The sequence below is a fragment of the Pelophylax lessonae genome (assembly GCF_965119305.1).
Source record: "Pelophylax lessonae genome assembly, chromosome: 9".
Lineage (NCBI taxonomy): Eukaryota > Metazoa > Chordata > Amphibia > Anura > Ranidae > Pelophylax > Pelophylax lessonae.
Window position 1 is genome coordinate 137,874,000 of NC_138776.1, and position 288,358 is coordinate 138,162,357.

Below are 288,358 nucleotides of genomic sequence, written 5' to 3' on the forward strand. Positions count from 1 at the left end.
ATCATTCCTCCAGCTAAGCAGATGCCTCCCGACGGCCACGGACCGCATACGGCCCGCTAGGGTCCGGTACCTCCGACCACCCTGACCACCATAAGGGTTGTGAGGCCGAGATCCTTCTGCAGACATGCCACTATTCTGTGCAGGCCGCCGCCATTGTCTGGTAGATCGCACGAGGCCGCCATTTTGGTGTAGCCTCGTGTCTCCAGCATGGGGGCGGCCATGTTTGAGGTGACTCAAACACCTCATGGAGCCAGGGGGAGGAGCCGGCAGGCGTGTTAAGGGGCGGAGCCGCCTCTTTTACCCAGGAAATAGGGCCAAAGACTTCCTGTCTGTAACAAGACAAGCACTGAGCAAGCTGATGAAAACTTCTGTGCATCAGGGATGAGCCTTGGGGTCTGTCTCTCTCTCTGTGGGGTCCAAAAAGGCAGGTAACACTGAGGGGCGCTGTTGCGACTGGGGGACACAAAAAAAAAGTTTTTTTTTTTTTTTTTTACTTTGTCATTTTTTGTCGCTGGCAAGTGTCTTGTATAATCATTGACCCTGCCGCATAGGTATCCCCACCTGATCCCCTCAAGGTGGCCGCAGGACCCTCCAGTACCCCACTTGTTTTTAATGCATTATCGGCAGTTTTGGAGTCTTTGGTATCCCGGGTGGAGGTGGCCTGTCAGGGACGGGGGTCAAGTAGCGACCCCCGCCTACCACTATTGTTTATCAGATACTTCCGATACGGATTCGGAGCTGGTCAATGCAGTTGCAGGTCCCTCTTAGGGGGCTGTTGTCTCAGGTAATATCTCCTCAGCAGTGAGGAGCACGTTTCTGCCTCCGCCATAGCACAAGAGTGGTGGATGCACTAGTTGTGTCCGTCCGGGAAACCTTTAGTCTTGAGGTTACACTGGCAGAGGTAGCTGAGACTGAGATTCCTTTTTGGTACTTGTTAGCCTACCAAAAGGGCGAAGGGTTTTCCTTTACCCAAATGAGGTCGTTTTGAAACGAACCCCTGTTATTTCCAAACGCATGGCTAGGTGCTATCCGTTTGAGGAATTCCTCTTTATAGGATAGATGGTACCACCTGCTGTCTTGCCACAGACTGTTAGGATAAAAAGACCTCGTAACTAACGAGGACCTTCCTTTTCTGCTCATATAGAGTTGTTCGTTCCGCGAGGGCGGGCGATAAGGCGATACCCTCCAAAGCCCCTTTAGAGGGGTTTCAAAGGGCGCTGGTCGGGTAAACAAAGAGTCCGGCTCAGCCAAGCCTGAAGAATATAGCCTGATGTGCCCCTACCCATCTCTGGGGTGGGGGGGGGGATGTCTTCACCGGTGATCACTTCCACCGGTGCGATTCTTCCCTTCTAACATTGAACGGTTTCAGGGGTTCTATTCGAACCTATTCACAATGCCCAGGAAAGAGGGCAAGGTGCGTCCAAATCTGGACTTGGGAAGAAATAGAGTCCATCCGTACAGTGGTGGCCTCCCTGCATCAAAGAGATTTCCTGGCGTCCATAGACATATAGGATGCCTATCTTTATATCCCCATCATCGCAGGACATCAGCGTTTTTTCGCTTTCCCAAAGATCATCCCTGGTTCCCACCAGGAGACTGAACTATCTGGGCCTAAGGTTGGATACATCCTGGGCAAGAGAGTTTCTCCTTGCTGGGAAACTCCAGAAGGTTCAGTCAACGATTCGGAAGTTGCTGTCCGTCAATTGGCTGGGACTGATGGTGGCCTTCTTAGAGGCAGTACCGTATACCCAGTCTCATACCCGAATTCTCCTGAAGGAGATTCTTTTTTAATGGAATCAGAATTCCGATTCCCTGGACAATCGGATCCGGTTGAGCGAGCGGACCAGGAAGTCTCCGATGCTCAACCAGGGGAAGTAATTTCTTCCGATAGTATCCAGATTACCAATAAGGGTATCGGAACTGAGAGCGATCAGATTTTGTCTGATTTACTGGATCGAGCAGCTCTAGAGCAGCCCGATTCGGATCCAATCGCATATGGCCTCTTCATCCAGAGGTTTTTCCCCAGCTGTCCCTTCATTGGGACATCCCGGATGTGGATCTGTTGGCACCTTGGCCTAACAGGAAGGTGCGGAGGTTTGTAGCTCGCGCCACGATCCTCTAGCGGACGCAGCAGAAACGCTGATCGCCCCGTGGGGGCAGTATCAGCTACGGCATGCCTTCCATCCTCTCAAGTTGCTGCGGGAACTTCTTCGCAGGATAGAGGTGGAGGGAATTCCAGTTATTCTGGAAATTCCGGATTGACCTCGTTGAGCCTGGTACGCCGACTTGGCAAGGCTAGTCGCGGACGCTCCTTGGAGACTTCCTCTCAGGGAGGATTTGCGGTCTCAGGGACCGATCTTCCATCTTGCTTTACAGTCGCTGGCTTAATGGCCTGGCCATTGAGACCCAGGTACTGAAGGACAAGGGAGTGTCAGCTTCAGTTATTCCTACCTCCAGTTAAAGCAAGGAAAGCGACTTCCAGCACATGGAAGTCTTATATTGCATGGTGTGAATCTATTGGATTTCCCCCACATACCTATTCGGTGACCCGAATTTTGGTCTGTCTGCAACAAGGGGTTGAGCAGAAACTATCCTTGAGCACGATCAAGGGTCAGGTTTTCGGCGTTAGCAATCTTCTTTCAAGAAACCTTTGGCTAATCATTCCTTGGTGCGGAATTTCATCCAGGGGGTGCGACATCTGGCTCCGCCAGTGCGCGCACCCTTACCGCCTGGTATCTTAATTTAGTGTGGTCGGTTCTTCAGAAACTTCTCTTTGAAGATATTAGGGAGATTCCCTTGCTTACATTCCCAGAAGGTGGCCTTCTTGGTGGCCATTACTTCTGTACGCAGGGTGTCAGAACTGGCCGCATTATCCTGTCGTTCCCCATATCTGGTGGTTCATAGGGATAAGGTGGTTCTTCTTCCGAATCCATCCTTCCTTCCTAAAGTGGTTTTCGTAAGACGGACTCACTTTTTGTGATCACGGATAGCCCTTGAAGGGGGTTGCCTGTGTCTGCCGCGACCATATCTACATGGATCAGTCAGACGGTGGTACAGGCTTATTCTATTAAGGGTCGGAATCCTCCGTTCCCTGTTAGGGCGCACTTCGCTCGAGCGCTCAGTACTTCCTGGGCCTTTCGCCATCAGGCGTCAGTGGTCCAGGTATGTAAAGCGGCCACCTGGTCGTCGGTACATACCTTTACAAAATTTTATAAAATTGATGTGATGGCATCGGCGGATGCCTCATTTGGCTGCAAGGTTTTGCAGGCCGCAATTTGAGGAGACCGGTGGTCTACCTCGAGGGTTTTTTTCTGTTTGAAAATTTTTTTTTGTTGAGTCTCATCATTAAGGATGAGCATTGTAAACTTCTAGTTGGCACCGGTTGGGCCTTCTAGATTTGGATTTGATTTCCATTTTCCCACCCCTCATTTGTGATACTGCTCTGGGACTTCCCGAAGGTGCTGTATCACCGAGGACTACGTCTGTCAATGAGCAATAGAGAAAAATGGATTTTTGTAAAATCCTTTTCTCTTAGCTCATTGACAGACTTAGTACCCGCCCCTCTGTTTTTGAGTTGGGTTGGGTTAAATTCTCTAAGCACTGCTTTTGTGACATAACTGATTTGCTGTGGCGGAGAGAGAGAGAGGATATACCCTCGGGGACTGCCCCTGGGGTGTGGCCAGAGCATTTTTCATTTCCTGCCTAGTCCTACTCCTGTGGAGGCAACATAACCCGAAGGTGCTGTATCACCGAGGACTACGTCTGTCAATGAGCTAAGAGAAAAGGATTTTACGGTAAGATTTTACAAAAATCCATTTTTTACAGAATGTCCTACGGTTCTCATGAAATACTGAAGGTGAGGACTGAAGGGACCGCCTTTTATTTAAATTTTGGAATGTGTTTCCTGTCCCTGGGGGAGGAGCCCTAAGGTCTCATGGGCTGTCCTGGAAGACTACTAGAAAAGGAGTTACCAGTAAGTATAACTCAGCTTTTTTTAAATTTATAGTCTCATTTAGCAAAAATTTAAAAACCCAATGGTGATTAACCACTTCCCACCCGTAGGACATCATATGACGTCCAGACCTTTTGAGTAGAGAGATCTGATGCCAGCTGCAGGCATCATTCAGATATCACTTTTCTGCCGGTGATTCTTTTTAAGCAAAATGTTGAGTATCTATTTACTCGGCGCAACACCGTTTTTCACATTATATTAAAAATTGGCCGACTTTTAGTGGGTCCCCCCCCCCCCCAAAAAAGAATTGCGTTTGAAAAATTGCTGCGCAAATACCATGTTTAGGTACAGTGTTGCATGACTGCGCAATTTGTCATTCAGAGTGCGACGGCTCTAAAAAATTGCTTTGGGCAAGAAGGGGGGTGAAAGTTCCCATTATTAAAGTGGTTAAAAGATTAGTTTGTCTGAGCCCAAGGCTTCATACCCATGCTTTATGTTCTGCCATTTATTTTGAATGGCTCCTCAACACACTAAAGCATTCCCTATATTGCACCAATACAAATAGTGCAGGTGTTGTGTTTTTTTGTCATGCATTGTGTCACCAGCAAGGAGCCGAACGCTTCAGATATCCTTTCACACTGGCATAGCTGTCTAACAAGGGAGGGTTAACTTCTGTCAAATTTTTTTTTTCCTCCACCCATGTCCCATTGCAGAGATTCCCTTTCTTTCCTGCCCCATAGCCAAACGGGAAGTGAGAGGAAATCCCTGCAAATTAGGGGAATTCCTTGGGGACCCCCATGTCACCAGAATTATTGTCACCATTAGAAGATTTCCCAGCTATTACTTTTCTGGGGACAACCTAAAATTTAGAATTTTCTTTTACTTTCAATAATCATGGTAAACAGGACAACTAGAGAGGGTGAATCTCTCTAATGGACGCACAAACGGCAATAAAAACTGACGTGTTCTAATCCCTCTCCACTCTATTCAAAACTAAAAAATAAGTTTTGCCTTTAGGTATATTTGAACTGTTAGTGAGAACGATGCCGGTCAGGTTGGTAAGCAGCTTTGGTGTGTTTCCATATTTTTTAGTCCCAAACCTATCATCAGAGATGATTGAAGGCTTTAGTAGATTTAGTCACATGTTTAGGTGTAAAGCTTAAGCCACCTCAAAGAACAGCAAGTCCTCTTTCTACAAATGTATAGCAGTTTTGTGCAAATCCAACATCTTACTCCTGTTTTGTGATGGGGTTAAAAAAAAAAAAAAACTTTAGTGGTAAAAGCAATTGCTGTTTAAAAAATCTTTTGTCACCCTTTTCCCATTCATTTGTGCTGTAAATCAGCAGGAAATCTTCAGATCTACTCAATACTCTGAGCCCTAGTGGGCATCAGAGGCTTAGAAGCTTTCAGGTTAATTTAGATGGATAAATTAGGTGCCTAAAATACTGATGGCTATCTTTTTTTTTTTTTTTTTCTTGATGCCCGAAAATGCCAAAACAGTACAAATACCCTCCAAATGAACCCTTTTTGGAAATTAAACTGTCCAAGGTATTTAGTAAGTGGCATGGTAGGTTTTTTAAAGTTGTAATTTGTCATAATTTTCTGTAAAATTAAGAATGAAAAAAAATAATATTCACAATCTACTTATTTTTACATACGGTCACTAATGCAGTACATTGTCATAACTGGTGTGGCGGTAATCCGGGACACTGACTGGTGACAGTATGTAACATTTCATTTTATTCTTTGAAAAAAAAAAAAAAAATTGTGAAAGTTTATAAATATACACTGTGACCAGAGCGATATGTTACCATATCATTGCACTACTCTAGGAAAGTGTTTTTTTTTTTTGGTTTTCTTTTTTTTTTTACACCTTTGCTTATAGCAGTGAATTACATAAGCAAGTTATTTACTAAATGAAACTTGTGATTAGCTGTAATAGGTCAAAGCTAATCACATGGTACATGTGGATGGCATGAAAGGAACCCGTCCATTGTAACTGTCACGTGGCCTGCTGTGATTGGTCACATGGTATCAGCAGCGAGCCAGTAGACTGAGAAAGTCATCAGCTGTGTCCTGTGGAGACTGCCACTGACAGATCGTGCCGCTATGCATCCCCGTGATCGGTGCTTTCTTAAGACGCAATAGGACCTCCACTCAGGAAAGTAAAGCCAATACTTGGCTATCATTCTGCTATAGAACAGGCAGGAAGGTGTCATTTGTTTGTAAAACACTAAGAATATATATATTTTTAATTCACTAACATTTTCACTATTTCAGATTGATCTTGTACAGATCAAACAAGCTTTTGCACAGATGTACCAAAAGAGTCTTTCCTCCATGATCCAGAGTGATACAAGTGGAGACTACAGACGTCTGCTGATAGCAATTACTGGCCAGTAGGATCCACACTATGAAAGCAGGATGATTAGAATCCTTTATATATGGAAGTTCAAGAAATATCTTGTCTACTACTGGATCTGAAAAGTGTCAATATATAGCAGTTGGGTCACTGTGGCCCTTTGTGGTGTTTTAAAAACAAAAGCAAAACACATATGCCTTATCCAAAAATCTATTGTAATTTTTTTTCACATTAGAATTTGTAGAATGACCAAATCGGTCTTGTCAATAAATAGTTCATTGTCTTTTAAAGCCATACTGGCCAATATGGCTAGAGTTGTCCCATGTATCTTATGTCCCTCTGGGAAAGCCATTGTACTTCTATATAATAGTGATGACCTATGTGTGTAGCTGTATCCTTATTCACTGCAATGTTAAATGCACATATAGCATGAATAAATATATATTTTCTAATGAGACTTCCTTGTGCTCTGTATTATCATTTGATTGTATGGATAAACTTGCTGAATTTCATCTTTTTTGCAACATTATTGGGAGAGTTAAAGCTTCCAAGAAAACTACACATTTTCATACTGACATTGGGGTATAACACACTGCTGTCTTGTAATTATCTGCCAATCTAGAAATATGGATGCTGAGTGCTTCCTTGTCTTTAAATTTGACAGCCTTGGGTTTTTCCACTTTTAGCCATCCTTCACTATTGGACAGTATCTGACTTGAAACAAGCATGGATGTGTGTAATATATGTGCAAAAAATGGGTGTGCTAGATGTGAACAATGTGTGTTGAACCAAAAGGGAAAACACAATGAACAAAATACCTAATATATAAAAATATACACAGATATTAAAATGGTGCACAATGTGAACATAAACGTGCTATAAAAATATGAGCAGCCCAAAATGAAAAAAAGGCTGAAATCTTCTTGATGGTGAATGAAGGTGAAGAAGAGGACGTGCAAACACCAAATCCCTCTTGGCACCCACGTGTAAAGAAAAGAGAGGTAATGCCCTTACCAACTCAACATATTAGAACACTTGAGAAGATGACACCAGCTAGTGTAATAGATATAAAGTCCTGACCTTTCACTCTTCCACCCCATAGGTGGTATATCAAAACTCTTACCAAAGGCAAGTATTTCACAGGTCAGATGGTGAGTGATAATGTTCTCCAAATCATCAGGCAAATTATCCAGACTAGCAGGCAGTGAATTTTCTTGTAAATCTTGTTCTGACTCCTGTTGCTGTGTGGGGTTTGGTTTCTCTCCTATACCCCTCAAACTTAGAGACAGATAGTGCCCAAAAAAGAATGGAACAGGCAATAGTGCATTACCTCTTAAACTACTTTATTAAAAAAGGTAGAACACTTTTTTCTCCATTCCCAGTCGATGCCTTATCAGGGGAAATGCGTCGGGGGGGAGAAGCCTGTGCCATCACCACCCGTGGTCCGCGCTGCAGAGCAGCCATGTTTGAATTTGCATTCGCCTATTTAATCAACTTAACTGTAAGTGTTCTACCTTTTTTTAATAAAGTTGTTTAAGAGGTAATGCACTATTGCCTGTTCCATTCGTTTTTGGGCACTATCTGTCTCTGAGTTTGAGGGGTATAGGAGAGAAACCAAACCCCACACAGCAACAGGAGTCAGAACAAGATTTACAAGAAAATTCACTGCCTGCTAGTCTGGATAATTTGCCTGATGATTTGGAGAACATTATCACTCACCATCTGACCTGTGAAATACTTGCCTTTGGTAAGAGTTTTGATATACCACCTATGGGGTGGAAGAGTGAAAGGTCAGGACTTTATATCTTTTAAACTGGCTGGTGTCATCTTCTCAAAGTGTTCTAATATGTTGAGTTGGTAAGGGTATCACCTCTCTTTTCTTTACACGTGGGTGCCAAGAGGGATTTGGTGTTTGCGTGTCTTCTTCACCTTCATTCACCATCAAGAAGATTTCAGCCTTTTTTTCCATTTTGGACTGCTCATATTTCTATAGCACGTTTATGTTCACATTGTGCACCATTTATAATATCTGTGTATATTTGTATATTAGGTATTTTGTTCATTGTGTTTTCCCTTTTGGTTCAACACACATTGTTCACATCTAGCGCACCCATTTTTTGCACATCACACGTTTACTTTATCAAGGTTAAAGTTTCGGTTGCTGCTGGAGATTCATTTTTGTTTTGCGCACCTTATTTTTCAACGTGTGTGTGTGTGTGTGTGTGTGTGTGTGTGTGTGTGTATATATGTATATATGTATATATATTTAAGAACCGTGCTGCCACAGAAATTAGTAAAGGATAGGTAATAGGTTACACCTTCTGAAAATAAGTTTGCAGTGTCCTTTTTCTATTTTCCTATCATGGCAGATTTCCTTAACCACTTCTGGACCAAGCCCATTTCTGACACGTTTACAAGTTAAAATCAGTATTTTTTGCTAGAAAATTACTTGGAACCCCCCAAACATTATATGTTATAACAGGGGTGTCAAACTGGTGGCCCTCCAGCTGTTGCGGAACTACAAGTCCCATAATGCCTCTGCCTATGGGAGTCATGGTTTTAACTGTCAATGCAATGCCTCCTGGGACTTGTAGATCTGCAACAGCTGGAGGGCCACCAGTTTGACACCTGTGTGTTATTTATATATATATATATATATATATATATATATATATATATATATATATATATATATATATATATATATATATATATATATATATATATATATAACTTTTTTTCTCTAGCGCTCATCGACAGACGTAGTCCTCGGTGATACACCACCTTCGGGTTATGTTACCTCCGCAGGAGCAGGACTAGACAGGAAATTAAAAAGCTCTGGCCACACCCTAGGGGCAGTCCCAGAGGGTATATCCTCTCTCTCTCTGCCTCAGCAAATCAGTTATTTTCTGTCTAGTTAGGAGTAAGGACCTAGATACCTTGCTGGGATCTTAGGTCCTGGCAAGAAATTTTTTTCTAAAAGGATTTTTGGACAGCTTTTTTCTCCAGTGTTCCTGTGAGATCTTCAAGCAAGAAAGCTGAACTGGGCGACGGGCTGGATGTTGAGATCCGGTGGTCACCCCAGTTCAGCCTACGAGCGCGTGCAGGCCATAGCTCCGCGCTGAGTCGGCCGCGACAAAGTCCCATTAAAGGACTGAACCCGCGAGTTAAACGTCTCGCTGAAACGCCAAAGACCATGAGTCACGGCGTCTGTATCGGTCGACAGCCCTCCCGCCCCGGTGGAGAGGGGTACTGTCAGGAGTTGGTGCCCGCCTGGTTCCGGTATGGTGAGTAGTATGTTCCCCCTGTTTTCCCTGACGGGTTTTGTGGTGAACGCGGGCCCCTCTCTGTATGGTAAGAAAGAGTTTCTTTCTATCCTATAACATGTCACAAATCCTCCTACTTTGAGTGTGATTTTATGTGTGCAAAAGCCAGGAGGCTTGGTTTGGGAGCTAACAATCTATTGTATACATGTTTTAAAGATGTAATCTGTGGCATTCTGGGAATCTTATGGGTTAAGTATAAGCTACCTACCAGTCAGAAGCCATGGACATGTAGACTGCCTTCCAAGTCAGATCTCCAGCTAATAGCAGGCCTCCCGAACGGCCATGCGGTCCGCCAGGGCCGGTACCGCCAAACACGCCATATCCCCATGCAGAGAGAGTGTTGTGTGCCTGCAGCACACCGCTAGTCAGCACAGGCCGCCGCCATTTTTTTTGCTGGATCGCACGAGCCGCCATTTTGGCGTAGCCTCGTGTCTCCAGCATGGGGGCGGCCATGTTTTAGGTGATTCTACACCTCGTGGAGCTTGGGGGAGGCGCCGGAAGGCGTACAGAGGGGCGGAGCCGCCTCCTTTCTTCCTGGGCAGCCAGCCAAAAGACTTCCTGTTTGTCTAAGACAGCGCTGTAAGCTGTTGCAGTTCAACTCTGAACATCAAGTGGTGAGCCTGGGGGTCTATCTCTCTCTCTCTCGATCGATAGGGATCCCTAGCAGGTAACACTAAGGGGTTTTTTTGTGGCGCTGAGGGTCAAAAAAAAAAAAAAAAAGTTTTTCTTTACTTTGAATTATATCATCCAGGTAGTAACTGGAGTTATTATGGACCCTGCCACACAGATTCCCCCACCTGTTTCCCTCGAGGGGGCCTCGGGACCCGCCGGTGTACAGAGTATAGAGTCATTTACAGCAATTTTGGAGTCTATGGTGGCTCGGGTGGAGGCGGCCTGTCAGGGACGGGGGTCAAGGAAGCGACCCCCGCCTACCCCTATACTATCTGACACCTCTGACTCAGATTCAGAGATGGTCACTGCAGTTGCAGGTTCCTCTGCAAGGGCTGCTATCCCAGGTAAAGCCCCCTCAGATAGTGAGGAGGACGCTTCTTCTCCTGCTATAATTCAGGAAGAAGCATTGGTGGACGCACTAGTTGTGGCAGTGCAAGAAACCTTAAAACTTGAGGCTTTACCGGCAGAGGCAACTGAAACAGAGAGGCCTTTTGGGACTAATAAGCCCATCAAGACGGCGAAGGCTTTTCCTGTACCTAAATGTTTTGGAAATCAGATTAAAGGAGAATGGGAACATTCTAAACGTACCTTTACTATTTCCAAGCGTATTGCTAGACGCTATCCGTTTGAGGAATCCATCATTAAGAAATGGACGGTACCACCAGTCGTGGATCCGCCTATTTCCAGGCTGAATAAAGCCACGGTTATTCCAGTGGAGGACACTTCGTCCTTTAAGGATCCGGTGGATCGAAAGATAGAAGCGGAGTCCCGCACTATCTTTTCTCTGATAGGGTCAGCATTTAGACCAGTAATTGTTATTGGTCTAGTTTCCCAGACACTTACAGAATGGGCGAAGATGGTACGCCAAGATCTTAGGGGAAAAGATATTCCCCAGGAGACATCTGATTTGATAGAACAGATCATACAAGGGCTACGGTTTATCTGTGACGCAGCCTTGGACACTACTCCCTTGTTAGGGCATGCATCTAAGTTAGCAGTGATCCTCAGACGTGTGCTGTGGTTAAAATGCTGGTCAGCTGACCTAGGTTCCAAAAAGACTTTGACCAATCTCCCTTTCCAGGGGAATCGTCTATTTGGAGCCAACCTAGATGAAATCATTAAGGATGCCACCGGGGGCAAGAGTACTTTTTTGCCACAGGCTGCAAAAGCTAAGGAACCTCGCAACAAGCGAGGACCTTTCTTTACCGCCCATAAAGGACGCCCGGCTGGTACTTCCGGGAAAGGCAAGACTCCTCCAGGAGGGTTCAAGAAGGGCTGGTCGGACAAGCAGAGGACCAACCCAGCCAAACCCGAAGTAAAGGAGTACACAGCCTGAAGGTGCGCCCCCACCCAATTTCAGGGTGGGGGGACGTTTTCACCGGTATTCAGGACATTAGATCGAGCATCAACCACTACTACCGGTGCGATTCTTCCCTTCCAACATTTAAGTACAGGAAGCGGTAGTTACCGTTCCCTGTATAGATCTTTTCCTTTACCTTTTCCTAAGATTAGTCCCGATACCTCACAGGAATCGGATCTGATTGACCAGATAGGCCAAGTAGCCTCTAGTCGGGTGACTTCGGTCCCTGAGGTTCAACCAGAAAAGATCACCTTGCCTGATAACTATCAGGTATCTGATAAATGTGTGGGAACAGAAAACGACCAGACTTTCTCGGATGGTCGGGGCCAGATACCTCTAGGGACGCCTGGTTCAGATCCAATCAGCGCCAGTGGTCCTAGAAATTCTAGGCTGGCCTCTTCAAGCCGGCCTGGCCGACTTGGACAGGTTAGTCGCAGACGTTCCGTGGGAACTTCGTCTCAGGGAGTGTCTGTAGTCTCAAGGACCTATTTACCTTCGTGCTTTACAGTCGCTGGTTTTAATGGCCTGGCCATTGAGACCCAAGTACTGAAGGACAGAGGTTTGTCTACTTCTGTCATTCCTACCCTTATCAAAGCAAGGAAAGCGACTTCCAGCAAAGTCTATTATCACACATGGAAGACTTATATTGCGTGGTGCGAATCTTTAGGATTTCCTCCACGTACCTATTCGGTGTCTCGAATATTGGCCTTTTTGCAACAAGGGGTTGAGCAGAAGCTAGCCTTGAGCACCATCAAGGGTCAAGTTTCAGCATTAGCAATCTTCTTTCAGAAACCTTTAGCTACCAAATCCTTGGTGCGGAATTTCATCCAGGGGGTGCGGCACCTGGCTCCTCCAGTCCGCGCGCCCTTACCGCCCTGGGATCTTAATTTGGTTTTGTCGGTTCTACAGAAACCTCCCTTTGAAAATATCAGGGAGATTCCCTTGCTTACTTTATCCCAGAAGGTGGTCTTCTTGGTGGCTATTACTTCTGCTCGCAGGGTGTCAGAACTGGCTGCATTATCATGCCAGTCCCCATACCTAGTGATTCATAGGGATAAGGTAGTACTTCATCCTAAGCCATCTTTTCTTCCTAAGGTGGTTTCAGATTTTCATCTGAATGAAGATATTGTACTACCTTCCTTGTGTCCTCAGCCCAAGCATCATCGGGAACATGCGTTGCATTCCTTGGATGTGGTTCGGGCAATCAGGGTATACCTGAAAGCTACGGAATCATTCCGTAAGACGGATTCACTTTTTGTGATCACGGATGGCCCCAGAAAGGGTTTGCCTGCATCTGCCGCGACCATTGCCAAATGGATTAGACAAACGGTGGTACAGGCTTATTCTATTAAGGGTCAGAGTCCTCCGTTCCCTGTTAGGGCGCACTCCACTCGAGCGCTCAGTACTTCCTGGGCCTTTCGCCATCAGGCGTCAGTGGTCCAGGTATGTAAGGCGGCCACTTGGTCGTCGGTACATACCTTTACTAAATTCTATAAAATTGATGTGACGGCATCGGCGGATGCCTCATTTGGCCGCAAGGTTTTGCAGGCCGCAATTTGAGGAGACCGGTGGTCTACCTCGAGGGTTTTTTTCTGTTTGAAAAATTTTTTTGTTGAGTCTCATCATTAAGGATGAGCATTGTAAACTTCTAGTTGGCACCGGTTGGGCCTTCTAGATTGGGATTTGATTTCCATTTTCCCACCCCTCAGTTGTGATACTGCTCTGGGACGTCCCGAAGGTGGTGTATCACCGAGGACTACGTCTGTCGATGAGCGCTAGAGAAAAATGGATTTTTGTAAAATCTTACCGTAAAATCCTTTTCTCTTAGCTCATCGACAGACGTAGTCCCCGCCCCTCTGTTTTGGAGTTGGGTTGGGTTAAATTCTCTAAGCACTGCTTTTTCACATAACTGATTTGCTGAGGCAGAGAGAGAGAGGATATACCCTCTGGGACTGCCCCTAGGGTGTGGCCAGAGCTTTTTAATTTCCTGTCTAGTCCTGCTCCTGCGGAGGTAACATAACCCGAAGGTGGTGTATCACCGAGGACTACGTCTGTCGATGAGCTAAGAGAAAAGGATTTTACGGTAAGATTTTACAAAAATCCATTTTTAAGCAAAGACAAAGGAGAATAAAATGGGGGTCATTGCAATATTTCTCTATCGTTCATTGACGGACGCAGTTCCTGATGCATGTCAGTAGTAGGGTTATACTGCCCCCTACAGGAGTAGGACACTAGACAGAAAAAAAGTTCTGTCTACACCTATGAGCAGTCCCAGAGGGGGTACTCTGGGCCTCTTCCTGCATAGGATTTCAGTTTTAATCTGTCTAGTCAGGAGTATGGATCTAGTTCCCTTCTGGGATCTCTGGTCCTGGCAAATTTTTTTTTTTAATTAGCTTTTCTCAGGATTTTTTTCCTGTGAGATCTACAAGCAACTATGCCGGATATGGGCAACGGGCTTGATGTGTAGATCCAGTGGTCACCCCAGCCGGCCAGCGAGCGTGCGCAGACCTTAGCTACGCGCCGGGCTGGCAATAACATAGTCCCACTGGACGGGGACTGGCCCCCTGAGTTAAACGTCTCGCCAGGTCGCACACGACCGGGTCTAGGCTTGAGTCGCAGCGTTCCTATTTGGCTGACAACCCCCCCCCCCCATCCACTTCGGCGGAGAGGGGTTCTGTCATGAGATTGCACCCACCTGTTCCGGTATGGTGAGTAAATGTTCCTCCCTCTTCCCCTGGTGGATTTTGGGGTGGACGCAGACCCTTTCCCCGGGACGGTTGGTCCCTCTCAATCCCGGGTTCCCCTCTGTCCTGTCACGCACCCCCCCCCCCTTACTGCAGAGGGCTATTGGGCCTACTCCCGGGGGCTGGAACCACACAGCAGGCCGCATGTGGGGAGGGGCAACGCTGGCGATGGACGAATGATCGTGCGGGGGTGGGGGACTCCACCTGTCACTTTAGGCCCACCTTCCAATCGATCCCGTTCTGGAGTCAGGGTGGGGGGTCCCCATGAGGGTCCACAGTTGCTCTGTAGGCTGCGCAAGGCCGCCAGGTTCCTGTGGTGCAACATGGACCCTACAGATCATGTGTCCCCGTCTGACCCCCCTCAAGGAGGCCGCAGAGCCTTCTGGACCCCAGCTGTCTACAGGTGCCATTTCGGCGGTCCTGGAATAGTTTGTGTCCCAGGTGGAGATGGCCTTTAAAGGGCGAGTTGCTAAGAAACTACCTCCACCTACCCCTGCCTCATCTAATGTCTCAGTTTCTGACTCAGCCACCGCAGATGCGGGTCTCCCTGCCGGGTCCGCTACCTCATGCCCTGTCTCCTCTGACAGTGAGGATGACATTACTTCCACTGACCCTAAAATTGGAGGATGCGACTGGGGCGCAGGTTACGTTTGGCACTCACAAGACATCCAGTGTGGCAAAGGTTTCTCCCTTTCCCGTTTATTTTGACAACATGCTCCAAAAAGAATGGGACCGTCCAAAGCGTTCCCCTGGGGTGCCTAAGCGGGTTGCTAGATGCTACCCCTTTGAGGAGTCCCTGATAAAGAAGTGGACCCTCTGGTCTCAAGACTGATTAAGGCCATCGTTATCCCAGTGGAGGATTCCCCCATCCTTTAAGGATCCAGAGGGTAGGAAGGGGGAGGCTGCGGCCTGCAATATGTACTCCCTGGTGGGGTCAGCACTGAGACCGGTGTTCAAGATTGCCCTTGTCACGCAAATGTTGACTGAATGGGCTAAGTTACTATGCCATGACCTGGAGGGGAACAAGTTCCCTCTTCCATTGAGGAGCTGTTGGACCAGCTAGTGCAGGGGCTACAATTTGCGATGCCGCGCTGGACACTGCTCCCATATTGGGCCGACTGTCAAGGCGATCGCCTGTTTGGAGCTACCCTGGATGACATTACGGGTCTCACAGGGGGGTAGAGTACCTTTCTTCCACAAGCTAACGAGGGTAAAGGACCCTCGTCACAGCCGGGGTCCCTACCTTTCAGCACACACAAAGTTTTTTTCGTCCCTCAGGGTCAGTCGGTAAGGTAAAGCCCTTCATGACTCCCTCGGCCGGTTTCAATCGACCCTGGTCTGGCAAACAAAGTCTGGTTTCTCCAGACCTGCGGACAAGACCTTGGCCTGAAGATGTGCCGTCACCTGTATCTGTGGTGAGGGGGAAGTCTTTGCCGGTTCCCGGACCTGTGGCTATCCCCGATACCAGACAAATGGGTTCAAGAGGTCATACGGTCCAGTTACAAGATCGAGTTTCAATCTGTCCCTGCGGTAAGGTTTTTTTCCTTCGAATGAGCGACTGTTCCCGGATCGCTTTCTGGCGCAGTTCAGGACCTGGTTCAACATGTGGTAATCTGGTCCATAAAGGAATCCAAGTTATCAATGTTCTGGAGCTGAGAGCGATCCAGCTTTGCCTAGTCCACTGGACTGGGTGCCTGCAGGGTTGCCTAGTGCACATTCAATCGGACAATGCCACGACCGTGGCTTATGGTAATTACCAAGGGGGCACCAAAAGTGTCCTTGCTGCCTTGGAAGTGGCAGGCATCCTTCGTTGGGCGGAATGCTTTTTTCCAGCTCTCTCCGCTGTTCACATTCCAGGAGTGGAAATTTGGCAGGCGGATTACCTGTCGACAGACCTTGGATGCAGGGGAATGGATGGATGGAGGTGTTCCAGCAGTTGTGCCTTCGTTGGGGCACTCCAGATGTAGATCTGTTGGCGTCTCGGGTCAACAGAAAAGTACAGAGGTTTTGGCCCACTCCCGGGACCCTCGGGCAGATGCAATGGTGGCCCCGTGGGGTCAGTATCAGCTGATGTATGCCTTTCCTCCTCTCAAGTTGCCAAGACTTCTTCGCAAGATTAAGGCGGAAGGAATTCCGGTCATTCTTGTGGTTTCGGACTGACTTCGCCGAGCCTGGTATTCCGACCTGGTCAAGCTAGTCACAGACGCTCCTTGGAGACTTCCTCTCAGGGAGGATTTACTGTCTCAAGGGCCAATCTTCCATCCTGTCTTACGTTCGCTGGCTTTGACAGCTTGGCTGTTAAAAGCCAGTTGCTGAAGGACAGGGCATTGTCTGCTTCAGTGATTCTCACTCTGCCTAAAGCGAGGAAAGCGACTTCTTCTAGGAAGATTTATCATAATACATGGAAGTTGTCTCTTGGGGCTCCCCCTCGCTCTTACTCGGTGGCTCGGATATTGGCTTTTCTTCAACGGGGAGGTGATCGAAAGTTTGCCTTGAGTACTATCAAGGGTGAGGTTTCGGCCTTGGCAATTTTCTTGGCATCCCCAATGGCTAGGCCTTGCTGCCCTCTATGACCAGGGTGGTCAACAAATTGCTGCAAGCAAACAACAATGAAAGGGCGCACCGGCCTAGCGCATATCCTCAGTAAGGCTTTATTAATTACAGATAAAAAAATGTCTACTCACAAACAAGTGATGTAAACCAGAATGTCAGATTCAAATGACGTAGTCCACAGTCTTTGTTGGAATAGTGGCTAATGTTTTTCGGGGCTTCACCTCTTCATCAGTGCCAAAAGACCCTACCTGGACCGCTGGTTTTTAGAACAAGTGATTCATGATTATCCTGTGGAGCTTGGAAAAGGCTCCTCCCTCCTGGGTGCGGTCTCAGAGAAATTGTTAACCCTAGCCCCATTTACACTTTTTTGTTGTTAACCTGAAGATACTGATGAATATAAATTGTACACAATTCCTTGTACCGCTGATCTAATCAATAGAACATATACAACATGAACATAGTGAACAGTACATCCGTTTCCGCACTGACTATCCATGGAATTAGGTTAAAACGCTTGTCAATTATAAGCAGAAAATATGAAGGACAGGGAAATACATACAATATACAAGCATAGCCTACCCGTATTTCTCCAGGGAGTTGCTGTCATGGAGTGATGCAAACTGTAGCACACAAAACCAATAGGGAAATGCCATTTGCGTAATGGGCTATATGACCAGTTCCCTCAAACTCTTGGGGGTGAACTTAATGTGTATACGATGTATTGGGGGGGGGGCACAATAGCTGCTGGAGGGGGCTGTAGGGTGACTCAGCTTTATCCCTGTCAATATACTGTGTGCCAAGTATCTGACAGTAGCGGTGTGGAACGCACGTCGCTGGATCCCGGAAGGGCCTTTGTGTCGTGCGTTCCAAGCCAGTGATGTAGTTTCCGTCTACATCACTTTTGCCTTTCGCCGCTACCGCCCCCACACAGATGCAATCCTAAGTGTGTAGCGGGATAGAGAAGAGAAGCATCCGCTCAATAGAGGATCCTCTACTCAAGGTCCACTACTCTATGCTACATGGAATCTCTCCCTACCATAAGAAATATGCACTAGAGAACAGGGATCATTCTCTGGCCCCTACCTAGAGTGCAAATCTAGCATCTCCATGGGACTTGGGTGGGCTCATTCAGATGAATTAAATAAATAAGCCTGTACATTATTAAATAAATAAAGGAACAATTCCAATATACCATATAAATAAGAATAAAATCAAACAGTATATGTATTAGAAAGTAAATACACATATATAAGTTAGTATGCATTACTTTAAGGCTCCCTTATTACTGCATATGTACTATTTTTAAACAATACATTTTTATTTGGTTTTGCATAAACAAACACAAAAAACATGACCATTTCAATATTGTGCATCATGCAAAAATACACAGGATTTGGTTATCAAATGCAACACAGTAACTCCAGACAGTCAGAAAAAATATCAAAATCTATTGGTAGAAGAGCCTCTTGGACACAAAAAGAAGATAATATCTTGTTGAAGCGGGAGACTGTGCACCGGTCGATTCTCCGTCATCCCCTCCCCTCCTGCACCCCCAACGGGGGTACTAACTGTACAAGAGGGGAGGCAACAGCGGCTTCCCGACCAGGCCCCATCTTAAAGCGCCAACCTCTAGTAGAAAGTGAAGTTATCAGTCAGTTTTGTTACCCTCTAAAGTCAGTCCACATCTTCCATCTATTATCGAAGGCTACACATGAGCCCTGATTAATTGCTAGTAGGCGTTGAAACGGGATTTGCGATTAACCGCTAATCTAACGTCTGATATCTTAAGTGAATTTTGAGTGCCCCAATTGACTAGTATATTGTGGCGTGCTGCTAATAATACATGACATACAACTTGTCTCATAGCTAATGGAAACTTATTGATCCCAAGATTGAGTAGGGCCAGACCCATGGAGGGTTTTTGTATAATCCCTGCCTGTTAAGGAGGAAATCATTTGAAAGATAAGCTTCCAGTATCTCGTTAGACATGGACATTCCCACATAATATGGGTTAAATTTCCCACCTGTCCACATTGTCTCCAACATTGGTCAGAATGATGGGGGTGAACATTTGGGGAGTTTGTTCGGTGTGTAAAATGCCATCTGAGAAGCAATTTAAGCATCGTTTCCCAATGTCCCACACATTTAGAAAAGCGATAGTTAGATTGAATCGCCCTCTGCCAGTCTGACAATGAACATGATGAGTCCAGATCTCTATTCCATTTCTGAATAGCCACTGAAAGTTGGAATTCTGATTTGTATTGGAGATAATTATAAATAAGAGCGATTCCACCTTTCCTGTGTGTTGGAGCCGTGAGGAAAGCCCAAACGGAAGGAAAGACATATAAAACAGGTAAGGGGTATTTTGACCAATATTGTGAAATGCGAAAGCAAACGAAATATAGCCTGGGAGGGAGGGAAACAGGCACTACATATCTGACCACTTACATGGATGGCCATCTGTGTAAAAATCTTGAACATATTTGATCCCATGGCTAAGTAGAGGTTTGGTATATAGAAAGGGTATTCTGCATTCCAAATTTTGTATTGGTATAGGTGGAATATCGATAGGGGGTTCTCTATTGGCACTGGTCATAACATGGCGCCATGCCATTACAGAAGCTTCCATGGGTGGAGAAAGGGAGGAAGTATTTCCAGGGACTAAATGATCCATATATAGAACTGATGCCAGATCCGGAGCGTTGCAGAATGACGTCTCCATGTCTACCCATCGAGGTCTATTGGATAACTTGAACCAGTAGCCCATTTGTTCTAAGATGGCCGCTAGCCTGTAGTCATGTAGATCCAGGAGCCCCCATACCTTGTTTTCTTATGAGCAATAAGATGTTTCCTTGCGCACCTTGGTTTTTTGTGTAGCCAAATGAACTGGGTTAACAATTTTGTGAGGGTCGTTATGTACTTTTTCGGAATGGGGATGGGAAGGACTCTAAAGAAGTACAGGATCTGTGGGAGGATAGATTTTATATGCCACTATTCTACCCACCTATGATATAATAGAGCGTTTCATGTTATTCAGTTGCGAGTGAATATTAGTGATCAAGGGTTCGTAGTTCACGTGGGCCATTAGGTGTATTTTGGGAGTTAATGTGATCCCCAAATAGGGGTTCCCGTCCTGTGCCCAAGTGAATGGGTAGGAAGACTAGCTTGAGTTTCACTTTGGGGGCTGTTCCCAAGTCAAGAATAAGAGATTTAGAATAATTAATGTTATACTAGGATATGGAACTGAAAACATTGAGTAAATCAGTCACTGCTCGTAGGGACTTTTCTGGTTCGGTCAAAAGGAGGATCACATCGTCGGCAAAAAGGCTGACCACATGATTCTCCTCTCCAATCTGGAAACCAGATATTGAGGGATGCTGGCGAATGGACTCAGCCAGTGGCTCAATTATGAGATCGAAAATAATGGGCGAGAGCGGACACCCTTGGCGAGTACCATTAGAAATTAGGAAGGATTTAGATAGGAGACCAGATGTGTATACTGTGGCTGACGGGCAAGAATACAGGGCAATTATAGCAGACTTAATTTCCCCACAAAACTCGAATCGGGATAACACCATGTCCATGTAATGCCATTCCACCCTATCGAACGCCTTCTCTGCGTCAAGGAATAACAACTCGACTAACCGACTGTAAAGCAGGATGGTAGATTAGCCCTTGGGACAACTGGTCTTGTCTGAAAGGAAGCCCCCAAGGGACGTTTAAAAGCAGGATAGGAGTTGGCGCATCACACATACCTATATAGCATCAAAGGGTATGCAGTTCCTGTATAGTCATTAGTCTGGTGTAGTTGATGGCTGAAATAAATGACACTCAGGGCCAGCTCAGCTGCAGAGAGAAGTCAGCTCTGAAATTGGAAATAAAAACAAGCAAAGAAAAATGAGTGCCATTTAGTCTCACCGGGAGTTGGGGGGGGGGGAGGGATATCCAGCCCAAAAGGCACAGCTGTCTGACTGGATGCTATCACACCTTAATGGGGTCAAGGCCACTTGTCTTCTCTGGCCTTTGAAGGTTGCCAGTCTCTGTGCCTTTTGAGCTGGATATCCCTCTCCCCCAAACTCCCAGTGAGACTAAATGGCACTCATTTTTCTTTGGGGAGAACGTGTATACCTTGACTGAATTTGGATACGTGAATACTTATGGAGAGTTTGTGCTACAAGTGGACCTCCAAGTGTCTTTTTTTGAACCTACTACATTTAAGATTTTTTGTGCTCTTTCTCCTGAGGAAGCGAAAATTGTTTTTGCAAAACACGTTGAGATTTCATCAAGCACACATTGATCAACATTATTGATGTTGAAATTTACCATTAAGTACAGTGCCTTGCGAAAGTATTTGGCCCCCTTGAACTTTGCGACCTTTTGCCACATTTCAGGCTTCAAAACATAAAGATATAAAACTGTAATTTTTTGTGAAGAATCAACAAGTGGGACACAATCATGAAGTGGAATGAAATTTTTGGATATTTCAAACTTTGTTAAATAAAAAAACTGAAAAATTGGGCGTGCACAATTATTCAGCCCCTTTACTTTCAGTGCAGCAAACTCTCTACAGAAGTTCAGTGAGGATCTCTGAATGATCCAATGTTGACCTAAATGACTAATGATGATAAATAGAATCCACCTGTGTGTAATCAAGTCTCTGTATAAATGCACCTGCACTGTGATAGTTTCAGAGGTCCGTTTAAAGCGTAGAGAGAGCATCATGAAGAACAAGGAACACACCAGGCAGGTCCGAGATACTGTTATGAAGAAGTTTAAAGCCGGATTTGGATACAAAAATATTTCCCAAGCTTTAAACATCCCAAGGAGCACTGTGCAAGCGATAATATTGAAATGGAAGGAGTATCAAACCACTGCAAATCTACGAAGACCTGGCCGTCCCTCTAAACTTTCAGCTCATACACGGAGAAGACTGATCAGAGATGCAGCCAAGAGGCCCATGATCACTCTGGATAAACAGCAGAGATCTACAGCTGAGGTGGGAGAGACTCTGTCCATAGGACAACAATCAGTCGTATACTGCACAAATCTGGCTATTATGGAAGAGTGGCAAGAAGAAAGCCATTTCTTAAAGATATCCATAAAAAGTGTCGTTTAAAGTTTGCCACAAGCCACCTGGGAGACCCACCAAACATGTGGAAGAAGGTGCTCTGGTCAGATGAAACCAAAATCAAACTTTTTGGCAACAATGCAAAACGTTATGTTTGGCGTAAAAGCAACACAGCTCATCACCCTGCACACACCATCCCCACTGTCAAACATGGTGGTGGCAGCATCATGGTTTGAGCCTGCTTTTCTTCAGCAGGGACAGGGAAGATGGATGGAGCCAAATACAGGACCATTCTGGAAGAAAACCTGATGGAGTCTGCAAAAGACCTGAGACTGGGACGGAGATTTGTCTTCCAACAAGACAATGATCCAAAACATAAAGCAATGGAATGGTTCACAAATAAACATATCCAGGTGTTAGAATGGCCAAGTCAAAGTCCAGACCTGAATCCAATTGAGAATCTGTGGAAAGAACTGAAAACTGCTGTTCACAAACGCTCTCCATACAACCTCACTGAGCTCGAGCTGTTTTGCAAGGAGGAATGGGGAAAAATTTCAGTCTCTCGATGTGCAAAACTGATAGAGACATACCCCAAGCAACTTACAGCTGTAATCGCAGCAAAAGGTGGCGCTACAAAGTATTAACTTAAGGGGGCTGAATAATTTTGCACGCACAACTTTTCAGTTTTTTGTTAAAGTTTGCAATATCCAATAAATTTCGTTCCACTTGATTGTGTCCCATTTGTTCTTGATTCTTCACAAAAAATTAGTTTTATATCTTTGTTTGAAGCCTGAAATTTGGCAAAAGTTCAAGGGGGCCGTATAGTTTCGCAAAGCACTGTATTTCCCATATATATTGGTTATGTGCAATATTCTTAATCAAGTACAATGTTTGTTCTATGTATTATTTTGCATTTTCTTTTTTATCTTTTTGTAGAATAAAATGTATGTAGTTTTATATATATATTCTTTGTGTGGTTGTCGCTTTAAAGTCCCTTGGGCCATATTCGTTTGTTTATACACAATACTTTCCGGGACTGAGACACACCTGTCTTCTGTACATGTCAGCCCAGCTCCTTTTCGTATACCCTTAATAATGTCATCTAGGGTAGCACAGGAGCTGTATCCAAAGTTGCATCACAAATAAACTGCAGCCCATGGACCAACTGGTCTGCTAATTTAACATAAGCAGCAGGGTTCCTGCTCACCCCCCAGGCCCTGGCGCAAAAGCTTGGCCCATTCAGTTAGGATCTGAGACACCAGGGCTGAGGCAAAAACTGGCCGCAATGCCGAACCAGGCATAGTAAACATGGTGTGTGCCACAGCCTCCGCTTTCTTGTCAGCCGGGTCCTTAAAGGACAGGGATTCCTCTACTGGGATCATGGCTGCTTTATTCAACCTGGAAACAGGAGGGTCCACTCCTTTAAAAGTGACTCCTCAAAAGGGTAACGTACAGAAAAACGTTTGGGTACCACAGACGGTAATTGTGGTTGTTCCCATTCCTTACAGGAAAACCTGTCAAAATAAGGAAACACCTTTGGAGTGCGAGGTGAGTTATGTGTACCAAACGACGTAGCCACGTCTGTGGCTACATCAGCCGCATCCTCCATTTTTAAAGTCTCACACACTACAGTGATAAGTGTGTCTACCAGCGCTTTTTCATTTGCTGCTGCGACCATGAAGGACACCTGGACCTCACCATCGGATGGATCTGGGGGTGCGATATTAAGCCCCCCTGGACGGGCTGCATCCACAGAGGCAACAGACTCAGAATAAGATGAGACAAACTGAGCTGGGGAAGGTGGGGGATGCTTCCTCCTGGGCCTTTGCCCACACGCCACTTCCAGTAAGGACTGCAGGATGGCCATCAGTGCAACCATGGGAACCTGGGATTCTTTTTAACCGATGTTTTGGGTGGGGGGGGGGGGGTGATCCCTAAAAAAAGAAAACAAAGTTATGCAAGATATTTCCCCGCTTTGAAAATCTCCAATTAGTATGTTGGTCTCTGGAGCTGGTAGAGATGACGAGGGACTATCATGATTAATATGTGTATGTAGCACCCTCCTAGGTAGGCTCCATCAATTGGCACAGACTACTGTCTCGGTGCATTGTGGGGTGTAGTATAAAAGCTGCCTCCTCTTCTGCAGTGGTTTCTGTACGGTCATAGGCAGTCAGCCTGGTGAGCCAGAAGTGAGAAGCTGAACCCAGGTCCAGAAGATCTGACTAGGAGGAGTTGAGACACTAGAGAACCTGAAAAAGCAGTATCGTGAGTACAGGGGATCGTGTCTAAGGGCCTGACCAGGAAGGGGGCAACTCCGGAGTAGAGTAGTCAGAGGACGGGTATCAGCTAGTGGATAGAAAGGGGAAGGGGGGGGGGGGCTAGGTAAGTACCCTGAAGATAAGTGTTTAAAGAACTTTACCTCAGATTCATCTAATGGCAGGATGAAGCTGCGGCCTAGCCGTATTCTCAGATAGAAGTCCTCAGCATTGTGAATAGTTCAAGTTTGGAGTATCCCACTTTTCTCTTCTTCCATCCCCATATAAAACAAAACAACAAAAACAACAACACCTAGACTGAGCCGGAAAGTTAAGTGTTAAGATTCTGCATGCAGTTGCCATCAGTAACCCAGGGGGACCTGAAAGGTGAAAAATTCAGCAGCCCTCAAGGGGGCAGTGCTAAATTTGGGGGCGTCATCCGGGATTCACTCTGGGTTACCGCAACGGTTGCTAACGGCAACAGCCGAGAAATCTTGCAAAAGAACGCCACGCTTTCTCAAGAAATGTGCTGGAGTGTCAGCGAGGAGAGTGATGCCTGCTCGACAGGGATTAGGGAGAGTGGGACGAAGAATCAAGTTCACAGTGATGGCTGCCAACAGCAACGGATGGACTTTTGTCAGAAATGTAATCTGTTCTTTCAAAAAATGTGCAGCAGAGTTAGTGAAGAGGAGATGCATCATACTGTACACAAAAGGACTGTTTCTGCTTTACAGTGATCGGTGCAAGTGTGGATGACCCAGGGCACAGGGATCGGTGTGCCAGGGGTCATGTCTGGACATGCACTATAAAGAAAAATGTTGGCCGTACAGTTTGTCAGTGGGATGATTTTTATAAATAGGAGGAGAGGGATATCGGAGGAGATGCTATAAAGACCATGCAATTTATGACAGCGGGTCAATTTTCCAGAGATGGAGGTGCAACTGAGGCCAAGGTACAGACAAGGATGGCGGATGCGTGTGGATTGAGGAGCACGATCTGCTGTACAGTGATCTTCATGGTGGCTGAGCTGAGTTGGAGCGGCAGTGAAGAGGTTACTGTACCACGTGGGAAAGCACTCGCTGAAGAGATCTGCCTAGCAGGAGAAGCCACCGCCGGACAATCAGCCAATCTGGAGTTGTGGGCGGAGTTGCTGCCCACGAACAGCCAATCCGGAAAGAGGAAGGGGGCCTACAAATTATTTCCGCTTTCGGGTGTAGCTGAGAGGGAGACACGTGTGTGGAGGAGCAAGATAGCGGGTGGCGGAGTGAGCCGGAGCACGGAGGCTATCCCATATGTTGGCAAAGATCTTGTGGAGTGGACTGGAATGCCGATGTCGACCCTGTGGGATACCAGGGTGCGACATGTGCCTGATGGACGACTGGCATTGTGTACCAGAGCTGGCACGGAACATCTGGGCCTGGTATGTAGTCAGTGTCTGAATGTTATCATGCAGCTGCAAGTGTGGGGCCAGTACGGGCACTGTGGCAATCTGCTGCTGCCAGCGGAGAAGAGTGATGGTCAGCCCAGATGAATGAATGTGTTGTGGGAGACTGTCGGTTTCTGAACCGGGAATCCCTGTGGGCAGAGGAAGGAGTGCTTAAGGTGTTGCTGGAGCCGGGGCCAGTAGCACCTGTTTGTACTACAGTGTGCCAAGTGAGGGAGACCCGCACTACAGAGGCAATGTGCATGTAGGTAGTGAGGGCCAAGGAGCGCCCACCTGATGAATGGAAGACTACAGTGGCAGATACCAGCACCATTTCAACAATGGCAGAGGAGAGTCGATGGCCTGAGGTGAGAAAGTGAGGTGAAATTAAGAAAGAAGAGGTGAGTGTGAGCAGTAAGGAAGAGGCCAGGGCCATTGATGTGGGGTCTCCTAGCTTCCAACATCGCTGTGGATCCTTGGAGGGGGGGGTTGATGTTTGGAAGTCGGATGACGAGACAGAGTGGGACTGGGGAACGGATGAACAGAGCAGTTCGGCTAGTCCTAGCATTCCTGATGAGGAGACAAGGGATTCAGTGGTACATGGACAGTGTGCCAAGAATCTGGGGTTCTGCAAGGCCTACGCTACACGAGTCCCAGACCTATTCATGCCTCGAGCCTGTGCACGGGCTCAGGAACAAAAAACTAGGCCTATGCATCCCTCATCACAAGAAAGGAGACCCTGTATTCCCTACCTGGGAGAGGCAACAGACAAACCCTCCCCAGGTTCTACAGACTGCAACGGCTGATACAGAGAAAGGTGGCCTTGGAATATGGGTATGACTATCCTTATGCTCCTAGAAGCTTCCAGCGACACGTCCGCCATCGGGCTTTTTAGCACCAAGACGAGCCTTCAAATCCTCTACTTATGCGAGCGTGCACTTGTCCTTGTGTTTTTGACCTATTAAACTGACTGCATTTAGAGGCGCTTTTCTTGTTTCTTTTGTATCCCAGTAACAGAGCTGACCTACTCTGAGGGCATGTTATTGATCAGTCCTCTCCCCGATTACAGGTATACTCACCATTTCTTATGGAAATTTCCTTATGGACACTTTTTAATGGACTTATGGTTTGTGTTTATGTATCTAGTTGATTTCTACCTTGTGCGTAAACATTTCCCCTTGTTTAACAAAATGGTGCAAATAATAAAACTTAAAACACCAAGCTGTGCAGGAAAAAAAAACAAAAACGCGTGTGTAATCAAATAATAAATATCCTCGACGTATCCAAAGAGAATAGGTGAATAGGTGAATAATTATAAAGACATCAATAACAAACGATGAAAGTTCATATAAAGTCCCACATAATTCTGAAAATTGATATTACTATAAAAGGTGCTTGATGAAATCCTTTTAATGCTCCTGTGGAATAAACAATTCAATAATGTGGCTCCTGTGAATTAAACAAATAACCTTGATATCCACTACCAATGTGACAACCACTCCCATCGGTTGGTCACTCACCAGAAAATGTTGCCCCCCATTCTCATGGTGCGCATTTAGGGGTTATATCATACCAATCTCCTCTGGGTTGAATGGCAATCTCTAGCCTCCTCCTCCAAATGACTCCCATGTAGTCATATAGGGAAAGAAAACCTCCACTAGTGTGATGTTTAACAATACTACTTATTAAAACACAAATCCCTCTTCTATTGCACTTACAAAGTTTGCTAAAAAGATGCACAGTACAGTATACAGTTAGGGTGTATGGAGCGTTCCACCGGTCCTCACCACCTCCACGCTGGTATAAGGAACCGTCCTTTGCATGATAGCCCAATTTGCCGTGTAGCCACGCCCCAACGCGTTTCGTCACTTCCAACTTCGTCAGAGGGGGGGTGGTTACAGGGCCCGGCAGACCGGCTTATCAAGCTTCTCACTAAGGCCACTCCACCCATTCAATGCTCATTGAACTGCTCACGAAAGGTATGGACCTCACTGCCTTCACTTTAGACAGCGTGTACTCATTGTCCGTCTGTCCATTTAACCCTTCTTTGGCCAGAGTCAATTCAAATTGTCTCGATGTCTAAAGGCCACTACATAATATCATATTTAGTATTCGATGAGCTTAATGAGGGAATTAACCCTATAACATACTCCATAAATATTAATACAGTGATAACAATAAAAGATTTATAATAAATATTACACATCACTATGTATACACTAAAAAAATACACACAGTGAATACACCTTTTTGATACATCATTCATCTGAACCATAAAAAATATTCAAAATGACTAGTGCAATCAAGTATAATGTAACATATTCGAATAAAAATAAAAAAAACATCCCTAAGTAAAAAAAAAAAACCTTTCTAAACAATTTAATTTTAAAATGATTACACAAGATAAAAGCGCTGATATACGGACTGAAATAATAAAATATATATGTAAATATACATCAATCTGAAGGAAATATGACACCTCAAAGAAAATAAATAAGTAGTAATCATTAAAATTAATAATCGTTAATGAAGCTGTTCAGGTCTTATTCTATATTTAAACCTAATGGCTCCAAAGTATTGAGAAAGTATATCCATTTGGTCTCACGTTTGGCAAGGTCACAGACCCAATTGGATCCCTTCCAAAAGGGCGGAATTCTTTCTATACCCCAAAATTGTAGTACTCCGTTTGGTACTCCTTTGAAACCATCGACTGAACCCACAGGTCTGGAATGTCTGGTAATCAAGCTGTAACAAACGTCCCCTCACTCTTACAAGTGAGTGTGCCACTTCATTGGGAAGAGGGCTTTGTGGAAGACTTACTGGGCTGTGTGACCCAAGTCTTGTGCCGAAAGAAAGGGTCCCACTTAGGTTTTGAAGTTGAAGCAAGGGTAGGTGCTCTGCGTTTGGAAGAGTTGGAGGCTCCCGAGAATGGGGGTTTTGAAATCTTTAGCTGTGGAAGTAAAACCTTCCCTCCTGTGACATCTTTTATGAATTGGTCGAGTGCTTCTTTAAAACGATGTCTGCCTGGAAAAAAGCATACATGTAAGGCATGTTTTACAGGCAGCTTCAACTGTCCTTGATTTGAACCACAAGATTCTGTGCATGTGAAGAAAGATTGGGGCCATTCTGGAATCTCATCACATGTTTTTTGGACATCCACACAAAAGAGCAGGCAATAAGGTAATTGCTCAACTAGGAAGCAAGTCTTGAAATACAGGATCCTGTTGGTTATTCATTGCCCTTGTCCAGTTAGCTGCAGTTTGACATACAGAAAAGTTCCCTGGATTGAAACTGAAGTTGAATTCATCTGTTTTAACACTTTACTACTTTTGATACTTTACTACTTATTACTTTACTACTCGTGTGTTGTTTAATCATTGTACTTCATCCACAAATCTGAAAGGGTAAATATATGAACCTGTCAATAAATTAATAAATATAACAGGAGATGTAAGCCTGGGTACATTAGGTACACCTGTTCACTTGCTTGGTAACAAATTGCTAATCAGCCAATCACATGGCAGCAACTCAATGCATTTAGGCATCTATATGAAGACGACTTTAGAAGTTCAAACCGAGCATCAGAATGGGGAAGAAAGGGGATTTAAGCGTGTTTGAACGTGGCATGGTGGTTGGTGCCAGATGGGCTGGGCTGAGTTTTTCAAAAACTGCTGATCTACTGGGATTTTCACTCACAACCATCTCTAGGGTTTATAGAGAAATGATCTGGAAAAAGAAAAAATATCCAGGGAACGGCAATTGTGTTGACAAAAATGTCTTGTTGATGTCAGAGGAGAATGGGCAGACTGGTTCGAGATGATAGAAAGGCAACAGTAACTCAAATAACCACTCATTACAACCAAGGTATGCAGAATACCACCTCTGAACACACAACACATCAAAACTTGAGGCAGATGGGCTACAGCAGCAGACCACACTGAATGCCATTCCTGTAAGCTAACAGGAAACGGAGGCTACAATTCACATGGGCTCACCAAAATTGGACAATAGAAGATTGGAAAATGTTGCCCGGTCTGAGGAGTCTTGATTTCAGCTGCGACATTCAGATGGTAGGGTCAGAATTTGGCATAAACTACATGAAAGCATTGATCCATCCTGCCTTGCACCAAAGGTACAGGCTGGTGGTGGTATAATGGATACAGTGCCTTAAAAAAGTATTTATACACCTTGAAATTTCATACATTTTGTCGTATTACAACCAAAAACGTAAATATATTTTATTGGGATTGTATGTGATAGGCCAACACAAAGTGACAATTGTGAAGTGGAAATTTTTTTTACAAATGAATATCTGGAAAGTGTGGCATGCATTTGTATTCAGCCCCCCGTGTCAATACTTTTAGAACCACCGTTCGCTGTAATTACAGCTGAAAGTCTTTTTGGGCATGTTTCTACCTGCTTTGCACATCTATAGGTAGCTCTGGCTGTATGTTTAGGGCCGTTGTCCTGCTGGAAGGTAAATCATTGGCCCAGTCTCAAGTCTTTTGCAAACTCTAACAGGTTGCCTTGTATTTGACTCTATCCATCGTCCCCATTAACTCTGACCAGCTTCCCTGTCCCTGCTGAAGAAAAGCATCCCCACAACATGATGATGCTGCCACCACCATGTTTCACGGTGTGGGGATGGTGTGTTCAGGTGCAGTGTTAGTTTTCTGCCACACATAGCATTTTGCTTTTAAGCCAAAAAGTTCAATTTTGGTCTCATCTGAGCAGAGCACCTTCTTCCAAGTTTGCGGTGTGCCCCAAATGGCTTCTCGCAATTTAAGGCTCCTTAAAGTAAAGCAAAACTCAAGAAGCAGAACAAAACAGAAATGGATAGGAGGAAAGAGAGATAGGATGTTTTTTTCTCATCCCTGCTTAATCTGTAGATATTGTTGTCTTTTATACCATATGTAAAGACGATGTCAGCAAAAAGTGTGTCTCAAGAAGGTAGTTATTCTAAATATAAAAGTAACACCCACTCTTGCATATATGGTTTCAGTCTATAGTTAAGACAAATAACTCCACCCAGCACACTAACATAGAAACTCAGAATAGAAATACATACATATCAAAATGGCTTCTCTGTCCTTGACAAAGACATATTGAAGTAACCTTCAAAACGAAACATTATACCATACATATGTATTTCAGACACGTATCATTTAGAATTATATATTAAACTCTAAATCTCTAACAGTTCCCCTTCAATGCACTTTAACCACTTAAGCCCCGGAGGATTTGGCTGCTAAACGACCAGGGGGTATTTTGCGATTCGGCACTGCGTGACTTTAACGGACAATTGCGCGGTCGTGCGACACTGTACCTAAACAAATTTGGCGTCCTTTTTTTCCCACAAACAGAGCTTTCTTTTGGCGGTATTTGATCACCTGTGTGATTTTTTGATCACGCGCTATAAACAAAAAAAGAGCGTAAATTTTGCAAAAATAGCAATATTTTTCCCTTTTTTTATATGAAATTCCCCCCAAAAAAATGTAAAAATCAAAATTTTTTAACATTTTCGGCCAATTTGTTTTATGCTACCTATGTTTGGTAAAAAAAAAATCGCAAAAAGCGTATTTTGATTGGTTTGCGCAAAAGTTATTGCGTTTACTAACAAAGGGAAAGACTTTTGTCATTTTTGTTGTTTTTTTTTTTTAACGCGTAATGGCGGCGATCTGCGATTTTTTTTGCGGTACTGCGACATTGCGGCGGACAGATTGGACCCTTGACTGACATTTTTGACACTTTTGGGGTTACCAGTGACATTTCTACAGTAATCAGTGCTATATATATGCACTGTTACTGTAAAAATACACTGGTAGTGAAGGGGTTAACTTTATTTGAGAGGGAGGGGCTGTGTGTGTCCCTAGGGGCGTGATTCTAACTGTGATTGGCTGTGGCTTCAACTGTATGCAGAGTGATCAACGGATCTACATAGTAGATCCATATGATCATCTCTCATACAGAGGGGAGAATGACAGGCAGCTTGTTTACACAAGCTGCCTGACTTTCTCCCTCTCCCCCGCCGATCGCAGAGTGGCCGGCGGACATCGGGTCCGCCGGTCACACGCGCGGGGGGGGGGGCGGGAGCGCGCCTCCAGCGGCGCGCGCTCGCTCCCTAGACCCTCACAAGCTAGTGACGTAGCCCTACGTCACTTTGCCTGTGAGGGGCTGACCGCCGACGTAGATAGTCGTGCGGCGGTCGGCAAGTGGATAATCAACCAATAAAAGTGCATTCATCTTAAATAAGAAATGTCTCTGATCATCTTTTTTTTTTTTACAATACAAATTATAACAAACAGTAAAATTAAACATAAGAAATTGGATATGTCCGATAATGTACATAAGCACTTCTCCAAAACCCAGGGATTTTCCTGTGACATATGTATCTATTTTATTCCATCAAGAGACTATAAATCATTATATTATTTATAAATTTTAGTTAGTTTTCCATCCAAATGATGTAATCTCATCAAAGATTTTCTTCCTTCAATTTCATAAATGTATTTAACTTTTTGTAAAACTCAAATCTTTGACCATATCATTTTTTTCCTATCTCAAATTGAGAAAGTAGTAAATAATATCTTTCATATGTAAAAATTATAAATAAATATAATATATTATAAATATAAATTATTATAAATAAATAAAAATGGATTTTTGTAAGAACTTACCGTAAAATCCTTTTCTCTTAGCTTATTGACAGACGCAGTCCTCTTTGATTAATATCAAATTGGGTTATACTGCCCTCTACAGGAGTAGGACACTAGGCAGAAGAAAACGTTCTGGCCACACCCTAGGGGCAGTCCCAGAGGGTATATCCTCTCACTTCCTGCTACAGGATGTCAGATATGTCACAAAGCAGTGTCAGAGAATTTAACCCAACCCAACTCAAAAATAGAGGGGCGGGTACTGCGTCTGTCAATGAGCTAAGAGAAAAGGATTTTACGGTAAGTTCTTACAAAAATCCATTTTTCTCTGTCGCTCATTGACAGACGCAGTCCTCTTTGATTAATATCAAATTGGGACGTCCCAAAGCAGTGCCACAAATGAGGGGTGGGATAACAGAAAACAAAATCCAGAAGGCCCAACCGGAGCCAACCAGAAGCATCAAGGGACTCATCGAGCAAAAAGATGAGACCTAAGTGAAAAACCCAACAACCCCTCGAGGTAGACCAACAGTCTCCTCAAACAGCGGCCTGCAGGAACCTTGCGGCCAAAAGAGGCATCCGCCGATGCCAGTACATCAACCTTATACAATTTTGTAAAGGTATGATCCGACGACCAAGTAGTCGCCTTGAAAACCTGAACCACTGACGCCTGATGGCGGAAGGCCCATGAAGCACTAAGCGCCCGAGTAGAGAGCGCCTTAACAGGGAACGGGGGATCCCGACCCTTAAAATAGAATTAGCCTATACCACCCTCTGTCTGATCCATCTAGAGATGGTCACGGCAGAAACAGGCAACCCCTTCTTAGGGCCATCCGTGATCACAAAAAGTGAATCCGTCTTACAAAATGAATCCGTAGTATTCAAGTATACCCTGATCGCCCGAACTACATCCAAGGAATGCAACGCAAATTCTCGAGGATGACTGGGCTTAGGACACAGGGAAGGCAATACATTGTCCTCATTCAAATGAAACTCTGAAACCACCTTAGGAAGGAAGGATGGATTCGGACGAAGAACAACCTTATCCCTATGAACCACCAGATATGGGGAACGACAGGTTAATGCGGCCAGTTCTGACACCCTGCGTGCAGAAGTGATAGCCACCAAGAAGGCCACCTTCTGGGATAAAGTAAGCAAGGGAATCTCCCTGATATTTTCAAAGGGAGGTTTCTGAAGAACCGACAGCACCAAATTAAGATCCCAGGGCGGTAAGGGTGCGCGCACCGGTGGAACCAGGTGTCGCACTCCCTGGATGAAACTCCACATCAAGGAATGAGTAGCCAGAGGCTTCTGAAAGAAGATTGCTAATGCTGAAACCTGACCCTTGATAGTGCTCAAGGCCAGTTTCTGCTCAACCCCCTTTTCCAAAAAAGCCAATATTCGGGCCACCGAGTACGAACGTGGAGGGAACCCAAGGGATTCACACCACGCGATATAAGACTTCCATGTGCGATGATAGGCTTTTCTGGAAGTCGCTTTCCTTGCTTTAATTAGAGTAGGAATCACTGAAGTTGACAACCCCTTGTCCTTCAGCACCTGGGTCTCAATAGCCAGGCCATTAAAGCCAGCGATCGTAAAGCAGGATGGAAGATCGGTCCCTGCGACAGCAGATCCTCCCTGAGAGGAAGTCGCCAAGGAGCGTCCAAGACCAGCCTGACCAAGTCGGCGTACCAGGCCTGACGAGGCCAGTCCGGAGCTACCAGGATAACTGGCATACAGTAGCTGATACTGCCCCCACGGGGCGATCAGCGCGTCTGCGGCGTCTGCTAGAGGATCGCGGGAGCGAGCCACAAACCTCCGCACTTTCCTGTTGAGCCGAGATGCCAACAGATCCACATTCGGGGTGCCCCAACGAAGGCACAGTTGGTGGAATACCTCTGGATGAAGAGACCATTCCCCTTGATCCAGAATCTGACGGCTGAGATAATCTGCCTGCCAATTCTCCACCCCCGGAATGAATACCGCGGAGAGAGCTGGAACAATCCGTTCCGCCCAACGAAGAATGCTGGCTACTTCTATGGCCGCCAGGACACTCTTGGTGCCCCCCTGGTGATTGACGTAAGCTACTGCTGTGGCATTGTCCGACTGGATCCGCACCGGGCTGCCCGGAGCTGCTCGGTCCAATGAATCAGACAAAGTCTGATCGCTCTTAGTTCCAATACATTTATCGGTAACCTGGACTCTTCCAGGGACCAAAGCCCCTGAGCAGATAATTTGCCGAGAATTCCTCCCCACCCGGATAGACTGGCATCCGTGGTGACAATCGACCAGTATATTGGAAGAAATTACTTCCCCTGGCTGAGCATCGGAGACCGAAGCCACCAGACCAGAGACTCCCTGGTCCGCTCGCTCAGTCGGATCCGATTGTCCAGGGAATCTGGATTCCGGTTCCATTTGAGAAGAATCTCTTTTTGAAGGATTCGGGTATGGGACTGGGCAAATGGTACTGCCTCGAAGGAAGCCACCATCAGACCTAGGACCCTCATGCAAGTCCGAAGGGAAGGCCAGTTGTCGGATAGTAACAACTGAATCGTTGATTGAATCTTCTGGAGTTTCTCTGCAGGGAGAAACACTTTTGCCCTGGATGTGTCTAAAATTAGACCCAGATATTCCAGCCTCCTGGTGGGAACCAGAGATGACTTCTGCAGGTTCACCAGCCACCCAAACTCTTGCAAAGAGATCATGGTGATCTCCAAGTTTAGCAACAGAGTCTGCGGAGACTCCGCACAGAGCAGATGATCGTCTAGGTAACCTAGAATCGATATGCCTCGCTGTCGCAACAGCGCCAAAACTGGGGCCAACACCTTTGTGAAGACCCGGGGAGCCGAGGCGAGACCAAAGGGTAACGCCGCAAACTGATAATGGTTCTCGTCTACGGAAAAACGCAGGAAACGCTGATGTCCTGCGTAAATGGGAATGTGAAGATAGGCATCCTTGATGTCTATGGACGCCAGAAAATCCCCCTGATGCAGGGAGGCCGCTACTGTGCGAATGGACTCCATTTTGAATTTTTGTACCCTGACAAAAAGATTGAGTGCTCTTAAGTCCAGAATTGGACGCACCTTTCCCTCTTTTCTGGGTATTGGGAATAGGTTTGAATAGAACCCCTGAAAACGCTCTGTCCAAGGAACGTGGACCACCACTCCTTGTTGCATTAAATCCGTTACTGCCCCCCACAAAGCTTCTAAGCGATCCGGGGATAGTCGGATATTGGAAGGGAAGAATCGCACCGGTGGAAGTGATCGAAACTCGATCTTGTATCCTGACCGTATGACTTCGCGAACCCACTTGTCCGGGATTCTGGAAAGCCATGGATCCGGAAACCGGTGAAGACGTCCCCCCACCCCAGCTATGGGTGGGGGTGCACCTTCAGGCTTTAGTAGTCCTATCTTCAGGTCTGGAAGAGCCGGACTTTTTGTTTACCCGACCAACGCCCCTTGAATCCTCCTGGAGGGGCTTTGGAGGGCTTTGCCTTATCGCCCGCCCCAGCGGAGCGAAAAACTTTTTATGAGCGGAAAAGGAAGGCCCCCGTCTGACGAGGTCCTTTACCCTTAGTATTCTGTGGCAAAAAATGGATCTACTATCTAGTTGATCCTTGCAAGATTGATATCACAGCAACAGCTAATAATTATACTAGTTTAGTTTACATTATAATTGTTACATCTAGGTTTCTTAATTATTTTACAGAAACCCATATGATAAACTTGTAAACGTAGAATTTCGTTAGAATACACACAACTTGGGAAAGTTGGATGGATGGGTTGCTATAACAGGGATGTACAAAAATTGCACATTTGAAGCATTATTACCAATTAGAGGATATATTTATCTTATTTTAAAAATAATAGATTTAGGAATTTTACATGACTTATATATTCTTCTATTGAAGAAGATGCAAATTTTATCTGGTTGAAAAATGATATAGGTGAAGTGCTCATTTATTTTTTTCAAATTTCTTATTGAGTAAAAAATAGCATACAAGGTACGCATCGAAACACAGTTCTATAACCAGGCACATGAGACATCCGAGTAAAGTGCATATTTCAATGTCAACACAGAGTCAGTTATGTTTCTCCTATCTTCTACCATTAAGATTAATACAGCAGATTTTACACATAATAATCCCATAACTGTATAATCCATTCTATAAAATATTTTCAAGGTCTAAACACTCATGTTCTCCTATATCAGACAATTGATAAAAAACAATTCATACATGAGAATCGCATCCCAACTCCCCCTTTCATAATGATCGAACAATCAGAATGTCTCTTATGAAACAAGTCCAAATGAGGAAAACGTTGAAGTCAATCCAAAAATGGATAGTCCTTGATAACACAAATAGAAAGGAAAGAAGTAATGATGAAAGCGAAAACAAAAAAATCCAGAAAAAAAAAAATAATTTTCTTTAAACTTAGAAATGAAAGACATATCTAGGAGAGGGATTGAAAAAAAGTATCAAATTTGTACAGTGCCTTGCGAAAGTATTCGGCCCCCTTGAACTTTGCGACCTTTTGCCACATTTCAGGCTTCAAACATAAAGATATAAAACTGTAATTTTTTGTGAAGAATCAACAAGTGGGACACAATCATGAAGTGGAATGAAATTTTTGGATATTTCAAACTTTGTTAAATAAAAAAACTGAAAAATTGGGCGTGCACAATTATTCAGCCCCTTTACTTTCAGTGCAGCAAACTCTCTACAGAAGTTCAGTGAGGATCTCTGAATGATCCAATGTTGACCTAAATGACTAATGATGATAAATAGAATCCACCTGTATGTAATCAAGTCTCCGTATAAATGCACCTGCACACTGATAGTCTCAGAGGTCCGTTTAAAAGGCAGAGAGCATCATGAAGAACAAGGAACACACCAGGCAGGCCCGAGATACTGTTGTGGAGAAGTTTAACCACTTAAGCCCCGGAAGATTTTACCCCCTTCCTGACCAGGGGGTATTTTGCAATTCGGCACTGCGTGACTTTAACGGACAATTGCGCGGTCGTGCTACGCCGTACCTAAACTAATTTGACGTCCTTTTTTTCCCACAAACAGAGCTTTCTTTTGGTGGTATTTGAACACCTGTGTGATTTTTTGATCATGGGCTATAAACAAAATAAGAGCGTCAATTTTGCAAAAATAACAATATTTTTCACATTTTTTTATATGAAATTCCCCCCCAAAAAATTTAAAAAAATCAAAATTTTTTAAAATTTTCGGCCAATTTGTTTTATGCTACATATGTTTGGTAAAGAAAAAAAAAAAAAATCGCAAAAAGCGTATTTTGATTGGTTTGCGCAAGTTATCGCGTTTACTAACAAAGGGAAAGATTTGTCTTTTTTTTTTAAACGCGTAATGGCGGCGTTCTGCGATTTTTTTTGCGGTACTGCGACATTGAGGCGGACAGATCGGACCCTTGACTGACATTTTTGACACTTTTGGGGTTACCAGTGACATTACTGCAGTAATTAGTGCTATACATATGCACTGTTACTGTAAAAATACACTGGTAGTGAAGGGGTTAACTTTATTTGAGAGGGAGGGGCTGTGTGTGTCCCTAGGGGCATGATTCTAACTGATTGGCTGTGGCTTGTGCTGTAGGAACAATGATCAACGGTCCTACATAGTAGAACCGTATGATCAGTGCTTCTACACAGGGGAGAATGACAGGCGGCTTGTTTACACTAGCCGCCTGACTTTCTCCCTCTGCAGCGATGATCGCAGAGTGACCGGCGGACATCGGGTCCGCTGGTCACACGCGCTCCCCAGAGCCTCACAGGCTAGTGACGTTTATTTACGTCACTTTGCCTGTGAGGGGCTGACCGCCGCAGTATATCTACTTGAGGCGGTCGGCAAGTGGTTAAAGCCGGATTTGGATACAAAAAGATTTCCCAAGCTTTAAACATCCCAAGGAGCACTGTGCAAGCGATAATATTGAAATGGGAGTATCAGACCACTGCAAATCTACGAAGACCTGGCCATCCCTCTAAACTTTCAGCTCATACAAGGAGAAGACTGATCAGAGATGCAGCCAAGAGGCCCATGATCACTCTGGATGAACTGCAGAGATCTACAGCTGAGGTGGGAGACTCTGTCCATAGGACAACAATTGTCGTTTGCTGCACAAATCTGGCCTTTATGGAAGAGTGGCAAGAAGAAAGCCATTTCTTAAAGATTTCGATAAAAAGTGTCGTTTAAAGTTTGCCACAAGCCACCTGGGAGACACAGCAAACATGTGGAAGAAGGTGCTCTGGTCAGATGAAACCAAAATCAAACTTTTTGGCAACAACGCAAAACGTTATGTTTGGCTTAAAAGCAACACAGCTCATCACCCTGAACACACCATCCCCACTGTCAAACATGGTGGTGGCTGCATCATGGTTTGGGCCTGCTTTTCTTCAGCAGGGACAGGGAAGATGGTTAAAATTGATGGGAAGATGGATGGAGCCAAATACAGGACCATTCTGGAAGAAAACCTGATGGAGTCTGCAAAAGACCTGAGACTGGGACGGAGATTTGTCTTCCAACAAGACAATGATCCAAAACATGAAGCAAAATCTACAATGGAATGGTACACAAATAAACATATCCAGGTGTTAGAATGGCCAAGTCAAAGTCCAGACCTGAATCCAATCGAGAATCTGTGGAAAGAACTGAAAACTGCTGTTCACAAACGCTCTCCATCCAACCTCACTGAGCTCGAGCTGTTTTGCAAGGAGGAATGGGGAAACATTTCAGTCTCTCGATGTGCAAAACTGATAGAGACATACCCCAAGCGACTTACAGCTGTAATCACAGCAAAAGGTGGCGCTACAAAGTATTAACTTAAGGGAGCTGAACTGCACGCCCAATTTTTCAGTTTTTTGTTAAAAAAGTTTGAAATATCCAATAAATTTCGTTCCACTTCATGATTGTGTCCCACGATTGTTGATTTTTCACAAAAAATTACAGTTTTATATCTTTATGTTTGAAGCCTGAAATGTGGCAAAAGGTCGAAAAGTTCAAGGGGGCCGAATACTTTCGCAAAGCACTGTATCTAAAAATGATATGTTTTTCTTAAGCAATATTCATATATGGACCATTCTAGGCTCATAGACCTTTCTGTGTTTACCTATTCTTCGAACAAGAATGAAATATAGTCCCAATTAATTTAAGAATAACATTCCTCCCAGTTGGCATCCCAAGTACCTTCAGATCCCAAATTCTTACCATAACTTGAGTTCCTGGAATACATTTCTTGACATACTCAGAAGTAGAAAACGTATTCAAAACATAGTTTCTATTTAAATTTAGCAAGGGTCTAGCCAAATTTTCTGCAGCAAACTTCTGAAGTTCTTGTACCTGTTATTGCAATGTTTGCAACCACACTTCTTTCTATACAACATAAGTATGCTAATTAGTAAAGATAGAAGAATAGACATTCTTTGTTCTGTCATCAACTCAAAAAGTGAAATCAAAAAGTGACAAACCTATACTAGAAAATACTAAAGCTCTTAAACAAATAAGACAAAAGTTAGAAGTTTGATAGGGCTCTAAAAAAAAATGGATTTTTGTAAGAACTTACCGTAAAATCCTTTTCTCTTAAGCTCATTGACAGACGTAGTCTTCTTGATTCTCAAGAGCTGGGTTATGTTGTCTCCGCAGGAGTAGGACTAGGCAGAATGACAAAACGTTCTGGCTCCACCTTAGGGGCAGTCCCTGAGGGTATATCCTCCCTCTCTCTGCTACAGGGAATCAGTTCTGTTTAAAGCAGTACAGAGAATTTAACCCAACCCAACTCAATGATAGAGGGGCGGGTACTACGTCTGTCAATGAGCTTAAGAGAAAAGGATTTTACGGTAAGTTCTTACAAAAATCCATTTTTCTCTATCGCTCATTGACAGACGTAGTCTTCTTGATTCTCAAGAGCTGGGACATCCAGAAGCAGTGCCACAAATGAGGGGTGGGATTGACAAAATCAAATCCAATCTAGAAGGCCCAACCGGTGCCAAACTAGAAGTTTTAAAGGCTCATTATAAACAAAGAATGAGACTAAAGAAAAATTTTCCAACGGAAAAAACCCTCGAGGTAGACCACTGGTCTCCTCAAATTGCGGCCTGCAAAACCTTGCGGCCAAACGAGGCATCAGATGATGCCATTACATCAACTTTATAATGTTTAGTAAAGGTATGCACCGACGACCAGGTAGCCGCCTTGCACACCTGGCCCACTGACGCCTGATGGCGAAAGGCCCATGACGCACTAAGTGCCCGAGTGGAGTGCGCCTTAACAGGGAACGGGGGCTCCCGACCCTTAATAGAATAAGCCTGTACTACCGTCTGTCTGATCCATCTGGAAATGGTCGCGGCAGATGCAGGCAACCCCTTTTTGGGTCCATCTGGGATCACAAAAAGTGAATCCGTCTTGCGAAACGAGTCTGTCGTTTTCAAGTATACCCTGATCGCCCGGACCACATCCAAGGAGTGTAACGCAAACTCCCGAGGATGACTGGGCTTAGGACACAGGGAAGGTAATACAATTTCTTCATTCAGATGAAATTCTGAAACCACTTTTGGTAGGAAGGATGGATTCGGACGAAGAACCACCTTATCTCTATGAACCACCAGATCTGGTGAACGACAAGATAATGCGGCCAGTTCTGACACCCTGCGTGCAGAAGTAATAGCCACCAAGAAGGCCACCTTCTGGGACAACGTGGGTAGAGGAATCTCCCTAATATCTTCAAAGGGAGGTTTCTGAAGAACCGACAACACTAAATTAAGATCCCAGGGGGGTAACGGCGCGTGCACTGGCGGAGCCAGATGTTGCACCCCCTGGATGAAATTTCGCACCAAGGAATGAGTAGCCAAAGGCTTCTGAAAGAAGATGGCTAATGCTGAGACCTGACCCTTGATAGTACTCAAGGCCAGTTTCTGCTCAACCCCTTGTTGCAGAAAAGCCAATATTCGACTAATCGAATAAGACCGAGGACGGAACCCCAAAGGTTCACACCATGCAATGTAGGACTTCCATGTGCGATGATAAATCTTTCTGGAAGTCGCTTTCCTTGCTACAACTAGAGTAGGAATAACTGAAGCTGACAAACCTTTGTCCTTCAGCACCTGGGTCTCAATAGCCAGGCCGTTAAAGCCAGCGATCGTAAAGCAGGATGGAAGATCGGTCCCTGAGACAGTAGATCCTCCCTGAGAGGAAGTCTCCACGGGACGTCCGCCACCAGTCTGACCATGTCGGCGTACCAAGCTCGACGAGGCCAGTCCGGAGCTACCAGGATTACTGGGATTCCTTCCTCCTCTATTCTGCGAAGAAGTCTTGGCAGTAACGCGAGAGGAGGGAAGGCATATATTAGCTGGTATTGCCCCCACGGGGCGATCAGTGCGTCTGCGGTTTCTGCTAGAGGATCGCGGGAGCAAGCCACGAATCTCTGAACTTTCCTGTTGAATCGTGATGCCAACAGATCCACATCCGGGGTGCCCCACCGCAGGCACAACTGGTGGAAAACGTCTGGATGGAGGGACCATTCCCCCTGATCCAGGGTCTGACGGCTGAGATAATCTGCCTGCCAATTCTCCACCCCCGGAATGAACACCGCAGAGATTGCTGGAACAAATCGTTCCGCCCAGCGAAGAATGCAAGCCACTTCTTTGGCCGCTCGGGCACTCTTGGTGCCCCCCTGGTGATTGACATAAGCCACGGCCGTGGCATTGTCCGACTGGATCCGAACCGAGCTGCCCTGGAGCTGCTCGGTCCAGTGAATCAGACAAAGTCTGATCGCTCTCAGTTCCAATACATTTATCGGTAACCTGGATTCTTCCGGGGACCAAAGTCCCTGGACAGATAACTGACCGAGAATTCCTCCCCATCCGGATAGACTGGCATCCGTGGTCACTGTCGTCCAATATATTGGCAGAAATGGCTTTCCCTGGCTGAGCATCGGAGACCGAAGCCACCATACCAGAGACTCTCTGGTCTGTTTGCTCAATCGGATCTGATTGTCCAGGGATTCCGGATTCCGATTCCATCTGAGAAGAATCTCTTGCTGAAGAATTCGGGTATGGGACTGGGCAAATGGGACTGCTTCGAACGAAGCCACCATCAACCCCAGAACCCTCATGCAAGTCCGAAGGGAAGACCAGCTGTTGGACAGTAACAACTGGACTGCAGATTGAATCTTTCGGAGTTTCCCTACCGGAAGAAAAACTCTTGTCCTGACTGTGTCTAGAATTAGACCCAGATATTCGAGCCTCTGGGTGGGAACCAGAAATGACTTTTGCTGGTTCACCAGCCACCCGAATTCCTGTAAAGAAATCATAGTAATTTCTATGTTTTGTAGCAAGGTCTGAGGAGACTCTGCATGAAGCAGAAGATCGTCTAGGTAACCTAGAATGGATATACCTCTTTGGCGCAGAAGTGCCAACATAGGGGCCAACACCTTTGTGAAGACCCGCGGAGCCGTGGCGAGACCGAAAGGTAACGCCACAAACTGATAGTGGTTCTCCTCTACGGAAAAGCGTAGAAAACGCTGATGTCCTGCGAAAATGGGAATGTGAAGATAGGCGTCCTTGATGTCTATGGACGCTAGGACATCCCCTGGATGCAGGAAGGCTGCTACCGTGCGAATGGACTCCATTCTGAATCTTCTTATGTTGACGAAAGAATTGAGTGCTCTTAAGTCCAGAATTGGACGCACTTTGCCCTCTTTCCTGGGTATTGTAAACAGGTTTGAATAAAACCCTTGAAACCGTTCTGTCCAAGGAACGTGGACTACCACTCCTTGTTGTAGTAAATCTGTGACTGCTCTCCGCAGATCTTCTAAACGATCTGCGGATAGCCGGATATTGGAAGGGAAGAATCGCGCCGGTGGGAGAGATCGAAACTCGATCTTGTACCCTGACCTTATGACTTCGCAAACCCATTTGTCCGGGATTCTGGAAAGCCATGGATCCGGGAACCGGCGAAGACGTCCCCCCACCCCAGTTATGGGTGGGGGCGCACCTTCAGGCTTTGGATGGTTTATCTTCAGGTCTGGAGGGGGCGGGCTTTTGCTTGCCCGACCAACGACCCCTGACGCCTCCTGCAGGAGCTTTGGAGGACTTCGTTTTTTCACCCGCTGGACGAAAAAACCTCTTGTGAGCAGAAAAAGAAGGCCCTCGTCTTAGACGAGTTCCTCTACCTTTAAAATTTTGCGGTAAAAAAGGTGCTTTTTCCACCGGTGAGATCCTTAATGATCTCATCTAAGTTGGCTCCAAATAGACGCTCTCCTGAAAAGGGGATATTAGCCAATGCTTTTTTGGAACCTTGGTCGGCTAACCAACCTTTTAGCCACAGTGTACGCCTGAGAACCACTGCTGAGACTGATGCTCGCGCCATTAATGGAGTGGCGTCTAACGCCGCATCACATACAAACTGTAACCCCTGTATCATTTGTTCCAACAAATCTGATACCGCCTGAGGGACTTCTTCTAAGTCCCGGCGTAACCACTTGGTCCATTCAGTTACAGCCTGCGAAACCAGACCAATAGCAATTATTGGTCTGAAAGCTGATCCAATCAAGGAAAACATGGTGCGAGACATAGCTTCTATCTTGCGATCCACTGGATCTTTAAAAGACGGAGCGTCTTCTAAAGGAATAACCGTGGCTTTATTCAATCTAGCAATAGGTGAATCCACCACAGGTGGTTCTGTCCATTTCTTAATAAGGGTTTCCTCAAACGGATAACGCCTGTCAATGCGTTTAGAAATATTAAAAGTGCGTTTTGGCAGACGCCATTCTTCTTCGATTGGATTGCCAAAACATTTGGGCAATGGAAAAACCTTCGCCACTTTGATGCGCTTTTTAGTCCCAAAAGGGATCTCAGTTTCAGCTATTTCTGATGGAATACCCTGTAACCTTAAAGTCTCTTGAACAGATACAATGAGTGCGTTTACCAACGCTTCCTCTCGGGCTATGGCGGATGCCGAAACATCCTCCTCACTGTCTGAAGAGACAGGACCCGAGACACCAATACCAGATGAAGTACCTGCAACTGCAGAAATAGGCTCAGAGTCTGAATCCGAGGTTTCAGATAATAAGGGGTTAGGCGGGGGTCGCTTTCTTGCGCCCTGTCCCTGACAAGCCACTTCCACCCGGGACACAAAAGTTTCCATAATAGCTGACAAAGATTCAATTGTCAATGGGGTGCTGGAGGATCCCGCAGACCCCTCGAGGGGATCCGGAGGAGATACATGAGTGGCAGGGTCCATGTTAATACAGGACACCTTTGCCAGCAGAACAAAAAAACTTTTTCTTTTTTTTTTTTGTGTGTCTCCCCCTAGCGCAATAGCGCCCCTCAGAGTACCTGCTTCTCGATCCCAGAGAGAGAGAGAGGGACCCCCAGGGCTCACCAACCGATGCAGTGCAGTTTCCAACAAACTGCAGTCAGCGTCTGTCTTACACAGACTGGAAGGAGCTGTTTGCTTTTTCCCCGGGCAGAAGGCGTGGCTCCGCCCCCTGTGTACGCCTTCCGGCGTTCCCAGCCCTCCACGAGGTAGCTGGGCTCACAAAACATGGCCGCCCCCATAGAAGAGACATAAGACTCCAAAAACATGGCGGCCGGCGTGACCTGAGGACATACATGCATTCGGTCTACGGCAAAATGGCGGCGGACCGCCGATATCGTCTTCCCAGCACATCCACCTGCACTCTGCTAAGAGGTGACATATGGATCTACAGAGATACACTGCACATAAGGTAGGATTATACCTCCTATGTCTGCTGTAATGTTACAGTCTGCTGGGTAGAGTGTTAGCTCTTGAACCAAGTCCACTTCCCACAAACACATGCTGTATTACAAGGGGGACTTGTAAGTATCAGATATATACTGACCATATATGGAGGGGCCCATAATATATACTGCCTCATAATGAGGAAAAAAGGGAACGTTTACTCACCATACCGAACCGACAGGCACCCTCTCTTCACAATACCCTCTCCACCGGGGTGGGGGTTTGTGGACGCCTCGACTCTCTGGTACCTGGCGTCTAAGCGAGACTTTTAACTCGCAAAGTCAGTCCCTTTACTGGGACTCCGTCGCGGCCGACCCAGCGCACTGGTCTGCACGCGCTCGTAGGCAGAAACCGGGGTGACCACTGGATCTCAACATCCAGCCCGTCGCCCGGCCCCGCATACTTACTTGAATATGTCGCGGCCGACCAAGCGCAATGCCATGGTCTGCGCGCGCTCGTAGGCCGGCTGGGGTGACCACAAGTGTCGCCCAGTCCGGCATTTTTTGCTTGAAGATCTCACAGGAAAAAAACACTGGAGAAAACTACCTAAAAAATGTCTTTTTCTTAAAGAAAAAAAGTCTTGCCAGGACCAAAAGATCCCAGCAAGGAACTTAGGTCCTTACTCCTGACTAGACAGAAAAAAACTGATTCCCTGTAGCAGAGAGAGGGAGGATATACCCTCAGGGACTGCCCCTAAGGTGGAGCCAGAACGTTTTGTCATTCTGCCTAGTCCTACTCCTGCGGAGACAACATAACCCAGCTCTTGAGAATCAAGAAGACTACGTCTGTCAATGAGCGATAGAGAAACTAAGATTTTTGTCTCACTGTAAAATTCTTTTCTCTGATAATTGACGGACACAGCTCCAGAATCTTCTTGACCATTGGGATGTCCCAAAGCAGTGTCAAAACATGAAGGGTGGGAAAAAAACAGCAGAAATAAAAGCCAACCAGGTAACACGGAGCTTACCTGAAACATACCCCCCCTAAAGGGGACTAGTCCTCTCAAACAGCAGCCAGCAAAATCTTGTGGCCAAAGCAGCATCTGAAGATGCCAGCACATCCACTTTGTAAAAATTTGTCAAAGTGTTCACAGACTACCAGTGGCCACCTTGCAAACTTGCATCACTGACGCCTGATGGCAAAAGGCCCAGGAGGCACTAAGTGCCCGCATAGAATGCACCTTAATAGGGAAAGGAGAACCTGACCCTTAATTAAATAGGCCTGCACCACCATCTGTCTGATCCATCTGGAAATGGTCGCGGCAAACCCTTGTGATGTCCATCCATAAAGGACAAATAGCGAGTCTGATTTCCTAATCGACTCAGTAGCAAACCAGGTACAAAATGAATGCCCAAACAGCAGCCAGAAAATGCAAGGCAATCTCCTTAAGATGTCTAGGCTTAGGACACAGGGAAGGCAACACCATGTCTTCATTCAGATGGAAACCAGAAACAACCTTAGGAAGGAACAAATGACAAGGACGAAGCACCACTTTATTGCCGTGAACCACTAAGGTGAACGACAAAGCTGCCAGCTCCGACACCCTATGTGCAGAAGAAAAAGCCACCAAAAGGCTATCTTCTGGGACAATGTAAGCAGAGGACTCTCACGAATATTTTTCAACGGCGGGTACTGAAGAACCGACAGCACCAAGTTGGGATCACACAAGAGCAATGGAGATCGCACTGGGGGAGCCAAGTGGCAAACCCCCTGAAGAAAGGTGAGAACCAAAGAATGCATAGCTAAAGGACATTGAAAGAAAACTGCCAAGGCCAAACCTGGCCCTTGATGGTACTCAAGGCCAGACGCTGCTCAACACCTCGTTGGAGGAAAGCCTAACTCCGAGGACACCGAAAAGGAGTGGGGTGGGGTGAACCCAAGAGATTCACACCCGCAAAGTGCACTCCTCAAACGCAATGGTAAATCTTGCTAGAAGTAGATTTATTAGCCTGCAGCAGTGTGGGAATCACCGATTCAGACAATCCTCTATCCTTTAGCACCAGGCTTCCGACAGCCAAGCCATTAAAGCCAGCGACTGTAAGGCAAGATGGACGATTGGCTCTTGGGCCAATAGATCTCCTCTAAGAGAAAGTCTCCAAGGAGCATCGATGACCAACTGTATCAGATCTGCGTGCCAAGACCGGCGAGGCCAGTCTGGAGCCACCAGGATGGCCGTAATCCCTTCTGCTTCAAACCTATGCAGGAATCTTGGCAGAAGTTCTAGAAGAGGAAAGACGTATAGCATGATGATACTGACCCCATAGGAGCCACCAGTGCATCTGTGGCATCGGCCAGAGGATACTGAGACCGTGCCATAAACCTAAGAATCCTATTGTTGAAACGAGAGACCAACATGTCCACCTCGGGAGTTCCCCACCAGAGACAACTGATGAAACACTTCCGGAGGAAATGTGCAGTATATCGATCGGTAGTCTGGATTCCACCATCTGCCTGAATTTCTTGGAAATGGTCACAGCAGATGGAACCAAGGGGGCCCGAGGGTCCAACTATTCCAGGGAGGGGGCCCACATCCACCCGAGACCACCAGAGGCTTTGGGGGGACCATACTAAAACATACCACGGTACCACTTGGGCGCCACTCCAAACAGATCACCTCCCACCCGGGATGCCAGCCAGGGGGGGGGGGACGCTGCGACTCAGGTTGGTCACTTCCCAGCGAGATCCACTCACAGCCTCATCTCCATCCATCAGGGCACTGTCATGGCGAGGCCTAGTTCTGGACTATAACCTGCTCACACTTGCAGGCCAGGCTGGAAGACCTTAAGGATCTAGATTATCCAGTCAGAAACCACAGCCAGCTGTTGCTTGTAGTTCTACAGGAACTAACTAATGAAAATAAAAAAATCATAAAATAACAAAAATTCCCTTTAACAGCTAAGACCAAAGTCCCAGCAGGGAGCTAGGTCCTATTCCTAAACTAGACAGAAACAAACTGACTGTTGTAGCAGAGGGTGTGGGGTTATGCCTGCAGGGACAGCCTCCATAGGCGTGGTAAAGCTTTTTCCTGCCTAGTGCCTATTCCTGATTGGAGGAGCATAACCCAATGGTCTAAGAAGATATGGAGCTGCGTCTGTCCGTGATCGATAGAGAAAAACGTGTACAATGTTTTTTAATATGACTTTCCTGATTATAGCAAAAACAAAGAAATTGTTTGGAGACTGATTTTGTTGTGAAACTCACAGAATGGGGCCTGGCCATGAACTGCGATTGGCCAATTCCCCAAGAAAGTCTCCTCCCACAACCAGAGTTCTTACTCTACCAGAAATGCTTATTACAAAGACTTTTAACAGTTGACTTTTAGAAACTTCAGGTTGCACAAAACATTTACATTTCAACATTTGCTGGGTAGCCTCAAGTAAATTAGGACAATCAACTACCTTTAATTTAATAACCAAATCCAAGTTTGGAATCTTTTGCAAATATTGCTCAATCATTAACTTATTGTTTCCTGCAACCTCAGCCGTAGTATTGTTGTTAAACACTAAAACTAAAAGTTCTTTTCTATTTATCCAATTTGCATACAGTCCTTTCCACGATCTTAATTAATGGAGTCTCCTGTAAGCTTTGTTCTGCCCCTTGTATGTGTTTGGAATAACCACATGTAAGGACACACATTTCACAGCTTAAATATTCATAAAAAGATAGCAATAATTTACATGCAGCATTAAACTTAGTTGTTTGCCATTAAAGAACTTGGCTACACTCTGATATTGTTCCAGAAACCACTGTATGCCTGTATTCCATATATGGAATATATTAATTCCCGATGGTACTGGGACAGGTTTATACTTCTGGGCTTGAGAGGTTAACAATTCGATTTTATCTGCTTATATGACCAAACACACTCACCCCTGTTAAGAATGACAGTCCTGTGCGCACTTAAACAAAAACAAGAGATGAGTAGTGTCTTTTTTCTTTTGTTCTCTCTTTTGTCCTTGGACTTCCGTCTTCAATATTCAAAATCAGACTTCCAAACTTGCCTCATCCAAACGGAACATCTGCTGTGTTGCCTACAATGGTGGGCTTTTAAAAAATAACGCAAAGTTTTCGTCCCTTTTCAGCACTATCCTCAGGCCTCCAACCCGATATCCTGTGAGAACGTCTCACGTGTCCTGGCAACCAGCTTCCTCTGGCAGGGACTATAACCTTGGCAGAAATCTTCACATACGTAACGTCACGCTTTCCTAACCTGGAAGTCCCCCCGGATCTAAAAATACTTGAGACCAATGTCCAGATGGTAATGTCAATCCATCCTCGTAGAAGCTGGGTCTTTTGCTGTTTGTTTTCTCACTTATTGACAGCTTGCGATTCAGCAAGGAAAAGAAAAAAAAAGACAAGAAACTCTCTCCACGGTAACAGGATCATCAACTGGAGTCAAGGATATATATATATATATACTTAATCCAGGTCCACATTCTTCACCAAAATGTTTGAAATAGACTTCTCAGCTGCCATGAAACTTCAGGAAAGTTGTTTATTAGTAAAGCAAAACATACGAAACAGAACTAAAACAGAAATGGACAGAAGGAGGGAGAGATAAATATGACAAATTTTACATGTCTTCAGAGTGTAGGATGTGCTTTTCTCCTCTCTGCTTGATCTGTAGATGGATTTGTTTTTTTTATACTATATGTAAAGACGATTTCAGCAAAAAGTGTGTCCCAAGAAGGTAGTTATTCTAAATATAAAGTAACCCCCACTCTTGCATATATGGTTTAAGTCTATAGTTAAGACACATAACTCCACCCAACATACTACTATAGAACTCAAAATAGCAATGCATACATAGCAAAATGGCTTCTCTGTCCTTGAAAAAAAAAAAAGACATATTGAAGTGACCTTCAAATCTAACAGATTACATTATAACATTCATATGTATTTCAGAGACTTTTATCATTTAAAATAATATTAATCTCTAACAGAGAGGTCCTGCAAAGAAGAATGGGAGAAACTGCCCAAAAATAGGTGTGCCACACTTGAAGCATCATACTCAAAAAGACTTGAGGCTGTAATTGGTGCCAAATGTGCTTCAACAAAGTATTGAGCAAAGGCTGTAAAGTACATGTGATTTATTTTTTATTTTTAATAAATGTGCAAAGATTTTCAACAAACTTCTTTCACATTGTCATTATGGGGTATTGTTTGTAGACGTTTGAGGAAAATAATGGAAATTTTGGAATAAGGTTGTAACATAACAAAATGTGGAAAAAGTAAAGCGCTGTGAATACTTTCCGGGTGCACTGTAGGTTTAGACTTTACAATTTGTTTTACCTTCTTCATTACGGGGTTAAATACAACCAATCAACCTGGCATTTGAGACAAATGGCTCTCTCCTTACACTGCACAAAAAAAAAATCATAGGTTGCTATTGGTTGAATTTCTTCACCCCTAGTAAATTTTTATTTTCTTTCAGATGATTCGAATTAAGCTTCAATATGGTTTTGCACAACACAAGGCTGGCTACACAGTAAGGTATTTGCCCGAGTTTCTGGCTTAAGCACAGCTTGCCAACAAAAATTACTGACGGTTGCAGTGACTGTTCATCCAATGTCAAGTTGTAGTAGCAGTCGACACTTCCTGCTGTCATTGCTAATAGAAAATTGGATGGACATAATGGGTAAAGAGGACTCTGCAGCTTGGAAAGAAGCAAGTAGTACAGCAACTAACACTACAATTGGATCAAATTACATGTATCCTTTTGTATTCTGACTTGAGACAGTGCTCTTCAGCAAAAGCAGATGAACGCTTTGCATAAAATAAAATAATTAAAAATAAAAAACGAATTTTACACACAGAGTTAAGACCATGCACAATTTTTACCTTGTGATTTGATCTGATGCTCACTCCGACGCAACCCCTTGAAAAGCTGTTTGATAAATAATTTCCTAATGTTCCCATAATTCTAATATTTTGGACCAAGAATCATGCGAGAATCATTCATTTTTAAATACATTTTTTAATTTTATTTGGGAGAACATCATACATTGTTGCCTGCAAATAGGTTGCATATTGTAGAGGAAGAAGTTTGGCAGTATAGAAGAAACATACATTTTATTATAGAGGGCTTACACATCTAGAGAAGGTTCTCCATGAGAAATTTATACTGAAGTTCAAAGTGTCGTTTCTGCTGCATGATGCTGCGGCAAATTTCTCTTTTTGCCAATAGGGAAAACAGTTCATTTTTTAAATTTATTTTAGATTATATTAAAAAGCAAAAGGGCGAACATACAAAATTGACACACTGTTCAGAGCAGCGGCCCATGCACAAAATGTATTGTGTGCTACGGTTTATAAAAGTTTTCAATAACTCAGAACATGCATAAAATGTCTGACCTGGATGAGGAGTATGTACAGTCTGTAGAGCATAAAGGAGGGGTTAAGGAGAGGGACAGGATGGGGGGGGGGGGATCTTAAAGGTTACCCTTAAGCTTCAAGTGATCTTGCAGAGATGGAAAGGTAAATGTCAAAATATATACCAAAAATACAATGGAAATCAGTACATTTCATTATCTTGTGGAACAAATAAGCAAGTTCTTGTAGTCTTCAAACTTAGCAGTCCAGAAAATATTAAAAAAAGAAATGAACATGCAGTCTTGGTTTACAGTCACTAATGTTTTAACGTTTGGACAGAGCAATCTTCTTAAGTCCTGCACGGTCTAATCAAACGTTTAAAGTGTTTGCAGTCTATGCAGACTCAAGAAATCCATTTTAAAAAAAAACAAAAAAAAAAAAAACCCTGCAGCTATTCAGTCGTGATCAGCCGTAGAAGCAACTTTAATACTCACAATAAACTAAAATGTATTCATAACATCTATGTAACCTATAGATGCAGTTCCTGTACATCATAGGTTTATATATTAAATATTTGAAAAAAAGAAAACATGCATACACAAAATACAATGCCAAGCTTTACAGACTTGATATGAATCAAAATTTACTTTAACATAATGTACATTGCTCAATTAAAAGTACCCTAGAATGAACAATCTTGATATCTTTTTTTTTGTCTTTTGAAAATTTTATTTTATTTTAAAGGGATGAAAAAATCTCCACAAATTTCGGGCAAGAAAGTATTGAAATTAAATATTTGTTTGATCTGTGTTCAAGTAATAAATGTTCCTATGTAGAAATCTTTCCATAATCCTTAAAACTAAAAAATACAGTGAGTATAATACATAATCCTCAACATCTAATTTATACACCTGAGGTCAGCATTAAATAAGAGCCAACTTTATTTTGGCATTGGATCGTATCCATTTTAAAATACATTTTGCAGCCTCGGTATATTTAAGACAACTCTAATCTATCTTTTAAAGACATTTAATAAACAAATGTCTTTTAAATAAATAGTTTTTGAGGGATGTACTTAAATTTGATTTGAAAAAAAAATCTAGCTACTGAACAAAAACAGAGATTTCCATTTGTAAACTTAAGTGTCAACAATGATAAGCGTGAGATGCTACACTAGATGTGCTTTCATGACAAACAGCCCAATACCTTCCCACGATTCAGAGACCAGATAGTGACATGTTAGAAATGTACCCAATGCAAGTGTCTGGGTTTCACTAGCATTTTCTTGTCTTGGGAGCATGAAAGTTTGCACACAGGAAACTGCTGAATTTCCCATAACTTTGAACAGTCTGCTATTCGGTCTTCTAGTGCCCATTGGCTATTGAAGCTGTTCTATCACAAAGCATGAATCTAGGACTTCTCAGGCAAGGTGTGAGTAAACCTGGACATGGAGTGCTGTCACTGGGCGTTGTTATTGCCAGTCCCGTTATTTTCCTTGGCATTTGTGTTAACTGAATTAATACCATCTTGCTGTCTGGCATCTTTCCTAGGAGGCATTCTTTCATTGATCCTGTCCAATCCCTTTGCTTCTTCAAAACTGCAGATTTTATGTTGCGGCGAAAATCCTCGTATTGCTTAAAATGCAAGCGTGATAGGTTAGTTCAAGGTAATTTGTATTTATTATCAATTACATTTTAGAAATAGAATAGATATTAGCTGAATAATAATGTGATAGCATGGATTTCTTAACAGTTTTGCACTAGCCACATGTATTCTTGCTATGCTTTCAAGACAATATTTATGCAAGCTGACAACTGTGTAATCAGTGTACACTATATACATTTTCAAGATATGTATGCATAACACAACTGTGAACTTTGCAGTGTTAATAAGAAAATCATGTAAATAATAGCTGTCTTATCAGCGTAAACAAGTTTTAAATATGTGATCCAATGTTTTCTAAACTTTTCCTCACATAGTACCCAACAGCAAGGTATTTCCAGATTGTAAAGGGGGATGCGCAAATATGCCTGGCTTCATTCGCACACAAGGGACGTGGGGGGTTGAATCCCAATACTAAATTCTAATTTACTGTAAGTTGCTGTAATATGAATTAAAAAAAAAAAAAACACATAGGAAACTGCCCACTGCCATGAGAGGCCTGTGTGAACATCAAAAATTAAAGAAAAAAAAAAAAAGAATGAAAATTGAAAAATTACATGCAGCTTAATGAGCAACATGAAAAATATAAAACTCTTTCTCAAAGCTGTACGCTGCATTTAGGAACCAGCATTGTTTTAGTTGACTTTTTTTTATAACTTCATAAAAAAAAATTTGAGTTTCCATGTAGTTGACATTTCAGTATAGTTTGACAGTATTTTATTTTCAGCATAACCAGTGGTCTTATATCTAAAGCTGGCCATGCACTGATCAAAATTCAGCCGGTTCAGCAGGGACTGGAAGAATTTTGGTCAGTATGTTGCAGTCCTTGCTTGCATTAGTCAGTCTTTTTGATTGACTTTTGTTGAGGGGACATGTTTAAAAACATTTCTTTATCAGTGTATTCTAATAGTTTTGGGTGCAGCTGTCAGATTCCTCCACCCACTTAATTTGTGTTAGTCAGAAGGCTTTTTATCTAAATGCATAGCAGCCTCCCCAGCACCTCCTAATACTTACCTGAGCCCCATTTTGCTCCAGCAATGTCCACAAGTTCCTCGGCCTTCCGGGACTCTCTCTCCTGACTGGCGGAGATACAGGAGTGGTGCCATTGGCTTCCGCAACTGTCAATCAAAGTCATTTAGCCAATCAGGAGAGAGGGAGTGGCAGCGCTACTTTGCCTTTAATCTCTCCATATGCAGCACTACTTATGCCTTACCTATTACTGATAAAACCATGTCAATATTGCTGCTGTGACCTCACCCTTATATAGTGAGGGGACTGGCTTATCCAAAATTTCCCTTTTTGGTCCTTCTAAGCCTGCTAACTTAAGTTTAACCACTTCAGCTCTAGGCCTTTTTTTGACTCTTTTGTTTGCATGTAAAAATCAGTATATTTTTGCTAGAAAATTTGTTTTAACCGGAAGCATTTTATTTTTTTAAAGCAGAGGCCATAGAGAATAAATTGGTGGGTGTTGAAATTTTGTCTCCTCCTGCTGCTTGTGATAGCAATTGAGTGAATTGGGTGAATTGAGTTAGTTGCTCCAATTGCTACTAAAAGACAGCAAACCGATCGCTCCAGCAAGTGGTACCGGATGATACCTGCAGCTGTAGGCATTATCCCAGTATAACCACGAAAGTCCAGCGACGTTAGGGTTTATCGCTAGCCCTTAAGTGGTTAAAGGAGAGGTATTGCATTATGGTTACAAAGAATATGGTCTAGCAAACTTCTACTTTAATTTGCCAGGACTGCCAAAGAGAGAGGCAAACCTGAACCTCATCCCAAATCAGAGCACAGTTGTTTAAAGTGGATATCTGGACAACACTGACAATGCAACAGTACGTCTCTGCAATGTACACACATTTCCCAATGTTTTGTCTCTTGTAGGCAGAACTCCAGCCTAAAACAGGACAAAGATTAATAGCCCAGTAAATATAAAAACACAAAACCAGCTTTTGTAACTATTGTTATTTTTATTAAAATTCAGATGCAATCCAGAGACTTCCCCCAAAATGCTTTTCTTCTGTTTCTAGATGTCTTCAGTCCAACAGCCATCGTTCAACCCACTTCCTCTGTGTCCAGGTAAATCTAGACCCACCCCAGTCTGTTACTGAAAAGTAAAAGGAGAAGCAGCACAGTGATGAGCTCATCTCTGTCACTCTGCCCTCTCTTCCCATCGACATGCTTCTTGTCAGCATATGACCTGTCTGGCTCTTTGTGCTGCTTCTTCACCTTACAATATACAGGGGCTGCACAAGGCTGATACTAGGTCAAAGTCAGGTACTTGCATTGCTTGCATTTAAAAATGGGATTTTTGACTTACCAGTAAAATTATTTTGAGTACAGTACAGAAAACAGACTTCTTTAAAACATTATGCCTGGGGTATATGCAGACCCCTTCAGAAGACTAGACACTGGTAAATAAAAAAGGCTGCAGGGGTATCCCCTATATAACCTCTCCCACTCACAGCTAGCCTCAATTATGTAGCAAGCATAAAGGAGAGAGAAGGGCCCTGTGTCCTGTATGAAACAGATTTTAGTGGCAGGTCAAAAAAAATGGATTTTTGAATTACCGTAAAATCCTTTTCTCCGAGGTTCCCTGACAGCTTCAAGTCTTCAGAAAATTGGGCTTATGCTCTTGCTCTCTAGAAGGACTAGGCGGAAACCTTTTTGGTTACGCCCCTGGGGCAGTCCCAGATGGTATACCATCACTTCCTGCTTTAGGACCCCGGTTTGTAACAAGCAGTGTCAGAAGAACAAATAACCCCAAAAGAGGGGCGGGTGCGGTGTCTGTCAGTGAACGAAAGAGAAAACTGGATTTTTGTCTGGAGGTTCACTGACAGACACAGCTTCAAGTCTTCAGACCATTGGGATGTCCCAAAGCAGAGCAACATGAGGGGTGGGAAAAAAAAAAAAAAAAACCACAGCAAACGCAGAATTCCCAACAAGGCTAAACATGGCCAACCAAGTAACAACAGGAGCTCAACTAGGAACAACTGGAGCTCACCACCAGAAACAATTTTCACCCTCAAGAAGCAGAAGCCTCCGCAACCGCAGCCTGCAAAACATGGCGGCCAAGCGCTGCATCCGAAGATGCAAGTACATCCACCATATAAAATGTTGTGAATGTGTGTAAAGGCAACCAAGTAGCACTGCACACCTGAACCACTGACGCCTGATGACGGAAGGCCCAGGGGGAACTAAGCGCCCTCGTAGAATGCGCTTTAAAAAGGAGGAACCCGACCCTTAATGGAATAGGCCTGCACCACCATCTGCCTGAATTGCTTGGAAATGGTCGCAGCAGATGCGGCCTGCCCCTTATGAGGTCCATCCGTAAGAACAAACAATCGGATTTCCTAATCCGTTCAGTCACTGCCAGGTAAACCTGAATCGCTCTTACCACATCTAGGGAATGTAAGGCAATTTCCTTAGGATGTTTAGGCTTAGGACATAAGGACGGTAGCACAATATGTTCATTCAAATGAAACCCCGAGACAACCTTAGGAAGGAACGCCTGACAGAGTCCTAACACCACTTTGTCCCCATGAATCACCAAGTAAGGTGACCGACAGGACAATGCAGCCAACTCCGACATGCAACGTGTGGAAGTAATAGCTACAAAGAAAGCCACCTTCTGCGACACAGTGAGCAGAGGAATTTCTCAAATATTTTCAAAGGAAGGCCTTTGAAGCACCGACAGAACCAAATTGAGATCCCACGGAAGTACCAGGGATCGCACAAGAGCCAGATGGCGAACTCCCTTCACAAAAGTGTGAACCAATGGCTTTTCCTGATCATACAGTAAAGGACCCAAGCTGCTTTAATCGTTACAACTGGGACGTCCAAATCCAGTCCAATGGAGGGGGAGGAATGGGCTACACAGGAAACAACACCCACAGGCCTACACAGCAAACAGGTCAAGAAGGGCAAAGCACACTCAGAGCAGTTTGTAGCAAACTGACATCAGAGCAGAACTTTGAATCTACCCCGGTAGAACATAAGAAGTGGGAGTGGATACCTGTTAAAACTAAGTACCCGCTTCTAGGAAAAAAAAAAAAAAGTGTTCACATTAGTGGCAGAGGAGGAAGGAGAAGGATCAGCAGAAATTGTGATTTTAGGTGAAGTTCCGCTTTAAGAAATTTGTAAACAAAAGTCTAGCAACCTTGCAGATCTGATAAAGAGATGCCTGATGCTGAAAAGCCCATCAGACACTGGCAGTTTTAGTAGAACATGCCTTAATAGAGAAGGGAGGAACCCTATTCTTCAGACTATAGGCCTTAATGATAACTTTTCTGATCCCCCTAGCATTCGTGAAATGAGAGACAGGGAGCTCCTTTTGGGCACCTTGAAGAAGCGCAAAGTCTTCATTCCTAAATAGGGCAGTAGCTGAGAGGTAAACTCTCACCACACATACCACAACTAGATATGGAGAGACATTTTCTTAGCATGTTTTTAAGCAGCACATAGAGAAGATATATCCTGTTTAAGGTGGAAGACGGAGACCACCTTCAGGAGAAAGAAAGCCTTAGCACACAAAATAACCTTGTCCTTGTGTAACACCATGAAGGGTTCCTGAGAGGATAAGGTCACTAAGGGCTCTTTCACACTGGCGCTCCGTATGTCCGTATTTCATCCCATTTTTTTGCGGATGAAAAACGGACATAATGCATGTCAATGGGATTGCGGATGTCAGCAGATGAGCATCCGCTGACATCCGATTTTCGTCCTTTCAGTTCTGATCCGTTTTTTGGAATGGAACAGAACCCTATTTTTCTTCCGTTTAAAAAACCGGACGGATGCAAAATCAGATGTCAGCGGTGTCATCCGCTGACATCCGCAATCCCCATAGACATACATTATGTCCGTATATCATCCGCAAACGGATGGGATGGTATGTGGACATACGGAGCGGATGACACAAATGTCATCCTTCTCCGTGAAAAAAAAAAAGTGCTGCAGCGGAATAAAAAATTGGAGCGGCCGTGTGAAAGAGCCCTAACTCACACTTCTCCTCGCAGAGGTCATAGGCCATTTTCTCGTAAGATTGGTATATTGTTCTGAAATTGAAGAGCCAATTTCAGAACCATATACTGTATACGTCCTTTACCACATAAGGTAATTGTGGTAGCCCCTCAGTGTGTAGAAGCCAGCTACCGAATATTCAGATGCTCCACAGCAATAGTGCCAGAACATTGACAAAAAAAAATTGGATTTTTGTCTTGCTGCAAAATCCTTTTCTATGATGTTCATTGACGGACACAGCTCCAGAATCTTTTCGACCACTGGGTTATGCTGCCCCCAACAGGCGAAAAGACACTAGGCGGAAAAAAATTTGACTACACCTACAGGGCAGTCCCAGGGCGTATACTCCCACTTCCTGCTATAGGTCCTCAGTTTTGTAACAAGCAGTGTCAGAACAACATATAACCCAACTCAATAGAGGGGTGGGTGCTGTGTCTGTCAATGAACATCAGAGAAAAGGATTTTACGATAAGACAAAAATCCAGTTTTCGCTTTCATTCATTGATGGACACAGCTCCAGAATCTTCATGACCATTGGGCCATTCCAAAGCAGTGTCAAAACATAAGGGGTGGGGGGAAAAAAAAAAAAAAAGCAGAAAAAAAATTCCCAAAAGGCTAAACCTAGCCAACCAGGTAATATGGAGCTCAACCACAACTGGAGCTCACCTGAAAAAAAAACATACACCCTCAAAGAGGAATCCTCTCAAACAGCGGCCTGCAAAATGTTGCAGCCAAAAGCAGCACCCGCAGATCTATTGTATAACATTTTGTGAAAGTGTGCACAGATAACCAGGTGGCCGCCTTGCCAACCTGCACCACTGACGCAGGAAAGGCCCAAAAGGCATTAAGTGCCTTAAAAGGGAACGTTGGAACCTGACCCTTGATGGAATAGGCCTGCACCACTGCCCATCTTGTCCATCTGGAAATGGTTGCGGCTGACGCGACCAACCCTTTTTTGCGAGGTCCATCCGTATGGAAAAATAGTAAGGCCGATTTCCTAAACGACTCGGTTGCCGCAAGGTACACCCTGATCGCTGACCCACATCAAGAGAGTGCAAGGCAATCTCCTTAAGATGTTCAGGCTTAGAACACAGGAAAGGCAACACAATGTCATTAATAAGATGGAAACCAGAAACAACCTTAGAAAGGAAAGATTGACAAGGGTGAAGCACCCCCTTATCTCTGTGAACCACCAGGTTAGGTGAACAAGACAAAAGCAGCCAGCTACGACACCCTGCGTGCAGAAGTAATAGCCACCAAGAAGGCTACCTTCTGGGACAATGTAAGCAGAGGAACCTCGTGAAAATTTCCAAAAGGTGCGTACTGTAGAACTGACAGCACCAAATTGAGATCCCACGGAGGCAACGGAGACAGTACTGGGTAGCCAAGTGGCGAACCCCCTGAATAAAGGTGGGAACCAAAGAATGTGTAGCCAAAGGACGGCAAAAGAAGACCACCAAGGCCGAAAACCTTGCCTTTGACGGTACCCAAGGCCAGGCGTTGTTCAACACCTCGTTGGAGGAATGCCAAAATCTAAGCCACCGAAATGGAACAGAGAGGAACCCCAACAGACTCACACCACGCAATGTACGCCTTCCAGCGCGGTGGTAAAACCTTCCTAGAGGTAGATTTTCTAGTCTTCTATAATATGGGAATCACAGATTCAGACAACCCCCTATCTTGCAACAGCTAGCCTTCAACAGCCAAGCCGTTAAAGGTAGCGGTGGACCAATCCGATATTAGGATCGGATATCGGCCTCGATACTGGCAAAATAGCTGGATCAGTATAATTAACAGATCCACGGCTGATCCGGTTTAGTCAGAGCAGAACCTACCGCGGTGTCTGCTGAGTCCCGGCTCAGCCGTCACTTCATGTATAGATCCAACTCACAGGCGGGGTGATATCAGATTCACTCCGTCTGTGAATGGAGGAGCCATACACAGGAAGCAGAGGCTTTGCTCTGTACTGCAGCTGCATGCTTCTCGGTCACAGCCACAGACAGACAGTGCCTACAAGTAAATCCCTGCAAGTACCCTTATTGCTATTACTGTGTATGTATGTGTATATATATATATATATATATATATATATATATATATATATATATAGTGTGTATGTATAGATTTCTCAGGTTCGGCTGCTATGTTGTATGTTGCATTTTAAATTCCTGTTTGCAGGATTTTGCACTTTATATTTTTTACATGTTTACTGTTTGATTGCTATTGTAAGTTCAAGCAATACATTTTTTTAAAATCTTCTCTGAGAGAAAGTCTCCAAGGGGCATTGGCAACCAGCCGTTGCATATCGGCGTACAAAAACTGGCGAGGCCAGTCTGTAGCCAATAGGATGACTGAATCCCTTATGCCTCGATCCTTCGCACAAGACTCGTCAGAAGTTTTAGCAGGGAAAATGCATATATCAGAAGATACTAGCCCCAAGGAGACACTAGTGCATCTGTGACATTGGCCAGAGGATCCTGAGACCTTTCCACAATTCATTGTACCTTCCTGTTGAGACAAAAGGCCAACAGGTCCACCTCGGGAGTTCCCCACCGTAGACACAGTTGAACCTTAGAATGCTGACTACCTCCTGAGCCGCCAGGAAACTTCTTGTGCCCCGTTGGTGATAGACATAAGCCACGGCCGTGGCATTGTCCGATAGATTCTTACCTAGCACTCCTGAACCCGATTTATGCCTATCGCAGGAAGTGGGAGTATACCCCCTGGGACTGCCCCATAGACATGGTAAAGCTTTCTCCTGCCTAATGTCCCACTTTTGTAGGGGGCAGCATAACCCAATGGCCAAGAAAAGTCTGGAGCTGTGTGTCAATGAAAAAAAAAGAAAAATCCAAATTTAAAAAAAAAAAATCATCATCTGAACTATATTCCAAGATTCAAGGGCCACTAATCCATCCAAAAAGTCCTTTACAGGTAAGGTCAGAACAGGGAATATCCCTGATAGGTTCAAAAGGTGGCTTCTGAAGAGCCAAGAGAAAATCAATATCCCAAAAGGAATACATGGGAACAAACAGGGAGAGATGTGAGCCACTCCCTAACAAAGGGTTTAGCTAAAGAGTGAGATGCTAAGGGTCTGTGAAGGAGAACAATCAAGGCTGAGATTTGTCTCTTAACCACTTCTGGAGCGGAAGGTTTTACCCCCTTAATGACCAGGCCTTTTTTTATGATCCGGCACTGTTACTTTAACTGACAACTGCGCAGTCGTGCAACACTGTACCCAAATACAATTGATGCCCTTTTTCCCCCACAAATAAGAGCTTTCTTTTGGTGGTATTTGATCACTGCGATTTTTTTTTTTTTTGCGCTATAAGCAAAAAAAAAGTGACAATTTTGAGAAAAAAATAAAAATATTTTTACTTTCTGCTATAAAACGTTTCCAATAAAAAAATAAATAAATAAAAAATCAAATGTATTCATCATTTTAGGCCAATATGTATTCTGCTACGTATTTTTGGTAAAAGAAAAATCCCAATAAGTGTATATTAATTGGTTTGCGCAAAAGTTATTGCGTCTACAAACTAGCGAAAAGATTTGTAATTTTTATTTGTTTTTTACTAGTAATGGCGGCGATCTGCGTTTTTTTAGTGGCACTGCGACATTGCAGCGGACAGATCCGACACTTGACATTTTTGACACTTTTGGGGGGACCAGTGACATTACTATAGTGATCAGTGCTAAAAATATGCATTGTTACTGTTAAAAATATGCATTGTTACTGTACTAATGACACTGGCAGGGAAGGGGTTAACACCAGGGGCAATCAAAGGGTTAAATGCATCCCTAGGTGGTACTAGAGACCCGTGTTCCTAAACAAGAGGAACACAGGATGCCTGTGTTTATTACTGATAGAAAAGCGGTCTGCCAGAAATTGTGCCTGCCGGACCCATTGATTGGCACCCTGTGGCCAATCAGCGCGTGACAGGTACATTGTTTCGCGGGACAGAGCCGACCTGCTGCAGTATAAGTACGGCTGTTGGTAGGCAAGAGGTTAATGCAGGGCTTGACAAATTTGCTTGGAATCTAGGAGCAAGCTAAAAAGGTAAGGAGCCAGTTTTATTTTTTTTTTTACGCATGCCGAATGGCTGGCTTCTGTCAGACCGCCTGCCATACACACGAACTGAATGGTGGCCAGTTTTTATTGAACCGGCTGATGTTGCCTGGCATTTGGCCCGTGTGTACTAGTGGGGAGTCGGGCAGCTGCTGCCAAGACCGTGGAGTGTTTTATGCTGCATTAATCTCTTATAATCTTTAGGTTAACCTTTAGTAAGCAGTATGCACAGGTGGAGGTGATGATTCACATGGAGGTGCATTGTAATGTCGAGAGATTTCACAGCACTAGTCTGCCCTGAACTTTATGAACTCTTGATGGATTATTCTATGCATGTCTACTTTTTATGTGTTTGTGTTATGCACAAGAAACCTTCTTTTGGATTATTGATACGCGAGTTTGTTTGTGAGATTTTATTTATTTGATATACACATGAGCACTTTTTCATAATTGGCACATTTAAAGAGACAGCACACATTCTGTTGGTTATAGTCCCAGACCATTGCTGTCTGGATTAAACATTTGGTCCAGAGTCCTAGCTCCATCCTTAAAGATCTCTCTGTCCATATTCACTCTAAGGACTCTTATCTAGTGGGTCTTTGAACATGGGATTATCTTCCACGGAGGTTGAGAGGGTCTCGTTAAGGTAAGAAATAACCAGATCAACCACAGGAATTGCCTGTTTCCAAAAAAAGCTTTCCTTCAAAGGATACTATTCCTTAAAACATTTTGGATGAAAAAAAAAAAAATAAAATAAAAATCTCTGGGTTAGGTCAATCTCAAGATAGTATAGGCTTAACCAGTGCATGAGCCGGAGAAGTCTTGGCTGGTGTATCATATTTGAGTAATCCCATACTAGAAACCTTAGGTCAAAAACAGATAAAGGCTGCTTAAGCACTAAACAATGATGTACAGCTTCAATCAGTGTAGCAATAGTCTGCTTGAGCTTTGTAGATGTGTAGTAATAGTCTGCTTGAGCTTTGTAGATTTCTGTAACAAGCATCTCACCCTGATCAGAATTTTTAGAAGAAAGGGATTCTTCCTGAGCAGATACTTCCTTCCATTGGTATTGTGTCCGGCGCAAAGCCAAAGACAGAGGTCGAAAAGGTACGCCCATGGTCTGCAAATGTAAGACTTTGTGGCAGAAAATTCCTCCAGACAGGAATAATAAGCCTAGCCCTACAACCCCAAGAGAGCTAAAGATTGAACCTAAGCTACTGAGCCCATCTGACCTCCCTTATCTTTCTGCTTATGGTTTGCCATGTGTGAACAAAATGTCCCAGGAAGTACTTATGTGCCTACTTGTACTTGTGTAGCCTTTGTGGTGCAGAATGAGGGATCCCTTGGTGCAAACACCTGTAAACTGCTGTAACCCAGGATCAGAAAGAGTAAAACGCTATTAATGCAATCTCAGTAGAGAACCTGTGTTCCTAGACTGGTGTGTTGAATCCAAAGAGGAAGGGGCAGGGTGCACACATGTAATGGCCACCCTCAAAATGGGGCACGAATACATGCAATGTGTTTCAGGGTACGTAGGTGCAGTACGGTGCCACCAAGAGGAAATGGCACAACAGCAGCACACCAGATGCCCTTCAGCAGGATGACTAAAATAAATGCCAACACCCTTAATACTGGCTATCCTGTAATGCCTGAAAACATGGTAGCAGTCCTAATGCACCCCAGAAGAGAAATTAAATGAGCATCTGGAATGTTCTCGCCACTTGGCAGGCATAGGAGAGAATAAACCTCACGCTGGTTTCACCCTCCACAGAGGGCAAAACCTCACAGGGACCTTCAGGGGCTGGGAATCTGCACCAGGCAGACCAGGCCTCTGGATCTGCACCACGTGCCAAGTAAAGCACCTACAGCAGGATACATTGCATTGCAAAGCAACATTACAGACCTTCCCAGTATTATCCATGATGTGAGGTCTAAGTACATCCAAAACTGTGCTGAGGAGTCTGCCAATCATAAAACATACAAACAATGGTTGGGGGTTTTAATCTTCAGCCCATAAAAAAAAATAGAATAAAAATAAAGCAAAAAAATGGCTTAGCAGTGAAAAAAAAAAAAAGTTAAAGTAACCTGTGTCCTGTACGATCAAGAAAAATATACTTAGTTTTAATTATTACAGATGTGCCTAGAGTTCAGCTTTAACACTAGTACAATTTATGTTAATCTGCTAAAAATTCAATATGCTCCTAACTTCCAGTTTGAGCTGACAACACTGTGCTTCTGCTGCACTGATATCTCAAGCTCTACAGAACTGCCATCCCTATTGTTATGAAGATAAATAGAGGTGGAGGGTATCTACTAGTTCAGCATGAGAGAATCGGGTAGGGCTGAAAATGTTGCTTGGCATTTCAGTGCAGACAGCATTGTCAACTCATTGGATGACTGACAGATTGACAGGCATTTTACTGTAACTACAGTGATTTTAAAGGTACAACACATAGGGAAATGTACATGTATTGCAGAGGTGTACTGTTTTTGACATTAAAAAAAAAAGGCATTTTACATTTTCCCCGTGATCAATTGAAGGGATCTGGAAAACTGCTTGTGGCACCACCGGAAAAGTTTGGAAAACATAATTACCATTGTCAAAATTTACCTCTGATCATGAGCGTAAAAAAGAACTCTACTAAAAACGAATTCACATACATGTCCAACAATAATTAGAGGCCAATATCAGCAATATCGAAAGTAAATTAGTCCAACATGGAATTATTTCACTTTTGCTATATCAATAATGTCTCTACATAAACTGTCCACACTGTAAGCCTGTATTCACATTATAGCGTTTTGGTGAAAGTACACAAAATTGTGCATTTATGAAACTCACAAAGAAGAGCTCACGCTTGCAGTGACGTTCATTGTTAAAGAATAGGTTACCTCAACATTTCATATTCCTGATGTGCCTACTGTACCATGTACTAGTGATAAAAAATATCCTGTTCACTTTGCATTCTTCCCTTTGTGTGAAATCCCTGGTGTTACTACCAATCCCCCTGACTTCCTATTTCAAACTGACCCGGCTAGGACTCCGAGCACATCCATCCCAGCATGCTCAGTTTTCTGGCTGTGCTGGGAGAACGGCCTGCCTGTCCTCCAATGTGCTGACCAACCCCCCCCCTCCCCCTCCCCCCCTACCGCAACATAGCCATTTACTGGGAATATCTCTGTATTCCTGGTTTCTCCACCTCCTTTATCCCCTTTAGAGCAGAGGTTGTGTAATCACTCAACAAAAGGTAGTTTATATATATATATATATATATATATATTTTTTTTTTCTACACAAAAGTTTTGCCTTTCATCTCTATTTTTGGACCCTTTTGCACTAGAGGTCCGATCTTGTCCGTTTGTCAGGCGGACCCAATCGGACCCTCCATACTCTTCCATAGAGTTGGGGGGTGAAATGTGTCAGTTTACACTCGCCTTAATCCAAACCACTAAAAATATACAGATGGGGATACGTTCCCCTTCCATCTAGCACAATAGATGGCAGTCCGGTGTAAACTGATAGACGGCCCGTTTACATTTGACCACCCATTGTATAAAGGTATAAGGTAAGGGTTCAAATATACTTTAATGGCCCCCCTAAACACAGCAAAATGGACACATTTTTTGTGAAAAGGTGTGATAAATTCACAAGGTTAAAAAGCACATGAAGTTCAGCACTCAAAAAAGGTGCATGAGCTGCTTTGCCACATTTGTTGTGCATAGGGCAGCCTATGGTGTGATAAGGCGCAAAAACTAAACGCTATAATGTGAATTAAGCCTAAGGGCATTGGAACAACATTATTACAATAAATGTATACTTAACTACATAGTACTATGTTAAATATGGTTAAGAAATATGTAAAGATGTGGTCAGACTTATGCTGAAAGGTTCACTTGATTTACAAAATTAGATATGAAAACACAATAGAACAAATCAGAACTCACTCTCCCCACACTGAAAGTCCAAATTTAGTCATCAAGGGCCAGATACAGAATGCACTAGTGAGTACTTATCCCACCAATGTAAAAAGCCCATAGACAATCCCCACACACTGGGGTTGCTTTGCTACAAACTAAAGTCCCCTCTAAGATGGTAAAAAAGAAAATGTTTTTCATAGCAACCAAATTATTTCATGTTCAAACTTGCTGCAGGAAACCAGTTACTAGAATCTGGTTTTAACAGACAGATTCTGGATGGTCCAATAAGAACTTTGGACATATTTAAAACATGCCCTTCAGGTTTACAGGATGCTTGCATTCAGCATAAAATCCTTTTCTCCGCTTTCATTGAAGGACACAGCCACACTTCATGACTGATGGGTCTGATGTTGCCACGTGCAGGATGCTAGGTGCTCGGAGAACAGCCTGCCTGTCCTCCAATGTGCTGACAACCCCCACCGCATAGCCAGTTACTGGGAAAATCTGTGTATTCCTGTTTCTCAACCTCCCTAATCCCCATATTCAGCGAACAGAGGATATGTGAGCACTTAACAAAAGGTATTCATATATGCATTTATTTTTATACACAAACGTTTTGCACTACTGGTCTGATCGTGTCTGCTTGTCAGCTTTTCAGGCGGACTCTCCAATCTCCTCTATGGAGTGTGGGGGGGGGGGGGGGGGGGCAGGTGTCCAATTACACCCACCTACAGCCAATCCGATCCGCAACAAATAGACAGATGGTGTTCCCCTCCCATCTAGCGGATCAGATTGGTGTAAACTGATTGACGGTCCATTTACATTTGACCACCCATAGAGGAAAGCGGGCAGTGTCTGTATCCACTCTGCATTAGCAGACAGATCCGCCTGCAAGGGTATAAGCCTGGGGAACAGTTTTACAAAGCCACCAGCATACGGTGGAAGGCAAAGCCATTAGACCTTTCCTAGGGCCATTCAGAACAATAAGGAAAGAGTCAGATTTGCAAATAGGGGCCATTGTGGAATGCAAACGCCAATGGCCTTAATGACATCCAAGCAATGAAGGTCCACCTCTCTGGGATGAGAAGAATGAGGGCAGAGAGATGGTAGAACAAAGTCTTCGTTCACGTGTGAAGCTGACACCACCTTAGGGAAGAACAGACAAAAGTAAAGGACCACTTTTTCCTTGTATAACAGTTAAAATCATAAGACAGGGCCGCTAGCCTGTACACCCTATATGCATAGGTACTGAGAGCAAAGGGGTTTGGAGGGGAAGACTACCCAGGTAACCCTTGAATGTAAGTACAAAAGGAGGAAGAGAGAAGCCAAGGGTTGTTGAAAGAACAGCCAAGGCAGATCTGTGGCCCTTCACAGTGCTGAGGGCCATGGCTCCTAAAGAAAGGAAAAAACAGCAGTAATGAGGAACTTGTGGGGATGAAATGCCAGAGACTCCCAGTAGGTGAAATAGACCTTCCAGAAGTGATAGTAGATGGGACCAGTAAGTGGACTTGTCGGCACGAAGCATGGCAGAAAATATAGAATGGGAATGGCCCTAGTCCTTTAGCACCCGTCTTAACAGAAAAGCTGTTAAAGCCATCGACTGTACAGCGGGGGGGGGTGTTAGGTTAAGCTTTGCAAAAGAAGGTCCAGGTGGAGAGGAAGGGCACCACGGAGCGCCTATGACTAACTGAACGAGATTTGCAAACCAAGTCCTGCATGGCCAGCCTGAAGCCACCAGGAAAATCACAATACCCTCTTGCTGGATTCCTGGTAACAGCAGTGGAAGGGGTTTTAGAGGGAAAGGAATAGATTAGGAAGTACATGTTCCACAGTCCCCCAGAGCATTGGTTGTGGGTTATTTTGACCTGGCCCCAAACTTCTGATCAAGTCTAAAGGCAAACACAGTTCAACGTCCGGACTTCCCCAGCACTGAAAGCTCTAGAGAGAAACGTTGGGATGCATGGACCATTCCCCCTGATCTGGCTATCAAGATTTTCTGCTTGCTAGTTGGCCCCCTGCAATGAGAACTGCCAATCCTCTGGTACATGGAGTTCTGCCTGAGGATGAGAGAGGCCTCCAGGGCCACAGCCAAGCTCCTAGTGCCCCTTTGGTGATGGATGTAGGCCACTGTTGTGGTATTGTCTGATTGTACCCTGATAGGGCAATCCTGGAGGGGAGTCGACCAATGGGAGAGAGAGAGAGAGAGAGACAGAATAACTTCAGTTCTGGGATGCAGATGGGGAGACCTGGTATGGATAAATGGCCCATCACACCTCTCCACCCAAAGAGATTGGTATCTGTGGTGATAAACTGCCAATTAGGAGGGAGAAAGGTATTCCCAGCTAACAGAAGAGGGGACCAAAAACCACCAGATTAATGACGCATATATGCTGGAAGAGATAGAGGTCTGAGTGGATCTAGCAAACCCAGAAGTCAGTTCCATTTTGTCTGACTCTCTCTGTAGAGGTCTGGAATGGTGTTGTGCATAAGTGACTGCTTCGAAGGAAGCCACCATGAGCCCCAAAATTCTCATGCAAAAACAGATGGATGCAGTTTGCAGATAAATTAGGCGATGGACATGAAAGAGAAGCTTTTAAAATTTGCTCGGCAGAAGGAAAATCCTGGCCATGGTGGTGTCCAGAATGGATCCCAGATACTCTTAAGTGAGAAGATAGAAGAAGAACTAAATTCCTCCAATATCTTGACTGATGGAGAGATCTCATTCGAAGTCCGATGCGGACTGTGCTCACAGGAGCAGGTCATTCAGGCAGCCTACCATTGCTATCTTGCATATACGTAAAAGAGCCAAGATGGGAGCTAGTGTCTTTGTGAAGACACGTGTTGCTGACACCAGACCAGAGGACAAGGAAGACATCCCCCCGATTAAGCTGGTGAGTTTGGTGCACACTTTCATGCAGAGGAAGGCTTTTCTGTAGGCTTGGGCTGTCGAGTTCGCTTGGATCCAGAGGAAGTGGATGGGTGTCCTTAGTTTTCAGCGTTTGAGTTAGGAAAGTGCTCTTGTTAACAGTGATGTTTTTAATAAGTGTGTCTAGCAACACACCAAGGAGGTGGCTACCTGCCAATGGCATGCCAGTAAGGACTTTTTGGAAGTTAGATCTCAGCCAAAACCTAAGCCAGAGAATCATAAAACAGCAGAGACAGACAGGTGACACCCCACATGGCCTGAGTCCAGTCGATCTGTTAATTCTGTATAAGCAGGAGAGACTTGTTCAGAAGCCAAGCCTTGGCGTAACAACTTAGCCAATTTGGTAAAGATCTGAGAGATCATAGCAGAGGCGAATGCTGATGAATTGAGGCGAATGCTGATGAATTAAGGATCTGCGTAACCATGTACACAGTGCTCTTCCATTGGTCATGCTACCCCCCTGACCATGAGATTGCTCCTATATGAAAGAGAAATGTTAGATGGTCTAGTAGGAGTTACACTCAACCAAGCAAAGCTCAGGAATGAGTCATCATTGTGAGCAGAAAGATGAGTTATGGGGCTGAAAGTAGAAAGAAAACTATTAACTCATTCAGCACCAGACAGGCCTGTGAGGAAAAGAGAAAGCAGCGAATTAACTCAATCAGCTCCAGATAAGTCAGAGAGAAATCATAAAGCACATTAACCCATTCAGCTCCAGATAGGGCTGTGAGAAAAGAAACAGCACATTAGCACATTCAACACCAGCCCTTAATAGTTTAGTGAGAAACCCAAATAAGAAATGTATGGGGAAGGGGGCTTGAAGAGATGTAAAAAGTTCACCAGGGGTAAGGGTATGTTGTAAACCAATGCACCCAACCCCAACATGGATGGTGCTCACAGCCTATTAGGAGTCAAACCCAGGACTTGTAGTTCTCCAGGGAAATACAGTATCTCACAAAAGTGAGTACACCCCTCACATTTTTGTAAATATTTTATTATATCTTTTCATGTGACAACGCTGGAAAAAATAACACTTTGCTACAATGTAAAGTAGTGAGTGTAGAGCTTGCATACATTTGCTGTCCTCTTCAAAATAACTCGACACACAGTCATTAATGTCTAAACCGCTGGTAACAAAAGTGAGTAAACCCGTAAGTGAAAATGTCCAAATTGGGCCCAATTAGACATTTTCCTTCCCCGTGTCATGTGACTCGTTAGTGTTACAAGGTCAGCTGTGAATGGGGAGCAGGTATGTTAAATTTGTCGTTCTCGCTCTCACTCTCTCATAATGGTCACTGGAAGTTCAACGTGACACCTCATGGCAAAGAACTCTCTGAAAATGTGAAAAAGAGAATCGTTGCTCTACATAAAGATGGCCTAAGCTAGAAGAAGATTGCCAAGACCCTGAAACTGAGCTGCAGCACCATGCCCAAGAACAGCGGTTTAACAGGACAGGCTCTACTCAGAACAGGCCTCACCATGGTCAACCAAAGAAGTTGAGTGCATGTGCTCAGTCATATCCAGAAGTTGTCTTTGGGAAATAGACCTATGAGTTCTGCCAGCATTTCTGCAGAGGTCGAAGGGGTGGGGGGGTCAGCCTGTCAGTGCTCAGACCATACGCCGCACACTGCATCAAATTGGTCTGCATGGCTGTCGTCCCAGAAGAAAGCCTCTTCTAAAGATGATGCACAAGAAAGCACGCAGACAGTTTGTTGAAGATAAGCAGACTAAAGCCCCGTACACATGTACCGATTGTCGGCCGTAAAGATTCGGCCGATTGTAGGCTTGTTAGTATGATGCTTCCGACAGCCGACTACGCATTTTCGGCCGAACAGAATCTGTCGTGCAAGCATTATAATTTTTGTTGGCCAACACCAGAACGGCCGATTGTTCGCCAGTCAGTACAGATTTCGGCCGACAGACAGCAGATTTGCAAGACTGAGCATGCTCAGAAAAGAAAAAAGACAAGGAAAGTTAACCATCACGACATCACTTCTGCAGTCGGCTGTTGTTGGCCGACAAAATTCGTGTGCAGTCTTTTGCACTTTTCAACAGACAAGACAGCCCTCGGACAAAAGACGGCCGATCGTTCGGCCGACGATCGGTACGTGTGTACGGGGCTTAAGGACATGAATTACTGAAACCATGTCCTGTGGTCTGATGAGGCCTATATAAACTTATTTAGTTCAGATGGTGTCAAGCATGTGTGGTGGCAACCAGGTGAGGAGTACAAAGACAAGTGTCTCTTGTCTATAGTCAAGCATGGTGGTGGGAGTGTCATGTTCTGGAGCTGCATGAGTGCTGCCAGCACTGGGGAGCTACAGTTCATTGAGGGAACCATGAATGTCAACATGTACTGTGACATACTGAAGCAGAGCATGATCCCCTCCCTTCGGAGACTGGGCCGCAGGGCAGTATTCCAACATGGTAATCACCCCAAACACACCTTCAAGACGACCACTGCCTTGCTAAAGAAGCTGAGGGTAAAGGTGATGGACTGACCAAGCACATCTCCAGACCTAAACCCTATTGAGCATCCTCAAACGGAAGGTGGAGTAGCGCAAAGTCTCTAACATCCACCAGCTCCGTGATGTCGTCATGGAGGAGTGGAAGAGGACTCCAGTGGCAACCCGTGAAGCTCTGGTGAACTCCATGCCCAAGAGGGTTAAGGCAGTGCTGAAAAATAATTGTGGCTACACAAAATATTGACACTTTGGGCCCAATTTGGACATTTTTACTTAGGGGTGTACTCACTTTTGTTGCCAGCGGTTTAGACAATAATGGCTGTGTGTTGAGTTATTTTGAGGGGACAGCAAATTTACACTGTTATACAAGGTGTACACTCTACTTTCATTTCTTCAGTGTTGTCACATGAAAAGATATGATAAAATATTTTCAAAAATGGGAGGGGTGTACTCACTTTTGTGAGATACTGTCTATCCAGGTGGGGAGACGAACCACGTCGGATCCTATATTGATCCAGGTGTCATCGGCCAATATATAGTACTGAGACAGTGTGCATCCACTGAGGGGTTGTGCCCCTTCACGCCACTTTGTGTGAGAGAGTTGACACAGCTGATCCCTGTATACTAGGGACGGCATGCACTAGTTGGTGATGCTGGAGGGACTACCCGGATCTGTTACCCGGCCAACAACTTAGTTGATTGAAGACAAAACAAAAAAACCAAACTATCGAATGGAACCAAAATCCATTGACAGGACAGAAATCCATCTATTGGAACTAAAAAAACTCTGAAGAAAAAAATGGAACAATCTGTGAGAAAAAAAATAAAAATAAAAAAACAAAAGAGCTAGAAAGCTCCACGCCCTAATTCCTGACGCTAGGAAATAACTTCTTGCTGCAGATGGGGGTTGACCACCTCCAGAAGGCCAACCCCTGGGCATGCTTTAGTTTAGTTGCACCTAGCATCCTGCTCCTGAAGATGGTGACATCAAACCCATCCGTCATGAAGTATGGCTGTGTCCTTCAATGAACGAAAGAGAAAAAAGTATTAAATCTGAACCCTTGACCGATTAAAGCAAACCAAATTATGCAGGTATGCATTAAAATGATTAAGTGTATTTCTAAAAGCAACTAGTCTAAGCACCTACAACTGACTTGGTATTAGTATTTTGCAATGCCCTATGCAGTAGAGTTCAGACTAGGAGATAGAGAAACTGCATGAGCAGTCAACTGTGTATGCTGCAATGCTCATATGTTGACAAGGGATAATTTGACAGGAAGTGAGAGCACAATGACAGGGAATTGTCTGCTGCTATAGCTACTTAACTGTACAATCACAGGCTAGGGCAGAGAGAAGATACAGTCATATTAAGAAGAACTTAAAGAAGAGCTCGTCTCCCAAAATAAAATAAAAGTCAGCAGCTACAAATACCGTAGTTTCTGACATTTACTATAAGGACACTTACCTGTCCAGGGACCCAGCGATGTCGGCACCCGAGCCGATTCTTTAATCAGCTTCTGGTGCAAGTATTGTAAGGGAAACCGGTATCACGGCCGATTAACTGTCGAGCAGCGCTTTGTGAATGGTCCCATAGTCTGTGGGGGGTGGGGGGAGAGGCAGAACATGCCTGTAGATCGCTGCGGCAATCTGAGCCAGGACCTGTCAAGACCAGTTTTTTTGCTCCCCAGCACCCCCCAAGCTGTGTTTTAAGTAGAGAAAGTCAGGTCTCCAGACTGATTGTGTGATGGGGCAGTGTTAATCTTCTGTACAGATAGACAGCAATACAAATCCTTTGATGAGTATAACAATTGTCATATGTGTTTTATATGTGTATGCAGCGGCTTGCCTGGAGTTCCACTTTAAGGCATTTAAAATACTAATAGAACTGTCTGTCATTTAACTCTCTTTTCCTAACTCCCTATACAGAAAGAGCTAGTTTACACTAGCCACTGCGCTGCAACACAGTGGCTGCTGTGCGGTGGAGGATTCCTATTTTTTAACTGACTTTATTGCGATGTCATACAGATGTTCATAAGGTTCAATTGCTAGCCGTGCGGGACGATGGATTGCCATGCGCTGCGCTGATAAAAAGTATTGCATGCAGTATTCCTTCTCAGCGCACTGTACATGCACACCACTCAAATGCAGTGGTGTGAACTGGGCACATAGGAGACAAGACATTTTGCCTTGTCCATGTGGTAGAACTGAGTTTGAATAGCCGCCAAATGCAGTCCCACCATATGTGGTGTGAACCAGCCCTAAGAGTGAAAATAAAAGTGAAAGGTTATGCAGTGTGAGCCAGTTGGACTCAAATGCATTTCACAATGCTACAAATCTAACTTGTTTTCAGGCACAGGAGGACAGAGTAGAAGGTGATAAGCACCTTACAGGCAATGGTGGAAAACCCCAGGAGAGTGGTTTTGTTCATTAGTCCAGTTAACAGGCAGGTGAAACAGCTGCAACAGTAGACAGCGGTATCTATGCTGTGTAAATTACAAAAATGTTGGCAGGACATTTTAACTGTTTAAGCTGGCTAAAGTTCCACTACAATTCTGCCAACTACCCACTGTGTTTTCACAACTAAATCTGTATATTGTTTATAACAGCAAACTTTACAGCTGGTAATCCATCCACATAGAAATGCAATGCACATTGAAGCTCTGCAACACTGACTAGTGTATGTATACGCTTCATTCTTCATTTTATGATCATTAAAAAATACAGTGAAAAATGTATCACGCTCTGACCAGGTAACACTCAGAAGGTCATACAGGACTGCTGTGTGAATTAAACATAAGCCATCCTGTTAACTAACTCAGGAATATCCTTCTCTGAGATTCTTTGTTTGATAGTGATGTACAATAAAACTTTCAATAAGATTTAAATGCAATGTGATTTGTTTTTAAATAAACATATAACAAAAAGGAAATAAAATGTCTTGCACCACCAGAACAGTTATACAACCACATGAAAGAAATGTGCCACACAGGAATTATGATTAGGGACATGCATAACTCAAATTTCAAGAGAAGAAATGGATCTAGAAATACCGGATCTTTCCTTCAACTGCACAAACACAGAACACAGAGCACACAGAAAACATTCTAGTAAGGTGTAAACAGATCCAATATACTCTATACACCATGCCACAGATAAGAAACAAAACGGGAAACTAATCTTGGAGTACAAAAAGGGGGACGGATCAATAAAGGGATCCATCTCTGGTTGTGCAAGTAAAAACTGGGTCAAAATCACACAAACGTTGAGCGCCCCCCCCCCCCCCCCCCCCAACAGACCACTGACACTAAGCATACCTTTATCAGCCTCAATTGCCTCAACTGTGGCTGTACAGAAGTGAGCAGATGCATGCAAAATGAATGAAAAAGATGAGAAGTGTAATATCGGATAACACAAAAGGCAATGACCAATTCTATATTATAGGCTTCCACCCCAATTATCTGTATCACACCCATCATTTTCCAGTACACAGCAGATGCATTTGAAGAACACGTTTGTTAGATATGTAATGTTGCCTGATAGTAATAATGGAAAACTAAAGGAGTAGGAAATGTACATTCTTATAATTATTATGAGACTAAATTTTTTTTTCATGTTTGCGCTAATGAAATTCTGTTTAAACAAAAAAAAAAAAAAAAAGTCATAGGCAGTTTTGCATTCATGTTTCTTTTCTTGTCAATGACCATATAAAACAGAAATGCTTCCCAGCAAACATGCAAACATTGCTGTACAAAAATATAGATATGCAAACATACACAGTAAAGGAAAACATTTTTGGACAGCTGCCGAAGGGAAACTGACACAAGAATCAAATAACATGATCAGGATTACCCAAAAATAGTGCGATTTTAGGTGGTATGGACCAGGGTTTCAAACGGTGATAAATTGAAAAGGTGTCTGGAACACTACAGGGGAGATTGTTACTCACCTTTGCAACAGAACTTAGTATGTTAAGCAAGTGTTAAGCTGAACACCACTGCCACGTGCTGAAGTTAGTCTCAATTTTCTTTTGCACAATCCAGCTGCATGTTCCTTAGTCCAAGCTGGACCATATTGATTCCTATGAAGACTACTACAGCAGTCCCTGTGCACAGAGGTGGATTCTATATATCAAAATATCAAGTATGCAGAGAGCCCTGAGTGAGTAAGCCTGCTGTTCGCCCTGAAGCTAAAAAAGGTTGGGTATGAGTGCAATATACGGTAAGATATTTTGGCGAAGGCCCCAGAGAGCTCTAAACTTCTAACTAGGGGAAACACATCTTGCCATGCTCTAACTTAAGCCAGCCATAGATGGTTCAAATCTTGGCAAGTTCAGCAGGGACCTGCCAGAGATTCAAACCATTTATGAGCAGGTTGATTGTACCCAAATTGATTGATCAATCAACTTGGGTACTACCAGCCTGTTGGATTCTTCATGCGATTATTGCCAGCGGCTATAGCCAGTAGCAATAATCACTATGCTCTCCAGGCAGGTATGCCTCCCCCCACTGGGAGAACACAATAGCTCTGTGGGAGGGGATTTTTCCATCAACACTGACTGTGCTTATGGGGAAATGAAGGATTTTTCTCTTTCTTGCAACCCGTGGATGCAGGAAAGAAAATCACTCCATCTCCAGTTTAATCCTAGATTTACTAAAATAAAGCAAGTTAACTGCCTGTCCTTGAGTAAAAAGCATTGGAAATGCTATCTAGTTAGATATGTATTTCGACATTTCTTGTTGCAGTATGTCTTGTATGATTTTTTAAAACTAGGGTAGGCAGCAACTGATCATATAATTATCCTGTGTACCAGTACTACTGAGAAAGGCTTCAAAAGATTAACTCCACTGTAAATGCACTAAACCTCCTGGAGATTTAGCGGCAACAATACGGTTTTATCTAGGTTACAAGTCCCTCTTTTCCTAAATCTGCAGAACAGAAGGTCTTTCCCTGGAAACGGCGATTCATAGCAGCTTAGGGGTACATTCACACGTCTGCATTATTTATTTGTTGTAGCAGGTTTCACATCTGTACTATATATACCTATAGACCAGGGGTCTTCAAACTATGGCCCTCCAGTTGTTCAGGAACTACAATTCCTATCATGCCTAGTCATGGCTGGGAATGTCAGAGTTTTACAATGCCTCATGGGATGTGTAGTTCCACAACAGCTGGAGGGCCGTAGTTTGAGGATCCTTGCTATAGACCATGGGATAAACAGGATTATTAGAAAACTGCATTAAACTACAATGCAGATATGTTAGAGAGTAACTCCACTTTCGTTAATAAAAAAACATTCCTCTTTAGGTGATTGATGTACATTGCAAAGATTCTAATAAACTGTTACAGATTCCTACCTTTTGTTAGCCTGAAGAAATAGCGGTTTATCTGTGTCCATGGGCAAAGTAAATCTAATGGGAGTGGTTTCATAATTATCAATCAGTTGAACTTGTAGGGCTCTAATGAGGAAAATTGCAGGGTTTCCATCCCTTTTAGATGTGATTTCCCTTTGGGAGTATCTCACATAAACTGACATTTTTGTTGTAAGGGATGCCCAAAATATGACTTGTGTCTTAGTACAGACTTGGTGAGCCAATCACACAAGCAGGAAATGACAATTCCAGGAGGGGGGGGGGGGGGGGTTCTGTACACCATCTTTGTACAGAATGCCTCCAGGTAGCCATATTGCATTTCACAAAAATGTACAGCACTTCACACTGAAAATGAAAGGCAATTTCAATAACAATAAATTACATTATGACCTGTGTCATAATTGTACATGCTATATATATTTTTTTTGTATTTGCTATTTTTTCCCCACAAAGGTGGCGTTACTCTTTAACTGTGCCTTAAGTTATTTAGTACCAAACAATGCTACCATTACCCTGATATCTAGGGCTCTTGCACATGACAGAACATTAGGTGTAGATCATACATAGTAAAATATGCTGCTTGTTATGGAGCCTAGAAGCCATAACTAGAGAGTATTTTTGAGGTGTATAAAAGAAAAATACCAAGAGCAGCTATAGACCACTCATAATTCTACAAAAAGACTTATTTTTCCAAATGTAAAATTTTGAAAAATATGCCTGTACGTGGGTGCATGTAAATGCATGTGCGGACAGTTACACAAAAAACTGAACGCGTTTTCTGTACTACATCTCAATGGGAAATAATACACTGCAACGGTGGTTTCTGAGTGCACAAGTAACAAGTGTATTTTAATCTGTGCGGCTGTACACCTAACTTAAAGCCATGTGCAAGAGCAATAAGTAACTACAAGTCCACTTCTTGGGTAAGTGTATTCATGTACCCTATTATAGGCAGTCTAGACCACTGTGCGGTTTACCTATAACATGAAAGCATAAACCTCCTGTCAGACAAAAATTTACCTTTCCAGAGAATCAGTGTTATGTGAACATTCTGATGTTAAATCACATTTAATGGCTTTTGTCCAGTTTGGAATTTCCTCAACTACTGGCTGCAAATTAAACTGTCGCCCATTCTTTATGACAACCAGCACTGTCCTGCTATAAAATTACTGGAACAAAAGCATAAATGGCAAATGTGTCCAATCCTGCTTCATGTGTTTTTACTACTGGATGGTAAAACTTAAATATTGTTACACCTACATGAAATTACATTATTAGAAAGTAACTGACTTCTTTCCATTGCTGGGTACTTGAAATCATGGTAGAATGACTCAAAAGAACACACCTTCACTTGCTAAAAATGGAAATAAAGCTTAAAACCACCAGACACTGAGGATGATAGGACTGAAAATACAATATTCTGCAGAAATACAGTACAGTTCAAAACGACTTCAGCCTTTTTCCAGCAACATTAGAGAATTCTTTAAGATGTTACCAGCAGCCAGTCAGGTATTTGACTATCACACCAGAAATGTTTTACAATTTTCCTTTTAGGCAATTCTGTAGCTTATTCCAAGATGAAGATATGGTGTGCTTGTTCTTTAATTGTATTCAATACAACAGATCGCGAATATTTAATTTCAGGTCTTTATTTTCATGCAAAATATTGGCACACTTCATACCCTTCCCACTGGTATTTATATAGTATATGTTTTTTTGCTGATCATCCATACTGATAATACAATAAACCTTGTGCAAATAAAAATGCATCTTATGTGCAACAGGAAAGCAACAGAAAAGCCCATTCCTCAAATACAAGATTGTCCACCCACAGGTTTAGACACACAAGACATTTCTACATATACTACAACTAAAAACTAATACAAAGAGAAGACAAGACAGATCAGACTAACAGGAAGAATCAGCTACACCTTGAGAGAGAAAAGCAAGCAGAGTGGGGAAATTTGTAAGAGGTTAGTTTTACATTAGAAAAAAAAAAAAAAAAAGCATAACACATTTTAGCACAGAATACCAGGGTACAAAACCAAACACTGCATAATAGCCTTTGTGAAATATAGTATTTTAAGCTGTATTTGACAGGAACCATGCCTGCTTTTTTAAACTTGGAAAAATAATTTAAATTTGCTAAAGCACTCCATCTACTTTATCTCCCTAATAACACACTTTCTTTTCCTGTCACTCTAATCACTCATCTGAAGGAAAGAAAGACTTGTGAAACTTTAGAGGCAAGAGGGGAGCACAGTAAAGGTAGGTTCTGCTTGGAAGGAGGATGGGGAAGATGTAAGTTGTTGTGGTTTGTACCCGTGGTAATGAATTGCTAGCTTCCATTGCACAGGGAAAGCTTGAGCAATGCACTACTGTTAGCCACTGAGACAGGAGCTAAAAAACATTTACAAATTCCCAGCATGCATTGATTGTAGAACTAGAAAGGGAATGAGGTGTGCCCTGTTCCACCTGAGGTACAGCAAGCTTTTTATCATTACCACTTTGTAAAGTCTGCCGTCCTCCAGCCAGTACTCCGCTCGGCAGCATTCCAGTGGGGGTTAAACCCTTCAGTGTCAACACACTTTCACTTTCCTCCCTAGGAAACACAAGGAAACAAAAATCAGTGTTTTGAAATTTTGTGCAAATGTCAGCAGAAACTGGCAAAACCTTGGAATATATAGACACAATCTGGAAAGCAAGCAGAGTGCAAACATAGAAAACACCCTGCCACTTTCATATGGCATTGTCACCCCATGCTGAAATAGTTTCTGAAAGAAAGAAATAAAGGGTCAACCAAAGTAGCAGGAGGTTAAAAAAATATATTTACACGGTTTCCCTGAAGTACCTTACAAAACACTTTATCAATGGCCGCCAGTTGGCAACTACAGGCGTTCCCCGGGTTACAAACAAGATAGGGACTGTAGGTATGTTCTTAAGTCGAATTTGTTTGTAAGTCGGAACAGGTACATTTTTTAAGTTTAGCTCCAGCCAAAAGAATAACTTAAGTCTTTTAGATAGCACAGGGAAGGGTTAACACCCCTGTACCATTTGTTTTGCTGTCTGTACCCCTTTTCAGAAGATTTCTGAAGATCACTTTCTGTCCCTTTGACAACTGTATTTTGAAAATTTTGTGTTGTTGTGGAAACACGGATTGGTGATAAAGCTTCAGTGGAGACACCTTTTTCCCATGAGAACTCTTACAGGAGTGAATTTCCTTTCCTAAGGGTAGATTTCTCTTCACTTCCTGTTGTCTCCCTCCGTTTGTAAGTCGGATGTTTGTTAAGGCCCGCACACACGCCGATTGTCGGCCGTAAATGTTCGGCCAACATCCGATCGGCCGATTGTCGGCTTGTTAGTATGATGCTTCCGACAACCGACTGCGACTTTTCGGCCGAACAAAATCTGGTGTGCAGGCTATAAAATTTTTGTTGGCCGTCACCAGAACGGCCGATTGTTCGTCAGTCAGTACAGATTTTGGCCTACAAAAGCCAGATGAGCAAGACTGGGCATGCTCAGAGAAGAAAAAACACACGGAAAGTTAACCATCACATGACATCACTTCTGCAGTTGGTTGTTGTTGGCCGACAAAATTCGTGTGCAGTCTAGAGCACATTTCAACCAACAAAACAACACTGGACAAAAGACGGCCGATTGTTCGGCCGACAATCAGTGTGTGTGTACGGGGCTTAAGTCGGATGTTTGTAAGTCGGATGTTTGTAATCCGGGGACCGCCTGTAGAGTGTTTCTAAAGGCCTGGCCCTGCAGCTTAGCAGTAAAGAATATTTTTTTATATTCTTTAGCCAACTTCTTAAAGGGTGTATATAATTAACAAATGTAACCTATATATTTAAAGACTATTTCTATATGCCCTCAGTGACTTAAATGCAATGACCTAAATTACATCTAGTGTGTGTATGGCTGAACATTAAAGTAGCAGCCTGCCAAAACAAAATTAAGGCCTAGTATGCATTTCTCTGTAGGATTGAGTGACTCACATGCAAGACTCCAAACGCCTAAACCATTCCTCACACCGGAGTTCTCAGTGGAAGAGAAACACAGGCCTACCCAGAGTATTGTCAGCAGCTTAGCTAATGGGACCCAGTATTATAGTTTATAGCAGCTCTAGAACTTCGCACTGAGGTTTAAGACAGTATGAATACACAAGTCCGATTTGGTTGAAAAAAAACTGTATACGTTTCATGCCAAGTGATCTGGATAGAGAGGCACATAACAGTAAATAAAAGAGCTCAGTTTTTACCTCAAATCTAAATGCAGAGGAATTAAAACAAAAAATGAGGAGAGGATTCAAAAGAAAGCAGGCATGCAGAGCAAGGTGTCAGGATATGCTTCAGTCAATAGGTAAAAGCATTCCTGTGCATTGTACCCACCCATCAGCTGCATGGTTGGCAAGTGATCCAGTCAGAACTTATAGTGTGGATATTACAGCAGCAGAATGCTGGCTAGTGTTTTCCCACGACGGATGTCTGCACAAGCTTCATTCCCAACACAATCCAAGGTAAGTAACCAAGGAGAAATATATCACGTTGGGGTTAGCTGCTCCCATAAAACATATTACTAACTAGTAAATTAAGCCATATTATACTTTCAGGATAAAAATAGGCCACACATTTTTGATACAATCAGATTATTCCATTTGCTCTTTAGAATCATGCAGCTGAATTTTTTCTGCAAGTGATCTGTATGACAATCTACAGCAAAGTCTTCTATGACGTGAGGTGGGGTGGGAATCATCTTTGTGTAATAGTAACAAAGATGTCAACTAAAAAAGCAAATTAAATACTGATATAATATCTCAAACTACTTTAAAATAAATATTTTACACATAAATTTGTGCAAACAGTTTTACTTGGTAAGCAATTTCTTCATTAGTATGCTTCAAAGACCTAATCAATATGTATTGTATTTGCTAAAAAGTTTTATTAAGTGTTGGTCTCATGGAAATTTCTCTAATATATTGTGTGTATCAAAGAACAGTGTTCAGGCACCCCACAAAGTGATTACTGTATAAATTGCCAGTAGACAGAGAAAAAAATAAAAATAAATCTGTGACAATCTAGTAGTTTTGTTAATTCGCTCGAGCATGAATAAAACAAATGCAAAAATGCAGTGAGTGCATGGAAAGCATCTAAGTTTACATAACTAAACCCTGTCAGATTGTACATGCGATTATTGCTAGAGGCTTTTATAACCGCAAGCAATAATCGCTGTGTTCTCTTGGAAGAAAACAATGGCTCTGCGGGAGGGATTCCCCCATCAACAAAGACTGTGTTGATGGGGCAATTGAGCGATTTTCTCCGTCGCTCGGTCTATGCCTGGTCCCACAAAAAACCAACTTATCATTATCCTATTCAAATCCTAATCCTTATTCGGAGTGTCGCTAAACTAATACCTAGCCTTAAAGGACAGCTTGGCTTTTTCGTATGTATCTGGGTATGTGGCTTACAGAGGTGATGTGAACACCTTGCCTTTTAAAAGAACAAGCACATAATCTCCATTCACCACAAGCAAACTAATTTAGAATCCTCTCAGCCTGGTGCACACTCCTCTCTCATTGACAGCAGCGACCTCACACTGTGTTTACATTCTAGGTGCAAAAATCTCCTTGCTGGTGGTCTCGTGCAGCAATTTCCCATAGCTATATATGGAACCATACTCCTACTGTAGAGACATTAGGCGTACTCCCCTAACAACATCTATGGGAATATTTTGTGCATGCAGAATAATCAGAGCTTCCTATACCGAGGATATAAAAACTGCAGGAGGCTGCCATGATCATGGACTGTTAAGTATGCAGTGGGGTGGTGTACTACTTTGGCTTAGGATGCTGTATTTGTCCCTTTCCTCACGGGACAGGCTCCGTTGGAGTCCGCCTTCTCAGCAGAGAATCTGTCCGCTGATTCCCATTGAGCAGGAAGATGGCTGGTCTGTGTCCACTCCGCTTATGCAGAGCGGACACCGACACAGCCCGCTCTTCTCTATGGAAGGTCAGGTGTAAATGAACTGCCAGTCAGTTTACACCCGACTGACATCAAATCGAGATTGCCATCCGTCTGTTTTTAGCAGATAGGATCGGATGTCGGTGGGTGGAAACAAACACATATCAGTTTACACCCACTGCCACTCCATTCCACCAAGGATTAGAGGATCCGATCAGGTCGCCTGAAAAGCCAACAGCCGGACCAGATCGGTCCTCTAGCATGAAAGAGACCTTAGTATTTACCAGAGTTACAAATAGAACTAGGGTTCAAATAGTTATATACGACTTACAGCAGGTCTACATCTTATCTATTTAAATGAGAGATCTGCTCATATCACAGAGACATTTGCAAACACAAGCGATTGTTTTTAACCCATATGCGCAGAGCGCACGCAAATATGCGGCCTCTCGGTGGCTGGGCCTTGGCACAGAGCAGCTGCAAATTTGCAAGCATTAGCGTCAACAGAGATGTGCCAAGAGCACGTGCCCAGTGGCTAACAAAAAGCTTGAGATCGCTCCTTGCGGACAGGTGTTTTTTGATTATGTGACCGCCACGAAAGCCAATCACGGGGGGTCACATGGTCACAGACAAACTCCTTCAAGGGGCGATGGAAGCCTGAGCCAAAGGTTTAATTAACAAGCTCTTTCAATGGGCAACAGGTTGAGTGGAAGAGCTTTGCAACAAACACAGAGAATGGCTGCTAATTCGGTACTTGTTTGTTTAAGCTCTAGACCACCCAATAATCTCTGAAAGCGAATGTAAACTTTCAAAAAAGCCCAAGATTGCCAAGTGCATAACAATCTTGATACAAAAACAAATTCACTGCATACAATGGTCCAATGGCAGAAATGACCAGAAGCTCATTTTGGGTAGTTTAGGTTGAGTGTGAGGCCAAGTCATGCTATACCTTTATAGCCTTTACTTTTTTTTAATGCAGAGTAATCATAGGAGCCCCCTACTCCTGTTAACATACCTATACAGCTTCCTGAAAATCATAAGATAACCGAAATATTTCCACTTCCATTTTCTTTTCCATATTATTGACAGTTTCTCTTTAAATATTCTCAAACACATCATCGCTTATTCAGGGCTATCAACATGCTGGCCTACCTGAGCACAGAAAAGACTCTTGCCATCTTGCCTATCGCCCGAATTTTGTTCCTGATGATTTCTTTACGAGCGGCAGCTGTACCTACTTTCAATGGAATAAGAAAAATCTCAAGCTCAGGAATTCATATTTCTTTAGAGAGAATATTACACAGAATAATATGCAAACCTAACAAGAATTGCCAACAAGCCACCACACGCTTTTAAAGTTTGTTTTTCCACAAACTTACAAGAGTATTGGTTAAGTGCACCAGTAGAAGCAAAATATAAAACAAACCAGACCAAATAGACTGCTGAACTATGGGTAAAAAACAAAACAAAAAACAAATTTTTGCTGTTAAAGTTTAGACACATTGTAGCTATACATATGAAAATGTGACATTTTGATAATGAAGTTGAGGTGTTAAAACATTAAATGACTTTTATTAGGCACAAGGATATGTGTGGAACAGAATTACATGAAACACAGGATATATGCTGTGGATATGTTAAAGCAAATGTGGCCTAACCTGCATTGTCTGACCTGCTTTGTCTTGTATGTGAGGCAAGGAGGGCAGAGAGTTTGGTTTGCATATTAACAGTGGTAAGTAGTAAAAACCCTGTATGCAAGATGTGTACAAAAGTGTGGTCTAAACCATGTAACCTATAAGTTGTATGCATGCTATGAACTATACGCATGAACAGCTTCATGCAATATCATTTTTAAGGAAATTACTCTTGACCATTTTTAGCTTTAAATCTGTTGCCTTTTTTTTTTTTTCAGAGCAAGCTTGGAAGTGAAAGAGAGGAATCTGTCAGGCCGCTAGGGGTAATAAGAGCAATAACTGTCAAAGAAGCGTTCTCTGTGCCTCCAATGTGGCCAATTCCATTCTAAAATATGAATACACCTGAAAGAAATGTATCTGCTTTTGAAACATTTTGTGTGTGCACCTAGGACCCCTCAATATTGGGGCATACAGAATACATACGTTCCACATGAGACTCCCCTCCACATCCTCAGACAAGACAGGTTAATCTTTGCTTGAACCAAAAGAGAAACTGTTTCTTGTGTATATACAGAATTCTTCATCAGGGCCACTCTACCAAACTGCTAAGGCAAATTACTTATAAAGGCCTAGAAACACCCTCTCTAACTCAAAGCACTATCCACTGTGCTTAGGACTATACATTTAAGCTCAAAGGTAATACATACAGTGCCACCAGGGGTCTCAGGAACATTATTTCAACAAGACAGTCTCTTTAAAAGCTTTGTACTCAATCAGAATTAGGCAATACGAAATACCCACCATTATGAAAATTAACACTCTCCCCCTTTTTTGTCAGGATAAATAAACACAGATGGCAGTGCTTTCTCTCTTTTGAGGTTTTTTTAAAGTATCTAGGATAATTGAATTTTTCTGGTCCTACATTCATGGTTTGCAAGGTTTTATCTCCAACAAACACGTGCAAGGGTACACGCTTTATATGTTACTAAGGGAGGATAAATAAGTAGGAAAAACTGCTTTGATATGATTAGCCCTATCCTACATTTTAGTCATATTCTCAAAACCTCTGAAGGATGTCATTGTGCACCTTTGAAACTGAAAATACTAGTTGCCAATCCTAAATAATCAGCGCACGTTTATGTCCCTCTCCTGTTGGCTAAAACCTATATTCAGTATATAAAAGGTGCTGATATACCACAAAAATCAGAGATCAATACATATTCATATAAGCATCATAATAAGATAATGGAAAAAATCATGGAAAACTGTGCAAAATACGCTGTGTAAAAAAGAACAAGTGCTAGTGCAAATTTGTTAGCACAAAAACTTAAATGCCACATAAATAATTCATACAACTCTTTCTAAAATAATTATTTCTGTGATCTAAATATAATAATATATAATTAAACTCATATTTGAGTAAAATCCCATATATTATGTATATATAAATCTTGTGAAAAAGATTTTTCTGGTCCTGGCCCCGCCCTACTAGTTTTATCACACAACATCCTTAGACCGCTCCATGTGGATGTCGTGTGACAAAACCAGTAGGGCAGGGCAAGGACGCCAACCAACACCGCAACACAGCTTTGCATCACACTCCAGGTTCGGAGCTAGAGCCAGAGTGAGAGTTACGTGCATTACCCCAGTGTCAGGTTGACACATAAGCATGCAAGTGTATTTTATCATATTTTATTAAATCATTTGAATTTTACAGAATTATGCTATGGAATCCTTGACATATCCCTGAGATTGTAACATCTATGGACAGAGTGGGAAGATCCACCTGTGGATTTTAGACCGACCTGCTGGAAAATATTTACCGTATTTTAAGCGTGATTGCTGGTTTATAATTTGACCAGCTTCCCATTTGGGGAGTCTGGGATCCAGTGAAAAGAGTACATTTGGGTGTCTCACACGAGTTGAAACAGAAGAACAAATATATATTTATTTTGGCACTTTCTGCACTTTTGGGACTGGAATCACTGATTGTTGTTTTTTAACTCTTTTATAGTAATTTTTCACAAGATTGATACATCTATATATATATATATAATATATGTGATTTTACTCACACAGAAAAAAAATATTTTAGAAAGTTATATGAATTATTATTTATGTGGCATTTAAGATTTTATGCTAACAAATTTGCACTAGCACTTTTTTGAACAGCGTATTTTGCACTTTTTTTCCATTATCTTAGGTTTATATGAATATATATTGATCTCTGATTTTTGTGGTATATCAGCACCTTTTATATATTGAATATAAGTTTTAGCCAACAGGAGAGGTACACAATCGTGCGCTGATTATTTAGGATTTTCAACTTTATGTGGTGCATCTGCAGTGAATCGGCAGCAGTTTATTCTGATTACGCTTTTCCTGTTTGACAATTTAACCATTGATTGCCTGGGAACCTGATCACCATTTGTTTTTTTGAAAATACTAGTTACCTGGTTATTAGACTGTTCCTCTGGCTTCAATACTAAGGAACTGATTTCCAAAAAATAAGGAGGCCTGGCTTCACTCTGGCTTAACATGATTCAGGTTTGCCCTGGGTCTGTGACTCAAAGTACTGAATTCAGAGATGCCAAGTGACTAGAAAGCAGTCAACACCAGCCCTAAGATCTCTCTCAGAACAGCATTGCTTTATAGTGAAGCCCAACTCCAATTTTTTTCATTTTGTTTAAGAAAAAGTAGGGAAAGCATTTTCCAGGTTTATATTGCCGTATGTGTAACTACTAAGCAGATTTCCAGTTCATGGGAGTCCTTTCAACAGGGACACAGATAAAATACAAGTAGCGGGGAAAGTTTAGAATCTCTGACAAAGTTTTAGTGGGGTCTGGGCCTTCCTGTCCTGGTGATAGTCACCCCATTTCTTGTATAGACCTCACAGTAACTGGAATGAAGGGAAAATCCTCACAATTTGGTGACAGACAGATATAAAAATGACAATTTTGACTATTCCCAATTCTATCCGAAACTTAAAAAAACAAATACTGGGGTAGGTTTGGATCATAACTAGGAAATACCCATGAGCACAAATCATTAGGGTACCACTAGATCTGGGCCTATAGAGCACAGTTTTGGAACAACACTAAATTCCATAAAAATGCATAATTTATTTAAACATCATTAAAAACATGTTTGAACTCCGATAAAAAAACATTTACACTTAAGTTTAATTTCATATGGTATACTTGGTTTACATGACTGTATTGTGATTAGGGCTGAAACAACTGATCGGCATAATTGATTATGGAAATAGTTATCAACTATTTTCATAATCGATTAGTTGGCCTATGTACAGAATGGATTGTTTGTTTACATATCAGTAAATACAGTGCAGCACACATACAGCTCTGTACACCATTCATATATTGCAGTAAGTGCCTGAGAAATTATGAATGTGAAGGAGTGCGAGGAGAAATACGTCATGGGACGTGTAGTCCTGGGCAGGAGTAGGAAGTGAGTAATTCTAAAGGCAGAAGTGGTTTTACCTTGTTATAGGGGCACTCTAAACCAGTGTTTCTCAACTCCGGTCCTCAGGGCACACTAACAGGCCAGATTTTAATTATTACCTTGGGGAGATGCAGACTAAAATAATGCAATCACTGAGCAGCAAATGATATCACCTGTGATGCATTTCAATTTTCTTGCAAACCTGGCCTGTTAGTGTGCCCTGAGGACCGGAGTTGAGAAACACTGCTCTAAACAATATGTTTGCGGCTTGCTATAGGGGCACTCTGAAGTCAGGAGGAGCCAGAAGCGCTTGCGAGGGATCCCAGAATAAGATAATCAGGGATGCTCTGTGCAAAATCATTGCACAGAGCACATACGTATGACAAATTTGTTGTTTAACCACTTGCCAACCCGCCGCAGATTTACTGTGGCAGGCTAGCTTGGCTGTGCGAAACGATGTAGCCCTACATTGGCTGCACGCGTGGTGCTGGAGTGCGAGCGTGTGCCGCTGGCAGCGCGCTTCCAACCCCACTAGGCAGCGGGGATGCCGATCCACTGGACCGGTGTCCGCGATCGCCGCGGGGCACCTGTGATCGCTCCCCACTGAGAGAGGACGGTCAGCTGTTGTAAATACAGCTGACCGTTCTTGTCTCTGAAATGATCACAGAGCTCCTATGATCCTTCTATACAGGATCACAGGTCTCTATGAGCATTTCACAAGCTCATACTGCATTAACCCATTCCCTGCCAATGTCATTATTACAGTAACCATCCATATTTTTAGCACTGATTACTGTAGCAATGTCACTGGTCCCCCCAAAAGTGTCAAAAATGTCAGTTAGGGGTCCGATCTGTCCGCCACAATGTCGCAGTCCCGCTAAAAATTGCAGATAGCCGCCATTACTAGTAAAAAAAAATAATAATAAAAATGACAAATCTTTCCCATAGTTTGTAGACCCGATAACTTTTGCACAAACAAAAATACGCTTATTGGGATTTTTTTTACCAAAAATATGTAGCAGAATACAAATTGGCCTAAAAGGATGAAAAATTAAAATTTTTCCTTTTTTTTGGGGAATGTTATATAGCAGAATGTGAAAAATATTGTTTTTTTCAAGAACTGCCGCTTTTTTTGTTTATAGCGCAAAAAATAAAAATCGCACAGGTGATCAAATACCAGCAAAAGAAAGCTCTATTTGTGGGAAAAAAGGAAATCTATGTGATTTCGGTACAGTGTCGTACGACCATGCAATTTTCCGTTAAAGTAACGCAGTGCTGAATCGCAATAAATGGCCCAGTCATTAAACACTTCTGGACCGGAAGATTTTCCCCATTAATGACCAGGCCATATTTTGCGATTCGGCGCTGCGTTACTTTAACGGACAAATGCGCGGTCGTGCAATGCTGTACCCAAATAAAATTGGATGTCCTTTTTTCCCACAAATAGAGCTTTCTTTTGGTGGTATTTGATCACCTGTGCGATTTTTATTTTTTGCGCTATAAACAAAAAAAGAGCGACAATTCTGGGGAAAAAAAAAACAATACTTTTAATTTTCTGCTATATAACATTCTCAAAAAAGAAAACATTTTTTAAAAAATCAAAATTTTTAAAGATTTTTGGCCAATTTGTTTTCTGCTACATATTTTTGGTAAAAAAAAAAAATCACAATAAGCGTATTTTGATTGGTTTGCGGAAAAGTTATCACGTCTACTAACTACGGGAAAGATTTATGTCATCTTCGTTTATTGGGTTTTTCTTACTAATAATGGCGGCGATCTGCGATTTTTAGCGGGACTGCGACATTGCGGTGGACAGATCGGACCCCTAACTCTTTTGGGGTCGGGTGGGGGACCAGTGACATTACTACAGTAATCAGTGCTACAAATAGGCACTGTTACTGTAATAATGACACTGGCAGGGAAGGGGTTAACACTGTGGGTGATCAAGGGGTAAATGTGAGTATAGAGGAGTGATTCTAACTGTGGGGGGTGGGGGCGTTGCTTGTGAAATGATCACAGAGACCTGTGTTCCTATATAGAAGGATCACAGGCACTGTGATCATTCCAGGGAGAACAACGGTCAGCTGTGTTTACAACGTCTGATTGTTCTTCTCTCTCAGCGGGGAGCGATCGCAGGTGTCAGGCAGCAATCGGAGCCGCCTGCCCCGTGCATCAGCATCTTCTTTGCCTAATGGGGGCGGAAACGCGCCGCCTGAAGCGCGCGCTTGCCCCCAAGCTGCAGGCACGCGAGCCACATAGGTCTACGTCGGTTTGGGCAGGAGGGCCGCACTGCCGCAGTAAATAGGCGGCGGGCGGTCAGGAAGAGGTTAAGGGTGCAAATCCTTCCGGTCCAGAACTGGTTAAAATAAAATAATCAAACATTTACAATCACTTTAAAGTGGAACTTTAGTCAAAAAATGAAGTTCTATTAGATAACGTTAGTCTTGCCCCTTCTGCAGGTATAGCTATGGAAAACATTAAAAATAAGTGCCTATACCCTTTAACCACTTGCCGACCAGCTCCTGTATATTTACTGCGGCAGGCTGGCTAGTACAGGTAAAAAACGACATAGATCTATGTTGCTTGCCTGGGAGGAGCTAGGGGGCGAGCGCACGCCAACGGCAGGGCGCTACCGCCCCCGATCGTCAGTGGGGAAGCTGATGCTTGTGTCAGGCGGCTCCGATTGCCTCTTGACACCCACGATCACTCCCCGCAGAGAGAGGACGGTCGGCTGTTGTAAACACAGCCGACCACCCTTCTTCCTGAAATTATCACAGAGCCATTGTGATCCTGTCCTATAGGATCGCATGTCTCTGTGATCATTTCACAAATCCAACCCCCATACAGTTAGAATAACTCACCTTGGGTCACATTTAACCCCTTGATCACCTATACTGTTAACCCCTTCCCTGCCAGTGTCATTATTACAGTAACAGTGCATATTTATAGCACTGATTACTGTAGTAATGTCACTGGTACCCCCAAAAGTGTCAAAAAGGTCAGTCAGGGGTCTTATCTGTCCGCCGCAATGTCGCAGTCCCGCTAAAAATCGCAGATCGCCGCCATTACTAGTAAAAAAAAAAACATTAAAAATGACAAATCTTTCCCGTAGTTAGTAGACGCAATAACTTTTCCGCAAACCAATCGAAATACGCTTATTGCGATTTTTACCAAAAATATGTAGCAGAAAACAAACTAGCTTAAAATGTTTAAAAATTTTGATTTTTAAATTTTTTTTTGGGAGAATGTCATATAGCAGAATGTGAAAAATATGGTTCCCCCCCCCCAGAATTCTTTTTTTGTTTATAGCTCAAAAAATAAAAATTGCACCGGTGATCAAATACCACCAAAAGAAAGCTCTATTTGTGGGAAAAAAAGGACGCCAATTTTTTTGGGTACAGCGTCGCACAACCGTGCAATTGTCCATTAAAGTAACGCAGAGCCGTATTGCAAAATAGAGCCTGGTCATTAAGGGGGCAAATCCTTCCGGTCTTAAAGTGGTTAAACTCCAGCAATACACTGTCTAACCAAACTTTGTGCATGCTCGGTTGTGCTCTATTTTTAGGAACTGTGTCAAATTTTTAGAGGCTGATCTGCTGAAAGCCTAAAGATTTACTGCTGTTCAGGTGCTCTGAGCTTCAGCAATATGGCAGTCTCCAGCTATAAGAAACAGTAACAATGCTGGAGGCAATGTACAGCCCACACTAATTTTGATAGCATCATTAATGATGTGGAATGTATGTTCCTTGCTAAAGAACATTTTTTTATCAGGTTGTTATAGGTAAGTTTCACAGGGAAGTTCAACATCTGAACCCAGTGGAGATGGAGGCTGATAGACTGGAGGTAAAATAAAGCATTACAATTACTTCTAAAGTAAAAGTTTACCAGTATTGTGCACTATATTTAAAATGATTATATCCATAAAGTCTCAGCCTTTAGGCCTCATGCACACTGGACGTTTTTACAGCTGCTGTTAGCAGCGTCAGACGTTTTTTTTTGCAGCTGCAGAACGCCCATCCATGTTATTCTATGGCCTCATGCACACATAAAACTTTTAGGAGCTCCAAGTGGCATAGGCGTTTTACAGCTCCAAAAAAAACCCAGGAACTGTGGGTTCAGGAGCTCCAGCGTCAAGCTGCAAAAAACGTCTGACGCTGCTAAAGGCTCCATAAGGCTCCATAACGTTGCTTAACGTGCGTTAAGCCACGTTATACGTTTTTTTTCTTCCATTCAAAATCAATGGCTCCCTACGGGAGCCTATTGATTTGAATGGAAGTCACACTGCAGGTCGGATCAGGGTGATCCGACTTGCGGTGCGACCTGCACTCTGAGAATCTTGAGGGGGAACTCCACGCCAAAATGGGAAAAAAAACGGCGTGGGGTTCCCCCCCAGGTTCCAAACCAGGCCCTTCGGGTCTGGTATGGAATTTGAGGGTAGCCCCGCGCCGAAAAAACGGCGTGGGGTCCCCCCCAAAATCCATACCAAACCCTTATCCGAGCATGCAGTCCGGCATGCCAGGAAAGGGGAGGGGACGAGCGAGCGGCCCCACCCCCCCCTGAATCATACCAGGCCACACGCCCTCAACATGGGGGGGGGGGTGTGGGTGCTTTGGGGCAGGGGGGGCTCTGCACCCCGCACCTCAAAGCACCTTGCCCCCATGTTGATGAGGACAAGGGCCTCATCCCCACAACCCTGGCCGGTGGTTGTGGGGGTCTGCGGGCAGGGGGCTCATCGGAATCTGGAAGCCCCCTTTAACAAGGGGGGGGCCCCCCAGATCCCGGACCCCCTCCCTATGTGAATGGGTATGGGGTACACTGTACCCCTACTCATTCACCCCATAAAATGCAGTGTATGGAAATAACGACAGGAGACGTTTTGGAAAATTTATTAAAAATCTTCATCCGGCTCTTGTCCTCTCCGGGGGTCTTCTGCTGTCTTCTCCTCTCCGAGGGTCTTCTGCTCTTTTGCTGTCCGCCCTTCTTGTCTTCTCCTCTCCGAGGGTCTTCTGCTATCCGCCCTTCTGCTGTCCAATCTTCTTGTCTTCTCCTCTCCGGTCTTCTGCTCTTTTGCTGTCGGCTGTCCTTCTTCCTCCGGTCCTCCGACGACGACGTCTCCAGCGATTATGCCGGCCTCTGGTCTCTGCAGCTTATTATATAGCCATTAGGGGCGTGGCCGCCAGATGACGTCATCGGGAGACCACGCCCCCTTGTGTCACAGATGACGTCATCTGTGACACAAGGGGGCGTGGTCTCCCGATGACGTCATCTGGCGGCCACGCCCCTAATGGCTATATAATAAGCTGCAGAGACCAGAGGCCGGCATAATCGCTGGAGACGTCGTCGGAGGAGGACCGGAGGAAGAAGGACAGCCGACAGCAAAAGAGCAGAAGACCGGAGAGGAGAAGACAAGAAGATTGGACAGCAGAAGGGCGGACAGCAGAAGACCCTCGGAGAGGAGAAGACAAGAAGGGCGGACAGCAAAAGAGCAGAAGACCCTCGGAGAGGAGAAGACAGCAGAAGACCCCCGGAGAGGACAAGAGCCGGATGAAGATTTTTAATAAATTTTCCAAAACGTCTCCTGTCGTTATTTCCATACACTGCATTTTATGGGGTGAATGAGTAGGGGTACAGTGTACCCCATACCCATTCACATAGGGAGGGGGTCCGGGATCTGAGGGGCCCCCCCTTGTTAAAGGGGGCTTCCAGATTCCGATGAGCCCCCTGCCCGCAGACCCCCACAACCACCGGCCAGGGTTGTGGGGATGAGGCCCTTATCCTCATCAACATGGGGGCAAGGTGCTTTGAGGTGCGGGGTGCAGAGCCCCCCCTGCCCCAAAGCACCCACACCCCCCCCATGTTGAGGGCGTGTGGCCTGGTATGATTCAGGGGGGGTGGGGCCGCTCGCTCGTCCCCTCCCCTTTCCTGGCATGCCGGACTGCATGCTCGGATAAGGGTTTGGTATGGATTTTGGGGGGACCCCACGCCGTTTTTTCGGCGCGGGGCTACCCTCAAATTCCATACCAGACCCTAAGGGCCTGGTTTGGAACCTGGGGGGAACCCCACGCCGTTTTTTTCCCCATTTTGGCGTGGAGTTCCCCCTCAAGATTCTCAGAGTGCAGGTCGCACCGCAAGTCGGATCACCCTGATCCAACCTGCGGTGTGACTTCCATTCAAATCAATAGGCTCCCATAGGGAACCATTGATTTTGAATGGAGGCAGAAAAAACGCTGCTAACAGCTACTGTGGCCAAACGTGCAATAACGCTAGTAGAAAAAACTACTGAAAGCACGTTTTTACAGCTGCTGTTTCCCGGCGTTATGTAAACAGCTTTGGAGCACGTTTTTAATGACGCCCTGTGTGCATGGAGCCTTAGTCATACTTTAATAGAAAAGATTTATATACCCCCTCCCCTCCACCCTTCATATAGCTTCATGTCGGACTTCCAGTTCAAATATAAATATCCTGTAATTATATATATGTGTATATATATATATATATATATATATATATATATATATATATATAAAATTACTTTCACCGTTTCACAGTATAAAATAACCCGTCATAGTAGTGATTATCTGCCGTTTTGTACCTATAAAGAGCTACATTTTTATTCCGTCATGACCGGTGATATATTATATAAAAAAAAAAAGCATGCTCCTGCTACTAAATGCTGCCATACAGGTATCAATTTTTGAACAAGAACATTTGTACGAATATTCATATGAACATTATTAGTACATTCAATGAATAGATGAATGTTGTTCGAAAATTTTACACGAAAACCACATACACTGTCTGAATATTTGTTTGATTTATTAACTGCTCCTTAAAATTTTCCTGTCACAAATGAACATTAATTTGACCCCACTATTGATTCGAAAATCGAGTGAAAAATTCTAAAGAAAAAATGGGTTTGTGTATTGCCAGCATAAGGGACAGCACACCCAAGTTGCATCAAGCTACCTACCAATGACAAGGGAGTCTGTCATTCATAATATGATATTACTGTCCTGTCTGAAAATCTGCAAAACAGTTTTAGTTTTTTTTTTTAAATAAAGATTTTGAGCTCTGTGTTTGATATGTACCAGATTCAACCTCTAATACTGTATAGATGTCTTCTGGTATTGTCAGATATTGGATTAGATATTTTGTTCCCTAACCACATAGCTGGTTATTTATATTTACCCCCCCCCCCCCCAAATTTCCATAATAACAGAGTTTTACACCAAACCTTTTTTTCAAAGTTTTTATCAGATTAATCAAAACCATAAACCGGCCAACTAATTGATTATGAATTGAAATTAAATGAATTGTGATGGCAAAATCCCGACATGTTTTGCCCGTTGGGCTTCTTCAGGAGATATTTTGTCTGCTACTAGACATAGCATTCCTAAAATGTTTAATATACTACTTGGGCTGATTACTTGGATAGTTCAAAACAGAATGTTCTACTGTCGTCCATCAAAATTGGGTTATATATGACCACAGGAGATAGAGAGACCCAGTAAGTGTAATGCAAATAAAGACAACACAGGGGGGAATGATCTTCACAAATTGTGTGGAGTTGGCATACAGCAAACATCTGCTGTTAGACATTAAGCTCTGTCCGGAGCCACACGGGCGTAAGTTTAATATCTAACCGCAGATGCTTGCTGCATGCCAACTTCACACAATTTGTAAGAATCATTCATCCCCATGTTGTCTTTATTTGCATTAGTGGGTCTCTCTATCTCTCCTGTGGTCATATATACCCCAATTCGGTTGGACGACAGTAGAAAATTCTGTTTTGAACTATACAAGTAATATGTTAAACATCAGGGGAATGCTATGACCAGTAGCAGACAAAATATCCTCTGAAGAAGTCTAGCGGGTGAAATATGATGGGATTTTGCCATCACAATACTGTCATGTAAAGCAAGAACCATATGAAATGAAACTTAAGTGTAATTTGTTTTTATTGGAGTTCAAAAATGTTTTTAATGATGTTTAAATAAATGATACATTTTTAATGAATTTAGTGTTGTTCGATGCAAAGCACCACGAAAATCCCAAATACCTTTTTCCAAGTTTGTCTAAATATATGGGATGTGGTAATGTTTTGGTGATTTACCTATACTCAATTCAACTTACAAAGAAGTTTAGCAATGGCAGCCTATGTATTTTCTTCGTAGAGGTTTCCCGTAATTGGAAGAATGACTGAGCTGCCCAAAATCAAGCTGGCTGACTTGATCCTAACAGGTATAGGCAACCTTCAATTTCCTTGTGCTTCGGAAACCACTCTAGGAAAGGTCTATGCATAATCAACATGCCAGTTTCTAGATTAAGGGCTCAATCACATGGACGCTTTAGCCCTTTAGAACCTATAGAGGTGTTTGTTCTTACTTTTCTCTGCTACCACTGAGCTGCATACTGGCAGCCTGTACAAGTGACTGCGAGTGCATCCACTGTACGAACCCTCCTGCACAGCCGATTTTGCCAGGTACGCGGAAACAGATACCTGGACACAGTTTGCGCACCCGTCCCTGCGTACTTGTCAAATTTGGCTGTGTGGGTGAGTCTGTATTGCCAATGTACTACCATTCACCTAAATTAGCTCCCTTCATGAGCTCAGCAGACTGCCCATGTGAATGAGCCCCTACACTGCACCAGGACTCAAAATCAAACCAAACAATAAAAAGTAAAGAAATATAAACAGCATTCTAGGTTTTATAACAATTTCTTTAAGATTAGAGAATAATTTGTTACCATATTTTTTAAACAAAAAATATAAGTGAATTCGAATTGTCAGAGCAAATGGGATTTCCCTCTATGTTTACTGAAGCGTCATAGCTATGAACACTGCTACATTAAACTATCAGTATTAAAGTAGAACTCAATTACAAACTTTTGAACATAGTCAAGTTTTTATTGTTGCCTTAATCACCATTTGGGGGGGAAGTTTCCTCACTTCCTGTCCCGCTTATTACCTGGAAGCGAGGGTGAATATTTCCAACAGGGACACAGATACCAATAAAACTGTTTAATAGATTTTTATGACTTCACAACTCCACAAAAAACGAACAAAAATGTTCTGGTTGGCGTTATAATTTATTTAAAGCTGAACTCTAGGATGGAAACAAAAAAAAAAACTTGCAGTAGGTGTTCCCCCCTGCAAGGGTTAAATGTTAATTCTAGGGGGTACAGGAATATGGAGTAATACCTTATTCCTGGCTCTAGCAGGCTTCCTTCATCCATCTCCACCCTCCAAAGGGGCTCTCAGCTGCTGCCGCATGCTCGTTTCCTCCACATACAATGCAGGGTTAATAGCCCTGTATTGTACGTGAGGATATAGAGCAGGGGTCTCCAAACTATGGCGCTCCAGTTGTTAAGGAACTACAAATTCCATCATGCCTAGTCATGTCTGTGAATGTCAGAGTTTTACAATGCCTCATAGGACGTGAAATCTCACAACAGCTGGAGGGCCGTAGTTTGGAGATTCCTGTTATAGAGGAACTGCCCAAAGACTGAAGCACCAGGGAGAAAAGGACAGCACTGAAGATGGCTGGAAAGGAGATTGTAGTAAGGAATACATCCTCTTCTAATACCCCTAGCAATACTGAGCTGCTTTTTTTTTTAACCCAGGGTTCAGCTTTGAAAATAATAATCATCTTCGTTATTTTAACTTATTTCCACACAGTAGTTCATGTCCCTCCCCGACACCGCACAAACAACAATGATCTAAATAAAGTGAGAGTATTGTCTGAAACATTTTACATGCAGAAATGTAAAGGAAAAAATGGCCATTACTAAAACCATGAAGCATAAAACAGACAAATGTTCCCCTAGTCATGCAGGACCAAAGATATGGAATGTTAGATATAGACATAGAGGATGGAAATCTACAAAATGAACAGAATGGAAAGAAACACTGAAGAGAAAATGCCATGCACAGAAAGACAGATGTCTAGGAATATGACTTCAGAACGATGCAAACTGCAAATTATATCCAAATGCTCATGGGGAAAAAAAATGTGAGCGATAAAAACCAAAATACTAATAAGGGGGGGGGGATAAGTAAAAGAAAAAAATGCTACACATAAAACTGACATGTGACATCATTTAAATGTATTGTGTAGCAACTCCAAAAGAAAAAAAAAAGTTGGAAGTCATATTTCAAAACAATGGTGCTCTGTCTGGTCTGTACCTTTTCTATTGCCATATATGAGTCGTTCTTCAGATGGAGAGTCCAGAAAAAAAGGAAGTGAACGATGGAGAAATAGGTGAGTGAGACAAATAAAAAAATAAAGATATTTTACTTGGCAGCAGCAAGAATGAAGGTGGACTGGCAAAAAAGGAGAAAGGAAACAAAAAATGGGAACCTACAACTCTAGGACTCTTAAGAATGGCAGGAGTAAATACATTAATTCAGTTTAGAATGAGATATAGGAGTATGGTGAGAGACAACAATATTTGCAGTGTTAACCCCTTTAAAGTCACACAGCCAACAATGTGCTGTTATTTGTTGCTGGTCTTTAGCAATGGGGTTAAAAAGAACAGCATATCTAAGGAGGTACAGTACAAAACCTAGATAGTACAAAGTTAAGAAATAGTCATGCCATCAGCACACAAGATTTTCGGATCACGGAATAACTTACACAAAATCAATTGTTTTTAAAGTCTGTGTTTACAGGGACCTATAAAACTGTCAGCGGTGCTACCGAAGTTTAGAAGAGGATGGTAAATTTAATAAAGACTGGATGTTCGGAAAATGTGGACATAACAATGGAGGTGAGAAGCTTGCAGCTGAATTGTGAGCAGTGATCAAATGATGTACAGTTATATCAATGCAAAACTATTGGACAGCTTAACAAAGCAAAGTTTACTCAGCAGGACATTTACCATAATACAGCTCAGTAAATCTGGGAGCACATGTAAACAGTAACACTGTGGCCAGTAATCAAAATAGTCGTTTTCCAAACACTTGTTATGGGCAAGGACTTACCAGACTATTAAGGAGACAGGTACAGTTACGATTTATAAGGGCACATTACAAATGAAAGTTAAATATGTTGAATAAAATGTAAATGGTTAATTTATCAATGTCAGAATCTATACTGGTATAAACAAATGGCAATGCACCCACAGTTCTACAATGATATAGGGCCTTGTTAAATGCTTTATGTTTTTTCCCAAATTGAAATGATCAGTAAAAGCTCAAAGAATGGAAAGTAAATATTGCCCACAAACAGGTTTATACTGTGATCCGAAGTTTTGGAAAAAGATGTTAAGTTAGGTAGAGAAGTTAACATATCAGTGAGAGTTTTAATTAATGACTGTTTTACTTTTAATCATAAACCAAGAAAAATAAGAAAAGGTCTGACCTTTAATGGGTTTACTAAAATGTCTGAAAAACATTTAAACCTTCCCAATTACATTTATTACTGTATCTGTACCCTTCGTTTTTAAAAGAGAAACAAGGACATTTATACTCATCTAGGTGGATGCAACATTGATCCGACGCGAAATGTGTCCCCCGCTGGCTCTGCAGCGAAAACAGAGCACTCAAACACTGCTAGCTAATCGCTCAGTTTTCCCGATCCTCTTTGAGAAGAGAGCCCTCACTGTCAGTCAGTGGCTCTCTGCTCTAACCCTCCCTGGAGCGCTGGGCTGTGGAGAGGGCAGGAGGGGCTGGCTCAGGCTCTTAGCGGATCGTTGAGAAGCTGAGCAAGGTGCCGGTCCAGGAATCTGGGTTGATCCTGACCATATGGTTGGGATCTTTCCCGAGCCTGAACTGGCTGAGTGATGTCAGCCAACAGCAGCCTTTTGCCCACTGTCTGCTGAAAACAGCTCACAGAACAGAATGACTGCACTCCTGTGAGCTACAGGAGTACAGCCAAAATAAGTTTGGTTGTAATTCTCATTTAGGATAAAAAATTTTCTCTAAAAAAAATAAATAAATAAAATGTCCAGGTAAACCTGTAGTTCCTAGGGCTTCATCCTTCCTAGTGGCAATGATCTGCAGGCTCAAAGTTTATGCAACATTACAACCACAGTGTACCTGCTCTCAATATTTTTATTATGTACGACTTATTTCCTGGGTCATGGTGATCATTGTTTTTATTATCATAGCCAGGGCTGGGTCAGAGGCAAAGCTAAACTACAGTGTGTCACATGTCCTGGGATATTACTTTGGCTATTACATGCCTTCCCCTTCCAGGCTATTCAAAGAAGAATGTACTGTTAGTCAAGCATGTGCTCTGCCACTTAGGCAGATCAAATACTTGACTTTTGAAAGCACACTCTGCTCTGAATGACCTAAAAGGGAAGGCATATAATAGTTAAGATGACATCACAAGATTTTGTGACGTGCAGTAGCTTAGCTGTGTGCCCAACCTGGGCTGTGCTGTGGTGATAGTAAGAATAGTGATAATGTGACCTTTGGGCTCATGGAGACGAGGAATTAGGCCCATCCTCCAAACAGCCGCTGGCAGATACGAGTGCATTAACCTCAGAGCTGTGAGAAGACACACAGACACAATTGCATGTCAAAGATTGACATGTGGGCAGGAGCTGGTGCATGGATCCAAATGCAGAGACTCTTTGGATCCCTGCACATGCTCTAGGCAGCATGTTAGACTTTGACATGCGATTATGTCCATGCAGCTGCTGCGTGTGCATCCACTTCTATGGGCTGCCTGTAAGCTCTTTGTGGAGGATGGGCTTAAATCACCCATCTAATTGCGACCTAAGGAAAAACAGGAAAATAAAAGTACAAACCACACAATTTCTTCTTTTTATATATAGATCTGTGGTTGTGTGCTGTGTGTAAGGGGGGGGGGGGGGGTTTATTGTGTATGTATGTATAGTGTGCGGATATCTAGATTTAGTACCACTCCTCTCCTAGATAGATTTTTGTTTTACATCAAGGAGAATGCAACACTCAAAACTCTAGGGTAGATAGAAAAAATTAGGATACAAGGACAGGGCATTAGTTATTGATCAGCATGTGACTCAGTCCACCAGCCTTCAATCTAAAGCTGAAATATTGATCAGGTGTGAATTCTAATGTCTAACTAGTTTATAAAGGAATGTGTCTTCAGTGTAAAAATAGTATCGCCCCATTTTAATAACCACCCCAGTTCCAAAAAGATGGGAAAAATCCCAAAAGCTGTGTAAAATCTACAAAAAAAACAAATTGCAATAATTTGCAAATCTCACAAACCCATATTGTATTCACAATAGAAAACATGTCAATGTTTAAACTGAGAAAAAGTAAAATTTTAAGAAAAAAATAAAGTAATTTTGAAAGTGATGGCAACAAAACGTCTCAAAAAATTTGGAACAGGGCAACAAAAAGCTGGCAAAGTAAGTGGTACTATCAAGGGAAAAGCTGGAAGAACATTAAACAATGTGTTGCAATGAGTGTCTCAGAAGTAAAGATGAGCAAATAACCAAACTTTGAAAAGCAGCATCTAAAAATTGTCGAACAATTTAAGAAAAATGTTCCTGAATGCAAAATTGCATTCAATTATATCATCTACAGTACAGATCATCAAAAACTTCAGAAAATCTGGAGAACTTTCTGAGCACAGGGGACAAAGCTGATACGCAATTTTCCGGCATGGAGCCTCGCTGCATTAAAAGGAGGCATAATTCTGTGATTGACAGCACTGCATGGGCTCAGGAATACTTCCTAATATCACTGGTCGGTGAACATAGTTTATTGTGCCATCCAAAAATGCAAGCTAAAGCTCTATCATGCAAAGAAGAAGCCATATATGAACATGATCCAGAAATGCCGTTACCTGCTCTGGGCCAAAGCTCATTTAAAATGGTCTGTTTCAAAGTGGAAAACTCTTCTATGGTTAGACATATCAAAATTGACATTCTTTTTGGCAACTATGGGCGCCACATCCTTCTTACTAAAGAGAAAAGGAACCTTCTGACTTGTTATCAGCACTCAGTTGAAAAGCTTGCTGCTCTGATGGTATGGGGGTGCATTATGCATATGAAATGGGCAGCTTGCACATCTGGAATGGCACCATAAATGCTGAAAGAAATATCTAGGTTTCGGATCCAGACATCTTTTTTCAGAGAAGGCCTTGCATTTTTTCAGCATGACAATGCTAAACTGCATACTGCATCTATGACAACAGCATGGCTGCATCTATGACAACAGCATGGCAGACCTTCCACCAATTGAAAATATTCGGTGCATCCTAAAACAAAAAATACGACAAAGACGACCCAGGACTGTTGAGCAGTTTGAATCCTATATCAAGCAAGAATAGGACGATATTCCTCTCTAAGAACTCCAACAAATGGTCCCCTCAGTTCCCAGACGTTTACAGAGTTATGTTAAAAGAAGAGGGGATGTACACCGTGGTAAACATGGCCCTGTCCCAACTTTTTTGAGACGTGTTGCTGCCATCAATTTCAAAAATTACCTTATTTTTTTCTTCAAAAAGGTACAGTATTCACAGCACTTCAATTATTCCACATTTTGTTATGTTACAGCCATATTCCAAAATTTATTAAATTCATTATTTTTCCTCAAAATTCTACAAACAATACCCCATAATGACAATGTGAAAGAAGTTTGTTTGAAATTTTCCTTGCATAGATATTAAAAATAAAAAAACGAAAGAAAAAAAAAAATCACATGTACATGAGTATTCACAGCCTTTGCCATGACACTCGAAATTGAGCTCAGGTGCATCCTGTTTCCACTGATCATCCTTGAGATGTTTCTACAACTTGATTGGTGTCCACCTGTGGTAAATTCAGTTGATTGGACAGGATTTGGAAAGGCACACGTCTATATAAAAGGTCCCACCATTAACAGTGCATGTCAGAGCACAGACCAAACCATGAAGTCACCCTCCCTTCTAGATTGTAAGCTCTAACGAGCAGGGCCCTCTAGTTCCTCCTGTTTTGAACTGTATTGTAACTGTATTGTCTTCCTTCACATTGTAAAGCGCTGCGCAAACTGTTGGCGCTATATAAATCCTGTATAATAATAATAATAATAATGAAGTCCAAGGAATTGTCTGTAGACCTCCAAGACAGCACTGTATCAAGGCACAGATCTGGGGAAGGATACAGAAAATGTCCACAGCATTGAAGGTCACAATGAGCACAGTGGCCTCCATCATCTGAAAATGGAAGATGTTTGGAACCAACAGGACTCTTCCCTAGAGCGGGCCACCCGGGCAAACTGAGCGATCGGGGGAGTTCCAGCGTTTCTCTGTTTCCAGAAGAAACATTCCAGAAGAACAATAATTTCTGCAGCACTCCATCAATCAGGCTTGTATGGTAGAGTAGCCAGACTGAAGCCACTTCTGAGTAAAGGCACATGACAGCCTGCCTGGAGTTTGCCAAAAGGCACCTGAAGGACTCTCAGACCATGAGAAACAATATTCTCTGGTCTGATGAAACAATGATTGAACTATTTGACCTAAATGGCAAGCATCATGTCTGGGAGAAACCAGGCCCCGCTCATCACCTGGCCAATACCACCCCTACAGTGAAGCATGGGGGTGGCAGCATCATGCTGTGGGGATATTTTTCAGCGTCTGCAACTGGGAGACTAGTCAGGATTGAGAAAAAGATAAATGCAGCAATGCAAAGTGACATCCTTGATAAAACCTACTCCAGAGCGCTCTGGACTTCAGACTGGGGCGAAGGTTCATTTTCTATCAGGACAACTACCCTAAGCACACAGCCAAGATAACAAAGGAGTGGCTACGGGAAAACTATGTAAATGTCCTTGAGTGGCCCAGCCAAAGCCCAGACTTAAACCCCGATTAAACATCTCTGGAGAGATATGAAAATGGCTGTGCACCGATGTTCTCCATCCAACCTGATGGAGCTTGAGAGGTCCTGCAAAGAAGAATGGGATAAATTGCCCAAAAATAGGTGTGCCAAGCTTGTATCAACATACTCAAAAAGACTTGTGGTTGTAGTTGGTGCCAAAGGTGCTTCAACAAAGTATTGGGCAAAGGCTGTGAATACTTTTATACATTGCATTTTTGTTTCGTTTTTTGTTTTTAATAAGTTAACAAAGATTTCAAACAAACTTCTTTCACATTGTCATTAGGGGGTATTGTTTGTAGAATTTTGAGGAAAAAAAAGTTAATTTAATCCACTCTGGAATAAGGCTGTCCTTGGACTTCATGGTTTGGTCTGTGCTCTGACATGCACTGTTAATGGTGGGACCTTTATATAGACGTGTGCCTTTCCAAATCCTGTCCAATCAACTGAATTTACCACAGGTGGACATCAATCAAGATGTAGAAACATCTCAAGGATGATCAGTGGAAACAGGATGCACCTGAGCTCAATTTCGAGGGTCATGGCAAAGGCTGTGAATACTCTTGTACATGTGATTTTTTTTTTAATAACTTTGCGAAAATTTCAAACTTCTTTCACATTGTCATTACAGGGTATTGTTTGTAGAATTTTGAGGAAAAAAGTGAATTTAATCCACTTTGGAATAACATAGCTGTAACATAACAAAATGAGGAAAAAGTGAAGCGCTGTGAATACTTTCCGGATTCACTGTATATGTCCTCAGTATAAACATTTGATACGTTTTCGTTTTGTATTGTGAATGGGTTTATGAAATTTGCAAATCATTGCGTTATGTTTTTTTATGTAGATTATACAGTGTGTCCTTTTTTTTCAGAATTGGATTGTAAAACGCTCAGCAATTTGATCAAATAAATACCATGCGTTTCCTACTCAAACAAAACCATGAGGATTTTCCATTACTGAATGCTACAGTTTTTAGTTTCTTTCAATTGCAAACAGTCCTGTTTAGTAATTCAAGGACGTAGCAAATTGTACATCAGATTCTTTTAAAGCAGTGAACACTGAGAAACAAAAAGTGATGTACAATGATTTCATAAAGAAGAACTTCAGTCCCCCCCCCCCCCCCCCCCCACTGGTGCTGCCATTTTTCTTATTTCTGGTGCAAGGGCGCAAATGCGCCCAAGGGCTTTGCCCACTGAGTTGTAAGGACACGTGCTGAGAAAGAGGTCCCAGACCTCTTTGACTGCACCACTCTTGCATGCAGCTGTACTGAAGGACTCTGCTGGGTTTGGCAGAGCCCTTCAACACATGTTAACACACGTGCCCAAATGCCATTCCTGCCTAGGTGAGGAAAAAATGAAGTGCCGCAACTTAAAAAAACAATTAAGAGGAAAGGTAGAGGAATGGAGATGGAGCCACATACAAGCACATTGTCTTTTGGGGTGAATGTCAGCTTTAAAGAGCAGGGCTTCTGTACTCCAAGAAACTGACCAAACAGTGCTTTGATGGCTTTTGTTAAGTCACAGAACCATCCATGTAGAGATGGCGTGTGGTAATATACAGACAACCATAAAAATGAGCCAGGAATATTACAATGATCCTACCGTCAAACTGGTCTTCTCCTTCTGTCATTAATTCATCATCTGAGCAAATGCTCAGAACATTCACCAGCATTTCAGTCACTGTGATCAACAGAACAAAATACAGGTTAGGGTACTTCATAAATCTAAATTAATAGAATGGATGGATGGTTGCATTTTGCATACGTTCCACAATGAACGTCACATTTTATGAAAGTTTAGCCCATGTTCTGGACTTTAGCTAAATGCACGGAATTTAAAAGCTGAACTAACTCTACCCCTCCCTCACCAATTCCTGTTGCAAATTGACTGGTCCAATGCTACTCCGCTGCCTACCCCGCCAGTCACTGTAATAGGCCTCAAACTCAGGACCTTCACTACACAACCTGGTGACTGGGTATGATCAGGCAAAGGTGTACAGTGACTGGTCCTAATGGCCATATGACTGCACTAACCACTACAAATCCACTCTTTTTTCAGGGAAAGGTCACTTGATAAAACAAAAAAGAAAACTCAAGGGTCATGTGACCAAGCTGAATAATCCCCGGTTGGTATTAGCGGCATAATGATACTACTCAGCCAAGCATCACTTGAGGAGAATGATTCAGGCAAAGGGGGTTCATGAACTGTATGACTCTCCACAGACTTGAAAAATCTGTATGTGAAAATTAAAAAAATGGATTTTTGTAAGAACTTACCGTAAAATCCTTTTCTCTTAAGCTCATTGACAGACGTAGTCTTCTTGATTCTCAAGAGCTGGGTTATGTTGTCTCCGCAGGAGTAGGACTAGGCAGAATGACAAAACGTTCTGGCTCCACCTTAGGGGCAGTCCCTGAGGGTATATCCTCCCTCTCTCTGCTACAGGGAATCAGTTCTGTTTAAAGCAGTACAGAGAATTTAACCCAACCCAACTCAATGATAGAGGGGCGGGTACTACGTCTGTCAATGAGCTTAAGAGAAAAGGATTTTACGGTAAGTTCTTACAAAAATCCATTTTTCTCTATCGCTCATTGACAGACGTAGTCTTCTTGATTCTCAAGAGCTGGGACAACCAGAAGCAGTGCCACAAATGAGGGGTGGGATTGACAAAATCAAATCCAATCTAGAAGGCCCAACCGGTGCCAAACTAGAAGTTTTAAAGGCTCATTATAAACAAAGAATGAGACTAAAGAAAAATTTTCCAACGGAAAAAACCCTCGAGGTAGACCACTGGTCTCCTCAAATTGCGGCCTGCAAAACCTTGCGGCCAAACGAGGCATCAGATGATGCCATTACATCAACTTTATAATGTTTAGTAAAGGTATGCACCGACGACCAGGTAGCCGCCTTGCACACCTGGACCACTGACGCCTGATGGCGAAAGGCCCAAGACGCACTAAGTGCCCGAGTGGAGTGCGCCTTAACAGGGAACGGGGGCTCCCGACCCTTAATAGAATAAGCCTGTACTACCGTCTGTCTGATCCATCTGGAAATGGTCGCGGCAGATGCAGGCAACCCCTTTTTGGGTCCATCTGGGATCACAAAAAGTGAATCCGTCTTGCGAAACGAGTCTGTCGTTTTCAAGTATACCCTGATCGCCCGGACCACATCCAAGGAGTGTAACGCAAACTCCCGAGGATGACTGGGCTTAGGACACAGGGAAGGTAATACAATTTCTTCATTCAGATGAAATTCTGAAACCACTTTTGGTAGGAAGGATGGATTCGGACGAAGAACCACCTTATCTCTATGAACCACCAGATATGGTGAACGACAAGATAATGCGGCCAGTTCTGACACCCTGCGTGCAGAAGTAATAGCCACAAAGAAGGCCACCTTCTGGGACAACGTGGGTAGAGGAATCTCCCTAATATCTTCAAAGGGAGGTTTCTGAAGAACCAACAACACTAAATTAAGATCACAGGAGGGTAACGGCGCGTGCACTGGCGGAGCCAGATGTCGCACCCCCTGGATGAAATTCCGCACCAAGGAATGAGTAGCCAAAGGCTTCTGAAAGAAGATGGCTAATGCTGAGACCTGACCCTTGATAGTACTCAAGGCCAGTTTCTGCTCAACCCCTTGTTGCAGAAAAGCCAATATTCGACTAATCGAATAAGACCGAGGACGGAACCCCAAAGGTTCACACCATGCAATGTAGGACTTCCATGTGCGATGATAAATCTTTCTGGAAGTCGCTTTCCTTGCTTCAACTAGAGTAGGAATAACTGAAGCTGACAAACCTTTGTCCTTCAGCACCTGGGTCTCAATAGCCAGGCCGTTAAAGCCAGCGATCGTAAAGCAGGATGGAAGATCGGTCCCTGAGACAGTAGATCCTCCCTGAGAGGAAGTCTCCACGGGACGTCCGCCACCAGTCTGACCCTGTCGGCGTACCAAGCTCGACGAGGCCAGTCCGGAGCTACCAGGATTACTGGGATTCCTTCCTCCTCTATTCTGCGAAGAAGTCTTGGCAGTAACGCGAGAGGAGGGAAGGCATATATTAGCTGGTATTGCCCCCACTGGGCGATCAGTGCGTCTGCGGTTTCTGCTAGAGGATCGCGGGAGCGAGCCACGAATCTCTGAACTTTCCTGTTGAATCGTGATGCCAACAGATCCACATCCGGGGTGCCCCACCGTAGGCACAACTGGTGGAAAACGTCTGGATGGAGGGACCATTCCCCCTGATCCAGGGTCTGACGGCTGAGATAATCTGCCTGCCTATTCTCCACCCCCGGAATGAACACCGCAGAGATTGCTGGAACAAATCGTTCCGCCCAGCGAAGAATGCAAGCCACTTCTTTGGCCGCTCGGGCACTCTTGGTGCCCCCCTGGTGATTGACATAAGCCACGGCCGTGGCATTGTCCGACTGGATCCGAACCGAGCTGCCCTGGAGCTGCTCGGTCCAGTGAATCAGACAAAGTCTGATCGCTCTCAGTTCCAATACATTTATCGGTAACCTGGATTCTTCCGGGGACCAAAGTCCCTGGACAGATAACTGACCGAGAATTCCTCCCCATCCGGATAGACTGGCATCCGTGGTCACTGTCGTCCAATATATTGGCAGAAATGACTTTCCCTGGCTGAGCATCGGAGACCGAAGCCACCATACCAGAGACTCTCTGGTCTGTTTGCTCAATCGGATCTGATTGTCCAGGGATTCCGGATTCCGATTCCATCTGAGAAGAATCTCTTGCTGAAGAATTCGGGTATGGGACTGGGCAAATGGGACTGCTTCGAACGAAGCCACCATCAACCCCAGAACCCTCATGCAAGTCCGAAGGGAAGACCAGCTGTTGGACAGTAACAACTGGACTGCAGATTGAATCTTTCGGAGTTTCCCTACCGGAAGAAAAACTCTTGTCCTGACTGTGTCTAGAATTAGACCCAGATATTCGAGCCTCTGGGTGGGAACCAGAAATGACTTTTGCTGGTTCACCAGCCACCCGAATTCCTGTAAAGAAATCATAGTAATTTCTATGTTTTGTAGCAAGGTCTGAGGAGACTCTGCATGAAGCAGAAGATCGTCTAGGTAACCTAGAATCGATATACCTCTTTGGCGCAGAAGTGCCAACATTGGGGCCAACACCTTTGGGAAGACCCGCGGAGCCGTGGCGAGACCGAAAGGTAACGCCACAAACTGATAGTGGTTCTCGTCTACGGAAAAGCGTAGAAAACGCTGATGTCCTGCGAAAATGGGAATGTGAAGATAGGCGTCCTTGATGTCTATGGACGCTAGGACATCCCCTGGATGCAGGAAGGCTGCTACCGTGCGAATGGACTCCATTCTGAATCTTCTTATGTTGACGAAAGAATTGAGTGCTCTTAAGTCCAGAATTGGACGCACTTTGCCCTCTTTCCTGGGTATTGTAAACAGGTTTGAATAAAACCCTTGAAACCGTTCTGTCCAAGGAACGTGGACTACCACTCCTTGTTGTAGTAAATCTGTGACTGCTCTCCGCAGATCTTCTAAACGATCTGCGGATAGTCGGATATTGGAAGGGAAGAATCGCGCCGGTGGGAGAGATCGAAACTCGATCTTGTACCCTGACCTTATGACTTCGCAAACCCATTTGTCCGGGATTCTGGAAAGCCATGGATCCGGGAACCGGCGAAGACGTCCCCCCACCCCAGTTATGGGTGGGGGCGCACCTTCAGGCTTTGGATGGTTTATCTTCAGGTCTGGAGGGGGCGGGCTTTTGCTTGCCCGACCAACGACCCCTGACGCCTCCTGCAGGAGCTTTGGAGGACTTCGTTTTTTCACCCGCTGGACGAAAAAACCTCTTGTGAGCAGAAAAAGAAGGCCCTCGTCTTTGACGAGTTCCTCTACCTTTAAAATTTTGCGGTAAAAAGGTGCTTTTTCCACCGGTGAGATCCTTAATGATCTCATCTAAGTTGGCTCCAAATAGACGCTCTCCTGAAAAGGGGATATTAGCCAATGCTTTTTTGGAACCTTGGTCGGCTAACCAACCTTTTAGCCACAGTGTACGCCTGAGAACCACTGCTGAGACTGATGCTCGCGCCATTAATGGAGTGGCGTCTAACGCCGCATCACATACAAACTGTAACCCCTGTATCATTTGTTCCAACAATTCTGATACCGCCTGAGGGACTTCTTCTAAGTCCCGGCGTAACCACTTGGTCCATTCAGTTACAGCCTGCGAAACCAGACCAATAGCAATTATTGGTCTGAAAGCTGATCCAATCAAGGAAAACATGGTGCGAGACATAGCTTCTATCTTGCGATCCACTGGATCTTTAAAAGACGGAGCGTCTTCTAAAGGAATAACCGTGGCTTTATTCAATCTAGCAATAGGTGAATCCACCACAGGTGGTTCTGTCCATTTCTTAATAAGGGTTTCCTCAAACGAATAACGCCTGTCAATGCGTTTAGAAATATTAAAAGTGCGTTTTGGCAGACGCCATTCTTCTTCGATTGGATTGCCAAAACATTTGGGCAATGGAAAAACCTTCGCCACTTTGATGCGCTTTTTAGTCCCAAAAGGGATCTCAGTTTCAGCTATTTCTGATGGAATACCCTGTAACCTTAAAGTCTCTTGAACAGATACAATGAGTGCGTTTACCAACGCTTCCTCTCGGGCTATGGCGGATGCCGAAACATCCTCCTCACTGTCTGAAGAGACAGGACCCGAGACACCAATACCAGATGAAGTACCTGCAACTGCAGAAATAGGCTCAGAGTCTGAATCCGAGGTTTCAGATAATAAGGGGTTAGGCGGGGGTCGCTTTCTTGCGCCCTGTCCCTGACAAGCCACTTCCACCCGGGACACAAAAGTTTCCATAATAGCTGACAAAGATTCAATTGTCAATGGGGTGCTGGAGGATCCCGCAGACCCCTCGAGGGGATCCGGAGGAGATACATGAGTGGCAGGGTCCATGTTAATACAGGACACCTTTGCCAGCAGAACAAAAAAACTTTTTCTTTTTTTTTTTTTTTTTTTTGTGTGTCTCCCCCTAGCGCAATAGCGCCCCTCAGAGTACCTGCTTCTCGATCCCAGAGAGAGAGAGAGGGACCCCCAGGGCTCACCAACCGATGCAGTGCAGTTTCCAACAAACTGCAGTCAGCGTCTGTCTTTACAGACTGGAAGGAGCTGTTTGCTTTTTCCCAGGCAGAAGGCGTGGCTCCGCCCCCTGTGTACGCCTTCCGGCGTTCCCAGCCCTCCACGAGGTAGCTGGGCTCACAAAACATGGCCGCCCCCATAGAAGAGACATAAGACTCCAAAAACATGGCGGCCGGCGTGACCTGAGGACATACATGCATTCGGTCTACGGCAAAATGGCGGCGGACCGCCGATATCGTCTTCCCAGCACATCCACCTGCACTCTGCTAAGAGGTGACATATGGATCTACAGAGATACACTGCACATAAGGTAGGATTATACCTCCTATGTCTGCTGTAATGTTACAGTCTGCTGGGTAGAGTGTTAGCTCTTGAACCAAGTCCACTTCCCACAAACACATGCTGTATTACAAGGGGGACTTGTAAGTATCAGATATATACTGACCATATATGGAGGGGCCCATAATATATACTGCCTCATAATGAGGAAAAAAGGGAACGTTTACTCACCATACCGAACCGACAGGCACCCTCTCTTCACAATACCCTCTCCACCGGGGTGGGGGTTTGTGGACGCCTCGACTCTCTGGTACCTGGCGTCCAAGCGAGACTTTTAACTCGCAAAGTCAGTCCCTTTACTGGGACTCCGTCGCGGCCGACCCAGCGCACTGGTCTGCACGCGCTCGTAGGCAGAAACCGGGGTGACCACTGGATCTCAACATCCAGCCCGTCGCCCGGCCCCGCATACTTACTTGAATATGTCGCGGCCGACCAAGCGCAATGCCATGGTCTGCGCGCGCTCGTAGGCCGGCTGGGGTGACCACAAGTGTCGCCCAGTCCTGCATTTTTTGCTTGAAGATCTCACAGGAAAAAAACACTGGAGAAAACTACCTAAAAAATGTCTTTTTCTTAAAGAAAAAAAGTCTTGCCAGGACCAAAAGATCCCAGCAAGGAACTTAGGTCCTTACTCCTGACTAGACAGAAAAAAACTGATTCCCTGTAGCAGAGAGAGGGAGGATATACCCTCAGGGACTGCCCCTAAGGTGGAGCCAGAACGTTTTGTCATTCTGCCTAGTCCTACTCCTGCGGAGACAACATAACCCAGCTCTTGAGAATCAAGACGACTACGTCTGTCAATGAGCGATAGAGAAAAAACAATGCAGATCCTCCTATCTAGCTTATTACTAGTCATACACTTCTAAAAAGATCTACAAGTAAAAGAGGAACAAAGCCAATACCTTTTTCACCAACAAATGGCAATGACCACGTGAACACATCCATGAAGTTAGGCAGCCAGTACGGGTGTGGTGAACAGTTGAATTGTCTGATATTCATAACATTATTTTCATACTTTAATACAGCAGCTGTAATTTAAGTGTGGAAATCATTAGAGGCAATAACACCCTAAAAATTATAAAATCATTTCAGTATAACTGCCTTTCCTTAGCCACAGTAACCTAATTGCAGGATTTCAAAAAAATATATCTATATATCAATAATTTGTTTACTTTTAATTTGCATTATGAGCTGCACATGGCAACTCTCTAACAAAAAAACATGCAAGTGATTTTTAATTTAATCTCATCTGTCAAAAATGTTCCTGGGACATAAAATATTCCAACTCCATGCAGATTATGTCCTTATAAGGTCTTCTCTGCTAATAACTAGCTCATGAATAGATAGCTTTCCATTAAAATGGAAATCTCCAAATACAAATTAAAATTGTGTCACTTTCAGTTTGGAGACAAAAATCGTCATCTTAGTATTTCTAGCGTGACCCCCTTATACCTCCCATTCCGATACTAGGAATTTGTAATCCTCAATGGCTCTTAGTTGAAGAGTCGCTGGAAATTCTGTCGACATTTGGACATTTCTATAGTTCTTTGTATCAGTCTAAGGCAGGGGTCACAGATGATGCTCTGATTGACTATTTAGCATCTATCACACTTCCCACCCTGTCCAGTGAAGAGATTGAGGGACTAGAACAAGCTATAACTAGGGAAGAGGTAGAAATGGCAATTGCTTCCTTTAAGCCCCATAAACCCACATATCTAGACGGGTATTCAACAGAATGGTATAAGACATATGGAGAAGTGCTGGTACCTAATCTCTTATGGGTTTTTAATCTATTCAGAAAGGAAGGGGTGTTACCAGCATCTATGCGGGAGGCTCTGATAGTTCTGCTCCCCAAACCAGGGAAAGATCCGCTGGATTGCAAATCATATTGTTCCATTTCCTTAAGTAACACTAACATTAAACCATTTGCGAAGTTGATGGCATGGTGGTTGCAAACAGTTGCCAATGGGGTCAGATCAGACTGGCTTTATGCTGGGTAGATGTGCACATATTAATCTCAGGCGTTTATATTAACCTCTTCTGGACAGCACTACACAGATATACTGTGGCAGGGCGGCCCTCCTGTGTTAAATCCTGTACCTGTACATGATTTTGTGCAAGGAGTCTGGGGCGTGCGCAGGAGTGCTGCCGGCAACTCACTCCCACTGTGACTGGACACAGCGGGAGCCAATCAGTGGGTCCTGTATGTTTTGCGTTTCTGCTAAGCAGAGACACAAATCTCTGTCTTCCCTCAGTCAAAGCACCCCCCCACACAGTTACAAAGCACTCCTGGGAAATACATTTTACCCTTGGATCGCCCCTGATGTTAACCCCTTTCCTGCCACTGTCATTAGTATAGTGACATTACATATTTTTAGCACTGATTACTGTATTAGTGTCAATAGTTCCCAAAAAGTGTCACTTAGTGTCAGATTTGTCAGCTGCAATGTCACAGTCCCGCTAAAAATCGCTGATCACTGCCATTACTAATAAAAAAACAATAAAAATTACATAAAAATATCCCATCGTTTGTAGACTTTTGCGCAAACCAATCAATATACGCTTATTGGGATTGTTTTTTACCAAAAATATGTAGTAGAATACATATTAGCCTAAGATGATGAAAAAATGAGATTTACTTACATTTTTTATTGAATATGTTTTAAAGTAAAAAATATATATTTTTTTTTTTTTCAAAACGCTCGGCTTTTTTTGTTTATAGCGCAAAAAATAAAAATCGCAGGGGCGATCAAATACCACCAAAAGAAAGCTCTATTGGTGGGGTAAAAAGGACATCTATTTTTTTGGATACAGCGTCACATGACTACACAATTGTTAGTTAAAGTAATGCAGTGCCGTATTGCAAAAAAAAAGCCTGGGGCTGAAGTTGTTAATTTACAAGTTACACATGACAATGCAGACAGTAGGGTATTTATATCATTAGATACAAAAAAAAGCCATTGATTCTGTGGAATGGGTGTATCTTTTACAAATGTTGGTTAAATTGGGCTTTGGATCTTGGGTTTATTTTCTGAGTGAAGCTTTAATATTGTGAGCCTAGGGCTAACATTAGACTTCATGGGCTTATCTTGGATTAATTTACTATACATAAGGGGACCAGGCAGGGTTGGCCTCTGTCGCCCCTTCTATTTGCACTGGCTATTGAGCCCCTGGCTGTGAAGCTGAGAGAGGACGACAGAGTTCATGGCCTCCGTATAGAGGAGTTGGAGGAATCTGTCTTCTTATATGCAGATGATCTGCTACTATACCTGAAGGATTTACTATGGCATTTTCGCTTATTCAGAAATTTAGCGATTACACAGGGTTTAGAATAACCTGGGCCAAATCAACACTGTTCCCGTTAGATGGCCTACAGACTCTGAGGCCCATTTCCGGATGTCCGTTAGTGGTATCAGATACATTTAAGTATCTTGGAGTCACTGTTCAACTTCCGGTAGATTCATACTGTATATGAATAATAATTTGTGGCCTATTATTACTACATTTAAAGAAAAGGCTCAACAATAGAAAGATCTTCCTTTAACTTTATTGGGGAGAATACATTTATTTTCCAAAGTTACTATGCAGTACTGTATATTTTATCCAATGCTCCGGTCTATATCCTTAAGAAAAAGGTTTACTTTGTCAATTCATTGCTTACTATTTATTTTTATGGGGATCTAAACCTCCCATGGTGTCACTTGAAATATTACAGCTTCCAGTGATTAGGGGCGGTTTAGTTTTACTGGATTTGTGTATGTACTACCTTGCTTACCAGTTGGTATATGAACATTGGAGAATGTTCTCTCAGTTGAATAGTGCAGCCATGGCTGTTGAAGCAGCTGTGACTACATCATATGAAGCATTGGTAAAATTTATTTTATAGAGAAGTGCCTTCAGAAAGGGGTATGGAGGTATTGGCAGGCTCCAAAAGGATTCTGAAGATATGTTTGAAGCAGGTGAATGATACCGCCCTGTCTATATCTCCCAATGCACCACTCAAGTTTAATGCTAATTTAGGGGAATTCTTTAAGATACCCAACGGGCCTCAGTGGACACATTATGGAGTGAAATACGCTCATCATTTGAGGCGGGCCAAAGGAAGCATCCGAGGATGCCATCACATCAATAGTGTAGAATTTTGGAAAAAAGTGTGCACAGACGACCAGGTCGCCGATTTACACACCTGAGCCATAGAAGCCTGATGGCGAAAAAGCCCAAGAGGCACTCACGGCTCTAGTAGAATGTGCCCTCACAGGGAAAGGAGGCACCTGACCCTCACGGGAATAGGCCTGAACAATAGTCAGTCTGATCCATCAAGAAAAGGTGGCAGCGGACGCAGCCAAACCCTTCCGAGGTCCCTCAGGGAGGACAAACAGGGAATCAGACTTCCTAAAGGATTCCCAGGCCAACGGGTAAATCCCAATCCCCCGAACCACATCCAGCGAATGCAAGACAAATCCCTTGGGATGCTTGGGCTTCGCACAAAGCGAAGGCAAAACATCTTCATTGAGGTGGCAGACAGCACCTTAGGGTGAAAGAACTGATTGGGTCGCAGAACAACCTTATCCCTATGAACAACCAGATAAGGCGAACAGCAGGACAGAGCCGCCAATTCAGACACTCTGCGAGCAGAGGTGATACCACCAGAAAAGCAACTTTCTGGGACAACACAGGCAGAGATAGTTCTCTGATATTATCAAAGGGAGGTCGTTGCAAAACAGACAAAAAATATATTCCAATCCCACGGAGGCAAAGGAGCCCTCCGCAGAGGAGCCAAAAGACGCACCCCCTTGAATAAAAGTGCGAATCAGGGAATTAGTCGCCAAGGGACGCTGGAAGAAAATGGCCAAGGCCAACACAAGACCATTAATAGTGCCCAACGACAAACGTCGCTCCACACCTTTCTGCAGGAAAGCCAGGACCCTCGCCATTGAAAAGGAGCGAGGATGCAACCCTTGTGACTCCCACCAGGCAATGAACGCCTTCCAGGTACGATTACAAATCATCCTGGGAGGTAGCCTACCGAGCTCTCAGCAAGGTAGGAATAACAGCATCGGAGAGACCACTGTCTCTCAACACCTAGCCTTCAACCGCCAGGCCGTTAAAGCCAGAGACCGTAAAGCAGGGTGGAAGATCGGCCCTTGAGACAGCAGATCTTCTCTCAGAGGTAGCTCCCAGGGAGGCTCGAGGACCATCTTTACAAGGTCTGTGTACCAAGACCGACGAGGCCAATCTGGGACCACCAGAAACCCTTATACCCGTTCCAACGCCAACCTGTGGAGAAACCTGCACAACAGTTGAATCGGGGGGAAAGGCATAAATCAGCCAAGGCACCACAAACGCGTCCACGGCGTCTGCTAGAGGATCACGAGCCCTGGCCACTAACCTTTCCACCTATCTGTTGAGACGAGAAGCGAACAAATCAACGTCCGGAGTCCCCCACCAGGCACACAGGAGTTGAAACACCTCCGAATGCAGGGACCATTCCCCCTGATCCAAGGACTGACGAATCAAAGTCCGCCTGTCAGTTCTCCACTCCCAGAATATGAACAGCAGAGATAGCTGGAACGTGCGCCTCAGCCCAAATCAGAATCCCGGCGACTTCCTTGGCCCCCCAGGCACTCCAGGTGCCCCCTTGATGATCAATGTAAGCCACAGCCGTGGCAATGTCGGACTGCATCCGAACCGGGAGGCCGTGCAGCCGATGCGTCCAAGTAGCAGGCAGAGTTTGATCGCCCTGAACTCCAGGACATGGATCGGAAAGGAAGATCGACGGATCGCCCAACAGGGTCTCTCAACAGGAATTCGTCCAGATACCCGAGGATCGCAATCCCCCCAGTGGGAACAAGGCTAACACCCTGGTCACACCTAGGTGAAGCCTCAGGGTACCCCAAAGCCTTTCCTGCTGAGGAAATGGCTCCACCGCTCCCTGCGCAAGCGGAGCCCGCACCGCCTCCCTGGGAGCCCACAAACGATCCCGAAGATAAACGGAGACATGGTGGAAAGAACCTGTCTGCTGGGCGAGACCGAAATACGGGCTTGAACCCTGAACTAATTAGTTTGTGAACCCATGAGTCCTGAACCAGAGACGCCCAGGGTTCTGGAAGGCAACGCAGACTGTCCCCACCCACAAAGGAGGTTAGGGTGTCCCTTCATGCGGAGGATGAATTGTCCTTTGAACCGGACTGGCTATGCTCAGACTCATTAGGCCAAGCCGTCTCATGCTCTCTCCAGTGGCTCTGAACGGTTTACCTTTTTCCTGCGCCCCAGAGGCACGAAAAAGCCCCCGGTGATCCTTGAAGGAAGGACCCCGTTTTTGAACATGAACTTTTGACATGACAAGATCAACTTTGGACGCCAAAGTTTCAATGGCTGCAGATAAAGAAGCCAGGGAAGGTAATCCGGATGTCCCGGATGCACAAACAAGATCAGTGCGGAAACTGTCACTCTGGGACTCCATTTTGGCAGAAATACAAAAAAAGGAACTCTGGCCCTTTAAATCGGCAATTGCGGTCCGCACCATGATCTCGCGCTGCCGCCGGAGACCCCTTTAATGTAATCAGATAACTGACAAAGCAAATGTCTCTAAGGAAAAATGCCCAAAAGACCATTAAATCCCCATACAGTACCCGAGAGAAGACAAACCGCTCTCCACGCTTCATCTGCAGCAAGTGAAAGATGGCTGGAGGAAGTGACCAAAATCACTAGAGGCTGAAAGCTCCCTGAGCTACACAAACATGGTGCCAATAGAAAGTATAGGGGAAACATAGGGAAAATGGCCGCTGCCCTCACAATGCAGCTTTTCCACATCCAAGATGGCGCCGAAAACTGCGCCAAAAGCACATGCACAAAAAATGGCCGCTGCCCTTAAACTGATGCAGCCAGGCTTGCCCTCACCCAAAATGGTTGGCGAAAACGGCGCCGACAATCAGGAGCCCACAAACCCTGGTCACTGCGGGAATCTACTACAGGAAGACCCCCAGGACAAGGTAGCAGCCCATACACCCCCCCCCCCCAATGCAGTGGATGCCGCTAGAGCGCCCCCATAAGGAGCAGGGAGGCAGGATCCCCGGCCAGGGGGGACCTCACAGAGACCGTAGCTCTGACATCCCCAGGAGTGGGCCCACATCACCCCCCCCCCCCAGGACTGTCCCAGAGACATGGGGGGTAGCATCACTCACCATACCATGGACCGCGGGCACCGTTCCGACAGCGCGCCTCCTGAGTGGAGGTGCCGTCAGCCAAGAGGGGACGCTGCAACACAGGGCGTTCCAGGTTGATGCGTCCTGGCGAAGAGTTTCTCCGCAGGCTCGTCCCGATCCTTTGGGGCACCATCATGGCGAGGCCTGGGCTGACCACACCTGCGAACGCTCGTAGGTCAGGCTGGGGTACCATAAGGATTTAGATTATCCAGTGCGAAGCCCAGCCCGGCTGTAACTTGTAGTTCTCCAAGAGGATCCCCCTGACTAGCTAGCGATAGTGAGTGATGAAAATAAAAAGCATTTTTCAAAGAAAAAAACAAAAAACTGAGACCGGAGTCCCAGCCTGGTATCCTAGGTCCTACTCCTGAGCTAGGCAGCAAGAAAACGGATTAGTAAGCTCTGCATAATGTCTAGAGGGACAGCCCCAAAGGTGTGTCTGGTTAAAGCTTTTTTAATGAAGTTTCACTACCTAGCCTGCTCCTGCAGAGGGCGCCATTACCCCAATAGTGATGAAACATGGAAGAGGCTGCGTCTGTCAGAGGACGTAAGAGAAATAGGCAATGTCATAAAGCACGAGAACGGTGGCTAGATGTAGTGCCTGATCTGATGGAGAAACTATGGGTTGAGGTCCTTGATAGTTATGTAGGCACAGTTATGCCCTCCAGGGACAAAATGATCCAGATAAGTTATTTCCAGCAGATGTATTATATACCACAGTGCCTCTTTAAAATGGGGAAAGGGATACAGATCAGTGTCATGAATGTCAAACCGGCAAGAGATCATTTATACACATGGTGTTGGAGTGTCTCCAGTTTAGACCCTTATGGTCAAAATTTACCGAATTTATCTCCGATACCTTTGATTTGCCAAACATAAGCAGTCCTCTAGTGTGTTTTTTAGGGGTTTTGGAAGATGAAACGATGGATACGGCAATTAAGCTCTTCTTGAGGCTCCTATATTTTTATGTCAGAAAACGAGTTAGCTTTGCTATCACACTGTATGAGATGACATATGAGGCTGGAGGGTGCCCAAAGAAATTTAAGAAAATATGGTATAGATGGGTAGATTCTTCTGACACAGTGGCTGAAAACCCATAAATAGAACATGAAAGGATTTGAATATCTTAGGCGCATGGGAACAGTTGGGGCAACAGGATACTCTGTGGGGTTCCCCTGGTCCTCTTCCTTCAGCATCGGTTTGATATAAAGTATTACTAAATATTGAATTCAAGAGGGATTTGGGGGGGCTTCAGTCTGGTATGTTTCTTGGGTTTGTTTAGTGGGTGTTTGTTCATTTTTTTTATACATATATGTATATTTTTGGTTATATGCGAATCAGGAAATATGGTAAAGTTATACGGTTTAGGAGTCTTGATTCTATTTATTCTTTCAGTGTAATATGTTCTGGGAGACTTGCAGCGTATGTACCACTAAGTCAACTTTCATGCGTTTATTATATAATTTTTTTGCATGCGACCTTAACCGCTTCCGAACCTGCCTGCTGCCTTTTTACTGTGGCAGTGCGCCCCCCCTGCGCGAACTGACATAGACCTACATTGGCACGCACAGGCAGCGCCCCTGCCACCACTCGGAAGCGGGGAAGCCGATGCATGGGGCAGGCGGCTCCGGATGCCGCCTGACACCTGCGATCGCTCCCCGCTGAGAGAGAAGAACGGTCAGCTGTTGTAAACACAGCTGACCGTTCTTCTCCCTGGAATGATCACAGAGCCCATGTGATCCTTCTATATAGGATCACAGGTCTCTATGATCATTTCACAAGCCACGCCCCCCACGGTTAGAATCACTCCCCTAGGCTCACATTTAACCCCTTGATCACTCACGTTAACCCCTTCCCTGCCAGTGTCATTATTACAGTAACAGTGCATATTTTTAGCACTGATTACTGTATTAGCGTCACTGAAAAAAGTGTCAAAAATGTCAGTTAGGGGTCCGATCTCTCCGCTGCAATGTCGCAGTCCCACTAAAAATGGCAGATCGCCACCATTACTTATAAAAGAATAAATAAATAAATAAAAAGTCCAAAAATCTATCCCGTAGTTTGTAAAAAACGCCATAACTTTTGTGCAAACCAATTAAAATACGTTTTTGGGATTTTTTTTTTACCAAAAATATGTAGCAGAATACATGAATAATGTCACTGGTCCCCCCAAAAGGGTCAAAAATGTCAGTTACGGGTCCAATCTATCCGCCGCAATGTCGCAGTTCCGCGAAAAATGGCAGATCGCCGCCATAACCAGTAAAAAAAAAAAAAAAGACAAATCTTCCCGTAAAGCAATCAAAATATGCGTATTGTGATTTTTTTTTTTTTTTTACCAAAAATATGTAGCAGAAAACAATTGGCCTAAAATGAAAAAAAAAACTTTTGATTTTTAATTTTTTTTTTTTTTTAAATGTTATATAGCAGAAAGTGAAAAATATATACATATATTTTTTTTAAAATTGTCGCTCTTTTTTTGTTTATAGCGCAAAAAATGAAAATCGCACAGGTGATCAAATACCACCAAAAGAAAGGCCCATTTGTGGGGAAAAAAAAGGACATCAATTTTATTTGGGTACAGAGTCGCACGACCGTGCAATTGTCCACTAAAATAACGGAGTGCCGAATTGCAAAATATGGCCTGGTCATTAAGGGGGAAAATCAACCGTTTAAAAAAAAAATTGTTTCACTTGGTACACCCTGCTTAGCACATCAGAATGAAGCAAACCTGGCATAAATTCTAGTTTTGTTAAAGGCTCTTACTGTATTAATATGTCATGCTCGATAATAGTGGAAGCTACAAGATAATACATATTTATTCTGCATACATATATTTATTATAGTCAGGGATAAAAATGTACAAATAAATAGAATGCTTGTATCCACTGTAAATTATTTTCTTGGTGTCTATACTGCAGCCTAAAGAAAGATTGGACATTGGCAAACAAAAAGACTAAGCCAATCCAAGATAACCCCTCTCACTGGCAGAATGCCTCCAGCGACTAGAGTAGGGAGTGGGACCTGTGTCTCTCAACTGACTCCAAGAAAATAATTTTACGGGGGAGGTACAAAAAATCTTCTTTCTTGTCCATTACAAGACACAGGAATTCTTTAACCTTTGGATCTAAAAGTAATCAAACTAAGCGGGTGGGCAACTCAGCAAACAAATGCTAAACAGGCACAAGAAAAACCCAACAGAACTGTAGACTGACTGCAGTTCAAAGAGCTGCCTGAAGGACCATATGTCTGGGGCTGAAATCAGATGAGGCTGAAACGTCCACCTTATGGCCTTATCTGAGTTTAGAGAATGTGTGAAGAAAACACCAGGTGGCAGCCCTGCCAATCTAAGAAACAGCTATCTGATGTCCAAAAGCCCAGAAGCACTTAAAGATCTAGTAGAGCAGATCTTGACAGGAAAGGTTGAAACCCGATCCTTGAGACAATAGGCTTGGAAGATGGTCATCCAAGGAATACAAAAAGGCAATCGGTCCTTCGAAATCACATCTAGACAACAGAGGTTGGAACGTTCCTTTGGATGAGCTGGAATTAAACAGTGGGGCAGATGAACAATGTACTGGCTGACATGAATGGCAGAAACTACTTTATGCAAGAAGGAAGCCCCGGGCACCAACACTATGTTGTTCAGATTAAAAGAAAAAAAAAAAAAAAAACCTGAAAGACTTTCTGGGCATGTCTCTTATAGGTTTATACAGTGATCTTTGAAGCACAGAGAACTATATTCAGATCTCAGAGTCACAGGGGAAGCTGTATGGGAGAATCCCCTGACAGAGCTGAAGGAGAACCAATTATAAGGTAAATTAAATCAAGATTGTAGGAGTTTGTTCCCTGAGAGGATACCGAATAGATGCCCCTGGAACCCATAGGAGAGCATGCATTGAGACCACCAAAACAGTCGGACCGTTCTGTGTCTATGCATAGACAAGCTCCAACCAAGTGGCTGAGGAGCAACTGGGTCCAGGGTGCAAGGCAAGGCCTCAAGATAACCTACAAACCAAGGCAGCTATTGCTGATGAGGCAGGCAAAAGGAGGTCACCAGCCAAGTCACTGTAGGAGGGCAATAGGAACAAGCAAGATGCTAACATTCCGCATGGTGTTTTTCCAAGCAGCATGATGCTATACTCTTAACTTACCACTGAAGAAACCAACAGTGATGGGAATTTTGAAGGCACGCAGTGGCACTACAGTAGGTTGTTCCCAGAGCTTCGGTCCAACAGAGTCATCACAGACTGGCTCACATCTGAAGCTGTCTTTTGACCCTAGACCTGGAAAGCATTCACAGATAACTTTTACCAGCAGTCTCCAAAGCGGATACAGCACCAACCTGGATAGCTGCTGCTTAGACCAGCTCAATTGCTTATTGAGGAGAAATAAAAAGGGCCAGTAAAAGCAGATAAGACTTTCTCAGCAGAGACGAAGAAGATATCCATCCTGTAGGTCACTAGTAAAACAGTGGCGTAAGAGGGTTTATCGCGGGCTGGTTATGTCCAATCCTCCTGTAGGCGAAGTATTGGCCAACAGTATTTGAATTCTTGTGCCACTCAATGGACAAGCAAGAAAATAGGTTAGCTGGTAACACAGTAAACCTGAAGAAAAGACATTAATCCTCCTAGGACACTACTAAAATCTGAGGCATGCAAGTAGTAGGAGAGGTTAATCTGGGCTGACCTAAAGTTCTTTTGTATGCCAGTTTTCAATCCTCCTGTAGACAACAGTATAACCCCAAAGGTTTACAACTAAACTCCAGAAATAATTTTTTTAATCCTACATTGGGCTAGCTTGGTTACACCTAATTCTTTATAGGCTGCTGGAGATGTAAAAATTCACTGTAGTGGTCAATGCTAGTTTCTTCCCAAGCGACTTGCTATCTGAAAATTGAACACAGATGGTTCTTCATTAGGCACCTCCACCTTTCAGCGAACAACTGATATTTTCTTTATGGTATACAAAATATTCTCCGATTTGGCAAGGTAAAAATCCCCATGGCATTTGCCCATCCGCTCTGCCACATTGAAAAATATACACTCTCTGAATGGGTGGAGATGTTGAGAGAGTGACCTTCTGTGTACATCCAAATGGCAAGTCACCCGAGCAGCACCCAAAAAAGATCAGTACTATCTGTATGTAGCACAGGCTTCTACAGTGAATTTCTGCATTAAAAAAAACTTTAAGTCATATAAATATGGAATGTTTAATTTGAATATTATGTAATTCCAGATGATCATCTGATTTATTTTCCATTTGCTTTCCAGGCGGTCTTTATAAGATTTGATGACAAAGCCAGTTTACAGCGCTCAATAGATCCAGCTATATTTAACACCCACAACTGAATGAGTTAATGTAGAGACCTATACACCACCTTCCTGCTGTTGTCCTTGTTCAGAGTTTCAATCAAATAGAAGGATCCTAAAAGGTATCTAGCTGCTGCATGCTCTTTGCCAGTTCCCCAATGCAAGCGGTCTCGCTCCAGCAGGCCTCAAAGACGCAGCCTCAATTACGGGGCGGCATCTTAGTCCGCACACCCGTGGACGGGGGCCACATGGCAGGCATCCCAACCTGCAAAAAACAATTTCAGGGAGGTGGCACTCCATGCGCCAACCAACCATTTAACACAACTGGAGGATGATCAAATGAAATGCAATCAGTATACAGGTGGTCTACTTCTTCAGAGATATATTAAAGAAATACTCTAACCACTTCAGTGATTTGAAGAGATAATGGTGGTAGGAGTCAGAAACACTGCACATGCTGGGATATTTACAATTATGTGCTGGGGGCTAGTTGCACTACTAGCACATGTGACTTACTGCTGGCAGGTACTGCTGGCTAATCTGAGAGATATCAACAGAGTATGAGGAGCGGCGCTGGAGGAAGCATGCAGAGCCGATGCTTCCTGTATCTGTATCTCTCCTCTCACAGGAGAGATTTGATATCACTCTGCCTGTGACAGGACGGAGCCGAAACTATACATGAAGCATCTGCTCCGTTCTGACAGCTGACAGCCCAGAGCCGGGATATCGCACGGCACTTGCAAGTGTCAGGGAGCCACAGCCCGCATGCGGGAGACTTGGGATGTCTGGAATGGGGAGAGGACACCTGCCGCAGTGTAGCACAGGCGCCAGGCCGCTGATTCTAGTCGCTAATGGGACCTGGCGCCAGGGGTTTTTCGAGCCTTGGTTTAACAAAATCTAAAACCTTAGGAATATAAAATCATAGCGTCTCTTTATTCGTTTACAACCTACAAAATCTTTTAGAAATTGACCAAATCACACCTTTATTATTGTAGACATCTAAGTAATTGGGTGCTGAAAATATGGTTATTAAAGATGGAAACCCCGTTGTTTGACTTTTTCTGTACATTCGGTAGCTGCAGGAAAGAAAAAGAAAGAAATAGATATAATGAAACAAAGATCAAAATTGTAGCCAATTTTAAAGTCATGTTTACTTTTCTCATGCCAAAGATATATCTGACATTGTCTTACCCTTTAAATCCAAGCCAGTATCAGTCTACTGCTAGTGCCCCTATCAGCAGCCCTTGTAGGGAAGCAAAGAATATGCCTATGGCTGCTTTGTATAGAACCTCATGCAATAGCAATCTGAGCAGCCAATGACACAACCCTGCTCTCTTTATTACCACAAAGGAATGTCATGACATGACATCTATGGAGCATGGGGAGGGAGTTACTGAGTAAAGCCTCATGCACACTTGAGCAAAAAAAAAAAGCTACTTTGATAGTTTGAGCTTTTTTTTCTTCTGCCTCTAAATGTCTTTACATATTGGCCATTTACATGTCCATGCACACTATAGGCATTTACAGGAGTTTAGAGGCAGAAAACCCCCCACCCTCAAAGTCGCTTCTAAGAGAGAAGCTTTTAACCATAAACAAAATGCTCAAAAGAGCCTAAACACAAACATTAAAGCTAGGAGCCTTAATGTGCGCTATCACACTCCAAAGGCCGGAATAAGTTAACATTCTGGCCACTAGCATGCATTAACTGCAGACATGCGAATGCAAAAATGCTTCTAAACTCTAGTAGGAGAAACCGTACCAAAAAGATTACAGCGTGCATGTGGCTAAAGAAGGAAAGCCAGGTTTGTACTGCCCACCTGTCTTGTCTGACATGACATAACTGTAGGCTCATATTGTGTGGTAGCAAGCACTGTTTTTTCAGTGGTCCAGGAGCTTGATAACTTTCCGGAGTATCAGACACACATTACTTTAAACACTTCTATGCTGACAGACCCAAGAAGTGTAAGATGGGCAGCCAAAGGAGGCTTTTTTTTTTTTTGTTTGTTTTTTCCTCTCCTTTTTCACCCTTTGACCATTTGCAATTCCTTTCGAGTGCACAAGGTCAGATGGGAGATATTCATTGCTCCAAAATTTCTCCTCTGTTCCAGCACCATTACAGCTGGACAGCAGGATGGGAGGACATTACTACTAGATTAACAAGATACATTAGTACAGCTACATTAACTTTTTTTTTTAACCACTCGAAGACCAAGCATTTCCAAAAACTTTCTGTTTACATGTGAATATCTTTTTTTCTTTTTTGCTAGAAAATTAGTTAGAATCCCCAAACATTACATATTTTTTAAGCAGGAGGTCAGAGAATAAATATGTGGGTTTTGCAATTTTTTATGTCGCACTGTATTTGCACAGTGGTTTTTCAAACCCAATTTTTGAAGAAAAAAAAAATGGGATTTTTGACTTACCATAAAATCCATTTCTCTGATGTTCATTGACGGACACAGCTCCTAATCTTCATAACCATTGTGTTATACCACCCCCTGACGGAGAGGGAGTATACCCCTGGGACTGCCCATAGGCGTAAGCGGATTCTTTTTCTGCCTAGTTTTCAACTCCTGTAGGCGGCAATTCAACTCAATGGTTATGAAGATAAGGAGCCGTGTCCGTCAATGAATGAAAGAGAAACACACTTTTTTTTTTATTTTAATGCAAAAAAACACACAATATATACATAACCCGATTTTTTGTAAAATATAAAAGATGATGTCACGCCACACAACGTGGACAAACAGCATAAATATTACTATCCATAGGCTTTAAAAGTCTTTACAGGTTACCACTTTAGATGTACAGAGGTCTAGTGTTAGAATTATTGCCCATGATCCAACGTCCGCAGCGATACCGCACGTGTTCGCCTTTGCGTACTAGCAGGTTAGCCGATCCGGTGATTATTACAAGAGAGCTGCCCGTCGTCTCTAAAAAACGGTACCGTGGGGATACCCTGCAGCTGCAAGCATCACTCTGATAAAACCACTTTGAAGTCAAATGACGTACCAGGTACATGATTTGGCGGCAAGTGGTTAAACAGATACAGTTCAGCCAACAGGACATCCTGCAAAATGACTTACCCTGCATCTTGTGCTTCATGTGCTCTGATGATTGACAGCAGATTGTTAGTCAGCAAAAATTCACAAACAGCTGGGTAACTGCAAGGAAACACAAAGATGTCAGCACGAAACAATAATAGCAATATGTAGCTATTACAGAATAAGAAAGTTCACATACCTGTAGAAGTAAGAGCATCCTCTAACCGTATTGTGACTGAAATGTTCTTGTGATTTCTCATTACCAAAATCTTCAGAGGGATCAGACCATAACAAATCACACATAGGGCCAAATGCCGGAGGTTCTTTAAACCTGTCTAACTGCAATTAAGACAAACCAAGTAGGTTAGCACTCACAGAGACTATAATAAAATAACTTTGCAACAGCTTATCGCATCACTGGCATACCAATGAAAAGAAATTCTGGTGGTATTATTGAAAATAAGAATTTTAAAAGCTTGAAAAAAATAGTTTAAATTGGTGAACATAACATCTCCATAAACTATTTGCTGGGTGAAAAAGTTGTTTATACAGGTTAATGCCCAATACAAAGCAACATTATTTACACTGGCAGTGGAGTTCACATCGAATGCTCAATCTTCGATATATGTAAATAGAACTGAATTGTAAGGCTAATTGATCACAGTAACCACATCTGCATTCTACTAACCTAACCATCAAATGATCATTAAAAAAAAAAAATTGATTTTTATCTTACCATAAAATCCATTTCTCTGATGTTCATTGACAGACAAAGCTCTTATCATGACCGAAGGGTTATACTGCGGCCTACAGGAGTAGGACACTAGGCAGAGAAAAAAGCTTGAGCATGCCTAAGGGGCAGTCCCTGGGAGTATACTCCCACTTCCTGCTATAGGTATTTAGTTGTGTAACAAGCTGTGTCAGAAGAAAAAAAAAAAAACTCCAAAGAGGGGCGAGTGCTGTATCAGTCAATGAACATCAGAGAAATGGATTTTATGGTAAGGCAAAAATCCCATTTTCTCTTTCGTTCATTGACTGACACAGTTCTTCATCTTCATGATCGTAGGGACATCCCAAAGCAGTGTCAAACATGAGGGGTGGGAACAGCAGAAAACAAACTTCCCCAAGGCTAAACATAGCCACCCAGGTAACTTGGGAGCTCAACTGTTAACTGGAGCGCGCCTGAAAAACACACCCTCAAAAGGAGACAAGTCCTCTAAACCACAGCCTGCAAAACTTTGCGGCCAAAAGAAGCATCCGCAGACGCCAACACATCCACTTTATAAAACTTTGTGAATGTGTGCACACTGCACAGACAACCAGGTGGCCGTCTTGCAAGCCTGCAACACTGATGCCTGACGACGGAAGGCCCAGGAAGCACCAAACGCCCAAGTAGAGTGCACCTCGACAGGGAAAGGAGGAACCTGACCCTTAATAGAATAAGCCTGAACTACAGACTGTCCGATTCATCTGGAAATGGTCGCAGCAGAAGCATTCAGCCCCTTGCGAGGTCCATCCGTGAGAATAAATAGTGAGTCTGACTACCTAAACGACTCTCCGTAGCTGCCAGGTACACCCTTATTGCCTGAACCATATCCAGGGAATGCAAGGCAACTTCCTTAGGATGCTTAGGCTTGAGACACAGGGAGGGCAACACAATGTCTTCATTTAGATGAAAATCAGACGACCTTTGGAAGGAACGACGGACATGGGCGAAAAACCACCTTATCCCTGTGAACCACAAGACAGCGCCGCCAGCTCAGGCACCCTGCGCGCAGAAGTAATAGCCACCAAAATGGCCACTTTCTGGGACAAGGTAAGCAGGGGATGCTCCTGAATATTTTCAAAGGGAGGTTTCTGAAGAACTGACAACACCAAATTGAGGTCCCAAGGCAGCAATGGAGACCGCACCAGGGGAACCAAGTGTCTCACTCCCTGTAGAAAGGTACGCACCAAGGTGTGAGTGGCCAACGGACATTGAAAGAAAGGGGACAAGGCCGAGACCAGGCCCTTGATGGTACTCAAGGCTAGAAGCTGCTTGACCCCTCGCTGGAGGAAAGCCAAGATCCAAGTCATCGAAAAGGAGCAAGGGTGAACCCATAGGTATTCACCCCACGCAACGTACGTTTTCCAAGTATGATGGTAAATCTTCCTGGAAGTCGTTTTCTAGCTTTTAAAAGTGTAAGAATCACCAATTCAGACAACCCTCTATCCTTCAGCACCTGGCTTCTCAAAGCCAGCGACTGTAAAGCAGGATGGAGGATCGGTCCTTGGGACAGAAGATCTTCCCTGAGAGGATGTCTCCAAGGAGAATCAGAGACCAGCCGTACCAGATGGGCATACCAAGACCGGTGAGGCCAGTCTGGAGCCACTAGGATGACCAGAATCCCTTCTGCCTCGATCCTGCGCAGGAGTCTCAACAGAAGCTTGAGAGGAGGAAAGGCGTATTATCAGATAACACAGACGCCAGATAGGCTGGCATCTGTGGTAGCAACTCTCCAGTACAGGGGAAGAAATTATTTTCTCTGAAGAAGTGCCACCAAACAAGGGACCTCCTCGTGCTCCGGATCAACAGTATCAGATTGTCCAGAAACTGAGGATCCTTGTTCCATTGCACCAGAATCTCCTTTTGCAGAAATCTTGTGTGGAACTGTGCAAACGGAACTGCCTCAAAGATAGATATCATCAGGCCTAGCACCCGCATGCAAGCCCGCAGAGATTACCGTCTGTTGGACAGCATAAGCCGAATTGCCTTCTGCAACTTTTTAAGTTTTTCCAGGAGGAAGAATCACTCTGGCCGAGGCCGAGCCCAGAGTTAGACCCAGATAGACCAGGCTCGTGGACAGGACAAGAGCAGAGCAGACTTCTAAAGATTCAGAATCCAATCGAACTCCCTTTGCAGTTTGCAGAGTAATCTCCAAGTTGGCCAACAAAGCAGTCGAAGAACCGGGGCCAACACTTTTGTAAAGACCCGAGAAGCAGAAGCGAGACCAAAGGGTAACGCCACAAATTGACAATGCTCCCCGGCTACGGCAAAGCGGAAGAAGCACTGATGAGTGACATAAGTAAAGGTAGGCGTCCTTGATGTCAATGGAGGTGAGAAAATCCCCCTGATGTAGGAACGCCACCACCATGCAAATGGATTCCATTTGGAATTTCTGTACCCGCACTAAACAGTTTAACGCCTTGAGGTCCAGAATTTAATTGCCTTACACTGGAGCCAAATAGAGATTAATATGCCCGCATCCCAAAATCAATACATACAACAGGAAAAACCCTCTGGGTGGAACTTTTAAGGGCAATGGGTAGACAAAGTATAAATTTAAAAAAAGTATAAGAAAATATAGGAAAAGAGAAAAAAAGGAAAAAAATCTCAAAAAATATATGAAGTTTATTGCATGAAACATATAAAAAGATCACATGAATCCAGAGAGAACCTCCGGATGGGTTAAAACAAGATGAAGAGGTTACACAGATATACAGGAAGTTCCGGGTCAGAGGTGAGTCGGGAGGAAGTAGAGGAGAAGACATGAGAGGCAACTGACCACCACCAGCGGGGCGTTTGCTTTGGAGTGATCCATAAGGAAGGGAGAGAGGCAGCTTGCTCATATCTCATCATCCATCCTTGAATCCTTAAAAGTGTACTAAGAAGATAGAGGGGCTGTGTAAAGTTGATGTTCATCTATCCATCCATCCATCCCATAAGGAAAAGGCTATCATCAGTTTAAGTGATATATATCACAGACACGCTCTTTTGAGTGTGCATGGAGGTGAGCGGCCATTGCACATAGCTTTTTATTTAATTCACTGGAGTGATACATCAAGGTCATCAGACAACACGTTTTGTTGTATTCACAAGGAAGTCACCTGTCATATCTTGTGTTCACCTATTCAAGTTACTATATCGTTTGGAGTCATCACCTGCTCACATCATTCACTTTATGGACTGTTTCAATTTGTGATATAATTTCACGTTAGTTAATTTTATTGATCCTGCCACCGGTATTGTTGCACTTAGCCACTTTTGGTATCATCACATGCACAATTATTTAGTATTTTATTCCTTTATCCATATTTCACCTCACGATTTTGGATTTATATAGAAGATTAATCACATTATTTATCCATCTATACCATTTATCATCCATCTGTACCGTTTGATTGTTTTAGAACATTCATCTCTATATTTAATATTTGAATCCTCTTTTACTTATACACCCATTTGAACATTATAGAATTTAATTCATACATTTATCCATCTGTACAGATTTGTGCACATGTATCCATCTGTACTGCACACCTACATTATTATATTAGTGAAGACACTTTATCTACATCTTTTTCCATATTGGATCTTCATATTGGATTGTATAACCCGTTCACCATTTACAGATCTACGAATTATCCATCTGTACAGATTTGTGTATTTATCCGTCTGTACCCTACATCTTTAATGGTATATTAGTAAGGATATTTCACGGTATACACATCTTCTACATCCTGTTTAGATATTTTGTTTATTTTCTACTGACTTACTATTCATCCATCTCTACCAGGAATTTGCGCCAATTTTCTTCTCTTTTCAATTTTCACTATTAATTTGAAGATTTTTTTGAAGGATACCCATTCCACATATACATTATTAATTGGACACTTTTATTATTTATTGCACAAGACTCAATATTCATATTGCATTAATTTTATATTTGGATTATGTGGACACCTATTTTTTGGATTATGAATCATACATGAATTAGCGCAGATTTTTGATTATTTTGCACAATGTCATACACAACACCTAACAAAAGAAAAGCGCATATTGTGAAAAGCATAGATAGCTAAGACCCTATCTATGTTTTTCACATATGCTCTTTTCTTTTGTTAGGTGTTGTGTATGACATTGTGTAACCGCATCATCTTGTTTTAACCCATCCGGAGGTTCTATCTGGATTCATGTGATCTTTTTATATGTTTCATGCAATAAACTTCATATATTTTTTGAGATTTTTTCCTTTTTTTCTCTTTTCCTATATTTTCTTATACTTTTTTTAAATTTATTCTTTGTCTACCTATTGCCCTTAAAAGTCCCACCCAGAAGGTTTTTCCTGTTGTATGAGGTCCAGAATTGGATGCACCTTGCCCTCCCTTCCTGGGAACCGTAAACAGGTTTGAGTAGAAACCCTGAAAACTTTCTGAGGTTGGAAACGGAACAATCACCCCCTTGAAGTAGCAAGTCTTGCACTGCCCCATAGAGATCCTTTAAGCCATCTGGGGATAAGTACAGTTTGGAAGGGAAGAACCTTTCCGGAGGATATGATCGAATCTCGATCTTGTAACTGGAGCTAATGACTTCGTGGACCCACTTGTCCTGGATTAGGAAGGTCCATGAATCCAGAAAACAGTGAAGACGTCCCCCCACCCCCAATACGGGTGAGGGCGCCCCTTAATGAGGAGGAATTTTTGTCCACAGGTCTGGCAGAACCTGCCCTTGGTTTGCCCGACCAAGACTTCTTGGAACCCCGAGCAGAGGCCCTGAAGGGTTTAGATCCCCTGTCTTGAGACCCTGAGGGATGAAAAGGCTGCTTGTGAGCCAAAAAGGAAGGTAACCAGCTGCAACGGGACTCCTTACTCCTGGAAGCCTGAAGAAGAAGAGTACTCTTTTCCCCCCATGAGGTCTTTGATGAGGTCTTTGATGAGGTCATTCAAGGAAGCTCCAAACAGGCGATCCCCCATGAATGGAAGATCGGACAAAGCCTTCTTAGAAGCGGGGTCCGCAGGACCACTGCTGGGATAGACAGTCTAGAAATCAGGGGAGCGGCATCCAAAGAGGTGTCACAGACGAACTGTAGCTCCTGGACCAACTGATCTGCCAGCTCCACAAAAGCAGGGGGAGAGGTTTCTTCTCCAGGTTACCCATGCAGTCATAGCTTGTGACACCAGGGTGATGGTTAACACCGGCGTAAGTGCCGACCCAGCCACAGTGAACATATGGTGGGTCAAGGCCTCCTACCTCCTATCAGCCAGATCAGAGAAGACCGGGGACTCTTCAACCGGTATTACAGTGGCTTTATTCAGCCTGGAAACCGGGGAGTCCACTACAGGAGGTGCCGTCCATTTTTTAAGGAGGGACTCCTGATAAGGATACCGCATTGCAAAACCCTTCGGGATTGCAAAGGTGTGTTTTGGGCACGCCCACTGTTTTGAGACAAGATCGTTAAAGGAGGCGTTAAAGGGGAAAACCCTCGCCACTTCATCCTCACTATCTGAGCATGCAGGGTGCATGGACACAGACCTCGAAGGGTAACTAGCATCTGCAGCGGCTGAATCAGACTCTGGATCTGATGGGAAAGAGGAAGCAGGTGAAGGTGGGGGGAGTTTTTGCTAGCCCATTTGCCCAGGACCAAATCCACACCAAGGACTCCAAGGACCGCCTTCAATGCAGTCAGTTGAGGGACCCCAAAGGGCCCGACAGCTTCTGAGAGGGGATCAGGTGTTGAAACATGCTTCAGCAACTCCATGAATGGAGAGGGGAACCCGCACAAAAAAAGTGTAAAAACTCCAAGGGACACCCCACCGCGCTGTCGGCACAACAAGGCCCAGCGCAGCACTACCGCTGCAATAGCAGAAAGGGGGGGGGGGGCGACCCCACAAGGCACTTACCACCCCCAGTCAGCTCACAGCCCAAACTATCAGCACACCATACGGCTTTCAGGAAGAAGAATATCCCAGTATCAGCACTAGAGGCCAAGGAAGGGCTTCCCACTGCTGAATCACCGCCCATCTGACTCAAAAAAACATGTCCGCCGCTATATGCAATGGGAAGCCATAGGAAAATGGCCGCTGAGGCTACACAAACATGGCCGCCAATCTGTAGCACACAAGACTACAAGAAAATGGCGGCCAAGTGGCTCCCAGAGCCACAAGAAAACGATCCCAACAGTGAGGGGGACCCTGGCAGGTGCCCCCACCAGGCTTATTTCCCACCCGAAGAGCGATCGTTCAGTCACAAGCGGCGTGCTTTTCCCCCTCCCCCACCCCCCGAGCAGCACCCCATTCAACCCAAAAAAGGTGGGGCTCAGGCCACAATAGGTCACCAAAACGGGGGGGAAGGAGATGCAAATCATGAGGGAGGGGAGCCCTGGGGTCTGACCATCCCAGGGAAGGGCCAACGTTTACCCCAAAACCCTTGAGGGGTAGAGGAGGGACAGCTACTTACCACACCAGGAACAAAGTGGGCACTGCTCCAGACAGGACAGCACTCCATCGCAATGTGGGTGCTGTCGGCCAGGGGTAAATGCTGCGACTAAGGCCAAAGCCAGTTCGTATGTTCTCTTTGCAAGAGGTTTAAGTCACAGGCCAGCCCCAGTCCAGTAGGGCTATGTCGAGGCCGACCAAGCGTGGAGCTACAGTTTGCATGGGCTTGCTGGCCGCTCCCTAAGGATCTAGATTATCCAGTTCGTCGCCCAGTTTGGCACTTGATTGTAGATTCTCACAGGAACAAAATAGTAAAAAGGAAAAGTTTCCATTTAAAAAAGAAAAAAATTGCTTGGGACCAGTCATCCCAGCAAGGAACTAGGTCCTTACTCCTGACTAGGCAGAAAAAAACTGAATACCTAAAGCAGGAAGTGGGTGTATACCCCCAGGGACTGCCCTATAGACACGCGCAAGCTATTTACTCTGCCTAGTGTCCTACTCCTGTAGGGGGCAGTATAACCCTACTGTCAAGAAGATGAAGAGCTGTGTCCATCAATGAACGAAAAGAGAAACATGCATTTTATTCTAGTTTTATAAATGCCAATGGACAATTCCAGGATAAGTACCTGGCATGTAAAGAGTTTTTTTTTTTTCCCCAAAGAAAATTGTAAAACTTCTTCTGCCATCTGCCGACTGATGCAAGTGTTTTTTAAAGGATTGAATTGGCAGCCAGTGGACAAAGTAGTAAATAACACCATCTACAAAACCACACTCCCCATTTCAAATATACTATATATAATTACTCTGGAGAACTCCTTATATAAATTTCTTAAAATAAATTCTTTAGGCTCCGTTCACATCTAGGCGTTTTGGGGCGTTTTTCTGCTCTAGGATCAGCTCTCAAAACGCCCAACAAGACAAATCCTATTCATTTCAATGGCCCCTGTTCACATCTGAGCGTTTTGACGCTGTATACAAAACGCCCAACGCTCAAAAAAGTACATGAGCTTCTTTTTGGGCAGATTACAGGCGTTTTCCATTGATCTCTATTCAATCTAAAAACGCCTGCACAAAAATCGCGGTAAAAATCGCGGTAAAATCGCGGTAAAAACCGCCGCAAAAATCGCTGTAAAAAACGCGCGAAAAACGCTACGCTCAGGTGTGAATGTAGCCTTATCGTTTTCAGTCTTTTTTTCCAATACAAACAGTATCAAAAACAAAAATACAATGCAGTATACATGCAGCCAGTGACCACTGACAGTTATTTTTTGTTAATTTAATAAAATTTTAAACAAATTCATGTTCATTTACAGCTTATGTATATTATTCACCTGAATGTAAGAAAGGACAAGTGGAGGTTGATTTACTAAAATAGTCACTTTGCAAGGGAAGCTGCACCAGAGATTAATCAATGTGAAGTATCACTTTGCAAAAGAATACCCAATTACGTGCACGTAAAATAAAAAAAAAAAGAACAATTTCAACTTTCCTGTAATTCCATATCATGGAGCGCAGTACAAGACACAGGCAACATTCATACACGAAGGGTTATAGTCTCGCACCTTCTGGTACTTGGACAATGGAAAGCTCTTGAGAACATGCCCCCCCCAGAGCGCCTGCCCCATTTAGCTTTGTAGCAAGCAATGCAGAGTAACATGGAAAGTTTAGGAAGGGTGGTTTATGTCCTGTACTGTACTCCAAGATATAGAATTTGTAGGCAAGTCCTTTTATCCAGATTGTACAGCACAGGACACAGGCGATTTATGCATAAACCATGGAAGATCCTTAAGCAATGAATACAAGGGTGGGCAACAATTAAGTAAACAGAACTGTGCCAACAGGCCCAAAGTACAATGGGGATCAAAGACCCAGGTTCAAAGTGCCACTGCAAGAACCTTGCAGCCAAAAAAGCAGCATCTGCATAGAACAGACATCCAGCTGCTAAAATTCTGAGAATATACACCATATATACTCGAGTATAAGCCGAACCGAATATAAGCTGAGGCACCTAATTTTACCACATAATACTGGGAAAACGTTTTGACTGGTACAGGTGATGGTAAAGGAGATGCAGGGCTGCCGGCATAGTACAGAGGATGCAGTGCTGCGGGCATAGTACAGGAGAATCTCCTGTACCATGCCCGCAGTACTGCATCTCCTGAGGAGATGCAGGGGCTGCGGGGGAGACTCACTTACTTTTCAGCGAGGCGCCTTACATTTAAAAATGGTGCCGCCTGATGCCAACACGTCACTGCGCATGCACCGTCTGCCCAGGAATAGCCGAACGTGTACGGGCTTTCCAGAGCGGCGACGGCGCATGCGCACTGCACCCAGAGAAAGGTATGTGGGGACCCTGATTCGAGGATAAGCCGAGAGGGGCTTTTTCAGCATAAAAGAACGTGCTGAAAAAGTCAGCTTATACTCGAGTATATCCGGCAAACAGAAGACCAGGTGGTGGTCTTATAGTTTTAGGTAACAGAAGCTGCCTAAAGGTACAGGATACTCCTAAAGCTCTGGTGGCGTGGGCATGCAAAAAAGTGAAGAGGTTGGTTTTTTTGGGGTTTTTATTTTTTATCAAAAACATAAGCTTTTGAAATCAAGTTCCTGATCCATATAGCAATGGTGGATTTTGAAGCAGAGCGCCCCTTGCGAGGTTCCAAGACGAGAACAAACAGGGAACCAGTTTTTCTAATGGAAGCATGGAAGCAGTGGCTTTTAGGTACACGCTAATGGCTCTGAATACATCCAGGGAATGTAGAGATACTTCCTTTGAACGGTTAGGAGCAGTGCACAAAGATGCCAGAACAATGTCCGCTGAAACCACCTTTGGAAGAAGGGCTCCTCTTGGGTGTAATACAACTGAGGTTCATCTTTGTGAAGTATGAGGAAAGGCTCTTTACAGAAAAGGGCCACTAGCTAAGAGACATGTCTGATAAACTTAAGGACAACCAAAAAGGCTACTTCGTTGGCAAGAATATCAAAAGGAATATCCCTGATGGGTTCAAAGGTTAGTTTCTGCAGGGCAGAGAGAACCAGATCCTCCTTTATGTGACCTTTTTGCTTTGCAGGGTGGAATAAAAGGCTTTGGAGACGGGAGATATGGCCTTTTGGGAAGAGGCCAAGGATCATCTGTGTAACAGGTTCTTCTGGGCCAGTCTAGAGCCAGTATAATCACTGGTTTCCTCTCTTACTCTATTTAGTGGAACAGGCAAGGAAGAAAACACAGTAGTGGGAGAGCACTAGGATTAGCCTGAACTGAGACCAGGGGATAACTAGAGCATCCAAGGCTGAGCCTGAGGAACTCTGGTTCTGGTATCAAACAGAGGTAACTTGTTATTTGGAGGCCAGGATGTCCACAACCAAAGTTCCCCATCTTTGGCATATCAGACTGAATAAATATGGATGAACAGACCAGAGGATTTGAGCAGCCGAATTGTCTTTACACGCTATTGAATTTCTCCCATTGGACTTCTTACGGTAATAGAAAACAATTTGTATAAAAAATTACATAATTTGTGCAATTTTAAAATAGATTCACTGCCTCAAAATCTTGATTCAGTGACCTCTAGGAATGGCATATCAGGGTCCGACCCTGGTTGAGAAACATGAGAAGATGCAGGGTTTTTCTGAGACCTGAACAAAGATGACTGTATTGGCCATAATCTTTCCCAGAAAATGTGACATAGATGTAAAAAAGTAAGCTTGTTGCATACCTGAAAAAAATAGAATCAGATGCAGAGATCAGCGTTAAAACTTGGTACTTCTCCAGTGCAATCATCACTTTGCAGTTGAGTGTTGTGTGGGCCTTCGGCAGAGCCAATGTTCACCTGTCATTTTGAATTGGCTCCCTTTTGAAGGGGTCTTCAGGGACAGAGTTCCACAGGGGATGGCTCTGAACCTCTATAGCACCCTGCAACTAATTCAACACATTGCACCAAAGTGCCTAGGAGAGAAGCCAAACACAGGATCTGGTTTCCAAATCAACATAGGCTGTCCCCAAGGTTCTACCAAGGTTGCATAGATCCAGATACACTGCTGATGGAAGAATTGGAGGGGGGGGGGAGGGGAAGATAAGAAAAACATTATAAAATTAGTGAATCTGACTTCTCCGAAAAAGAGAAGAGGTCCATCACCTTAGACATTAGCAAAAAAAACTCAAGGAGTGGGCCAGGGTTTTAGGGGAAGCACAACGGGGTCCAATCACCTGAAGGTATGAAGCTATAGCCCATGGTGTATTAATAAGTTGTGTGTCCTTTACTGTACAAGAGACAGAATTTTTGCTTGCACATAACAGAATGATGGAAGTCATTCACTAATCTCTGGGGCAAAATCCTTTGCAAATCCTTTGCAAAGTGCAACTTAATTTGAAAAGTAAACAACCTAATCGTCTTTAGTAAATCACATAACCACTAAAACCAGAGACCAAAAGGTTTAAACCTCTCTTATATTACAAACAATAACGGAATTTGTGTAAAATCTTACCTGTAAAATTTCTTTCTCTGAGTCCTCCGACAGTCGCCGCCTCCTCTAAGTCATCACTGTTGGGTATTGTCTTCCTATCCGTAGGAATAGCTAGGCATATAGACTTAGTCCAAAGACAAAAGGCATTAGCATATACACACCCATGGGGGCTGTCCCATCCGGTCAATACCCCCCCTGCATCACCACTCCCAACTCAGTTTGGTAGCATAGCAGTAGGTAATAAGAACCCCAAAAGAGGGGCGGGGCGGCGACTGTCGGAGGACTCAGAGAAAGGAATTTTACAGGTAAGATTTTACAAAAATTCCGTTTTCTCTTACGTCCTCCGACAGTCGCCGCCTCCTCTAAGTCATCACTGTTGGGATGTCCCAAAGCAGTATAGACATGAGGGGTGGGAGACGCAACCGTAGAAAAAAGGCAACGCAGTACCCACATCAGAGAAAGGAATCTTACATGCACCGTAAGAGAACCAACTGGGCAACAGAAAACAACAATGCACAACAGGAGCAACAGCCCAGGAAAGCAAATACCAACAGCCAGGAACCCAGAGAAAAATTCAAGGGTCCATCATGGCACTGCCGCACTGAGAACTTTGCGGCCAAAAGAAGCATCAGCTGATGCCAGAACGTCTACTTTGTAGAACTTGGAAAAAGTGTGCACCGACGACCAAGTCGTCGCCTGAGCCACCGAGGCTCGATGCCAATAGGCCCAGGAAGCACTCAAAGACCTAGTAGAGTGCGCCTTAACAGGGAAAGGCGGAACCCGTTCCTTCAAGGCGTAAGCCTGCTCAATGGTCTGTCTGATCCATTTGGCAATAGTGGCTGCGGACGCAGCCGTGCCCTTCCGAGATCCCTCAGGAAGGACAAAGAGGGAATCCGTCTTAAAAAAGGATTCCGTAGACGACAGGTAAACCCTGATCGCCCTGACAACATCCAAGGAATGCAAGGCAATCTCCTTTGGATGTTTAGGCTTCGTACAAAGCGAAGGCAGGACAATGTCCTCATTAAGGTGAAATTCAGAGATCACCTTGGGAAGGATGGATGGGGGTGGTCACAAAACCACCTTATCCTTGTGAATGATCAAGTAAGGGGAGCGGCAAGACAACGCCGCCAGCTCCGACACACTGCGAGCCGAAGAGATCGCCACTAAAAAGGCAACCTTTTTAGACAGCAGAGGTAACGATATCTCCCTGATGTTCTCAAAGGGAGCACGCTGTAACGCGGACAGAACCAAGTTCAAGTCCCATGGAGGCAAAGGCTCCTTCCTGGGAGGAGCCAGATGTCGCACACCTTCAATGAAAGTGCGCACCAAGGAATGAGATGCCACAGGGCGTTGGAAAAGGACAGCCAGTGCAGACACCTGGCCCTTTATCAAGGCCAGCGCCAGGCGCTGGTCCACTCCAGACTGGAAAAAAGCCAAGATTCGCGACACCGAGTAAGAACGAGGGGAGAACCCCCTGGACTCACACCAGGTGAAATAGGCTTTCCAGGTACGGTAATGGGTCTTACCAGAGGAGGATTTCCTAGCCTTGATTAGGGTAGGGATAACCTCAGGGGATAGACCCTTGTCCTTCAAGACCTGGGTCTCAACAGCCAGGCCGTTAAAGCCAGCGACTGTAAAGCAGGATGGAAGATCGGACCTTGAGGCAGGAGATCTTCCTGCAGAGGCAGACGCCACGGAGGCGCCACTGCCAGGTGAACAACGTCGGCGTACCAGGACCGGCGAGGCCAGTCCGGTGCCACCAGAATCACCATGTGCGTTTCCGAGACCAATCTGCGAAGGAACCGGGATAGTAACTGAATCGGAGGAAAGGCGTACATCAGACGATACTGATGCCAAGGGGCCACCAACGCATCCGAGGCATCCGCCAACGGGTCGCGCGTTCTTGCCACGAACCTTTCCACCTTTCGATTTAGCCGGGATGCGAACAGATCCACGTCTGGGGATCCCCACCTCGCACACAGCATCTGAAAGACCTCCGGGTGTAGGGACCATTCCCCTTGGTTCAGGGTCTGGCGGCTCAGATAGTCGGCCTGCCAATTGTCCACACCCGGAATGTGAACTGCCGAGATCGCAGGTACATGAGTCTCGGCCCAAGACAGAATGTCGGTCACCTCCCGGGCCGCTCGAGCACTCCTGGTGCCCCCCCTGGTGGTTGATGTAAGCCACCGCGGTAGCATTGTCCGTCTGTACGCGAACAGGCTGGCCCTGGAGACGGTCTGACCACTGGAAGAGACAGAGTTTTATCGCTCGTAGTTCCAGCACATTTATCGGGAGGGAGGACTCCACCTCCGACCAAGTGCCCTGGGCAGACAGATTGCCCAGGACTCCACCCCAGCGCGACAGGCTGGCGTCCGTGGTAACCACTGTCCACATCAACGGGCGGAAGGACTTGCCGTCCGTCACCGACGGGGACTGGATCCATCACAGAAGAGCCAATCTGGTCTGGCGACTCAAGGAGACATCCAGATCCAAGGACTGAGGTAGTCTGTCCCACCTGGCCAGGATCTCCGTCTGGAGAGCCCGCGTGTGGAACTGGGCAAAAGGTATCGCCTCGAAGGCCGACACCATCAAGCCCAGGCCCCGCATGCAGGTCCTGAGTGACGAGGACGGATTGTCCCTGAGGGACCCGAGTTCGTCCCATAAAGTCTGGAGCTTGTCCTCCGGCAAGAAAACTTTTGCCTGAGCAGAGTCCAGAACCATTCCCAGATAGGGAAGGCGAAGCAACGGGGACAACGCTGACTTTTGAACGTTGATGGTCCATCCGAACTCCTGGAGCGTCTGTACTGTGATGGACAGATCGCGCACAAGGTCCTGGCTGGCACGCGATCTCAGAAGCAGATCGTCCAGGTACCCCAGGACCGCAATGCCCTGGGCCCGCAGCAGGCCCAGGACCGGTGCCAACACCTTGGTAAACACCCTTGGTGCCGAAGCGAGACCGAAAGGTAATGCCACAAACTGGTAGTGGTCCTCTGCGATGGCAAACCGAAGGTACCGCTGATGACCCTCGAAAATAAGGATGTGCAGGTACGCATCCTTCAGATCTTTCGAAACCAGGAATTCTCCTGGACTCAAGGAGGCCACAACCGAACGGAGAGACTCCATTCGAAACTTCCGAACACGCACGAAGTGGTTCAGTGCTTTCAGGTCCAGAATAGGACGCACTTTGCCCTCCTTCCTGGGCACAGTGAACAGATTCGAATAAAACCCCCGAAACCTGTCCCGATGAGGCACCGGGACAATCACTCCCTGAGCAAGCAGGTCCTGCACCGCTTGATGCAAGTCCTGCAGACGCCCTGGAAGCAGATGGAGGGAAAGAATCTGTCCGCCGGCCGGGAAAGGAATTCGATCTTGTACCCCGATCGAACGATTTCCTGGACCCACCTGTCCGATATCCGGAGCAGCCAAGGTTGGAGGAAACCGTGCAAACGTCCCCCCACCCCTGAAATGGGTGAGGGCGCCCCTTCAGGCAGAGGCGGATAGTCCCGCCGAGCCGGCATTACCGGCCTTCTGCTTACCCACCCAGGGTTTCTTCTGGTTACCCTGGGCCTTGAAGGGCTTGCCCTTGGATTGGTTCCGAAAGGCACGAAAGGACCCCTGATTGGATCTAGGCGCAGAACCCCGCTTGCCTCGGAAAGACTTGTTCTTCGGGTTCTGGGGCAGCATAGTGCTCTTGCCCTCCGTGACGCCCTTCACTAGGGTATCCAATGCCTCGCCAAAAAGGCGAGAGCCAGCATAGGGAAAATCAGCAACAGTTTTCCGTGAGGACTGGTCGGCCGACCAGCTCTTCAGCCATATCAGTCGCCGGTTAAGTACCGCGACACTAGAGAGGCGAGCCATCAAGGGAGCCTCATTTAAGGCTGCATCACACAGATACATGACTCCTTGGTGGATCTGATCCACCATTTCCAGTCGGGCAGGCGGCACGTCATCAGACACGAGATGGCTTCGAAGCATCTTAGTCCAATCAGCCACCGCCTGAGCCACCAGAACGGACGCGAAAACGGGTTTGAGCAACGAACCTGCCACCGTATAAGAATGGCGAGCTAGAGACTCCAACCGCCGGTCCGTGGGATCCCGGAAAACCGGGGTATCCTCAGTAGGAACCAAGGTAGCCTTGTTCAACACGGCCACAGTGTGGTCTACCTGTGGAGGCACACACCATCGTGATTCCGTAAGGATAAAGCAATTTGAACCGACTAGGTACCAGGAATGGACGTTTTAACGTGTGCCACATTTCATTAACAGTGTAATGAAATTCATCTGGGCAGGGAAAAACCTGCGCAGACTTGCGGGTCCTGTGCGTCCCAAATGAGGACACAACGCCCGGAGGGCTCATCCTCTAAATGCAAGGTTTAACAGAAACAACTCATCCATGGTCGCCCGTTCTTCAGGTGACCCTGGGGAGGATGTGTCAACACCCTCCATGTCAGCCTCCCCCTCAGACCCCGGGGGACTAAAGATGAGCGGGACCCTGAAAAGAGCACGCTCGCAGCAGCAGCAGCCATATCCCCATCTGAATCAGAAGAGAGAGACAACCTGGGCCTCTTTCTCACAGCCCGTTCAGACATCAGCATTTCCATATTTGCCACCAAAGTCGCAACTACAGCAGCCAGATCAGGTCGCAGCGGGGCCACAGGAGAACTGGGGCCCCCCACTAAAGCTGGAGGAAACTTGCTTTCCTGAGAATCCATGGCTCAAGTTATCCAAAACAACTACAGTGCAAAAAAGTGTACTGTCCCCTTTAAAAAGCGCTGCGGTGTGCGCAGCCCACCGCTACTGTCACAGCTATGAAAGACCCCCAAAGGAGAAAAGAAACTGAGCCAGAAGCAATATACAGAGGGAAATTGAGAGGAATAACCTGCAGAGCCCGCAGAGCGTTGCTGCCAACGTCCTTGCTGCTGATGGAAAAGGAAGTGCTGCTGGAGAGGGCTGGACTATAAGCCAGACCCCGGGAAAATGGCTGCCCCACAGGGATGCATTGGAGGCTACGCCAAAATGGCCGCCGACATGCGGCCGGACCGATTGTTCCACCGCCCACAAAATGGCGGCGGATGGCGCCAAAATGACCTGCATGATCACCCCAGAGGAGCTATACATGTGTGCCCACAGTAAAGATGGCGGACCACGCGAAAATGTAGCGCTGCGGTCGCCGCACAAGCACAAACGTCTGCACCCCCAACATGCACCTAAGGTGACACAGGGACAGGGACCCCCAAGGCAACATACAGAAGTGCACAAGCGAACCCCGCAGGGATCGCACAGGGAGTCACACAGGCACAGACACGGGGAAACATACAGCAACACAGACTGTCACCCCAAACAGAGGCCCCACACAGAAAAGTACTTACCTGTACCAGATGGCGTGGGGGAGCCTCTATGCACGGAAAACCTCTGTCCTCATCTGACAGGGAGTGCCGTGAGCCAGGGACATGACGCTGCAGCATCGCAGACGAGTCCTGTGAGGTAGCCACCTCACGGCTGCATCCCTGCAGCGAACAGGGCTGGGTCGTTCGTAATGCCAGGGCGAACCATAGCTGAACGCTCGATGGCGGGCTGGGGGTCCATCTGACCCTCTGTGCCCTGGAGAACCAGGGCGGTCAGTCCGAATCCCAGCACCGCATGATCCATCTTCTTTAGAAGAGAAGACTAACACTAAAAGCTTACAAAATAAACAGCTAGTAAAGTGAGAGAAAAAAAAATGACATTTTCAAAGAAAATCAAATAAAAGATTAGGAAGGCCCCAGCACAAGGTAAGCCTGACTATTCCTGACGCTAGGCAGATTAAAACTGAGTTGGGAGTGGTGATGCAGGGGGGGTATTGACCGGATGGGACAGCCCCCATGGGTGTGTATATGCTAATGCCTTTTGTCTTTGGACTAAGTCTATATGCCTAGCTAATCCTACGGATAGGAAGACAATACCCAACAGTGATGACTTAGAGGAGGCGGCGACTGTCGGAGGACGTAAGAGAAATATAAATGTATATATGCTGTATGAAAGTCTGTTTTGGTCTCATGAAAACAGCATGATATCTGGTTCTTGTGTTATCTTATCTTAGAATTTTGATGGGTCTTGAGAGATTTAGCCCCATGAATAAATGTTTTAATGACCGGATATTTACCTACACAGTGTGGGAAAATTAATAGCTAGCAACTAGACTTTACATCACACAATTAAAGAAACTTAAATTCTTCCAAATGGCTTAAAAAGGGTAGTTTTAAAACTTAAGGGGGTCTTTACCTTAAGCAGGCCAATCATTAAAGTTGATGTAAACCCGATTCATGAAATTTGACCTGGGCACATATCTGTAGTGTTTACTTTTCGCTCTCCAAAGCACTAAGTCCAGTGATTTTCTGCTGCTCCGTTCTTCGTTTTTTAGCATGATAACTTCTGATAAGTTATCCGACACTGGAGATAAAAGCAGCTGAAAATTTGTGTCGGGATGGTGCTATAAATAGATTTGCAGAGAGCTAGTCTATTCACAGTACAGCTCTGCAAGGATTTTCGTTCTTCTGCCTATGTGGAGGGAGGGGGGCGAGTGTGTGCCTTTCCTCCAATCAGCTGTCAGTCACACAGTGTATGCCAGGACTGCACTCCCACAGCTGAAACGGGAAGAACAAATTCTAACACAATGTGCACTTTCAAAAGAATATAGCAAGCTGAAGACAGCAAATATACATGTAAAACTTATGTAGGGAGGTTGGTTTCATCCCTGTGTATCATCTGAGGCTTTTCACTTCATTGGGTATATGTGAGGGTTTACATCCACTTTAAAATTCACCTGTTGGGTGCTTTAAAACAAAACATCTGAGCATTACCCAAGAATTTTAATGATTTTGTAAAAAAAAATGTACTTGTCCTATTAATAAATTGATGTTCCCAATCTCCCTCATGCAGCTTCAACAATTTTACTGGCACCACCTAATTATTCTGGTAGAGCAATCAATAATAAGAAAAGAATAGAGATACCAGCTTTAAAAGCTACTGGATCATACAGACATGAGAAAAAAAGTCAGTCTTTTATAACAATGCATGCATTAATTTATGAATATACTCACTCTTTTGATGTCATCTAACGTGTGTATTTCTGGGGACAGTCCTCCATGGACACAAAGAAACTGTTGGTTTAAAAGTGCAGCTAAAGGAAGACAATCAAACGCTTCCATACAGGCTTCATACACCCTCTCTGAATATTTTATTTTACCTATAGAGAAAAGCACACGTCAAAATTGGACGTCAAATTTTCATCACATTTTTTAATTTATAGGAAAAAGTGATGAACTTTTAGTGAGCATAGAGTTGAAAGCTAATCTCCAGGTTTCTTGTCACTTTATACAGTTTGCCTGGACCAAGTTGGTGTAAACAAACTATTTCCTTCACTAACTGCCGCACTGCCTCTAAGCACTGTGTTAACGGTTTGCAGCTTCAGTTATGTACAGTACAGTGTCGAGTTCCGGCTGTGACACACCTGGAACAAAACACGAGTCGGTCTGAGCAGCACTCAGCTATTCATAGGCAGCTTTGTATTCTGTGAATACAAATCTTCCCCTGATTGGATGAGGCGGAGAGGCAGGCTGATGACATCACAATCTCCAATTAAGAATACAAAGCTGCCTATGAATGGCTAAGCGCTGCCCAAACTGACACTATTTTGTTCTGGGTGTAAGACGGAAAGTCTCTGTCTTACAGCCAGAACCCGGTACGGTGTACTGTATAAAGTTGAACCTACATAAAGTTAAAACAGTGCTTCGAGCCTATGAAGCAGTTAGCAAGGGAAATAGTTCCCTGCTCACTGGACAGAGGCTATGATGAGCAGGATGAGGGCAGATGGTGAAATTGGAAGCTGAATTCTAGCCATGAAATAGATGTGTCAAATGACTATCTATTGTGGTAGGTGCAAAATTGGGAAACTGGCTCAAGAGACTTTCAAATCCTTTTGCAGGTAAAACAGTAAACACTCCTGTATTTTTTTTATTGTGCATTTAGTCTTCAATGGGCCCGAGTCATAGACGTACTGAATGGTAATGTCACATTAGTGTACCATTACAAAGTCACAAACCATTGCAAAGTATATAATAACCAGAAGGTATCCTCCCTTTACATGCAGCACATAAATTACAAACTTCCTGCCTTGCAACATTATCATTGTTTGTCAGCCTCTTGCAATCCACTATGCAGCAGAGCTCTAATTCGAGGAGTGAAAAGCAGCACAAGAAGCCAATCAGTTGGCTGTGATAAAAAAAAAAAAATTCTGACATGAAGACAGTTTAAAGTGACAAGCTCATCACTCTTCTGCTTTTCATTCAGCAAACAGTAGGAAGGAAACCCATACATATTACTAAACTGCAGCAGAGCAAGATCATGTTCTCTAAATCTCAGGACTGGATAGACAACAATGCAAATCCTTTGGCAGGTAAGACAGCTTTTAAATGTATTTTATTTAGCTTTTTGACTTCGGTTTATCTTTAAATTTGTAAACAGCTTAAGTCTACAAAATTAGTGCATAATCAGTTTATATTCAAAAAAGTGCTACTTACATTCTTGCTTAAATGTGAAATATTCTGTAAGGTGCCTGCATTCATGGTTTCCTCTCAAAAGAAAGAGAGTATTAGGGTAGAGAATCTTCAGAACCCATAAATATAACACACACTGTAGAAGATAGAAAAAGCAGATAAAAACAATTACTGCAAACGCAACTCATTTTATTAAAGGCAAAGTGTGAGGAGTGCAACCACGAGTAAGGACATGTTCATACCAGGTGCGTTGAGCTGCACTGATTGGCATCTATCTACGCAGGCTCAAACCAAGGGCATATAAACAAGCGTTACTATGAGAATTTAAACCTTGCAGTGTGGGGTAAGCCCAACTGCAATAGGAACTTTTCCCTGATATAGCCTCTAAGCTTAGCCAATGTAATGATGCTACTGACGCTAAACTCTAGTTTAAAAAAAAAAAAAAGAAAACAGCATGATATTTATGTATGTACTTTTGACTTAATGTTACCTTGCATTTCCTAACCTCCAATTCCTTTTTTTTTCTCTACTGATCTGATTTCCTGTTAGGAGGTGGCTACGGTCCCTGGTTCCACTGTATGCAGGAACGCAGCCACCTTTTATTGATTGTTTGAGAGCTCATGGAGGATGTTGCAAGGAGACATTAAAACACAGTAAGGAACAATTTGATGAATTAAAAATTACAGGGTGAATAATGTGTATAAATTATTTTTGGAGAACAAGGATACTCCTTAAAATTACATTAAAGAGGAAGTAACACACAAAAGGATAAAAAATAAAATAAAAAAATAGCAGTAAATGAAATACTTTTTTTCACATACAAAGGCAATTTACCTCTATGCTAAAATAACCCCGGTCTACATAGTCCCCCAAAAAGAGGTATCTTGTGTTAGCTGGCGATCCCCCCACTTCAAATAACTTCATCAGGTCAAAGAATTGGCCATGAATATCGCCGCAAACTGAGGGGAAAAAAAAAGAAAGATAAAGTGAGTTTAATCATTAGGATACAGCCAAGCCAGAAAAAAAAAAACGCACTGCTATTTTTCATGGCTTCTTAAAGCAGACCTGAGTTGCAAACTTAAAGCTATGTTTTCAGTCTTGCTGAAATAGATAAATGAAAAGAAACGGAACACAAAAATGCAGCTTCATATTATAAAACCTAAAATATTCAGACATGTGACATCTGATGAAAGGATCAGCCGGTCTGAATTCCGATTATCCCCTTCAGCAGGAACCAGTTGACTAAATACAGTCAGGTCCATAAATATTGGACCATCGACACAATTCTAATCTTTTTGGCTCTATACACCATCATAATGGATTTGAAATGAAACAAACAAGATGTGCTTTAACTGCGACTTTCAGCTTTAATTTGAGGGTATTTACATCCAAACCAGGTGAACGGTGTAGGAATTACAACAGTTTGTATATGTGCCTCCCACTTTTTAAGGGACCAAAAAGTAATGGGACAGATTAACAATCATAAATCAAACTTTCACTTTTCACAATATTTGGTTGCAAATACTTTGCAGTCAATTACAGCCTGAAGTCTGGAATGCATCACCAGACGCTGGGTTTCATCCCTGGTGATGCTCTGCCAGGCCTCTACTGCAACTGTCTTTAGTTCCTGCTTGTTATTGGGGCATTTTCCCTTCAGTTTTGTCTTTAGCAAGTGAAATGCATGCTCAATCAGATTCAGGTCAGGTGATTGACTTGGCCATTGCAGAACATTCCACTTCTTTCCTTTAAAAAAACTCTTTGGTTGCTTTCGCAGTATGCTTCGGGTCATTGTCCATCTGTACTGTAAAGCGCCGTCCAATGAGTTCTGAAGCATTTGGCTGAATATAAGCAGATAATATTGCCCGAAACACTACAGAATTCATCCTGCTGCTTTTGTCAGCAGTCACATCATCAATAAATACAAGAGAACCAGTTCCATTGACAGCCATACATGCCCACGCCATGACACTACAATCACCATGCTTCACTGATGAGGTGGTATGCTTTGGATCATGAGCAGTTCCTTTCCTTTTCCATACTCTTCTCTTCCCATCACTCTGGTACAAGTTGATCTTGGTCTCATCTGTCCATAGGATGTTGTTCCAGAACTGTGAAGGCTTTTTTAGATGTTGTTCGGCAAACTCTAATCTGGCCTTCCTGTTTTTGAGGCTCACCAATGGTTTACATCTTGTGGTGAACCCTCTGTATTCACTTTGGTGAAGTCTTCTCTTGATTGTTGACTTTGACACACATACACCTACCTCCTCCTGGAGAGTGTTCTTGATCTGGCCAACTGTTGTGAAGGGTGTTTTCTCTACCAGGGAAAGAATTCTTCGGTCATCCACCACAGTTGTTTTCCATGGTCTTCCAGGTCTTTTGGTGTTGCTGAGCTCACAGGTGCAGTCTTTATTTTTAAGGATGTTCCAAACAGTTGATTTGGCCACACCTAATGGTTTTGCTATGTCTCTGATGGGTTTTTTTGTTTTTTTTTCGGCCGAATGATGGCTTGCTTCACTGATAGTGACAGCTCTTTGGATCTCATATTGAGAGATGACAGCAACAGATTCCAAATGCAAATAGCACACTTGAAATAAACTCTGGACCTTTTATCTGTTCCTTGTAAATGGGATAATGAGGGAATAACACACACCTGGCCATAGAACAGATGAGCAGCCAATTGTCCCATTACTTTTGGTCCCTTAAAAAGTGGTAAGCACATATACAAACTGTTGTAATTCCTACACCTTTCACCTGATTTGGATGTAAATACCCTCAAATTAAAGCCGAAAGTCTGCAGTTAAAGCACATCTTGTTTTATTTCAAATCCATTATAGAGCCAAAAAGATTAGAATTGTGTTGATGTCCCAATATTTATGGACCTGACTGTATGCTTAGGTTCTTGGTCACATAACTGTTGCACAATAGATCATGGAGTAACAGTTTCTCCAGGAAGGTATTTCAGCCCTATTACTGCTCAACAAACCACCCTAAGACTATGTACATTTGTACAAAGCATTTAGAGGCGCATACCCAACCCCACAGGTTAAAAAAAAAAAAAAGAAAGCTTTGTTTGTGAAGAGGCAGTGGGTTCCTAAGTGCCTTTACAAGCCCAAGCTTGTCTGACTGAAGCAAATCTCCAGAGTCATTTATTGATTATGAGCATGTTGGTCCTAGGACAGAAATTCAGCAGACCACACTAAAAATAATAGAAAGAGCCCCATTTTCCTTTTGTCAACAGTGTCATTCAGCTGGTTCCTGGGTCTTGTGATATGGCAAAGTCACTGCCCAAAAAAGGAATGTTAATCTAAATCAGTGTTTGTATTTGTAACTTATATCCAGATGTGCACAGAAGTACAGTAGACACTTTTATAGACCCTGTACATTTACTATGTCCAGGATCTTAAGTTGGCCATACACTGATGGCTGCTCCTCCACAGAAAATCTATTTAAAAATGGTAACAGCAGGTTTGGATTTTCAAAAAGTTTAGATTTTGAGTGAACATATTTCTTATGACTTCTCCCAACTGTTTACATAAAACCGCTACCCTAATTTCAGAGACTGGTGACAGATCTTAAAACACAAGACTGAACCGGATTCTGTCACCACTAGCTTTTTATATCTATTTTAAACCTTTCCAAAAACTCAAACTTGTCTACGCAAAATTCATCTGGGGGTCTTCATCCATGACCACATCACACCGTCATCCCAAAATCAGGGGAGGGGCAGGTGCTCCAAACTTGGTTCTATTTTACAAGGCATCACTGCTTACTAGAGTAATAGACTGGATGCACCACCAACATACTAAACTATTGGTGACTACTAAACAGCTTAGCCACATTGATTTTTGTTCCCTACTGTGGATCGATCCTAAAGCGCACAAGGACATGCCATCTTTCCTAACCCTTATGAAATAATTCTTGGTGGTCACTCTCTTGCTCACACGCCTATTTCTTCATATAAAGGGTCCATGACACCATCATTTGACAACCCAGCATTCCTCTTATGCACAGACATACGTTTGGAACATGGACTAAAAAGTCCCATCAATGACTGATCATATGTGAGGCACAGCATACCTAGAACCTTAGCAGGCGGCCTAACTGGCTAGCTCACCAGCAGTTAACATCTTTTGTATATTCCCTCCCAGACAGGATTAAATTGACATCACCACTTACCCCTTTTGAACAAATTCTTCTACAAGAGCCCTTCAATACCCATACAGCCTATCAAATGTATAGTATTCTGCTTCAACAAGCCCATCCTGATTTACCTAAATACACTACAACCTGGGAAAGGGAGATGGGGACACCAGCAGATCCGAAAGATTGAAATAAGGCCTTTATCCTTTCTCATAAACTATCTTTGGCAACACGCGAGAGAAAAATGTTAAATTCTTACTAGTTGGCATAAATGCCCAACTATTCTGCATTACTATTAGATTGTAAGCTCTAAATAGCAGGGCCCTCTGATTCATCTTGTATTGAATTTTATTGTATCTCTACTGTCTGCCCTCATGTTGTAAAGTGCTGCGCAAACTCCCGTATAACAATAAAAACTTCTATCTCCCAGTCTCAGACAAGCGTTGTTCATGCCATACTGTGGTCGGTGATATGACTCACATCTGCTGGGGGGTGTGCTACTATTAAACAATTTTGGGTCTGTACCTTACAGAAATAGGCTAAAGTGATAGGTCATGAGATACCAAATACTCCAACAATTACTTTTTTATCAATTATCCCAGACCGATCAAATCTAAGAAAGATATATTGCTTGATTTTCTTACTGCTTTCTTGCTACTGTTATCCCTAGACACTGACACACTCCTGTCCTCAATCACCATCTGAGGCAGAATGGGTTTCAAAATTGTATTCCATCATATTACTCCAAACATCTAAATTTCAGCAGAATACAATATAAATTAGATCGACACACTTTCACTTGGGCCGCTTGGATGGTATTTCAACATTCCCCAGAGTTTAAAAAAAAAAAAACCACTCCGACTAAATCGGGAATCTGTTAAAATACTATGACCGTGGTCGTGGTGGATATGGGGAGGGATTATTTCCCCCCTATTCCCCCAACCTCTTTCACCCTGTTTTCTCTTCCACTTCTCCCCTCTATTTTTTCTTCTTGTTTTCTATTACTTATGTTGACAATACTTCAATGACTCAAAATAAGACATGTATGAAGCTTGGTCTAGGTGATGTTATCAATGTTGTCAAGTGATATTTCTCTCTATCCCCCCTCCCCCCCCCCCCCTCGCTGTTTTTTTACACTTTATATAAAGCCCCGTACACACGCACAGATTGTTGGCCGTAAATTGTTGGCCAACGTCCGATCTGCCGATTGTAGGCTTGTTAGTATGATGCTTCCGACAACCAACTGCAAATTTTCAGCTGAAAAAAATCTGGTGTGCATGCTATAAAATTTTTGTTGGCCAACAAAGAACGGCCAATTGTTCCTCAGTCAGTACAGATTTCGGCAGACAAAAATCAGGTGAGCAAGACTGGGCATGCTCAGAGAAGAAAAAAAAAAACACTGAAAGTCAACCAGAACATGACATCACTTCTGAAGTTGGTTTTTGTTGGCCAACAAAAGTCCAGTGCAAGTCTAGAGCACATTTCAACCAACAACACTGGACAAAAGTTGGCCGATCAGTTGGCCAACAATCTGTGCGTGTGTACGGGGCTTTAGTCTCAGTTCACACATATGTGATGCGGGAACTCTGCGAATCCACTGCGGGTTCCCGAATCCCATTCAACTCACAGGCAGTTCACACTGCCATATGCGAATCACTGGGCGTGTCAATACAAAGTTAACGACACCCCCAGATCAGTTCGCATATCGCAGTGCGAACTGTCAGTTCGGACACGAAACGGATCGCATAGGTGTAAACACCTATGCAATCCTATTCTGGTGAGGACCCAAAAAAGGGTCCTGTGAGAGTTGTGTCCAAATCTGATGCAAATTCAGCCAAACAATCTGTATGGCAGAATTCACATCGCACAGACATAGCATGTGATTTTCAGAGCAGTGCTCTGCGAATGACATGCGATGTCTTTCATCGCACATATGTGAACCAGCGCTTAAAGCTATGTTTTTTAAAAGAAACTCTACATTTTTGCATTCAGAAGCGACTGGTTATATTCAACAGTAAAGTGATGGCCTTATTGAATAATACTGTATACTGCTATGTTGATCTTTCTGTGTACAACCTATGCCACTGTTGGCTCTCTAGCGGTTTACAACTGCTTTAACATTGCTGGATGTTAAACCTGAGTACAAGTTAGTTTCAAATATATGCTTAGATATATATTATAATCCTGGAGGTTGAGATGAGAAAAGTATTGTTTGGCTGATTAAAGTTTCAAAATATTCAGTTACACCACAGGGCAAACTGGACACTATCGACATCTAATAGCTGGTCCTGACAGCTCACACAAATGACATGAAGAGAATGGAGACACCAAGCAACTTCATCAAGTGCAGTTTGCTACAGCATCAGGCTCAGAGCCTTAACATATATTTAAGTCAGCCATTTTGTTCATAAGCGCAGGATCTTCACTCATACATGAGGAAAAGAGCAGGGAAGTTTGTGGAAAGGCTAAAATAGAACAACTCTACTTTTCTGAGAAAACAATAGTTTAAAGGTCATCTCCTACCAGTAATGGGTGCTTCGACTTCTATCATAGTCTTCTCTCGTCGTAAAATGGCAGCACCCTCATTGATGATCCTAAGTGCAATTTCTTCATCTACTCGACCTTCTTTTATTAAGTGGTTCTTCAAAACATCCACTCTAGGCTTGCCATCAGTGTCAAATACTTCTTCTGATGTTAACCGATGTGTTGGGGGAAAAGGAACAGCTACAAATAAAGAAAATGTAATTAGTGTCTGCTTTTTTCATGACTTTGAAAAACTGGAAAAGTATAAATACGGAACACGGAACATTTAGGTTCTAAACCTATAACCAAGCTGAATACAAATAGGATGTGTCAGCATCGTCATATATCCAGTAGCCATTGAAAATGACAAACACGCAGGAAAAGATTTTATGAATATTAATTTTACTATAACATTTTTATTTTCGGAGTAAAACATAAAAAAATACTGTCATGTTAAGCTGGGCATACGTGGTTCGAATTTTGCTTCTTCAGCAGACTGAACTAGAGAAATACATTGGTTCCCTCGTCCACGCTGAACAGCGTGGAAAAAGGAGAGTAAGCAGATGGCTACTGCATTTGTCAGACACTGCTTTACAACCACTTTAAGATGGGATTTTCTGTCATCCAAAACAATAACATGAGGCAAAAGTTCCCCAGCAAGGGCAATAATAAACACTTCACAGCTTCCAATTAGGGGTCGACCGATATAGTTTTTTCAGGGCCGATGCCAACACCTTTCAGACTGATAGCCGATATTCTGTACATCACAGTCACCTGCCACCAGGTGCAGCATGCCCCTTGCCACTGTCACCTGCCACCAGATGCAGCATGTCCCTTGCCACTGTCACCTGCCACCCAGATGCAGCATGTCCCCTGCTACCATCACCTGCCACCCATATGCAGCATGTCACTATTTACATTACTTCTGGCAGCCTTTCCCCAGCGGCGTCCGAGCAGGTAAACTTCCACATGCGGGCAGGTGGTGAGAGATGACGTAACTATCTTTCTGTTCGCCTGCGGCTGCAGCTCTGTCAAGAACAGCCTTCGCGGCCCTGCTGTAGGGGCGGAACAGTGGTGATTCGAGGCAGGCAGTTGAGAGATGATATCATCTCTCTGCTGCCTGCAGACAGAGACTGGAAAAAACAGCAGCGAGTGCCGCATGGGGACAAGGGGAGGAGGTCTGAGGTCAGGAGGAGGCTACTCCCAGTAGCACAGTTCGCGCAGCAGAGCCAGCCTGCCACAGTATATCTGCGATAGGCGGTCAGCAAGTGCTTAATGAAAAAAATCAGGAGATATACATTACCATTTATAATCCACCTCGATGCACAAAGTACTTGTGATGATATGTACAGTTTTAATAACACGTCAAAGTTGCAAAACTTTGCTTAAGCATTAATATTTGTTTTACACTTAAGCATGAAGGGTTTAACCACTTGCTGACCGCCAACCGTAATATTACTGCGGCAGGGTGGCTCAGCTGCGTCCAGTCAAGTAGTACTATGCGACTGGAGTGCATGTGGTTTCGGCGGAGCGCGCGCGCCTCAGGAGCCGCACTCCCGCTGTGTTTAGACACAGCGGGAGGCCGGCCGCAGGAGGAGCGGCGGCGATTGCCGCTGCCCTCCTGCGATCGTCCGAGAAACCGAGAGAAGATCATCTGTCAGATAGGCAGGGAAAGATAAGCAATTTCAGCTAAGCTGAAACCCCCCCACACACAGTCAGTAGGCATATTAAGCATACATTTAACCCCTTTGATCACCCCCAGTATTAACCCCTTTCCTGCCAGTGTCATTTATACAGTAACAATGCATATTATTTAGCACTGATTACTGTGTATTAGTGTCACTGAAAAAAGTGTCAAAAATGTCAGTTAGGGGTCCGATCTCTCCGCTGCAATGTCGCAGTCCTGCTAAAAATGGCAGATCGCCGCCATTACTTATAAAAGAATAAATAAATAAATAAATAAATAAATAGTCCAAAAATCTATCCCATAGTTTGTAAAATGCCATAACTTTTGTGCAAACCAATTCAAATACGCTTTTTGGGTTTTTTTTTTTACCAAAAATATTTAGCAGAATACAAATTGGCCTAAACTGATAAAAAAAATGTAATATTTAAAAATTTTTTATTGGGAATGTTTTATAGCGGCAAGTAAAAAAAATGGCGTTTTTTTCAATATTGTCGCTCTTTTTTTGTTTATAGCGCAAAATCGCACAAAACCTAAAAACTGCAGAGGTGATCAAATGCCACCAAAAGAAAGCTCTATTTGTGGGTAAAAAAAGGACATCAATTGTATTTGGGTAAAGCATCGCACGACCGTGCAATTTACCGTTAAACGAATGCAGTGCGAATCGCAAAAAATGGCCTAGTCATTAAGGGGGTAAAACCTTCCGGGGCTGAAGTGGTTAAGCTGGCAACAAAACGGAGTGAAGGCAAACTGGTAGACATAATAAATGCACCACTAGAACATTTTTTAATTAACATAGAAGGTGAGGGATTTTGGCACATATACAAATAAAAGACTACGACCACTTGTATGAGAAAAAAGGTAAACACCCTGAATTGGCCGCAGAAATTCCACAGTAAAAAAATTGCTAATGAATAGTTCAACCTCTGTACAGGCTCATTATCACCCTCCAGCTAGTCCCCCGCAGTGGCCAATTAATATAAGCAAAGGCGAGATAAGTTACCAGTTTGTAATATACTGACTACATACTTATTATTTCATAATGTCAGAATCAGGAGTGCCAACTCAAAACAAGGATATCTCGAGCAGATAACTTCATGCTGTAATATAACTGCTCATACTTTGCAAATTCAGTTCAAGCTCCAATGCCACAACAAATGAACATTCTGACAAAACATGAATTGAACAGAGCTCATAAAAACAATTTGTCTTCCTTGTGTTGTGCACGGTTATCTGCTCGTTGCACTTGATTTATTTCTTTTTTTATATACTATACTGTGCTGACAGCACAATCTACCCAAGCATCAGTTACAGGTCTTAAAAGCTATCTTTGCTGGTCAGCAAGCATCATATTATGAAACAAAATCGCAAGGAGGCAACAGAAATAACCAAAGAGCACACCCACTAGGTACTAAACATTGCCATATTATTCAAGCAGTGAACAGGACACTTTCAGTTTCTATGAACAGACATCTATAGACAGCGGGCACTTCATTCACCAGGTAATACTCAGCAAATGTGCTACACAGCTAAAGACAGTCACATAGTATTAAAAACGTAGGCTCACGTAGATACATCACAAAATTTTATCTATCTATAAAAGAGATCTGTTCATGGGCAATCCTGGATTTCACAGACTGACAAAAAAACACACACTCCGCTGGTTAGACAACCCCCAAGTAGTACCCATTTACAATCTTTCGGCACTGTGTACAACTCCAATGTTATTTGGCCATTATATAAAGCAGATATAATCAATCATATGTCATTTCCTCTCTGTTGTTCACACAAGAATTACTACAAGAACACCATCTGACTAATGTAATAAGGCAGTACATTGAGCAATTATTAGAAACCTAAACTAAGTCAAATTGTATCTTCGGTCAGGAATGTGTCGAAGTTTCTTTTTCCGTCATTAGCTCACATACCCAAACTGTAAGTGCTATTGCTGTATTTATATATTTAAAGACACAGTACAAAAAAAGACTTGGCAAAAAATCTATACAGCCTACGTAGTTTTAGTGACACTGCAATATGAGATGCAGTAGTCTGGTGTTCTTTCCCCCCTTCCCAGTCTGTTGGGCTACTGTCAAAACGTGATGAAATTCAAGCGAACAGACCACTGTCACTGGATACCCATTTCATTGTTACGAAATGTAAATGTACTGGTAATATGCAGCAGGCTGTGTCCTAATGCAAAGGTAATGGGGGGGGGGGGGGTCATAAAAAAAAAAGGGTCTCCTATTTTACAGACAGATTTACTGTATACAGCAAATGTTCTATACTAAAATGTTGCCAATAACTGAAAAAATTCCTGAGTATTTTACTGAACATTAACGACTTAAGGACCGGCAGGTTTTACACTCTTAATGACCAGGCCATTTTGGCACTGTGTCCTTTTACCTGACAACTGCGTGGTTGTGCGACGCTGTACCCAAATAAAATTGATGTCCTTTTTTTGTCCTACAAATAGAGCTTTCTTTGGGTGATATTTGATCTGTGGTTTTTATTTTTTGTGCTATAAAACAAAAAAAGCGACAATTCTGGGGAAAAAAACAATATTTTTTAGGCCCCTTTCACACGAATGATCCGAACAGATCCACCTGTCAGTTTCTTAGGCGGATCTGATCGGATCCCCCATGCATCCCTATGGGGTAGTGGATGTCGGCAGAGACATGTCCGCTGACACCCACTGCCATCCGCATCCGATCCGGTCCATGAAATCCGGACAGATGGAAACCCTATTTTCCTTCCGTCCAGGGGATCGGATGGGATGGGATGAGAGCGGATAGGCTCTCATCCGATTCCCCCATAGAGATGCATGGGGCTCTGACATCTCCCTCTCCGCACACAGAGCAGAGAGGGAGATGTCACCTTCCTGCTCAGCGGGGATCTGGGTTTACGATCTCCCGCTGAGCAGCACGGATCCGCCTATGGAGGCGGACCATGTGAAAGGAAAGAAGCCCATTCCCAATAATAATAATAAAAAAAAAGGATTTTTGACTTACCGTAAAATACATTTCGCCGATGTTCAAAGATAGACACAGCTCCTGATTCTTTTGGGTTATACTGCCCCCTACAGGACACTAGGTAGGAAAAAGCTTGACTACACCTATGGGGCAGTCCCAGGGGGTATACACCCACTCAGGAATAGGCACTCCGTTTGGTTACAAGCAGTGTCAAAAGAAAGCCAACTCCACAGATGGGTGGGTGCTGTGTCCATCAATTAACTTCAGAGAAATAGATTTTAACCACATAACAACCACCCACCGCAGATATAATGCGGCAGGCAGCCGCTGCTGGGCAAAGTGACGTAGGGGTACGTCACTCGCTCAGCCGCCTGTGGGGGACGAGTGCGCACCGCCGGAGGCGCGCTTCCGCCCCCGCTCGTTCCCTGGGGAGCTAGCACGAGTGACCGGCGGCTCCGATGTCCGCTGGTCACTCGCGATCTCCCGCTGCAGAGGGAGAAAGACAGACGGCGGATGTAAACACAGCGGTCTGTCATTCTCCCTGATGTAAGCACAGAGGCTATACGATCCTGCTATGTAGGATCGTATGTCTCTGTGATTACATCACAAGCCACGCCCCCCCCCACAGTTAGAATCACGCCCCTAGGGACACACTTAACCCCTTGATCACCAATAAATTTAACCCCTTCCCTGCCAGTGTCGTTTTGACAGTAGCAGTGCATATTTATAGCACTGATTACTGTAGTAATGTCATTGGTACTCCCAAAAGTGTCAAAAAACTCAGTCAGAGGTCCGATCTGTCCGCCGCAATGTCGCAGTCCCGCAAAAAAAAAATAAAAAAATAAATAAAAATCGCAGGTCGCCGCCATTACTAATAAACAATAAAAATTACATCTTTCCGTAGTTAGTAAACGCAATAACTTTTGCGCAAACCAATCAAAATACCCTTATTGCAATTTTTTTTACCAAACATATGTAGCAGAAAACAAATTGGCCTAAAATGTTAAAAATTTTGATTTTTAAAATTTTTTTTGAGAATTTCATATAAAGAAAATGTGAAAAATATTGTTGTTTTTTCAAAATTGTCGCTTTTTTTTTTAGCGCAAAAAATAAAAAAATCGCACAGGTGACCAAATACCACCAAAAGAAAGCTCTGTTTGTGGGGAAAAAAAAGAACGTCAATTTTGTTTGGGTAAAGCGCCACACGACCGTGCAATTGTCCGTTAAAGTCACGCAGTGCGGAATTTCAAAATAGGGCCTGGTCTTTGAGGAGCCAAATCTTCCGGGGCTTAAATGGTTAAAGTAAGTCAAAAGTCCCATTTTCCCTTTCGTTCATTGACAGACACAGCTCCTGAATCTTCTTAACCATTGGGACGTCCCAAAGCAGTGTTAAACATGAGGGGTGGGAAAAACATCAGAAAAAATTCCCAAGGCTAACCATAGTTCAGGTCCTCTAAACAGCAGCCTGCAAAACCTTGCGGCCAAAAGAAACATTCGCAGATGCAAATACATCCACCTTATAAAAACTTTGTAAAAGTGTGCACCGACGACCAGGTGGCCACCTTGCAAACCTGCGTCACTGACACGTGATGACGGAAAGCCCAGGAGGCGCTAGGCGCCCTAATACAGTGCGCATAAACAGGGAAAGGAGGAACAGTGGTTAGCACTTTCGCATAGCAGCAAAAGGGTCACTGGTTCGAAACCCAACCCCGACCCCGACACTACCTGCCTGGAGTCTGCATGTTCTCCCTGTGCCTACGTGGGTTTCCTCCCATACTCCAAAGACATGGAAGGTTAATTGGATCCAGTCTAAATTGGCCTTACTATGTGTATGTATGAATATGAGTTAGGGACCTTAGATTGTAAGCTCTTTGAGGGCAGGGACTGATGTAAATTTACAATGCATATGTAAAGCGCAGCGTAAATTGTCAGCGCTATACAAGTACCTGAAATAATAAAAAAATAACCTGACCCTTGATGGAATAGGCCTGAACCACCGTCTGCTGATCCATCTGGAAATGGTCACAGAGGAAGCGGACATCCCTTTACGAGGTTCATTCGTGAGCACAAATAGAGAGTGTGACTTCCTGAAAGACTCTGTAGCTGCCAGGTACACCATAATAGCCCGGACCACATCCAAAGCATGCAAGGCAATTTCCTTCGGATGTTTAGGCCTGGGACACATTGCAATATTTTTTTCCCCAACGATATATATTGCGATATTTTTTTGCGGCGGATCCTCTTCGTCGTGCATTTTTAGTAGTGCAGAGTTACTACAGCGTGCCCCCATTCAATGCAGAGTTACTACAGTGTGCCCCCATTCGATGCAGAGTTACTACAGCATGTCCCCATTCAGTGCAGTGACCAGCGTGCCCCCATCAATGCAGTGACCAGCGTGCCGTGTCCCCTTCAATGCAGTGACCCGCGTGCCCCCCATCAATGCAATTACCAGCATGCCCACCATCAATGCAGTGACCAGCATGTCCCCCATAAATGCAGTGACCAGCATGCCCCCCATCAATGTAGTGACCAGCATGTCGTGTCCCCTTCAATGCAGAGAGACTTACCTAAGGTAGAAGAACACAGCCTGACATCCATCCCACATGTTCAGTCTGCCCCGCAGCTAGTTCTCTTGACCGAGCGATGAGCGTGGCACAGCGAACCAATCACGTCGTGAGTAGCGGCACAGCGAACCAATCAGGTGTGCAGGCACGCGTGATTGGTTAGCTGTGCAGCTGCTCACCGCTCAGTGAGGAGAACTAGGCTAGCTGCAGGCAGGCAGACTTGAACGTGTGGGACGGATGTCGGGCTGTGTTCTGCTACAACCACTACGAGTCCTCCCGAGTCCCGACTTCTCCCTGCCTAATGCCTATGCCTTACTATCGTATCTTCGGCGATGTGACTATCGCCCATGCCCGCAGCACAATAGTCGATATCACATCGACTATCGTTCAGCCCTACAGGGAAGGCAACACAATTTCTTCAGTCAAATGAAAGTCAGAGACCACCTTAGGAATGAATGATGTACAGGGGAGAAGAACCATCTTTTCCTTGTGAATCAGCATAAGGTAAATGACAGGATAACACCGCAAGTTCTAACACCCTGCGCGCACTTTTTCCCTTGAAAAAGTCACGTGCGTAGTGAAGCAACGCGTCGGGAGGAGCCGGGTGACGTCACTTCCGGGTTTACGGCCGTGACCGGAAGTTGTGACTGATACCGCATTGGCGGTCAACGTTTATTTGTATCATCTATAGCAGGCATCACTAAATGGCGGCCCGCGGTCCGTTTCCGGCCCCCCTCCTTCCCCCTCCCGGACCGCAGCTGTCTCGCCATTTATCAGCCTGCTCTCCTTTCAGCTGTGATGATTTCTTTGCAGAGCCGACAGCGTGAGGCAGGACAGCTCTGAAGGGAGGGCGGGAACTGCCCGAGGTAAACAGCCAGTGATTGGTTGCCAAGATGAATGGCAGTCTAAGCAACCAATCACCATCTTGCAGCTTCCTTCCTCCAGACCTGCTATGCCTCGAGTTCTCCTGGCTGTGTAAGGTAGGGGAGACATAATGTAGGGGGAGAGACACTGAGTACAGCAAAGAAGAGTACTCTAATGTGTATGGGGGCTATGTACTCTAATGTGTATGGGGGCTATGTACTCTAATGTGTGCGAGGGCTGTGGACTCTGATATATGTGTGTGGGGGCTGAGGACTCTGATATATGTGTGTGGGGGCTGAGGACTCTGATATATGTGTGTGGGGGCTGAGGACTCTGATATATGTGTGTGGGGGCTGAGGACTCTGATATATGTGTGTGGGGGCTGAGGACTCTGATATATGTGTGTGGGAGATGAGGACTCTGATATATGTGTGTGGGGGCTGAGGACTCTGATATATGTGTGTGGGGGGCTGAGGACTCTGATATATGTGTGTGGGGGCTGAGGACTCTGATATATGTGTGTGGGGGCTGAGGACTCTGATATATGTGTGTGGGGGCTGAGGACTCTGATATGTGTGTGGGGGGGCTGAGGACTCTGATATATGTGTGTGGGGGGCTGTGGACTCTGATATATGTGTGTGGGGGATGAGGACTCTGATATGTGTGTGGGGGCTGAGGACTCTGATATATGTGTGTGGGGGCTGAGGACTCTGATATATGTGTGTGGGGGCTGAGGACTCTGATATATGTGTGTGGGGGGCTGTGGACTCTGATATATGTGTGTGGGGCTGAGGACTCTGATATGTGTGTGGGGCTGAGGACTCTGATATGTGTGTGGGGGGGCTGAGGACTCTGATATGTGTGTGGGGGGGCTGAGGACTCTGATATATGTGTGTGGGGGGCTGTGGACTCTGATATATGTGTGTGGGGCTGAGGACTCTGATATGTGTGTGGGGCTGAGGACTCTGATATGTGTGTGGGGCTGAGGACTCTGATATGTGTGTGGGGCTGAGGACTCTGATATGTGTGTGGGGCTGAGGACTCTGATATATGTGTGGGGGGCTGTGGACTCTGATATATGTGTGTGGGGGCTGTGGACTCTGATATATGTGTGTGGGGGCTGAGGACTCTGATATATGTGTGTGGGGGCTGAGGGCTCTGATATATGTGTGTGTGGGGGCTGAGGGCTCTGATATGTGTGTGGGGCTGAGGACTCTGATATATGTGTGGGGGGATGTGGACTCTGATATATGTGTGTGGGGGCTGAGGACTCTGATATATGTGTGTGGGGGCTGAGGGCTCTGATATATGTGTGTGTGGGGGCTGAGGGCTCTGATATGTGTGTGGGGGCTGAGGACTCTGATATATGTGTGTGGGGGCTGAGGACTCTGATATATGTGTGTGGGGGCTGAGGACTCTGATATATGTGTGTGGGGGCTGAGGGCTCTGATATGTGTGTGGGGGCTGAGGACTCTGACATATGTGTGTGGGGGCTGAGGACTCTGATATATGTGTGTGGGGGCTGAGGACTCTGATATGTGTGTGGGGGGCTGAGGACTCTATGTGTGGGGGCTGAGGGCTCTGATATGTGTGTGGGGGCTGAGGACTCTGATATATGTGTGTGGGGGCTCAGGACTCTGATATGTGTGTGGGGCTGAGGACTCTGATATGTGTGGGGGGCTGAGGACTCTATGTGTGGGGGCTGAGGACTCTGATGTGGGGGGAATGGGGGTTAAGGCTGAGTACTCTAATGTCGGGGGGGGGGGGTGAATACTGTAATGGGGAACTGAGGACAATGTGGGGGAGCTGAGTACTGTGATGAGGGGCTGAGGATAGTAATGTAGGGGAGTGGGGTTCTGTAATGAGGGGATAAGAAGGGTGTTGATGTTAAGGGGGTATGATAACACAAAGGGGGGAGGGAACTGTGATGTGCAGTGGACAATGTGGAATAGATGCAAGGATGGGATTGTAATATGGGGCTCAGTGTCACAGGTAGGTCAGCCCATTCATTTTAATGGGCTGCACTACCCATGTGAAATGCAGGAAAACAAGTCCCTGACCCTTTTTTTAAATTGCGCAGCACCAAGCTGTGCTGAAGTGTGGCGTGTTCCTCTGCGGGCCGGGAACATGTGCAGTTTCACCTGCATTCCCCAGCTGCAGAGATGGGACCGCCTAGGAGAGGGTGCTGTAATGTAAAGGATCTGAATCAAATCACAAACATGATTCGGACCTCCGCTAGAAGAAGATTTTACTAAGCGGACCTCCATGAATTTTAATTCAGTACCCCTGATCTATAGTGTACTACATTTTTTATTAAATATTTTTTTGGAAAAAACTGCACCATGATGGCCCCTCTTTTATTATCTCTATGAGACATCTTGGCACTGTGAAGGATTCGTCTAGAAATTAGAGGTCATTAATGAAGAATAAGGTGCTGCTTTGTTTGGGATCCCGCCATCTATCCATAACAGAAGGAATGTATGGCTAAACTCGCACCACACAGCTGATCGCATGTCATGTCGGAGCAGTGCGCTCCGACATGACATGCGAACCCCGCACACGCAGTAGTGTGAACCGGGGCTAAATAGTGACGATATAAATGTTGTGTGAAATGAACAAGTGAAGGAAATGAAATATGTGTAAAGTGTGTGTATAATGCTTATATAAATACAATTTCTTGTAGGTACAATGGGAAGAAATGAGATATAAAAATTGAAGCATGTCAAGAGACGCAAAATAATGCCGAAATGGATACATTCCATGGACACAATATACATGGGCCCGTTGGAAAAAGGTCCCTAGACCCCTGCAGACAAAAGGTTATAATATAAACATATTTTACAAAAGGAAAAACGATGTCTGACGATGGCAAAAAACAGAGTAAAGAATTATTTTTAAATAAAAGGAAACCCAAACACAGATCAAGTCCATGTCCAGGAGGACATAAGTACTTGACTGTGAAACGTTTCAACAAAACACATAATTCAATGCCAACGAAACAGTGGGTATGGGACCAAATGCCAACGGGAAAGATTAAATGGAGAACCCTCATGGATGTAATAAAAACGGACAGTCAATCAATGATCGCGTGCGATAAATGTCATATCGATTGTGAATCCATACACGCGGACATTGTATTGACAATGCAATATTTATGTTTAAACATTTTAAAAAATGTAAATGACAACTAATTGCATGATGAAACGTATACGCTATATATAGAAAAAATAAGCTTTGTATACATATTCGCTGTTACAGAAAAAACATAGCACATAGAGTTAAATCTGACTGTGAGCTCAAACAAAAAGGAGGAGAGGTAAGTGCCAGAAAGAGTAAATACCAGAGAGAGGGTGTCACTCATAAAAATGAGTGACGTCCCACTCCCAGTTTAACCCATGAGGCATCCGTGTATGTAACTTAAAAATCCAAAGAACTTCCCTTTTACAGAGTAATTAGAAAACGTCACCACCTCTAGGAGGTCTAGTGACATGGTCTATAATTCGGACCTCTACCAGGGACATGTCCCCATGGTGTACATTGTTAAAATGCTTCGCTATATTGGTGGACTTAAGGGTGCGAATGTCACTGAGGTGCTCCCTGAACCGATCTTTTAACCTACGAGTGGTTCTACCCACATACTGCACAGAACATGATTTACATGTAATCAAATACATGAGGTATTTGGTATTACAATTGAAAAAATCTTTTATGGTGTATATCTTATTATCATAAGTAGAGACAAAATTGTCTCTACTGATAATATGAGGACAGGTGACACAGTCTGTCATGCCACATTTAAAGTTCCCTCTACAATAAAGCCATGTCTTGGATGTATTAGATTTTTTAGAAATATAGAGGCTAGGAGATAGGGAATTACCTAAAGTGGCAGCCCTTTTAGCTACTATATTAACCCCATCTTCAAGAACACTTGCACAGATATCATCTGTGTATAGTGTAGGTAGATGCTTTTGAATGATCTTTTTTATTTTATTGAATTCTAAGCTGTAGGGCAAAGATAGTGTGATCAAGGGAATCGTTTTTTTGGGGCTCTTGGACGCGATAATGTTTGTATTCCTGGTTTTTTTGCCTGAATCTGTTTCTGTGACTAATCTGGGGAACAGTTTCTTGTTGTGTATGACGTAAGTCACTGAAAATACTTGATGTTAAGAGATCAGAACGATCTTTATTTATAGCTATAAAGTATGCCCTATTTAGCATCCATCTGGGATATCCCCTGTCTAAAAATCGGTGGTATAATAAAGACGCTTGTTTTTTAAAATCTTGTAAATTGCTGCAAATCCTACGAACTCTGAGGAATTGCCCTACAGGGATACCCTTGATGGTATGAACTGGGTGACTAGAATGCGCATGCAGTAAACTGTTTCCGGACAATGGTTTCCTGTACAGATTACATATAACTTTGTTGTCAACATGGCTCAAAGCAACATCCAATAATTCTATTTTGTCCACACTTGAAGTACCTGTAAATTTTAAATTTAAAGAGTTGTGGTTCAAGTATGACAAAAAATTGTCCAGATCTACACTCTTGTGACAGACGAAGATCAGGTCGTCTATATAGCGATAATACAGAGCCACCCGATCTCTATATGGGTTGTCACCTCCAAAGATGTGGGGTCTCTCCCACCAACCCATGTAAAGGTTGGCGAGAGAGGGGGAAAACTTAGCCCCCATCGCTGCCCCACACCTTTGGAGGTAAAAACTGCCATCAAATGAGAAAAAATGATGTGTTAAAAGAAATAACAATACCTCAAGAATCTAAGCTTGTAGTTCAACATTAAGGTGGGTCCGTTGTTTTAAGAAAGTGTCTATGGCTATGATCGCAAGATCATGGGGTATAGAGGAATATAAACTGGACACATCGCATGTGATCCAGATAAAGTCCTCTGCCCATGAAAATGTATCCATAATATTCAATAGGTGTTTGGTGTCTCTTAAATAGCTAGGGAGCTCTGATACAAGATCCTGCAATTGACCATCTAGCCATTCACCTAGTTTTTCACAGAGAGATCCTATCCCAGAGACAATGGGTCTCCCCAAAACTGGATTTAAACCCTTATGAACCTTGGGGAGATGATGAAAAATAGGTGTGACTGGGTAATCTGGGATAAGTTTCTCTGCTTCCCTGATGGAGAAAACGCCAAGGGTTAAACCCCTTTCCACTAAAGTGCATAGTGCCGATTTGTAACTAATAGTGGGATCACTTTTCAAAGGCTGATAGGTGCAAGTATCATTTAATTGTCTAAGGGCTTCTTTTTTATACGCCTCGCTGTCAAGTATATCAATTTCTGATTATCGGTTTTCATTCACGATTTTTTCCATATTCTTTTTCATATATTTATTGTCATTTGTTCACGTACATATACTTTTCATTTTCATTTTTTACCATCATTCAATGATATGGACATGCTTCTTGAGCTACCTAATGCTAAAAAGTAACGTGGTTTCTGGTCCCTGTCCTTTTCCCAAGCCTATTGGGAAAACTGTCTGAATTTAATTTAAATATAAACTGTGGAGAGGCTAAAACACATATTGGTTAAAAAAGAAAAAAAATAATTAAAACTACATACTGGACCCAAGGAGCAAATTATTACATAGATTTTTAGAATTCTGATATACAATTTTTATATTCTAACTATCCACTGGTTAACCTGGAAGGGTTTTATCAATGTCTACTCTCTTCTCGATTACAATGGCATTAAGCCCTTTGATTACTTCCAAGAAAAATACAAGGCGCTCTCACATGAAATCTTTCATTATACACAGCTTTTGTTATTTAGTGCAAAACTACTTCACTAACAAGTACCTATTTTGAAAGTAAATGCCCTGCTGACACTCCCTGGGTCTCATCTCATTGGTATATGCCTCCCTGAACTCTTCCACTCTCTCTTTAACCACTTTACCACCGGAGGATTTTCCTGCTTTACGTCCAGGCCACTTTTTGCAACTTGGCACTGCGCAACTTTAACTGACAATTGAGCGGTCATGCAACGCTGTACCCGAACGACATTTGCGTCCTTTTTTTCCCACAAACAGAGCTTTCTTTTGGTGGTATTCGATCACCTCTGCGCTTTTCATTTTTTGCGATAATAAAAAAAACTGCGAAAATTTTGCGAAAAAATTGACATTTTCTACTTTGACAGTTAAAAAATATCCAATATATTCTATTTTTGTCATATATTTAGGCCAAAATGTATTTAGCTACATGTCTTTGACAAAAAAAATCCTCAATGAGCGTATTTTTAACTGCTTTAAGACCGGAAGATTTTACCCCATTCCTGACCAGGCTATATTTTGCGATTCGGCACTGCGTTACTTTAACGGACAATTGCGCGGTCGTGCGACACTGTACCCAAATTAAATTTATGTCCTTTTTTCCCCACAAATAGCGCTTTCTTTTGGTGGTATTTGATCACCTGTGCGATTTTTAATTTTTGAAAAAAAAACAATATTTTTTACATTCTGATATATAACATTCCCAAAAAAATAAAAAAATAAAATTTTTTTAAACATTTTAGGCCAATTTGTTTTCTGCTACATATTTTTGGTAAAAAAAAAATCATAATAAGCGTATTTTGATTGGTTTGCGCAAAAGTTATCGCGTTTACTAATTACGGGAAAGATTTGTCATTTTTATTGTTTATTTTTTTTACTAGTAATGGCGGCGATCTGCGATTTTTTTTTGCGGGACTGCGACATTGCGGTGGACAGATCGGACCCCTGACATTTTTGACACTTTTGGGGGTACCAGTGACATTACTACAGTAATCAGTGCTATAAATATGCACTGTTATTGTAATAATGACACTGGCAGGGAAGGGGTTAACTTTATTGGTGATCAAGGGGTTAAATGTATGCCTCGTGCTTACTGACGTTTGTGGGGGGAGGGGATTGTGTGACACAGACACAGATCGCAGGTTCAGCTATGCTGAATCCTGTAATCTGTGACTGTCTGTCACAGAGGAGATCCGCCGGCTTTGTTTACACAAGCGGGCGGATTTCCACACTCGATCCCAGACATCGGCCTCTCCTCCCCTGGCCCGACTCCCGCGGTGTCTGAATACAGCGGAACGTGCCATCGAGAGGGGGCGTTGTCCAGCGACGTAGGTCTACATCGCTGGACGATAACGAGCCACTTTGCCGCAGTACCAGCTCAGTGAGCGGTCAGCAAGTGGTTAAATGCTACTTACATGAAATGATAGGAGGAAGACTTGGTTGTGGTTATTCCGGAGGAGGACTGAAAGGACTTTTGGTTCTCTAAAGTCACCAGTTACAGAAATGTAATAGCCTTGGAGAACTTCTACAAAGTCCTCATGTGTTGGTACCTGACCTCCGACTCGTAATTCTAAGTTTGGTCCTGGACATTATGTGAGCAGACTGCACCTCTTTAAATAAAAGTATTCAGGTGGTATGTCGAAAACAGGCTAAACTTATTGCCTTTATCTTTACTTGCTGGGGCTGAGATAATGGGTCTGGGCATGTAGTGGCACACGCTGAGGCTTTCCACTACCCCCCCCCCCCCCCCCACTACCTCCCTGTTTTTTTTTTTGCTTTCCTTTTCACACTCTTGTAGTGGAGTAGATATGTGTTAACATACCTTTACGCTATTATTCACAATTTAAACTCGGATTCATTCCCCCCCCCCGCCCCCCCTACAAGGCCTCTTTAATGATCCCCTAATGATTAATCATGAACCCTGCTCTGTTCCAGATACAAGGCCCTATTTGTTGTTTATTACTATAGATAGGAATGGCGGCTAGATAAGAATTATATGCTCTAGCTGGCATTTAGTATTTTCTCTTTGGCGTAACATTTTCTCTCTCCTGTGCTTATGTTTCATAATGCTGTACTCTTGTAAAACTTCAATAAACATTTATTGAACCAGAAATATTCTAACTAAAATATGTTATTTTCAAAGCTACCAGCAGGGGGAATACAAGCCATGTTAAAATGAAACTACTAATGGATACATTAGGTCAAATCCTTTGCTATTTTTCTTAAACAGCGTAGCAATTAGATTCCTCTAGAGCTGCAACTAAAACTAGAAGGGACAATAAAAATAAATTAAAGAGAATTTTAAGTGGACATAGATAGGGCTGAAACCACTAGTCGATTAATCAACAACTAATCTATTATGAAAATAGTTCTCAACTATTTTCGTGATCGATTAATCGGTCAGCCGATTCGTTGTCCTGCATACAGAATGCATTATTTGTTGACATATCAGAAAATACAGTGCAACACACATACAGCTCAGTACACCACCATCCATACATGTATGTAGATGGCAGAGAACTTGTGAATCTGTGAAGAGCAATGCCTCATGGGAAATGTAGTCCTGGGCAAGAGAAGGAACCAAGTGATTCTAAAAAGCAGAGGTTTTTTTACCTTGCTATAGGGACGCTCTATACAGTACTATACTTTGCTGGCTTCTATAGATGCACTTTGAAGGCAGGAAGGGCCAAAAGTGCTGTGGGGAGAAGAATCCGTGTTGCTCTGTGCAAAATCATTACACAGAGAGGGTAAGTATGACAAGATTGTTGTTAAAAAGAAAAAATCCAACATTTACAATCACTTTAAGGGCTCTGCTGGGAAGATGAGCATCTGAACCCAGAGAAGGTGGAGGCCGATAGACGAGAGGTGATATAAGGCATTACAATTAGGTTTAAAGTAAAAGTTTCCTAGTATTGTGCATTATATTTAAAATTATTATATCCATGAAAAAAAAAAAAAAAAGGCTCAGCTTTTAGTACTACTTTAATATAAAATCATTATTTCCCCCCCTCCACCCTTCATATAGCTTCATGTCTGACTCCCAGGTAAAATATACTGCATATCCGACTTCTGGGCATATTTTTTTTACATACATACACGATACAAGATATAATACTTTCACTGTTTCACAGTTGAAATTATAATTACATTACATTAGCGATATCTGCTGTTTTTTTACTATAAAGAGCTTTTTTTTTTTTTTTTCCCTTAACCCCATCATGACAGGTGATAAAAAAAAAGTATACTGCTGCTACTAAATGTCTTCTGCTGCCCATACATGTATTAGATTTTTGGACAAAAATATTTGCTTCTATATTTGTACAAAATTTATTTGTATATTCGTTGAATGGACGAGTGTTTGAAAATTCCACTTACTTTTAACATTAAATTTTAAAATGAATATAACTTCTGAGCAAAAACCACATACACTATTTGAAGATTTGTTTGATCGAGAAGTCTTCTATTCTGCTCCTTCAAATTTTCCTGTCACTGTGGTTGACAACGAACACCGAATAGACCCCATTAATGAAAAATTGGATGAATATTTTTAAAAATGTTCTAAAAAAATTTAGTTTGTGTATGGCCAGCAAAAGTGACAGCAGGCGCAGGGAGCTTTTATCAAGCTACCTGCCTATTAATAAGGGAGTCTATCATGAATATCCGGTCTGAAAATTTGCAAAACAGTGTTTTAGGTCTTTTAAAAAATATTGATCTCGGAGTCTGATATGTACCACATTTAGGGCCCTTTCACACGGGCGCTCCGTATGTCCGCAAATCATCCTATTTTTTTGCGGATGATTTGCGGACATAATGTAAGTCTATGGCATTGCGGATGTCAGCGGAATACCATCCGCTGACATCCGATTTTCTTCCTGTCAGTTCTGTTCCGTTTTTTGGAACGGAACAGAACCCTATTTTTGTTCCGTTCAAAAAACGGAAAGGAAGGAAAATCGGATGTCAGCGGTGTCATCTGCTGACATCCGCAATCCCCATAGACTTACATTATGTCCGCATATCATCCGCAAACGGATGGGATGATATGCGGGCATACGGAGCGGATGACAGAAATGTCCTCCGCTCCGTGAAAAAAAAAAAAAAGGACCGCAGCGGAGCTTTCACACGGAGCGGCCGTGTGAAAGAGCCCTTAAACCTCTAATGAAACATATATCTGTCTCAGAGTGGATTAATTATCCAATATAGCTAGATATTTATATTTACCACTGCATATAGATATTCAAGATTAACTAAATTACTAAATTATACACCAACCTTTAGGTTTTTATCCGATTATTCGATTAATCTAAACAATAAAATCGGCCAACAAATCGATTATGAAAATAATCGTTAGTTGCAGCCCTAGATATAGAATTTTGCATCAACAGAAATATGCCACATAATCATTAAAAGTGGCTCATCTATAGCCAAAAATGGGTAAAGGACAGACAGAGTCGGTCTCTGCTACAATATGGTATTGACTTCTAACTGAGGAGACCTAAAGGAGCCAAACATCTAAAACGCCTCATAGTGTGACATGGTTTGTGAAACCTTTAGGTAATGGATCCACATTGGGGAACAGATTCAATTAACCACACCCTTCAAACCATCAGTAGACTTGCGGTGCTTAAAGTAATTGTAAACCTTAAAATGTTTTTGCTATAAAATAACAAACATGTCAGTTACCTGCTATGTGCAATGGCTTTGCACACAGCAGCCCAGATCCTCCTCTTCTCGGGTCTCCCCCAGTGGCCCCGATAAGCCATTTGCTATGGGGGCACTCATGCATACTCGCATCTGAGACCCGCTCTGTGTCCATAAGACATGGCTCTGCCCTGCCCCCCACTCCCTCTTCAATGGCTGTGATTGACAGCAGTAGGAGCAAATGGCAGCACAGAAGTGTTTGGATCTTAAAATGTTGCTAAACCCAGGGGCCTGCATTCACTATATCTGGTCTCCCACAGTACACAGAACATGGAAATAAAAATTTGTTTTAGTAAATATAAACTGCTAAATACCTTTTTTTTTTTTATCACCAGTATAAAAGCAGTCTTGTGACTTCTATCAATGCCTGGTTAAAGCTTGTCTGAGGAGTTTTCATAGTGCACTATCCTGTCAGGACACAGGACCACTGAACCTCTGTCTGAACAGTGCTAAATGGCTCTGTGCTAGACACACACTGTCCAAAGAAAAAAAAATAAAACCTCTAGCAATACACACCAACTGATCATGTGCAGAATGACTCCACTATCTTTGTCTTATCCGGACATGTTTTGGGGACAATACAAGAAGAAGAGGACCTGAGCATAGAGGATCAAACAGCCTTTTTTGCACAATGCAGAGAATGAACCCCTTAAGTTCTATAGTAAGTATAACAAGCATGCATTATTGATATACAGACTGATTTTATGGTTGTGGGGTTAGTAACACTTTAATGCAGAGAGTGCAATAAACTAGATGTAAACCTAATTCATAAAATTTGACCTGGCCACAGCTATCTGCAGTGTTTACCCATCTCTCTTCAACGCACCAAGTCCCATAGATTTCTCCTCCTCGGTTCTTCGGTTATCTGCATAACTTCTGAGAAGTTCTCCGTCAATTGAGATAAAACCAGGCTGAATTTTGTGTCGGGGTGGGTGCTATAAATAGATTAGCAGAGGGCTGGTCTATTCACAGCACAGCTCTCCCTTTTTCTGCCTATGTGGAGAGGGGGTGTGTGCCTTTCCTCCAATCAGCAGTCCCATAGTGTATGGCCAAACTTCCCTCCCACAGGTGAATCAGGAAGAGAAAATTCTAACAGGACGGATGTGCACTTTATAAACAGTCTAGAAAGCTGAAGACAGCACATACAGTGCATTGCGAAAGTATTCGGCCCCCTTGAACTTTTAGACCTTTTGCCATATTTCAGGCTTCAAACATAGATATAAAACTGTAATTTTTTGTGAAGAATCAACAAGTGGGACACAATCATGAAGTGGAACGAAATTTTTTGGATATTTCAAACTTTAACAAATAAAAAACTGAAAAATTGGGCATGCAAAATTATTCAGCCCCCTTAAGTTAATACTTTGTAGCGCCACAGTGAGGTTGGATGGAGAGCGTTTGTGAACAGCAGTTTTCAGTTCTTTCCACAGATTCTCGATTGGATTCAGGTCTTGGCCATTCTAACACCTGGATATGTTTATTTGTGAACCATTCCATTGGAGATTTTGCTTTATGTTTTGGATCATTGTCTTGTTGGAAGACAAATCTCCGTCCCAGTATCAGGTCTTTTGCAGACTCCATCAGGTTTTCTTCCAGAAGGGTCCTGTATTTGGCTCCATCCATCTTCCCATCAATTTTAACCATCTTCCCTGTCCCTGCTGAAGAAAAGTAGGCCCAAACCATGATGCTGCCACCACAATGTTTTGACAGTGGGGATGGTGTGTTCAGGGTGATGAGCTGTGTTGCTTTTACGCCAAACATAACGTTTTGCATTGTTGCCAAAAAGTTTGATTTTGGTTTCATCTGACCAGAGCACCTTCTTCCACATTTGGTTCTATACTTTTTATGGATATCTTTAGGAAATGGCTTTCTTCTTGCCACTCTTCCATAAAGGCCAGATTTGTGCAGTATACGACTGATTGTTGTCCTATGGACAGATTCTCCTCTTGGCTGCATCTCTGATCTGTCTTCTCCTTGTATGAGCTGAAAGTTTAGAGAGACGGCCAGGTCTTCGTAGATTTGCAGTGGTCTGATACTCCTTCCATTTCAATATTATCGCTTGCACAGTGCTCCTTGGGATGTTTAAAGCTTGGGAAATCTTTTTGTATCCAAATCCGGCTTTAAACTTCACCACAACAGTATCTCGGACCTGCCTGGTGTGTTTCTTGTTCTTCATGATGCTCTCTGCGTTTTAAACGGACCTCTGAGACTATCACAGTGCAGGTGCATTTATACGGAGAGACTTGATTACACACAGGTGGATTCCTTTATCATCATTAGTCATTTAGGTCAACAGTGGATCATTCAAAGATCCTCACTGAACTTCTGGAGAGAGTTTGCTGCACTGAAAGTAAAGGGGCTGAATAATTTTGCACGCCCAATTTTTCAGTTTTTTATTTGTTAATAAAGTTTGAAATATCCAATACATTTCGTTTCACTTCATGATTGTGTCCCACTTGTTGATTCTTCAAAAAAAATTACAGTTTTATATCTTTATGTTTGAAGCCTGAAATGTGGCAAAAGGTCGAAAAGTTCAAGAGGGCCGAATACATCTCTGTGTATCAACTGAGGCTGTTCACTTCGCTGGGTATATGTAAGGGTTTACATCCACTTTAAGGAAAAAAATCCTTACATTTTTAGATCCAGTTTAGGGGCAATTACTGTGGGAGATTATGGTCCAAGTTCCCTTGTTCAGAAAGTCTCCAGTCTTCCCTAAATCAACATCTGAGGGTTGAGACCACATGGGCAGGAGAGACGTGGCGACTCAAACGCACCCGAGCCCATCTCTACTCTAAACTTTCCTAAACCCACATCAAATGCTTTCCTTGCAGGCCTCCCTGTCAATAGCTATGTAGAATACTGGCTAAAATCACAGGTACCCTATGTTTTTTGCAACCTGCATCCATTTAGAAAAAGTCCAAGGGACTATACAGTCCATCCCCGTCTGATTTAAAGTACAATATGCCGTCCTTCACTTTCAAAAGGTGAAATTTATAACAGTGCTTCTGTGTTTGCAGGACGTTACACATAAATAATTATAAACTCATATTCAATTAGAACCATGAACTGGTATTCAACCATAACTGGTGTTTTTCTAGTAGGAGCACACATTTGTACACTTTCACCAAGTATACAATATTCTGTGGGAGGACAAACACAGTAAAGTATCCCATGGGGCATTTTGGCGCGTTGTGGTTTGCACTTTTTTTTTAACTGCACGTTTGTCACACAACAAAATGCGTGTCTGCTTTTGCAAAAGTGCAAATAGTTTATTTTAGGAGAGTTGGCCATGCACTATGCAATCCGATTGTAAAATCTCCTTTAGATTTACCAAAACTACATAACAGGAAAACACACCTATCTATCCAATCACTCTGTATGCAGTAAGGCAGGCCCTTGCATTACATTGTGGATGGTAGATCTAAAGGAAATTGTACAATTGGAATGTGTCATGTATGGTGAGCGTTGCAGACTTTCAGGGACGATTCCTTTGTTTTCAATACTACAGGCCTGCTCCACATAGGCTCTTCTGTGATTGCTCAGCTCCTGCACATCTGGCAAAATAATCTATGTAAGACGGTAGGGTACAAAACAATCAGTAGAGGAATGTAAGCTCCGGGAGGGGGAGGGCAGATGTTGGGTGTTGATGAGGTCATCTGCTGAACTACTTCCTTAGTTCACTAAAGCTGGCCATAGATGGTTCGAATCTCAGCAAGGTTCAGCAGGGATTGGCCAAGATTCGATCTATGTTTGGGCAGGCTGATTGTACCCATGTTGATCGATCTATCAACTTGGGTACAACCAGCCTGTCAGATTTTTCATGTGATTAATTGCAAGCAGCTATAGCCGCTAACAATAATCACTGTTCTCTCCCAGCTGGGAAGGCTCCCTCGTCAGCTCAGCGGAAGGGATTGCAGAAAAGAAAATCAATCTATGGCAGGCTTAAAGCCTACTATACACTAGTTTTTTTTTTTTTTAAACAGACAGCTCCGGTCGGAGCCGCTGTACTAACACTCTGATGACAGTGTTCTAACAGGGGGACACCCCCAGCACACTCCAGTCAGTGCTTTCAGCCATTGGTTGAGAGCGCTAATCAGGAGCCGGTCGGCTGCTGGTTTTCCAGCATGCTCGTCCGAAGAGCCAGGTTCAGGCGAACCGGCTGCCATACACATGGGTCGAATGTCTGATGGTTTTTATTGAACCGGCCGAAGTCGCCTGACATTCAGCCCGTGTGTACTAGGCTTAACAGTCTTCCTGCCCCAAATACCAGGACGAATATGAGAAAGTAATGAAATTTTCTATATGAGACACTAGAGGCTGAGAGAAGGCCTGTGCTAGAAGATAGAGAAAGCTTTTTCTTATCTGCAAGAGGTACATTAATGGTACAATGGGAGGCTGCAATAAGGAAAAAAATAAATAAACTAAGGCTGGCCATACATTATACAACTCTCTTATCCAAAACCATATAATATGAAGTCAAACCGTAACACTATCAATGTGTATGCAATCAGGTATTCCCTTGCACTACATAGTTGAAGGTAAATCCAAAGAAAATTGAATAGGAAAATTGTATAGTGTATGGCCAGCCTAAGTCTGTAAACCTTTCCCACTCACAATTTGTAAATGAATGTACCCATGCACGATGCTCTATGCAGAGGGTATGTTAAAGTGACACTAATGTTTAAATAAAACAAAACTGCAAACAGATAGCTCTTTATTGCAGAAGAGGCATACGTCTCTTCTATAATAAAATAAATCCTGCGTGCTCGCGGTCTTCATTCATATTTACACTGAACCCGTCTCGGGGAAAAACCAGCACCTGGAAAAAGCCACTGAGAAAATGCCAATGAGGGACCTTATGGGAGTTGGACTTCTGAAGAGGATGTAAGTGCTGTGGACTGGATTTCCACTTAAATCCATGATCTCCATTTGAAAGATAACAGACCACACTGCACAGCTGCTTGCTGTCAGACAAGGTTTTGCTCCATTACTCAATATTCAGGAACCATCCACTTATGTCCAAAATAGGATAGCAACTAAACATTCTTTTATTTATGTATTTTTTTCAACTATCACCATCATATAGAAGTCCATAAAATAATCAACATCACAAAAAAGTTAAGGTCTCTATATTTAAAGTAGACATATGCCGGTTTTCGGTAATTCGATATATCGCGGTATTGCATAGCCACGGTATTGTTATTGTGGCATTTTTAAAATACTGAGTTTCTCTGCTCCTGGGTCTGACTTGTGAATTGATACATTTCAGTGAGCTGGATGACTCATTCACTCACATAGCTAACCTATCAGCAAAGTCTCCCAGTAACTATAAACAAAAATGATTACATTTGTATCTTTTCCTTCCCTCTGCCAGGGAGAAAGGAAGTTTAACCTCTTAAAGACTGGATCTTTTTCTGACACGTGTTGCTTGCAAGTTAAAATCTGTTTTTTTTTTGCTAGAAAAGTACTTAGAACCCCCAAACATTTTATATATTTTTTTAGCAGAGACCCTACAGAAAAAAATGGCGATTGTTGTAATATTTTATGTCACACTGTATTTGCGCAGCATTCTTTCAAACGCAATTAATAGACTTTAATGAATAAAAAAAAAAAACATAACAGTAAAGTTATCCCAATTTTTTTTTTTTTTGTTACACAGAAAATCGTGATCTTTATTCCAAGCTAAAAAATTGTGATTCTCATTTTGGCCAGAATCATGCAGCTCTAATATATATATATATATATATATATATATATATATATATATATATATATATATACACACACGCATAGCAGCTCACATTACATTATTATATAGCCATCAAGCAGTGTCTGGTGATGACTGGTCCTGGCGCTCTGATCCGATGGCCTGGTCTTTAAAGGGGCAAATCCTTGCGGCCCAGAAGTGGTTAAACCTGCAGGAGGAGCGGTGTTTTTATCTATTAATGACTTTACTATTGCTTTAGGCCTGGTTCACATGTATGCGGGTTGGGGGCCCACATTTGCACAGGCATAGCAGCCCATTGATGTGAATGGGCTTGAGCTGCTATGCCTGCGTTTTCAGCTGAAAAAAGGTGCATGCAGAATTTAAAAAAATGCAGTGGCCATGAAATCCATCCTTCTTTTGCACCATGCGACTTACCTGCCGTTGCTGCACACGCAAACTGTTTTTAAATGCCGTGCCCACGTATACAAAAAATGCAGAAAGCTTGCCAGAGCAGGAACTGCAGGTTAGTCACATGGTGCAAAAGCAGGATGGATTTCAAGGCCACTGAATTTTAAAAAAATGCTGCATGCACCTTTTTTCTGCGGAAAATGAGGGCATAGCAGCCCGTTCAAATCAATGGGCTGCTATGCCTGTGCAAATGTGGGCCGCCAACCCGCATACATGTGAACCGCCAACCCGCATACATGTGAACCACCAACCCGCATACATGTGAACCAGGCCTAAAGCAATAGTAAAGTAATTTATAAATAACACCTCCTTCAGGTTTAACCACTTCTTGACCACAAGGATTTGCCCTCTTAATGACCAGGCCATCGGATCGGAGCCGAGCGCCAGGACCAGTTATCACCAGTTAGGCCAGACACTGCTTGATGACCTATTTTAGGCCTGGTTCACAGAGTCTGTACTGACAGACTATATAATAATGTGCATAAGTGAACCAAAGCCCCTAAATTCAGCAATGAAATTGAAGTGAGGTGGAAATTTAATAATTTAAATTTAATAATAGAATACCGTGATAATACCGTATACCGTGGCAAAACCTTAATTAATCGCAGCATGAAAATCTGATACCGTCACAAGCCTAATTTAAAGTATAACTAAAGGCAAAACTTTTTTTTTTTTTTTTTTTAGATTAGAACACCTGTCAGTTAAGTATAAGAAAATCCAAATTTTTGGCTTGTCCACAGAACAGAAATAGTGGGGATTTCTCCTAATGAGCACATTAGTTCTGGTGACAACCAGAGATTTCCTCACTTTAGCAGGGTTTTCTTTCACTTCCTGTTTTGGTTAGGAGACAGGTAATGAATGGAAATCTCCTTAATGGGACACAGGAGGCAAAAATAAGCCCTACAGGGCTTATTGCTCTATTCAAAATTTAAATAAAAATGCCTTTAGTCCTACTTTAAGGCCATTGCATAAATGAGAGAAAATATCCAGTCAATTAAACAATAACTCCCAAATCAATGTATGCAATTAATAGGAAACACACTTCTATAATGGTGACTCTATACTATGCCATGTACATTAAAATAAACAAGTTTCTCTTTTGTAAATGCTATTGCTGCAAAAATTTGCATATAGGCACAGGGACAATCAAAAAATCCAAAATTAGCATATTTGTCACCAATCTCAGTTCACTGTAAAATATTTCAACCAGGGAAATGTTGTTTTCCTCAAGTGGTTGTGGGTTTGCATTCCCTCGTTGGAAAGATAAACCTATGAGCTTCAGTCACTGTGTATATAAATAATTTCCCATCAACAAAAATATAGTTGTAAAAGTATTTTGAAAATGTCCAATTTTGTAATAACATTTTATTCTAAACCCCTCCCTGTTTTTATGAAAGTCATCTAACACAGTGAAACACAATCACCATGGCCTCAGATTTTCTACTATAGTACGTGAAGGTGAGCATAACAAGCCACTCTCTGTCTCAAAATTAGCAGTGTTGGGGTCTTTTTTTGTTTTTTAAATAAGTTGGTAGGCCTATACTTTCCCCAACTCTTAAGAATTTACTAAAATCCCAGTTCTGACACATAGACACCAACATATTTGCAGCAGAATTCCATCTTATCCTGGTCAAATTCGCTGGTCAAAAGTATGATTTTCAGGGACTTCAGGGGTGATTCTAGGGACATTTGGCACATTGAGAAATTGAATCATTAGCTCTCAAAAAGGTGCAGATCAGGGGTGCAATGCCAGGCTCCTACAGACTCTGTTGGTTGTCTGCCTGTAGAAACAAACATTCTTGGCACCTGCTCCTATAGCTAAATGCAATGCTTTATTACGGACAAGATCAATTGATGCTATAATGACTTCCACGCTATGAATTAGGCCCACACAGGTCTAAAACACGATTTAATAAAGCATTCAATGTAACACAGAGAGCAGTTGCTGGTATTGTTTGTACTGAAGATTTTGCTGACAGGAACCTTCGTGCATTGCTACTTACACAGAAAGCAGGCTGTTTGGGTTAAGCAAAGGGTTTGTGGTTTTCTTGGAGCTGTCAGCCCGTACCTCTCATACTGACAGTTACTGAACTGCGGGAAGAATTATTAAACGACAGCGCTCGCCAGTTCATTGAGAACTACAAGCTATCTGCCACGGTGGCTGACAGTACTTGTATTTCGTTAATTCACAGAACTCTGAATGAATGACGTGGCCATGTGGGTGCAGCCCCTCATGGCCACGCAGTTTTTTTAAATGTTACGGCAGGTGCAGGGTGTGAGGGCAGGTGCTGTACTGTAACATATCCTTTAACCACTTCAATACAGTGCACTTTCACCCCCTTCCTGCCCAGGCCAATTTTCAGCTTTCAGCGCTCTCACACTTCGAATGACAATTGCGCGATCATGTTACACTGTACCCATATGAAATTTGTATTATTTTTTCGCACAAATGGAGCTTTCTTTTGGTGGTATTTATTCACCACTGGGTTTTTATTTCTTACAAAAAAATAAAATAAATTAAAAGACAGAAAATTTTGGAAAAAAAAAAAAAAACGTTCCTATTTTCTGAGAGTAAATTTTGAAAATAATACATTTTTCTCCTTCACTGATGTGCGCTGATGAGGCGGCACTGATAGGATGCACTGATGAGGTGGCAGTAATGAGGAGGTACTAATATGCCGTACTGATGAGCACTGATAGGTGGCACTGAGAGGAGGCATTGATGGGCAGCACCATCAGTGGCCACAATCAGTGCCCATAGTGCTACCAGTCAGTGCCCATCAGTGCCTAAATGAGCAGACACGATGGGCACTGACTGGTAGCACTATGGGTACTGATGGTGGGCACTGATTGGCACTCCATTTCAATTTTCTGTAATCAGGGCACTGATGATCTGTGCCCTGGCTTTATATGTCCTTGTCTCCCCTGTGAGGAGCCGCCCCTGATCGGCTCTCCTTGCCTCACACGCTTACAGTGTGAGGTGGGAAGAGCGGAATAATGGCACTTCCTCATTTACATGTGACCGGCTGTGATTGGACACAGCCGATCACATGGTGCAAATTTTAGGCCACCTTGAGGTCCATTTGGACTTTTTGTTAGCAGGATCAGATGTGGAGGGTCTTTGATCATCAATACCTCATGAGTTGGACATTATGGAACATGAACACACAATGGGGTTGATTTATTAAAACTGGAGAGTGCAAAACCTGGTGCAGATGTGCATTGTAGCCAACCAGCTTCAGATTGTTCAATTAGGGGTTGACAAATAAACACTATGTACCTTCACATAAGTAGCACCTCCCAGGGCCCTACTGGGAATAAAAACTAGCCCTAGAAATAATTTCATAACAGCCCCATAGCATTATTATACCAGCCCAACAGTAAAATTATATTATTTTCTTGTTCATAGGGAAAACCATGCATTTTAAAGCACATTTGAAGAGTCTATTATATATAGATAAGACAGATATGAAAGCATATAGGGCTTTAAAGGAGCAAATGCTGGTTAAAAGTGCGGACATGGTACAGGAGGACGTGTCCGAGGCTGTGCGCGGACATGGTACAGGAGGGCGTGTCCGAGGCTGTGCGCGGACATGGTACAGGAGGACGTGTCCGAGGCTGTGCGCGGACATGGTACAGGAGGACGTGTCCGAGGCTGTGCGCGGACATGGTACAGGAGGACGTGTCCGAGGCTGTGCGCGGACATGGTACAGGAGGACGTGTCCGAGGCTGTGCGGACATGGTACAGGAGGACGTGTCCGAAGGCTGTGCGGACATGGTACAGGAGGACGTGTCCGAAGGCTGTGCGGACATGGTACAGGAGGACGTGTCTGAGGCTGTGCGAACATGGTACAGGAGGACGTGCCTGAGGCTGTGCGGACATGGTACAGGAGGACGTGCCTGAGGCTGTGCGGACATGGTACAGGAGGACGTGCCTGAGGCTGTGCGGACATGGTACAGGAGGACGTGCCTGAGGCTGTGCGGACATGGTACAGGAGGACGTGCCTGAGGCTGTGCGGACATGGTACAGGAGGACGTGCCTGAGGCTGTGCGGACATGGTACAGGAGGACGTGTCCGAAAGCTGTGCGGACATGGTACAGGAAGACGTGTCCGAAGGCTGTGCGGACATGGTACAGGAGGACGTGTCCGAAGGCTGTGCGGACATGGTACAGGAGGACGTGTCCGAAGGCTGTGCGGACATGGTACAGGAGGACGTGTCCGAAGGCTGTGCGGACATGGTACAGGAGGACGTGTCCGAAGGCTGTGCGGACATGGTACAGGAGGACGTGTCTGTGCGGACATGGTACAGGAGGACGTGTCTGAGGCTGTGCGGACATGGTACAGGAGGACGTGCCTGAGGCTGTGCGGACATGGTACAGGAGGACGTGCCTGAGGCTGTGCGGACATGGTACAGGAGGACGTGCCTGAGGCTGTGCGGACATGGTACAGGAGGACGTGCCTGAGGCTGTGCGGACATGGTACAGGAGGACGTGCCTGAGGCTGTGCGGACATGGTACAGGAGGACGTGCCTGAGGCTGTGCGGACATGGTACAGGAGGACGTGCCTGAGGCTGTGCGGACATGGTACAGGAGGACGTGCCTGAGGCTGTGCGGACATGGTACAGGAGGACGTGCCTGAGGCTGTGCGGACATGGTACAGGAGGACGTGCCTGAGGCTGTGCGGACATGGTACAGGAGGACGTGCCTGAGGCTGTGCGGACATGGTACAGGAGGACGTGCCTGAGGCTGTGCGGACATGGTACAGGAGGACGTGCCTGAGGCTGTGCGGACATGGTACAGGAGGACGTGCCTGAGGCTGTGCGGACATGGTACAGGAGGACGTGTCTGAGGCTGTGCGGACATGGTACAGGAGGACGTGTCTGAGGCTGTGCGGACATGGTACAGGAGGACGTGTCTGAGGCTGTGCGGACATGGTACAGGAGGACGTGTCTGAGGCTGTGCGGACATGGTACAGGAGGACGTGTCTGAGGCTGTGCGGACATGGTACAGGAGGACGTGTCTGAGGCTGTGCGGACATGGTACAGGAGGACGTGTCTGAGGCTGTGCGGACATGGTACAGGAGGACGTGTCTGAGGCTGTGCGGACATGGTACAGGAGGACGTGTCTGAGGCTGTGCGGACATGGTACAGGAGGACGTGTCTGAGGCTGTGCGGACATGGTACAGGAGGACGTGTCTGAGGCTGTGCGGACATGGTACAGGAGGACGTGTCTGAGGCTGTGCGGACATGGTACAGGAGGACGTGTCTGAGGCTGTGCGGACATGGTACAGGAGGACGTGTCTGAGGCTGTGCGCTTTGAATACTTTGAAAAGTGCAAAGTGCTTTTAGACCCTAGATCCCTCCATTAAGAGTTCCTGTCACTGCCTATTACTGTCACAAGGTAATGTATACACTCCTTGTGACAGCAATAAAAGCTATCCGTATTTTTTCTATAAAGAAACAGTGACAAAAATAAAATAAAATAAATAGAAAAAAAAAAAACAAATTTTTAAAGTGCCCCTGTCCCTGTGTGCTTGTACACCAAAAAAAAAATGCATTCTCAAGTCACGCCCCAAATGTAAACAGTTTTCAAATCAGGTATTGCTGCGATTGTCAGAGCGAGAGCAATAATTCCAGCAAAAGACCTCCTCTAACTCTAAACTGATAACCGTTAAAATTTTTTAAAGCAACGCCTATGGAGATTTTTAAGTATCGTAGATTGTCGCCATTCCACGAGCAATTTTAAAACGTAACATGATGTTAGGTATCTATTTACTCAGTGTGACATCTTTCACAATATACAAAAAAAATTGGGCTAACTTTACTGTTTTTTTTTTTTTTTTTTAATTCAGTGAAGTGTATTTTTTCCAAAAAAAAATTGCGTTTGAAAGACTGCTGCGCAAATACTTGACATAAAATATTGCAGGCCGGGTACCCTGATGGTCCTGCAGTGTTAAAAGGGGCAGGTGCCACACACAATAATGGTGGCAAGGCTGTCAAAAAATGAAGCGCCCCCACAGCGCCACCCCTTCCACATGGCCCAGCAGGCAGCGGCCTAAATTTTTGTGGAGACCCAGCCACAAGTGCATGGATCCCAGCCCGGCAGATGCATAAAGGAAGAGTGAGGGCTTCAGCTAAACGCACTGGGGCCGCCACCCCAACGGAGGCACCCGCCTCGACCACAGGCCGTGGCCTAAATTCCAGCCACTTGAATGCGAGCCCAGAGGACATCCCTGCCCCAGTCACTAACCCCCAGGGTGGCAGGGAAGCCCCCCTTAAGATCATGTGGCAACAGCCAACTCATAACCCATAACCTCACTCAGGGATGGGGGGGGGCAAAAAACCCACAGTGACCACCAAAATTTTAGAGGGGCTGGGGGGGGGGGACCCTGGGGTACCACTGTCCTAGGGAGGGGCCCACCAGCCACCCCAAAACCAGTCCAGGAGTTAGAGGGGGGTCAGCTACTTAACATACCAGGAACAGGGTGGGCACTGCTCCAGACAGACCACCGCTCCATCGTAATGTGGATGGCTGTCGATCAGTAGAAACGCTGCGGTTCAGGCCGATGCCAGGTCGTATGCGTCCTTGTGAGACTTTTAACTCTCAGGCCAGCCTCCGTCCAGTGGGGCTATGTTGCAGCAGATCTAGCATGGAGCTGCGGTCTGCACGCGTTTTCTGGCCGGACTGGGGGGGACCCTAAGGATCTATGTTATCCAGTTTTGGCACTTGATTGTTGCTCTCACAGGTACAAAAAACGAAAAGAGGGAAAAAAAATAATTCCATTTAAAATGAAAAAATTGCCAGCACCCGAGATCCCAGCAAGGAACTAGGTCCTTACTCCTGACTAGGCAGAAAAAAAACTGAGTGCCTATAGCTGAGAGTGGGTGTATATCGCCCTGGGACTGCCCATAGGCGTATTCAAGCTTTTTCCTGCCTAGTGTCCTACTCCTGTAGAGGGCAGTATAACCCAACGGTTAAGAAGAATCAGGAGCTGTGTCTGTCAATGACCGAAAGAGAAATTAAGTCCTGCTAGATCACTTCATACTGGCCCCTTTTGCAATTATAGTGATGTAAAACATAAAAAATAGGTGCCTATACTGTTTAATATCCAGTAATACACTGTTTCACCCTGCTCTGCACATGCTCAGTTGCACTCCATGTTTAGGCACTGCCGAGTTTGTAGAGGCCAATCTGCTGACAGCTTCATTAAGCCCTCCAGCAAGAAGAAACCGGAGCAACACTGGTGGCAATATACAAAACACACTGAATTTGGTAGCATAATTATTAATGTGGAATGTATGTTCCTTGCTAAAGAACATTCTTTATGTTGTTTTGGGTAAGCTCTGCTTTAAGCTCAGTGAAAGAAATCAAAATTCAGGGAGGTATTACCAAACTAGTGGCTCCTGCATGGGTGCGCTACATATGGATAAGATGGTCAAGGTTTTAATTTTTTGTTTATTAACCACTTCACCACTAGGCCTATTTCGGACACTTTTTGTTTACAAGTTAAAATCAGTATTTTTTCCTAGAAAACTACTTAGAACCCCCAAACATTATATATATTTTTTTAGCAAAGACTCTGGAGAATAAAATGGCGGTCATTGCAATATTTTTTGTCACGCGGTATTTGCGCAGCGGTCTTTAAAACGCCATTTTTTTGGGAAAAATTACATTTCATTGCATTTAAAAAATACTAAACAGTAAAGTTAGCCCATTTTTTTATATATTGTGAAAGATGATGTCACGCCGATAAAATAGATACCCAACATGTTACGGTTTAAAATTGCGCCCCCCCGTGGGATGGCGACAAACTACGGTCAATAGAGATCTCAATAGGCGACACTTGAAATTTATTTAACGGTTACCAGTTTAGAGTTAGAGTGTAGCTCTTTTTTTTTTTAAATTATTGCTCACGCTCTGGCGATCGCAGCGATACCTCACATGTGTGGTTTGAACAGCGATTTCATTCGCGGCTCGACTTCCGTATCCGTTTTTTTTTTTTGTGCGCGAGCTAACGGTGACCGGGCGGCTAAAATTTTTTTTTTTCCCATTTATTTTATTTTTTTTTTTACTTTATTACAGTTTTTTAAAAAAAAAAAAATCTGATCACTTTTATTGCTGTCACAAGCAATGTAAACATCCCTTGTGACAGCAATATGTGTGACAGGGACACTTTATGGAGGGATCGAGGGTCTAAAAGACCCTAGACCCCTCCACTACACTTCCCTGTAAGCAAAACGCGTTTTTGCATACAGCCGTTTTTCAAATTTGCAGCACACTAACCCGGAAGTGACGTCATGGACGCCGCCTCCGGGTTACGTCATCGGAGACCCGTTCGATGCCGTTTCCTGCATTCATCGGGACTCCATCCAGCCGGCGGACGCGCCGGCTGGGTGCTCGGGGCTCCCGGTGGGACGGGAGCCCCGGTAAAAGCCGCGGAAGGCGGCGGGCGTCCCAACCCGCCCCCCCGGGTAACGATCGAGCGGCTCCGGAGCCGCATCGATCGGTACCGACGGAAAGCCGACCGTCGGCTTTAAACCACGTCCTGGGATGATGCCTCTAGCTAGAGGCATCATCCCGGTATACCCCCGCAAAGTTTTGGACGTCATATGACGTCCGCCCAGGGGGAAGTGGTTAAGAGACGGGAAAATTTATATCTGCTACAGAAGATCTGGTTAATATACATCATAAACATAGGATCTGACAGTAGTTGAGGCAATGATTTGAGAGGATATGTTTTGTGTGAATTTTATTATATTGTTGATAATTAGGAGGCAAGATTCCCTGCCCCGAAGCAAACATACATAAAGGGGTGGGGATGCTGATATTATTGGAGTAATATGGGCACATAACGATATTAGGGCATTTAGGTAGAATTTCCCACCCACTATTCATTAGCAAAGCAAAAACATTTAAAGTATAACTAAAGGCAAAATTTTCTTTTTGTTTTTGGATAAAGTGGAGCTAGATTAGAACACTGGTCAGTTTTTATTGCTGTCTGTGCCCACATTAGGGAGATTCCCCCTTCTCTATTAGTCCTGTTTATCATTATCATTGAAAGTAAACGTAAAAGAAAGTCCCAAATTTTGGCTTGTCCCCAGAAAAGTAATAGAGGGAAAACCTTCCAATGGGGACACTAGTTCTGGTGACCTGGGGGTCCCCAAGGAATTTCCTATAATTTGCAGGGATTTTCTCTCACTTCTTGTTTGGCTATGACAGGCACAGGAAAGGAAGGACAATCTCCGCAATGGGACACAGATGGCGAAAAAAAAAGAAAATATATGACGGGTTAAAACCCTCCCTTAGTCTATCCAAAATGGAAAAAAAAAAAAAAAGGTTTTGCCCATAGCTCTGCTTTAAATTCCAGGTCCAAACTGAACCCAACCCCATCACTGTACATAATCGGCCTTCACAGCTAGATGTAAGGATATATATATTATATATATATATAGCTTCATGTTCCACGGCAACATCAGGATGACTCCTGAAATCTACACTTAAAGCGTAACCGTTTCCCCAAAACAGTTACATTCAAGGCATGCCATGAATACAACTGTCACATTTACTTGCGCTTTCAAGTCTCAACCAAATTCTCAAGCCTTTAAATGGCTGGTGTCATAACTGATCACATGTGCAGCACCATGGCAATTGCAGGCTAAGATGGGAGCTTCCTTGGATGTAAAGGATAGGAGAGTTTACTTTTGCTTAAAATTCGTTTTTTTTCCCCTCACAGTATGTCACTACAGAAGCATTAAACAAACCTGGGTGGCGGACAAGCTTAGTATTAAAGTGGAGTTCCGGGCACAGATCTAATTTTTTGATGAACATACCCCCGGGACAGTCAGGGCTAGCACATTCCACAATGGCTAGCCTCTGATCTGTCCCGGTTCGCACTTACCTGCAAGAAGAAATACTTACTTTGAAAATTTCTTCCACAGCGTTTCCATCTCTCTTGTGGGCAGCTGAAGCCGGCGCGGTCCTCTTCGGTGTCTTCTTCCGCGTCTTCTCCCAGAATGCGCCGCACCGGCCCCTCTCGTCACTTCCGATGCGGCGCATTCCTAAACAGCTTCTGGGCATGCCCAGAAGCTATTTAGCAGGGGAAAGCGTCGCCCGGAAGTGAGGTGCGGGGCCGGTGCCGTCGCATTGATTTCTGGGAGCGATGACGTTCAGCTCCCAGGAATCATCGCGAGGCAGGAAGTGACGGGGTGAGCCTCGGCGCTGGAGGAGGAAGTACCCTGAGGTGAGCATTTACGATCTTCGATTACAAGGTGAGTGTACAAAAAAAAAAAAAAAAACTATCCAATTCCTTTTCAGGTTATATGTAGCTAGCGGAGGGGCACCAAAAAAAAATACAGATTTTGTGCCCGGAACTCCGCTTTAAGTCTTACAAGGACTAATTGAATAATCATTCTGTTGCTATCTGATCATTGATTTTCCATTGCGAAAAGGCTTTGACCTGTTAATAGTTATATTTATGACGTTTTAAAAATATGTAATTGATTTAAGCTAGCATGAATCCACAACAAAATATGCTAGCCTTCGTAATATTTAAATAAGTTCAAAAGATCTGTGCACCTCGAGTCGCTTTTCAGTCTTTAAGAAATTTCCCAGCCTGACAATTCATACAAACTCCATCACAATACTCCAACCATAAACACTAAACTGTGCCACTGATATTCTGCAATCCATTCCATTATATCCTGACAGGTAAAGAAGAATAAATTATACTGTGGCTTTTTCCACTACAGGTAAATTCACCACGGCCCTTCTGGAATAATATTCTAAATCTACAAAGAATTTCAGAGACACTAAGGAGGAGCTTTCACCAATTTCATCTGCATTTACTAATCCCACAGGGCTATTAGACAGCTAACACAGTAGGCACGGATGCATTGGGGCTGGGTTTTTAGTGCATGCCGTTTGCCTGAATTTCCACCTTAAAGTTTTTGTAAAGCCTAAACATTTTTTACCTAATGCATTCCTTGCGTACCCCCTCCCCTTTTTAAACTTACCTGAGCCCTCATTTAATTCAGCACTGTGCCTGTCTGCAGCTGTTTCTCCCCTCACTTCCTAGTCACACAGGCTTTGTCGGGGTAGCGGGAGCCATTGGCTCCTGCTGCTGTCATTCAAAACAAGTATGGACTGACAGATTTCCTCCCACTGGGAAATGAAATGTGACAGACTGCCCTCCACTTTGACTATGGGGTCACTTCATATCATGGTGCTTGAACCTGTAGGGGGAAAAACCAAATTACCAAACTACCAAAAATCCACTTCCTATTTGGTTCCTTTTTGGTTCTTTGCTGATTTTGCCTCGGGGGGGCCACAAAAACATTTTCTCTATCTTTCTGTCTTGGGTTTGATAGGAAATTTCTTCCCTTTCTCAGAGGATCTAGAAAAAACATTTATCCAGGCCTGGGCCAAACAGAAAGAACCATTCAAAAGGAAGACCACACAGTTTTACCTTTGAAGTAAAATCGCCTTCCAATGCTTTAACCCAAATGGCCCTACTAGTTAATTTAATAAGGAGCAAACGTTTTAGCTGAGCCTTTACCCGACTCAACTGCAGCATTATCCAGGTAGGCGACAGCTTTCCCTATTTATGAAAGGGAATCTAGAACTTCATGAGACTTACTTCCCTGTGAAAGGTGCCTAGTAGGTCTTTCTATCCAGAAGTCTGCATTCCTGGCAACGCAGGTTGCAGCCAGTGGGACCATAGTGGATGAATTGACGTCCCATGCTTTCTTTAGCAGGGACTCTGACTTAAGGTCCATGGTATCTTTGATACTCCCTGTATCCTCAAAGTAAAGGTCAGATCTTTTAGTCACCTGAGACAGGGAGGTATCCAGTTTAGTACTTTTTAGGAATTTTTCCACCTCCTCCTCCCTAAAAGGAATCCTCTTTTTCCACGCTTTTGGTCTGACCAAACTCCTTTCAGGAACATCCCACTCTTGAAGAATTAAATCCTTCAAGGGCTGGTGTACAGGGAATTCTTTGGACTGGTTTTTAGCCAACCCCCTATACATCTTATATGGTGCTGGGGTCTCCTTGGGAGGTTCAGGGATCTCTTCCGTGGCATAGATAGCTTGAAGGAGTCCCAAGTCCTCCAGACCAAACAGATGTCTGTTTAACTTGGTCTCCTCTGCCTCACTATCTAGATCCAAATCAACCTCTTTTCCAGAGCTGGGTTCAGATTCTCCTAAGTCCTCCACCTCCCTAGCTTGAGCAGGGGAAGTCCCTGTGAAACAGGCAGAAAAGGCACTGTCTTGGAAAGTAAACTCTCCTAAGAAGAAGGGCCCTCCTTAGGGGTTAGCTCTTCCAGGTCTTCTATCTGGGATGAAGCTACAGAGGTGTGAAAGGACTGGGTAGTGGCTAACGTTTCCTCCTGAACAGACTTAAGGAAATCCTTCATTAACCCTGAGGCCTCCTTACTAGCCAACTTGTTAATACACCTATAACAAAATGGCTTAGTGTGAGATTTGGACAATCTTTCCCCACAATTATCACATTTTTTAGAAGTGCTAGAGGATGTAGGGGGTGGTTTGTAAGAGGCTTCCTGGGTTCCACTTGGGGATAACGGCAAGAGAAGGAGGAAAAAAAAGTAACCATCACTCTTCCTGCCCCCCTCCTTTTACTTGGCCACAGGTCCCCCCCGCCCAGAGGGGAGAGCATGGGGTCTACCAGGGACTAAAGCCTGACCCTGGTATTACCCCCCAAGTAAGGAACTCACTTAACGGGCCCCAACTTGCTCTTGCCTGCAGCCACCTGTGCGGTCTTTTCCATCCTCCTCCATAAAGTGGATCCAGACATGCTTTACACTCTCTTCAGCTCTCTGGCTCTTGGTAGCTGAAGAGACTGTCACCTTCCCGCCGCCACGCGGGTTCGGCGTCTCCTTCACACTTTATTCCCTCTTCCGGGTCTCGCTGTGCATGCTCCGCCTCTTCCCTGTTCAGACCAGAAATTCCGGTTTCACAACGAGGCTTGGAGCGCACTGAATCCCCCCTTAGTTGCTTGACAAGTTCGGCCAGCCCTTGCAATATGGCGCCCGCTGCATACAGGGGAAGACCAGAGGAGACCCGAGCTGCTGAGCAGAGTACAAAAGCGGGGAACCACAACACCGTGCATGAACGGCCTGTACAACTAAATGAGGTGACCTGTGAGAAATTCGAGGCATGCATGTTAGTGCAGCCCTCACCGGCGTTCCTAGGCCTGCCTCACAGTGGTACCATCCGACTCTCTAAGTCTTCAGGTCAGAGAAAAAAAAAAAAAAAAAAACTTTTTCGCTGTGGGAGAAACACAATCAATACTGAGGGACAAGAGGAAGGTGGGGCCTTTCAAGCAGCTCTGAACTTATTGTGTTTCCTGTAGGGTGGAGCCTCTCATCTCTCAGGTGTTGCCGTCCTGAAAGGTGAGAGGAGAAAAAAAAAATGAGATTTCTGACTTACCGTAAAATCCATTTCTCTGATGTTCATTAATGGACACAGTACCTGTCATTCTTGACCATTGGGTTATGCTTCCCCCTACAGGAGTAGGACAGTAGGCAGAAAAAACTTCCTGCTATAGTCATACAGTTTTGTTACAAGCAGTGCCAAGAGAATAACTCAAATGGATGGATAAATGGATTTTACGGTAAGTCCAAAAACTGAATTTTTGTAAAATCTTACCGTAAAATTCCTTTCTCTGAGTCCTCCGACAGTCGCCGCCACTTCATAATCTTCACTAATGGGGTAATTGACCTTTGCTCCGCAGGAGTAGCTAGGCAACAAGATTTGTTAATATCAAAGCTTTTAGCATATCACACCCCTAGGGGGTGGTCCCCTCAGTCAATACCTCCCTGCTTCCAGCATTCTCAACTCAGTTTCAGTAGCATAGCAGTAGAGTACAAAAACAAACCCCAAAAGAGGGGCGGGGGCGGCGACTGTCGGAGGACTCAGAGAAAGGAATTTTACGGTAAGATTTTACAAAAATTCCGTTTTCTCTTACGTCCTCCGACAGTCGCCGCCACTTCATAATCTTCACTAATGGGGACGTCCCAAAGCAGTGTAGACATGAGGGGTGGGAAAAAACGCAGCCGCGCATAAAGCAACGCAGTACCCACATCAGAGAAAGGAACCTTACCAAAGTAAGAGAACCAACCTGGCAACAGGAAAACGTGCTCAACAGGAGCAACAACCCAGGAAGAACAAGTAACCCAGGGGTGAAAAAAGACCCCAACAGCCAAGGGCCCAAACAAGGGACCCTAAGGCACTGCCGCACTAAGAACTTTACGGCCAAAGGAAGCATCTGCCGATGCTTGAACATCCACTTTGTAAAATTTTGAGAAGGTGTGAACGGACGACCAAGTTGCCGCCTTACACACCTGGGCCACAGAAGCCTGATGACGATAGGCCCAAGACGTACTCAGAGATCTGGTAGAGTGCGCCTTCACAGGGAAAGGAGGAACCTTCCCCCTCAAAGCATAGGCTTGCACAATCGTCTGTCTGATCCATTTGGCGATGGTAGCAGCCGACGCCGCCATGCCCTTCCGAGGTCCCTCTGGAAGGACGAATAGGGAATCCGACTTGCGAAAGGACTTAGTCGATGACAGGTAAACCCTGATCGCCCGAACAACATCCAAGGCACGCAAAGCCACCTCCTTCGGATGCTTAGGCCTCGCGCAAAGCGAAGGCAAGACAATGTCCTCATTCAGGTGAAACTCCGAGATCCGTTTCGGAAGAAAAGATGGGTTAGGTCGCTAGACCACCTTATCCAAGTGAATCACCAAGTAGGGAGAGCTGCAGGACAAAGCCGCCAGCTCCGACACCCTGCGAGCCGAAGTGATCGCCACCAAAAAGGCAACCTTTTTGGACAACAGAGACAACGAGATCTCCCTGATCTTTTTAAAGGGAGCCCGTTGTAACACGGACAGAACCAAGTTCAAGTCCCATGGAGGCAAAGGTTCCCTCCTAGGAGGGGCCAAATGTCGCACCCCCTGAACAAAGGTGCTAATCAATGAATTAGACGCCACTAAGCGCTGAAAAAGAACGGCCAGCGCAGAAATCTGACCCTTAATTGTGGCCAGCGCCAAACGCTGGTCCACTCCAGTTTGGAGGAAAGCCAATACTCTCGACACCGAGTATGAGCGAGGGGAATACCCCCCGGACTCACACCAGGCAAAGTACGCTTTCCAAGTACGGTAGTAAATTTTTCTCGAAGAGGCTTTTCTAGCCTTGATCAAAGTGGGAATGACCTCAGGAGAGAGACCCCTATCCTTCAGGACCTGGCTTTCAACAGCCAGGCCGTTAAAGCCAGCGACTGTAAAGCAGGATGGAATATCAGCCCTTGAGACAGAAGGTCGTCCCGAAGCGGCAGACGCCACGGAGCGTCGACTGCCAGATTTATGAGGTCTGCGTACCAAGACCGGCGAGGCCAGTCCGGTGCCACCAGAATCACCGCGTGCGGTTCCGAGGCCAATCTGCGAAACAGCCTGGACAGCAGCTGAATCGGTGGAAAGGCATACATCAGACGATACTGATGCCAGGGCGCCACTAACGCGTCTGAGGCGTCTGCCCGAGGATCGCGCGTCCTTGCCACGAACCTCTCCACCTTGTTGTTCAGACGAGACACGAACAGGTCCACATCCGGAAGACCCCACTTCTCGCACAACATCTGGAAGACATCCGGATGAAGGGACCATTCCCCCTGGTCCAGGGTCTGGCAACTCAGATAGTCCGCCTGCCAGTTCTCCAACCCCGGAATGTGTACAGCCGTTATCGCCGGGACGTGCGTCTCGGCCCACGACAGAATGCTGTTTACTTCCCGAGCAGCACGGGCACTCCTGGTGCCCCCTTGATGGTTGATGTAGGCCACCGCTGTGGCATTGTCCGTCTGAACCCAAACCGGACGGCCCTGAAGCCGTTCCGACCAATGCAGAAGGCAAAGTTTTATCGCTTGCAATTCCAGAATGTTGATTGGAAGGGAAGATTCCTCCTCCGACCAAGTTCCCTGGGCGGACAGAACGCCCAGAACACCACCCCAGCCCGACAGGCTGGCATCCGTGGTGATCACCGTCCACGACAAGGGACGAAAGGACTTGCCCCCCGACACCGCCGGGGACTGGAGCCACCACAAAAGACCCCTTCGGGTGTGGCGGCTCAACGAACGCTGCCGATCCAGAGATTGTGGACGCCCGTCCCACTTGGCCAAGATCTCCGCCTGAAGACCCCGCGTGTGAAACTGGGCGAAGGGAATCGCCTCGAAAGTCGAGACCATTAGACCTAGACATCTCATACATGTCCGGAGGGACGAGCACTAAGTGTCCCTGAGGGACCTGACCTCGTCCTGAAGTGTCCGGAGCTTGTCTTCCGGCAGGAAGACCTTCGCTTGAGCAGAGTCCAGGATCATCCCCAGGTAGGGAAGACGAACCGACGGACACAACGTCGATTTTGGAAAATTTATCGTCCAACCAAACTCCTGCAGAGTCTGCATCGTGGTGGACAGGTCGTTCACCAGGCCCTGACTGGTCGCAGACCGAAGCAAGATATCGTCCAGATATCCCAAGACAGAGACGCCCTGGGCTCTCAAAGCCAGGACCGGCGCAAGCACCTTGGTGAAAACCCACGGAGCCGAAGCGAGACCGAAGGGTAACGCCACGAATTGGCAATGATCCTCCGCAATGGCGAATCGAAGTTACCTCTGGTGACCCTCGAAAATGGGGATGTGAAGGTACGCATCCTTCAGATCGATGGAGCCCATGAATTCCCCCGGACTCAGGGCAGCCACCACTGAGCGCAGGGATTCCATGCGGAACTTGCGAACCCGCACAAAGCGGTTCAGAGCTTTCAAGTCCAGAATCGGACGCACTTTGCCCTCCCTTCTGGGCACAGTGAACAGATTGGAGTAGAACCCCCGAAACCTGTCCCGATGAGGCACCGGAACCACCACTCCCTGGGCCCGCAGATCCCGCACCGCCAGGTGCAGATCCTGCAAACGCTCCGGAGACAGCTGAAGATTTGAGGGAAAAAAATCTGCTCGCCGGCCGAGAGAGAAACTCGATCTTGTATCCAGATCGAACGATTTCCTGAACTCACCTGTCCCGAATGCGGGCCAGCCAGGGTTGAAGAAAACCGAGCAAACGTCCCCCCACCCCAGAACCGGGTGAGGGCGCCCCTTCAGGCCGATTTGGTATGGGCAGCGGACTCTGACTTCTGCTTACCTGCCCACGGCTTCTTCTGGGAGCCTTGGCCCTTGAAGGGCTTGCCCTTGTATTGCGACCGAAAGGCACGAAAGGACCCCTGAGAGGGCCTAAACGAGGTATTCTTCTTACCGCGAACAAACTTATTCTTGTGAGTTTGGGGTAAGAGAGTGCTCTTACCCCCGGAAATTCCCTTTATCAGAGAATCCAAAGACTCGCCAAAAAGGCGAGATCCCGCGTAGGGAAGATTAGCTAAAGTCTTGCGAGAAGATTGGTCAACCGACCAACATTTCAGCCATATCAGGCGACGGTTCAACACCGCTACACTGGAGAGGCGCGCAGCCAAAGGGACTAAATCCAAGTCCGCATCGCACAAATACATGACACCCTGATGAATTTGATCTACCATAGCCAACGTTGTCGGCGGAGCAGAGTCAGCCACCAGGGTGCGCCTGAGCACCTGCGTCCAATCTGCAATAGCTTGGGCTGCCATAATGGAAGCAAAAATAGGCTTCAGCATAGAACCAGCAACCGTATAAGTATGACGGGCCAGAGACTCCAATCTCCTGTCCGTAGGGTCCTGGAACACCGGGGTATCCTCAGCAGGAATCGCAGTAGATTTATTCAAAACTGCCACTGCGTGATCCACCTGAGGCGGCACACACCAACGCTCATCAGTGGTGGGTGTAAATGGATAACGCAGCTTGAACTTACTTGGCACAGTGAAATGCTTCTTTAAATTGCTCATCAACAGCGCGCTGAAATTCCGCAGGGCAGGGAAAAACCTGCGCTGATTTGCATTTCCTTTTCGTCCCATAAGAGGACATCAAAGCAGGAGGACACGGTTCATCCTGCAGATGCAGTGTTTCCTTGATAGAAGTAATCAACTCATCCATGAGTGCAAGCTCTTCAGGCGAGCCAGGGGGAGAAGTATCAACTCCTACCTCAGCCTCCCCCTCAGACCCCACAAGGACCAGAGATGAACGAGACCCTGAGAAGGGCACTCCAGCCATAGCAGCCCCATCGCCCTCTGAATCAGAGGAAATAGATAACCTGGGCCGTTTTGCAGATCGATCAGCCATTAGCATCTGCACCTGAGAAGCCAAGTTCGCTACAACAGCAGCCAGATCAGCCCCCTCGGGGGATGCAGCAGCCCCTTGGCCCCCCACCAAGGTGGGAGGAAACTTGCAATCCTGAGAATCCATGCCCCAGTATCAATTGAAAATAAAGTACTGCCCCTTTAAGACCGCGGCGAGCGTAGCCCACCGCACACTACTGTATGTACCCACCCCCGCAGGGATAAGGAGCACTGAGCAAGGAAATACCGGATAAGGAAGGTAAAAACCTGGAGAGAGCACACAGCTGCTGCCACCGATCGCTGTTCCAGTGAAAAAGGAAGGGATGCAATGACTGACCGCCCTATATAGCCTATGAAGGCTTCACAAACATGGCCGCTCGGCTGAGGGAATCAAGGCAACAAGAAAATGGCGCAGACATGTGCTTGCAGGAGCGATCGCCGCCAAAATGGCGGCGTTTGGCGCCAAAACACCGCGCTGTAACACACAGGGCCGGTCACCACAGTTTGCCGAGAAAAATGGCGGGCCGCATCAGCGGTCGCCGCATAGCATGTCTGAGCCAAGTCTGCCCCATACATCTCACACAGCAGAGCGGGAGAGCCCCCCCCCCCCCGCAGCCCACAGAAAGGCAGCTATTCCACACAGGAATCTGACAGGGAGCTCAGCACTTACACAGACATGCAGGGTCACACAGTCACAGACTGACACCCAAACAGACAGGTCCCCACATAGAAATTTACTTACCAGTCCGTATGGCGTGGGGAGCCCTCTCTAGCGACCAAACCGCTGTACTGAGGACAGGGAGTGTCGCAGCCAGGACGCAGTGGACTGCGGTGCGAAACCGCAAATTGTGCCCGGTGAGGTAGCCACCTCACAGGCAGCATCCCTGCAGCGAACAGGGATGGGTCGTTCAATATGTCAGGGAAATCTGAGCTGAACGCTCGATGGCAGGCTGGGGAAACCCTTGGCTCTCAGCCCTGGGATCCAGGGTGGCCAGTCCGAGACCCAGCTCCGCATAATCATCTTCATCCGAAGAAAACTAAACAAATGCTGAGAAAAAAACATCTAAGTAAAAGAAAGAGAAAAACACTTGAAATAAAATCAAAAAGAGGATATAAGGCTGAGACTGAAAGCCCCAGCACAGGAACAGCCAGCTACTCCTAAGCTAGGCAATTGAAAACTGAGTTGAGAATGCTGGAAGCAGGGAGGTATTGACTGAGGGGACCACCCCCTAGGGGTGTGATATGCTAAAAGCTTTGATATTAACAAATCTTGTTGCCTAGCTACTCCTGCGGAGAAAAGGTCAATTACCCCATTAGTGAAGATTATGAAGTGGCGGCGACTGTCGGAGGACGTAAGAGAAATCCCATTTTCTCTATCCTTCATTGACGGACACAGCTCCTGCCATTCTTGACCATTGGGACGTCTCAAAGCACTGTTAAACATGATGGGTTGGAAACAGCAAAACATTCCCAAAGCTAAACAGTAGCCAACCAGGCAACAGGGGCTCAACCAAAACAACTGAAGTCCACCTGAAAAAAAAACAATACACCCTCAAAGAGGAGCAAGTCCTCTTTAACAGCAGCCTGCAAAACCTTGTGGCCAAAGGAAGGATCCGCAGATGCCAACACATCCACTTTATAAAACTTTATAAAAGTGTGCACCGACGACCAGGTAACAGCCTTGCAAATCTGCCTCACTTGATGCCTGATGACGGAAAGCCCAGGGGGCACTAAGCGCCCTAATAGAGTGCGCCTTGACAGGGAAAGGAGGAACCTGACCCCTGATGGAACAGACCACCATCTGTCTGATCCATCTGGAAATGGTCGCAGAGGAAGCGGACAACCCTTTACGAGGTCTATTCATGAGCACAAATAGAGAGTCTGACTTCCTGAAAGACTCTGTAGCTGCCAGGTACATCCTAATAGCCCAGACCACATCCAAGACATGCAAAGCAATTTCCTTCAGATGTTTAGGCAACCCAATATCTTCATTTAAATGAAAGTCAGAGGCCACCTCAGGAAGGAATGACGGACAGGAGCGAAGAACCACCTTATCCTTGTGAATCAACTGATAAGGAGAACAACAGGATAAGCCACTAGTTCGGACAACCTGCACGCAACCTGAAAGCCACCAAAAAGGCCACTTTCTGGGACAAGGGGAATTTCCCGAATATTTTTAAAGGGAGGCTTCTGAAGAGTTGAAAGCACCAAATTAAGATCCCAAGGTGGCAACGAGGCCCACACTGGAGGAACCAAATGTAGGACACCCTGAAGAAAGGTATGCACCGGGGAGTGTGCGTCCAAAGGTCTTTGGAAGATGACCGATAAGGCCGACACCTGGCCCTTAATGGTACTCAAGACCAATTTCTGTTCAACCCGCCATTGAAGGAAGGTTAAGATCCAAGCCACCGGGAAGGAGCGAGGAGGAACCCCATGAGACTCACGCCACGCAATATAGGTCTTCCAGGTATGATGGTAGATCTTCCTAGAAGTATATTTCCTAACTTTCAACAGGGTAGGAATCGACTCAAATAAACCCCTATCCTTCAGCACCTGGCGTTCAACAGCAAAACTGTCAAAGCCAGCGACTGTAAAGCAGGATGGAAGATCGGCCCTTGGACAGGAGAGCCTCCCTGGGAGGAAGCTTCCAAGGAACGTCAGCGACTAGCCACACCAGATTGGTGTACCAAGCCTGGCGAGGCCAGTACGGAGCCACGAAGATGCCCATAATCCCTTCTGCTTCGATCCTGCCTAGAAATCTGTGCAGAAGCTTGAGAGGAGGGAAGGGATATATCAGTCGATACTGACCCCACGAGGCCACCTGCCAGAGAATCCCTTGACCAAGCTAGAAACCACTGCACCCTTCTGTTGAGCCAAGATGCCAACAGACCCACCTCAGGGGTGCACCACTGGGGAGACAGCTGATGAAACCCCCCAGGATGAAGGGACAACTCACTGTGGTCCAACACCTGCCGACAGATAATCCGCATGCCAATTTTCCACCCGGGAATGTCAACGGCTGAGAGGGCTGGAACAAACCGGCTACCTCCAGAGATGCCAGGACACTTCTTGTGCCCCCCTGATGATTGACATAAGCCACAGCCGTGGCACTGTCTGACTGAATGGGCAATGGACAACCCTCAAGACGATTCGTCCAATGATCCAGATCTGATCGCTCGGAGTTCCAAGACATTGATCGGTAGTCTGGACTCTTCCAGCGTCCAGATCCCCTGAGCAGAATGCTTGCCGGGGACACCTCCTCATCCGGACAGGCTGGCATCCGTGGTGACCACTGTCCAAATACGAGGGGAGGAAGGATTTTCGCAACTGAAGCGCATGAGAAGGAAGCCACCATATCAAGGATCTGATTTTCCAGAGACTGGGGGGTCTTGTCCCATTTGGTCAGAATCTCCCGTTGCAGGGACCCCGTATGAAACTGTGCAAATGGAACCACCTTGAAGGTAGACACCATCACGCCCAACGCCCGCATGCAAGTCCAGAGGGACGACCATCTGTTGGATGGCAGGAAGCGAATTGCAGCCTGCAATTTTTGGAGTTTGTCCAGAGGAAGGAGCACTCTGGCTAAGGCCGAGTCCAAAGTAGGGCCCATATAGTCCAGCTTTGTGGACAGAACGAGAGCAGACTTCTGAAAGTTCATCCAGCCGAACTCCAGCAGAGTTCGTATTGTGATCTCCAGGTTCTCCACCAGAGCAGGGGGGGAGACTCCGCTCCCAGAAGGAGATTGCGGTACTGGGTTACTTGGACAATCCCCCATTGGCGTAGCAAGGCTAGCACTGGGGCTAACACTTTTGTGAAGACCCAAGGAGCAGAGGCGAGACCAAAAACCAATAATGATCCTCGTCACGGCAAAAACGGAGGAAGCATTGGTGACGGTACATGTTAGAATGTGCAGGTAGGCGTCCTTGATGTCGATAGAAGGGAGAAGACTATTTTGAACTTCTGTACCCGCAAAAGCAGTTTAGCGCATTGAAGTCAAGGATTGGACACTTTACCTTAGTTCCTGAGGAATGTGAACAGGTTTGAGTAAAAACCCTGAAAACATTCCAAAGTTGGAACCCGGGACAGTCACCCCTTGAAGGAACAGGTCTTGTACCGCCCCAAGCAGGCCCTGTAAGCGGTCTGGGGACAGGTGCAACTTGGAAGGAAAAAACCTTCCTGGGGAACAAGAGCGAAACTCGATCTTGTAGCTGGACCGAATGACTTTGTGGATCCAAGTGTCTTGCACTAGGGAAGTCCATGGCTCCGGAAACCAGCAAAGGCATCCCCCCACCCCCAATACGGATGAGGGCACACCTTCGTGCTTAATGAGCCTTGTCTTCGGTTCTGGAGAAGCCCGATCTTGGCTTGCCAGACCAGGTTCATTTAGATCCTCCTGAAGAGGCCCTGAATGGCTTCGAGCCCTTGTCCGTTGACCCTGAGGGATGAAAAAAACTACTTATGAGCTGAGAAAGTGGGCCCACGTCTATGACGATGTTCCTTGCCCTTAGTAGCCTACAGAAGAAAAGTACTCTTCTTCCCTGTGAGATCTTTAATAATGTCATCCAGGGTAGCTCCAAATAGGCGATCTCTTTGGAAAGGAAGATCAGTCAAGGTCTTTTTTGAAGTCTGATCCGCAGACCAGCACTTGAGCCAAAAGACAGGCTGAAGGACCACTGCCAAAACAGAGAGGTGACGCATCAGAGTGCCGCATCCAAAGAGGCATCACAGATAAACTGCAGCCCCTGAACCAGCTGGTCCACCAGCTTGGCAAAGGCAGAGGGAGGGAGCTGTTCCCCCTCCAGGTCACAGCGTAAGAGCTTAGCCCACTCGGTCAGAGTTTGCGACACTAGGGTGATGGTGAATACCAGCCTCATTTCTGAACCAGCCAAAGTGTACATATGGTGGGACACAGCCTCCGCCTTCCGGTCAGCTGGATCCTTAAAGGCCAGGGATTCTTCAACCGGAATCATGGATGCCTTGTTTAATCTGGAAACCGGAGAGTCCACCAACAGTGGCACAGTACACTTCTTAAGAAGGGAACTCCTCAGAGGGGTAAAGCCTAGTAAAGCGCTTTGGGACGCCACAGGGACGCTTTAGAGTCATCCCCACTCTTAAGCTGCATGCTCCATCTTCAGGGTCTCACGCACAGATACAATCAGTGCATTCACCAGCGCCTTTTTGTGCACGGTCGCAGATGTGGCGGAACCATCCTCACTATCAGAGGATTCCAGGCGCGTGGTTGCAGACCCAGCAGGGTGATTCAGGATTTGATGAGACAGATGAGGCAGGGGAAGGCAGGGGTGCTTTTTGCTAGCCCCTTGCCTGCAACCCACCTCCACCCGGGACACAGGGGACTCCAAGACCGCCGTCAGTAAATGGTTGGATGATTGGGACCCGGAGTGCCTGCAGCCTCAAAGAGGTGATCAGGTGGGGAAATGTGCACCAAAGACTCCATGAGTCACCAGGGGGGGGGGGGGGGGGGGGCACAAAGCACCAGCGGATCCTCAGCAGAGAGGGAGAGGACCCCACCATATTTACCACCTGCCGAGACAAGCACCTACAGCCACCAGGATAATCTGCACTACACGAGCAGCGATCGGGAAGTGAAATGCTCCATGATTCAGCACAAGGTGATGAGGAGGGGCTCCCACCGCCAAAAATCGCTGCCCACAGGGCTCAACTGTCATGGCTACCGTTATTTTCAATGGCAATCCACAGCAAAATGGCCACTGGACTACACAAACATGGTCGCCGTGTATAGAACACACAGGCTACAACAAAATGGCGGCACCACAAGGCATACAGGGACCCAGGATTGGGAGACCAGGCCTCAAGGACAAATCCAGGCAGACCAGGAGGCCCTGGTAGGAGCCCCCACCAGGTACAACCCACCCGCACAGCAGATCTTCCGGTCCCCGGAGGTACACCCCTCTAGCCCCCATCGCTAGTCAGCGCCCTGCCACCACCCCAGAAAAGTGGACAGACCACCCAAACAGCCCCAGCATATGTGGGAGGAGGCATAATGAGGGACTCAGCAAATTGGGGGGTGCCCAAGGAGGGGTCCACGTCCAACTCAAAACCCTCTAGTGGGGGGAGAGGGGGGACAGCTACTTACTATACCAGGAACCAGGCGGGCACCGCTCCAGACAGAACCCCTCTCTAACGAAATGAGGGGGCTGTTGGCCAGGAGGAACGCTGCGACTCGGGCAGAGACCCGGTCGCATGCGACCTTGCGGGGCATTTAACTCGCAGGCCAGCCCCCGTCTAGTGGGGCTATGTCGCGGTCGACCTAGTGCGCGTTTGCTGGCCAGATTGGGGTGACCACTGGATCTTGATTATCCAGCCCATCGCCCAGTCCGGCAGTTGATTGTAGATCTCACAGGAAAAATCTAAAGAGAAAAAATTACCAGGACCAAAGATTCCAGCAAGGAACTAGGTAGAAAAAAAAAAACTAAGTGGCTATAGTAGAGAGAGGGAGTATGACCCCTGGGACTGCCCATAGGTGTAGCCAGAATTTTTTTTCTGCCTTGTGTCCTACTCCTGGAAGGGACAGTATAATCCAATAGTTATAAATACCAGGAGCTGTGTCCGTCAATGAACGAAAAATGTAATTTTTAGTGAGATACTCCCAATATGAACACATCTAAAAGGGATGCATTTATAAATGTTTTTATAAATTTTCACTTGATAAGCAATGTCTTAATATACAAATAGCGTCACGTCATAACTGGGTATAAAAGACAAGAGAGGCACCTCTAAGTGTAGCAATTTGGTTACATTTATTAAACGTACAACATTTATCATCTCACATGGTTGATGATTGAAAAACAGGCACATCCAAGTATGCAGGCATCTGGGGTTAAGCTGTCCACTTAGACCATCCTCTGCACTGCCATTGACATCATCCCTTCAACACTGCACTCCATGAGCGCTTCAAGCCTCGCTTTCAGATCGCTCTACTGCAGGGTCGTCTTGTCGGTCACGACTGCAGACTGACCGCGGTGAGAAGGATGGTCTATGTAGACAGCTTTTTCCCAGTTGCCTACATTCTTAGATGTGTCTTTTAATCATCATGTTGAACCTTCATTAAATCTAATCATATTGCGACACTTAGAGGTACCTCTCCTCTTTTATACTCTGTAGCTCCTGCTGGATTTTGCTTCTAATCTTTTTGTGGATGCTGCCATTTGTGGGTGGACATTTTCTGGTTACACAACCTGTCACATTGCTATAATCTTTTTATATGGACTGTAAACTGAGGGAGTTTCCCATAATTTCTTCTGTGGAAGTTTGCTTTGATTTAAGACTGCTTTGTAATAAAAGCATGTTTCCGCAATAAATTATGCTCACAATCCAAGGTATTACTGTATATATATTTTTCTGACAGAGCTGGGTACACACATCACACATTTCAGAGGACAATTGCACCTTATACCACAGCAGTAGTCAATTTGAAAGTCTATTGGCACACACACTACAGCAGGCATGTCCAACCTGTGGCCCGCTGGCTGCATACAGCCCAGAACCGCAGGCAATGGGGCCCACTGCCCCCTGACAATTTTTTTTGCTGAGAGGAAGGAAGTATAGTCGGGGGCACAGCCACAGCGGCTTCCAACTAACTGTAGCTGCCTTGGAGGAGAGGGGGGGCAGGCTCCGCCGGATTACAGAGCAGGGATTTCCTGCTTACATGGCGGCCGCTGTCATATGAAGCCTTGCCTCCTGGACTGGCTCCTGAGATAGACAACACATTGGTCACGTCTATCATAGGAGCCGGTCCAGGAGGCAGGACTTCGTATGAAGGTGGTTGCTAGGTAAGTGGGAGATCCCTGCTCTCTGTAATCCAGTGGCTCTCCTCTCTCTTCATTGCAAACTGCATTGGATGGGTATGCACTGGTGAGGCTGCACTGGATGGGCATGCACTAGGCTGCAAGTGCCATGCGATCTCCCGGCTGCCGCGGGAGACTTAGGATGTCTGCAGTCAGTGACAGAGCCGCTGCTTCCTATATACACTGCTTTGCGAAAGTATTCGGCCCCCTTGAACTTTGACCTCTTGCCACATTTCAGGCTTCAAACATAAAGATATAAAACTGTAATTTTTTGTGAAGAATCAACAAGTGGGACACAATCATGAAGTGGAACGAAATTTATTGGATATTTCAAACTTTTTTAACAAATAAAAAACTGAAAAATTGGGCGTGAAAAATTATTCAGCTCCCTTAAGTTGATACTTTGTAGCGCCACCTTTTGCTGCGATTACAGCTGTAAGTCGCTTGGGGTATGTCTCTCTCAGTTTTGCACATCGAGAGACTGAAATTTTTACCCATTCCTCCTTGCAAAACAGCTCGAGCTCAGTGAGTTTGGATGGAGAGCGTTTGTGAACAGCAGTTTTCAGTTCTTTCCACAGATTCTCGATTGGATTCAGGTCTGGACTTTGACTTGGCCATTCTAACACCTGGATATGTTTATTTGTGAACCATTCCATTGTAGATTTTGCTTCATGTTTTGGATCATTGTCTTGTTGGAAGACAAATCTCCGTCCCAGTCTCAGGTCTTTTGCAGACTCCATCGGGTTTTCTTCCAGAATGGTCCTATATTTGGCTCCATCCATATTCCCATCAATTCTAACCATCTTCCCTGTCCCTGCTGAAGAAAAGCAGGCCCAAACCATGATGCTGCAACCACCCATTTTGACAGTGGGGATGGTGTGTTCAGGGTGATGAGCTGTGTTGCTTTTACGCCAAACATAGCGTTTTGCATTGTTGCCAAAAAGTTTGATTTTGGTTTCATCTGACCAGAGCCCCTTCTTCCACATGTTTGGTGTGTCTCCCAGGTGGCTTGTGGCAAACTTTAAATGACACTTTTTATGGATATCTTTAAGAAATGGCTTTCTTCTTGCCACTCACTCTTCTATAAAGGCCAGATTTGTGCAGTATACGACTGATTGTTGTCCTATGGACAGAGTCTCCCACCTCAGCTGTAGATCTCTGCAGTTCATCCAGAGTGATCATGGGCCTCTTGGCTGCATCTCTGATCAGTCTTCTCCTTGTATGAGCTGAAAGTTTAGAGGGACAGCCAGGTCTTCGTAGATTTGCAGTGGTCTGATACTCCTTCCATTTGAATATTATCGCTTGCACAGTGCTCCTTGGGATGTTTAAAGCTTGGGAAATCTTTTTGTATCCAAAGCCAGCTTTAAACTTCTCCACAACAGTATCTCGGACCTGCCTGGTGTGTTCCTTGTTCTTCATGATGTTCTCTGCGCTTTAAACGGACCTCTGAGACTATCACAGTGCAGGTGCATTTATACGGAGACTTGATTACACACAGGTGGATTCTATTTATCATCATTAGTCATTTAGGTCAACATTGGATCATTCAGACATCCTCACTGAAGTTCTGGAGAGAGTTTGCTGCACTGAAAGTAAAGGGGCTGAATAATTTTGCACGCCCAATTTTTCAGTTATTTATTTGTTAACAAAGTTTGAAATATCCAATAAATTTCGTTCCACTTCATGATTGTGTCCCACTTGTTGTTGATTCTTCATAAAAAATTACAGTTTTATATCTTAATGTTTGAAGCCTGAAATGTGGCAAAAGGTCGAAAAGTTCAAGAGGACCGAATACTTTCGCAAGGCACTGTATATGAATAAGGACATGACATTTTCTGGCTACCCAAGTCATATGTGCTAGGGGTGCACCTAGTCCCCAGCACATAACTGTAAATATCCCAGCATGTGCAGTGTTTCTGACTCCTACCACCATCACCACTTCAAATTACTGAGTGTTCCTTTATTATCTCTCAGACGTAAACCTCTGTATACTGATTCCATTTCATTTCACCATCCTCTAGTTGTGTTAAATTAGTGAGAGGGGGGGGGTGCGGTGGCGCGGGAGGGGTGCGGTGGCGCGGGAGGGGCGCGTCGGTGTTTTATTACTGATATACATTAACTATAGTATATATTTTATATGTGGCCTGAGAAAATTTCTCTACACTCAATGTGGCCCAGAGAAGCCAAAAAGTTGGACACCCATGCACTACAGCATGGGGATCTAAACATCTCACACCTTCTGTATTAGTTGCCTCCACACTGGATTAAGGAGCACAGGGAAACTTTAACAGCAGCACTTTTATTCTGGAGGGAGGGAAGGGTTAGAAGTACTAGCAAATTGAAGCCAAACTCTAGCTAATGCCAGGTTCACACTGGCGTGCAGCAGTTTGGCTAAAGCATGGGTGTCTGAGCTTTTCATGCATTTTACCCACAGATTTACCAGCCGTCCAAGATTTCTATGAGGCCGCACATTTTTGCTGAAAGTGCGCAAATAAAAGCTGATCATTATGTGCACCCCTGGAAGTGGTAGTTTGTCTCATCCATCTAACTGCTACATCTGCAAGAGAGCTTGTTCTTTGGAAAAACAACAGCGATACTATTAGGAAAGGAGCCTAAAAATAGGAAAAAACAAATGCAACCCACCACGTCCAAGAATTGGTAAGCTGCAATATAATTAAATGTTAGTTTTTTGGATTTAATATCGCTTTAATGTTCATCTCTAGGAGAGTGCAAATGGACGATCCCAGTGTGAGCCGGCGGGTCTTGTTGCCAAAGTGTAGGGAGTTCATCATGCCATCTCTTTAGCCTTCAGGTTCCTGTGAGGAACCTGTCGAAGGGAAGTCCTAATTTTATTAGGTAGTGATGTGGGTACCCTCTTCGCCCCAGTTCACACTTGTGCGTGTGCGGGGTTCGCATGTAATGTCGGAGCGCACTGCTCCTTCATTACATGCGATCGGCTGTGCGGTGCGAGTTTAGCCATACACTTTGTATGGCTAAATTCGCATCGCACCCGCAGCAAACTCGCACAGGAGGCATTTTTGCAGCCGCATCAGATCGCACAGCGGTTCACACTTGTGCGATCCGATCCTGTGCGAACTGCAAGATCGCACTGCGATATGCGATCAAACTGGGGGTGTCGTTAAGATTACAATGACACCCCCAGTGTATCGCATATGGCAGTGTGAACTGCCGGGGGTGCGTGTGCGATGCGGGAACAGGCTGAGAGTTCGCAGCCTTCCCGCATCGCATAAGTGTGAACCGGACCTCAGTGAAGAAGGAGGAAGACATAGGAGTGGTTGTGACATTTAACTACAGATTCTACAATTATATGGGAATTTTGTTTAGTCTTCTAAAAAAAAAAAAAAAAATAGACTGTGGGTTATGTATAATAAAGGGAAATGCTGGTCAGAGATGTACTTTATGAGGCCCATTTACAAGGTTGTGGTTTAATGCAAATGTTGAAGTGCACTAAACCGCAAGTTCCCAACTTCGCCATAAGAAGTGGTGTCTGTCCTCATCTTAGAGCTCATGAAAATGCGTTTCAGTGCACCTACCTAATGTCAAGATTAAAAAAATAAAACAACTACATACATGTGTAAATCCAGTTGGTGTTATGCGTTTTTTTTTTTAGGACATTTATAAATGCATGTAATAATTCTAAATGCCCCAATTACCACGGAGTTGACCGATGTTGGATGTGCATTCAGGTAAACTGCATTTGGAGAAAACAAATCTGTGCATCCAGGGGCAGATTAGATACTCTGGATGTGTAATCCTGTGTAAATACAGGTACCATTAACCGTACTATCCAGTTAAACACAGGAGACAGTAATCTGCAAAGTGTAAAGTTTGCTTATACTTCCAAAATCAATTTCTCCGCATTTAAAGTATAACTTCAGCCACAGAGATGTAAATTCTTTAAGCACATTAATGAATGGGGTGTAGGTTCATATTGCCTCTTTTTACTCTATAATTCATCCAGAAGTGTGCAAGATACTACTGCCAACACCACGCGGCCCCCATACAGTGAAGAGATCCTACCATTCCCCTCCCCTTGTCCATTTGAAAAAGGCAGCATATTCTGTTTGCAGAATACAAGACATTTTGCGAATGGACAAGGGTGGACAATAAAGTGGGTAAGCGACAGGATTTCTACACTGTATGAAAGCCACAACTCTCACTGGAATATTGGCAGCAGTTTTTGGCACACTAATGAACGGATTACAATGTTTTTTTTTACCTTAAGATTTTAAATAGGTCTCTGGCTAGCGTTGCCCTTTAACCACTTCCCGCCCGCCCTATAACAGATTGACGGCGGGAATGTGGTTGTATTATCCTGACCGGACGTCATATGACGGCGGCAGGATAATACAGCTCTGCGCGCCCCCCGGGGTGTCAGCCTGACACCCTGCATCTCCGATCTCGGTAAAGAGACTACTGACGTAGCTCTTTACCATGTGATCAGCCGTGTTCAATCACGGCTGGTCACATAGTAAACAGGAACAGCCGTTGATCGGCTTTCCTTAGTTCGTGCCTGACAGGCACGAGTAAAGGAGCGCGACGATCGGCGGCTCCCCTGACGGGGGGGGGGGGGTCGGCACTGGTAATCAGATCATTGATTACCAGTGCAAACCCTCGGGGGGGGGGGGGATGCCAATAGAACCACCAGGGATGCCCACTATGACCCCAGGGTTGCCCACTATGGCCACCAGGGATGGCAATCAGGGCTCAGGGAGCCCCCCATTGCCCTCCCCATCAGTGCTGCCGGCCAGTGCCCTCCCTATCAGTGCTGCCCACAAGTGCCCATCATTGCCATCTTTCAGTGTCGCCCACCAGTGTCCATTATTGCCCACCATTGCCGCCTATCAGTGCCCATTAGTGCCCATCAGTGCTGCCCGTCAGTGCCGATCAGTGCCCATCAGTGCTGCCCGTCAGTGCCGATCAGTGCCCATCAGTGCCACCTATCAGAGCCCATTAGTGCCCATCAGTGCCACCTATCAGTGCCCATCAGGGCCCATCAGTGCCGCCTATCAGTGCCCATCAATGCTGCATATCTGCGCCGCCCCATCAGTGCCACCCCATTAGTGCCACCCCATCAGTTCCTGTCAGTGCAGTCTCATCAGTGCTCATCAGTGCAGGAAAAAACTTATTTATTTACAAAATTGTATAACAAACAAAAAACTTTTTTTTTCAAACTTTTCGGTATTTTTTTTATTTAAAAAGGAAAAAACCCAGAGGTGATCAAATACCACCAAAAGAAAGCTCTATTTGTGAGGGGAAAATGACATAAATTTGGTGTAGGTACAGTGTTGCATGACCGCGCAATTGTCATTCAAAATGCAACAGTGCTAAAAGGGGAAAATTGGCCTGGGCAGGAAGGGAGGAAAGTGCCCTGTATTAAAGTGGTTAAATAAAACAAGTGTAAGAAGGCTTTTGTGAATGTAGCTTCAATATGACACTTAAAAGGTAATGCTGAGTGTAAAGTTCAATGTGATGCAATGTACCTAAAGGTCTGCAGCTGCATACTTGCACCAGACAGAAAACGAAATTCTATTTTAAGAAGTTGCAATACAAAAATAGCATTACCATTTGTAGAACTCCAAACTAGGAGTCGTAATTTAAAACTTTTTGTATTTTCATGGAGCTTAAATTAAGATATTTCTGTATTTCCTATTAAAAGTTCCCTACAATTATGAATATCATCTTTCATTGTTAGGTACATATAAAGGCCAAAAAAATGTATTTTGAAAGCTTGACTGACAAAATGTGCTTCTACTCACTTCATGCACTTTTCTAAATATTATGGAAAATATACCCGTCCTATTGGATGGCAAAGAAATATACAATATTTCCAACATGAAACAGTAGCCATCATTTCACTGATATTAGTAAACAGTACACATCAGTTGAGTATCCTCACAGAGCCTATGATTGTTTTGTAATAAAACAATTTGTTAACAGCTTTTACATCTCTGATAAAGGGACATCTTTGAAAAATTATGTGCAATATGTACAGAAAAAAAAAGTGCCTGAATTAGTTGTTAAATTGCTGAAACAACTTGACAAAATGTCCATGTTAGGTATGCTCTAATCACTTGCCGACCACCTACCTGGGAATGTACATCATCATTTTGACGTAAAACCAGGATGCCTCCCCCCTCCCACCACTTCCCATTTGTTTCCGAACCTATTGAAGGTGCCTGAATGTCCGAAACCAATTTGATGCAGCCAATCGCTGGGCAGGAAGTCAGTGAGGGAAAGAAGGCCTATACTCAGCTCTATGCCCTTGGAGGACTGGTGCAACCTCTGACATAATTTCAGGTTCTCAGGCATAAACACAATTTCTTTCCCCTAAATTGGAAAAAAAATTATTTTGCTTTTAAAAAAGGTAAATGAGAGATCTGGGGTCCCCAGATCTCGCAGTACAGGGGACTTGACATGTTTATTTCTATTACAAGGGATGTTTACAATAGTAATAAAAGTGATAAAAAAAATTAAAGGAACAGTGTAAAAATAAATAGGAAAAAAAAAAATAAGTAACGCGCCCCCATCTCTCTGTACTCATGTGCAGAAGCAAAAGCATATGTAAGTTGCACCTGCAAATGTCAACGGTGTTCAAACCACACGTGGAATATCGCTGTGAACTTTAGAGCGAGCTCAATAATTCTAGAGCAAGACCTCCTCTAACACTAAACAGGTAACCTGTAAACATTTTTAAAGCTTCACCTATGAAGATTAAGTACCATAGTTTGTTACCATTCCACGAGCGTGCACAATTTTAAAGCATGACATGTTAGGTATTTATTTCCTTAGGATAACAATTTTTTCACATTATACAAAAAAAAGTGTAATTTTGTAAAGTGTATTTTTTCCTAAAAAATTGTGTTTGAAAGACCGCTCCGTGAATACGGTGTGACATAAAATTTTGCAACAATTCCCATTTTATTCTCTAGGGTCTCTGCTAAAAATGACATATAATGTTTGGGGGTTCTATGTAATTTTCTAGCAAAAAAAAAAACGCTTTACTTGTAAACAACACATTTTAGAAAAAGGCCTGGTCAGCAATTGGTTAATAACGTGTTATACCTTTACCAGTATATCAAAAGCAAAAATGTTTGCTTTGCCATGCATGTCCCACTTGAGAAATATCTCTCCACTGCCTGTCCTACAGACAACAGAAGTTAAGAAATCTGGCAAAATGCAAGTAAACCCTGCTTAGATTTCAACAGAACAAGTCTCCCCATCTGGATTTCCCCTCTTTCAGGATCAATAACAATGATCACTAGGACATAGACAGCAATCCCCCCCCCCCCCAAAACGCTATCCTAAACAAACCAAACAAAACCAAGAAACCGCTTTAGCATTAGATGGACTTCAAAAACACATTCATTCTGGTATATTCTGTTAAACGCACCCCACAAAACATGATTTCCTGAAGTGTAAAGCAAAGTGGTCCTGTATTTACTCTTTTATATCATGTGCATGGATTAAAGCAAAATGTAACTTTTATGCATATACTGTGAATGGATATTTCAAGTGTATGCAGATTCCTGTCAAACTTTATTGAAGTATGTCTAAAGGCAAAACATTGTTGGGGGATATGGAAAGAGTGGTAAAGGGTTAGATCACCTGTAAGGTTTTTATTGCTCGGTCCCCATTCGAGCTGGCCATACACTATATATTCTTATTGTACTACCTCTGTATGATCTTCTGTACATTTACCAAAATTATGTAACATGAGGACAAACCTACACATTCCATTCAATTTGTATTAAATCAGGCAGAGCCGATCACCAATGTCACCAGAATTAGAAATGAGGGTAGATCAAAAATTGTAAACTGAACTTATCAAAACAGGAATAGAGGGGAAATCTGATGGGGATACGTGTTCCAGATAGAACGAAGGGCCAATTAAGACTGCAACGCAGAGTGACAGGCAGGATTCACCGCTTTGACCACATTGCGTCGCCAACCGCACTGGGGGGCAGTGCATCATACGGTTCCCTTTTTTGTTTTGTATGAGCTTTATTTGAATTCACTGCGATGCACTGCCTGACAATGCAGTGCGATTCGGCCTGCTGGGTAACAATAAAATGCAGCATGTCTGCATTTTGCTGCAGCGCAACACTAGGCTACCTTGCAGTGTGAATGAGACACATGAAACAGTTGTTTCCAGTGTTTCCCTGATATAACAGATGTTTTAGCAAGAGGTAAAACATCTGTCATTGCATAAAATGTGAATTGGCCCTAAGGACTAGTTAACACTAGCACTGCTTTCTGCAGAGCAATCTGTATTTGGATCACTCTTCAAAGGGCACTTTAGGAGGTATATCACCTCCTCACCATCTGTTATAACTAGCGGTGCCCTGATACCGAGTATTTTCACAATGTGATCCCAGGCATGTCATAGTGAAGTTCACACAGGAGCGGTTCGGGAAACCTCCTTGCATGAAGGGTTCCATCAGCTGTGCCTCCTCCTGCCTCTCCCATGGTTTTGTTCCTCCTCAGCCTCCAGTAGCTCTCCCCCAAACCTGCAGTGGTCCAAACCATCTCCTAGTGCAGACAGTACGAAATAAAGGGATTTTAATTGGTCAGCACTAACACATGGTGACCAATCAGAAGCCGTCCAACTCGTACTGTTAGTAGAAGAGAGAAAGCGGTGATGCGGATATCTGGTAAAGCAGAACCGGGAGGGGGTCAAGTGGATGGCTCGAATCGCTGGAGGCTGGGGAGAGAAAGCTGCTGGAAGCTGTGGGGGAACCAAGCCTTGAGACAGGCAGAAGGAGCCGCAGTTGAAGATGTCCACAGTCAGACGGGAGCCTGCTCAAAATCATTATGACAAGCCTGGGTTCACACGGGAGCGGTGGGGAAACAGCATGCGATTCAGACAGGAATCGCACCACATTCCTGTTCAAATCACATGAAACTCTTTGCAGTGCGATTTGCGCCTGTTCATTTTGTATGGACACAAATTGCACAGCAAAGTATCGGTACTCAGTATCAGTGAGTGCTTGTAAGAAATATCGATGCTCATACTCACTGGTAAAAAAAAAAGGTATTGGTTCATCAGTAGTTTTAACCCTTTAATCTGCCGAACTAGCACATAGCAACCTCATGCACCCATTTAGTAGACTAAGTCACAATTAACGGGCAGTACTGCCCGCTGAACGCGACAGCAGGGATAATTTTTGCCACACCACAATGAAAAGCATGGCTGCTGTGGCATATGTACTGCCTTTCCACTGACTTTGCAGCATAGGGAGAAATGGTAATTGTGTGGCTCATCCACCCGTTTTTACCACCCCCATCACAAATGTAAACAAGGCTTAAAGGGGGATTTCTGTTATTGGTTAGCATTGTTCCCTACTTCTCTAACCTTTTGGAAAAGAAAGGGAGGTGGTATGTAGTCCTAAATCATTTCTTGCCCTAGGGTTAAAATGCTGCTCAGTACAGTTGTCACCCTAAGAAAGGGAGTGTGTTTATGGCAGAACTACTAAATTTAAAATAAAGGAAGAATAGCGTGGAAAAGATAACTAATTTCGGCCACCACAACTAAAGAGCAATAAGCTGGAATATCAAAATTTGTACTCCGGTTTAGACACGCTTTAGGGGCTGCCAAATCTCACATAGACACTAGCCCACACAGCAAATGGCAGAGGTTTCTTGTGAAGGCTAGTGTGAACAAGCCCTAAGTTTGGTGCCTTCAACTCAACTCATTTATTTTCCTGAAAGTGCATCAAAGATGCAGGAATTCTGTTAACACACTGCACCAACAAAGCGCAGGTGTGAATAGGTGTTCATTTTTCTTTATATCCCATGGCTCACTTTCTAAATATTTTGGGGAATTTATCAAAACTGGAGCAGTCAAAATCTGGAGCAGCTGTGTATGGCAACCAAGCTTCTATCTTCAGCTGGTTCAGTTGAGGTAGAACTTTAGGCAAAACTTTTTCTTTTCATTTTGGATAGAGTAAGGGAGGGTTATAACTACTGTGAGATTTTTTTTTCAGCTATCTGTGTCCCATTCCAGATAATTCCCTTCACTTCCTGTCCCTTAACTAAATCGGAAATGGGAAGAAATCCCTGAAAATTAAGGCGATTCCAGTGTCCCCATTGGAAGATTTCTCCTCTGTCACTTTTCTGGGAACAACCCAAATATTGGCATTTACTTTATTTTCAATGATAATGGTAAACAGGATAGAGAGGGCAAATCTCCCTAATGGGGGGGGGGGGGGGCACAGACACCAATAAAACCTGACAAGTGTTCTAATCCCTCTACACTCTATCTAAAACAGAAAAAAATTGCCTTTAGGGTATACTTTAACCAGGGTTCATACACATTTTCACCAATAAAATTCCATGACTTTACGTAAATATTATGACCTAATGTTTCATGAAATGTCTATGTATACATGTTAAATAAGAAGAAAATCCATGTCACACCCAGCATATTTTTACTAAAATAAATGACAATCGGTGTAGTGTACAGTACCTCTGCAGTTAGAGTTTCGTTTCTGGATACAGCGTGACTCAAAACGGTCCCTTGTTTTACAGTGGATGAGATGGAAGCACCGCTGCCGCAGCTGGGAGCCGGTGTCGCTTCAGGTGCACGGGTGAAAAAGCCAGCGATCGGATTGGAAGCTGTGTGAAGTTCCCAGAGTAGTGTGCCCAATGTGGTGTACCCAGAGTTGGGTGCACTGTGTCATGTGCCCAGCCTCGAGTGCACCGTCATCTGTCCAGCGTGGTGTGCCCACAGTGGTGTGCGCATCATATGCCCACAGTGGTGTACATTGTATCATGTGTCCAGCGTGGTGAACCCAGACTCGTGTGCCCACAGTGGTGTACCCAGAGCTGCATGTACTGTGTCATATGCCCAGACTTGTGTGCCCACAGGAGTGTACCCAGAGTGATCTGTCCTGTGTGGTGTGACCAGTCGTATGCCCAACGCGTTGTACCCAGAGTCGTGTGTCCACAGTGGTATGCCCAGTGTGATGTACCCAGAGCTGTGTGTACTGTCTGTGTCATGTGTCCAGACTTGTGTGCCCACAAAGGGGTGTACCCAGACTCATGTGCCCAATGTGATGTCCCCAGGGTCATCTGCCCTGTGTGGGGTGATCAGTCGCATGCCCAATGTGATGTACCCAGAGTCGTATGCCCACAGTGGAGTACCTAGTTTTGTGTACTGAGTCATGTGCCCACAATGGTGTGACGGTTGTGCGCCCAGCGTGATGTCCCCAGAGTCATATGCCCTGTGTGGGGTGATCAGTTGTATGGCCTGTGTTGTGTGCCCAGCAGAAGTATGGAAATGCTTGGTGACTTTCCAGGTCCTGCACTCGGAATGTGGACAAGACAGGTGACAGCTCCCACTTCTCAGAAGAGCCAAAGGAAGCCACAAGCAGGAAAATTCTGAAAGTTCTGCTCAGATGACAGTCCCACTTCCTGCCCACAACATACATGGCTGATGTCGAGCTGCAGCGCCTACACCTGTCTAATCTCCGGCCGCATGAACGTGATGACGCAGGGGTGCGGTAACCGAAACGGTTACCGCCCCCTTCCGCGTCATCATCACGTTAATGCGGCCGGCCCGCCCTCCAGTGACGCTTCCGCTGCCTGGGATTGGTTTGCTGCTGCTGGCCAGTCACATCCAGGCAAACCGCGGTCGGCCCTCCCCGCTGCCAGTGATTGGTGCACGATCATCTCCTCGGCTGCTGCGTGACAGCGCACGGGCATACCGCGGACCCGGAAGACAAATAGTATGTGGCACTGGCAAACATTACTGAATAAAATAATAAACTACACTAAAGTCTTTAAGCATCCGCCCCCACCCGGCAGAACACCGACTTTAGCTTAGAAAAATAGAGATAGAACCTGATTGGTTGCCATGCGCAATTGTTACTGCACCAGAACAAACCAAAAGTTCACGTAAACAAACCAAAAGGTACATGTACATATGTAAAAGCGATTCAGTAAAAAAACAAACTGAAATAAAAGAAAACCTATTCTAAAATTGCACATGCAGAACTGCACAGTGAACACAGAGATTGTGGTGCGTTTGTAAACGTATTCCCAACGCATGTTAAAAAAAAAAAAAAAAAAAAAAGGATGGTTCCTTATGAAAGCAGTTCAAACTAGTACGTTGCATTTACCCAGTGATGAAAATAAGTACACCAAGCAATACCTTTTTCAGAGCAATGCAATATGTGCATAAATGCAACACACGGCTACTTGTAAGGGCTCTTTCAAACGGGCGATCCGATCAGATCCGCCTGTCAGTTTTTTAGGCGGATCTGATCGGATCCTCCATGCAGCTCTATGGGGCATCGGGTGTCAGTGGAGACACCTCCGCTGACACCCGCTGCCATCCGCATCCGATCCTGTGCTTGAAATCTGGACGGATGGAAACCCTATTTTTCCATCCGTTCAGTAATCGGATCGGATCTGATGAGAGCGGGCAAGCGGTCCGCTCTCATCCGATCCCCCATAGAGGGCAGCGGGGGCTGAGACACCTCCCTCTCCGCACTGCAAGCGGAGACAGAGCTGTCATCCGCCCGGCTCAGCGGGGATCGCGGATCGATCCCCGATGAGCAACACGGATCCGCCTACGGAGGCGGACCGTGTGAAAGAGCCCTAAGACTGCTTAAAATAAAGTAAATTTGTAAAAATAAATAAAGAAAAAGCAACGCATGAAAAAATGCATGTAAAATGCATCCAACACATTACAAAGCTTAAAAAAAAAAAAAAATGCACCATGCATTGTGGTTTGAATTAGAGAGCGACCGATTATCGGCAATACCGATATATCAAGGGCCGATCTGCACTTTCCTCAATATATCGGAATCGGCCACCAAGGTGACCGATATTGCCGATATTTCGGGAAAGTGCATGTACCGGAGTGATGCCTTCAGCTAGAGGCATCACCCCAGTACCGGCGTCCATAGCCGACGGTCGGCTGTCTTGTAATGACAACCGATGCAGATGAGAAGTCGCTCAGCTGTCATTACAAGGAGCGGGAGGGGATGTCTCCCCCTCCCGCAGCTCGCCCGGGTCTCCCGTCCCACTGGGAGACCCGGGCAAACATCCTGCACGGCCGCTGAAAAGAAGACCCGATCAAAGCTGCATTCGGCTCTGATCGGGTCTCCATGTATAAACCAGGACATCACTTCCGGGTACTCGGTGCCAAATTCAAAAAAATGACAGCATTCAAAACAGCTAAACTTGGCGTTTTGAATGCTTTTAAGTGCAGAGGAGGGGTTTTGGATCTTTTAGACCCCCAGATCCCTCCACAAGAGTACCTGTATAAAAAAAAAAAAAAAAAAAGAAATTAAAACATTTTTTTTCTTTTAATGTACGAAAAAATCGGCCAATACTGATATATGATAACCAAAATATCGGTATCAGTACTAAAAAAACGATATCGGTCGATCACTAGTGTGAATATACCATTAACGAGCCCTTATACCACATACAGCTGTGTCAAACACAAGGCCCGCGGGCCGAATCTGGCCCTCCAGGCCATTTCATGTGGCCCTTGCACCTCTCCTGCAGCTCCAGCCCTCTTCTGGTCCTCCTCCAGACCCTGTACTTTTTGCTTTCCAGCAACACCTACAGCTTCTTCCCAGCAGCAGCACCAGATAAGGGGGCTGCACTGTGATGTAAGGGAGGGTGGGGGGACTCAATTTCTGATGGTGGAGAGGCTCTTGATGTCTGATGTAAGAGTAGGGGATGCTCTGGACATCTAGTGTTACAGATACAACTGGCCCTTTTGAGGGCAATCATGATGCTGATGCGGCCCACGATTAAATTGAGTTTGACACCCCTGCCTTATACCAAAGGCAGTATGAATGCACTACAAAGGCATATGCAAGAACATTGAATGGATACTCTATTACTAAAAGTATTGGGACACCTGCCTTTACACGATCATGGCATCTCAGTCATTGTCTCTAGGGTTCAATATTGAGTTGGCCCACCCTTTGCAGCTTTAACTCTTCTGGGAAAGCTGTCCACAAGGTTTAGGAGTGTGTCTATGGGAATGTTTGACCATTCTTGCAGGAACACATTTGTAAGGTCAGGCACAGATGTGGACGAGATGGCCTGGCTCGTAGTCTGCTCAAATTCATCCCAAAGGTGTTCTGTCGGGTTGAGGTCAGGACTCTGTGCAGGCCAGTTAAGTTCCTCTACCCCAAAATCGCTCATCCATGTCTTTATGGACCATGCTTTGTGCACTGGTGCGCAGTCATGTTGGAACAGGAAGGGGCTACCCCCAAACTGTTCCCACAAAGTTGGGGGCAATTGTCAAAATAGTCTTGGTATTCTGATGCCTTAAAGCGGATCTCGACCCAAAAGGGGAAGCTCCTCTTATCTGCCTCCTCTGCAAATTTTGGAGGGGGGGGGGGGGGACTAGTACCTGGTTTTGACAGTTATTCATCCCCACTTCTGGGAAACCTCACTGCAGTGAGATCACTCAGAAGCTCAGCCACATTAGTTGTCATTACAAGACAGCCGACCATCAGCTATGGACGCCGGTACTGGGGGGATGTCTCTAGCTGCAGGCATCACTCCGGTACAACAAGCACTTAAGCACTTTCCCAAAATATCAGCAATATTGGTAACCTCTGGGGCCTATTCTGATATATCGGAAAAAGTACATATCAGCCCTCGATATATCCCTACCCTACAGACTAAGAGTGGAATGCCATTAAAGTTAATGTGCGTGTAAATGCAGACATCCCAATACTTTTGGTAATAAAGTTTACTTCAATGAACAAAGTTGACACCAGCGCAGTGCTTTCATAAGCATATGAATAAAGTACAGCACGCTGCATTTCTCTCACACTGGAATGCACAGCAAATGCATGTAAATTAATAGAAAATGTATGTAAAATAACACAATTATTCCAAAAAACGCACTGAAAAGGCATTGTAAAGACACATGCAGAAATGCACAGAGAACGCATGGGATTGCGGTGTAAATGAGCCCTAAAAACACAAAGATCTCCATGCAGTTATACAATTAAAAAAAAATATTGCTGGGGAATGTGAAGAAAATGACAACCCCCCAATATGACTATAGAGGAGAAGAGGTGGTGATGAGAGTCCCCCTTCTCCTCTCCCAGGCTCGGTGACAGGCTGTAAATCAATGTAGTGATGTATCCGTCCACGAGGGGAAAGCAGCTGTACTCCCTGGAAACTGTCAATATCCCCTCCTCCTCTCCCCCCCTCCAGTAGGATTACCAATAATAACACGTCCAGGAATCCCCCGTGCACGGGAATCACACTGCCCGCTACATCCCCGGCTACAAGGATCTGCCAGGAATCCTCCGATCCGCTTATGATGGAAGCAGGGAGGACCCGGCACACATACATATGATTACCACTGACACAGGGGAATGCGGGGCCGGCTTGGTTGCCATGACTACAGCACGGCCTGTCTACACCAGCGGCCTGGCAGTGCAGCGCCCGCCCGGGGGTATGAGGGGGTTTCCAGGAGGCTGCAGGCCGGGTTCCTCTGTTCCCCCAAGTTCGGTTCCAGCCATTAGCTGCCGGGCCGCCATCTTTATTCTCGCTGCCTACAAGCTGAGGAGGGGGGAGACACCGAGAGCTGTCATATAGGACGAACAGGGGGGCTTCCCCCGATACGGCCGGCCGAGTGCTGCGGGGGGGGACACACACATACAAACACACTCACATTTAATAGCCCGCTCGGTGGTGGATTGTTTACCGTCCTTGCTGGACATGGCTCGGGCTGGGGCGGCCGCTCCCTGCTGTCGGTGACTCGGCGGGCGGCCTCCTCCTAGCGGCTCCGGACTGTGAGGGAGGGAGGAGGAGGGGAGAGGGAGGACACGAGCGGGGCACGGCTAGAGGCTGACGGTAGCGGCTGCTGGCAACATGGCGGCGGCAGCGCAGACTCTGCGACTCACACAGCGCGGGAAGGGGGATGTCCCGGCCCAGCATGCACCACGCTGGCTCTCCCCTCACACGGGAGGAGTCGGGGAGCGGGCTGTGTCTGAGGGCACTCACACAGGCGGGCACTGGGCTGTGTCTGAGGGCACTCACACAGAAGGGCACAGGGCTGTGTCTGAGGGCACTCACACAGAAGGCACAGGGCTGTGTCTGAGGGCACTCACACAGGAGGGCACAGGGCTTTGTCTGTGGGCACTCACACAGGAGGGCACAGGGCTGTGTCTGAGGGCACTCACACAGAAGGGCACAGGGCTGTGTCTGAGGGCACTCACACAGGAGGGCACAGGGCTGTGTCTGTGGGCACTCACACAGGAGGGCACTGGGCTGTGTCTGAGGGCACTCACACAGAAGGGCACAGGGCTGTGTCTGAGGGCACTCACACAGGAGGGCACTGGGCTGTGTCTGAGGGCACTCACACAGAAGGGCACAGGGCTGTGTCTGAGGGCACTCACACAGGAGGGCACAGAGCTGTGTCTGTGGGCACTCACACAGGAGGGCACTGGGCTGTGTCTGAGGGCACTCACACAGAAGGGCACAGGGCTGTGTCTGAGGGCACTCACACAGGAGGGCACAGGGCTTTGTCTGTGGGCACTCACACGGGAGGGCACTGGGCTGTGTCTGAGGGCACTCACACAGAAGGGCACAGGGCTGTGTCTGAGGGCACTCACACAGGAGGGCACAGGGCTGTGTCTGTGGGCACTCACACAGGAGGGCACTCACACAGGAGGGCACTGGGCTGTGTCTGAGGGCACTCACACAGGAGGGCACTGGGCTGTGTCTGAGGGGACTCACGCATGAGGGCACCAGGCTGTGCCTGAGGGCACTCACACAGGGGGGCACCAACAGTGTCTTAGGGCACTGGCAGTGTCTGAGGACACTCACACAGGTGGCACCGTGCTGTGTCTGGGGATGCTCACACAAGGGGGACCGACTTTGTCTGAGGACTAAAGAATGTAAAATTTAGATTCATCTGACCACAGAATAGTGTTCCATTTTGCAACAGACCATTTTAAATGAGCTGTGGCCAACAGATGATGGCAATGTTTCTGGATCATGTTCAGATATGGCTTCTTATTTGCATGATAGAGCTATACCTTGCATTTTTGCATGGCACAGTGAACTGGGTTCACAGATGTGATTTTTGGAAGTATTCCTGAGCCCATGCAGTGATGTCCATCACGGAATAATGCTTGTTTTTAATGCAGTGCTGTCTGAGGGCCCGAAGATCCTAGCCATCCAATATTGCGGTTCAGCCTTGTCGTACAGAGATTTCTCCAGATTCTCTGAACATTTAGATATATGTACTGTAGATGATATACAACCCCAATTCCAAAAATCTTAGGAAGTTGTTTAAAATCTACATGAAAACAGAATGCAATTATTTTGAAATCTCATAAAGTCATGCTTAATTCACAATAGAAAATCTAAAAAAAATTTAAACTGAGAAAATGTACCATTTTATGAAAAAAAAATAACTGGATTTTTGTAAGAACTTACCGTAAATTCCTTTTCTCTGAAGTTCATCGACAGATGCAGCTCCTTATCTTCATGACTCATAGGGTTATGATCCTCTTAGGAATAAGCACTAGGCAGGAAAAAAACGTAACCACGCCTATGGGGCTGTCCCTGCAGGCATAACCCCTCAGACTCTGCTATCATCAAACAGTTTAGTTGCAAGCAGTGATTAGAAGACAAAAAACCCCATACCTCAGAAGTAGACAGGCGGGTTCTGTGTCCTTCGATGAACTTCAGAGAAAAGGATTTTATGGTAAATTCTTCCAAAATCCAGTTTTCTCTATCGTTCAACAGACGCAGCTCCTTATCCTAATGACTCATAGGGATGTTCCAAAGCAGTATAATCATGAGGGATGGGAAACAATGCAGACACAAAACGTAAGTCCCTAATGGCTAAACGTAGCCAACCAGGCAACATGGAGTTCGACCAGGAACAACTGGACCTCACCCGTAAAAAATTGAACCCTCAAAGAGAAACTAAACAAAGTTCTCTTTTAAACCAGCCTGCAAAACCTTGCGGCCAAAGAAGCATCCGCGGATGCCAACACCTCTACCTTGTAGAATTTTGTGAACGTATGCAAAAATGACTAAGTTGCCGCCTTGCAAACTTGCAACACCGACGCCTGATGGCGAAAAGCCCAAGAGGCACTCAGTGATCTCGTAGAATGAGCCTTTACTGGGAAAGGAGGAACCTGACCCCTCAGCAAATAGGCCTGTACCACCGTCTGCCTAATCCATCTGGAAATGGTCGCAGCAGATGCAGCCAATCCCTTACCAGGTCCATCAGTAAGAACAAAAAGAGCGTCTGATTTTCTAAAGGACTCGGTGGTCTCTAAATAAACCCTGATCGCCCAAACCACATCCAAAGAATGCAAGGCATACTCCTTAGGATGCTGAGGTTTAGGGCAAAGTGAAGGCAACACAATCTTCAATCAGATGAAAATCAGAAACCACCTTAGGAAGGAATGACTAATTAGGTCGAAGTACCACCTTATCTCTGTGTACCACCAGATAAGGTGAGTGGCAAACAAGGCCGCAAATTGAGATACCCTGCGGGCAGAAGTGATCGCCACCAAGAAGGCAACCTTCTGAGACAAAGCAGCAAAATCTCCCACATTTTTTTCAAAAGGAGGCTTTTGAAGAACAGATAACACCAGATTTAGATCCCACGGAGGTAACAGGGATCACCTCGGAGGAGCCATATGGCGCACTCCCTGGATAAAAGTCCGGTCTAGGACATGCGTGGCTAACGGGCATTGACAATCTATAGCCAAAGCCGAAACTTGGCCTGTGATAGTACCCAAAGCCAACCGCTGTTCAACCCCCTTCTGCAAAAAGTCCAAAACCCTAGCGATAGAAAATAAGCGAGGGTGCACCTTCATCGGTTCACAACATGAAATGTACGATTTCCACGTATGATAGTAGATCTTCCTGGAAGTCGACTTCTTAGCCTTCAAGAGGGTAGGAATCCCAGAGTCAGAAAGACCCCTTTTTCCTAACACCTGACTTTCAACAGCCGTGCCATTAAAACCAGCGACTGTAAAGCAGGATGGAAGATCGGACCTTGAGACAGCAGATCTTCCGAGAGGAAGTCTCCAAGGGGTATCGGTGACCAGCCTTATTAGGTCTGTGTGCCAAGACTGGCTAGGCCAGTCCGGAGCCACCAGAATGACTGAAATGTTTTCCACCTTTATCCTGTGCAGAAGCCTCGGCAGGAGTTTCAATGGAGGAAATGCATAAATCAGCCGATACCGACCTCAAGGAGCCACCAGTGCATTTGTGGCGTCGGCCATAGGATCTCGAGACCTGACTACGAATTTCTGCACCTTCTTGTTGAGGTGAGAGGCAAACGGCACAATCCTTGCGACAGCAAGTCGTGTACCGCTCTTCCCAAATCCCTTAACCAAACTGGTGATAATTGAAGATTGGACGGAAAGAACATGTCCGGACAAGACCGGAATTTGATCTTGTATCCTAATCGGATCAGTTTGTGAACCCATTTGTCCTGAATCAAGGAGGTCCAGGGTTCCTGAAAGAATCAAAGACATCCCCCCACCCATGACTCAGGTGAGGGCGCCCCTTCATGCAGCCAAGGACTTGTCTGCAGGTCCAGATTGGCTGGACTTAGATTTTCCAACCATGGCTTCTTGGAACCCCCAGAAGATCTAAACGGTTTACCTTTTTCTTGCGACCCGGAGGCACGAAAAAGACGTTTGTGAGCAGTAAAGAAAGGCCCCCGCCTAGTACGCTGCACCTTGCCCTTAGAGGATTGGGGCAGATTAGTGCTCTTACCCCCAACTCGTCCAGGGAGGATCCAAACAGCCTCTCCCCTGTAAAGGAAGCTCAGTTGAGGCCTTTTTAGCCTGGTCAGCCGACCAGCATTTTAGCCACACCATGCGCCTAATAGCAATGACTAGCTGCTGAACAGCAATAGCTGCTGACGTCCTGGCCACCAACAAAGATCAGTCTAGGGACGTATCAGACATGAAGACCGGGGCTTGGGACAGCTGGTCTATTAGATCCCGTACCCAGGGGGAAGCCATGCCGTTTCCAAGTTACTTTTCAGTAACTTCACCCATTCAGTAGCAGACTGTGCTACTAAAACATTTGGTAGCCTTTAACATGTGACCCACTACCACATGTAAATGGCGGGACAAGGATTCCACCCAATCCATAAAGGTTGGAGACTCTTCCACCGGTGCCAGAGTCGCTTTATTCAACCAGGTCACCGGAGAATCCACTTTCGGTGGTACAGTCCACCTATTGGACACCGCCTCTGCAAAAGAATAACGGCGTGCAAAACCCTTAGGCACCACCAACATGTGCTTAATGCGTTGCAATTGTTAATCCACAATAGTATGAAACAATTCTGGACAAGGGAACACCTTGTCCAATTTGCAGGAGCCAAAAGACACCTGCATATCTGACGCTGTAGGTTCATCAGTCAATTTTAGGGTTTCCCGCACAGAAACTTTCAGGGCTTCCGCCAATGCGCGTGAGGATAGGCCCTCTTCACCGTCAGAAGGTGAAGACACCGACCTCTCAAGGTGGTCTGCGTCCATGGCGACCATATCTGTCTCAGAGTCCGAAGACCCTGCCGATGGAGGTGAGGGCGAAGGGTGTTTGTGGCTGGCAGCACCAGAAATGACAAAATCCACTTTTGTCATCTGGCTTTGCAAAAAAAACTGCAATTTCTGGCTGCGACTGTGAACCTGAGGGTCCCACAGTCGCTTCCAGGGGCTCTGCAGGTGAATGTTTATCCTGCGACTCCATTGCTCAAATACATTTATTTTTTTGTGTAATGTCCTTTTAAGACTGCAAAAAACATGGTCCCACCGCTATTACTGTGGATTCACAATCCCTGATTATTATGTAATAATAGCAGAGCAGAAGAGGAACAAACCCACAGGGTAACCCAGGTAAACCCAGTAATGCTTGTTACCAGACCACAGAGAAGCATCCAGCCTAATCAGTGTAAAAACGAAGCTAACATGGTCTGCAGAGGAAGAAGCTCTGCCTCTATAATTACAAGCCATGCCGCATGCCTGTCCATCCCACAGACCTCAAGAAAATGGCTGCTCATACATTCTCAATGGGGAAGTATAGAAAATGGCTGCCTATGCAAACTAATTGGAACATAGAGATCATGAACCACAGCAAAATGGCAGCCCCCAATGCACACCATGCGGTCTTCAGGACCCCCTAAAGGGGTCCCAGAACAATCAGCATCTAAAGGTCCCTAGCCAGGAACCCACCCAGGACAATCCTCCCCCCTCAAATAAGCACCATAACGGCCACATTATTACACCCCCCAAAGTAAAACCTGCTAAGGGGAGAGGAATGCCACGGGGTACATCAAATTAGTCCTTGGGTGCCAGGGAGTCCCCAAATGTCCAACCATTCCAGGAAGGGGCCCCACCCCGTGATCACCAAGGGTGTTTGGGGGACAATTTTACTCACCATACCACGGTACCAGGTGGGCGCCACTCCCAAACAGATCACCTCCCACCCAGGATGGGGGTGCTGTCAGCCAATGGGAAACTGCAACTCAGGGCGTTCCAGGTTAATGCGACCCAGTGAGACTGTCCACTTGCAGGCTCGTCCCCATCCATCGGGGCACTGTCGCGGCGAGGCCTAGTTCTGGACTATAACCTGCTCAAGCTCACTGGCCACCAGGCTGGAAGACCTTAAGGAGATTATCCATTGCGAAAATGCAGCCGGCTGTTGCTTGTAGTTTCTCTGGATCTTGGTCCTCTGGAACTTACTAGTTAATAAAAATAAAAAATCACAAAACTTTCCCTGTTACAGCTAAGACCGAAGCTCCAGCAGGGAGCTAGGTCCTATTCCTAACACTAGGCAGAACAAACGGTATGATGATAGCAGAGTCTGAGGGGTTATGCCTGCAGGGACAGCCCCTATAGGCGTGGTTACGTTTTTTTCCTGGCTAGTACCTATTCCTTGAAGCAGGAGCATAACCCTATGAGTCGTGAAGATAAGGAGCTGCATCTGTCGATGAACGATAGAGAAAAGGTAATTCTGGCAGCAACACGTTTAAAACATTTTGGGACAGGGCCATGTTTAGCGGTGTGTAGCATCCCCTCTTCTTTTAACAACATAAACTCTATAAATGCACGGAAGCTGTCCATTCTATATGCACTAGTGCACCTCCATACTATCAGAGAATCGGGCTTTTTAACTGAGCGCTGATAACAAGCCAGAAGGTCCCCCTCCTCTTTAGTAAGGGGGATGAGGTTCCCTTGGTTTCCAGAAAGAACGTCAAATTTTGATTCGCCTGTCACAGAACAGTTTTCCACTCAGACCATGGCAACAGACCATTTTAAATGAGCTTTGGCCCAAGGAAGATGGTGGCGTTTTTGGATCACGTTTGATATGGCTTCTTTGCATGATAGAGCCTTACCTTGCATTTTTGGATGGCATGGTGAGCTGTGTTCTGACAGTGAATCAGTGTTGCAAAATGCCCATAAATTTACAGACCGTTTGTAAAAATTATCCGATTGTTACCTTGCATGGGAATGGGCAATGTCTGCCCGTTAAAAATATGGCTGTGGGTCGCCTTTGGAACTATGCATGCTTCGAACAGAAGTCTATTCCTGCAGCTAGGCAAGCCAAGTCTGGAATTGTTAAGTTTGCTAAAAAAAAATAAATCCCACCAGATTCAGCAGTGTTGGCTCCTAAAAGAAGAAAAAAGAATAAAAAAATTGCCACTTCATTTGTTAGATGATCTTACCGATAGCATGGTTATCTGGTTTCCAGACTCCAAACTAGCAAAATCCTTTAATTGTAAGCATACTAAACAGTCCGTGCTAATCGAAAACGTCATTGCCTAGTGCAATAAACAGCTGTTGTGCCAAAAACTTGCATGTTGTCACTTTTCATTACTGACTGATGAAACTACAGACATATCCAGTGCTTTATAAAATTATTCCTAGCCCTTGACATTTTTCACGTTTTGTCATGTTACAACTAAAAACGGATTTTATTGATAGACCAACATAAAGCAGTGGCGGAGCTAGACTTTTAAAACAGGGGTGGCAAAGGGGTGGCAAGGTATTATTTTGGGGGGTCAATATACAAAGTGTTCAATTACACTAAAAATACGTTTCCTGTGTGTGCTGCCGCATTATGTTTTGTTTTGGAGCACGGAGTTGCGTGTCAGCTTAACCAATGAAAAGTGTAGCAGCAACACGTCCCCCATATAGATCCCCCCGTACAGTAGACCAGGGTGAGGTGAGGTACTGTCCCCCATATAGATTCCCCCTACAGCAAGCCAGGGTGAGGTCAGGGGACCTCACCCTGGCCTACTGTACGGGAGGAGATCAACATGGGGGACAGGACCTCATCTCACCCTGGTCTACTGTAAGGGGGATCTATATGGGGGACCTCACCTCACCCTGGCCTGCTGTAAGGGAGGAGATCTATATGGGGGACGGAACCTCACCTCACCCTGGCCTGCTGTAAGGGGGATCTATATGGGGGACCTCACCTCACCCTGGCCTGCTGTAAGGGGGGGATCTATATGGGGGACCTGGTCCCCCATATAGATCCCCCCTTACAGCAGGCCAGGGTGAGGTGAGGTCCCCCATATAGATCCCCCCTTACAGCAGGCCAGGGTGAGGTGAGGTCCCCCATATAGATCCCCCCTTACAGCAGGCAAGGGTGAGGGGAGGTCCCCCCTTACAGCAGGCCAGGGTGAGGTGAGGTCCCCCATATAGATCCCTCCCTTACAGTCAGCAGACCGGGCATTGGGCAAGGGCAGGTTCCCCATAAGATAGATCCCCTTTCCTTTACAGACTTCTCACTACTCAGTCAGTCACTAGTACAGTCAGACAGTACTACAGTAGTAGTCTCTTACCTACCTTTTGTAGTGACCAGCATGCCCCCCATCAATGTAGTGACCAGCGTACTCCCCCATCAATGTAGTAACCAGCATGCCCCCCATCAATGTAGTAACCAGCATGCCCCCCATCAATGTAGTGACCAGCGTACCCTCCCATCAATGTAGTGACCAGCGTACCCTCCCATCAATGTAGTGACCAGCGTACCCTCCCATCAATGTAGTGACCAGCGTACCCTCCCATCAATGTAGTGACCAGCGTACTCCCCCATCAATGTAGTGACCAGCGTACTCCCCCATCAATGTAGTGACCAGCGTACTCCCCCATAAATGTAGTGACCAGCGTACTCCCCCATAAATGTAGTGACCAGCGTACTCCCCCCATAAATGTAGTGACCAGCATGCCGTGTCCCCTTCAATGCAGAGACCAGAGAGACTTACCGTCCTAAGGTAGAAGAAGAACACAGCCTGACACAGACACATCCATCCCACATGTTCAGTCTGTGAGTCTGCCTGGCCTGCGGCTAGTTCTCTTCGTGACCGAGCGGTGAGCGCGGCACAGCGAACCAATCACGTCGTGAGTAGCGGCACAGTGAACCAATCGGGTGTGCAGGCACGCGTGATGGGTTAGCTGTGCAGCTGCTCACGGCACCGCTGCTGCTCACCGCTCAGTCACAGTCAGGAGAACTAGCTGCAGGCGCGGAGGCGCCCACGCTCTATTGTTCAGCACAGCCAATGAGTGCAGAGGCGTAACTAGAACCTTCAGGGCCCCGGTGCAAGAAACCATGAAGGGCCCCCCCTGACCCCCGGGGCGACCCAGGTGTACAGGGATGAGGCATGGACCCCCTGGAGCATGGGGTTTGAATGAGTCGCAGGGGTGGTGGTAGTGATGGGGGATGGAATGGGATCATTGGCAGCAGTGGTGGGGGAGATGAGATCAGTGGCAGCAGTGATGGGATGAGTGACAGCAGTGATGGGATGAGTGACAGCAGGGATGGGATGAGTGGCAGCAGTGATGGGATGAGTGACAGCAGTGATGGGATGGGATGAGTGGCAGCAGTGGTGGGATGAGATGAGTGGCAGCAGGGGTGGGATGGTATGAGTAGCAGTGGTGATGGGATGGGATGGTATGGCAGTGGTGGTGAAGGTGGTGGGATAAGTGGCAGCAGTGGTGGTGGTGAGGGGGGTGGCGAGTGGCAGCGGTGGTGATGGTGAGGTGGGTGGGATCAGTGGCAGCTGAGGTGGGATGGGATGAGTGACAGTTGTGGTGGGAAAAAAAGGGTGGGATCAGTGGCAGTGGTGGTGGGGTGAAGGGGGTGGGATCAGTGGTGGTGGTGAGGGGGGTGATCAGTGGCAGCAGTGGTGGTGTTGAGGGGGGGGGGGGTGGCACCAGTGGCAGTGAGGGAGGCTGGGATTCGTGGCAGCAGTGGTGGTGAGGGGGGTGGGACTAGTAGCAGCACTGGTGCTGGTGAGGTTGGGATTAGTGGCAGCGGTGGTGGTGAGTGGGGTGGCTGCAGTGTTGGTGAGTGGGGGGGTGAGATTAGTGGCAGCGGGGGTGGTGAGGGGGGTAGGATTAGTGGCAGCGGTGGTGGTGAGGGGGGTGGGATTAGTGGCAGCGTTGGTGGTGAGTGGGGGGGTGGAATAAGTGGTAGCGGGGGTGGTAGGGGGGTGGGATTAGTGGCAGTGGTGGTGGTGAGTGGGGGTGGCACCAGTGGCAGTGAGGGGGGATGGATTATTTGCAGTGGTGGAGCCATCCCCCCATCACCACAGATCTCAACTCTATCCCCATCACCTCTGTTGTAGTTCTGACGATATGTATATATACTGTATACAGCCCTTAAACTTTCCAGAGGTGGAGGAGCATGGGTTCAGTAGTTGCACTTACTTGGTCATTAAATCGATTCCTCCCCAGTGTTCCTGTACCTCCAGAGATGCCGGTCTCCTTGCAAAGGGGAGAGCTCCTCCCCCTTTAACTCTATTGGAGTCAGCTAGTCAGCTGACTCTGTCAGTGTTAAACTCCGCACATAGTTAGGCTAGGTGGGCGGGGCGGTCCAGGCTCTAGTATGGTGCGGTGCTGCTTAGCTTAGCCTCCCCTTCCCTCAGCGGCCGGCCGCACGGCCATCCCGATCCATCCCTCTCTGCACGGCAGAGTGAACAGGCGGGAGATCGGGAGGACAAGCCCCTAAACAGCAGCACAGCCAGAACGGGCAGGCTACTCACGGACACGGTGCGAGAATGGCAGCGAGCGGGGGTAGTTCCGCCACACACACTTGTAATGTTTCAGCGAGCGGGGTGGCAACAGGGGTGTCAAGGACTTTGTCTGGGGTGTCAATTGCCACCCCAGCTAGCCCTCTGGCTCCGCCACTGACATAAAGTGGCACATAAATGTATTGTAAGTGCACATTACCCTAAACACACCATCCCCACAGTGAAGCATGATGGCGGCACTATCATGTTGTGTGGATGCTTTTCTTCAGCAGGGACAGGAAAGCTGGTCAGCGTTGATGGGAAGATGGACAGAGCCAAATACAGGGCAATCTTAGAAGAAAACCTGTTAGAGTCTGCAAAAGACTTGAGACTGGTGCGGAGGTTTACCTTCCAGAAGGACAACAACCCTAAACATACAGCCAGAGCTACAATGGAGTGGTTTAGAATAGATCAAAGCATATTCATGTGTTAGAATGGCCCAGTCAGTCCAGACCTAAATCCAATTGAAAATCTGTGGCAAGACTTGAAAATTGCACGTTCACTCTCCATCCAATCTGAAACAGCTTGAGCTATTTTGCAAAAAATGGGCAAAAATGTCACTCTCTATATGTGCATAGCTGGTAGAGACATACCCAAAAGTATTGACTTAGGAAGGCTGAATACAAATGCATGCCACAATTTTCACACCATTGAAAACCATTTATCATTTTCCTTCCACTTCACAATTATGTGGCACATTGTGTTGGTCTATTACATAATATCCCAATAAAATATGTTTACATTTTTGGTTGTAACATGACAAAATGTGGAAAATAAAGGGGTATGAATACTTTTTCAAGACACTTTAAATGCATACGGCCCGCAGGAAGGAGTTGAGCACATTGCTAATTGCAGTTGCTTCACGCTTGCAGGTTACATATTGAAATTTTCACTTAAAATTTAAATTTTTAGATAACTTTTTGAAATCGCTGAAAAATTGTCCGTAATCTTTTGATGTCCTGTCAGTAAATTTCACTTTGGTAGGTTGACAACCCTGAACAGAATCATGCCTGTTTTAACCACTTGCCGACTGTTCACTGAGCTGGTACTGTGGCAAAGTGGCTCGTTATCGTCCAGCGACGTAGACCTACGTTGCTGGACAACGCACCCTCTCAGGGGCGTGAGCGCGCCGCCAAAGGCTCGCTCCCACTGTATTCAGACACAGCGGGAGTCGGGCCAGGGAAGCAGAGCTGTTTTTGTGGCCAAAAAGTTTGATTTTGGTTTCATCTGACCAGATTACCTTCTTACACATGTTTGGTGTGTCTCCCAGGTGGCTTGTGGCAAACTTTAAATGACACTTTTTATGGATATCTTTAAGAAATGGCTTTCTTCTTGGCACTATCTCTGATCGGTCTTCTCCTTGTATGAGCTAAAAGTTTAGAGGGACGGTCAGGTCTTCGTAGATTTGCAGTGGTCTGATACTCCTTCCATTTCAATATTATCGCTTGCACAGTGCTCCTTGGGATGTTTAAAGCTTGGGAAATCTTTTTGTATCCAAATCCAGGTTTAAACTTTTCCACAACAGCATGTTGGACCTGCCTGGTGTGTTCCTTGTTCTTTATGATGCTCTCTGCGCTTTAAACTGACCTCTGAGACTATCACAGTGCAGGTGCATTTATACGGAGACTTGATTACACACAGGTGGATTCTATTTATCATCATTAGTCATTTAGGTCAACATTGGATCATTCAGAGATCCTCACTGAACTTCTGGAGAGAGTTTGCTGCACTGAAAGTAAAGGGGCTGAATAATTTTGCACGCCCAATTTTTCAGTTTTTTATTTGTTAACAAAGTTTGAAATATCCAATAAAATTTTTATTTTATTTTTTTTCGGGGTTGTTTTGTTTTATAGAAATAGTGAAGTAGAGGTGAGAAGAAGTTAGGGGAATATATTTTGAATGATGAAAAAGTTAATGCAAGAATAGAATTGAATATGATTTGAGATGTATTTTGATTTTGTATTGTATGATCTCACCTTGAAACTTCAATAAAATTTATAATTGAAAAAAAAAAAAATATCCAATAAATTTCATTCCACTTCATGATTGTGTCCCACTTGTTGATTCTTCACAAAAAATTACAGTTTTATATCTTTATGTTTGAAGCCTGAAATGTGGCAAAAGGTCGCAAAGTTCAAGGGGGCCGAATACTTTCGCAAGGCACTGTATGTAAAATCGCAAAAAAGTTTATTCAAAACAAAACAAATTTCACATCGATAAAACCATGTAAAATCAGACAAGTATAATTGATTAACTGACCAAACCACATGCTAACACTAGCTAGGGTCAACTGGCAGCCCAGGGCCCTTTGGTGATAGCCAACACAGTTTGGATTGGTCAGCATCAATGATAGAAGCTCGACATGTTTCGCAATTTTTTGCTTCTTCAGGAGCTCATTTGATCATTCTAGATGGATAAAGAGAACAACAGTAAGTACATTTCATAATATATAAACAATTTTTGGACCTCAAGCACAGTATCTTTACTTGTGGTTTATTTATTAGTAAAAATTGTTTATATATTATGAATTGTACTTACTGTTGTTCTCTTTATCCACCTAGAATATTCAAATGAGCTCCTGAAGAAGCCAAAAATCGCAAAACATGTCAAGCTTCTAGCATTGATGCGGACCAATTTTTTAGATGCATCATTTCGTGCATAGGTGAACCCCTGCCTATCATTACTTCTGAGACACTGTGATTCTCTAACATGCAGCTCAATAGCCAGTCATGATACTGACCTGTTGCCAGTTCACCTAATTAGTTGCAAAATGTTCTTCGAGCTCTTCCTTGGGCAGCGACTGTAGACGGACGCGTGATCTATTAGCTCCGCCAAACATCCATGCATTAATCCTTCAAGCACCTACCATACTCCTCTCTCTGCCGTGCTACTTACACCGGGCAACAGCTAAGTTCTCGGGCTACCCGGCGATACCTCTCCCCACCTCTGGCGACATGTCCAAATGTGGATCTACCTCCTGCTTGACCTTGGACAGCATGGGGCAAGATGGCGCCGTCCTCCATTGGCCAGCCAAGGAAAAATATAAAGAGGCGGCTCAAAAGTTCTTTGCCAAGCCGCATCCACGGGAGATTCCTTCACCACCCGACACTCCAGGAGACTATAGTGGCAATAAATCTGAGGCTGATGACACTGTGCCGCTGGAAGACTCCTCTGCCTCCTTACCCTTGTGGAACACAGTGAGTACACCTCCTAGTAATATGGCCGGCCATGCAGAATAGACCCAGAGCCTGGATGGATCGAAACCCACTTTGAGGGACATTCTAGTGGCTGTCACCACTTGTACCTCCTCCATTACAGAGCTTGCATCAGGGGTTAAGGGGATGAAGACAGAAATCACTTTCATCCGTCAAGATATGCAAAACTTGCAGGATCTCACAACAGCGCTTGAGGGGCGCCTGCGTACCTTAGAAGATGATTGGGTGCCTTTGCAGCGTGATGTGCTTTATCAGCAAGCCCTCACCGCTAAACGACATGGTGAACAGGCTGCGCTGAAACAATGTTAAGAGCGTTAGGCATCCCAGAAAAAAGCGGGGGGGGGGGGTGCTCCTGATCTTTTCTCAAGGTGGATTTATGCAAGTACCTGATACATTTGTTTTTGGTTGGTTTTTACTTTTGGTTCCTACATTTGTACACCATACCTGTTAGTCTGGCTATGTTATGCAGTCCAGCTGTTTCAACCCCCTGGATGTTGGTCTCGTTGTCATACTGTTAAGTTCAACTTGTAGACTCTGTTGTTCCATGAGCTTTATTATTTTTTTTTCTGTTCTTGCACTGAAAGACAATTATTCATTGGTTTCTGAAGATCCCATGTGGTTGAGGAGTGCCTCCACCTCTGGTCTTGGGACTTGTGATCCTGTAGTAGTGTGTCATACTCACTGTTTTACTTAATTTCAGCAGGACTCAACTGTGTTGTATGATGTACTGGATTTCTGCACTGTTTGGATTAACTCGCTTAACATTTTTTTTTACAGTTTTGCTATGTCTAAATCAGACGGGATAATTAGCTGAAACGTGAGAGGGTTGGCTAACAGAGTGAAAAAAAACTGTCTGTTTTGCACATGGCTAAAAGTCTAGGCTCCTCTGTAGTGTGTTGACAGGAGACCCATTTGGGCTCAGATCAAAACACCCCGTTCTCTACAAGATTGTTCAGCGATCAACTTCACTCTACATACGCTGCCTATTCACGGGGGGTAGGCACGCTAATTTACCAAAATGTCCTGTTTTCATGTACACTGTCGGTTTCTTACCCATATGGTCGTTATATATTTTTATTATGCGACCTGGATGGACTGTAATGTGTACTAGTCAATATATACATCCCTCCTCCCTTCTCTACGGAAGTACTTAATACCCTGGCAAACTTTTTTGCCCATCATCCCAGCGTATGTTATGGGGGATTTTAATATTTAACTAGATGTAACCCTTGACAAATTCTTTGTCTCATCCCGTGGTCAGGGACCAATAGGACGTCAGACACCCTTCGCTAGACTTTTGGCAGAGATGGGATTGTGGGATGTTTGGCGTACACATAACTTGCAGTCCAAGGTTTTCTCCTATTACTCTGCCTCACACAAGAGCCTCTCCAGAATTGATCTCAGCGTCAGGATCTGAGCTTGAACCTGGGACCTCTTCGGTGTCTGGCATTGATTCTTCTCACTGAGCTATCTGGGATGCTGGACAGCTCCCTGTCTGATCTATTGAACAATCCTGTCTGATCTATTGGACAATCCTGTCTTGTGACTTGATTGCTATTGAACCTTGAACTCCTTGCTCATCCCATGAACTTCCTAAATAAGCCTTGTCTCTGCACTTTCTGTCGCCAGATTATTGTGGTCTGATCCTGCTTACTACTTGAGCTACTTGCTGTTTGGAAATCAACCTTGGCTTGTGCCCCCGACTGCAAAACTCTCCTCCAGCATCGACCTTGGCTTATGACCTCAACTACGAAACTCTCTCCTGCTCCGAATTTGGTTTGTGACCCCAACACGAATTAATGGTCTAGTGATTCAGACTTTCCCTTCTCTCGCTGACCTCACAACTGAGTTTGCCTGATGTTGTCTGCCACTGGTCTCTACTCATTACAGGTATTCTCCTAACACTCAGTCTTTGTAACAAGGAAATGCTTCCCTTGATTCCTTCGTCTCGTTACGAGTCAAGGACTATCTCCGACTATCCCCCCCCCCCCCCCTGCACTTGCATTGTAACATTGGGCTTTTTAAAACAGATGTGCTGCAAAATGAACCCTTTCTGGTTATCGCTATTCCCAGATTCTGACCCCATACCAAAACTATTGTCCACCTTTATCAAATTTAACAAAGGCACGACTTCCTCAGGGATGTTCTGGGATGCGTTAAAGGCCTTTTTACGGGGTTGAATTATAAAAACAATCTCCTCCATTAAGACTGAGACCAGATCCTGGGAGCAGTTGGTAATGCGGGAAGTCAAAAAAGCTGAAGCCGCATATGTGGATCTCCCATCCTCTCATACAGAGAGGACATGGATAGAAGCCCTGGTTGTATTGACCAAAGCCAAAAATTTAATAAAATAACAAATAAATAATAAAATAAAGCATTTTCAACAAAAGTTCTTTGAGGAAGGGAAGAACATGACATATGTTGGTGATGCTAGCAAAATCTAACAGAGGTTTGTCCTCGATTACTTCAATTACTAACATTTCGGGTCGAGTGGTTCATACTCATTCAGAAATACTTACGACCTTTCGGGATTTCTATGTTTATGTATATTCCTCTAAGGTCTCACCTACACAGGAAGCCATTCAGTCCTTCCTAAAAAAGAGTGGAATACCACAACTTTCACGATCCGATAGAGACATGCTGAATGCGCCTTTGACTAGTGATGAATTGCTTGATGCCTTGTCCCTCTCTCCACCCAGCAAATCTCCAGGTGTAGACAGGTTGCCGGCAGAGGTGTATAAGAAATATGCAGAGACCCTCTTACCATAATTAAATGTTGTTTTCTTAGATAGTTTTGGAGTTGGGACGCCTCCCCCCCGTCTATGAATAAAGCAGTTATTATTCTTTTAGTTAAACCTGGCAAAGACTGCCTGTTACCATATGCAAATCGACCATCTAGCTGTTAACAACCAACCTCAAGCTTTTAGCTAGAGCCCTGGGTACGCATCGGCGAAATACATTTTTAAGCTCATCCATAGGGATCATTCTGGTTTCATCCCCGCTAGATCCACAGCAATGAAAATCGGAAGATTGTTCTTGAACCTTCAGATACCTTTAACCAATCCGGCCATTCGTGCAATCCTATCCTTAGATGCAGCCAAAGCCTTCAATAGCATAGAGTGTTCATATTTATTGGAGGTGTTAAGACACTTTGGCTTAGGCAAGCACTTTATTGCATGGGTTCAGCTGCTTTATTCAGCCCCTATGGCTAGGCTGCGTAATAATGGGGATTTGCCTGATCCCTTTCCCTTTTATTGGGGTACAAGGCAGGGGTGTCCATTGTCACCCCTGCTATTTGCACTTGCCCTTGAACCGTTGACAGCGATGGTCAGATCTTTCCCAGCTAGTTTCCTTAGAGGTAGCAGGGAGGACAAAACCCTGCTATATGCGATTGACGCACTCCTCTACCTGGGCGACACTGATGCCTCTCCTACAAATGTCATGTCCCTAATAAAATACTTTGGTTCCCTGTCTGGATTCTCCATTATGCATAAAATTGTCTGGATTCTCCATTAATTGGAGCAAGTAGGTTATTCTCCCCTTGGATGAGCTGCATGCCCCTCTCCCATACTGCGAAAGTTCTCTTAAATTGGTCTCGTCATTCAGATATTTGGGAGTCCTTACCACTCCTGATCCAAGTAAATATCTGGAACTGAATTTGCTCCCTTTGTTCAAACAATTTAAAATTGAAATTAAATTTAAATTAAAAGTAATTCCTGTTGCAAATTGCCACTTGCGGTCGTAGGTAGAGTGAATGTAATTAAAATGGTTTGGGCTCCACAGCCATTATATATCCTCCACAATTCCCCTCAATTGATGCCTTGGAGGTGGTTTATACGCATAGAATCTTTTTTTAGATCCCTTATTTGGAATAAAAAGGTAGCCAGAATACGTCTTTCCACTCTACAGTATAGCAAAGATCAGGGGGACTAGCGGTATCAAATCTTAGATTGCACTTTGTGGCTTCCCAACTCCAACATCTAGGGGGATGGGGAATCCTAGATGCTTCTGATCCAAGTTGGGCAGTTCTGCTTCCTGATGAATTACATTATACAGCACTGTCTTACCTAGAGGCCTGCTTTCCTACCTACTCAGGTTCAGAACCTATGATACTCCTATTCAAAAAGTTTTGGGGATTCCTTAGTGGAAGCTTAAAGCCAGGGCCGCCATCAGGGGGGTACAGCCCATACAGATGTAGGGGGCCCGGGCGTCCCAAGGGGCCCAGTCCGAAGAGATGCCCCTGGCATCAAGTTGGCACCTCCTCTTTTGTTCCTTTCCTTCCCTACACTGGCAATTAGTCCGGACTCCCTCTGGTGGCACCTGCTGGACTGGCTCCTGACTCCCATCCTGCTTCTGGCCACCGCTGTCAAAATGATTGGTTGCTGGGACCGCCTAGCGTCCTAGCAGCCAATCATATGCATTCACAGGCTCCGCAGAGGAGGAGGATGTAACCTGGTGGTCGGGGCCAGGCCTAAAGCTGTGTAAGGGGCCCCAAAATTTCTGATGGCTGCCCTGCTTAAAGCTGTCGGGATTTCTTCTGGAAACCCTTATTTGGCGCAATCCCACTTATGCAGAATTGGATGGCTTTCAAACATGGGAGATGCTGGGTGTTTGGTACAAGTCTCAATTATTCCATCAAGATGTATTAAATCCATTTTCAGAGCTGCAATCGGAATTTGAGATACCACAGCATCAGTTTTACAAATATCTGCAACTACAACACGCACTGCAGGCTCAACAGCAGCACTCTCACCTAATGTTGTCTGAACACGCCCTCCTAAATACTGTATTCACTGAACCTAGCAAAAAAGGAATGATCTCGCTAATTTACTCTACTCTGACAACAACAATACAAGACTCGTCCACCTTACTGTGCAGGCGAGGTTGGGAACAGGACTTGGGTGCTATTGATGATGACACATGGAAGAAGTGTCTACAATCCACTCCATCCATCTCTGTCTCGCCTTCACATAAACTGTCCCAACTTTTTTCTATTGCACAGGGCATATTGGACTTCATCGCAGCTTTATCATTGGGGGAGAAGAGACTCGCCTATGTGTCTGAAATGTTGTGGCAAAGAGGGAACTCTAATACATTTGATGTGGCAATGTCCTAAACTCTTCCAATACTGGAGGGGAGTGCCTGATAACATCTCTAGAGTATATATGCTCAAAGTCCCATTAGACCCCATAGTTTGTTTATTGTGAGTAATAGACAACAAGCTTCCCCTCCCTCCAGTGAATATAGCTGTGATACGACTGGTATACCTTGCCAGAAAAGAAATAGCCAGACTTTGGCTGTCCTCAAACATCCCCCTCTATGAAACATTGGATAGAACAGGTTAATCAGACACTTAACTGTGAAAAGTTAACTTATCAGCATAGAAACGCTAACATAAAATTTAGCTTGATTTGGCAGGCATGGCTGGACACCCTTGGACAAGCTTGGGCTCAGGTGATAATGCAAAGACTATTTCAAGTCTGAGTATGTCACACCTAATAGTCCTCCTATTTGGAGGAAGGGTATGGAGCTACGTCTTCTAACAAGTTATCCTGTGTGAAGGAGCTTAAACTTAGTAAATTATGTTATTGTGCTAGTTGTTTGGAGAAATCTGGTCTTCATGGGAAAGTATAATCTTCTATTGTGCATTGGCCCATTGGCCGTTGTTTTCTCTTTCCTCATTAAAACATTCTACTGCTGTTAGATTCTGGTGCCAAGATGTACTCCCACATTGGGTATATGTTCTACTACTCTTGTACACCCATCTATTGTACAACTTTGATCCAGTGGGTGAAGTGTTTCTTCTGTAAGCACTGTATTCTTCTTTTATATTTATATTATGGTTGCCCCTTGCTGTATGTGTAACCATTTGTTGTATATTTTGTTCTTTGGCACAATAAATATTTCTTTTGATTAAAAAAACAAAACAAAATTATCTGTTTTCTAATTTCCATTGTGAAAAAAATATGGGTTTATGAGGTTTGCAAACCATTGCATTCTGTTTTTATTTAGATTTTACTCAGCATCCCAACTTTTTGGAATTGGGTTTGTACTATACAGTTCACAAAACTAAAACAGCAAGATGAGGAGACTCATTAGTTCTTTTTAGTTGAGTCCAAGAAAATGCATATGAATTGAATGGTGGAAGTAGCAGCCGCAAACAAAAAATGTATTACACTTTATTTTTAAAACGAATAATGCTAAAGCCCTTAACTTTGTATAAATTGTCTTTTTTCACAGTACCACACTGTATTGTCCTAAATGTCAAGACAGAGTGCATAAAAACATTTCAGCCCCACAACCCCACATTCTCCAAACCCCCTCCCGACTCATATCCCCAGTTATTTCCAAAAAATTAAAACTATAGATTTTTGGCATGTATTTTGCAGAAATTGGCTAACAGCATTACAATACTCAAGCACTTGAATAAGTATCAAATAGACAGAGATCAAGCAGATTTTAATAAACAAATAAAAAAAAAAATAGAGTTATCTTAGAGACAATAGCTACAAATATTGTTCAGTGGCAGGACAATGTGTAATGTGTAAGCAGCTTGGTTAATCCACCATATAAGGAGGATCGAAGACACAAGTTTTATCTAAAAATAAACATTAGAATTTTTTTGGAGACACACTAGCCACAAGTATTACATAACAGCTAGATAGTGCTGATCTGGGCGACTGTGGGCATCAACTATACTATAACATCCCCCAAGTCTGGCAGTTTAAGCCCCACTTTGTCCAAGTTCTTTGTGCTGCAAACCCTCCCATATAATCCAGCAAATAACAGTGTAAATTTGCTGTCCCCTCAAAATAGTTAAACACACAGCCATTATTGTCTAAACTGCTGGCAACAAAAGCGAGTACACCCCTAAGTCAAAATGTCCAAATTGGACCCAAAGTGTCAATATTTTGTGTGGCCACCATTATTTTCCAGCACTGCCTTAACTCCCTTGAGCATGGATTTCACCAGAGCTTCACAGGTTGCAACTTGAGTCCTCTTCCACTCCTCCATGATGACCTCACAGAGCTTGTGGATGTTAGAAGCCTTGCACTCCTCCACCTTCCATTTGAGGATGCCTTACAGATGCTCAATAGGGTTTAGGTCTGGAACATGCTTGGGCAGTCTATCACCTTTACCCTCAGCTTCTTTAGCATTGCAGTGGTCGTTTTGGAGGTGTTTTTGGGGTCGTTATCATGTTGGAATACTGCCCTGCAGCCCAGTCTCTGAAGGGAGAGGATCATGCTCTGCTTCAGTATGTCACAGTACATGTTGGCATTCATGGTTCCTTCAATGAACTGTAGCTCCCCAGTGCCGGCAGCACTCATGCAGCCCCAGACCATGACACTCCCTCCACCATGCTTGACTGTAGGCAAGACACACTTGTCTTTGTACTCCTCATCTGGTTGTTGCCCCACACGCTTGACACCATCTGAACCACACACATATAAGTAAAAATACAAATACAAAAAAAATGTTAAGGAAATGAAAAAAAAAAATGTAATCAAAACAAGCAACTAGAAATTAGCAAAAAAATGGCAAACCAAACTAAAAAGACCCGGCACGTCAGTATAGTGTTGGAAGTGTAAAAAAATCTTATATAGATTGAGAACTGACTGCCAGAGAAAGTTTGAAAACATTAAACCTACAAAACATATGTTTGTCCTCAATATTTAATTATCATAGTCCAAAGCATAAAAACTGGACAAGACAAAAATATCAACTTGTAACGAGCACATTAAGGGATAACAGATAATATGATTAGATCACAGGCTCCTTACATGTGAGTCTCTTCCCATTCTTTTACAAACAGTTTATCTATACATTAATTCTCATGATGAACCTCCATTTGGTATAAAGCTGTATAACTTTAAAAAGACCTAGACTTATGTCAATATATAACTTGCTAGAAAACTGTCCAGGAGAGAGACTGAAAAAACCTATAGGGGCCAGTGGCCCATAGCTACCCTAAAAGCTGCAAACAACACTAGGATGTATAACACTGCAGGATGTATAACTAAGTCTTTTCGTTCACATAGAGACTTGATCCCATGGTGTATTTGTTTCTGGGGTTTAAATTTAAATTTAGCCTCTTCTAAATCCTTCAATACCAGATCTTTAAATACCTTCAAATTGCCCCCCGTGCTTCCAAGAGGGTTAAATAATGAGGCATTACGGAGATCTAAATATATTCTGATTTATTAGTGGACTCAAAGTTCCTCATAATAGAATTAGTCAGGAAGTGCCTTTTTATGCTCAATTTCCTCATGTATCTTTGCACATCTATGAACGTTTGAAACTTGTTGAGAGGTCTGGTGGGCACGAATTTGAGACCTTTATCTAAAACGCATTTTTCAGAGTCTGTAAGTTCAGTCCCGCATAGGTTAAAAATCCCTTCCCCTCCTATCGTTTCCTTTTCCTGGGTGTTTCCTCTCCTCCCTCTCCTGCACCCCCTTATTTTTTTTCTTTTTCCCTTTCCTTGGCCCTTGTCTAAAAAACTCTGCGGTTTTTAAACTTTGGTGGGATTCATATGAAGAATCATATTCCTCGTCCTCCTCTTCATAATATTGGAGAGGTTCATAACAGTTGGATGTTGAGGGGTAAGGGGCAGTGTATTTACGAGGAGGTCCCTGATAGCCTCTGTTGTAGTCTACCTGTACTCTGAATTGAGGGGGAGGGTGTGGATGTGGGGTTCTATGTGAAGATGCATACTGCTTGTGTGTTTTCCTTTTTTTGTGAGGTCCTTTTCCTGAATACTGCTAATAAGATTTACCTTGCATTGATCTCCCATCTCTCCCCTCACTTGGACGAGTGGGAGTGGGATCTTGTTAAGGTTTAAATTTGTAGACCTGGCCTGTCCTACCATTTGAGGGATTGGATCTGGTAGTCACCGAATTACCGTTTCCTCCAGGGTGGACTATACCTCCCTGTTAACAGGTATGATTGATTCCAGAAATACTGGATCCCTCCATAGGGTCATTACCACCTGTGGATTGAATGGTTGTATGTTCCTCTATATTTTCTTGCCACTGAAAAACTAGTTGTTTTTTATAGTCTTCTATATCTCTAAAATATTTTTCAGTTTTTTTATTCCTCTGCTCTTCCTCTTCCAATACTAAAATCTCTTTTAATTCCTGACTGTAAAGACGATATGATTCATCTTGACTGTGAGGAATCAGTTTTTCTTTAACGTCATTTATTTCTTTATTAAGCATAGATACCTTTTTCTTTTTCCTTTCTACTAAAAATCTTAAAAAATCAATGCCAGCATCAATAAAGAATTTGAACCATTTAGATAGCTCATTATCCCCTCTATCAGAAAAAAACGTTCCATCCAAGGCTCCTTGGTATCATGCTTTCTTCTATATATCATCCTAAAAAAACAATATCCCATGATGTGTGCATTTCAGCTACCATGACATTTTTTAATCTCATAAAAAGGCCACTGAGTTCTGTATATTCTGAAGGGGCTTTGGGTTTGGGGAGGGGCAGGCAATGGAGACGTGTAGATCCTGATGAGCTGAGCTCTGAGCAGACGAGGCAGACCCACCACACCTGATGATCGTCAGAGGGCTACATAGGGGAATCAAACTATATGCCAGCACAGAGTAGATCTAAGGCTGGTACTGGCCCCCCTGCACAGCAAGACTTGCTTGGCTTCTCTTTCACAGCTTCGCCAGCTGCCCCTGTTATGGCACCACCAAAAGCAACATCAAAGGGAACACAAAAAAAAGAGCGAGCGGTACCTCTACCAGAAAGTCCAGCCACAGCAGAGCATCTAGAGTGAAGATCTTTATCACCTATCACCGACTTCCACACATGCATGTCTGCTTGTTGCCTCACCTACAGGGAAAGTTGGAGTCTACAATGTCAGCACATAAGATTTAATCCATACTTAAAGCTCTGCCAACAAAAGCAGACATGAACTATTGGGCTTCTGAAATCAAAGAGGCTATGAAAGTGATTGTAAAGTTTTTTTTTTTTTTGTTTGTTTTTTTTTATAACAAAAATGTTATACTTAGGGTTTTGCACAGAGCAGCCCCGATCCACCTTTTCTGGGGTGCCCCAGCATCGCTTCTAGCTCCTCCTCTTCATCGGGTGCCTCCACGGAGAGCCACTTTTCATAGGGGGCACCCATGTGGGCGCGCTCATGAGTCCCTGCTGCGTCTATTGACAAAGACAGCAGGACTCAGCCAGCCCCCCGCTCGCATGTCATTGGATTTGATTGACAGCAGTGGGAGCCAATGGCTCCTGCTGCTATCAATCTATCCAATGAGGACCAGAGACAGCGGCTGGAGCTGCTGGGCTCGTGCTTGTCGCTGGAACATTCAGGTTAAGGTAAGAATAACGGGGGGTCTAGGGGGCAGCTGCAACCAAGAAGGTTTTTCACCTTAATGCATAAAATGCATTAAGGTGAAAAACCTTGAGACTTTACAACTGCTTTAAGGTGAAGGGAGACACAATCTAACAGCAGGTGGCTGGTATATCATCTACAATAGAAAATATATCTAATACCTCAGCACAACTTACCATGTGTTTGGATATAATAGAAAAGATGCAGGTACAACATCATCAAGCTATGACAGCAATCCGGCTGAAAATGGAGAATGCAGAAAACCGCTCTAGAAGGAATAACATAAAAGTGCATGGTATTTCTGAAGCGGTTCCAGGTTCGGTTACTGCAATTTTTAACAAAAAAATGGAGAGACCCACTGATAATCCTATTGAACTGGAAAGGGTGCACGGCGTGGCCGGACCTAGAAATCCTTCTGCTGATCGACCCTATGATGTGCTGTGCAGAGTACATTACTATTGCATAAGAGAGGATATCCTAAGAAGAGCTTGGCGAATGGGATCAGTAAAGTGGGATGGAACGCATGTTATCATTCTACCCAATATATCTAAAATCACTCTTGACATGTGAAGAATAGAGAAACCCCTTCTTCCCCATATAAAGGCCCATGAGGCGACTTACAGTTGGGGTCACCCATTTGATATTCGAGTAAGAAAGGAAGGCAAATTTTTTTCAAATATGGAATATGGATCAGCTGCTGGTTCTGTTTGCATTCCTTGGCTATGGAGCTATTGAAGTGCACAACTGGTTGACCCCTCTTGAGGAGATTGACATTCGCTTATCCAAGAGAGGACAACGACAGAGGTGAAGACCTGGTGGGCCTTAGTGAGTCAAGTTTTTTTTATTACATTAGTGACTATTTTTGTATCCTTCAATTTTTATTTTCTTTCTTTGGAGCAATGGATTGTACATATGGGGATATGAATATCTCCCGAAGATTATATTAGGTATGCTAAAGAGGCAACGACTAGAGCCTAGCTTCAGGCCCGCAGGCTCCTTTTGCTACATTGAAACTCTCCCACCCCCCAACACTCAAGATGTGAATTACACAGATGAGTTCAGTGCTAAGAATGGAGAAATTGATATATCAACACAGAGGCAGCTACTCAAAGTTTGAAAAAGTGTGGGGAGGTTGGCTAGCTACCCTGTCGCTAGCACAGACTGGCTTAGTGTTGGACAGGATCCTACTGTAAATTGTGGAATGCATTCCTTGGTGTCTTGTTTGGGCGCAGCGGATGGCTGATCGATTGGGCAGTTATCTTTCCTGTGCTTATTGGGTTAATGTGTATATGCTGAAACTTCTTTCTCATGTTGTTTCCTGTATTATTGTTCACTATGTCTTCAGGGTTACTTACTATAATTTAATTACGTTTACTGTTCTTATGGGGAATGGGACTGGTATTTTGTATATTGCAATGGAATGATTGTACAATATTTTCTTTATTCGTGTCATATGTCTATGGTTGTGACATCTCAATAAAATCGTATTTGATTATATTTATCAGGGACTTCTTAGTATATGCATACATCTATTTTTGGACTGACCACCTATGCAAGTCTTTCTTTAAATGTGTATAAAATGCTTATTTGTTTTTTGTTTTTTTTTTCCATTTCCCCTATCCACCCCTCTTTTCTCAAGTTCCTCTCACATTGGGGGGAGGGGAGGTAGAGGGAAAAGACTTGCAAATTGAGAGATAGCAGAACAGAATAGCTGCTAATGAATTGCCGGCAGTACCTTGTGAAGCCCAGGTAAGCGCTGGCTAGCCTTTAGACCACCAGGCCAGGGCCAATTGGACATAGCGGCAAGCTTTTCAGGGACCCTGTTTTCAGGGTCTCTGGAGACAATGTAGCCCAGAAAGGGTACTTGAGATTGTCCAAAGAGGAATGTTTCTGCCCCAGTATAAAACATTTTCTCACAAGGAGGTGTTGGAGGACTGTACAGACATGAAGTCTATGCGTAGAAAGATCCAGGAAAAAAAAAAGAGTGTCATCCAGATAGACTACCATACAGACATAGAGGAGATTGTAAAAGATCTCGTTGACAAAGTGCTGAAAAACCTGTGGGCGTTACAGAGGCCAAAATACATCACTAGATATTCTTAGTGGCCTTTCCTGGTGTTAAAAATCAGTCTTTCTCTCATTTCCATCTTTGATGTGAGTTAGATTATAGGCTCCTCTTAGATTGTGTTTCGTCAAAACTTGCTCCCCACAAAGTTGATCAAACAACGGCGGGTAACGTTTTTTTAACCTCAATGGCATTTAATTCCTGGTAGTCAATACAATGACAAAGGGAATCTTTTTTTCTTGACAAAAAAATAACCCTGCTCCAGAGGGAAAGGAGGATTTTTGGAGACATCCCTTTTGAAAATTCTCTGCAATGTACTTGATCATGGCTTTGGTCTCAGGGAGACTGAGGGGATATATCTGGCCTCTAGGGACGCTGGAACCTGGGACTAGGTCTTTGGCACAATCGTAGGGTCAGTAGGGAGAAAGTTGGTCTGCTATGCGTTTGGAAAACACATCCAGAAATTATGAATAGTGCATTGGCACCAGGGAAGAAACCTCAGTGGATGCCACTGGAAAAGTCTTGACTGGAACCACCTTGCCTAGGCATCTGGTGTGATAGGTGGGCCCTCCAAATAACAAATAAGGAACAGGCCAGTGGATTATTGGGGAATGTTGTTGAAGCCAAGGAAGACCCAGGACTAACTTAGAGGTAGCCAGCGGTAACACCAGTAAGGAGATGGATTCCTGGTGAAGCACTCCCACCGAAATCTTGATGGGAGTGGTGCAGGAACAAATAAGAACCAAGGCCAGAATGGTTTAATTAATGGCCAAAACTCAAAGGATCTGAGGAAGGGGTTCAGTAGTTCAAGTGAATTCCTTTACCAGGGACACAGAAATGATATTGTCAGCTGCACCTGAGACAACGCATGCTTCCATGGAGACAGTGGAAGTGGGGAAGTGTAAATGAACAGTGATAGTTGGACATGGACTTGAGGGGCAAAAATTACGGTCTTTCATAGGGTACAGCTGTCCTTTCACACTAAACCCTACTCCCCAACACAAATGAAAATGTTTCAGCCCCATTAAATGGAGAAAAACAGTATGCCCTCTAAAACTAAACCCTTTGCTTCCTGAAGAAAATGTATATTTAAAATCAAATGTAGCACTGCCCCCTAGGGAGCTGCTGAGAATTACACTTCTTGGGTTCCCCTGGGTTACCATTAGCAACGGAAAGCAGACACACGGCATTAAAAGTTCTTGGCTCAGACAATGAATAATCCAGGGGATTTGGTTTTTTGTATTTTATTTTAGAACTTGCATGGGAGAAGGGATGAGTGGGATACTCCAACTTGAACTATGCACAATTCCTGGGGACAACTGACTGTAGAATGCGGCAAGGCGGCTGTTTCACCTTACCACTGAAGTGAAGATAAAGAATGCGTACTCTCACTTAGATTAGTCTTCAGGGTCTAACTTGGCACCCCCTTTCTCACTGACTGTGTGCGCTGACCTTCTGTCCACTGACACCCTCCTGGAGTGGTCCCCGTCCTGGGCAGACCCCTGGCAAGCTTCCTGGTACTCACAGACACTGTTTTTACCTGGGTCGCTCTGCCTCCAACTCCCTTCTCAGCATCCACTGGACCTCCTGGCTAAGCACCACATTTCTGGTCCACCAGGCCGACCGCCTGTGTCACCCTTCCTCAGCAGCAGGAGGAGAGACAGCCACCACCCTCCTCCTGGGACCTGGCTTCCCGTTCAAAGACACCCTGTCATATGTGCCCGTGGCTTTTATAACGTATCCCAGGATGTGCCTACCCCCTAGGATAGTCATAAAAGCCTGTGTGTCACTGGCTGGGTTTCCTCCACAGTCCAACAGGCTCCCCAGATTAATCACACATCGACACATGTAACAGGCCTAACTACTGATCAGGCTCCCCTGTGAAGTAGGCAAAGCAACTATACTTTTTCCTAGCACCTACCTAGGAGGGTGCTACACAAAACACCTATTTATTTTGTGTTTGATATAGTGTGGAGATGGGAAACCCATTCTGGTCACCATTGTTACTGGCACAGAAATTGGTAGCTAGAAGCTACATACAGTATTTTAAGATTGCCACTGGAACAGGACTACAGTATAGGGGGAATCTTTAAAATGTTTAAGAGGGGATTTCCCCTTATGCCCCTTTCAGACGAGGCAGATTCTGTTTTCATAAGCAGGGAAAAAAAATCGCACAGGTGATCAAATAAATTAGCAACAGAACCCGTGTAATTCATATGTGTTCGGGTTTAAAGGAATGAGGTGGCAACTCTACATAATGTGCTAGTATGCTATGCATACTAGCACATTATGACATTAATTTGCAGGAAGAATATTTTTTGTTGTTTTTTTTTTTTTGCGGTTTGCTAACGTTTTAATCCTCCCAAACGTTTACCCACTATTCTACTGTATACTTATGTCACTCTGCAAAAAGCGCACAGGCCAAGATCCCAGAGGGTCAGAAAAAAATACTGTTTTTTTTTTTAACCAGTCTGATCTCTATTCCCTCAGATTAACCTTCATCCAGGCATGTAAAAAAAATAGAATATATCCACATTGGTAGATAGGCATCTGATGTTGATGGGCACCTTTAAAGCCTCATTCTGAGCAAAATTTTTTTTTTTTTTTTTTACTTTTTTCCTCATGATAAGTCACTTAAGTCAACTATCTAGGTCCCACACCACCATTGTATCCCCTCTGAATGTATGAGTGGGGCTTTGTCCCAGAGTGGGGCTTTAACCACTTAAGGACCAGGTCTATTTCTGACAATTGTTGTTTACGGTTGTTGGTTAAGTTAAAATCAGATTTTTTTGCTAGAAAATTACTTAGAACCCCCAAACATTATATATTTTTTTTAGCAGAGACCCTAGAGAATAAAATGAAGATCATTGCAATACTTTATGTCTAAGACCTCTGTCTAATACCTCTGTATTTGCGCAGAGGTCTTAGAAATGCAATTGTTTTTAAAAAAAAAACAAACACTTTTTTGAATTAAAAAATAAGAAAACAGTAAAGTTAGTCCAATATTTTAGTATAATGTTAAAGATAATGTTACGCCAAGTAAATTGATACCTAATATGTCATGCTTCAAAATTGCGCACATTCGTGGAATGGCGACAAACTTTGGTAAAAAATCTCCATAGGCGACGCTTTAAAAATTTCTACAGGTTACCAGTTTAGAGTTACAGAGGAGGTCCAGTGCTAGAATGTTTGCACTCGCTCTAACGATCGCAGCGATACTAAACATGTGTGGTTTAAACACCGTTTACATATGTGGGGGTGACTTGCGTATGCATTCGCTTCTGTGCGCAAGCTCGGAGGGACGAGGCGCTTTACATTTTTTTTTAATTTATTTTACTTTTTATTTTTACACTGTCCCTTTAAAAAAATTTTTTTTGATCACTTTTTTTTCTATTACAAGGAATATAAACATCCCTTGTAATAGAAATAATCATGACAGGTCCTCTTTAATGTGAGATCTAGGGTTAAAAAGACCTCCGATCTCACAATTATACTTAATAACAATACAAAAAATAATAATTTGGCCCTATAAGGCCAGAGGGTGGAAGTGACATTTGACGTTGCTTCGGTCCTCCAAGGGAAAAGAGTTCAATGGGGGCCACCTCTCCCTCCGCCTATAAAAGTGCTTTTGCGGCGAATGGGACCACTTTTATGTGAAAGAGGCCGTGTAAGAAAATACCAGGGTTATGGCAGCTATCTGCTGCCATAACACTGGTATTTAATGTCAAAGTACTGACGTAAATACACAGTGGGCGGCCCGGCAGTGGTTAACCAGTTCTGGACCGGAAGCATTTGCCCACTTATTTTAATGGACAATTGCACGCTGTACCAAAAATAAAACTGATGTCCTTTTTTTCCTATAGAGGTTTCTTTTGGTGGAATTTGATCACCTGTGTGATTTCTATTTTTTGCGCTATAAACAAAAAAAGAGCGACAATTCTGAAAAAAAAAAAAATAGTATTTTTTACTTTCTGCTATATACGGTAACATTCCCAAAAAAATAAAAATTAAAAATCAATTTTTTTTATCCTTTTAGGCCAATTTGTCTTCTGCTACATATTTTGACACCGGCAGGGAAGGGGTTAACCCAGGGGTGATCAAAGGGTTAAGTGTGAACCTAGGGGAGTGATTTCTAACTGTATGGGGGAGGGACTTGTGAAATGAACACAGAGGCCTGTGATTCTACATAGGAGGATCACAGACGCTCTGTGATCATTTCAGAGAGCAACGGTCTGCTGTGTTTACAAAAGCTGACCAATGTTCCCTCTCAGTGGGGAGCGATTGCGGGTGCCCGGCGGCAATCCATGCCACCGGTCCCATGGTCCTCGCCCCCAGGAGTGCTCCTGCGATTCGGGCAGCCGAGTCAGCCTGCTGCAGGATATATGCAGCAAGTGGTTAAAGAAGGCCAAGCAGCTCTATACTTAGCAGTAACCTGTGAACTATTTTTTCGAAAATAGAAAACAGATGATTGTTAAAGCGGATTTCCACCCACAGAAACTTTTTTTTTTTTTTAATAAAAATACCCCCGGGACAGTCAGGGCTAGTACATTTCATAATGGATAGCCTCTGAACTGTCCCAGGTTGCACTTACCTATTAGAAGAAATACTTACCTTGAAAATATCTTGTCCGGCGCTGCCATCTCAGGTTTGGGCAGCTGAAGCCGGAGCGTCCTCTACGGTGTCCTCTTCCGTGTCCTCTCCGGTCCCAGAATGCCCTGCACCGGCCCCACTCGTCACTTTTGGGGCAGGCGCGTCATCCCTGCACAGCTTCTGGGCATGCCCATTGATGCAGGCGCAGGCAGGCGCATTGATTCCTGGGAGCGATGACGTTCAGCTCCCAGGAGTCAATGCAAGTAGGAAGTGACGGCGGCGGCCGTGTCCGCAGAGGGAGGAAGAGGAAGTAAGGTAAGTATTTTTTCCTCAAAATCAAGGTAAGTAAACTAAAAAGAAAATCGTGATTATCCAATTGTTTTTCAGGTTAAGGAAACCAAGCTGATGGGCCAACCCAATATAGCTAAATGTGAAACAACTATGAAAAATCTGACAAAATACTGTTCAGCTGCTTGATCTGTGATTCTGAATCTATACACAATTTCAGATCAATCCCTGATCAACACAACACACTCACACTCTTATTGCATGGATCTATAAGGGAAAACATTTTTCTGCAGCTGAACTGCAGTAATGACAGTGATCTGTATACAAACATATAGCTCAATATTTTGGCATTTAAAGTGTTACTAAACCCACAACAGTAAAATCAGTCTATATGTGCAGCAAAGCATGCTTGTTATACTCACTGTGGAACCTAAGGGTAAAAAGAGAAAACAGGGCGCCAGGTCAGTGCAAGTAAAAACAACAACACTTTATTCCAATATCCACTTATATCTAAATAACTTGCAGACTGCATCTAGAGGTACTGCGGTATCATGTGTGGTAATCCAAGACAGTGGACAGGGTGGGCTGAAGGGCTGCTGAAGATGTCTGGACCCGCTGAAGATGACAACTGGGCCTAATCGCATTAGCAAACGCCAAGGTTCCCAACGCTGTGTGACTGAAGATGAAATGGTCCAATAGGGAGACCACCGCTCGCACAAGTCTGGATGCGCCGCATTAGAAAGCAGGAGAACGGCAGCGTCACAGGCTCTCACGCACCACTACTGGCTGCAACAAGACAGGGTACACAAGCTGGGGAGAAGGCAGGCCGCAAATAGTTTCTGAGGCCCAGCCTCCTTCTTCAGGCTGAATATATACTATCACCCAGACAGCAATGGCACTAATCAGGAGGGAGAATAGGAAGAAGAATGGGAAGAGGAATGGGCGGGGCGGGGCGGGGCGGGGCAGAGCTGGGCTGTCCTACAAAACGCTCAGCAGAAGCATCCGGATAGCTGGGAATCGAGCAGCGATCCGGATGGAGTGTGTGGGGCATCGCCAAAGGCAATCATTTAAAAGACAAGTGAAAAGTTACATATATAAAAAGAAGGAAAAAAGCGGGGGGCTTCTATAGTCCTCCAAACCGCACATGTCTAGTGTATCAAAAAACATGAATAAATACAATTACCAAAGAGTAGTTACCAAAGAGACATGTTCTAAACAATAAAAGTAGAAAATATTATATCATTTGTTCTACGAAAATTATAATAATTTCATTGGTAAAAAAGAGAATAGGGAAGGGGGAAACAAATGATAAATAAGGAAAAAAGCACATAACACAACCATATATATATATATATATATATATATATATATATATATACATACATATAAAAAAAGGAAAAAAAAAAGGAAGGTATGCAAAGAGTCACATATTCAGTGCCAACTAGGGTTGCCACCTCATCCCTTTAAACCAGGACACGTATTAATTACACAGGTTCTGAGGCTGATATAACGCACATAAGGCACCAAGTGAGTTTAATTACCACCTTAATCAGCTACACAACCTGTGTAATTAATGTGTGTCCTGGTTTAAAGGGATGAGGTGGCAACCCTATATGCCAACAGAAGGTGAAGGCTACTATAATCGCATCATGGATATACATATAGCACATTATTAGCAACAGTTAATACCCAAAAAGAGTTAATACCCAAAAAGGAAGATAACAAAAACATGAGAGACAGAAGCTTTACAAGATGGTGTTAATCTCTATTTCTTCAATTAATCCTCTGAGTGCTAAAGAATTGAGAGTGAAAATCCAAAAAGTCTCTCTGCGACACAATTTTTGAAATCGCTCAACTAGAGAGTTGCAGGGGGAATGGTTTAAATGACCCAAACTGGCAGCCCTTTGGTGGACTGACTGTGATGAGAAAGGAAGTGCCTGGGGACACTATGGTCTTCACACCCCTACTCGATCAACCTCCTGTGGTCTCCAAACCGGGCCCACTCTGTGCGAATGGTGCAGCCCACGTATAGGAGGCCACAGGGGCAAAACAGACAGCACACCACGAATTGTGTAGAGCAACTAAAAAATAGTTTAAGGCAATAGGTCTTTCCTGAATGGTCTAGAAAGCTTTTTTGGCGATTCTGGACTTAAGGGCACATTTTTCACTGGTGCATGCCCATCAGATTACAAAAGGTGACCAAAGAAATAGACAAAGAGGTGGTAGAATAGTTGATTCTGTTGGGGGCTACAATATTCCTTACGCTTCTAGATTTTATATAATAAATCCGGGGTCTCTCTGGCAGGACTAGTTCAGGGTCCTGTAAAAGGATCCCCAAGTGATGCCTAATAATTCTTTCCATCTTTCTGTGCGAATATTGATACTGTGTAATAAACTTAACCTCAGCATTAGTGGGGGGAGGTACATTCCTGTTTTAATCCTGTGCATTGTGTAAAAAGGCTGTTTGATCCTGTATTCTCTGATCCTCTCCTTCCACAGTCCCCAATCCAATCCATCTCTTGATAGAACAAAGCATTCTGGAGCCTCTGCACATGCTCAGTTTGGTGTGTATAGCTAGAGAGTTTTTTTTTTTTTGGGAGGGTGCATGGGATCAGCACAGGGCCAATCAGCACTCTCCAGATGGAGGGTCAATAGTCATGCAGCCTCATAGGATAGTCAAAGGAGAATGAAAACTCTTCCTACAACTTTTAACCACTTCCCATCCGCATGACATCACATGACATCATCGACTTGAAGTGGCTATATTTGGATGATGCCTGCAGCTACAGGCATCAATCAGATATCTTTTTTTCAGCCGATGATTCCCTGTAATGTAAAAGCCTTCCTAGTGGGTGATTAGCCACTGGATTGCTTTTACAAGCAGTGGGAGGCGCCTCTCCGGACTCTCCCGTGTGATCGGAAAGCCGGAGATCCAATCCAACAGTGGCACCAGGTTACCACAGAGTTGGCCAAGACCAGATTGTCCCCGGCCATCTGTATGACCCTGGGAGGCCAGAAGCAACGTCACTTCTGGCTCTGGCAGATGTAAACACTGCAGTTTTTTTCCCTAGAAAGCAGAGATTGATTTTTTTATCTCAAGCTTTTCAGGGTAGAGGAGATATCTGGGGTCTTTTAGACCCCAGATGTCTACATAAAGTGGACCTGTCATGCCTTATTTCTATTACAAGGAATGTTAACATGTCTTTAAATAGTAATAAAAGTGATAAAAACAAAAATTAAAGGGACAGTTTAAAAAAATAAATAAATGAAAAAAATATTTTTTTTCAAAGTGCACCTGTCCTCTCCGGCACGCACGCAGAAGTGAACGCATACATAGGTCTTGTCCGCATATATAAACGGTGTTCGCACCATACATGTGAGGTATAGCCACAAACCTTATAGCGACAGCAATACTTGTAGCCCTAGACCTCCTCTGTAACTCTAAACTGGTAGCCTGTAAACATTTTTAAATCATTGCCTATGTGGATTTTTAAGTACTGTAATTTGACACAATTCCATGAGTGAGCGCAATTTTAAAGTATGACATGTTAGGTATCTATTTAGTGTAACATCATCTTTTATATCTTTACAGGGATTCTCAAACTATGGCCCTGCAGCTGTTGCAGAACTACACATCCCATGAGGCATTGTAAAATTATGACATTCACATACACGACTAGGCATGATGGGAATTGTAGTTCCTGAACAACTGGAGGGCCGTAGTTTGGGAATCCCTGACTTACAATATGGGTTTTATATTGTGTTTTTTACATTAAATTAATTAAACAATTGCTTTTAAAAAAATTGCTTTGCAAATACCATGTGACATAACAAATTGCAACGACCACCATTTTATTCTCTACGGTCTCTGCTAAAAAAAATATATAACGTCTGGGGATTCTAAATAATTTTCTAGCAAAAAAAAATACAGATTTTTACATGTAGTAGACAAATGTCAGAATTGGCCAGGGTGGGGACACTGATAGAAGTCACAATGTACAGTATATATATATAATGATAGAAGTCGCTATATACTGCTGATGAGAAAAGGTATTGAATGTAGTGTCCTGGGTTTAGTAACACTTTAAGGAACCAATGCTGCAGTATATAGTATATCTCACTACAGGATATTTGACCACCCTGACAAATATTGCAACATTTTGTGTATGTAGAATTGTAAATTCTAAAATGCCCAGTGGGGATTTGGAAGATGATACACTGAGTTTACAGTTCATGATTTTTCTCTTACGTGATTATAAGGTCTCTGTGGTATAACTAGCATCATACACAAGGGGAAAATAGAATTCACTAGAATGCAGCTGTGGTGAAATCTGTACTGTCTAATTAACGAACAGGCTCAATAGTTTCCCAATGGGAAGGCAGATGCAATACAAGGTAATATACAGGAGGAACTGCCGATGACATCCCTACAAAAGAATACACATATTAAAAATATTATGGGGTGCAAGTAAGGTAACAGTGCTAACCACCTTATGGTACTGCCTCAATGGCACATAAGGTTTAATGTAAATGAAACACTGATGAAGTTTCTGTACATTAATAAAGTAGCTTCACATAAAAGTCAGAAAGATGTTTGCTGCCCAGATCAGCATGCCAGCTGTCAGGCTAATGTGTGTGCACATGTTAGCAGGCATAGATGCCTAATTAGATGTGTAGTTTGTGCGCATCAGCACGCGCACATCATGGCATACATGTGAGTGTGTGAGCACATCCAATACAGATACTGGCGCCAAGCAGGCTATTTAGAGGTTAGATTAACCTTTTTAGAAAAAAAATATATGCACATATTTTTGCAGAACAAAAATGTGCTTTTATTTTATTTTTTTTTCCTGCAGGAGAATGGAAAGCATTGCACACCTGATCAGTGGATCACAGGTGCAATTTCAGGCTACTGCAGACAAGGCTTGAAGCTTTTAGCCCATACCTCCATATGGGCTGTCAGTTTGAAAGCTGCAGGGCTTGTGAATGAAATACAAGGGTGCTCATTAGTGCATTAATTCAGTACTACAAGCAAACAAGTTTGCCATGGTGGCTGATAGTATTTGTAGTTCATTCATTCACAGAAAACTGTGAATGAACTGCTTTTTGAAGCTTTACTTCAAAATGCGTCTCTGATTGGCTCCTGTGTTTTTTTTTATTTTAATTTATTTACTAAAAATCATTATAGCACCGGCGGTTGCTTGGTGCCTCTCTCTCCCCCTCCTTTTGTCTCTTATAGTTCCAGGGTAACAGCCCATCAGAGGAGGCAGCCTCGTTAAACTCATGAAAATGAGCAGTGCTCTGATTGAATAGACCAGTCCTAGACCACCGGGATTTTTGCTTTGCTTTGTACACATTGTTACTTTTTTTTTTTCTGTTTCTTGGAATTGTGTTCCAGTTCATACACACTCAAATACAGACTTCTCATGGTTTCTAAATATGGCCAGAGCATTGGATCCTTCACTGAGCTCCTTACACATATTGATCTCATAATCTGAGACTGAGCCCACAGCAAGAAGAGTGCTAAGTTTATGAGTTTTTTCTTTTACTGATGGATGCAGCAGAGGTCATAGGTTCAGATCCCAGTCCTGACAGTACTCCCATCTTTCCAGGATAGCCCCTGGATGTCTTAGAGCTTAGGGCCTGGTTTGTGAGGAAACCTCTGGTAGAATTTTCTTGGGGCATCACATTCTCTTCAGGTTCCCAATTTTTATTTTCTGGCTCATATCCTTCCCATTAAACCATATACTGTAATTTGTTCCTAAAGATCCTGGAATCAAAATTTGTTCTTCACTTTGCACCTCAATTGGTGTAGGGGGTGGTAGAATCCTCCAGCGAATGGAAGGTGGTTTGAGCAAGAATACATAAAACACGGGGTGAAACTTTCTACTGTCAGAAAGTTTTAGTGTCACTAAACTGACATCATAAAAAACTATCAATAAATGCTGTATTACATGCTACTCATACTCTGAGATTTGTCACTATGAGATTAATTTTCTGTATTCTGCAAAAAACCTGGTTAATCCTGCTGTTCTCTTTCTCTCCCTTCTGTCCAAGTGCTCAATTCAAGTAGGGATTTTGCAGAGCAGTGTTGGTAGCTCTGCACATGCTCAGTTTTCAGTGAGTTTCTATGCTGAGCATTTCCTCCCTATCCCATCTGAGCAGCCCTTATGACTATAGAGTCACGCATGTGGGCGTATACACAGTGGTAAATGGCCCACTCCCCTCTTACCAGCTAAACACAGAGGGGGCAGGATATTACATGTAGATTGATGGAGGCTTCACACAGGCTGGGGGGTGTGATACAGACTGTGACACCATGTTATTGCAGAAAAATAATAATGTTTTTTTTTTTCAAGTATATATTTATATGACAATTTAAAACAGTTTATTGATATTAATTATTTATTTTTACACCATATTCCAAAGGCTGTTGTTTTTTATTTTGAACATATCACCAGCAGCAGAGGACTAAAAGTTCCTTCTGCTAAGGTTTCCATGCAGCAAGGCTGGGAAAGATCTGGGTCATGTGACAGCTATATATTCATTAGGAAAAAGGGTACTTAGATGTTTTTATTTATTAAAATAGTCAAAGTGCAATCATCCATATACAGAAATAGAAGGAACAAAGGAAATGAAACAGTGTGTGTTTAGTATCACTTTAATTATAAAGTGACTGGGTTGATTTTAGCTGAAATCTTGAAAGGTCCCACACACTTTTGGCCCAGCATTGCAGATAGAACACGAACCCTCAAATGTTTGGTTGACAACCAAACTTTGTCACCCACATGAAAAGTAGGAAGTGATCTGCGATGTCTGTCAGCAGCTATTTTTGTAGAATTCCTGAGTCTTCTTCAAAGTCTCAGTTTCTCCTGAATCTCCTGTAATGCAGTTAATCAGTTGGTAACAGCAGGAATTAGAGTTGAGATAGGGAGTTCACAAATAAAAACTAGATGATACCCAGTGCTTAAGAAAACAAGACTTTGAGCAGTGGAGCTACTTTATGTTTAGAATTCTTATAAGCAATATTTGCCATAAGATAACATCCAGTTATCCTGAAGATAACTGACAAAACATCAAAGTTACTGCTCCAGGGGTTTATTGGTCCTCTTAGTCTGACCATTAGACATGAGGACAGATCCCCGGAGGACAGACTAATTGTAACACCTAATGCTGAGCAAAAGCTGTTCCAAAATTTTGAAGTGAACTGCACTTTCGTTGTTTGATACTATATCATTAGGGATTCCATGTATTTTAAAGACTTCCCAAACCATCAGTTCTGCAGTTTGTTCAGCAGTGGGTACTCCCTTAACTGGTATAAAATGAGCCATTCTAATGAGAAGGTCAACAACTACCACAATAGTGGTCATTTATTTCAAAGGAGGTAAATTGACCTCAAAGTCCATAGAAATTGACCCACATAATCTTGATGGAACTGGGAGTGATTGGAGCAACCCCAAAGGGGAAGATTGTGGTGTCTTGCTGCATGCACAGGTAAGACACCAGGTTATATAATTCTTGACATTTTTCATGTAACTGAGCCACCAAAAGGAATGTGATAAATGCTCTTCAGTCTTAAAAACCCCAAAATGCCCAGCAAAGTTAGAGTCATGCACCAACCTGAGGGCTTTTACTCGAACCGATTAAGGTACAAAGAATAGATGTGAATAAGTCCAAAAGTCATTCTTGTACTCAAGATTATTGTCTTTAGGAGAATGATTGAGGAGTGGGTCATTCGCATACCCTCTTTGAGAAGACTCAAGAATGTTTAGAACCTTTTCCCCTAGAAAGTTCTTTTGAGGCAGGATTATACATTCAGAGTTGCCTTCATAGAGAGGCTCAGACAACATCCTTACCATTTCTTGACCCAGATCGACATACCATAGTAAAACCGACCCTGGAAAAGAATAGAGACCAACTTCTGCCAAGAGATTGTCTACAAGACAATCTCTTGGCAGAAGGAATAAATTCCAAATTTTTATTATCAGAGAGCAGTTACAGGATTATTACCCCCCCCCCTCCCCCTCCAGCAAATGCCTCTATTTTGAAAAGGCTCGCCTAATTACCAGCAACTCTTCATTCCCAAACTCATAATTCTTTTCAGCTGAAGATATTAAGAGAGAGAAATATGCACAAAATGAAGCTGTATATGAAGCATCCACTTCCTCAATAATAGGTAGTTCAGGATCAGGATGTACCAATATTGGTGTAGAAGTGAAAAGAGTTGTTAGCTTACTAAAAGGCAGTCTGTGCCTCAGGTACCCGCACAAAGGGCATTCCTTTCTTTGTCAGCTGTGTAATCAGTACTATCACCTTAGAAAAGTTTCTTATGAAGTTTCTGTAGAAGTTGACAAATCCAACACATCTCTGTATTTCCTTAAAACTTTTAGGGGCAGGCCAATCCACCACTGCTTTGATCTTCTCAGGATCCCTGCTTACTCCTTCTGGAGAAATAAAAAATCCCAAGAACTGGATCTGGGTTTATTCAAACTCACATTTCTCCAGTTTGACATGAAGTAGATTATTCCTTAATGTTTCAAAGACTGTGCCTGTGATGCCCCTCCAGGTTATCAGAAAGGATGAGAATATCATCAAGACATGCAATCACAAACTTGTCCAACAGATCTAAAAAAAAATCATTGATTGTTAAAAAGTTGCAGGAGTCTTGCAAACGCCAAAAAGTATAACCAAGGACTCCAAAACCCCATATCTGGTTCTAAAGGCAGTTTCCCATGAGTCTCCTTGACAAATGCGGACAAGGTTATATGTCCCTGTAAGTCTAGTTTTGTAAAGACTTTGGCAGAATGGAGCCTTTCCAACATTTTAGAAATTAGGGGAAGTAGACGGGCGGCCAGTCCATTGGGGATGCAGGGGTGCCGCCCCCCCATCCATGCGCCCGGCCCCCTAATCTACATGTAGGGTGCTGGACGCATTGATTCCAATAGGGCTTTTTTTTTTAAGCACGTGATTAGAGCCGGAGGCTCTAATAGGCTTCAAAAAAGGGTGGACTCGGGGCACTCTGAGCCCACCCATTGTGTGACAATAGCGAATGAATATTCACTATTGTCACACTGACTCTCCTCCAAGCCAATCAGGGAGAGGGTTGTGAGACCACTTTCCCGATGGCCAAAAGGAGAAGTGATCTTACTGGCCAGTGGCCAGGAAGAGGCAGAAAAAAACACCTGGAGGAGAAGGACAGCGGCTCATGGCTCAGCCATCCAGCACTCCCCAGCTTGGACAGGAGGAAGGAGGTGGTAAGGAGGCAGACCGTGGGGGGAGGACCATGTCGCGGGGGACGAACGTGTCGCCTGCCAACCAGCCAGCTGACCAGGTGGGGGTGCATTGGTTTGCCGAATTACCGAGCACCAGCTGCCACTGGAAGTAGATATTGTTTTTTAATAGTGATATGTTAGCAAACTGAGCTAAGTTACAAAATCTGAAATAAAAGTGGTTAATTTAAACAGCAGCACTCACAGATATCTGAACACTACAATATCCAAGCTAAACATATAACAAAAAAGTATTGCGCTATTTGTGAACAAAGCAAATAAAAATGCTGTATTCAATTGTTAGTGACAAACACTTCAATTACAAATACTGTAATCCTTAAGAGTCCCAACTATATAATGCTTGTGAAAGAATTATCCACTGTGGAAATCATTCTTATAACAGCCTTCACCAGCTCCAGTTATCAAAACACCACCCAGCAAATCTGCTTACCATAAAATCTGACCTTAGCATGAAAAAGGTCCAACAGCACTCCTATACTGATCCCACTGGGATAGATGACCTTCTCCTTAGTATGGAATAAGGGTAACCACATACAATATAACCAAATCTCACGTGCAGAAAAAAAGCAGATGGGACTACATAGGGTAGCAATTCCCAACACTTTATTAAGAAAAAAAAGGGCATATATCCCTCAGAAGATTTTTTGTAGGATGAAACATGTAAGGGCAAAGCCAGGTAGTGACGTCATCGTGACGGCATTTTTCTGTGTACTGTTACTTGCTTTTATCGCTTGTGAGTATATGCACATTTTTTTCTTAATAAATTGTCTGGAATTGCAATCGAGTTGGACTGAGAGCTGCTCAACGATTTATAGGAAGCTTTGTATTTCATAAATGAATACAAAGCTTTCTCTGATTGGCTGAGGTGGATAGGCAGGCCAATGACTTCCCAATCTTCACTTCAGCCGTTGTATTTATTGCTAAAATACAAAGCTTTCTGTAAATGGGCGAGCAATGGCTGGGAAATCCCCATCCCACTATTGGGATGGCAATACAATGCTATTTACTGTATATAGCTGTAAAAACATGCTAAGTGTGTTACCTCTCATAACACAATGCGCAAGTCTAAAAGGATCCTTAAAGTATTTGCTCATAATTTTCATAATGCTTTCAGTACATACAGTATATAAGAAAATTGATGCAGAAATACTATACTTTTAGTGTCCCCATCCATCAAAAAACTGTGCTGCCTGACTAAAATATAAAATGTACCTGTGCAGAACAGTCTTCCCCTCATGCACTAAAGCAGCAGATAAGGCTGTACACGCTGCACCCCTTAGAGCCTAACTATAGCCTCCTCTATGATGGCAGGCTACCTATGAGCAGCAGGGTATCGATATTGGCTCATAGGTGTGAATAACCAGCCAGCCCTGTGCAAACTCTATGCCAGCTCTGACATCACAGGTGCCCGAGTTCAGCCAATCTAAAATCAGCTTGCTCAGAGCCTGTGCATGAGCAGTGTGATTTAACCAGCAGTGGGAAAATTTGTACAGGCACTTGCTCCAGTTTAGATTTAGCACCCTCCTAGGTAGTTGTGAGAGAGAGAAAGTATAGTTTTGAATCCTGTCTGCTTATCAGAGGGATTTCAGGTAAATCTATTTTGTTCTCTGCCTACCAGAGAGCAGGATCTGTTAGTGAGGTCTGCTCAATGTGCTCAGGTGCAACTCGTTCTGTCTGCAGAGTGTTTCACACCGGTCCAATAGGAAGGCATGTTGGATAGTGGGAGAAAACCTGACAAATGAGTGCACAGGTGACAGGTGCACAGTTTGATACAGCCCTGGTGATTTGGCAGAGGAAAATGCCTTGTTGCATGCTGCAATATTGTATAAATACCAAGAGCACTGTACTCGTGGACTTTCACCTGGATAGCGGAATCCCGGAGGGAGGGGCAGCTGCCTCCTCCTCTGTAGAGGTGCTATGCGGCCTCAGGTAGTCGACCTGAGGGCCTGGAGAGTGCTAGTGAGAAACTGAACCCAGAGGTCCAGTGAAGCTGACTGAGAGGGAAGACACTGGAGGATCTGATTCTGCAGTACAGTGAGTACAGATCTGTGTCAAGGGGCCTGACCTGAGGGGGGCCACCCCTGCAGCTAGAAGAGTCAGTGGAAGGGTGTCAGTAAAGGGGATGCTATTGATTGTCCTGAAGAGAATATAGTTCACCAAGTCTATTGCTGGAGAGAAAAGAGCAAGGACACTTAACCTCCCTGGCGGTATGATTATGTCAGGAATTATGTACCAAAAGCGGTACAATTTTTTTCATGGAAATTTGGCGTTATGTATTATAGGCCTACAATTCTTAGTAATTACTGACTTAAACCTGACCAAAACAAGAGTCTAGTAGACATCCCAGATGTGATAAATTTGAAACACAAACGCATGAATTATAATCAAATCAAGAATATAATTTTATATATATATATATATATATACGTGTGTGTATATAGGTATATATATATATATATATATATATATGTGTGTGTGTGTGTGCATATATATATATATATATAATATATATAATATAAAATGTGTTATGTGTTTGTGTTTTGTGCAACGTTTTTTTTTTTTTTTTTGAATTTCCCTCCCTAGTTCCGCTCCCATGCAGCATTGCTGCTGCAGGGAACGGAACTAGGAAGTCATCTGACTGACAGACGAGTGGCGGGGATCTTGGCTGGCGGTCACAGCAATGAGAGATCATCGCTGGATCGCCAGGAGAAGGTAAGAGACACCGCTGCGCTCTCTGCACATCTACCCCGAGCGTGACTCGGGGATACTGATCCTAACCTAAAAAATCCACCCCGAGTCACGCTCGGGATTACCGCCAGGGAGGTTAAACCTTTCCATACATGTGGCAGTATGTATTAAGCAGTGCAGCTGCTCCACAAGCAACCTGGTGAGGCCAAGTGAGAGTTGTCCTTATCTATTGTAAATAGTTACAGTATCCCACTATTCCCTTCTCCCATCCAAAGTTCCAAAATAAACACTAAAAACCAATACCACTGGACTATTTATTGAGTGATGAGCCATCAAGAGTAAGGAGGAATGTGTGAACTGTACCCTAAGTGACTGTGGGCTGGTAATCAGAGGAGTCCCAACAAGTCATTATACAGCAAGCCCTACAAGGACAGTGTTACATAGACAATTATGGACAGAAGGAAAACACCGTTTTTTTTGGCCAAATTGGGCAATTGGGCAGGGAGCCCGGGGGGGTTGGAACCCCTTTGACTGCCCCTTTCCTATGCTCCTGAGTAGAAACTGGCCAGTGGCAGGACAGTTTGGCTGCAGTGACAACAATCAATAAACTCTATACTCTGCGCTGTGGAACCCTTGATCGATGTAGCTGCCTCCATTGTGTTTATACCCCACTAATAGGGTACAAATTGTGAAAAAAAAAAAAACTACTCTAGTACACCTCCTCCTTTTTACCTACAGTGTGTTTTTGCACAATACTAACTTTCATGCAGGTATATAATCTCATTTGCACACAATTCTTAACCTTGGGTGGCAAAGTGGTGTAGTGGTTAGCACTTTTTTGCCTAGGAGCAAAAGGGTCAATGGTTCAAACTACTCTAGTACACCTCCTCCTTTTTACCTACAGTGTGTTTTTGCACAATACTAACTTTCATGCAGGTATATAATCTCATTTACACACAATTCTTAACCTTGGGTGGTACAGTGGTGTAGTGGTTAGCACTTTTTTGCCTAGCAGCAAAAGGGTCACTGGTTCAAATCCCAACCACAACACTACCTGCCTGGAGTTTGCATGTTCTCCCTGTGCCTGTGTGGGTTTCCTCCCACACTCCAAAGACACGCTGGTGGGTTAATTGGCTTCTGTCTAAATTGGCTTGTTGCGTCACTTCCGCTTTCATGCTTCCATTCCATGGAGCGCAGGAGGCTCCAGTAAATGCACATGTTTGACTGTGAACTTTAACAAAAGATTTGGAATAAGTGCATTATAATTGCTTTAAATTCTTAAATTAATTTGGATTTACACTGTTGGAGGCTGCCTCCTGTTTTTTTTTCTTACATGCGTTCATTGGAAGAAAGGTTTAAAGAGTTTGAGACAAAAGTCCTGTAGAATAAGTCTGGAGGTGCCATTGGAGAGGAAATACATCTTAAAGCCCTATCAACCCGCTTATGATTCATAAGGGGTCAAGGAGCTCTGGTGAGTGCGGTGTATATGAGAAGAGCACCAGTGATCACTGTGAATAAGCGGACACACGTCAAATTCTGTACACCTCTGAAGCACTTTTATATCTACAAGATTTTCGAAGCACTTTAGTTTTACAAGAGATATTTGCATTGTATATAGCACTTTATTGTACAAAGACTTTTTACTAGTTTGTTATTGTATTCATTGTATTTTATTGAAGTACTGTATGCACTTTATTAAGGTGGAATCTGTGTAAGAAAGAAGGGTGAGTTGTTTTGTAGTACCACCAGTGTCATATTATTTATCTTGCACATTATTGATTTATGTACTTTTATTAGGGTGAGAAATGTGTATAAGGGAAATTTATATACCTGCATGAAAGTTAGTATTGTGTAAAAACACACTGTAGGTAAAAGGGTGAGATGTACTATAGTACTGTTAAGTGTCACGCCATATAGAATTTTATTTTGCTTTTAGCAGTGACGACCAACCTAAATGCAGAGACATGATACCATATACTGAGAACTACACTCAGCATACAGAATAAGATAAGTGGCACCATACACACGATATCATTTACTGAGAACTACACTCAGCATACAGAATAAGATAAGTGGCAACATGCAAACACAATATCATATACTGAGAACTACATTCAGCATACAAAATAAGAGAAGCGGTACTGTGCAGCATCTACCTGTACATGCAGAACAAATATTGAGATTTACGTTAGGCATACAGAAGATGTGAAATCGTACTTATATAGTGAGTATAACAAAGAAGTAGTACTATACTATGTCTGTATGTGAATGTTGTCAGCCTTTAAGAAGTCATTACCAATACAGCATCATATACATTTACTGCAGTTTATATAAACAGTGGGGAAGATTTAGTAAATCTGGTGCAGCTGTGCATGGCAGTCAATCAGCTTCTAATTTCAGCTTGTTCAATTAAAAAGGAACTCCAGGCTCCCCCCTCCCCCCCTAAAAAAAAAAAAAAAAAAATAATAATAATAATTAAAATCAGGAGCTACAAATACTGTAGTTGCTGCTGACTTTCAATATAGGGACACTTACCTGTCCAGGTATCCAGCCATGTCCTCACCTGAATTGATTAGTCAATTGGCTTTGGTGCCAGCGCCAGCATCTCTAGTAGGGAAACAGGTAGTGAAGTCTTGCGGCTTTACAATCTGTTTCCTACTGCCCATGCACGAATTGCACTGTGCCTTGTGAGTTGCTCCATAGTTTTCTGGGACCTGTGATGTGTCCCAGAAGACTGCGGGCGATGGAAGGGGCTGAACATTTAGCTGATTGGTTTCTCTGTAGAGCTGCACCAGATTTTGCACTCGTCAGTGTTAGTAAATCTCCCCCATTGTCTTGTAAAATAAGGGTCAACTACCAACTGTGCAGATAAGAGGGATGAGTCAGGTCTATGGTAAATTACAGCAATCATGGAAGATCTGCACATCATGTAGAGTGATATGGTAAAATGGGATAGGGCAATTCCCTTGATTTTAGGTTGAGTTACCATGGCTGTATATTGGAAGCATAACAAAAAGTTGTAAATCTATTATATCTTTATCACATACTAACTATTTACTAGAATGAAAGCCCAGCTCTGGTGCAATGGACAGTACTCATTCTGCCTAGATGTATACACAAATGCAGATCAATACAAAATTGGTTTTATATGCTGACAAAGGAAAAGGTGAATAAACAGATTGCTTAGTTATTAGAACCCCTGTTAGAACCCTCTGGTTTTCAACCAAGGACCCTACCTGGATGGCGTTTGTATGTTTTCCCTGTGCTTGTGTGGGTTTCTGCTAGGTCAGGGTTTCTTAGCCAGAGTTCCATGGATCCCTAGGGTTCCTCCAGGGGTTTCCAGGGGTTCCTTAAGCAATGAACAATTTCTGCCTCTGACACCATTGATCTTTTTAGCTATTTGTAAGGGGTATTTCTTCCCAATGACCACAAGTTTAACCACTTACCCACTGGGCATTTAAACCCCCTTCCTAACCAGACCAGTTTTCAGCTTTCAGTGCTCTCACACTTTGAATGACAATTACATATCCATATGAAATTTTTGTCTTTTTTTTTTACACAAACAGAGCTTTCTTTTGGTGGTATTTAATCATCACTGGGTTTTTTATTGTTTGCGCTATAAATGAAAAAAGACCAAAAATTTTGTAAAAAATGAATTTTTCTTTGTTTCGGCTTTAAAACTTTGCAAATTGAATCATTTTTCCTCATACATTTTGGCCAAAATTTATACTGCTACATATCTTTGGTAAAAATTACCCAAATAGGTATACATTTTTTGGTCTTTGTGAAGGTTATAGAGTCTACAAGCTATGGTGCCAATCATTGAAAATTGATCACACCCGATGTACTGACGGCCTATCTCATTTCTTGAGACTGTGACAAGCCAGTAAAGTACAAATACCCCCTTTTGGAAAGCAGACAGTCCAAGGTATTTAGTAAGAGGCATGGTGAGTTTTTTGAAGTTGTAATTTTTTTTCCACGAATCTTTGCAAAATGAAGATTTTTTTTCCTTTTTTTCACAAAATGGTCATGTTACCTAGTTATTTCTCACACACTGTGTAAGCATACTTAGCAACTACACCCCAAAATACATTCTGCTACTCCTCCTGAGTATGGCGATACCACATGTGTGGGACTTTTCCACAGCCTGACCACATACAGAGGCCCAACATCCAAGTAGCACCGTCAGGCATTCTAGGAGCAGAAATTGCACATACAGTGGTGATCAAAAGTTTGGGCACCCAGGTAAAAATATGGATATCAGGACAATATCCCCCTGGACAATATCCCTCCGGACATTATCCCCCGGGCAATATCCCCCGGGCAATATCCCCCCGGACATTATCCCCCGGGCAATATCCCCCTGGACATAATACCCCCGGGACAACATCCCCCCGGATAATATCCCCCCGGGAAGACAACATTCCCCCTGGATAATATCCCCCCAGGGACAACATCCCCGGGACAATATCCCCCTGGAAAACATCCCCCTGGACATAGGGTTAGAGGCAGGGTTAGGGTTAGGGTTAGAGGGGGGATATTGTCTAGGGGGATATTGTCCAGGGAGGATATTGTCCGGGGGGATGTTGTCCAGGGGGGATATTGTCCGGGGGGGATGTTGTCCAGGGGGATATTGTCCGGGGGGATATTGTCCGGGGGGATATTGTCCGGGGGGATATTGTCCAGGGGATATTGTCCGGGAGGATATTGTCCTAGAATCAAAAATTTATATTAATGTGCATAAAGAAGCCAAGGAAAGATGGAAAAATCTCCAAAATGCATAAAATTACAGATTAGACATTCTTATAATATGTCAAAAAAAGTTAGATTTTATTTCCATCATTTACACTTTCAAAATAACAGAAAACAAAACAATGGTGTCTGCAAAAGTTTGGGCACCCTGCAGAGTTAATATCTTGTACTGCCCCCTTTGGCAAGTATCACAGCTTGTAAACGCTTTTTGTAGCCAGCCAAGAGTCTTTCAATTCTTGTTTGAGGTATCTTTGCCCATTCTTCCTTACAAAAGTCTTCCAGTTCTTTGAGATTTCTGGGCTGTCTGTCACGCACTGCTCTTTTAAGGTCTATACATAGATTTTCAATTATGTTGAGTTCAGGAAATTGTGAAGGCCATGGCAAAACCTTCAGTTTACGCCTCTTGATGTAATCCCCTGTGGATTTAGTGGTGTGTTTAGGATCATTATCCATTTGTAGAAGCCACCCTCTCTTTAACTTCTGCTTTTTCACAGATGGCATCAAGTTACCATCCAAAATTTGCTGAAATTTTATTGAATCCATTTTTCCTTCTACTCGTGAAATGTTCCCTGTGCCACTGGCTGCAATAGAACCCCAAAGCATGATTGATCCACCCCCATTGCTTAACAGTTGGACAGAGGTTATTTTCATTAAATTCTGTGCCCCTTCTTCTTCAAACGTACCTTTGCTCATTCCGGCCAAAAAGTTCAATTTTAACCTCATTGGTCTACAGAACTTTTTTCCAAAATGCATCAGGCTTGTCTATATGTTCATTTGCAAAGTTCAAACGCTGATTTTTGTGGTGAGGACGTAGAAGAGGTTTTCTTCTGATGACTCTTCCATGAAGACCATATTTGTACAAGTATTTCTTTATAGTGGAATAGTGTACCACAACTCCAGTGTCTGCCAGATCTTTCTGGAGGGATCGTGCAGTCAAACGTGGGTTTCAAATTGTTTTTCTCACAATCCTGCGAGCTGTTCTGTCTGATATTTTTCTTGGTCTCCCAGATCTTGCTTTAACTTCCACTGTTCCTGATGACTGCCATTTCTTAATTACATTCCGAACAGAGGATATTGACATCTGAAAACGCTTTGCTATCTTCTTATAGCCTTCTCCAGCTTTGTGAGCGTCAACTATTTTCAGTTTCAGTTTTCTAGGCAACTGCTTAGAAGATCCCATGGTGCTGATTGTTGGGGCAAGGTCAGATGAGTCTGGGCATTTAAAACCTTTGAGATTGACATCACCTGGTCTTCCCAGACGATGATTGAGAACAATCCATGACACTAGCAGGTCTCAGCCTTGCAAAGGGTGCATGCTATAAATTCTGCAGGGTGCCCAAACTTTTGCAGACGCCTTTTTTTTGTTTTCTGTAATTTTGAAAGTGTCAGTGATGGAAATAAAATCTAACTTTTGTTGACATATTATAAGAATGTCTAATCTGTAATTTGATGCCTTTTGGAGATTTTTCCATCTTTCCTTGGCTTTTTTTTTTTTTTTAAATCAGAAACCAAGTTTATTGGAGAAAACAAGAAATTACAGATTGCACACAGTTCACATCATTCCCAAATACAAGTACATCCATATAACTGAAACAACAACAGTAGCAAAATAGACCCCCCCCCCCGCCAGAGACCACTCCCAGCTGAAAGGTAAAAGGTATATCACAGTTATCCAGTTCAAAGCCCCCTCCCCCTCCCAAACTCCAAAAATCCACAATCACTGCAGCAGGCGGTCTAAGACCAAATCCTTAGGAGGCAAGCCAGGAACTGCCAGCCATCCCCCCCATATCTTATCATATCTATGCGGGACTCCTCTGTGTTGGTAGATCAAACATTCACATCTCAAAGTATTACCCATTGCCTGGACCCACATTTCCAACGTAGGAGGAGATGGGGCAACCCATCCTTGGCTTCTTTATGCACATTAATACAAATTTTTACCTGGGGTGCCCAAATTTTCGATCACCACTGTATAATTTCCTGACAACCTATCACACTTTTGAAGGCCCTGGAGCACCAGGACAATGGAAACGCCCACAAAATTACCCCATTTTGGAAAGCAAACACCTGAACACAATCTAGGAGGCATAATGCGTCTTTTGAACATGTCATTTTTTTCCACACGTTTTTGGAAAATGTGGAAAGAAAATGAAAACGCACTGAGTATGGAGATACCACACGTGTGACACTTTTACACAACCTGGCCACATACAGAGGCCCAACATGCAGGGAGCACCGTCATTTCCTGACTTTCCATTACAATTTTGTGAGGCACTGTAGGGCACTGATAAGCACTGTAGTGGCACTGATGTGGCATGGATGTGGCACGGATGAGCACTGATGTTGCATGGATGTGGCACAGATAAGCAATGATGTGGCATGAATGTGGCTCGGATGAGCACTGACGTGGCATGGATGTGGCACGGATGAGCAGTGACATGGCATGGATGTGGCACAGATGAGCACTGATGTGGCACGGATGAGCACTGATGTGGCATGGATGTGGCACAGATGAGCACTGACATGGCATGGATGGGGCACGGATGACCACTGATGTGGCATGGATGTGGTATGGATGAGCATTGACGTGGCATGGATGTGGCAAGGATGAGTACTGTTGTGGCATGGATGAGGCATAGATGACCACTGACGTGACATGGATGAGGTACGGATGAGCACTGAAGTGGCATGGATGTGACATGGATGAGCACTGACATGGCATGGATGAGCACTGACGTGGCATGGATGTGGCACGGATGAGCACTGACGTGGCATTGATGAGCACTGACGTTGCATGGATGTGGCACAGATGAGCACTGACGTGGCATGTATGAGCACTGATGTGGCATGGATGGGCACAGATGTGGCATGAATGAGCACAGATTTGGCATGGATGAGCACTGAAGTGGCATGGGTGGACACAGATGAGGCATGGATGTGGCAGGGATGAGGCATGGATGAGGCACGGATGAGGCATGGATGGGGCATGGATGAGGCACGGATGAGGCATGGATGAGGCCCGGATGTGGCATGGATGAGGCCCGGATGTGGCATGGATGAGGCCCGGATGTGGCATGGATGAGGCACGGATGTGGCATAAAAGTGGCACGGATGGGCATAGATCAGGTATGGAGGAGGCAGGGGATGGGTGCAGCAGCGGTTTCTCTCCTCTCCTCCGCACGCTTTCCCGATCACTGTGTACAGTGTGCGAGGAGAGAAGTGAACCGGACATGCGCCGGTTTGTTGACAAGTGATTGCTCCATCATTGGACAGAGCGATCACATGGTAAAGGGCTACTGTCATTGCCCCCTTACTCCCGTGTGCGTGCCCCAGGGGGCACACAGGAAGCACAATTCTGGGAGGACATCATTGTACACCCTCCCAGAATAAGCTGGCCGCGCTGTAGCCGTCATTCGGCTATGGTCCGGTCGGCAAGTGGTTAAGGAGTATTCTTCCCACTGATCATCAAACTAATGTATCATGAGTTGTAGATAGGGTCATTTTTAGCTGGGGCTCCCTGAGACCTGAACGTTATTTCAAGGGTACCTCTGTATTGAGAAAGGCTGCTCTAGGTACTTAGGTTTCCTCCTACATTACAAATACAAACTGGTAGGTTAATTGGTTACTGTCTAAATTGGCCCTAGTAAGTGTAAGTATTTAGGTGAGGTAGGGACCTTAGATTGGAAGCTCCTAGAGGGCAGGGACTGATGTGAACGTTCAATATGTAAACTACTGTATAAATTGTCATTGCTGTATAAATATCTGTAATAAATTATCTGATATATTGATGAAGGGAAATGTCTTTCTTTGCGTTGACTTTTGTTCATAGCAAAATATTGACTACAATGCACAATGCAAAAAAGTAAGTGCACCTTTAAAATAAAGTCTCGATCAATAGTCGTGGAAACCCTGGAGCAAATTTACCATGGTTTTTGATGATAACACAATTACTCTCTAATTATCTTGCCACTGGCTATTGTGAATTACCTGCATTACTGTAAGTACCAGGTTATTCTTTACATTGGTGAGATAAGGGGAATGGGCATTCCCACTTTCAATAAAGCAAAAAAAAGCACCAAACATGTCAGCTGATCTTGCTTTAACCACTTAAGCCCCGGAAGATTTTACCCCCATTCCGACCAGGGGGTATTTTACGACTCGGCACTGCGTGACTTTAACTGACAATTGTGCGGTCATGCAATGTGGTACCCAAACGAAATTTACGTCCTTTTTTTCCCACAAACAGAGCTTTCTTTTGGTGGTATTTGATCACCTCTGCGCTTTTTATTTTTTGCGATATTAATAAAAAAAGAGCGAAAATTTTGCAAAAAAATGACATTTTCAAATTTGTCTTTTAAAAAATATCCAATATACTCAATTTATGTATTTTTTTTTGGCCAAAATATATTTAGCTACATGTCTTTGACAAAAAAAAATTCAATGAGCGTATTTTTATTGGTTTGCGCAAAAGTTATAGCGTCTACAAACTATGGTGTAAATACTGAAATTTACGCAGCTTTAATTTTTGACTGCCTATCTCATTTCATGAAGTGCTAAAATGGCAGGGCAGTACAAAACCCCCCCAAACTACCACTTTTTGGAAAGTAGACATCCTAAAGAATGTTCTGAGAGGCATGTTGAGCTCATTGAATATTTCATTTTTTTGTCACAGGTGTTTGAAAAATGACTAAAAATGTTTTTATTTATTTTTTTTTTTACACAAAGTTGTCATTGAAATGATATATTGCTCACACATGCCATGGGTATATGTGTAATTACACCCCAAAATATATTCTGCTGCTTCTCCTGAGTACAGGGATACCACATATGTGGGACTTTCTGGGAGCCTAGCTGTGTACGGGACCACAAAAAATAGGAGGCCCTGAAATGTCAAGATACCACAAAACCCCCCCAAATGACCCCATTTTGGAAAGTAGACACCCCAAGCTGTTTGCTGAGAGGCATGGTGAGTCCATGGAATATTTTATATTTTACCACAAGTTTTGGGAATATTACTATTTTTTTTTCTATTTTTTTTTTTTTACACAACGTTGTCACTAAAAGATAAAATTCTCACACATGACATGGGTATATGTGGAATTACACCCCAAAATACATTCTGCCACTTCTCCTGAGTATGGGGATGCCCCATGTGTGAGACTTTTTGGGAGCCTAGCTGTGTACAGGACCGCGAAAACCAATCAACACTCCCAGGTTTTCTAATGGCGTAAATTGTGCATGTCACCTCTGCACTACCTGTCACAGTTTCGGAGGCCCTAAAATTCCAAGATAGCACAAACCCCCCCCAAATGACCCCATTTTGGAAAGTAGACACCCCAAGCTATTTGCTGAGAGGCATGGTGAGTCCATGGAATCTTTTATATTCTGCCACAAGTTCCGGGAAATACATATATATATATATATATATATATTTTTTTTTTTCACAAAGTTGTCAGTAAATGAAATATTGCTCACACATGCCATGGGTATATGTGAAATGACACCCCAAAATACATTCTGCTGCTTCTCCTGAGTACAGGGATACCCCATGTGTGAGACTTTTTTGCAGTCTAGCCGAGTACAGGTCCCCGAAAACCAGTCCCCGCTTTCAGGCTTTCCAAGGGCGTAAATTGTTGATTTCACTCCTGACTACCTATCACAGTTTCGGAGGCCCTAAAATTCCAAGATAGCACAAAACCCCCCCAAATGACCCCATTTTGGAAAGTAGACACCCCAAGCTATTTGCTCAGAGGCATGGTGAGTCCATGGAATATTTTATATTTTGCCACAAGTTCCGGGAAATATATATATATATATATATTTTTTTTTTTTTTTCACAAAGTTGTCAGTAAATGAAATATTGCTCACACATGCCATGGGTATATGTGAAATGACACCCCAAAATACATTCTTCTGCTTCTCCTGAGTACAGGGATACCCCATGTGTGAGACTTTTTTGCAGTCTAGCCGAGTACAGGTCCCCGAAAACCAGTCCCCGCTTTCAGGCTTTCCAAGGGCGTAAATTGTTGATTTCACTCCTGACTACCTATCACAGTTTCGGAGGCCCTAAAATTCCAAGATAGCACAAAACCCCCCCAAATGACCCCATTTTGGAAAGTAGACACCCCAAGCTATTTGCTGAGAGGCATGGTGAGTCCATGGAATATTTTATATTTTGCCACAAGTTCCGGGAAATATATATATATATATATATATATATATATATATATATATATATATATATATATTTTTTTTTTTTTACACAAAGTTGTCAGTAAATGATATATTGCTCACACATGCCATGGGTATATGTGAACTGACACCCCAAAATACATTCTGCTGCTTCTCCTGAGTATAGGGATACCCCATGTGTGAGACTTTTTTGCAGTCTAGCCGAGTACAGGACCCCGAAAACCAATCATCGCCTTCAGGCTTTCCAAGGGCGTAAATTGTTGATTTCACTCCTGACTACCTATCACAGTTTTGGAGGCCATGAAATGCCAAGACAGCACAACCCCCCCCCCCCCCCCAAATGACCCCTTTTCGGAAAGTAGACACCCTGAGCTATTTGCAGAGAGGCATGTTGAGTGTTTTGCAGATCTCACTTTTTGTCACAAAGTTTTGAAAATTGAAAAAAGAGGGAAAAAAAATGCATTTTCCTGTTTTTTCTTCATTTTCCAAAAAAAATTAGAGCTGCAAAATACTCACCATGCCTCTCAGCAAATAGATTGGAGTGTCTACTTTGCAAAATGGGGTCATTTGGGGGGGGGGGGGGGTTTGTGCAATCTTGGCTTTTTATGGACTTCAAAAGTGTGATAGGTAGTAAGGAGTGAGATCAACAATTTACGCCCTTAGAAAGCCTAAAGGTGCGCATTGGTTTTCCGGGTCCTGTACGTGGCTAGACTGGCAAAAAGTCTCACACATGGGGTATCATTGTACTCAGGAGAAGCAGCAGAATGTATTTTGGGGTGTCATTTCACATATACCCATGGCCTGTGTGAGCAATATATCATTTACTGACAACTTTGTGTAAAAAAATAAAAAAAAATAAAAAAAAATGTTTTCCCCGAAACTTGTGGCAAAATATAAACTATTCCATGGACTCACCATACTTCTCAGCCAGTAGCTTGGAGTGTCTACTTTGCAAAATGGGGTCATTTGGGGGGGTTTGTGCCATCTTGAAATTTCAGGGCCTCTGAAACTGTGACAGGTAGTCAGGGGTAAAATCAGCAATTTACGCCATTAGAAAACCTGAAGATGTGGATTGGTTTTCGGGGGCGCGTACACAGCTAGGCTCCCAAAAAGTCTCACACATGTGGTATCCCTGTACTCAGGAGAAGCAAAAGAATGTATTTTGGGGTGTCATTTCACATATTCCCATGGCATGCATGAGCAATATATCATTTAGTGACAACTTTCTGTAAAAAAACAACAAAAAAAAAAAAATAATAATTTTCCCGAAACTTGTGGCAAAATATAAAATACTCCATGGACTCACCATGCCTCTCAGAAAAAATCTTTGGGTGTCTACTTTTCAAAAAGGGGTCATTAGGGGGGTGTTTGAACAGTCCCGGCATTTTATGCTCAATCTTATCCACACATCACCCACTCTTCTAACCACTTGAAAACCAAGCCTTTTCTGTGCCTTTTTGTTTACATGAAAAAATATTTTTTTACTAGAAAATTACTTTGAACCCCCAAACATTATATATTTTTTTAAAGCAGAGGCCCTATAGAATAAAATGGTGGATGTTGCAATTTTTTTTGTCACACGGTATTTGCGCACAGATTTTCCAAACGCAATTTTTGCGAAAAAAATTTTTTTTTAATTTATTGCACAAATAAACTATATAATTCCAATTTTTTTGGTAAAATTTAAAAGATGATCTTATGCCGAGTTCATAGACACCTAACATGACATGCTTTAAAAATTGCGCATGCCTGCGCAGCGACAAAAACATATGTACATTTTTAAAAACCTTTAAAAGTCTCTACAGGTTACCACTTTAGACTTACAGAGGAGGTCTACTGCAAGAATTACTGCACTCAATCTGGCGACCGCGGCGATACCTCACATGCATGCTGCAATTGTGGTTTACATATGACACTAGACCACCGCTTGCGTGCGCCATTGCGCGCAAGCACCGGGGGTAAGGGGGGGGGGCTCAATTTTTTTTTTTTCTTTTTTCTTTTGCTTTTTTATGTTATTTTGACACCTTTCCTTTAATTTTTTTTTTTTAAATCATTTTTATTGTTATCATAGTGAATTTAAATATCCCCTATGATAGCAATCTGTGGTGACAGGTACTCTTTTTTAAAAAAAATTGGGGTCTTTTAGACTCTAGATCTCTCCTCTGACCTTAACGCATCTGACCACACCAAAATTGGTGTGATAAAATACTTTCCCAATTTCCCAATGGCCCTGTTTATTTCTGGAGAAACAGAAGTCATAAAATGCTCGTAGCCTCCGGCATCTTAGGCCATAGAGATGATTGGAGCCATTCTCATCTCCAATTAGCTCTATGGTTAGATAATTGAACCACCGGCTGCACTCTCGGGTTAACCGGTGGGACAGGAGAGCCAGAGAAAAACCATGGAAGGCTGCGGAAGGCGGCGGTGGGGGGGGGGGAGGCCCCTCCCACTGCATGTAAAAGCAGTCTAGCGGCCAATTACCTGCTAGAATTGCTTTTACATGTAAGCCGACCGCTGGCTTTAAAAAACGATACCAAGATGATGCCTAAATCTGCAGGCATCATCCTGGTATAACCACTCAAAGTCCAGCAACGTACCAGTACATTGCTGGTCCTTGTTTGGCATATAGGTTTTTTTTTTTTTCATGCAGCCTGTGGGCTGAACGGAAAAAAAGAGAACCTATCAGAAATCAGCACAGGAATAATGCGTAGTATTACTCATCATTAACCGCCCAAACAACCACCCACTGAATTTAATGATGGGTATACACGACACTATCCACGTATACCAAAATAGGATTTTAACTGCAGTGCTGAAATCAGAAAATCACCACAGCTGCTATCAGCAAAGGTATCCATATATGCTGAGCGCAAACACTGTTTGTGTCAGAATATATAAAATCAATGCGTGTTAGCCGACGAGTACCTGCAAGAGAAACAGGTCACAAAAGAATGAAAAAACAAACAAAGGACATTGAAAAAAGTATAGTAGGAAGGAGTAGAAGGACATACAAAATGACTGACAACAACAGTTTTTGGATCTTCATCATTAACCGCCCAAACAACCACCCACTGAATTTAATGATGGGTATACACGGCGCTATCCACGTATACCAAAATAGGATTTTAACTGCAGTGCTGAAATCAGAAAATCACCACAGCTGCTATCAGCAAAGGTATCCATATATGCTGAGCGCAAACACTGTTTGTGTCAGAATATATAAAATCAATGCGTGGTAGCCGACGAGTACCTGCAAGAGAAACAGGTCACAAAAGAATGAAAAAACAAACAAAGGACATTGAAAAAAGTATAGTAGGAAGGAGTAGAAGGACATATAAAATGACTGACAACAACAGTTTTTGGATCTTCATCATTAACCGCCCAAACAACCACCCACTGAATTTAATGATGGGTATACACGGCGCTATCCACGTATACCAAAATAGGATTTTAACTGCAGTGCTGAAATCAGAAAATCACCACAGCTGCTATCAGCAAAGGTATCCATATATGCTGAGCGCAAACGCTGTTTGTGTCAGAATATATAAAATCAATGCGTGGTAGCTGACGAGTACCTGCAAGAGAAACAGGTCACAAAAGAATGAAAAAACAAACAAAGGACATTGAAAAAAGTATAGTAGGAAGGAGTAGAAGGACATATAAAATTACTGACACCACAACAGTTTTTGGATCCTTTTATTTTTCTTTCTAACTGTTCCTTTATTTCTTGATTTGGGAGGGACTGCGATCTTCTCTTCCAGCTTGGGTCTCTCAAAATGTCGATGGACATCCAACATCCTTCGAGACCCTGTGTTTATGTGCCCTACACTGTGTCGTGCTGTACCCTACGCTAATAATCCACTAGTGTATGGTAGCGCTCGAAACATTCCCCGATGCAGAGACCAGGTTGGTCAGGACATTTGGGACAATAATAACGGGTGTCACGCCTAAATCCGCGCTTGCTACAGACACGACATCTTCTTTGGGGCCATCTTTGGGTAGGGGTACTCGGGAGGACATGTGAAAAATGCCTCTCATGCAGCCGGCTCACTGCATCTGGAAGGGGAAGTTGGGCAGGCATGCCTCCTGGGTACAGGTAGGCAAGGATGATCTCTTCCTGGAATTCCCGGAAAGATCCAGTTCGTCCTGACGCCCTGTATAGGACAAAGGCGTTCAGAGTAGACAATTGGTATCGGTAAACAGACACTTTTTTGTACCAGCGTCTGGCTTTACGGGCAACTAAATACGGCGCCAAAAGCTGGTCGTTAAGGTCCACCCCTCCCATATTAAGGTTATATTCGTGGACACAGAGGGGTTTCTCCATAACGCCAGTTGCCGTAGGAATTTGGATCGTCGTGTCTGGGTGAAGGGAGGACAGAACATAAACATCCCGTGTATCCTTCCACTTCACCGCAAGCAATTTGTCCGTTTTCAAGCAGGCTCTCGCCCCCCGACTAAGACGGGAATCTACAAGCCGTTGGGGGAAGCCCCGGCGATTAGGTCGCACGTTGCCACATGCGCCAATTTGTAAATCGAGAAGGTGACTAAATAGTGGCACGCTTGTGTAAAAGTTGTCCACGTACAAATGGTACCCCTTTCCGGATAAGGGTGACACCAAGTCCCAAACGATCTTACCGCTGCTCCCTATGTAGTCTGGGCAGTTGGGGGGGCTCCACACAGCTATCTTTTCCCTCATAGACCCGGAAACTAAAGCCTGTGGCCCTGTCACACAATTTATACAGTTTGACCCCGTACTTGGCACGCTTGCTGGGGAGGTACTGTTTCATAGCAAGGCGGCCAGTAAATTTAATCAGGGACTCGTCAACGCAGACAACTTGTTCGGGGGTAAACAAGGCTGCAAACCGCTGATTGAAGTGGTCTATGAGGGGCCGAATTTTGTGGAGCCGATCGTATGCAGGGTCTCCCCGAGGACGACAGATTTCATTGTCGCTGAAATGCATAAATCGCAGAATTTGCTCGTATCTCGTCCTGGACATAGAGGCAGAGTACATGTGCATATGGTGAACTGGGCTAGTGGACCAATATAGCCGCAATTCACTCTGTTTAGTTATGCCCATGTGGAGGGAAAGGCCCAGAAAGATCTTAAATTCGGAAACCGTTATAGGTTTCCAGCCGAATTGTCTGGCAAGGTGTGAATTTGGGTTGGCGGCGATGAACTGTTGTGCATATAAATTTGATTGATCCACAATAGATCTGTAAATATCTTCCGTGAAGAACAGCTCAAAAAAGTTCAGGGGCGTAAAACCAGCTGTCTCCACGTGGATTCCAGGTTGGGCGGTGAATGGGGGAAGTACTGGCGCTGTAGTATCAGTGGGTTGCCAATTAGGAAATGCCAGCGCATCAGGGAGGGCACTATGGGCTCTACGGGCCTGTCTTCGAATACGCGGTGGCTGCGGGCCACTACTTGTGCTACCCACCGCACCAGCTTCAACTGCACTTAGGGGACTCGCCACGTCACCAAGTCTTACTGCAGTGCTGGTTGTACTAGGTCCAGGTTGTACTAGGCCGCTGGCACTTGCCAGGTCGCCAGAAGGATGAGCGGCACTAGTACCCACACTCTGCTCCATACGAGCACCCTGCGATTCCTGCATCTCAACAACTTCAGAATGGGGTCGGGTACGCCTGGGTCTAACAGGGACCCATCTGTCGTCGGAGCTATCTGTCAGGGAGCCGCTGCCGTCATCAGGTTCATATACTGACACTAATTCGGTCATTGTAGCTTCCCCTTCGCTATCAGATGACTCGGTCAGCATATAACTGATAAGCTCTTCATCCCTGTACGAACGTTTGGTCATTTTGGTAACTAAATTTACCCGTACAGTGATGCGACTCACAGGTAATAAAAGCACCTGGTTGTCGAAGATTATTTCAAGTGCTACAAAAAAAAACTGCTAATGCTAGCAGGGATCAGGGCTGACTCTGCTAACACAGCGGTTTTGTGTCTTGTGTTTTTTTGCAAGTGACAGTAATCTATTGATTACTACACTTGCCTGGGTGAAAGGGTTAAACGCAGGTGCTGGCCGGAATCAGTACTGATCGTGCAAACACCGCGTTTTGGGAACCCTAAACTATGGGGGCGCTAGTATAGTTCTGATCAGATATTGATCTGTTCAAACACTATACTAGAAATGGAAGTGTATGTGCGTGCGTGCGTGCGTGTGTGGCAATCAAGGGGTTACTTCTAAACTATGCGCCGGGGATCTGGGGGGGTGGCGGGGACCCTAAACCTCCTTTGGGAAAGAAACTAGCTAGCTAGCGCAACCTCAAGTCACAATGACACCAATACAAAATACAGTAAAAACAGTATATTATGTGTGTATTAGTGCTAATGTGACAGAGGGTGTAGGGGTTAACGGGATGTGATCAGGGGGGGATCAGGGGTTTAAATCTTTATTGGAAGGGACTGGCGGGTATCCTAAGGATAAAAGGAACAGTGGCAAGCGCTAAACCTGGTCACAAGTCACACTTATACGGGTATATAGAAAATGCTATATACTGTATACAGTGTGCGTTGTGGCAGGGGGTGTAGGGGTGATCAGGAGGGGATCAGGGGATTAAATCTTTATTGGGCGGGTGGCGGGGACCCTAAACCTCCTTGGGACACAAACTTAGTCGCCTGCGCTAATTCTGATCACAATGACACTAATACAAATATACAAAAACACAGTATATTACGTTTGTATTAGTGCTGATGTGACAGAGGGTGTAGGGGTTAACTAGCGGTGATCAGGAGGGGATCAGGGGCTTAAATCTTTATTAGGGGGGGGTGATGGGTAATTCAAGTGGAAAAAGGGGGGTCGCAAGCGCTAGACCTGACCACAAATCACACTTATACGGGTATATAGCAAAATGCTATATACTGTATACGGTGTGTGTTATGGCAGGGGGTGTAGGGGTGATCAGGGGGGGGTCAGGGGCTTAAATCTTTATTGGGCGGGTGGCGGGGACCCTAAACCTTCTTGGGACAGAAACTTAGTCGCCTGCGCTAATTCTGATCACAATGACACTAATACAAAAATACAATAACACCGTATATTGCGTTTGTATTAGTGCTGATGTGACAGAGGGTGTAGGGGTTAACGGCGGTGATCAGGGGGGGGTCAGGGGAGATCAGTGGGTTAAATCTTTATTAGGGGGGGTGGGGGGTAATTTGAGTGGAAAAGGGGGGGTCGCAAGTGCTACACCTGTTCACAAATCACACTTATACAGGTATATAGGTAACTGCTATATGCTGTATATAGTGTGTGTTGTGTCAGGTGCTGTAGGGGTTAATTGGGGGGGCGATCGGGGGTGAAATGTGCCTATCTACCTGTGTGTGGGTGTGCTTGGTGCAATACTCACAGTAAGATGTGCTCTCCTCTCACGCTGGATCCAAAAAGACCGTTGTGGGGGGAGGGCACATCTCCTCTAAGCCTGTGTTTACATTTCACAGGCTTAGAGGATGATCTGATTGGGCAGGACCGATCAACAGGTCCAGACCAAAAATGATTGGCCTGGACCTGATGACTGATCGGTTCTGAACCCAATCGAGTCATCGGCGGCGGCGGGGACGCGCGGGAGCGCGCACAGGGCCGGCAAATAGTGCTGACGTAGGCCTACGTCAGTTTGCCTGGCCGGGGCTGAGTGCCGACGTAGATCGTCGTGCGCCGGTTGTAAAGTGGTTAATGGAATAATTAATATTACCTAAAAAATAGGCTTTGGGTTCCTAAATTGTTTGGAACTACAATTTACTTTATCTAATTAAACCCATTTTATTCCTGGAAACAAATGTGTTTTCCCTGGGGCAGATTTACCAAAACTGGTGCACACAGGATCTGGTGCAACTGTGCATAGTAACTAATCAGCTTTTAATTCAGCTTGTTCTATTAAGCTTTGTCAATAAGCCCCCGATCACATTGGGCAGATTTGACATGCGATTTCACATGTCAAATCGCATGCCAAATCAGAGCCTATTGCCCGCAATGGCACCATCCAAATATGATTCCCAAAAGTCTTTTCTGCACTGATTTTGGCGACTTCGGGGGCGATTTCAATAGACATCTGTGCAGGAACCCGCACTGATGTCTGTCAAATCGCCCCCGAACTCGCACTGACATGCGGGTTTGAAATCATGCAAGTTCAGCTGAACTAGCACGATTTCAATCATGCCCTCAGTGTGAAGGAGGGTTTAAACCTAGAAGGTGATTGGTTACTATGCACAGCTGCACCAGATTCTGTGTGCACCAGTTTTAGAACCCCCCCCCCCCCCCCCCACAGGACTAGACCAGAAGGATTGCTTCACACACATTTACATCAATGCGGCCCAGAAAGTTGTCTAGGGTTCATTGGATGTTATCTGCAGCACTGATTGATTTCTATTTTCAGATCTGTTTACATGAACTCTAAAAATCCAGCCAAAACTTTTGGATAAAATGGGGAAGGGGTATACCTACTAGTGAGAAGAAGTCGTTTTCAAGGGAATATACATCAGAAGAATTGTGGCAGGGGTTCGAACACTTCACAGTTCTATATAAAAAAGTTTTTGGAGCTGCCCTTTAATTATATCATAAATAGAACATTTAAGGTTATAAATACTTTGGAGAGAATGAGCTAATGTGATCAGGACTGTCCTTTATACTGTTCTTCCATTCTTACTTTGACCTTTGCATAAATAGCTTGCTTCTTTCATATAGACATCATTAGCTGTGCGTATTAGTCCAAACAAATGGTAACTATGGGAAAAACTTTCAGCTTAGTAGAAAATTACTGCAGGTGCCAGACCCCAAGGCAACAATTTCCTTGTGGTATGGCTTAATTTCACACAAATAAGTATTGAATTGAACATGAATCATGTTACATTTAGCTATACAGTAAACCCCTTTGCTGCTGGTCTGTTCCCTACATTTTTCACACTCATGAGCTTTTTAGAGATACATCAACCAGGTAATCAACAAAGATTCCAAACCTTCATGCATTAATATAAAATATTTGGTCGAAGGTGAGGTGCTAAAACCTTCAGTAGGTGGAAGGCTTTATTTTTAGTTTTTACCTGCTTTTCATTGTTGGATGTCAGTGGTAGACATAGCCTGCAAATGGACTCCTGTACAGAAAAAACATATGCATCTTCCCTTTAAATCCTATTCATTTCTGACTTTATGTTCAAACCCTCATGCAAAACTGTGTGTAACCATACCTGGTTAAAGTTGAGTTGACAAGAGGGCTCCCCATACCTTTTCATTCCAATACCCCTTCTGGAAGTAGTAGCAGGGTGTACCATGATAAGGAGTGGCATGAGTGTCTGCAGTGGATCCAGTCAAAGTGGTTGGACAGAAGACAGTCTAAGGTTTGCTGAGATGCTGAAGACACTCAGACTGGATCTAGCATAGAAAGCTGGACTGCAGGTCAGGCACTGGAACCCATTCGTGCAGAAGCAGATGCATAGTCAGCAACAGCCAAGCAGCAGAGGTACGGAGTAGCAGGGTCAATGTGCAAACCAAGGTCAAAACCAGACAGGCAGCAGATGTACAAAGGCAGGAAGCAAAAGGCAAAGTCAGGACATGAGCCAAGGGCAATAGTAGAAGATCAGATTATCAGAAAGTCAAGAGTCAAACCATATGAAGCACAAAATAGCAGAATCACGTCGCCTACAATCACTCAATAACTTCTCCTCAGTGTGCTGTGGTTTAAACAAGGTGACTGGTGCCAAAGCCATTGTCAAAAGCATATGCTCTTTCACACTGTGACATATTAGCGTGAGCACACACACACACCAGTGTGCATTACTCTACACCTTCCTATTGGGCCATGGACTGTATAATGCACACACGCAAGTATTTGGGCATGGCCATGCTCGTGATTTTCCTGACACTTTGCTTCTGCTACCTGTCAAATGCCATCAAACATCTGAGCTGTTCTCACATTGGCCTCTTAATTACTTTCAAAGCCAACAGAGCAATGAATTGAGAAACCCAACTTTCTCCTTTGCTGATGGTAACCCTTATAATCCTGCTTCTCTTTTGGGGCCTCTGTGCACCGGCTGCATGGGTGATATGTTCATTTCTGAATGATGCCCAGTACAACAATACTAAAACAAGTGCTGCCTTGAATAAAAGCTGTTGAGAACATTAGAGCTATACCATATATTCCTTTTTTTTTTTTTTTTTTTACAATTAAATGTGTGTGGTTGAGCGGTTACAGCACTTGGATAAACTCATATTAGCAATAACTAGCAATAAAGCTAGCCTATTGGGCAATAGTTGGAGATGAGATGTTATGAGGATGTCTCAGTTGTTTCTCTTTGAACCCACATTTTAACAATAATTTCTAAATCTATACACAACATGCACAAATTAAAGAAACCAAGAAGCTAGCAGATGCCTGATAATTATGTTGATCAGCTTTAACTAGTTTTCAAATGAGTAATTCTCTTTGATTTTCCCGATCTGCGTACCTGTTCCAGGTCAGTCAAACAAAACCTTGTGGGTCTGCATTATAGCCAGGCAACTAGCATTGTTTGTCAGAACAGCTTGGCATTTGGGCATAATGGAAAGGTAAGTCTGAGCCTGCTGAAGGTATGTGCACCTCTAGATAGCTACACTTTCTACGTGACAACAGTTTCTTTTTTTTAGTATAGTGACACCTCCTAAATTATCGTTCTAATTTTAAAAATAACACTAGTATTACAGAGAATGAGTATTGCCATTTGAAAAATAAAGAAAAGCAAATAGCCAACTTCCAATACATTGGAATATGACTTGATATTACTTTTGTATTACTGGAATGCTTTCTTTTTGTTTTAGTGCTTAGTATCAATCTAGACACCAGTTTGCACAAGGTTTGCAGAAGTCTTTTGTTATAGATGGTGTCTTTTTGATATGTTTTTACCATCTTATTGTTGTTATGCATAGTGTCTTTTTGATATGCTGAATGTTTTTATGACATTGTAAGCCCTTATCTAATATGAATAGAATCCAGTGCCACTTTTTTCTGTCATCTGCCATTTTTTCATTTTAATTGAACATTGTTTTATTGACACTGCTTTTTCTCATATGAGGTATGTGTAGTATCAATGTTCTGTCATTCACTTTGTGATCATGCTGTGAAGAAGGCTGTATGCCGAAACGCGTCAGCTGTTTTTATTCTTGACCTTAAAATTAAGGTTTTCATGGGATTCTGGAGTTGCCAGCTACATTTTTCTTGGAGCTGCGTATTCAATGGCCAGAGGCCATTTGAGCCAGAGCATCCAGTGAAGGACTCCACACTTAATCTATGAGGCGTGTTCTCTGTTGAGAGCACTGCTTCTATACTTTGCTTTCCAAGATGACTTAATGAAAACCTGTAGAACAATGTTGATGTCAGAGCTGGAATTTCTAAAGTGTAACAAAGTTTTTGGGAACATAAAAAGAAGATGAGGAACAATCTCCCTCTAAACACAAAGAAAAGGCTGCTACAAGTGAAAGTCTGATCCATTCTCAGGTAAAATGTCACAAGTTTACTGTGGTGCTACAGGAGGATCTTGAAAGTCAGCTGGACAGACATGATCATTAATAAGGAGGGCCTGCAAAGAAGCAATGATGTAAAACCACATCTGTTGGAAGAAATATAAAGAGAAAATGCCCATTTCTCACCACATTGCAAGAAATTTGACTGGAAAGTAGCTATGCAAGGTTGTGGAAGAGATTACAGTAAGGGAAGGGAAAGAGAAGAATAACATGGTGGATGGATGACATCTAGGAAATGACAGGCAGCCAATATGTAAACCAGAACATTATCCTGGCAAAATATCAAATTGAGAGAGGGATGGTGGAATCAATGTTCCAAGCTTGGGGTTCACCAAAGACTGCAAGAGGTAATGGTAAAAGTAGACAAAGTATCGTTGCTTTAAAATGCCCTTCAAGTATTTTTGTTTTCTTACTTATGCCTCGTACACACGCATCGATAGTTGGCCGTGAATTTTGGCCAACGTCCGATCGGCCGATTTTTAGCTTGTTAGTATGATGCTTTCGACAACCGACTCCGACTTTTCGGCCAAACAAAATCTGGTGTGCAGGCTATAAAATTTTTGTTGGCCGTCAACAGAACGGCCGATTTTTCGTCAGTCAGTACAGATTTCGGCAGACAAAAATCTGATGAGCAAGACTGGGCATGCTCAGAGAAGAAAAAACACACGGAAAGTAAACCAGCATATGACATCACTTCTGAAGTTGGTTTTTGTTGGCCGAGAAAATATGTGTGCAGTCTAGAGCACATTTTAACCAACACAACAACACTGGACAAAAGACGGCCGATCGGTCGGCCGATAATCGTTGCGTGAGTACGAGGCATTACTCTGAAAACCTGATAGAAAAAAATTGCTGTGGTCTGCACAGCTTTTATAGTGGAATATACAGTATTTAATGATTTATATTGACACACTGACCATTCCAATATTGTGGTCCTGCTAGAGAATACAGGTAGAATCTGCAGCTTCAGTATCTGATTCAGATAAAACTTAAAAGCAATGCAGGCTTTCCAATGTTACGACTGATAAAAAACAAAGTAATTGCCAAAGGCACAGAATACAGTTTGGTGGATATGAATGTGCTAAAAAGAAACACTGAGCAAGATGTATAGTTAGCCACTAACAGACAGGGAATGTCCTTGTCCATAAATACCAACAACAGCAAGGGAGCTCCTTAGCTGGAATGAAAATGTCCTACATACCGTGCATGCATGGCATACTTTGAGTCAATTTGGATGGCTGTAACCTTTTACTGGTAATGTAGTCTTCTTGTACATTTAAACTTGCATACACCACAACAGGATATAAAGAGCCTGAATTATATAGCCCAACACAGAGCCTGTGTTGTGCTATATGTGTGTCTAAAGCAATAGGTCTTACCAAAGAGAAGTCTAAAAAGAAAAAATAAGCCTGTTGTTTTTTATTGGGCACATTTATCAAGCTGTGGTGGGCTCTGGCAGATTAATTTTGCAATTGCCCTTTAGTTTTTTTTTTTGTTTTTGTTTTTTTAATGCAAACTCTTTTTTATTAATATCAAAGAGCAAAGGAAAAGGTACATCAGTACAAAGCAAATAAGGTTTACAGAAGAATCCAATAATAGAATACCATTTTCAGACATGAAGATAATGCATAGTTAAATCAAACAAAAAGCAGCCCATTTTCCTGAGAGGTACTGAGTACATGTTATCTGTGTTTTCTTACATACATCATGTCAGAAAGTCAAAAGAAACAAAAACAAGAACAGAACATCCTAAACAATAGCTGTGTTTTAAAAGGCCTAAATCCCATCAACAGGGAATTATGTATGCTTATAGCTATAAACGCCTATCCATCACCAGCTGTGGGGGAGCTAGACCAGGGGTAACCAACCAATTCTGCCATATAATATGATTAAATTTACACATTGCATTTCTATGGCGATAAGCAATCTGCTTTCTCATTAGGAGAAAATTGACATACTCAATCCATTACTTTTTTGTAGGTATAGTAGGAGACATCCAGGGCCTGGCAATCAACTTTCAGACTAGGTACAACAGAGGGGTTATCAAAATGTAAATACCTGGTTCGTACATTTCAGGATCAAGCGCTCCAAGCAAGCACACCAATAGGCTGCAAGAAATAGGAACTTGAGCAAGTGTAGAAATGACACTCAAGACCGCAGTCCAGTAGCATGCAAGCTTCAAGAAGCGCCACATCATGTGTATAAAGTTGCCTCTATGTTACATAGTTACATAGTTACATAGTTACATAGTTACATAGTTAGTAAGGTTGAAAAAAGACATCAGTCCATCCAGTTCAACCTATGCATCCAGTTCAACCTATGAATGCGTGTGTGTGTTTGCTTTTAATCGTACATTGTATACCCCTGTATGTTGTGGTCTTTAAGGTGTCCATCTACTAGTTTTTTGAAACTATCGATGCTCCCTGCTGATACGACTGCTTGTGGAAGAGAATTCCACATCCTTACTGCTCTTACAGTGAAGAACCCCTTACGCACTTTAAGGTTAAACCGCCTTTCCTCTAGTTTTAGTGAGTGGCCACGTGTCTTATTGTACCTCCTTTCTCTGAATAGTTTGTTCCTTATGCTCGGGTCACCAGTACAGTATTTGTACATTGATATCATATCCCCCCTCAATCGTCTTTTCTCCAGAGAGAAAAGGTTCAGTGCTTGTAGTCTTTCCTCATAGCTGATGTCCTCCATTCCCCTAATTATTTTTGTTGCCCTTCTCTGGACTTTCTCCAGTTCCAGCACATCCTTCCTGAGGACCGGTGCCCAGAACTGGACAGCATACTCCAGATGTGGCCGGGCCAGAGTCTTGTAGAGTGGGAGAATAATCTCTTTATTTCTGGAGTGAATCCCCTTTTTTATACATCCCAGTATTCTGTTGGCTTTGCTTGTATGTTACA

General features: G+C 44.1%; 2 protein-coding genes across 10 annotated transcripts in view; one reads left to right on the top strand and one right to left on the bottom strand.

The window, feature by feature from the left end:
• ANXA7 (annexin A7) overlaps positions 1-6,771 on the top strand; it is a 138,619-nt gene extending 131,848 nt beyond the window's left edge. For all 3 annotated transcript variants that reach the window (XM_082268068.1, XM_082268070.1, XM_082268069.1), the window contains one exon: positions 6,233-6,771. In XM_082268068.1, the coding sequence (XP_082124194.1) occupies positions 6,233-6,355 (123 nt within the window). In that variant the 3' untranslated portion in view covers positions 6,356-6,771. The remainder of the gene's footprint in view (positions 1-6,232) is intronic.
• A 44,552-nt stretch (positions 6,772-51,323) lies between these two features.
• PPP3CB (protein phosphatase 3 catalytic subunit beta) lies at positions 51,324-220,393 on the bottom strand. Of its 7 annotated transcripts, none has more exons than XM_082268064.1 (15): positions 220,159-220,393; positions 153,617-153,817; positions 147,788-147,912; positions 146,978-147,089; positions 145,499-145,644; positions 126,964-127,103; positions 126,807-126,884; positions 124,702-124,796; positions 112,112-112,237; positions 105,342-105,419; positions 98,129-98,155; positions 83,999-84,083; positions 79,388-79,485; positions 74,829-74,858; positions 51,324-53,095 (listed from the first exon to the last, which is right to left on the bottom strand). In XM_082268064.1, exons 1-15 carry the CDS (start codon positions 220,172-220,174, stop codon positions 52,920-52,922), a joined length of 1,533 nt encoding a protein of 510 aa, XP_082124190.1. In that variant the 5' UTR covers positions 220,175-220,393; the 3' UTR covers positions 51,324-52,919. The 7 variants fall into 7 exon arrangements, with proteins under 7 accessions (XP_082124190.1, XP_082124186.1, XP_082124188.1 ...); XM_082268060.1 differs by having other exon boundaries at positions 220,126-220,393; XM_082268062.1 differs by lacking the exon at positions 98,129-98,155 and having other exon boundaries at positions 83,999-84,080; positions 220,126-220,392.
• Between the last annotated feature and the right edge of the window lie 67,965 nt (positions 220,394-288,358).

Excerpts from the sequence above, each read along its gene's own strand:
- PPP3CB (XM_082268060.1), bottom strand. The coding sequence starts at position 220,174 with ATGTCCAGCAAGGACGGTAAACAATCCACCACCGAGCGGGCTATTAAA. Across the intron at positions 147,090-147,787 it reads GGGGTTATTTTAGCATAGAG|TGTGTGTTATATTTATGGGT; the intron begins GTAAATTGCCTT and ends TATCTTCTACAG. Across the intron at positions 84,084-98,128 it reads CATATATGGCAATAGAAAAG|TAGGTACAGCTGCCGCTCGT; the intron begins GTACAGACCAGA and ends TTCCATTGAAAG.